This window comes from Megascapheus bottae, chromosome 1, assembly GCF_031878675.1.
Source record: "Megascapheus bottae isolate mThoBot1 chromosome 1, mThoBot2.hap1, whole genome shotgun sequence".
NCBI lineage: Eukaryota > Metazoa > Chordata > Mammalia > Rodentia > Geomyidae > Megascapheus > Megascapheus bottae.
Genome location: NC_143509.1, coordinates 100,129,623 through 100,382,327, shown reverse-complemented (window position 1 = coordinate 100,382,327; position 252,705 = coordinate 100,129,623). Strand labels below are relative to the sequence as shown.

The 252,705-nt window shown below is 47.4% G+C and overlaps 3 protein-coding genes and 2 pseudogenes across 3 annotated transcripts; 2 read left to right on the top strand and 3 right to left on the bottom strand.

The window, feature by feature from the left end:
- Positions 1-21,695: 21,695 nt before the first annotated feature.
- Positions 21,696-26,359, bottom strand: Ripply3 (ripply transcriptional repressor 3). Its single transcript, XM_090333737.1, has 4 exons — positions 26,176-26,359; positions 25,556-25,628; positions 22,918-22,985; positions 21,696-22,223 (listed from the first exon to the last, which is right to left on the bottom strand). Exons 1-4 carry the CDS (start codon positions 26,277-26,279, stop codon positions 21,983-21,985), a joined length of 486 nt encoding a protein of 161 aa, XP_090189863.1. The 5' UTR covers positions 26,280-26,359; the 3' UTR covers positions 21,696-21,982.
- A 15,958-nt stretch (positions 26,360-42,317) lies between these two features.
- On the bottom strand, positions 42,318-46,996 carry LOC150069694 (peptide chain release factor 1-like, mitochondrial pseudogene; annotated as a pseudogene).
- A 2,464-nt stretch (positions 46,997-49,460) lies between these two features.
- On the top strand, positions 49,461-184,957 carry Hlcs (holocarboxylase synthetase). The gene is made up of 10 exons (XM_090349223.1): positions 49,461-49,540; positions 55,462-55,624; positions 57,821-58,725; positions 64,132-64,314; positions 87,209-87,480; positions 175,601-175,668; positions 176,580-176,740; positions 178,244-178,358; positions 181,752-181,965; positions 183,476-184,957. Exons 2-10 carry the CDS (start codon positions 55,486-55,488, stop codon positions 183,645-183,647), a joined length of 2,229 nt encoding a protein of 742 aa, XP_090205349.1. The 5' UTR covers positions 49,461-49,540; positions 55,462-55,485; the 3' UTR covers positions 183,648-184,957.
- Positions 90,968-93,857, top strand: LOC150069693 (non-histone chromosomal protein HMG-14 pseudogene; annotated as a pseudogene).
- Positions 184,958-189,344: 4,387 nt separating the features above from the next.
- On the bottom strand, positions 189,345-225,300 carry Sim2 (SIM bHLH transcription factor 2). The gene is made up of 11 exons (XM_090333729.1): positions 225,126-225,300; positions 218,141-218,223; positions 214,696-214,785; positions 208,156-208,264; positions 205,396-205,481; positions 202,821-203,020; positions 198,277-198,383; positions 194,246-194,393; positions 192,888-193,056; positions 191,737-192,145; positions 189,345-189,799 (listed from the first exon to the last, which is right to left on the bottom strand). The coding sequence occupies exons 1-11, from the start codon at positions 225,298-225,300 to the stop codon at positions 189,345-189,347; spliced, it is 2,031 nt and encodes a 676-aa protein (XP_090189855.1).
- Between the last annotated feature and the right edge of the window lie 27,405 nt (positions 225,301-252,705).

Here is a 252,705-nt window from a genome sequence, read left to right as displayed (position 1 = left end):
TTGGGCCACAGCCCAGCTCTTCTCTTCAGTGCTTATAAACAGTCATTGCACCTCTGGGTTGAACAAGGCGGTGACTGGCTAGTCTGTAAGACAGAGCCAGAACTCTAACGAGTACTGCACAGTACGTTAGCTTCAGATTAATGTTCATTCTGTTTCCTAGTCATGTGTTTATAGCTCAGAAAAGTTACACAGTTCTACTGTTCTTCAGACTATGAAAACAGATGTCTTTTATTTTTTATCTTTTATTAATTTTTTTTTTGCTTTTTTGCTGGTCCTGGGCTTAAACTCTGGGCCTGACTGAGCACTGTTCTTGAGCTTTTGTGCTCAAGGCTAGCACTCTATCACTTGAGCCATAGCTCCACTTTCAGCATTTTGTGGTTGATAAAGTCTCATAGACCTTCCTGTCTGGGTTGGCTTTAAACTCGGATCTCAGTCTCATGAGTACCTAGGGTTACAGGTGTGAGCAACTGGTGCTTAGCTTGAAAACAATTCTTTTGAGAGTCAATAGCTTGAATACTATCTTTTTGTTTTTAATAATCTCAGAATCCTTTAAACTTCAGAAGTAGGAATCTCAAGCTGGATGCTTGTGGCTCATACCTGAATCTTCACTATTCAGGAAGCTGAGATCTGAGGATCACAATTTGAGGCTAGCCCAGGCAGGAAAGAGTCTATGAGACTCTTAACTCTGATTAACTACCAAAAAGCTGGAAATGGAGGTGGGGCTCAAGTGGTAGAAAAAGCTAAGGGACAGCACCCAGGCCCTGTGTTCAAGTCCCAGGACCAGCACAATAAGAAAAAATAAATGAGGGGCCGGGAGTTTGGCCTAGTGTAAAGTGTTTGCCTAGCATGCATGAAGGCCCGGGTTCGATTCCTCGGTACCACATACATAGAAAAAAGGCAGAAGTGGTGCTGAGGCTCAAGTGGTAGAGCTCTAGCCTTGAGAAAGTCCAAGGACAGTGCTCAGGCCCTGAGCTCAAGCCCAGGACTGGCAAAAAAATAAATAAATAAATGAAAGAAGTCGGGTTTTCAAAAGGCTTTTTTATATCTAAGTTATGTTTAGAAATTAAATTGAAATTATAAATAATAAACCAAATATATTTTTCTTTTCTTTTTGCCAGTCCTGGAGCTTGAACTCTGGGCCTGGGCACTGTCCTTGAGCTTTCTCAAGGCTAGAGCTCTATCACTTGAGTCACAGCACCACTTCCATCTTTATCTATGTATGTGGTACTGAAAAATCGAACCCAGGGCTAGGCAGGCACTCTACCACTAGGCCATGCTCCTGGCCCCCAAATACATTTTTTTTATACAGCTAATTTTTCTGGGCATTACTTTCTTTTTGCATTCTTCCAACCTAATAAGAAATAGTTTCTGTTATACATTTAATCCAAATTGTAACTATAATAATAATAATAATTAAAATGAAATGTAATATACATTTTTATGAAAAAATTATTTAAAAAATAGAGAAGTAGAGTTGTTTTACACCTTTTGCCAGTCTCTTTAATGCCTGGCTATGAAAGGCAGCTGCCATTTCATATCTGCTTCTACAGTCAACTGGCCACATCAGTCTCTGGAAAATTCCACTGCATAGTCATGGAAGAGTGAGAGTGAAAAATAAGTAGCATTTTCACATTATTTTGAAAATTGTTCCAACATCATAGACCCCTCATGTAGAGAGCTAGTGGGCCTCAACTATTTGTGTGGGGATGGGGGGGTGGAGAGGGAAAGGACAGAAACTATGTGCATGTTTTGGCCAGAGCTACCACTGGTACTATATCCTGGAAGGAAGAAATTAACACCTACAGAACCTGGAGCCTAATAAGGACAAACCATCTCCTTCCTCCCCCAAAGATGCTGTTCCGGGCTCCTCAGAACGTCTTGTGGAAGTAAGCTGCGGTTGCCATGGTACTGAAAAGCTGAGTCATTCTGCCTCGGCTAGTTGGCCTATCCACTCTGTTTCTCTCTGCTGCCCACTCCTGCTCTCTGGGGTCACTTTTCCTATGAACCACCCACACGCAAACCTTTGTCATAAGCTCTGCTTTTAGAAGAAGTCCAGCTCAGGTTTTGTTATTTTGCAAAGATTGTGCATCAGTTACATGGCTGTGATGCATAATGCATTCCCCTGCTATGTGTCATAATTTAAGAAAAATTTAAAAAGTCTGCACTGCATTGAGCCCAAATAATAGCATGAAATATTCCAAATAGAAAATGTCAGTAGTACCAAAAAATGCCTGTATGATTTATTCTAGAAGAATCCTAGGAAAAATAAAATTAAAAGTCCAAATATGAGGGGCCGGGAGTTTGGCCTAGTGGTAGAGTGCTGGCCTAGCATGCACGAAGACTAAGGTTCGATTCTTTGGTACTGTATACATAGAAAAAAGCTGGAACTGGTGCTGTGGCTCAAGTGGTAGAGCTCTAGCCCTGAGAAAGCTCAAGGACAGTGTCCAGGCCCTGAGTTCAAGGCCCAGGACTGACAAAAAAAAGTACAAATATGAGATTGCCTAAGAGTAATGCTAGTAGAATTTATCCGCAAGATGTTTGCCCTCCCTGATTTCCTGACATGCTTTACTAGATATCTGATTTTCCTTAAGAAGCAACTGCTAAGCCAGGCACTGGTGGCTCATACCTGTAATCCTAGTTACTCAGAGGTCTGAGATCTGAGGATTGTGTTTCAAAACCAGCCCAGGCAGGAAATTCTGTGAGACTTTCATCTCCAGTAAACTCCAAAAGGCCAGAAGTGGTTTGTGTCTCAAGTGATACAGTACGTGCCTTGAGAAAAAGAAGCTTAGGGACAGTGCCCAGGCCCAGAGTTCAAGCCCCAGATCTGGGGGGGGGGGGGGGGGGAAGAAACAACTGCCTATGAGCACATTAGAGTAGGCATCATTCCTTAGACAAGTTTCCCAAATTCTTATGTCAGTAAGATATACAAAGAATATATATATATATATATATATATATATATATATATATAAACAACCTCAAGCTCACAGAATTTAGAAAACCTGAATAATCCTACAGTTGTCCCAGAACCCAGTGAGTTGCATAGTACCCTCACTACAGTGCAGATGGAATGTGGAGGAAGGAAGACAGCAGAAGGAAGAGGAGTTAGTTGCAGCACTATTTACTATCTGGCATAGTCAAGATGATAACATGTCATGCTGTGCTGTGGTAACATAGAACCCTACAATTTCAATTGCTTAACAATGACAGAAGCTTATCTTTCAAAGAATAGCACTTGGAATAGCTACCAGATCTGAATAAGGCCATAAGGACAGGGAATGTCTCCATGGTAGCCGGTGTGGACCCACAGGCAATGACCAGGTATTCTCTGCCCTTCATGTCTTGCCTTGTAAGTGCCAGAATCTCATTACTTGACCAAAACCCTCATTTGGAACCAAAGGAGTCATGGATTCTGAAACGATGGTTTAGAAAACCGTGATTCCTGGGCAAATATGTTTATGGGCCCAGATTTTAAGTACTTGATACAGGGAAAGTTGTTGTCCCATAATTCAATCCTTGACTCAAGCTATTTCTGCAAATCCCTAGCTTTGCTTAGGCAAGTTATAGTCACAGGAGACTTCATGGCCAGAGCCAGAAAGAACCAGCCCAAGCTTCACAGCAACTCAGATGTCATATTTCAGCCATGCTAGAGTTGGATGGATGGCCCACTGTGCCCTCAAGTCTGTTTATGTGGCCGAGGTATGTCAGAAGCAGCTGTGAGTCAGCCTTCACCAGCTGCTATAGCAGGCCCAAGAGGCTCATCTCTCCCTCTGACAGTCTTTTGACTGTTCTCAGTAATGTACCATGAGTTGGCATGGCCTAGGGGACATTCAATCGCTCTCTTCACTGCCACTCTACACAGGATTTAAGCACCTGTCAGGAATTAAAACACATGTCCACTGTATTATTGACAGAGCCGGATTTCCAAATGCTGCACAAATACGAATCCCAAATTAGATTTTTCTTCTCTAAATTAGACCTGAGGCCTAAGATGTGGAGGGCTGGGCCTGCAGACTGGGAGCCATGGCCAACCATAGGTGTTCAGGACCCTGGAGGACTGTGACAGCAGAAGACTCCTAGGGTAAGCTCGCTTCTATCCAAAGCTTGGAGAATCAAGAGAGGCATCTTTCCTACCATGTCACCAAAGAAGAAACAAGAGAAGACAATGGTCACTGTGATAGCCCCTCAATTGTCTCCTGTTCGCTGCAAACAAACATCTGTTCAAGGAGCTCTGCGATATAGAAACCTAAGATGGGTCATGCTAACACTGGAATGATCATGGGCCAGATAGCTCTAAGATGATGCCCTATGTATGTAAAAGGATCTTATGAATATCTCCTCCCTGTGGGGCTCTCTGCTAACTATATCTCTTGGGAAAATTTGGAGTATAATATATAAAATCTCACAGTATTCCATTTCCCCCAATCTTAACCGTTTTGATTGCTGTCACTTATTTACAGGAATTTCAGAATCACTTACTGTGGTTTCCTCACCTGGCTTTGAGCTATTCCTGTATGCAAGGTGATGGGAGAGAATACTAACTTTCAATCTGTGGTATTTGTTATCAAGGTCATTGTACCTTTTGCAGGTCTACAGGGTCCTTGGTCCACCTGCCCCCATTCTCAAAGCCCATAAGCCTTAGTGCTTAGTGTTCACTCCTACTCAAGGCCCTCTCCTCCCCCACCCCTCAGCCAGCGCCACATACATGTGCAGTCAGCTTCCATCCAGGTAACTAGTCAAGTACTTAGTCTAGCTCCTGTGGCTAGACACAGACCTGAACAGAGTCTTCCAGAATCCCCATGTTCCATCCCAGTTTTCCTTTGATTTTTTTTTGGGGGTGGGTCATGGGGCTTGAACTTTGGGCGTGGGTGTTGTCCCTGAGCTCTTCAGCTCAAGGCCACCACCCTACCCCTTGAGCCTCTGGCCAGTCTATAGTGTCTTTAGTGCCAGGGCTGTCTTTGAATCATGATCCCCAGATCTCAGCCTCCTGAGTAGCTAGGATTACAGGTGTGAACCACCTTTGATTTTGGTTCTATGTCTTTTCACTTTTTTTGTGTGTATATGTGCCAATACTGGGGCTCGAACCCAGGGCCTTGTGATCTCACTCAACCATTTTGTTCACAGCTGGCACTCTACCACAGCTCTACTTACAACTTTTTTGCTAATTACTTGGAGACAAGAATCTCATAGATTTTTCTGCCCTGGCAAACTTCAAACCACCACCTTCGGATCACCGCTTCCTGAATAGCTAGGATTATAGGCATGAGCAAAAGGTACCAAGTTTAGCTCTAATTTTGTTTTAATTTTAGTTTCTAATTAGGTATGTGGGGGCACAAATTAGAGCCTCTTCCTATGCAGCAGGAAAGAGGAGTTCAGTTTCTCCTGAGCATGCATGCACAAAAGGATAAGAAGTGTGTGTTGCTTTTGTAAAATATCCTAAAAAGGAAGAGCATGGCCTTTCCCATACCTCTTCATCCTCCAGTGCCTAAAATGTAGATTGAATGGAAAATGCCATATGCCCCCCTGGAGTCTAAAATGTCCTGAGAATTAGAAGCCCTACAACACAGCAGAAAAGTTAAATGTCTACATCCTGTCATCAGACCAACCCTGTCCTTTGTCTTGGACATGACAGAACTTCTAAATTGTCTCAGCCACTATTGCTTGAATCACAGTCCAAACTAAGCCTAATGAATATAGTTCCATTAGGAACCATAGCCACCGTCCTGGGCCCTTAGGCTTCATCTCCACTCACTTTTGCCTACCATGCTAGCTGCTCTAACACATTACCTTAAACTTGGTGATTTACAATAGAAATTTCTTCTAGTATTGCTTAGGATCAGGAATCTGATATCCATTTGGGGGTATCAGGGTATTATGAGGGCTGAGTGCCCCCCAGAGGCTTTGGGAGATAATGCTGGAGATAATCTAGCATTTAGTAGCTTGTGGCCACTTGACTTCATTGTAGCAATGAATGTGTCTGTTTCTTCTCCTAGGAGCACCAAAGATATGGAGCCTTGTCCTCTGGGACATGTGTAATTTGATTTAGAACACACCTGGATAGTCCAGGCTGATTTCCTCCCTCTGTATTTCTTCATGGGGCTTGAACTCTGGGCCTAGGCACTGTGCCTGAGCTCTTCAGCTCAAGGCTACCACCCTACCCCTTGAGCCACAGCCCCACTTCCTGTTTTCTAGTGGTTAATTGGAGATAAGAATCTCATGTTCTTTAGTGCCAGGCTGGCTTTGAACCTTGATCCTCAGATCTCAACCTCCTGAGGTCTGTAGCTAGGATTACAAGCATGAGCCACTGCACCTGGCTCTGTATTTATTAAACAAAATTTTAGTTTTATTATAAAGGTCATGTACACAGGGGTTATAGTTACACAAGTCAGGTAAAGAGTACATTTCTTTTTTTTTTTTTTTTGCCAGTCCTGGGCTTGAGCTTAGGGCCTGAGCACTGTCCTTAGACTTTCCTAAGGCTAGAGCTCTACCACTTGAGCCTCAGCACCACTTCCGGCTTTTTTTTCTATATGTGGTACCAAGGAATTGAACCCAGGTCTTCATGCATGCTAGGCAAGCACTTTAACCACTAGGCCAAACTCCCGGCCCCCAAGAGTACCTTTCTTTTTGAATGTCACCCTTCCTGTGCTCTCTCCTCCCTCCATATTCTTAACACAATCACATTATAGACCCCATTTCTTTAGATGGTAGGTTTTTACAAGTACCAGCAATTAGGATTTGAAATCTTTGGAGGCTCTTACTCAGAACTACAATCACTACATATTAAAATACAGTGTATAATTTGTTTTAAAATCAAAACCAAGTTGCGAAGAGCATAGTTTAGTGCAAAGTATTTTCCTAGCAAGCATGGTTGGATTGCCAACATTTGGGGGATTGGGAGAGGAAGGAGAGGAGGAAGAAGAAGGAAAAAGGAGGGAAGGAAAGAAAAAGGAAATGGCATTTCTTTTCTTTTCTCTCTCTCTCTCTCTCTCTCTCTCTCTCTCTCTCTCTCTCTCTCTCTCTCTCTCTCTCTCTCTCTCTCTCTCTCTCTCTCGTGGGTCCTAGGGCTTGAACACAGGACCTGGACTCTGTCCCTGAGCCTCCCTGTGCTTTTCTTTTCTAAGGAGTATATTGGAGATGAGAGTCTCACTGACTTCCTTGCTCAGTCTGGCTTTGAACCGCAATCCTCAGATCTCAGCCTCCTGAGTGGCTGGAATTACAGGTAAAAGCCACTGGCACTGGACCGTTTCCTTTTTTTTTTTTTTTTTTTTTGCCAGTCCTGGGCTTGAGCTCAGGGCCTGAGCACTGTCCTTGGACTTTCTCAAGGCTAGAGCTCTACCACTTGAGCCTCAGCACCACTTCCGACTTTTTTCTATGTATGTGGTACCGAGGAATCGAACCCGGGTCTTCATGCATGCTAGGCAAGCACTTTAACCACTAGGCCAAACTCCCGGCCCCGTTTCCTTTTTTTAATCTAAACATGGAAGCCTATGTGCTGAGGAAGGCAGAGCATGGGCAGATTTGTGTCCTCCATGGCTAGATCATAACACTTGAGGCTTCCAAACCTAGAGGTGCCCACTGTGAATTCTCAGAGGAAGAGGAGGGGAGGAAAAGACACTTCTTTGCTTACTCCCTCCTGCTTCCCGCTGTCGTGATACTCACCCTCACTCTTGAGTCCTCCACGTGAATCTCCAGTCGTCCTCAGCATTGTCTCTGTGCCCAGCTTCTTGTCTAAACATAGAGAGGAAACCTGTAGGCTTTTGTTTTCCCTGGTGGCTTGAACTGCGCACTTTGCACATGCCATGCCTTTAACTTGCAAGAACTTCCTGTCCACCTCTGGTGACCAGGGTCTAGTTTCCACTGGTTTCCTTCACATCCTGCTCTCTCCCACTTCATGACTAAGAGCACCTTTCTACCCCCTTCTCTCTCCCTTCAGGCCTCAGCTCCTTCAGGGTAGCTTTATCTGTTCCCGAGGCTGAGTGCAATCCTGTTAGTGATGCTTCTCTTCTCTGTAACACCTTTCAGGCCATCACATCACACTTTGCCCATATGTACAAACTGAGTCAGCCAGGGTTTCTGTCTGTCCCATCACCTTATCCCCAAGGCCTGGCTCTGTTCCTGATCTGCAAGAGAGATCCTAAAATGCATACCTGGGGATAAACGAACAGCCCAAGGTCTGTTAAAGCATCTTCTGGTACCAGATGTCAGAGGCTTCTGCCCTAATTCATCTTGGGCCCTTCAGTGACCCTGACTGGCTGGGATAACACACTCAGGGGCTCTTTCCAGCTTTGCCCCATCCTTCTGAAGCAAAGCACCAGATTTTGAGCTTTGGATCAGAGCAGATCTGAACTTGAGTTCTAATGCTCCTTGATTCATATGGAGATCTTATAAATTACCTTAAACTACTGGAAAGCTATCAGGACTAGGAGGTACACCTTAACTGGTAGGGTACTTGCCTAGCAGGTATCAGACTTGGAGCTCACATTCCAGTAGGGAAAGGGGGGGAAGAATGAAGGAGAAGGGAGGGAAGAAGGGAAGGAAAGAAGAAAGGAAGGAAGGAAGGAAGGAAGGAAGGAAGGAAGGAAGGAAGGAAGGAAGGAAGGAAGGGTAGGTTGTGGCTCATACTTGTAATCCTAGCTACTCAGGAGGTTAAGATCTGAGGACAATGGTTCAAAGCCAGCCTGGACAAGAAAATCCATGAGACCCTTATCACCAACTAACCACCAGAAAACCAGAAGTGGCACTGTAGCTTCAAGTGGTAGAGCCCTAGCCTTGAGCAAAAAAGCTCAGGGATAGTGCCCAAATCCTGAGTTCAAGCCCCATGACAGAGAGAGAAAGAGAGAAAAATTGGGAGAGAATGAGGGAAGGGATGACACTGTTCAAATGTACTCATTTCTGACTCATGTAACTATAATTCCAATGCATTTTCTAAAAGGGAAGGGAGGGAGGGAGGGAGGAAGGGAGGGAGGGAGGGAGGGAGGAAGGAAGGAAGGAAGGAAGGAAGGAAGGAAGGAAGTCAGGAAGGAAGGAAGATGAAATTAGAAAGCTATTACTGTTAGCTTCCTATTTTCAATTTTTGGTGACTGTCTTAAGATTTATCTCCTGATACTACTGAGGTTTATGAAATTAGCCTGATAATGACTTCCTAGTAAATTCCCATGGTCATTTTAATCTTCCCATGGGAAGATTAAATTCTGTGTCTTTGAAAGAAAGATGAACTGCTATGGGACAGATGGTAATTAGAAATAATGGCCTCGGGCCATGGAGGCCCATGAATTAAAGGATTGTCAAGCCAGGACAGAGATTCTATCAGTGATGAATCTGTTGTTTCACTTGACTACTAGTACAATTATGGGAAAAGTACCCAAGATGACCTAAGCAAACAGACAACTCTGGCCATTTGTCCCCTAAGTGAAATTTTCAAGCAGCAACTTCAGACTTTGTTTTCCCATCACTGCTGAATGGCAGTATAGCAGAGTGATGACCTTTACTTAACCTTCAGAAATAATTGTACTACTTCCTGCCAAAATAAGTTCATACCTATTAACAATCCATTCGCAGGAGTTTTGGAATGTTTAGTCTAAGTTGATGATATCTTTTCCTTTTTGAACTCTATTTGGCAAAATAAATGTTTTCCACAAGCTATCTTAGATATTAAACAGGCCCACACACCTAGGGGCACATGTGTAACAACTTAAAAAGGTAACAAACGTTACCTTTTTTATTTTGGTTAGAGTTGTTTTCTTTCCATTCAAGCATTCATGTAAATGAATACGAAGAAATAACCAGTTTTCCTCTCCATCTTCTTGCTGGCTACTTTCATTCCTTGAGGTATTTGGAAAATGTTTATTGCTGTCAGCAAGCCAATAGAGAAGTGCTTCCAAAACAAATCCTAAATCAAGCTGTTTAGAGGCTTACCTCCTTCCTTCCCAAATATACCTGTTTAGTGATCTGTTCAAAGATCTGAAACCAATGAAATCAGATCAGATATCCAGCCCTTCAAAGGGAAAGGTTCTAGTGAAGTTAAATCCCCAAACTTGCCCTGGTTTTCACCTCGAAAGCCTACCCTTATCAGGAACTTCTTGTCACCAGTCAGATGAGTGGTTGTTAATGCAAGAAACTTTTATGTGTTGGATCAGTCATGACAATGACATGAGCCAAATAACTTCCATGATTGAAAGAGACCTGAAGCACACATTTGGTGGGGAGGGAGAATGCGTCAGAAATACTCTAGATGAAAAGTTTGTAAGAATCGGCCAAAGATTATTTCATGGGTATAGAATTTTAAAGCTACGTAAGTGGTGAATATGGAATTATGTTTGTGTTTAATGGGTACATTTTAAGATATCTTCATTGTTGCTAAGAGTGATCATTTATTTTTTTGAGTATCACATTTTCATTGTAGAGAATTTTGAAACGATAGATGATAACAGAAATATTAACATCACTCATAACTCATCATTCAAAGATACTCTGGGCCTGAAAGATACTCTTAATAATCGGTGTAACTCCTACATTGTATATATCTGTGTAGGGATGATTAACAAAATAAAGGTGACATCACATTGTAAGTATAATTTTGTGTACCTCATTTTCAAATAATATCATGTTGTAAGTATTCAACAGTTACTTGATACTGACATTTATACAATCCATTATGTCAAAAAGTCCTTGTTATCTGTCTTTTAGGATGCATTAAATTAAATTTTGTTTTGTTTCATTTTGTTTTTGCTGGTCCTGGGCCTCGGTACTGTCCCTGAGCTCCTTTTGCTCAAGGCTAGCACACTATCACTTGAGCCACAGTGCTACTTCTGGCTTTTTTTGTGAGTAATTGGAGATGAGAGTTTCACAGACTTTCCTGTCCAGGCTGGCTTTGAACTGTGATCCTCAGATCTCAGCCTCCTGAGTAGCTAGGATTACAGGTGTGAGCCACTGATGCCAGCTCACATTTTATTTTATTTTATGTTATTTATTTTTTGTGGCTCATGGGGCTTGAACTCGGCCTGGGCGCTGTCTCTGAGCTCTTCAGCTCAAGGCTACTGCCCTACCCTTGAGCCAAGCCCTACTTCCCATTTTCTAGACGCTAATTGGAGATAAGAGTCTCAAGCTCTTTTGTGCCTGGGCTGGCTTTGAATCTAGATCCTCAGATCTCAGCCTCTGAGTAGCTAGGATGACAGGTGTGAGCCACCATGGCCACCCAGCTCACATTTTATTTTACTCAAAGTAGTAGTAGTCGGGCGTGGTGGCTCGAGCTTGTTATCCTAGCTACTCTGGAGGCTGAGATCTGAGGATTGCGGCTCAAAGCTAGCCCGATTCAAAGCTAGTCTGGTTCAAAGCTAGCCCGGGCACTAAAGGGCACTCAAGAAAGAAAAGAAAAGAAAAAAGAAAGTGGTAGTAATAGGTAAAATTTTTAGAATAATGAACTTTAGGAAGTATGGTTTGGGTAGCTGACAGGCCATTATTTTATTTCTTAGAAATTTTCTTAGACTTATTTAGCTAGGAAATGTATGTTAAAAGGTACAGACATTTCTCCCACCCTTGCTTTTTTGTACATGACAAATTTTCAAATCCATTTAAAAAAATTTTTCCTTCACCTACTAAGTAATCCTTTTGAAAGAAGAAAACTGGCTGTGAGGGCCGGGAGCATGACCTACTGGTAGAGTGCTTGCCTCGCACTCCGGGTTCGATTTCTCAGTACCACTTACACACAAAAAAAGCTGGGAGTGGCTCTGTGGCTCAAGTGGCAGAGTGCTAGCCTTGAGCAAAAAACAAACAAACAAACAAAAAAGTGTCCAAGGCCAGTGTGCAGGCCCTGCGTGTGAGCCCCAGGACCCGCAAGGAAAAAAAAAAAAAAGGTTGTGAGGCTGGTTCAATTTTAACACTATCAAAATCACGTTTTGTAAGGGTTTGCAGTAACTTTTTTTTTTTTTGCCAGTCCTGCGGCTCAAACTCAGGGCCCATGCACTGTCCTTGGACACTTTTTTTTTTTTTGCTCAAGGGTAAAGCTCTGCCAGTTGAGTCATCATGTGTCAATTCTGGCTTCTCTGTGTATATGATACTGAGAAATCAAACTCAGGTGTTTGTGCATGCTAGGCAAGCACTTTACCACGAGGCTATACTCCCTGCCCATTGCAGTAACTTTTAATAATACATAAAGACATCAGCAACAAGTTTATGTGTTATAAATCACATAACATAAATGTTAACGTATAATATATGTTCCATAACTAAGTATGGTTGCTGTAGAAGAGATGGAAGAGTCAAGCATCTCAGGGCAGAGCGGCATCTGGATTCCACCATGCAAAGGAACTTTTCAGGAACCCAGACACTAACAAGAATCAGGAAGAACAGGAACCAGAAACTAGGAAGTATCAGGAACTAAGAGCCACCAGAACCCAGGAGCTGGCAGAACACTTGGTAATTCTCTTGTTCCTCTGACCACATCTGTTTCATTTCAGGTCCTTTTGCAGATTAGCTTTCCTCAGTTCCCCAACTCTCATGGCCAATGTATCCTTTTACCCATCGCCAGCTCCTCAGGACCCAGCCATGTGCCCAGATGAGCTTCCCTTGTGCACCGGAGGCAAGTCTCCAAAAAGACAGAATTCGTGGGAGCATATGCTCCAAGCAGCGTCTCCAAAGTGGTGAGTGATATTTGTAAGACAGCACACTCCAGTAGCTTTGTGACTGATACTCTGTTGTTCTGCCTGCAACTATGTTTGTTTTAGTCAGTTCTAAAGAAGAATGAATATATGTTTACATTTAGGGAAATTCCACATTTAGGTATGTAGACCACGTCAAGAAGCTTTTGAGAATTTTAGCAAAATAAAATTATATGAAAGCTAAGCATAACCATAGCTATGACCCAGAAAGCACTCTTTGATGCATGCTCAACAGAAATGTCTACATACCTGCACAAAAGGCATAGCAGAACATTCTGTGAGCTTCATTAGCCATAAGAACCACCAGAACTGGAAAAAGTCCAAATGCCCATCCACAAGGTTAATATTAATATAGTCCCACAATAGAATACCACATAATAGCACTAGGCTCATATGTACACAGTGCCAAGTAAAAGAAACCAAACACTGACAGGACACCAGTGGCACGTGCCTGTAATCCTAGCTGCGGTCTGAGGACTGAAGTTTTGAAGTCAGCAGAAGTAGACTCTGAGACTCATCTCCAGTTAACATCAAAATATCAGAATCTGAAGTATGGCTCAAGAGGTAAAGCAATAGCCTTGAATGCAAAAGTTTCAAGGTCCAGTACTAGCACACACACATGCATGTGTGCATGCAAACACACACAAGCAGACACAAATGAACATATTCTGATTGATATCATGATATGATTCAAAATTGGGAAAAATGAACTCCTGGTACTAGAAGTTCTTTTTTTTTTTGTCAGGACTGGGGCTTAAACTCAGGGCCTGGGCACTGTCCCTGAACTTCTTTTGCTCAAAGTTAACACTGTACTACTTGAGCCACAGTGTCACTTCTGGCTTTTTCTGTTTATATCCTACTGACGAGTCAAACCCAGGGCACTAAGCCTGGTACTAGAGTTATTATCAGTAGTTAACGGGGAAGGCACTGAGTACAGCATCTGGTTGGTAATTTGGGGAGTGTATTATCTTGAAAAATTATCAAGCATTTATAATTTACCTGTTGTTATAGATAAGAGTTGTAAGTTTCTTTTTCTTTTGCTAGTCCTGGGGCTTGAACTCAGGACCTGAGCACTGTCCTTGGGCTTTCTCAAGATTAGAGATCTACCACTTGAGCTACAGTACCACTTTTGGCTTTTTCTATGTGTGTGGTACCAAGGAATCGAACCCTGGTCTTTGTGCATGCTAGGCAAGCACTATAACCAGTAGGCCAAACTCCTGGCCCCAAGAGTTGTATTTTTTTTTTTTTTTTTGCCAGTCCTGGGCTTGAGCTCAGGGCCTGAGCACTGTCCTTGGACTTTCTCAAAGCTAGAGCTCTGCCACTTGAGTCTCAGCACCACTCCTGGCTTTTTTTCTATGTATGTGGTACCGAGGAATTGAACCCGGGTCTTCATGCATGCTAGGCAAGCACTTTAACCACTAGGCCAAACTCCCGGCCCCAAGAGTTGTATTTTTAAAAATGTTGTTTAGGGGGCCAGGAGTTTGGCCTAGTGGTAGAGTGCTTGCCTAGCATGCACGAAGACCCAGGTTCAATTCCTTGGTACCACATATATAGGAAAAAAAAAACAAAACAGAAGTGGTGCTGAGGCTCAAGTGGTAGAGCTCTAGCCTTGAGAAAGTCCAAGGACAGTGCTCAGGCCCTGAGCTCAAACCCAGGACTGGCAAAAAAAAAAAAAAAATGTTGCAAAAAACTATGGAACACCACCACATGCAAGATATATCTGGAGTACCAAACTACAAATGTAATAATCATTATTTACCATTGTTGATATCTAGTATCCCACAGGTTATAACTAACTTAAATTTGGGTACTGGCCACACCCTGCTGTTTGCCAACCTAATTTTGGAGTTTAAAGTAAATTAAGACATGCATTTTAGCTGGTGCAGTGGCTCACGCCTGTAATCCTAGCTACTTAGGAGGCTGAGATCTGAGGATCAAGGTTCAAAGCCAGCCCAGGTGCAAAAGGACCTGAGACTCTTATCTCCAAACAGGAAGTGAAGGCCAGGAGTTTGGCCTAGTGGTTAAAGTGCTTGCCTAGCATGCATGAAGACCCAGGTTTGATTCCTCGGTACCACATACATAGAAAAAAGTCAGAAGTGGTGCTGAGGCTCAAGTGGTAGAGCTCTAGCCTTGAGAAAGTCCAAGGACAGTGCTCAGGCCCTGAGCCCAAGCCCAGGACTGGCAAAAACATAAAAATAAAATTTAAAAAAAAATTTAAAAAAAAGCAAACAGGAAGTGGGCTTGGCTCAAGGGTAGGGCAGTAGCTGAAGTGCTCAGGGACAGCACCCAGACCCAGTTCAAGCCCCATGACCTCCCCCCCCCCCAAAAAAAGACATGCACTTAAACAGAACAGAACAATCTAGCACAAAGATGACTTTGAGTCTGGGCAGCTGGTCTTCTCTTCATGTTTTACTTCGGAGTTGAATTTGTTTTCCTCAAACACACCTGGCACCTGTTTGCCTTAATGTGATGGATGGCTCAGAGTCAGTACAAGTATTCAGCATTAAAGCTCTGGATGAATAAATCCAAGTGAGATGTCAAGGGGAGAAAAACTAAAAGTTTTCTTTAAAACTTTGTTCTTTGGTTACTTTTAAGTATTTTCTTTGTCATGCCAAAGAAAGGATCCAGTAGTGGCTCGGTGTCTAAAGAAAACGAAGCTAATTTGGGGTTTGAATTTGTGGTTGTGTGTATATGTGTTCACATGAGTGTGCACACGGTTACTGAGGCTTGAATTCACTAACTTTGAAAATGAAATTTAAACAAAATCAAGTGGTGGTTATGGAGGCTAGGGTGAGGAGTGGTAGTACCAGAGTCAAAGGATACAGAGCCTCAGAGTTGAGGAATAGGGTTTTTGTGTCAGTACTACAGCTTGACTTCAGGGTCTGGACATTGTCCCTTCACGTTTCCACTCAAGGCTGGCACTTTACCACTTAAGCTATACCTCCACTTCTGGCTTTTTGAAGTCTAATTGGAGCTAAGAATCTAACAGACTTTACTGCCTGGGCCACCTTTTTTTTTTTTTCTGTTGGTTGTGGGGCTTGAACTCGGGTGGGTGCTGTCTCGTCTCTGAGCTCTTCAGCTCAAGGCTACCAACTCTACCCCTTGAGCACAGCACCACTTCTGGTTTTCTGATAGTTAATTGGAGATAAGAGTCTCACTGACTTTTTTTTTCTTTTTTTTGCCAGTCCTGGGCTTAAGCTCAGGGCCTGAGTACTGTCCTTGGATTTTTCTCAAGGCTAGACCTCTACCACTTGAGCCTCAGCACTACTTCTGGCTTTTTCTAAGTATGTGGTACCAAGGAATCGAACCCGGGTCTTCGTGCATGCTAGGCAAGCACTTTAACCACTAGGCCAAACTCCCGGCCCAATCTCACTGACTTTTTGTACCTGTCTAGCTTTGAACTACAATCCTCGGATCTCAGTCTCCTGAGTAGCTAGGATTACAGGTGTGAGCTACTTCTACGTGGCTCTGGGCCTGCTTTAAACCATGATTCTCAGAACTCGACTTCCTGACTAGTCAGGATTACAGGGGTAAACCAGTGGTGCCTGACTTGAGGAATAGGGTTTTTAAAGATTGGCTGTACAGCAGGTGATTATTAGTAGTGTATTATATATCTTGAAATTGCAAAGAAAAAAGCTTAAGAGTTCTTACCACAAGAAATTGCAAGTATTTTAGGTCATGGAGAGGTTCATTAGCTTTATTTAGCTATAAATTATATTCACAAATTGTAACATGACTTTGTATACCATAAGTACAACTGAAACGTGTCTATTCACTATAAAAATGTAAATAAAATTGTAACTTCTCTGGTAAGTGCAAAGCACTGTGTTTCTGTGACTTTAGTTTGCATTTCTTTTTCACTTATTCATTCATTCATTCATTCATTCTTTTTGTTTGTTTGTTTGTTCCAGTTATGGAGCTTGAACTCAGGGCATGTGTATTATCCCTGAGCTTTTCAGCTCAAGGCTACCACTCGTCTACTTGAGCCACAGCTCCACTTTTGGTAACCACTTTTTGGTGGTAAATTGGAGATAAGATTCTCATTGACTTTCTGCCTGGGCTGACTTTGAACCCTGATCTTCAGGTCTCACCCTCCTGAATAGCTAAGATTACAGGTGTGAGCCACCAGCACCTGGGTTTTAGTTTGCATTTCTATAGTGATTTTGAGCACTCTTGTGAAACATTTGCAGTGACAGAACCTTCTTGTGATGATTACTGTGTGATTATATCATAGACTATTAAAACAATAATATAGTTTGTACTTGTCCAGAGATCCTCTTCGAAGGCTGTGAAATTATTGTCAGCATTTTACTGCCCATCAGTTCCACAGTCATTATCACACAGGATTCTATTTATGCACTGATCCTTCTGTAGAAGTTCTAGAAAAATGAGTCACCAGGACTTGACTCACACTTTGCAGGCTTCAGTGTTTTTCTCAATTATATTATCTTCCTCACACAAGAGAGAGAAAAAAGTAATGGAAATCAATGCCTTAGCCTAAGCAATAAAAGGCTCTGGGAATTTGTTATTTAGCCAAAGGCTGGGGTAAGAGTGAATGAATAGATGATGGTCCTGTCCTGGCTGTCTATCACAGTGACCAAATAACCTGAGGAGATATGGGAGCAAAGATTTGTCTTGATTCAAACTCATCATACTGGAGAAGGTATGGTAGAACTGAGTAGCCGACACCATGGAGGCCAGGAGAGGGAGAGAGAGACAAAGGGGTTGGGAGAGAGAGGGAAGGATGGGAAGAGCAGGAAGTGTGGGGGGGACTTTGCCTTTTTTTTTCTTTTTGGCCAGTCCTGGGGCTTGAACTCAGGGCCTGGGCACTGTCCTAGGCTTCTTTTGCTCAAGGCTAGAGCCTCTTACTCACTTGAGCCACAGTACTACTCCTGGCTTTTTCTCTTTATGTGGTACTGAGAAATCGAAGCCAGCCAGGGATTCATGCATGCTAGGCTAGCACTCTACCACTGAGCCACATTCCCCACTCGGCATTTTACCTTTTTTAGTCTACGTGAGACCTTGCCTATGGGATGTGGCTACCCATATGGCATGTCTTTCCTCTTAGCTAATTTTCTCTGAAAACTCTCTTACACATGTACGCTCGCTCCCCCCCCCCCCCCACACGCCACACAAACACTGCTGTAGTAGACTCCTGGGCACTTCTCAATCCAATCAAACTGCACTTCAAGTCTTCGTCACAGTACCTTGCTGGTAGGAATGCAAAGTGGGTTGGCTACTTGGCCAATAGTCAGGCATTCCTCAAACAATTAGACATCAAAGTGCTTTGAGATCCAGAAGTCTCATGGGAAAAGACTGTGTGTGTGTGTGTGTGTGTGTGTGTGGTGTGTGTGTGTGCATACACTTGAGTGCACGCGCGTGCGCACGCATATATGTGTTTAATGTGAAACCTGGCTAACTCTAACCATAAATGGAGTAATTGCCCCCTCCCCCCCCTGCCCACAGCCCCATGGGGCTTGAACTCTGGGCCAGGAACCCTGTCCCTGAGCCCTGAGCTTTTCAGCTCAAGGCTACCACCCTACCCCTTGAGGGACAGCCCCACTTACAGTTTTCTGGTGATTAATTAGAGATAAGACTTTTGAGTGCCTGGCTGGTTTGAACCTCGACCCTCACATCTCAGCCTCCTGAGGAGCTAGGATTACAGGCATGAGCCACAGTGCACAGCTTGAGTGACTGCTTTTTTTTTTTTTTTGGCCAGTCCTGGGCCTTGAAGTCAGGGCCTGAGCACTGTCCTTGGGCTTTCTCAAGGCTAGAGCTCTGCCAGTTGAGCCACAGCATCACTTCCAGCTTTTTCTATGTATGTGGTTCCAAGAAATCAAACATGAGTGCTTGTGCATGCAAGCACTCTAATAGGCCATACTCCAGGCCTGAGTGATTGTTTTTTGATAACAATTTTTAAAAGATTTTTGAGAAGTATGGAGATGGCACCATATTTTGAACTCATTCACTGCATCATCAGACAAGCCTAAGCTACTCAGAAGGCTATTTGAGGCCAATTAACCAATATCTATATAAACATATAGATGTATATATGCATGCACACATGCATATATCCACATGTACATGTGTATATGTATATTTATAAACACATACCATATATGCATACACATACATACTTTTAAATAATTTTGTTATTGTCAAGGTATTATACAGAGGGGTTACCCTTTCATAAGTCAGGTAATGAGTACATTTCTTTCTTTTCTTTTGGACAATGTCACCCCTTCCTTCACTTTCTGCTTTCCCTCTCCCACCCCTGCCCACAAGTGACTTACATAGGTCATTTTCCACATAGTGTCTACTGAATAGCATGATTACATTTGTTTACCCTTCCTCCCTCCCTTCCCACCCCACCCCTTTACACCTAAAGCAAAAACAAACACCACCAGCACCACCACCAACAATAACAAAGAAAAGAAAAGAATGTTTCCATTTTCTGGAGTTGGTTTTAATAACTAGTTTTTTAAATGTCAGAGACGTTACACCTTTGGGTTCCTCTCCTAAGGGTACCCCCCCCCCCCGCCGCGCTTTGGTCTCACTGTGGGTGAATGCCTAGAGCCCTATATAATTTATCATATCCTGGTATATTTTAGCTCTAGCTTCCTCATATGAGAGAAAACATGTACCTTTTCTCTCTTGGAGCTTATCTTACCTCACTTAGCATTACTTGTTCTGAGTCCATCCACTTCCCTACTTCCCTGCAGATGGCATAATCTTATTCTTTCTATGGATGAGTAAAATTCCATTGTGTATATATAGCACGTTTTATCGATCTACTCAGCTGGTGTAGGGCATCTGGGCTGTTTCCATAACTTGGCTATTATGAATAGTGCAGAATGAACATGAATGTGCAAGCGTTTTTATGGTATCTTCACTTGTGATGATCTGGGTAGACTAAGAATTGTATGGCTGGGTCAGAGGGAAGATCTATGTTTAACTTTAGGTGTTTTTTGTTTTTGCAAGTCTTGGGGTTTGAACTCAGGGCCTTGGGCTTTCTCAAGGCTAGCACTCTACCACTTGAGCCACAGCACCACTTTCAGCTTTTACTATGTGTATGATACCAAGGAATCAAACCTGGGTTTTCGTGCATGGTAGGCAAGCACTATACCACTAGGCCAAACTCCTGACCCTAATTTCAGTTTTTTGAGGAACTGCCAAACTGCCTTCAGAGTTGCACTAGTTTACATTCCCACCAACAGGGAAACCTAGAGTTCCTCCCCCCTCACTCCTGCCAGCATTTGTTGTTTGAATTGAAGATGTTGGTCATTCTAACTGGGGTGACATGGAATCTCATTGTTGTTGTTGTTGTTGTTGTTTTTTGTCAGTCCTGGGCTTGAGCTCAGGGCCTGAGCACTGTCTTTGGGCTTTCCTCAAGGCTAGTGTTCTCCCCTGAGCCACCATACCATTTCTGGCTTTTTCTATGTATGTGGTACTGAGGAATTGAACCCCGGTCTTCGTGCATGCTAGGCAGGCACTCTACCACTAGGCCAAACTCCCAGCCCTTCACTGTTGTTTTGATTTGCATTTCCTTTATTGCCATGGCTACTGAGCATGTCCTCATGTGTCTATTTGACATTCTTACTTCTTCTGAGAAGTTTCTCTTTAGCCCCTTTGCCCATTTATTTATTTGTTTATTAGTCCTGGGGAGGTAGGGGAGGGCAATGTTAATTTTTTGAGCTCCTTGTATATTTTGGATATTAGGCCTTTGTCAGATGCATTGCTAGTGAAGATTTTCTCTCAGTCTGTTGGCTGTCTTTCTACTTTAGTAACCATGTCTTTTGTTATGCAGAAACTTTTTAGTTTGATGTAATCCCATTTCACACACACACACACACACACACACACACACACACATATGTTTAAGAACTATGTATAAAACTCCTGAAAAAAATTAAGAGGAAATCATTACATTCAAGAGTGTTTTTTTAACATAAATAGACAGTTATCAAACATTCTTTTATATAAAATGTTTATTCCAAGTAAAAATTCACGTAATGGATTACATGTAAGAAGACAATTATGGGCAAGATAAGTAAAAAACTTAATATATACTCTTGTTTTATTATCAAAATGTAAAAGCCCCAAATAGTTTTACATCGTGTACTTGAACTGAAAGCTGTCATTCCGGTCTGGTAATAACCCTGAGTCACCTGTTACCCACCTACTTCCACACTCTGCTGGATGAGTATCACACACTTCGTTGCACAGTTATTTCTTGAACTCATATCACCTTATGTGTTACCATTCTGGAAATTATTCAGTGTTTTTATTTTTCATAACTACAAAGAATCATAATGCTACTAAGCACCATTGCTAGTGGTTCACACGTGAAATCCTAGCTTTGCTCATATAGGGGGCTAAATCTGGAGGCTAAAATCTAGAAGATTGAGCTTTGATGCCAGCCTAGGAAGAAAAGGCCTCAAGAACCAATCTCTAGAATACCCATCAAAGCCAGGAACTGGAGGCTTAACCCTGTAATCCCAGCTACTCAGGAGGCTGAGATCCTAAGATTGCTGTTCAAATTATGGATAGGAAAGTTCTACTTCCAATCACCCACCAATGGTAGAAATAGAAGTAATAAAGCTCCAGCCTTGAGCAAAAATGCTCTGGGATAATGACCAGGCCCTGAGTTCAAGCAAGCCCCACTACACACACACACACACACACACACACACACACACACACACACACACACACACACACACACACACACACACACACACACACACACACACACACACCCCAAACAGCAAGGCTGGAAGCATGGCTCAAATAGTAAAGCATCATCTGAGCAAGTGCAAGGACCTGAGTTTACTTTCTAGTTTGATGTAGTAATCCTATTTGTAATTTTAAAAGCTAAGTATAAAAACTCATGGAAAAATTGGCCCTTGTAACTTTTACAAAAGCAGGAGTCTTGCATCTCAGTCCAGGGAGAGGCCAGATGTCTACAGGAATCTTTGTCATCTGACCAGCAGAAGGACCCAGCTCAGGGAAGTCTGCCCCTCCTGCAAAAGGCCTGTGTTGACATAAATCTCTTTGTCCAGCACCTTCTCAGAGGAACGCATGAGTGCACTAAAAAGAACCACAAGGAGAAGAAAAAGTAAAAGCTAAGTTCTTGCCGTAGCTAGCAAGGAAGTCTGGTAGGAGTGAGGCCACAGAGCAAGGCCAGCTTGAGGTAGCCCCCAGGGGCTGGCCTGGCAGAAAGAGATCCTACCATCTGGAAAGGAATATAAGTTGTTCTCTGCAGAGCCACTGTGTAGGGTGTGTAGGGAACTGGCTCTTTCCACCCAGGCTGCCCTACCCTCCTGCTAGGTTCGTCGGCCTGCTCTGCCCACTGCCCCTGAGCTGCTTTCCTGGAGACTGTCCACCTTCTGGCCCTGGTGATCCACAGGCTGGGTTTCCTTTCCCTGCTGGTCCTCATCTGAATCCGACCCAGATTCAGACTCGTCATTGTAGAAGTGGATGGTGGCTTGCACTGGGAAGCTGGCCAGCACTCTTTCGCCTGTGCTCTGCAGGTATTCTTGACGCTTTGACATGGGTAAGTAAAGTCTGATGTGTCAAACAAACAAACAAACAACCTCGTCAGTCATCCTGAATTCATGCCAGAGGTGCCTGTTTCCTAGGAGCTCCCCTTCCCGTTTCCTTTTCCCTTTTTACCCCCTTCTATGAGCTTTGGGTTTAAGACACTGGACTCAGGCTCTAGTGGGGCAACACTGTAACCCAAGCTACTCAGGAGACTGAGATCTTAGGATTGTGGTTCAAAGCCAGCCTGAAAATTTATGAGGCTCTTTAATTGACCAGTAAATTTCCAGAAGCAGGACTGTGGCTCAATTAGTAGAGCTCCAGCATGGCTTGAAAAAGCCAAGTGAAAGCACAGGGCCTGAGTTCAAGTGCACAAAAATACTGGCACAAACATAAACTATTTATGGGCCAGGAGTTTACCCTAGTGGTAGAGTGCTTGCCTAGCATGCCCGAAGACCCAGGTTCAATTCCTTAGTATCACATACATAGAAAAGCCGGAAGTGGTGCTGTGGCTCAAGTGGTCGAGCTCAGGTGTTGTGTGTTTCAAGTGGAGCGCTCAGACCTTGAAGTCAAGCCCCAGGACTGGTTTAAAAAAAAAAATATATATATATATATACACATATTTACTATTGGAGAATATAATGATTTTTCACCCTGTTGAAAGTGAATACAGTTGTATCAAAAGGAAATACATATTATTGGGAAATCGCATGTTTATTACCTTACAGGATGCTGAAATCCAAAGGCTCCCTTCGATCCCAAAGTTTGTTGCTCGTCCCCAGGTTCGTGCTGTGAAGTGACATACAAACAGTCAGAGATCGGCCCAAAGTGCCATCTTGATTTTTTGGGGGGAGGGTGCTGGTACTAGGACTTGAACTCAGGATCTGGGCACTATCATTTAACTCTTTTGCCCAAAGCCACTTCCAGTTTCGGCTGGTTAACTGGAGATAAGCCTCCCAGACTTTCTTGCCTGGCCTGACTTGAAATCACAATCCTCAAATCTCAGCCTCATGAATTGTGAGGATTATACATGAAAGCTACTGCCTGGCCCCACTGAGGAAAATGTCTCAGTGGTCCCCTTTTCGTTCTTAGACAGAGTAGAAATGTATACAAGTTGGTTGCTGTGTTTAAGGAATGTGTTCTCTTAGGATGCAAAGAATAAATTCAAGCAGAAAGGCTTCTGGCCTATAACCTGAATATGTCTCTAGGATTAAGAGCATCAAGTGGGAAATAGCCTTACTCAGGCTTTTTAAAAGGCCTTTGGCCCTTAAATTTAGAGCTGGTTGTAATTTTGATCTTCTTGCCAGGAGTCCTGCCCACCTCCACTCTCAATGGATTTTGTGGAGCCTAGGAATTCTCCGGCCTTGTCAGGAGAGGGCGCCATTGAGCAATTAGTTTTTCCAGCTATTGGGGACAGGGCTATATTGGCATTGGCTGAGCTGATTAGCTGAGCTGTGGAAAGAGCTTACAGTGGGTTAATGGGACAGAGCTCTAAAAACCTCATGGAATTTACATTTGAATGCCAAAGAAGGAATTGTTTCTGTTATTTAGATATTAAGTTAGAGCTCAAGTAATAAATAGAGTGCCAGCCTTGGGCAAAAAAGCTAAGAGACAATCCCAGGCCCTTGAGTTCATACTTCAGTACTGGCGTATACATTAAAAAAGTAAATAACAACAACTGAATTAAAACACGACATTCAGGGGCCGGGAGTTTGGCCTAGTGGTTAAAGTGCTTGCCTGGCATGCACGAAGACCTGGGTTCAATTCCTTGGTACAACATACATACAAAAAAGCCGGAAGTGGTGCTGAGGCTCAAGTGGTAGAGGTCTAGCCTTGAGAAAAATCCAAGGACAGGGCTGGGAGTTTGGCCTAGTAGTTAAAGTGCTTGCCTAGCATGCATGAAGACCCGGGTTCGATTCCTTGGTACCATATACATAGAAAAAAGCCGGAAGTGGTGCTGAGGCTCAAGTGGTAGAGCTCTAGCCTTGAGAAAGTCCAAGGACAGTGCTCAGGCCCTGAGCTCAAGCCCAGGACTGGCAAAAAAAAAAAAAAAAAAAAAAAATCCAAGGACAGTGCTCAGGCCCTGAGCTTAAGCCCAGGACTGGCAAAATAAATAAATAAATAAAAAAACATGATATTCAGATTAGTTGGATGAAGTGAAGATCTACTTTCCTACACCATAGGAAGTAAGTAATCTACTTTTGTACACCATATGGTAAGTTTTTTTTTACCATAACAAATAACTGCACATGAGGCCATACACAACATGTGTTACATAACTGCACCATTCTTTTTTTTTTTCTTTTTTTTTTTTGCCAGTCCTGGGCTTGAGCTCAGGGCCTGAGCACTGTCCTTGGATTTTTTCTCAAGGCTAGAGCTCTACCACTTGAGCCTCAGCACCACTTCTGGCTTTTTTCTATGTATGTGGTACCGAGGAATCGAACCCGGGTCTTCACGCATGCTAGGCAAGCACTTTAACCACTAGGCCAAACTCCCAGCCCCTGCACCATTCTTTCTATTCAGAATAACTTCAGTGTTTTAAGTCGTTTAAAAAACACTGGTGCTCATGCCAAACTACTCAGGAGGCTAATATCTGAGGATCACAGTTAACAGACTGAGCAGGAAAGTCCTTGAGACTCGTATCCAATTAACCACCAAATATAAAGCCAGAAGCGGAGCTGTGGCATAAGTGGTAGAGTGCCACCCTTGAGCAAAAGCTCAAGCCCCAGTACACACACACACACACACACACACACACACACACACACACACACACACACCAGTCTGTATTTAAAACCAGAACTTCAATAAACCATGACTTCAATAAGTATAAAAGCAATTAACTTACCAACGATGCCGGGTAGCAAAAGAATCAGAATGGCAATTCATTTTGCCCACAAAGCCCTCCACTTGAGTGTATTTGCTCAGACAACATCAATTATCCCAGGAGTGCTTGCTGACAGGGTTAAAAGGACTTTAGAAAGGGCCCAGTGGCAGGTGGGGACTTTTAACTGCACTTCTGGGCACTTCAGACCGGGCTCTGTCCCTGTTTGCATGGTGGCACCAGTCCTCTGCTAATGGTGCACTCACCTTTCCTCTAAGGGGGCAGACAATCTTCCTCCCTCTCCATCTGCTGGTTAGTGCAAGAAAACCCAACTTGGAACCGTTCTCCAACCATGACCATGGCACAGCTAGGAGACTCACCGAGTTTTACCTCCCTGACCTGGATGGAGGCACTTGTGGGTTAGGTGGCCAAGGAAAGGACAGAGGGAGGAGATTTCCCCTGTCCCTTTGGTTTAGAGAGGGTGCCCCTTGCTGGCTTGCGTGGTTCAGGTATCAACACCTCCACTTCCCCTTACCGGACTCCTGGTTCTGGCCAGCTCGGCATGGGTGGGTGTCAGCATCCAGGGTCTCCAGGGAGCCGGGCTGGCACTGGAAGGCAAAGCCAGGACAGGATCAGCGGTCGGCCTGTCTGCTGCCTTTCTAAGGCCCTCGTGTGACTCGTGCTCGGGCCTGGTGTCCCTTCTGCTCCAGGGGCCCCCACTGCTTCCTCCTGACCTCCCAGAACTCCTGTCCTCCAACTTCGGATACTTTTATCCCAGATGGCAGCCCTGCTCTGGGCCGCGCGCTCCAGGGAGGGTTTCCTAAGCGGGTGACTTGGTTACCAGCTTGGGACTGGGTCCCCCGGCTCGGTGGAGGATCCTGACTCTACTGAAGTGCACGGAACTCTGCCGTGGGAGCCGGAGGCCGGCAGGCTGCGGGGCGCAGGCGGCCCCTTCCCTGCCCACCCCCGCCGCCGCCACGAACTTCATTCCCTCATCTCCGCCGTCCCGTCCGTCCGGGAATGGTGCTCAGTTCGCGGTCACCTTCTGCAGCCGGGGCCCTCGGGGACCCGCGGCGCGGAAGCGGCTCAGGTGGCCGTGGCCGGGGGCGCGGCGCCCCAGCCGCCCGCCGCGCGCCTCCCCGGGGACGGCCTCACCTCTCCGGCCCGGGCGGCGGCGCGGGGCCGCGGGGGTGGTTCCCGGGGCAGTGGCAGGGGCGCCCCCGCGCCTCCGGGGCTCCGGCCGCGGCCTCGGGTCCCATGGTGCCCACGGCGCTCGCGCGCTCCGGCGGTGCCAGCGGCCGCCCCGCCCGAGCGATCGCGCTCACCTTCCCGGCGCCGCCAGGTTCAGAGCCGGGGCGGGGCGGGAAGCCGCTCGGGGAAGCTACCGAGGGGACGGAGGAAGCCGAGGATGGGGTGGGGACGGGGAAGGCAGTGGGAAGGGCACCGCGGGGCGGGCGCGGGGGGTGGAGGTGCGGAGGTCACGGCCTGTCGGGTCCGGGGAGGGGACCCCGGGGGGCGGGGAAGCTCCGGGAGGGACCGGGGTGGCGCCGGAAGCCTGGAGGGGAGGGCGTGGGGGAGAAGTCCACGGGGCGCCCCCGCCCCCCCATTCGGGTGACCAGAGTCCGCCGGGAGGGGGGCAGCCCCGGAGACCCCGGGACCCGGACCCACCGGCTGCCCCGACGTGGGGACTCGAACCCGCGGCGCCACGGGCCGCTGGGGTGAGCCTGGACCCGGGAGAGCAGCGCGCGTGGCTGCGCGCGGGCCCTGGGCCGCCCAGCCGCCCCACCCAGGGATCTTGTGGCGCCTGCCTCGGGGCTTGAGCTCAGGCCCTGAGCACTGTCCTGGACCTTCTCAAGGCTGGAGCTCTACCACTTGAGCCTCGGCACCCTTTCAGCTTTTTCCTATGTATGTGGTACCGGGGAATCGAACCCAGGACTTGGTGCATGCTAGGCACGCACTTTAACCACCAGGCCAGACTCCCGGCCATAATAACAGTTTTAAGAAAAGTTTCCTTTAGGGATAGAGACATGGCTCGAGAGGTCAAGTGGGAGAAGGCGAGGCTGGCAGTTCAACCCCTAGTACCCCCCCAAAAAAAAAGTTTTCCTATTGGCTTAGGAATTTTTCAATGTCTGTAAGAAACATGTCTTGAAATGAGAATGAAAACAGAAACTCACCGTACACGTTATATTGTTATGTTTTGAAATATGTGTACAATAAGATGGGAATACGAATACAAGTGCATTTACACAATCTTGATGGGAAAATGCGAATGAAATGGAAAGGACCAAAGTATATACGTAGAGGATGTGAGCTATGTAGAAAGACTAAAATAAAACAGAAATAACTTTCACGTGCAGAGATTACTAAGGCTTTTGAAGAGCTTTAAAACGTTTCTTGATCAGGATTAGTCACTCACACTTTAGCTTCTTGGAAGGACGAGATAGGGAGAATCAAAATCAAGGTCCAAGATCAAGGTCAACGTAGGCAAAAAATTCATGAGATTCCAGTTTCCACAGCAAAAGCTAGGCCTGGTGGTCTGCACATGCAATCCCAGCTAAAGCAGTGTAAATAGGAGGATTGTGGTCTGGGCCGCCATGGTGTCTATATTACTTTTTATTGTGGTAAGATATATATACAATAAAAAGCTAGCATTTTAACCACCTTCAGTAGCATGAAGTCATGCAATTATCCCACTATTTCTAGAGATCTGTCACTGCTGGGGGGGGGGGGTTGTCACTGGAAGTGAATTAGACGGGGTTGGGGTTGCCAGTTGATACTAGGGCTTGAACTTAATGTCTGGATATTATACTCAGCTTTTGTGCTCAAGGCTCGTGGTGCTCTACTTCTTAAGCTATATCTGCTCTGCTGCTTTTTGGGTGGTTAACTGGAGATAAACGTCTCATGGACTTGCCTGGGCTAGCTTTGAACTGGAATTCACAGATTTCAGCCTCCTGAGTAGGTAGGGTTACAGCAGGCATGGGTGCTTGGCTTATAATTACCTCTTAAACTTTGAATCTGTGGCAGATGTTTATGGTAGAGGAAGTCGTTGGTGGGTGTCAGGGGAGACAGACTCAGGAACTACACAGGGCCCCTGGTTTATGGAGAAATGCTACAGAACTTTGCGGAGTGAGCTGTCTCGGAGGTGATGTGGAGAGTAAATAAAACAAAGATTCTATTTCTTGCTCTGCTGTCTTTAATTAAAAACAAAATCTTTTTCATATGCTGACTTTCTGTGGCTGCTTAGCAACAAAGAGGAAAGTTGTCAACCCTGAGGGTTTCCTGCAGGCCTGGAAGAGGATACCCAAACTCAAAACATGGAAGAAGGGAGAATATTTTGACATAAACAGTGTGGAATGCAAGGCTAGCAGCAAAGGCAATTCCTTTTCCTCCTATTGCATTAGGCCCTACTTCCTGTTATCCCATTCTCCCAGTGTTGTTTTAGAAACTGCAAGATGTTGTTGTTGTCATTTTCTAAAAGATTTTTCTTTGTCCCTGGACCGGGGCTTCATCCAGGGCATGGATACAAGATGAATATTCTACTTCTGAGTCATTCTTCTATCCCAAGGCTTTTTAAAAATGTACTTTTATTGTTCATATTGAGGTGTTCTACAGAGGGATTAACACTTTATAGGTCAGGTAATGAATACTTATTTTTTTGGGGGGACGTTGTCATCTCTTCCTTTTGCTTTCCTCCTACTTCACTCCTCATCGTATATACTGAATAGCATGATTGCATTTATTCATCCTTCCTGTGTCCCTTTTCCTCTCCCTCCAGACTGTTTTGATTGTAAAATATATATTAGTTCCATGGGAATAAATATATTTCTAAGTTTATTTTTTTCAGTAGCTTACACCTGTAATCCTAGCTCGGAGGCTGAGATCTGAGGATCATGGTTCAAAGCCAGCTAGGGTGGGAAAGCTCAGAAAACTCATACTAACCACCAAAAAGTGGAGGTAGAGCTGTGGTTCAAGTGGTAGAGCACTAGCCTTGAACACAAAAGCTTGAGAATAGTGCCCAGGTCCTGAGTTCAAGTCTCAGGACTCGAAAAATACTCAGGACAAAAAAAAAGTACATATGATTTTAAAACTTTACTATCTTAAAACCATCCTAATTACATCCACAACTCCCCTATTTCCAAATAAGGCCCACTCTGAAGTAAACTATACCCATCTTTCTGAGCGGTCCACATTTCTGCTCATTGTATAGGATTCCAAACTTTCCTGCTCAGAATCTTAGAGTTCCTTCAAATCATAAAGTCCTTCGCAACTTAGAAATGAGTCTATCCAGTCCTCCTTATTTATTACCAGTCCTTCCAGGGCGCTCATTGTCAGGGATTTGGGCTCATGGCTTGCAGAGGCCTTAGGCTGAAGGCTTCCTATGCTCTGTCCCCTGGCCTCTCTATCACCCTCTCACCTCCTCCATGCCAGGCTGTTTAGCTCCCACCAGAGGAGGGGTGAGGAAGGGGAACTGGAGCGGGATGGGGTGGGTTTTGGCTAGCTGGAAAGCTCTAGGCTCTCAGGATCTGGGGCTGCTGTCCTTTATCCTCATGAGTATCTTGTGTTCCTGTGGAGGTTTCAACTCCTGGGTTTTTTTTTGTGTGTTGTTGTTGTTGTTGTTTGTTTGTTTGTTTGCTGATAATGTTTAATATAGGACTTGATTCTTGCTTAAGAGACTGTCTGGGCCACGATCCTCCTACTTTAGGCTTCCTGTATAGCTGGGCTATTTGGTGTCTAGTTTCCCTCTGTGGAGATAGAGTCTTACTGGCTTTTCTATTGATTGATTGATTGATTGATTGATTGCCAGTCCTGGGCTTGAGCTCAGGGCCTGAGCACTGTCCTTGGGCTTTCTCAAGGCTAGAGCCCTACCACTTGAGCCACAGCACCACTTCCAGCTTCTCTATGTATGTGGAATCAAATGTAGGTCTCAATGAGGAGCGTAGAAAGTATCTATATATTTTCTAGGTTAGTCATTTGTATTTTTATACTTGTATTCATTTGTATTTTCATACTTGTATTTTCTTAACTTGCCTTTCTGCTTCTGTATACCTGCTTGCTAAAACCCTGAAAAATGTAACTGCTGTTCTCGTGGCTAATCTACAACTGCACACTCGTCCCCGGGCCCCGGACATTCCCGGATCTGGAGCATGAGTTACAAGGCCGGACTTACGAGGGCCAGCGAACTAGGCACAAGCCTGTTAGCCTGGCCCCTTGTCGGGTCTTTCTCCACTGACCCCATGTTGGGTCCTTCCCTTCACCCATTAGCCAATCAGTTCAAAGCACGACAGCTCGCTAAACCGACCAATGATTAGTCACAACCCTTTCCCGATTTGTATTGCGCCAATTGATTTGTTGCCAATGCTTGCTGGGGCCTGCCCCCTACCAAAGAATGTATTAAAGGTGCTGTAATTTTGTGCTCGGGGCCTCTGGTCTGCACTCAACTATCAGTGTGCAGAGACCCGTGCTCGAGCTCATCAATAAACGACTCATTGCAGTTTGCATTGATCTTCAGTCTCTGGTGATCCTTCCGGGGGGCTTCAAGTTTCTGGGCATTGCATTGGCACATGCTAGGCAAGCAATCTACTACTAGGCCAAACTCCCGGTCCTGAGATATTTGAACATTCTTTAAACAAAGAATGGCCCCCACCTTCAGATGTTCTCTTAAAGACAGTTGTCCTTTGAGGTGTGTATGCGTGTGTATGCGTGTGTGTCTGTGTGTATGTGTGTGTGTGTGTGTGTGTGGTGTGTGCTGAAGAGTCATTCTCCCACTGGTGCTTATGCCTGTAATCTTAGCCACTCAGCAGGCTAAGATTTAAGGATTGTGGTTCAAAACTAGCTCAGCAGCTCTGGGCCGGGAGTTTGGCCTAGTGGTAGAGTGCTTGCCTAGCATGCACGAATACTCGGGTTCGATTCCTCGGCACCACATACATAGAAAAAAGCTGGAAGTGGTGCTGAGGCTCAAGTGGTAGAGCTCTAGCCCTGAGAAAGTCCGAGGACAGTGCTCAAGCCCTGAGCTCAAGCCTAGGACTGGTAAAACAAAACAAAACCAAACCCCTAGCTCAGCAGGAGAGCCAGGAGATGCATATTCAAGTAACCACCAAAAAGCTGGAAGTGGAGTTCAAATGATAGAGTGCCAACCTTGAGTAAAAAGCTAAGGGATAGTGCCAAGATGTTGGGTACACACACACACTCACACATTCTCCCAAGTGTTCCTTCCCCGGACAAGTGTCTTTCTTTTAGATACCCATGCTCCATTCCCAGGGCCTTACTCATTATTTGGTCAAGGGAGCAAAGCCAGTGGGAGAGAGCTGCTCTTTCCCTTTTTCACTAAATGTTTTAGCTATTGCGGGAGTGTGAAGCATAAGGCAAAGAAAATAGTGGGTGTGTACTTTTAATCAAGCCATCCACTAAAGCAGTGTTTATCTCTAACTTCCTGACTACTGGGGTTTGCATGCTTCAGTTCCCCTCGTCTGTCGGTCCTCCGGCTGCCTACAGACCATAACACAACAGCAGTGAAGGTCTACACATGAACTTTCTCTGGCATTTTTTGTTGCCAGTCCTGGGTCTTGAACTCAGGACCTGGACAATGTCCTTAGGCTTTTTCAAGGCTAATGCTCTTCTACTGGAGCCACAGTACCACGTCTGGCTTCTGTTTTGTGTACGAGGTATCCAGGAATTGAACCTAGGGCTTTGTGCATGCTATGCAAGCACTCTACTAGTAGGCCAGGTTCTTGGCCCTCTGCATTTTAAAGAGGGCAAATCCTCAGCAATTAAGTCTTTTTTTTTTTTTTTTTTTTTTTGGTGATAGTCTTGAACTCAGGTCCTGAGTGCTGTCTCTGAGAATTTTTGCTCAATGTTAGCATTCTACACTTGAGCCACAGCTCCAGTTCCATCTCTTTGCTGGTTAATACGAGAAAAGAATCTCACAGACTGAGCTGGCAGTTTGGCCTGTTGATATAGTGCTTGCCTAGCATGCACAAAGCTCCGGGTTCGATTTCTCGGTACCACATACATAGAAAAAAAAAAGCCAGAAATAGTGCTGAGGCTCAAGTGGTAGAGCTCTAGCCTTGAGAAAGTCCAAGGACAGTGCTCAGGCCCTGAGCTCAAGCCCAGGACTGGCAAAAAAAAAAAAAAAAAAAAAAGTTGGAAGTGGTGCTGTGGCTCAAGTAGTAGAGTTCTAGCCTTGAGGAAAAAGCCCAAGGACAGTGCCCAGGCCCTGAGTTCAAGTCTTAGGCATGGTGGCCCACGCCTGTAATCCTAGCCACTCAGGAGGCTGAGATCTGAGGATTAAGGCCCAAAGCCTGCCCAGGCACAAAAAGACCTGAGACTCTTATTTCCAATTGGCCTCTAGAAAACAGGAAGGGCTTGATTCAAGGGTAGGGTGGGAGTCTTGAGCTGAAGAGCTCAGGGACAGCGCCTGGGCTGAGTTCAAGCCCCATGATACACACAAAACAAAACAAAACACAAAAAACCCTCAATGATTATTTAATGAAAACTACAAAAGCCTAATGAAAGAAATTAAAGAGGACACCAGAAATGGAAAGACATCCCATGCTCATGGGTAGGGAGAACCAATATAGTGAAAATGGCCATACTGCCAAAATTGATATACAAATTCAATGCAATCCCCATCAAAATCCCAAAGACATTCTTTACTGAAATAGAAGATGCAATCCAAAGGTTTATATGGAACAAAAAAAGACCTAAAATAGCCAAAATAATTCTAGGCAAAAAGAGTAATGCAGGTGGTATAATAATACCAGACTGTAAACTCTACTCTAGAGCCATAATAACAAAAACAGCATGGTATTGGCACAAAAATAGACCAGAAGATCAACGGACAGAATAGAAGACCTAGATATAGAAACACATACCTATAGTTAACTTGTATTTGACAAAGGAATGAAAGATATACAGTGGAACAAACACAGCCTATTCAGTTATTGGTGCTGGCAAAACTGGGCAACCACATGTAGAAAACTAAACATTGACCCTAGCCTTTCACCATGCACAAGCATTAACTCAAAGTGGATCAAAGACTTCACTGTCAGACTGGAAACTGTGAAGCTGCTACATGATAAAGTAGGAGAGACACTGGAACACATAGGCACAGGTAAAAGATTCCTGAACAGAATCCCAGGGTCACAACAGATTAGAGAGAGACTTGATAAATGGGACTACCTAAAAATAAAAAGTTTCTGCACAGATAAAAGCATAGTCGAAAAAGCAGAGAGACAGCCAATCAACTGGGAAAAGATATTTACCAATTATACATCAGACAAATGCTTAATATCCAGTATCTATAGGGAATTCAAGAAACTAATCCAACAAATCCACACAAATCCAACAAACCATTCACTAAATGGGCAAGGGAACTAAAGAGAGACTTACCAAAAGAAGAAATTAAAATGGCAGAAAAGCATACGAGAAAATGTTCCTCATCGATGGTCATAAAGGAAATGCAAATAAAAACAACCCTAAGATACCACCTTACCCCAACAAGAATGGCCAAGATTTTGAACTCAGACAATGACAGATGCTGGTGGGATTGTGGAGAAAAAGGAACCCTATTCACTGCTGGTGGGATTGTAAACAAGTTCAGCCAGTCTGGAAAGCAGTGTGGAGGTTTCTTAAAGAACTGAAAATAGATCTTCCCTATGATCCCGCCATACCACTCCTGGGCATCTATCCTGAACAACATAACCCAGGATATGATAAAGACACCTGCTCAGCTATGTTTTATCTCTGCACTATTCACAATAGCTAGGCAATGGAAACAATCCAGATGCCCTACTGCAGATGAATGGATATAGAAAATGTGGTATATATATATATACAATGGAATTCTACATAGCCAACAGACAAGATAAAATAATGGCATTTGCAGGGAAGTGGATGAATCTAGAGCGAATCATGTTGAGTGAAACAAGTCAAGACCAAAGGAACAAAAGGTGCATGGTATCCTTAATATGTGGCTATTAGATCCACACAGTACAAGAGTGAGGACTCAGTATTTGCCTACCCAAAGCTATGGACATGGTACTGGAAATATAAACACAACTACATAGACATAAAAATCTATGACTCTATAGACATAATCTTTTATTACACAGATTAATATGTATCTATGACATACAAACCCTCAGCCTAATTTTAATTGTGTTCTAAAATCTAAGTGCCAGTGATTGTATGTAGAGATTCCCTTCTTGAATACTTGTTTGTTAAACGCGTCATTTGAAATATGATGTAAAAATCAATGTTAATAAATTATTTAATAAAAAAAAAAACCCTCAGTGAAACCCCTGGACAGGGTGCTAATGAGCTGCAAGCTCTGGGGAGGTGGCCCCCAGGTGGGCGGAGCCTCTCCTCCCTGGCCCCGCCCTCCCCGGGGCCCCGCCCTCCCCGGGGCGCCGCCCACTAAGCTCCGTTGCATATTCGCGGGCAGCCGCCAGGTGGCGCGGTCCGGCAGACGCCGCAGTACCCTGAGCAGAGGAGCCGGCCGGACCCTCGGCTCAGAAGCAGGTAGGGGAGCCGGGACACCGGGGTGGGCGTCGCTGCTATCTGGGGGCTGGGGCCACTTGGGGGTCCGGAATACCCGCCCTGGCCGCTGCCTGTGGGGCCGAGTGGGAGGCCGCGACCCGGGTGACCCGGAGCGGCGGTGCTGCTGGAAGGACCTCTGGGAGACTGGGGGCGGGGGAAGCGCACGCGAGGGGGCGGGGCTTCCGGAGGGCGGTCGCCGGCCCGGCGTTCCCCGCGCGCCGCCGTCCGCCGGGGCTCGCGCGCCCCCCCCCCCCCCCCGGGACGGCCCCGCCCGCCGCCCGCCGCCGTCAGGCGCATGCGCGGCCGCAGCCCCGGCGCTCGCGGTAAAGTCTGAACCCCGCTGTGTTAGGACGGAGGGGCGGCGGATCCCCCGCCATGGATAGTGTAGAAGACGAGCTGGTAACACTGTGTACCTCGGAAAAACCCGACTATGTGGGAAGGAGGTCGATGGCTCAGGAAGCCGAGGTCCGAGGATCCGGGGCAGGAGGGTGTGCGCAGCACGGCGTGCCCGTGGGCCTTCCGTGGGCGCCGAGGTCGGGGGCCCGGCGGCGTCTAAGCCCGCGATCGCACCCCCCCGGGACGGCCCTGAGCCCGCCGCAGCCGCGCGCCTGTGCACGGGGTTCGCCGCTCCAGCCTCGCCCGCCAGGGCAGTGTGGGTGACACGCCGTGCCCCGTCTCCACCTGGGGATGCGGGAGAGATGGGGGTGACTACAGGAGACACGGCAGCTGTAAGATAGTCCATGGGGGGTGCACACGCTTTGGTGACGCCCGTGGCTTTCAGTCCAGGGCGGTGTCAAGCAGCCCTCTGAGCTCGGCATCTTAGGTGGCCAGGAGTAGAATTTGAGTCACAGGTGCCTGAGTAATGATTGATTGATTGATTGATTGATTGCCTGTCCTGGGCTTGAGCTCAGGGCCTGAGCACTGTCCTTGGACTTTCTGAAGGCTAGAGCTCTACCGCTGGAGCCTCAGCACCACTTCTGGCTTTTTTCTATATGTGGGACTGAGGAATCGAACCCGGGTCTTCGTGCATGCTAGGCAGGCACTCTACCACTAGGCCAAACCCCCAGCCCCTAATGACTTTATTTTTAAGAAAGGAAGGAAGGAAACAGGGATGGAGGGACGGAGGGCAAGGAGAAAGAGAAGGAAGAAATTGAGGGAGGGAAGAAGGAAGGAAGGAAAGAAATATTAGAAACGAATAAATTGGTTACTTGTGAGGTAAGAATGGGGTGAAGTCTTAAATAGCTACTCCTTCAAGAGTGCCTATTGGGCGATACTTGTGACTTTTAGAAATGTGAATATTTTACTATTTAAAAACAAATTTGTTAGGTGTGGTGGCTTGTGCTTATAGTTCCAGCTACTCAAGAGGCTGAAATAGGAGGATGGCTTAAGACGAGGAGTTTGAGTTCAGCCTGCGCAACAGAGCAAGATTCTATCAAGTAAAATAAAATAAAAAGTTAAATCAACAAAGATGAGGAACATTGAATTTAAATTTAATATTGAATTTAAAAACCAAGTGAAGAAATGTAACTAACATCTATAGTAAACTAACCACAGTAAACTGGACCCAAGTAACTCTGGATATCTCTGACTGTACACCTCCTGTATACAACCAAGAACACAAACTAGAAAGAAGTTTTGCACATCTCTTCGTTGGTAGTGATCTATTATAGCAATTTGGAAAGTATTTACATGTATCACTGGAAGCACAGATGAGTAAATTTAGCGAGTGTTTTTAGGAGTCACAGTTCTCACTGTGAGAAAGGGAGGAGCTATATATGGAGTGAAGGAAGACAAGGCTTTTGAATATTTTCACTAGAATTTGTTTTACCATACTGTTTCCAAGATCTTTGTGTTGGAAGATCCTGGAAGAGGGCCACACATAGCAATGAGCATTACGCAGGCCCATGTCTTGGTTTCTAAACTCCATCATGCCTGAAAGATCAGCCTGGAACAGCTTGTGCCAAAGAACAAGGGGATGCCCAGAGGAGGGAAGCAGGTCAGAAGGGGCAACCTGTATATCAAAATGAATAATAACAGTAATAAATGAATGACCCCAGAGCGATATTAAAGAGCAAACAAACTTCCAGATATATAAATCAAGGCAGAAGAGCGGCCTCTTCTTTCCAGTAGGATAAATGGTGACAAAGGAACAATAAACTAGAAAAGTAACTGATTGAGGTAGGAAAGAATAATGGATGTTTAAGCTGCTGTGTGCAAAAAGAGATACACTGGGGAATGAGATATTACAGTCTGTTGAAGAGTATCACTCTATGTAAATGATGCCAGCTTCACTCTGGGAATGGCTTCACCCACCCCTGGGCCATCACTTCCGGTGACGGTTTCCACCTTTGCCAGTACTGTAATGCTTTTGCCTCCATCCTGGCTTCTTCCCTTCTTCCTATGACCAGCCTCCTGAGTAGCTAGGATTACAGGCGTGAGCCACCAGGTCCAGCTTGCAGTATGTTTTGGAGGGCTGGTGGGTGTCAGCTAGCGTGAGGGCAGTCTGGCTGATGGCAGCCCTTAGTTAGAAGCTGCTGGGGAGAAGAGCCTACAACTGTCAGTCAAGGAGTCAAATCTCCCCAGCTCCCAGCACCTCAGGACATTTAGAGGAAATGTACAATGAAAGCTTGTCATTCACTTTAGCAGTGTTTTTGAAATTAATTTGTGTGTGTGTGGTCCTAGGGCTAGAACTCAGGGCCTGGGCACCATACCTGAGCTTTTTCACTCAAGGTAGCGCTCTGCCCACTTGAACCACAGCTCTACTTCTTGCGATTCACTGGTGATTCATTGGAGCCAAGAGTTTCATAGACTATCCTGCCTGGGCTGGCTTTGAACCTGGATCCTCAGATTTCAGTCTGCTGAAAGGAGCTAGGATTGCAGGTGTAAGCCATTGGAGCCAGACACATTAGCAGTGGTTTAACAGTGCTCTGACAGTGCTTGCTTAACACCTGTCCTCGAGCCCCAGGTAAGTCTCTGATGTCTGTTTCATTAGCTCTAGTGGTTAAGTAAGAGATCTGTCTGTTCTTAGGAAATAGTACCTGGTCCGCAGAAGAGCAGAGGGCTACATTTCTGTAGCTTAGTCTCAGATGAGCCTCTCATACCTTGATCATTGAATAAACACAGCACTCAGTGTGTGTGTGTGTGTGTGTGTGTGTGTTAGAGTGTGTGTATGTGCACATATTGGTACTGGGGCTTGAACTCAGGGCCTTTGTTCTTACTTGGCTTTTCAGTTCAAGGCTGGGGCTCAAGACTTGGGCCACAGCTCCATTTTAGCTTTTTGCTGTTAATTGGAGATAAGAGTTTCCTGGATTTGTCTGCTAGGATGGCTTAGAACCACACTCCTTAGATCTCAGCCTCCAGCCTCTTGAGTAGCTAGGATTTCAGGCATCCAGTTTGTTTAATCGTCTTTACAAATATAATGTCTTTCCTTGTTGGTTACTGTTTCTAGGGCAAGTGCCCAGAATTGTGCTTAGGAAGTCAAAAAGGTGTAAATGTTTCTATGGTTTTTAAGAAGGGTGCTGGTGGAAATGGAGTGTGTGAGACTGCAAAATAGCAGTGGGTTCCAGAGCAGCTTGTTGTGTTGCGTAAGCGTTTCTCATATTGCAGACCCACTGTCCCCCCCCTCCCCCCAGTTCACATCAGAATTTTCAGCTGCCATTGTCTTCAGACCCATGGGCCACCCCGCCTAAATTTAGACTTTGAACAGTAGAGCATTTGTCACTAGCTGGCAGGCCTCTGGGAGACCATGCTGGCTAAGATGGCTGGTGTGATTTTGTGTGCAGAGACCTCATAATTCTCCAAAGCAATAAGTAGAAATCTAAAATCTAGTAGAAATCTAAAATCTGAAAGATATTTAACCTTACTTACTGAGTTAATCACAAAAATCTGGGAATGGGAGTGTAAATTGGTATAAATACTTGAGAAATATTTAGCATTAGTTCCTTCCTTCCTTCTCCTTCCCCCCCCAACCCCCCCAAACCCTATGCTAGTACTAGGGATTGAACTCAGGGCCTGAGTGCTTTCCTTTAGCATTTTTGCTGAAGGCTGGAGCTCTACAAGTTGAGTCACAGCTCCATTTCTGGCTTTTTAGTGATTATTTGGGAATAAGAATGTGCAGTCGGGGCACTGGTGGTACATGCTTGTAATTCTAGCTACTTAGGAGGCTGAGATTTGAGGATCGCAGTTCAAAGCTAGCCCAGGCACGGAAGTCCATGTGACTCTTACCTCCAACTAACCCCAGAAAATGGGAAGTGTCGCTGTGGCTCAGGTGGTAGACTGGTAGCCTTGAGCTGAAGAGCTCAGGGACAGTGCCCCAGGACCAGAGTTCAAGTCCCATGACTGACAAAAAAGAAAAAACAAGAAAAGCAACTCCACAAGAACCTTATTTCTCCAAAGTATCTACTGTTTGTGTGTGCCCCCTTTGCAAATAAAGGGGGGGACATTGTTATCTGGAATGTTGTTTTCTGATTTTAACAGAAATTAAAATTCCAGAAATGGAACAGGCTTTCAAGATGACCATCTCATTTAAATGCAATCATTGAAAACTTACAAGTGCTAGCAAATATTATAGTTTGAAAATGGAAGAGGACTTTCTTACATATAAAATCAATCAGGAAAACAACTCATGCTTATAATCCTATCTACTTGGAAGGCAGAGAGGCCACCATGGGCCCAAAAGTCCTGACACCCCATGCCAACCAGTACAAAATGGACGTGGTGGCTTGTGCTTGTCATCGCAGGAGTGAGGAAGTGTGTGCAGGTGGAGTGGTCCAGGTCTGGACCACAAAGAATGAGAACTTAAACATAACCAGAGCTTTGGGGCTGGGAGCTTGGCTTAGTGGTAGAGTGTTTGCTTAACATTCACAAAGTCCTGGGTTGGATTCCTTGATACCCCATACACAGAAAAAGCTGGAAGTGGTACTGTGACTCAAGTGGTAGAACACTAGCCTCGAGAAAGCCCAAGACAGTGCTCAGGCCCTGACTTCAAGTCAGGACTGACAAAGAAAAAATAAAACAAGGGGGCTGGGAGTTTGGCCTAGTGGTAGAGTGCCGGGGCCAGCTGGCAGCAAACCAGGGTTCGCAGATTGGGATTCCTGAAATAGGGGCAAGGACTAGGAAAAAATAGAAGAGAGACAAACAGATGGAGTTCGGGAGGACTACAGCCCAAGTCAGCAGTCCAAGAAGACTGTGAGCTCCAGACTGCCGCCTAAGACTGTCCTGTTTATGTTAAGTTCCGACCTTAAATACTCTTCTTAAAACTAGGGAACTGCCAGAGGCTACATTCATACAAAATAGTAAACAAATCACATACAGGATAAATGAGAAAGGATTAACATTGCTTAAAGTCATCCTGATAAGAACTGATTAACATTGCTTAAAGTTATCCTGATAAGAACTGATTGACATTGCTTAAAGTTATCCTGATCAGAGTTACTTCCTTGTGTATACAGTTGTGTAGGTCCAAGGTCAGGTCCAAGGTCATTGACCCCACAGTCGGTCCCCAACAGTAGAGTGCTTGCCTAGCATGCACGAAGACCCGGGTTCAATTCCTTGGTACTCCACATACATAGCAAAAAGCCGGCAGTGATGCTGAGGCTCAAGTGGTAGAGCGCTAGCCTGAGAAAGTCCAAGGACAGTGCTCAGGCCCTGAGTACAAGCCCAGGACTGGCAAAAAAAAAAAAAAAAAAAAAAAAAAAAGAAAAAATAAAACAAGCAAAACAAACCAACCAACCAGAACATGGGGATGGAGACATAGCTTAGGGGTAGAGGGCCCAAGTCTCAGACAAAAGAGATGGAGAGCAGACAGAACTAGAGCAAAATGAACTAGCAGTGTAGTGTAGCCTGTGCTGTACCTGGCAACTCCCTACATAGCAAGTGCCAGACTTGAAGGGTGTCTTGATTAGAACTTTTAAATGGTGCACTGAGGGGGCTAGGAGTTTGGCCTAGTGGTAGCGTGCTTGCCTAGCATGCACGAAGACGCGGGTTCGATTCCTCGGTACCCCACATACATAACAAAAAGCTGGAAGTGGTGCTGAGGCTCAAGTGGTAGAATGCTAGCCTTGAGAAAGTCCAAGGACAGTGCTCAAACCCTGAGCCCCAGCCCAGGACTGGCAAAAATAAATAAATAAATAAATAACATAAAATAAATGGTGCACTAAATAGTACAAACAGAAGTAAAAGGCAAATGAAGAACTGGGATATAAATACAGTACACAGACAACAGCCCGAGGATTAATACCCATATAGAAAAAAACACATGTCAGTAAGCAAAAGACTAAGAACTAATACCTGTGTTAATTCCTAGAATATATACAACTAGTGAAATAACTGAGAAAATCAGTTTTTCTAGCACATCAGAAGAAATAATAATCACCTCCAAACCTTAACCTTTTATTGGGAGAGCCCCTTAAAAATTTTACTAGGAGTGGGTATGGTGGCTCACACCTGTAATCCTAGCTACTCAGGAGGCTGAGATCTGAGGATCAAGGTTCAAAGCCAGCTCTGGCACAAAAGGACCTGAGACTCTTATCTCCAGTTAACCTGTAGAAAACGGAAAGTGGGGCTTGGCTCAAGGGTAGGGTGGTAGCCTTGAGCTGAAGAGCTCAGTGACGATGCCCAGGCCCAGGGATAGGGTGGTAGCCTTGAACTGAAGAGCTCAGGAACAGGGCCCAGGCCGAGTTCAAGCCCCATGACCCCCCCCCCCCAAAAAAAAAAGTTTACTAATCATGTAACTCAGTGGCAGAATAATTGTCTAGTATGTACAAGGAAGGCCCTAGATTCAAGTCCCAGGAATGGGAAAACAGAAAAGAAAAATAAACATGTATTTTCAGTAATAAAATAGCAGAGATTAAGAACTATATGTATAGAATCTGGCTCTGACAAGGGAAAACCTTGTCAGTAAACTTCTGCTTCTGTTAGATAAAATTACAGCATTGGGCCAGGAGCTCCTTGTAGAATGCTCGCCTAGCATTCACAAAGCCCTGGGTTCGGTTCCCCAGAACCATATACACAGAAAAAGCCAGAAGTGGTGCTGTGGCTCAAGTGGCAGAGTGCTAGCCTTGAGCTAAATGTGTCCAAGGGCAGTGCCCAGGCCCTGAGTTCAAACTCCAGAACTGGTGAAAAAAATTATACAGCATTTGAGGTAAGAGTTTTGATCTGTCTTTAGTCTTAGCAGATTTCATACCCCTTTGTCCCTTTACTTTTCCTTTCATTTCATCTATCTCTTTCTTTCTTGGCCCCCCTTTTTTGCCAGTCCTGGGCTTGAGCTCAAGGCCTGAGCACTGTCCTTGGGCTTTTTCAAGGCTAGAGCTCTACTACTTGAGCCACAGCACCACTTCCAGCTTTTTTTTCCATGTATGTGGTAAGTAAGGAATCGAACCTGGGTCTTCGTGCATGTTAGGCAAGCACCCTACCACTAGGCCAAACTCCCAGCCCCTATCTCTCTCTTTCTTTTAAATTTTTTTTGCCAGTCTTGGGCCTTGAGCTCAGGACCTGAGCACTGTCCTTGGGCTTTCTCAAGGCTAGCCACAGCACCATTTCCAGGGCCTTTTTCTATATATGTGGTACCGAGGAATCGAGCCTGGATCTTTGTGCATGCTAGGCAAGCACTCTTACCACTATGCCAAACTCTAGGCACTCTCTATTTCTATTTATTTCTTTATTTTTTGTTTTTCTTTCCCCAAGATTTATGTGTTTATGCACAACACAATTTGCTATAAAAAGTTTTACTAATCTATATTATGAAAAGTTTGAATAGCAAATCAACTGAAGTCTTTTTTGGAAATGATTTCTACTAAAGATTCATAATCAGCATAGTCCTTTAGTGACTGTCTGAGTTCATCCAGCAGACAGTCTCCTTGCATAAAAGCTTCCAAATCATACAGTGATTTGTTTATTCTGTGGTCTGTGAATCGGTTCTGTGGAAAATTGTATGTTCTCATTTTCTCTGACCTGCCTTTCGTTCCAACCTGGACTTTCCAAGCATTTTATCTTTTACTTGTGTCTTCCTCCATATACATGCTGTGCAGCTTCGCATGCAGCCTTTTCATAGCTGTTTCTCTATTTTTCAGTTGTGATCTGTCTTGTTGGCACTCAGAAACAATACCTGTTGGAAGATGAACTATGCGAACAGCACTGTCGGTGGTGTTCACATGCTGACCCCCAGCTCACTAGCTCGTTTGGTGTCAATTCTCATCAGATTAATCTCAGTAGGTTGGGGCAAGATTGCCACTGTCACGGTGCTAGTATGGATGCGGCCTTGCTTCTTGTTCTTCGGCCCTCACTGTACTCTGTGCACCCCTTCTTCATATTTCATGTGCTTCTAAGCATCTGATCCCCTGGTGCTGGCACATGCATGTCTAAGGCCACCTATTTCACTTGAAAAGTATTCCAGGATTTCATAATGCCATCTTTTAAATGAAGCATATTGCTGATGCATATCAAACATCTCTGAAGTAAACAATATTGCCTCCGGACCCCCAACTCCTGTAGTTACCTCCAGGATCAAATCATTTTCATCTGTTTGTTCTGATGCTTCAGCTGACGTTTCTTTTTGACATAAAGCTACTTCATTTTCTGCAAGTTTCCCTACATCTTCATTCTCATCACAAAGCAGGGCTTGCGTCTCCCGTGCGTGGGTCCTGCTCCCTCTCACTCAGGAGCTGGGCTGCAGCCACCAACTCAGAGCCCTGTAACTACGCTTTTTTTTTTTTAATAGTTGAGAAACTGGAACCCAGAGAGATGAAATAACTTCCTTCAGCCGTGCACGCTGTAATCCCAGCCCTCGGGAGGTAAAGACGGGAGGTTTATCAGCTGGGCTACACATGAAGATTGTCTCAACAGGCCAACACAAGGAAACAAAGAACACATGGCTATTTGGGAACACAGATGGCTATAAAAAGACTGATCGTAAAATTAAGCAGACAGTCACACTCTGCTTTTCTATAATTTCTTATTCTGAAATAATTTTTATTTCTTTAGCTGGTTCTGGGGCTTGAACTCAGGGGCCTGGGCTCTGTCCTTGGGCTTTCTCAAGGCTAGCACTATACCACTAGAGCCACAGCTCCACTTGTGGCTTTTTCTGTGTATGTGGTACCGAGGAGTATGCTTGAATACTAGGCAAGCACTCTACTGCTAGGCTACTGCTGGCCCCTGAAATAATTTTAAACTTACAAAAGATTTGCAAAAAAAATGTAGAGTTAATATCTTCCACAACTGAGGAGTTACTTTAAATGATGCCTTAACACTGGTGCAAACTTTTTTTTTTTCCAGTCCTGGGGCTTGAACTCAGGGCCTGAGCATTGGTCTTGGGCTTTCTCAAGGCTAGAGCTCTACCACTTGAGCCACAGCACCACTTTTGACTTTTTTCTATGTATGTATGTAGTACCAAGAAATCAAAAGTGGGTCTTCATGCATGCTAGGCATACACTCTACCACTAGGCTAAACTCCCCGCCCTGGGGCAAACTTTTACTTCAGGTTGTCCCACTTTTTTTTCCCCTGGTTCAGGACTCATTTTCTGGTCAGATCCAGGATTTCACATTGCTTTCTGAGCCTTTAAGCTCTAAGTCTGGATCCTTCATGTAGTAATGACCAAAGACAACTGGCTACTGTACTGAATGTGCCTCTTCCATCTTGGCATGTAGAACAGGTTGTTTTCCCTGTCTGTCTTGATAAGCCTCACCTACAACTCTCTGCAGATATCCCAAGTTGGGGGTGGCCCCAGAATATCTGCCTCAGCTGGCTGTCCTCAGGGTGGCCCAGAACTGTGGCCTCTGTTTGGATCTTGAATGTCATTTCAGTTTGTTACTGAGGACCTAGCACCTTCTTTGCTCTTAGTTACCTCATTTACCCAGTGATGGCTTTGGGGACAGACAGATTAAAACCTCAGCTTCCCCATCCAGATATAGGTTTCTTAGAGCAAGTTGTTCAAACGTTCTGACATTCAGCTGCCTAATCTTCAAGAAGCAGTCAGTGATAGTTGCCTTGCAGAGTGCACTAGTCTGTTTTCATTTACCTACTATAACAGAATACTGGAGATTGGATAACAATGTAAAGAAAAGTTTATTTAACAGTTCTGGAGGCACAAGTCTGAGCTTGGACGGCCTATCTGTCTGTTTAGCTTCTGGAGGGGTGTCTGGCTGTGCCAGAAGGCAGGGAAGCAGGAGAGGAGAGCTTGAAGAAGGGCACAAGCACAGGGTTGACCTGGTTTTCTAACAGCCCCCTCTCTTAACCAAACACAGAGTATCTCCAGAGCTCTAACCCCCTTTCTCTAGATCCCATCTCTTAGAAGGTTCTGCCATCTGTCCCCGTCTCTCTGTAGCATGTGGCTTCAAACTCAGGGCTTACCATTTGTGAGGCAGGTGCCCTACAGTTGAGCCATGCCTCCCCTTTTGGCTCTGATTATTTTGAGATAAGGTTTGGCTTCCTGCCCAGGCACATGCCTAGACTACAATCCTGCTTCCCACCTCAGCTGGGGCAGCAGGCATGTACCTGTGGATTGAAAGGTAGATACTGTTGTCCCAGCTGTGGTTGAAAGGTCTCAGGCTGGCCTTGAGCCACCATCCTTCTTGTACCTGCCTTTCTAAATAGCTATTGTTACAGATGCGAGCCACCATCTTTTTTCTTTTTTTTCTTTTTTGCCAGTCCTGGGCTTGAGCTCAGGGCCTGAGCACTGTCCTTGGACTTTCTCAAGGCTAGAGCTCTACCACTTGAGCCTCAGCACCACTTCCGGCTTTTTTTCTATATGTGGTACCGAGGAATCGAACCCTGGTCTTCATGCATGCTAGGCAAGCACTTTAACCACTAGGCCAAACTCCCGGCCCCTACCATCTTTTTTCTTTTTCTTTTTTTGCTATCCCTGGGGCTTGAACTCAGGGACAGTCTGGGTGCAGTCCCTGAGCTTTTTGTTTTTTCTTAAGTCAAGTGCTCCACCACTTGAGCCACAGCTCCACTCCCAGCTTTCTGGTGGTTAATTGGAGATAAGAGTTTCATGGACTTGCCTGCCTAGGCTGGCTTCCAAGCGTGATCCTCAGAACGCATCTTCCCGAACAGCTAGGATTACAGGTATGAACTACTGTGCTCGGCTCTGCTCTTCATTTTGAGATGGGGTGTCTTCCTCTCTGGTGCATGGGTTAGCCCTCCATGTGACACTTCTCCGTAGTGAGACATACATCTTGTTAACAGGTACACATCATCTTGCTCAGCTTTTTGTTGAGAAGGGGCCTCATGAACTTTTCTGCACAGGCTGGCCTTGGACAGAAATCCTAACCATCTCAGCCCTCAAGTAGCTAGGAGGACAGGCGAGAGCCATCAGCAGGTGGCTCTATTGCTCTATTTTAAATCAGATTGACAAATGGCCAGGATAAGGCACTTGACAAATCTACCCTGGAAGACTTGGGCATGAATTACCTGGATGCCCTTACTGAATTAGCAAATAGCACAAAATGATTTCCTGTGTTTGAAGGTGTTGAGAGCTCAGTATTTTAGATTTTTCCATAGGCAAAATCCATTACTGTCAGGAATAATTATGCTACCTTGGGGACAAGAACACTATGAGTCATAATTGATGTTCTTGCTATCTACTGATTTCAGAATCACAACCAGAAAGGTGACCCACAAGTGGAAAGAACATAGTGTACAGTCTTATGGGGATTAATGATACTAAAGAAAACAGCATTGTGTGAATTTATGTAATGGAAAAGTATTTTCCATAGTGCTCTTCTCCCCCTCCCCCCCCCCCCCCCCTCTCTCTCTCTCTCTCTCTCTCTCTCTCTCTCTCTCTCTCTCTCTCTCTCTCTCTCTCTCTGGGAGATCGGTGGCTTGAACTCACAGCTTGAGTTTGCTAGGCAGACATTCTGCCACTTTGCTCCAATCCTTTTTGGTGTCAGTTATTTTTCAGGCAAGGTCTTTTGTTTTATGCTTGGGTGCAGGTCTCAGATTGTGATTCTTCTACTTTTAGCAGCTTCCTCAGTAACTGGGGCCACTTACAAGTGATGCCACCCCTTTCATCCAGTAGCTGGGGTCTTGCTACCTTTTCTTCCAGGGCAGTCCTTGAACCTTGATCCTCCCAGCCTCTGCGTCCAGAGGACCTAGTATTCCAGGCATGACTCACTGCACCCATTTTACCTTTTAATCCTTTTTTTTTTTTTCTTGCATGCCTTCTTAGTGTATGATCTAATAAAAACAGTCTCTCCTCTCTCTTCCCAACTGGACTGGGCAGAGGCCTGTGAGCTCCTGGTATGGCTCCTTGACTACCGAGGCTTCAAATGGGTGTCCAGAGCCTTCCACTCTCGGGGGAGGGAGGCTGGGTTTGGGCAAGAGGACCCCGGGCAGCCCCTGTGCCCATGGAGCCCCTCTCCTCCTCCTCCCCCTCACCTCCCCATTCATGGTCTGGGTGCTGCCGCAGCCTCGGCAGCCGGGCTCCACTTCCACGTCCCCCATCCGTGGTGGGCCCCCTCGTCCTGCATCACACACCGCTGCAGCGACGCCCCTCTCCAGGAGCGCCGGGCCCCGCGGAGCGCGCACCGTGCACGCGCACCGTGCACGCGCACCGTGCACGCGCACCGTGCACGCGCACCGTGCACGCGCACCGTGCACGCGCACCGTGCACGCGCACCGTGCACGCGCGCGCACGCGCGTGCCTCCCCGCGGCCTCCCCGCGGCTCGCCTCTTCCGGTCGGGCCGGGGCGGGGCGGGCTGGCGGGAGCGAGGCGGAGCGTCCCGGGTCCCCCGGCCATGCTCATCACGCTGTGCTACCTGTACTTGTGGGCGCGCTGGGGGCGCGCGCCCGCGGCGCTCGTGCCCGGCACGGTGCGGCGGCTGCGCGCGCGCTGCTCCCTCACTTTCTGCACGGCGGCCGCGCAGCCCGGGGGCGCGCGCGTGTGCCTGCGCCGCGGCGGCCGCGTCTTCTGCGTCGGGGAGAGCCAGGTGGGCCGGGGCGCACGGCGGGGCGCTCGGCGGGCCCTGAACTTGGGAAGAACTTCCCCGCCCCTCTGCCGGCCCGGCAGGGCAGGGCCCGGGTCCCCCCGCTGCGGAGGGAGGGCTGGCAGTGCCGCTCCGGAACTCTCGGGGACTCGGAGGCGTGGCTCGGCCAGCCCGGAGCAGGAGCGTCCGTCGGGAGGACCGAGACCCACGCTCGCGCTCCAGTTCTGCACCCCCTCCCCCAGGAAGCCTTTTAGGGTTTGGAAAAGGATAGACGTTGTTGTTGTTTTTTTGGCCAGTCCTGGCTGAGCCCAGGGCCTGAGCACTGTCCTTGGGCTTTCTCAAGGCTGGAGCTCTACCGCGTGAGCCTCGGCTCGAGCTGTGATCCTCCTATTTGCTGTATTCCCTGTAGCTGGGACAGCAGGCAAGAGCCCCAGTGCTGGTTAAGATGCAGTTTCCTAAAGTTGGCCAGGGGCCTCCAGGCTCTGCCTCCCCTGTATCTAGGGTGACAGGCTTGATCGCTGTACCCCACAGAAGGTACAATTTTGTTTGAAATGTATACTTCCCCTAAAACATGTCTTTGTTGTTGTTGTTGTTGTTGTTGGCCAGTCCTGGGACTTGATCTCAGGGCCTCTGTACTGCCCCGGAGCTTCTCTTGTTGTCGTCTAGCTCTCTACCACTCGAGCCACAGCAGTACTTCTTGCTTTTTCTGTTTCTGTGGTGCTGAGGAATTGAACCCAGGGCTTTGTGAACGATAGGCAAGCACGCTAGTGCTAAGCCACATTCCCGGCCCACCTAAAGTGTGTCTTGTGTTTAGGTGTGTGTAGGTATGAGGTACCTGAGTTCAAATTCAGCCTTACACCCTACCTCTGCTTCCTCATACTGGCAGTCCATACTTGTGCCATGCTTTCAGTCCAGCAGTTTGCTGCTTAATTGGAGATAGGATCTCTCAGACTTTTGTCTTCTGGCAAGTTTCTAACGGGTCCTCCAGGTCGCTATCGCTGTCTTCTGAGTAGCTAGGATTACAGAGATGAACCACTAGCTCAGGCATCCCTGTAAAACATGTCTGCTGGCTTCTCTGCATGTGGTAAAGGCCTAACCTATGCTGAGTTACCTGATTGTGGGATTGACAGTTGATGGATGGATTGAATGAGTTTCAGATTATGGTCTTACAGGTTGCAGGGTTTGTGTCCCTCTAGGTAAGTAAAGCCACCTGTGCTGGGAAGAATGCAAGGACCCATCAGAGGGCCTCTGTATCAGGCAAGCAGGGACTTCCAGGCCTCTCCCTTATTTTTATCTATCTATCTATCTATCTATCTATCTATCTATCTATCTATCTATCTATCTATCTATTTGTGTGTGTATGTGTGTGTGTGTTTTCAGATATAGAAATATGAAAAGGCCTCAGCAGGTGGAAGCTGCCCAGAGCTGCCACACATGGAGAGACTTGGCCATCTGTCTGTCAGGGACTGGGTGCTCTCCTTGAGTTTTTTTGTTCAAGGCTGGTGTTCTACCTCTTAGCCACTGCTCTACTTCTGGAAGATTTTTGTTTGTTTGTTTGTTTGTTTGTTTTGGTGCTTAATTGGAGATAAAAAGAGTCTGACAGACTTGGCTTATTTTGAACTGCCATCCTCAGATCTCAGCTTCCTGAGCACAAGCCACTAGCTACTAAATGTGTTTTCAAATGTGATTGGGAAAGCTTGTTTCATGCTGGAAGGAACAGTGGTCAGAATTAGTTGCATAGAAACAAATAAGAGAGTCGTGATTGCTGTCGCAAGACACAGAGGGGCTGGAAGCACACAGGTAATGTGGTCTGCAGAACACCCCAGACCTTTGTGTATGTCTGATCTGCCAGGACAGGCTGGCTGAGATCAGTGGTACTTGTGGTTTGAAGTGACATTGAGTCCTGTTTTCTTTTTCTCCATGCAGTCCATCGACGACTTGAACAAATGGGCCCTGTTTCTCGTCTCTCCCTTCAGACTCAAAGCAGAGCACATAGCATTTGTGACAGAGAGCATTTGGGTTCAGAGTGACACTTTCCAGAGGACATTGTCTTCGGAAACAGTGAGCACCTTGTGTTTTGATTTGTATGTTAGAAGGAAAATATGTATTTTAGTCCAAACCAAGTTTTGTTTCTTAAGTTAATTTTGCTGGTACTGGGGTTTAAACTAGCTAAGCGAGTTCACCACCACGCTATATCTCTCATGCTTAGTTACTGTGCCTTTTAATTTCCTGAATCATTGCTTAATTTTACATCATTATGAGGTTAAATGATACACAGCATCTTAATAACAAAGTTACCGTCTCTAGTGTTGGGTAAAGACCATGCTGCTGTAACAGAGAGGCCAGAACTACTTTGCACAGGAGGGTGCTTCCTAACATTAGTAGACGCTGGCTCCCCCTGTCTCCCATCTCTCCACCGTCCACAACTCCATCCACACCACAGCCCTCAGTACTGGGGAAGAGAGAACAATGTGGGGTGCAGCCAGCTTCTTTCAGATTGAGATCCAGAGATTTCCTCTGCTGTTCTGCTCCAGGCAGTTGTTCTGAACTTAGTTCTAGGATCTCTGGCTCGCTCAGCTTTGGGGGAGGATGAGGCTTTCAGGCACGTACTTCTTTCTCCAGGGGACCCAGGGAGAATAGATATGAGACCAGGGACCTTGTGGCCTCTTCCACTGTTAGCATCTCCCTTAATGGTCTGTTATGTGTGTCTCTTCATTCATAACTTTCTGCAGTGGTAAGGTACCCATCTTCCAGGCAGAGTGTACTTTTCACTTAGGTCATTTTATTTGGGGTTACAGAGTTTGCTAGAATTGCAAACAGGCCTGACTTTCATTCTAGGTGGCTATGTGGAGCATTGGCTTATAAATTGGAGTTTATAATTTGTAAAGGGGCTCAGCTCATTTCCTAGTTTACTGATTGATTGATTGATTTCTTTCATTCTTTCTCTCTCTTTTTTTTTTTTCTTTTTGCCAGTTCTGGGTTTTAGCTCAGGGCCTGAGCACTGTCCTTGGGTTTTCTTAAGGCTAGAACCCTACCCCTTGAGCCTCAGCACCACTTCCAGCTTTTTTTCTATGTATGTGGTACCGAGGAATTGAACCAGGGTCTTCATGCATGCTAGGCAAGCACTTTAACCACTAGGCCAAACTCCCGGCCCTGATTGTTTTTTTTTCCTCAAGCCTGTTCAGGTTGATACTTGGTCACAGTTATTCATTTTAAGGGATATAAAGACCCTATTGATGTTTCTCCTAATTCTATGGTCATTTGAAATTCTCAGGGTCCTCTGATACTGAGTATAAAATATATTATGTAAGAAAACCTTTTGAGGGGGGAGGGAAATGGGGACAAAAACATGAGAAGGAGTATCTATGTGTGAGAAGTAGTGTACCTACTCTCTGGCGAATATAACTGTAACCCCTTGACTCTAATGAGATGTTTCTTTGCATTTTAAAGTGCTGCAACTATTGTAAATATTTATTTGTACAATTTTAGATGTTTCTGATGGGCTTTTGGTCATTCTGTAGATTTCCAACAAAGATGAGTTGCGGGAATTATGTTTTGTTGTTGTTGTTATTGTTGTTGATCGTGAGGCTTGAACCCTGGGCCTGGGTGCTGTCCCTGACCTCTTCAGCTCTTCAGCTCAAGGCTACCACCCTACCCCTGGAGCCACAGCACCACTTCCTGTTTTTAATGACTAATTGGAGATAAAAGTCTAAGGGTTTTTAGTGCCCGGGCTGGCTTTGAACCATGATCCTCAGGTCTCAGCCTCCTGAGTAGCTAGGATTACAGGTGTGAGCCACCACGCCGGGCTTCGGGAATTAAGTTTAAATGGTACTTTCCCACATTTATGTCACTTATTCATGAGTAGGTATACACAGCAGTAAACAGGTAAGGGCAGATTGATCTCAGTTCTGAATATCTTCTGTGCTTAGACTGGCAGCCCCAGTTTAGAAAGAATTGAAGACCAACAGGACTTACACAACCTCTCAATCCTTTGGAGTTAAGTTTCCTGTACCCTCCCATGCATTGTGTTCGCTCACTGTTCATCCATTCACTCAAGGTTTATTGAGTGCCTTGTATCTCCAACACACGTAGCACATAGCACATAGCAGCTACTATTGACTACGTCATGGGGTGATGGAAGAGGCACAGAGAGGTGAGGCCACACACGGTCCCTGCCTTTAGGAGCTCATGGCAGCGGGTCAGAGAACTGAGTGGAACCACAGTGCAGTTCTGTGCCTAGGAAGTGGGAGTACCTTTCTGGATGGGGAAGGACTTCCAGAAAGTGGAAGCTGAAGCACACTGACCTGGTCCATTGGGCAAAGGTTCATTAGGGCTGGGGTCTAAACTGCCCTGGGGCAATGAGTGGTCCCAGAGAGGGCCAGAGGGAAAGGCTGCATTGAGAGGCTGTGTGAGCTTACCTGGGTGGTGGTAGTTGCCTTGAACTCAGACACACAGGCTGTCCTGGTGGTCACAGAATGGAGAGGCCAAATTAAGAGGCTCACATTGTAGTTTATGAACTCAAAATATGCAGTGAGAAACCAAGGCAGGGATCTGGGCTCAGTTAACACTTTGGATCAGAAGCAGATTGAAGATTCCAAACTTTAATTTAGGCCATGAGATGGTCACACATCATGTCTCTCCCTCGGCTGTGGAGTTACAAGAACCCAAGCTGAGGTGAAAAGGGCTCAGTGGGTGGAAGCTGCCCAGAGCTGCCACAGGTACTGCAATGGAGAGACTCGGCCATCTGTCTGTCAGCCTTTGGCTTTCCACTGACCTGCTAGGTACTGTGCTGCTTCAGGCCTGTGTCCCTAGGCAGGATATGCCCTGGGTGACAATGGGAAGATGTGACTGCCTGGCTGGAAGCGGTAGGATTTTGTCTTACTGATATTTAAGATTTACTCTGTTACTCTATGACTTTCTGCTTACAGATAACCGCCCCCTCTTCCTCCTCCTTTTCCTTCTTTGCTTGCTTCCTTCCTTGCTTGTTTGCATGCTTCCTTCCTTCCTTCCTTCCTTCTTTCCCTCCCTCCCTCCTTCCTTCCTTCCTTCCTCCTTCTTTCCTCCTCCTCCCCCTCCCCCTCTTCTGCTTACAGATAACTGCCCCCTCTTCCTCCTCCTTTTCCTTCCTTCCTTCCTTCCTTCCTTCCTTCCTTCCTTCCTTCCTTCCTTCCCTCCCTCCCTCCCTCCCTCCTTCCCTCCCTCCTTCCTTTCTTCGTCTTCCCCTTCCCCTCCCCCCTCCTCCTCCTCCTCTAATGCTTCTGCTTCGTCTGTTGCAGCTGCTGCTGCTGCTTCCTCCTCCTCCTCCTCCTCCTCCTCCTCCTCCTCCTCCTCCTCCTCCTCTTCCTCCTCTTCTTCTTCTTCTTCTTCTTCTTCCCTTCCCCCCTCCCCCATCATGGAGCTGGGCACTGTCCTTGAGCACTTTCGCTCAAGTGTAGCATTCTGCCACTTAAGCCACAGCACTACTTGTAGCCTTTTCTGTGAATGTGGTACCAACAAGTTGAACCCAGGGCTTTGTGCATGCTAGGCAAGCATTCTACCATTAGGCCACACTCTCTGCCCTTCCTTCTTCTTGTGTTCTAGACACGTGTTCCATTCATTTTGTGTGTCTTCTAGCATGTCTTACACGTTTCTAACTTGCTGAGCTTTCTTAAGCACGTTATGTAGAACCTCTCCGTGCCACCTGCTGTGTGCAAGGCCGCACATACTTTGTCCAAACCGGTCTCTCACTCTTGGGCTGCTTCTTGGACTTGAGGGTGATTGTATGTGCATGCTGATAATGGCACGTGAACTCAGAGCCTGAGTGCTGTTCTTGAACTTTTTTGCTCAAGGCTGATGCTCTACCACTTGAGCCTCAGCTCCACTTCTCTTTTTGGCAGTTACCGGGACTTTCCTATCTAGGTTGGGCCTCCAACTGTGATCCTTAGATCTGAGCCTTCTGAGTAGCTAGGATTATACGTGTGAATCACTTGAGTTTTAAGCTGAATGGAGCAGCTCTTCATCGCATGCCATCAGTGTGACATCAGGTCCAGAGTTTAGTTCTTAGACAAGTTCTTTTCTGAGAGGAGACACCGATGTTTCGGGCTAACCAGGCTTCCTTACCTTTGATCTTCAGGAGCAAGCCTGTTGCTTGACTTCCCCTTTCTTCTTCTCCCTCTTTTGTTTCTCTTAGAGCAGATTGAAGCGTCCTGTTTGCTTTCGCCCCGTGTCAGCCTCATGCTGCTTTGGCTTTGCTGCCTTCCTTGAGGGAGCTTACGCTCCCTGTGGCCCTGGGACCGCAGGCCTAGAGAAAGGAGGTGCACTTAGCTGAGGAAGCAGTTGTCTAGCTGAGAAACTTGATCAGGGATGTGTGTACGTGTGTGTTGTTCTTTGGCCTCTTCCCAGCCTTCCTCTTCCGTTGTCTTTGCCTGGCATCCCTGCCCCTCCAGAGGTGAATGAGAATGTGATTATTGGCTCCTTTTACAGGAGTCAGGGTGTGCCACAGCAGGGTGCTAACTTGGGGGTTTGCCCTTTGGAGACTCAGCGTGGCTGCCCCTTCCTGTCCTTCCTCGAGCCATAGCGCGCAGTTGCTGACTGCAGCATTGCTTCCAGCTTTCTGCAGAAGTTGCATTGTCCCATGGCTACTTTCCCACTCACGCTCATCTGAAAAGTTCCTCTTTGTCCAGCCTTTAGTTTATCTTCTGCCCCAGGCTTTAATTTCGTCCTTCTGTCTCATCGTAGCCTGTGAGATGATGGTCTCGGTACTGTCGTCCTTCCAGTCTGGCCAGCAGGGACATTGAGGGCCTGGGGCTTGCCAGTCCCAGGTGATGGTGATGAGCAGACTGGAGCGAGCCACTTCTCCCCAGCTGTCTGCTTCATCTTCCGGCATCCTGAGAAAGATTTTGGGCTTCGCTCTCCCTAGTGCTAAATTCTAGGCTGCGCTGAGTTCTCACCCCCTTGTGGTGGGGATGTGAACTGTCAGCTGCGAGTGCCCCAGGAAAGTCTCAGTGTGCCAGCCTGATTCCTCAGCACACACCAACACAGGTGGGGCCCGCAGGACACCAGTGGTTCTTGGACTGCAGTCTGAGAAGAGGTGGTGATAGGGATACATTTGAATTCTTCGGGTGTGGTGGCTTGTCCATCTTATCATCAAGGACAGCAGCTACCGAGTGGTTCTTTTCCTGTTAGTTCCTTAAAACAAGTGAGACTTTAGCTACTGTGAAATGGCAGGGTTCTAATTCAGTGCTTTTCACTCTCCTATTTTAAGTTTTTGTCATAAAGGTGATGTGCATAATGGTTATAGTTACTATTTAATGTTTTGTAAACATTTGTGCCAGCTGGAAATGAGAATGTTTTAGTCCAAACAACTTTCATAATAATAAGATGCCATCAAAAAAAAAAAAAGATGCCATCAATGCCCAACAGTTAGTTTGCACCTGACTGTAATTAATGTGAAGAATCTAGAAAAAAAAATACAGTGTCTGGTTACTGTAAGCACCAACTCAGAAAACCACATGGATACACAGTCACATAGAACAAAGAAAGAAAAGTTTATTGCCAGCAAAAGGACTGACAAGGCTAATTCTCACAGGGAGAAGAAGCGCCTGTCTTTGTTGGAGGTGACTACTTACAATTTAGGGGGGCTAGGAGGTGGGGACCTTAGTGCAGACCTGTGGGCTTCATCGTGGTGGGCTAGGATTTATGGCAGCTGCCCAAGTAGTAGATAAGGGACCTGCAGCTGGCTAGACTGGAGGTCACTTTGAGGGGGTCCCTGTTACCTTATATGGTTGTAACTGCCCCAGTGGAGAGTCATCTCAAGGTAAGGGGGGAGGAGGCCGATTATTTACTGCCTGCACTAATGGGCTTAGTGTTGGTCACTCCAGAAATGGTGCCTGCCAGCACCTGGGAAGGAAAGGAGCATGTTAAGCTAGGGGAAAGGAGCCTATTAGACTAACAGTTATTTTAGAGGCAAAGTTTCGTCGCTTCTTTTCTGTCCCTTTTCTCAGGTTGTCAAGTGGTCTGACTACTGTATGCCGTTAGCATACCGACCTGGGGACCCCTACCAGTTCATTGCTGAAGCAAGTGAAGACAATTTCAGCACTCTAGGAGTGGCATTCATGGAAGATAGACTCCAGATGGATAATGGACTGGTACCCCAAAAGATCGTGTGTAAGTAGCTCTTAGCAGAACATCTACTGAGCATTGTGTACTCTGCTGGTCTGACTTAAGGAATTGCTTAAATTTAGGTTAGCCAGACCAGTATGGTTTAACCATATTAGTATAAAACTCATGTTGAGACGGGTGTGGGGGCTTACACCTATAATACTAGCTACTCAGGAGGCTGAGATCTGAGGATCACAGTTCAAAGCCAGCCCGGCACTAAAGACTAAAGACTAAAGACTAAAGATGATGATACTTTTTATCTCCAATTAACCACCAGAAAATTGGAAGTGATGCTGTGCTCAAGGGGTAGGGTGGTAGCCTTGAGCTGAAGAGCTCAGGGACAGTGCTCAGGCCCAGAGTTCAAACTCCACAAGTGACAAAAACAAAACAAAACAACAACAAAAAACAACTTACATTGAGATTTTTGGGGAACACAAGGAGATAAAGATATTAGCTTTTTTCTTTGTTTGGTATTATTGGGGTTTGAACTTAGAGCTTCTCACTTGCTTGACATACACCTGTAGCCTTTTCTGATCTGGCTGTTTATGCGTGTGCAAGCTGGTATTAGGGCAGTATCCATCAACTTTTTTTGCTGAGTTGCATTATACCTTCACTTTCAGGATTTTGCTGGTTAATTGGAAGTAATTCTTTTTGAGTCCCAATCCTTAGATCTCAGCCTCCTGAGTACCTAGATTACAGGTATGAACTGTAGGTGTCTGAGTACTCTGGCTATTTTTGAGATAGGATCATGTATTTTGGCAGGGCAGGTCTGGAACATGGTCCTCCAGTATTCCATAGCTTTTTCTATGGAGATGAGGTCTTAAGAACTTTTTCATTTTGGCCTTGGCTGGCCAGAAACAGCAGTCCTTCTGATTTTAGCCTCTTTCATCTGGAATGACAGGTGTATACTACCATTCTCAGTTATTGGTTGAGATGGAATATTGTGAACATTTGCTCAGGCTGGCCTCAGACTGTAGTCTTCTCATCTCTTCCTTCCAAGTAGCCAGATTGCAAGCATGAGCCACTGTTGCCCAACTCACACCAGGATTTTGCTTAATTGTACTGTCTGGAGATGGTGCCGTGAGATGTAATACAGGTACCTGTTCTCTTGTGACCTGATGGGAATCCTAGCTGGTATTACCAGGCTGTTTTCAATCTAACAGCTTAAAATATGCATATCACAACTATTTTGGAGATAAATCTTTTTTCAGGAAATATGTCAATTCTTAGGCTGTCCGTGTCTACCAAAAAGCTGTGAATGGTGCTGTGGCTCAAAGTGGTAGAGCACTAGCTTTGAGTACAAAAGCCCAGGGACAGTGCACAGGTCCTGAGTTCAAACCCTAGGATCAGAACACACAAAAAGTTTCTATTTGTGTCTTGTGTAGGTATCACTAACCAACTGGGGAAATTTGTGTTAATCGTGTGATTTTTTTGATTGACTGTGTGTATGTGTCTAATACCAAGTCAGACATGTATCAAGTTTTCAGTATTTAAAAAATTTTTTTTTGGCTAGTACTGGGGTTTGAACTTAGGGCCTCATACTTCCTAGACAGGACTCTACCACTTGAGCCACAGCTCTAGTCCTGCTTTTTGTTGGCTATTCTGGAAATGGAGTCCAGAGGACTTTTCTGCATAAGCTGGCTTTAAACTGCATTCCTCCAGATCGCAGCTTTCAAGTAGCTAAGCGTGAACCACCAGTAGCTAAGTGTGAACCACCAGTATTTTACTTAGTGATTGTACACTTGTATTCCAATTCAAAGAAGAGGTACTGGATAGACCCTTTTCCTTGCGGGCCCTTTACCATGTCCTGAGAGTGACTCTTCTGGAGCATGCTTGGAGGCCTGTTTCCATGCCTTCTTTTCATCTTGGCATCATTATCATTCAGGAGAATATCACCCCTGATACCAGAGCTCTCTGGTTCACCCTCCTCCCAGCCAGTACGTAGAGCTGAGCTTCTGAGTGTCAAATACTGTGGAAACCAAGCATGTCTGTGGGGGCCTTCAGAGTGCCCTCTCAGTGGGTGGGAGCAGTGATATGGTTTCCAGGGATGCCTGGAGTTGAGGGGTACTGTGGGTGGGAGCCGAGCAGCAGGCTGGCCTGGCCTGTCATTCATGGAATGTAGGCAGCAGGTAGAAGCTCGTGAGCTAGGCAGTGTAGCAAACAAAAAGCGCTGGCTTGTGAACTCTCCTTTTTGTGCTCTAGCGGTCCACTTGCGAGACTCCACTCTGAAGGACCTCAAGGACCAGGCTGCAAGTGGACAAACCCAAGACCGTGAGCCTTCTTCCCCGGAGCCCAAGCCTGAGCGGGACACTGTGGATTCTGCCGGCAGAGAGGAGCCTGGGGCTACCGGCCAAGACTCCTCCCAGCAGCTGACGGGCGGGGAGGGGGAGCGGGGGGAGCATTCCCACCTCCACCTGTTCAGTTGCCACGAGTGTTTGGAACTAGAGAACAGCACCATCCAGTCAGTGAAGTTTGCCTCTGCAGAGGACATTCCAGATCTTCCCTATGACCACAGCGGTGGTGTGGAGGGCGCCACTGATGAGCTCTGCCCTGAAAGAGAAGAGAGCAGAGTCAACGTGGCGGGCAAGGCTCCCAACATCCTGATCTATGTGGGGCCTGGCACCCAGGAAGCACTGGGTCGGCTGGAGCAGGTGCGCTCCGTTCTCACCGACTGCGTGGACGTGGACAGCTATACCATCTACCATCTGCCAGAGAACAGTGCACTCAGGGACCCGTGGGCTGACAACTGTCTCTTGTTGGTCATTACTGGCTTGGAGCCCATTCCCGATGACCTGTACCAGAAGTTCATGGCCTACCTTTCTCAGGGAGGGAAGGTGCTGGCGCTGTCATCTTCATTCACCTTTGGTGGCATTCAGATGACAGGGAAGGGCACGCTGGAGAAGACAGTCCAGGACCTGGTTTTCTGCAAGGCCGACGGGAGTGAGGTGAGGCTCAGTGTCCTGAGCAGTGGCCGTGTCTACAAGGCAGGTCCGGGAGAGCAGCTGAGTCCCGCCGGCCTCCATGCCCACCTGGACACCGAGGATAAGGACAAGACCATTGTGCAGGTGCCGTTTGGAAGCTGTGGAGGAGAGGCTGTTCTTTGCCAGGTAAGGAGGGTGGCATGGAGGGTGGTCTGACCCGATGCTACAGGGTGGACTGGCGCAGGACGTGCCCTGGAGATGCCCTCAGGTGTCTTGTGCCACCATTACTTTATTCTTGGCTTGCAGTGAGTGGAAGGCTGCGGGATTCCACCAATACCCTGATTCACCAGAACACTAGAGATGAAGAGCATGACAGGAGGCATCAGGGTTCATCTGACTCAAGGATTGGTCAGAAAACTCTTGCTTTGATCTTTACTGGCAAAAATGTTTATAAAATTTATTAGCTACTCTCTTGCCCCAGAATACATACTAGATAAGAAAATGGACCCTTTATTTAATGTAGAAACTTAAAAGATCTAGCTGGGCGCTGGGCACTGATGGCTCATACCTGTAATCCTAGTTACTCATGAGGCTGGGATTTTTTTTTTTTTTTTTTGCCAGTCCTGGGCTTGAGCTCAGGGCCTGAGCACTGTCCTTGGACTTTCTCAAGGCTAGAGCTCTACCACTTGAGCCTCAGCACCACTTCCGGCTTTTTCTATGTATGTGGTACTGAGGAATCGAACCCGGGTCTGTGTGCATACTAGATAAACAATCTACCACTAGGCCAAACTCCTGGCCCTCATAAGGCTAAGATCTGAGGATCAAGGTTAAAAGCCAGCCCAAGCACAAAAGGACCTAAGACTCTTATTTCCAATTAACCTCTATAAAACGGGAAGTAGGCTTGGCTCAAGGGTAGGGCAGTAGCCTTGAGCTGAAGAGCTAGGGACAGTGCCCAGGCCGAGGGGTAGGGTGGTAGCCTTGAGCTGAAGAGCTCAGGGACAATGCCCAGGCCCAGGGGTAGGGCAGTAGCCTTGAGCTGAAGAGCTCAGGGACAATGCCCAGGCCCAGGGGTAGGGTGGTAGCCTTGAGCTGAAGAGCTCAGGGACAGCGCCCAGGCTGAGTAAGTTAAATGTAAGTTAAAAGGCCTAGGGTTAGTGATTCTAAACTCAGTGATGATCATTTTAAAATAATGAAGCATGTTGTGGAGGTCGTTAGTTTCATAAATCTCTAATTCTTGACTTTAGACTTGTCTTGTTTAAAATCCAAGTACTGAGAAAATCCCCCAATAAGAGTATACTAAAATTACTTAGATTTGTGGCATACTTATTTTTCCTCTTTTGGGGCGGGGTCCTTGCTCTTGCTAGGCTGCTGCGCTACTACCATGTTAGGCTGGTTGTCGTTGTTGTCGTTGTTATTTTAGTGATACTGAATCCTCACCAATGCCAAGCAGATTCTTTTACCACTGAATCACGCCACCAGCCTTAACTTTTGCTGGTAAATATTTAGATAAGATTTCTCTTTTTATCCTTGCAATCCACCTACAATTAGGCTTCCTCTGCAACTAGAATAACAGAATAGGCTTGTGATACTGCATTCTCCTTTTCATTGAGAATGGGTCTTGAAAACATTTTTGTCTGTGTTGGCCTTGAACTATGATCCTCGTAATCTTAGCCTCCGAAGTAAGGATTACAGGCCTGAGTTACCAGGATCTGGCTCGTGTGTGTGTGTGTGTGTGTGTGTGAAACGTGCATGTGCATGCGCCAGTCCTGGAGCCACCAGGATCTGGCTCTTTTGTGTGTGTGTGTGTGCGCGTGTGTGTGTACCAGTCCTGGAGCTTGAACTTAGGGCCTGATTAGGCACTGTCCTTAAGCTTTTCTGCTCAAGTCTATTCTAGTTCTTTACATTGAGCCACAGCTCCATTTTCATTCTCCCTTTTTTTTTGGTAGTTAATTAGAGATAATAGTCTCACAGAGGGCCTGAGTTTGGACTAATGGTTAGTGCTTGCCTAGCATGCATGAAGACCCGGGACTAACAAAAAAAAAAAGTCTCACAGACTCCTGTTACAGCTGGCTTTAGACTGTAATCCTCAGACCTTAGCTAACTGAGTAGGTTGGATTATAGACGTGAGTCGCTGGCTGTGGTCTCCACTGGTTATTTTTGATGTAGGGTATCACTTCCTGCCTGGTGCACACCTGGACTGTGATCTAGATTACATGTTTCTACATTGGTGAGGAAGCAATGGGCAGAGAACAGAAGGAAAATTGGAAGGGGCTTGGAAGTCCTCTGTCTCTTCTTTTTCCTGTAACCTCTTAAGAGTCTATTTCAGTATTCCATACTATTTATTGAAAATCTTTAAAGTCTTGGGTTAGAAGTTGCTAGATGAATATATTCCAAATACAAGGGGTATTAAGGAAATGGAGCCGGTTTGCGCAGCAGAAACCTTCCAAATACAAGCAAATTGAACCTTTGTTTTGTCTTAGATAACCTTTGGGTATAAAATGGTTTTCATTAGTTTATTTTCATAGAAGCTATGGTCTTTTAGGTTTTCTGACTGCAAGTCTTTTGAGGGCGCATAGGTTTGTTTCCTCGCCTTTCCAAAGTCCTCTCTTTTGTTTGTAAAATAATACTCAGGCAGAGATCCTTAAAATTCAGCAATCTGGATCGTGGGACAGATGAGCACATATGACCCCAGGCGGTTTCCTGTAGGGCTGAGAGCCACCTGGGGTCTTTTTTGGAGGCCTAATAAATACCCCTCTTATCTTTGTCTCTGCAAATATGGTCACTATAGCAATGGTGCATTCTTAGAAAATCCACTTAAAAACCCAACTTCCTAGAGCCATATTTCAGTTTTGAAGAGTGGCTTTTACCACCTCTGTGCAGTCTTACCCTAGAAAATGTGATCTGTTTCTCTGCGTTCCATAGCAAATCTGCTTGGCGCACCATTTCAGCCGACCCCTGGACTGTCATAAAACTTGATAGCACAAGCTTGTCCTAGGAAACAAAAGGCAATATGATGCAGGTTCACAAATCAGATTCAGAGGATTAGGATGTCATTTTTGATTTTAAATGACTTCCAGTCTTCTGTGTGACAGGGTCACTGTTTCTCCACAGGCCTCTGTTGTCTTGATACCATGCTGAGATCAACTAATAAATATTACTACAGGCTGGTTAGTTTCCTCTTTCTCTGTTCAATTTCATAGTCTTCATCTTTGTCATAAATCCAGTAATGATGTAACCCATAACCCAGTAAGAGGCGATAAAGGACTTCAAAGACAAAACACAGCTGTGTGCTGGGAAGGGCATCAAGGCCAAACCTGTTGCCTGTTTCTGCCTTTGCCTTCAGAATGGCATGCGCCTGTACTCTCGCTACTCAGGAAATCCAGGTCTAGGGGATGGAAGTTTGCTAGACTCCCATTTCCAAGATGGAGGGAAGAAAACAGGGCTGGAAGCATGGCTCACATGCTAGAGCACCATCTTGAGAGTGTGAAGTCTTGAGTTCAAATCTCACTACTACCAACAAAGAAAATGGAGGAAATGTTCAGATGCTTGCAGTACTGATTGAGTTTGTTGGGAATGTTTAAGGCTGTGGATTAAGGCAGATGTCTGGTTATCAAGTAGGCCAGAAGTTTGATATGAAGTCGTCTGAATAAAGCTCTGAAATGGATTCTAATAAAGTTTCATACTTAGCTCATGGCAGAGCGGTTCTGTTTTTATGGCCTAGATTCTTATTCATGGCCTCATTGACATGTGTGGTTTTGGGGAGTCCTGAGCCTTTTAGGATGGTTAGTGGTACCGCTGGTCTCTACCCATCGGATACCAGTACCCTCCATTGATAGCTGGAGGTTCTTTTGTTTCTGCCTTCAGTCCAGTTGAAAAGCCTCCGTTTAGGAGAGGCCCAGTTACAGAGATAGGCTGTCACCGTGGAAACAACATTAAAATAGAAGATGAGATTGGATGTGTTAACGTAGAAGTCCAGGTGTAAACCTACCATGCATACTCCCCCCTGTGCCATTCTCTGTCCCGGCACAGAACCGGGGATGGTGGTGGTGTGGTTCTCTTCCCTTCACCATGGTCGAAACACCTGAAGTCTATTTATTCAGGTGGTGTGGAGGTGGAAGCCAGCTCTTTGTGCATGCTAGGCAAGCGTTCTACCATGGAGCCGCTTCTCATGCAGTGGCTCAGTCTTGGAGCCGTAATATAAGCAAGATCATCTGTCCAGGTTCAGTGTCTTTCTCCCTTGAACTCGGAGTTCTAGTATAGCTCTGGGTAGTGTGGAAACGAGTTCAGTGCGGTCCTCTCTGCACTGTGGTGTAGACATGCCATCCAGTGAAGCTGCGGGCACCCGCGGTGTGCCTTTCTCGCTCCTTGAGTTCTGCTGGACACACAGCTCTGCCACCTTCCAGGTCCCCTCTGGGTGACCACGCTGTGTCCACCCAGCCCTGCTTTGTGCGCTTGAGAGCAGAGGACCCTGCTTAGCGTAGAGGAGACTCGACTGCAGGATGGGTCCTGTGACGGATCCTTAGTGCCTTCCTCTCTCCGGGGCTGTTTGGGGGTCAAGCCCTGTCGGCCCCCACCAAACTGAAGACCATGTTGGACAGTGGTCTGCCGGCTTTTACAGATTGTCCTTGATGTTTAACACTTGGACATTGTAGAGAATATTTGGAGGTCAGATGTGGCTTGATTAAGCCTTGGGTGGGAATTAAGAGGTCATAAGCCCCAAAGGCTGACACCATGCTCTTTACATTTTTAGTGCCATATAGTTGATGAAAATACTATAAACAAGCTCAGCTCTCTCTTCTGGATGCCTATTTGTAGTGCTTCCGATCTTTAACACCCCAATTAAAATCTGTTCTTAAGGAAGACAGAGATGTTGGTGGATGGAGATATTTTACCTGGATAGCAAAGCCTGGACGAAACACATAGCATTCAGCCTGAGAAATCATGCTCCAGCTGTTCAAATCGCTGCGAACACTTGAAACAAGGGCTGACTGTACTGTCCTCCCAGGTGTCTCCCAGCCGTGGGTGCTGGGCAGAATGGAAGGTTCCAGTAGAACCCATTTCGCCCCCCGGGTTCCTTTGGGTGTGTTCTCAGCACAAGAGTGTTTCTAGATGCTTCAGTTCAAGGTAAGGGGCTTGCCTACCCCTTCAGGGTGGACACCACCATGCCTTCTTTTTAGTTATTTATTTTTTCTGTGCTGATACTGGGGCTTGAACTCAGGGGCAGAGGTGCTCAAGGCTGGTGGCTCTGTAAGCCACATCTCCACTTCTGTTTTGTTTTGTTTTGTTTTGTTTTTTTCCTGGTTAATTGGAGATAAAAGTCATATGGACTTTCCTGCTGGGACTGGCTTTGAACCCCTATCCTCAAATCTCAGCCTACTGAATAGCTAGGATTATAGGCATGAGCAACTGGTGCCCAGTTTCATTTTAATCTTTTTATTCTTGGTATTGCTTGTTAGTGCTTTCCAGAAATTCAGGTTCAGAGCTTGTATGTTGATAAAAAGACATTCCACTCAATGTTTTCAGAACCCCTGGTACACAGACTTTCTCTTCATTGTGTGAGTGACCTGTTTTTACCTGTGTCTTTGTCCTCAGGTACATCTAGAACTACCTCCCAGCTCTCCCACAGTGCAAACCCAAGAAGACTTTAATTTGCTCAAATCCAGCAATATGAGAAGATATGAGGTCCTTCAGGAGGTCCTGACCACCCTCAGCATCAGCTGCGACGTTCGACAGGTTCCTGCCTTAACACCGGTGTCCTTACTGTTGGCCACGGAGGTGAGCTGTGGGCGTGGCCAGGAAGGACACACTTTCTGTGGGGTGACTCCTCCTCCTCAAATCTAAGACTTAGTGCTTTGTTTCCATTGATTTGATCTTCATTTCTATTTTGAGTTGTTGTTGCTGTTATTGTTTGCCAGTCCTGGGGTTTGAGCTCAGGGCCTGAGCACTGTCCTTGAGCTTTCTCAAGGCTAGCACTCTACCACTTGAGCCACAGCACTGCTTCTGGCTTTTCCTGTATATGTGGTACCGAGGAATTGAACCCAGGGCTTCATGTATGCTAGACAAGCATTCTACCACAAGTTTGGGTTCGAAACTCTTCTTTATCTTGTTCTTTCTTGCTGTTCCTAGGGTTTGAACTTGGCCTTGTGCTCTCCAGGGAAGTGCTCTGCCAGTTGAGCCATGCCACTACCTTTTTTGCTGTAGGCACTTTTCAAGGAATATCTTGTGCTTTTTATAGCTGGGTTGACAGGCGTACATGGCCACATGAAATTTGATTGAGATTGGGGTCTTGACATTCTGTCCAGACTGGCCTTAAATCAGAATCCTCCTAACACCGTCACTTGAATAGTTGGGATTACAGGCATAAGTCACTGTGGTGACCTTAGAAACCATTTTAATGATGTATGAGAAACTAATTTTTTTTGCCAGGTGTGGTGGCTCACGTTTATAATCCTAGCTACATAGGAGATTGAGATCTGAGAGTTGAAGTTCAAAGCCAGTCCTGGCATTAAAGACTGTGAGACTCTTATTTCTAATTAACCACTAGAAAACTGGAAGTGGGGCTGTGACTCTAGGGATAAGGCAGTAGCCTTGAGCTGAAGAGCTCAGGCCCTACCCCTGGGCCTAGGGGTAGGGTGGTAACTTTGAGCTGAAGAGCCTTGAGTGTTTGTTGGGAAAGCAGATAGGACTATACACTGTATATCTTTCTGCTCCAGTGTTCTGAGTGTGGAACTGCACGTGTGCACCGCCACACCTGGAGAGTTAAAGACCGTTTTGGGTCTTTCATTTCTGAGGCTCCATATCTGTAGATTCAACCAATTACAGCTCAAAGATACTTGGAAAAAATTTGCATTGGTACTGGACATACATGTACTGGACTCTTCATGTTATTCTCCCCTGAACAGTCGAGTCTGGCAGTGATTCCATGTGGCACTTAAGTTGTATGAGCTCTGTAAAAAGCAAGGTGCATAGGACCTATGATGAATGCAGGTTGTCTTCTGTGCTGTGTTACTCTAAAGAAGGGGCTTGGGTGTCTGTGGATTTTGGCGTCTGTGGGAGAGTGTGGACAAAGCCCCGTGGGTGCTGAAGAACAGCTCGGTGGGCAGCACAGTCGTTGGGGACCAGAGCCTCCCTCTGAGCTGAGCCGGGGAATCACAACTTACGTCCAGTTGTGCTAATGCCTGCCACCTTGTGTAGAGGACTCTGGATCTTAAGCTTCTGTCCATGGTGTGTAATGGGAATGTATTCTGGTCCTGGGGCTTAAACTCTGGGCCTGGGCACTGACCCTACCCCGTGAGCCACAGCCTTACTTCCAGTTTTCTAGTGATCAGCTGGAGATAAGAGGTTCATGGTCTTTTGGGCCTGGGCTGGCTTTGAACCTCGATCCTCAGATCTGAGCCTCCTGAGTAGCTAGGATTACAGGTGTGAACCACCGCGCCTGGCTTGTATTCTGGAATTCTTCTGGCCCTGTGTCTGCGTTTGTTGCCTGTGATTCATACCTTGTTTTGGGCAGGATGCCAGATTCTCCAGGTGTGTGTCCCTGCTAATCCCCTCACAGTGACATGCTGTTGATTTCTTATTCCTTGTGACAAATTGTTCTGTGTCTCTTTCAGCTGTCTCTCCCGTGAGAGGCAACTCTGTAAGTTGAGTGATGCAATCATGCAAGCACCTAACACTCCAAGCTTACCTGCCTTTCCTTGAGGAGAGCAAAGTAAACCCATCACCCCAACATTTCCTTTCCTTTTTTTTTTTTTTTTTTTGGCCAGTCCTGGGGCTTGAGCTCAGGGCCTGAGCACTGCCCTTAGACTTTTCTCAAGGCTAGAGCTCTACCATTTGAGCCATAGCACCACTACCAAGGAACCAAACCTAGGTCTTCATACATGCTAGACAAGCACTCTACCACTAGGCCAAACTCCCGGCCCTACTTCTAGCTTTTCTATGTAAGTGGTACCAAGGAATTGAACTCGGTCTTTGTGCGTGCTAGGCAAGTACTCTGTGACTAGGCCAAACTCTTGGCCCCAACATTTCTTAAAGAAGAGGCTCTCAGGATTATAATCCTAATGACACAGGAAGCCAAGATTGGAAGATTGTAGTTCATAGCCAGCCTGAGTAGCAAAGCTCACTTACCTCCATCTCCAAAATACCTTCCAAAAAGCAAGACTCTCAGGTGTGGTTCAGGGGGTAGAACACTAGCCAAGCAAGTGCAAGAGCCTGAGTTGAAACACCTGTACTAGGCCCTTAAAACAATGTTTAAAAAAAAATGTTCTTCTGAAGGTTGGACTTCATCTTTTGAGAAGCTTAGTTTCCAGAGGAGAGCTGATCTTTGAGCTATCTGGGTGTCATGCACTTACTTGGGGAAGAATGAAAGAACGTGAGTGGTAACTACAAGAGCTAAACATGAAATGAAATGGCATATGTAAATTGTATAATTCAGTGACGATGAAGATTATTGTTCTGTTGTTGGGTGTTGAAAGAACTAAACAGAATATAATAGATATAAAAAAGTCAAGGCCTAGGACCTAATCTCAAAAGACCAAAAGCAAGGTTGCAGTTTAGAACATTGATAATACAGCAATCTTTTTTTTTTTTCCTTTCCGGTCGTGGAACTTGAATTCTGGGCCTGAGCGCTGTCCCTGCTCTTCAGCTCAAGGCTGTTGCCCCCTCCTTGAGCCACGATGCCACTTCTGGTTTTCTGATGATTAACTGGAGATAAGAATCTTACAAACTTTAGTTCCCCGGCTGGCTTTAAACCATGATCTTCAGATCTCAGCCTCCTGAGTAGCTGGATTCCACGTGTGAGCCACTGTGCTTGGCTTGGCTTTTAAGAAGAGTTCTCTTATCTCATTTTCATTGCCCAGTGTTTAGCAGCTTGAAATTGTTTCAGTGGGGAGGTAGTACTGGGGTCTGAGCTTAAGACCAAAAGCTTTTGCTTGGCTTTTAAAAAGTTTTTCCCACTCCACTGGTGCTTTACTGCCTTGGCCGCACACCTGCTTTCTGGACTGCTTTGATGAATGCTCTTGGGAGTTAATGGTATGACTTTTTTTTTGGTCAGTTGTGGAGTTTGAACTCAGGTCCTGGACGCTCTCCCTGAGCTCTGTTGTGCAAGGCTAACATGCTACCACGTTGAGCCATAGCATCACATCTGGTTTTCTGGTGGTAATTGGAGATAAGAGTCTCAGGACTTTCCTGCCTAGGCTGGGTTCAAACTTCGATCTTCAGATCTCAGCCTCCTGAGTAGCTAGGATTACAGGCATGAGGGATTATAGGTGTGAGTAACAAATAAAGGCAGTCCTCGGGGCTTTAAGTTCTCCAATATGACCACCTTGGAGGAAGGAGTGGGCCATGTTGGTTAGAACTAATGTCCCCAAGGGCTCTGGGACTTACCCTGTCAACGCTTCCCCATAGCTGAGGTGGACTTGTGAGGCTCCAGGCTCTAGCCTAGAGGTTGGGAGCAAGGTAGAGCCAACTTGCCCTTGGCTGTCCTGGGAGTTGTGACTCGGCTGGTCTCCCTACTCAGAGCTGTGGATTTTGGAAAGAGAAGTGGACTGAGGACTTCAGGTTGAATTTCTCGTGATGACCATAAGAGCCTCTGTGTATTCTTTAGGATGAGCATAACCTAGAACACCCAGGCTGAGGATTTGTGCCATGTGTCTGCTTGTGTTAAGAAGGCTCCCACTTCTTGAAACTGTCAGGGCAACCAGGGAGGGGATGCATTCCTACCGAGAAATGAGTTGAGGGGAATATTAACTTGCTCATTCACAGACCGTGGGAATGAAATGCTTGAATAAGATTGAAGCAAATATTTGCTCTGTACACACACATACAAACGCTCCCTCCACGAAACAATCACCTCCAGCCCTCCTCAGCGTGTTCACTTCTCACTCTGAGTCCAGCGTTTGTTTGGTCATGTTGCTCTTGGGATGGAGCAGTGTGGACTGCTCTGCACGTCCCTCTCAGTTACTCGGTTCAGCTGCTCTGTGTGTGTGTGTGTGTGTAAGAGAGACACACTCACAGACCAAGAGATTACAGCACTTAACACATCCATTTCTGACTGTTTATTAATTCCCTTGGAAGATCTTGAAGCTACCATAGAAGTCAGAGTTTTGTATTTTCTTTTCCTGAAATACAAGTTCTCAAAATGACAATCATACAAATTAATTTGAAAATAGACACAGATGGAGATGGTCTTTCCAAGGCAGCTGGGTGATTCCTCTCGCTCTTGCCCCAATGCCCAGGCAGGGAGGCATTGCAGAACACCTGGTGCTGTAGGCTCAGTGGTTATAGATACAGACCAGAGAGAGAGACCAGTGGATTGGGTTACAGAAAGAGGGTCTTGGCTTTGCCTGCTTGCTGTCCCCCTTCCTACCTGTAGATGAAGTTTCTGTGCCCCTTCCTGCTTCCTGTAAAATGCTCTGTTTTCACCACAAGGTGTCGCTGCTGAGCTAGGCTTCTGCAGCCCCTAGAGTTCGCTATAAAGCATGCTTGAAATTTAATCTTGGTATCAGTCACATAGTGTAATTTTGAAGTTTTCTACTGTATGAATGACACTTTCTTTTAGTCTGTGGAAGTCATTTCAATGCTGCAGTTCATAATATTCATCTTCTATGCAATTTTTATTTTGTAACAGGTTCTATTATATAGTATAGGATATGAAAGAACAAAATAAATGCTTCCAATGTCTGAATACTTTAACTGTATACCAGCTGTGTTTATTCAGTTTGGTTCCATGACACTGATGTTTCTGGTGAATGGCAGGCATGGTAGATGTATAAAATACCCTTGTACTTCTGTAATACTAGGAACTAAATGGAGGCTTGCACGGTGTCCCAGGTAGGAAAACACCTGTCTGTACGCTGTCAACTGCTCGCTTTTGCTAGGGATGCACTGAGACCCCGATTATACCCAAACATTACAGCGAGGGTCTAACTCTATAAAATCCTGCCACAGGTGACTTCCTGAGTCACCTTGTGTGACAGGAAGAGGAAGGAAGGAAGCTGTGCTGAGGTGAAGGCTGCCATGGCCGAGTAGGCTTCCTTTTGACCAGGGTCTTCTCACTGACCAGGGCAGTGGGTTGTCAGCTCTGAGCTAAGATGCAGATGTCTTAGGGCCTCATCCTGCCTTCACCCGTGTAGGCAGAAAGTTCTGCTGGGTTGGTTCTGGGTCTCAATGCCCAAGACTGCTGGAATGTTCCTTCTAGTTACTGGGCAGAGTCCTCTGGGCCATTTCTCCACGAATCTCTCATATCTGATGTCCTCTGCATGGTTTTTGCCTGCAGCTGGGGACCGGCCATGTGTTTACCCAGGGAGGTGTGAAGCCACTCTGGTGGCATCAGCCAGTGATAAAGATTTAGCAGGAGCGCACCTTCCCTGGGTGGTGGGGGTGGGGGGGGACATAACAGAAGACACATTTCATTCCCTTGTAGAACACCAGAAAGAGCACCTCTCTTTGATGTTGTAGAGGCATATTTGCATAGGTTGATTTTGTGTCAACTTTAATTTGATAGGAAACGTGTAATTCTGAAGCTTATTTGTGTTTCTCTGGGTTCCTTTCCCGAGACAGAGAGGAAGGAAGAGCGTTCTGTGCAGTGGGGCTAGCGGACGGGGAACAGTCAGGATCCTGAATTGCGTGCCATCTTCCACTCCTGCAGGGGTCGCCGTGGACTCCAGTGAGGCCAGAGGGTGTAGATGAGGCAGGCCCGCCCTTGCTCTGGGAGCCCAGCAGAGCTGCTCCGTGCACAGCAGGATTGTGGAACTTTTATCCAAGATGGAAAACATCTTAGGATTCTTGCGGGTGCTCACTGTGGCAGGGAGCTAACTGTGCAGGCAACTGGAGTGCTAGCTGGCGGCCTCCGCCCGTGGCGGGGATCCTGGGAGGTGGCGTCCTGTTCCTTCACCCTGGGCATCGCCAAGGAGCCCTAACAAGAAATGACAGCTGAGTTTGTTGTTGGAGCAACTGGACGGAATCACCACGGTGTGCGTGTATGTGGTTCACATGTAATTGTGGTGGTATGGGAGTTGTGGAAGGAGTAATAAAGGCTATGCCTTACTTTGATTCAACCCCAAATTATTTACTATGACACTGATTCCTCCCTTAAAAACCAGGTAATGTTGGCATGGATAATTTTGATACTTGTAAACATAACATTAAAACTTCTACATTTTTAGTTCTTTCTGGTTAGGGATTTTTTTTCTTTCTTTTCCATTTCTTGTAGTTCATTTTTATAAACGTTATTTTTTATGTGATCAGAGGCAGAGAGGCATTGTTCCTTCCCAAGAGTAGAATTTTTTCTTTTACATTTCTTTTTTTATGTCCACATTTAAGGTATGTAACTTAATGTTTTGACACACAGATCCTTAGTGAAATGGAAATTTCTTTCCTGGTATCAGTTGTGTTATAGAGAAACAGACTAAGTTATACCACACAACCTGTATTCTCCTCTAACTGAATGCTTTTGTTCACTGGACAGCAGAATTACCTACTAAGTGGAAGCCCTTTGTTGTGGAAGTCACTGGAAGAAGAAAGACTTTTTTATGGAGTACTTTATAGTTTTAGCTAAGCCCTTTACACATAACACTATGTCTTCTGCTGTAATCAGTATCAGACAGGCTTTTTTTTTTTTTCTTCTTTTTAGTGGTACTGGCATTTAAACTCAGAGCTTCATATTTGGTAGGCAGGTAGGTATTCTGCTACTTGAGCCACACACCCAGCTCTGGTGTTGTCTCTTCTGGCTCTCCCAGGCCAAGTCCAGGGAAGGCCCGTTAGCATTTATTTCTGGTGCTGGGCATCAAACCCAGAGCCCCATTTACACTGGGTAAATGCTTAATTAGTGAGCTACATTCTCAGCCTAGAACCAGGATTTTTCAGCTGTGATGAGGCTGGTGTATTTTTCTTTTCTTTTCTTTTTTTTTTTTGGTGTGGGTACTGGGGCTTGAATTTGGATCCTGCAAGGTACCCAAGGCTGGTCCTCAACCACTTGAGCCACTGCTCTACTTATAGCTTTTTGCTGGGTAATTAGAGATAAGAGGCTTACGGACTTGCCTGCCCAGGCTGACTTTGAATCTTGGTATTCAGCCTCCTGCGTAGTTAGGACGATAGGTGTGGGTGACTGGTAATTTTTCTAACCAGTTAGTTATAACTTCCCATCTTAAAAGCCTCTGTACCTGCCATAAATTAGAAGAGTATGTGACCTGAAATCCTTTCCTTCTCCTAGCTTCAAGTCCTAGTTCCGAATCTTGAATGCACAGTAAGAAGAAAACTATTAGCATTCCTGTAAAGTACAGTTAAAAGGTAATTTTTAAAGCTCGGAATTAGGGCAAATCAGAACTCCAGGTGCTTTCTGAATAGCTTCTGCCATGTGGTGGCTGAGGCCCTGGGCAGGAGGCTGTTTTACAATACGGCATTGCTAAGAGCAGCTGCCAGATTAAAGCAAACCTTTTAAAAAAGCTTTTACAGCTATGTTTTTAAGGGTCTTTCATATATCTCTTTCTCTCCTTTTTTCCCGTTCTTCACTCTGTTCCCAAACCAACATTTTTTGTTCGTCCTGACTGATTTTCTGTTATCAAACGTAATACCTGAGCAAAAGGTGACACAATGCCTGACACTGAAATGCAAAAGAAATAATGTGAGTGTTTTTGAAAACTTGAGTTTTGTGAGGAGAAGCATTCTAGTTCCTGGGCTTTGCGTTTGACTCTCGTCTCCACGAGCATGCTCAAAACTGCCTTCAGACTCAAAGCAAGGCAGGGACTGGAGGTTGTCGTGCATACCTTTGTCTGGTTGTCTTTCTGCTTTGGTTGTGTTTTGGTTTCTCTGTGCTGTATTTTTGCCGTGGGGTCTGAGCAGAGGTGGAGGGTCTCTGTTCGCATTTGCCTTTGTGTGTGTATGTGTGTGTGTGTGTGTGTGTGCACACGCGCGTGTGTGGTAATTGGGATTTGCATACTGGCCAGGAAGGGCAGCTTGATTTCCTAGGACTATTTATACCACCATTTATGCAGTCACAAACCCCTGGATGGAAACAGGCTTTTTTGGAATCAAAACAAAATCCTGTAAGAGCGAATGCTTTTGTCTCCTCCATCCACCACCTCCCTAATGGCTGCCATGTGTGCTGGGGCACTGCAGGCTACCTCCCCGGCAGTCCACCGAAGCTGTCTGTCTTTGCACCATCTTTGGAGTGTTCTGAAGAGCAGACTTTGGTCTCCGAGCTCCCAGCACTGCATCTCGGGGAATAAGGCCTCACCGGGATGGGTTAGAGGGCATGAGCAGAGGGCTCTGGGACCAGGTGTAGCTGCAGAGACCTGGACTTGAGATGGGGCCTCCCGAATGCGGTTCTCCTGTCTGTGGAGCTGGCTGAGTCCGTCTGTCAGTTCAGGAATGTGGGGTCTCGGACCCCAGAGCCATTGATGACTCTTCTCCCTGGAGCACAGTCTGCTCCCATCATGCCGATGCTTTGAGAAGACTGCCTTGGAAAGGTGTCTGCGGTGTGTCAAGGTATCAAAACCGACAGGCGAGCAGTGGGCTCGACAGGCTGTCCTGCCTGGGTCAGGACGGCCCACACAGTGGGGTGCTGTGGTTGCAACCCAGTAGGGGGCCCAGATTCTGTGGGCACCTTTCTCCAGCTGCCAAACGCAGCTTTCTCTAGGAAGCTGGGGAGATTTCCTCGGGGAATGCAGCCAAAGTGAGGCAGTCAGTCTGTCCATCAGGCTCTTCGCTTGCTGAGCAGAGGAAAATGTGCATGTCTGCTTCCTGTGGTCCATGGCCTATGGCCCGGGATCTGCCTCCTGCCGCTGTCTGAAGGAGGTACCCAGGGCTCCCAGGCTGGCTTTGCCCTGCCAGGCGCCCGTACAGTGTGCCGGGCACTCAGCCTTTCTAGCACCTTTTTCATGCTGGGGTGTTTTTCTTTCTTAAAATGTTTTCAGCCTTCAGTTTATTAATACCGTCGGGGGGAGGGGATGTCTTTTCACACGCACACAGCATCCTCTCACCACCATTATGAAAAGGAAACACATTTTTTTCATATATTTTTGAAAAGGAAACACATTTTAAAAATAGTAGAGTTGAAGACTTTAATTTTGTCTCAATCTTAAAAGAACGTATACAGGTTTATAAAAATAATTCCAGATTTCAAGTTCATTTCATCAACTGGTTTCAAATGAAAACAGTGTCTTTAGGATATTTGCTTTCAATTAATAATTTTAGTGGTATTAGTTTTTTATTATGTATATCCATAGCTGTATTTATAGATACACATGTAGAAATGTATGTGTGCATATATAGATATGCACAAACACAACACCTGTTCATTCAATGTCAGTACTGCTTTTATCTAAGCCACAAGAGAAGGTAAGATTTCTGAAGTAGGATCTACCTTTGATTGTGAAAAGAAAAAGACACAGGTCCAAATAGCAGGAGAATTCTGCACTCTGCGGTGGCTCCATGGAGACTCCCGATGCACTGTGTACCTGCTGTGAGACATGGCCACTGCAGGAGTGCGGGCAAGGTGGAAAAGTTTCTTCTTTAGCTCTCCCTGCTAGGCAACCGAGACCCAAGTTCCCGTTCTACACGGAGGCACTGACCCTGCACCTCCCCACCGTTCATTGCTGTTACGAATCATGGTTCTTCCTCAAGCAGTGAGCTGTGAAAGCTTTCAGTTTGAACCAACTTGCCTCCTGCACACAAAATAAAAGTCTGAGAAATGAAAATGAAAAACAAAAACCTCTAACAAACTTGAAAAAATGCAGAAAAGTGTCTGATGAGTTTCTTCCTGCACGTGGCTGTTACTAAGTACAGGCAATTAATTGGATGGTGGCAGTGTTAAGCCCCTTTCCTGTTACTATAAAAAATAAAATTATAAACTGCAAGTTAAAAACCTCCAAAGTGTTTTATATCCATGTGATGTTGAAACACATATACATTATATAATGTTTAAATCAGATCGTTAATTACTGTTTCCCATCTCTGCAAATAAGGAAATACAGCTTTTAAAGGAAATATCAACAGTGGTTTCGTAGATTTAAAAATGATGGTTAATTTTTTTTTTTTTTTTTTGCCAGTCCTGGGCTTGGGCTCAGGGCCTGAGCACTGTCCTTGGACTTTCTCAAGGCTAGAGCTCTACCACTTGAGCCTCAGCACCACTTCCGGCTTTTTTCTATGTATGTGGTACCGAGGAATCAAACCGGGTCTTCATGCATGCTAGGCAAGCACTTTAACCACTAGGCCAAACTCCCATCCCCGATGGTTAATTTTTGGAGGAGAGCTAGGGCATATCTATATTCTTTTGGCTTAAAATTACCAGATTATTATTTCTACTTTATACTGCACACTTAGTATGCTAGACGACTCAAAGTTTTCTTCTTCTTCCTCCTCCTCCTCCTCCTCCTCCTCCTCCTCCTCCTCCTCCTCCTCCTTCTTTTTCCAGTCCTCAGCACTGTCCTTGAGCTTTTTCCTTGAGGCTTGCGCTCTGCCACTTGATCCATAGCACCATTTCCAGCTTTTCTATATCTATGGTTCCAAGGAATCAAACCTGGGTCTTCAGGCTTGCTAAGCAGGCGCTCTACCACTAGGCCAAACTCCCGGTTGACCCAAACTTTTCTGAGGCTTTTGTACCCCTAAATGACTTAAAGGTCAAAAGTCTGTGATTCTAAAGACTTTCTGTTTGTGGTAAGATTCTCCTCTGAGGTGAAGGTTAGGGATGGCATCTCAGGGTGGCCTTATGACCTCTATGAGCGAAGATGGCTCTGTAAAGGCCTGTCTCATTACAAGATGTGTCTCAGTTTTGTTGGGAAAGAGGGAGCAAATGCGAGCTTCTTCATTCTCCTCCATTTATTCTGGTCTTGACAAGCAATTAGACTAAAACATTTTCTCTCTTTCTCTCTCTACCTCTTTTGTGTGTGTGTGTGTGTGTGTGTGTGTGTGTGTGTGTGTGTGTGTGTGTGTGTATTGCTTGGACTCAAACTTAACATTGAGTCAAACCCTTAACCCTAAAAAAACATTAACAATTTTAATTATTATTAAGGACTTACCATTTCATAAGTCAGGTAATGAGTGTATTTCTTTTTTGGACAGTGTTACCCTTCCTTTGTTTCCTCTGTTTCCCTTTTTTAAAACTCTTAAGAAGTTTTCTTGAGTAAATCCTTTTTCTAAGAGTTTCTGATTGTCTCCATTTTCATTTTATACTAGAGTACATCGAAGTCATTGAGAGAGCGCTTTGTAGTTGGTTTAAGCACTGTGAAATACTGCTTTGCTTCTGCTTTTATCTTTAGCAGGCTCTTTCTCAGACAAATCTTGCTTTGCAGTCTTAAGAACGATCAGCGTGGTATCCAGTGGCGTCACGTTTACAGAAGAAGTTCCACTTTCACAGCGTGTATGTCTGCGTGAAGACCTTGGTTCCCGTTTTCTGCACTTGGGCTTTCTTAGGAGCGCGCAGATGTTCTCCTGCTCTTAATGCAGTTGAGCTCGAGCTCTGATGTAACTTCTTTTTCTGACCACTTACAGGGTCTCATGCATGCCATGTCTAAGGTCCCCCAGCTCCCTGCGTGCTGTCCTCTGGTTTCCTTTGTGTCTGGTTTGGGGGTGGGGACGGGGGTGGTCTGGAAACACGGTGGAGCACCCCTGTTTCCCCAGCTTTGACTCAGACTAAAAACAGCTCTGTCTCAGTGATTGCTCAGAAGCCAGTCAGGCGGGACCCCTGGTAGCTCTGTGGTGCGTGTCTGCGCCTGCGCTCCTGGGGAGTGAATATATTTATGTTGGTAGGTTAGTACTTCGCTTAAATTTAAGAAAACATTTTTCCTTCTTTTGAAGCAGCTGTTGAACTATGAACACAAGTCAAGGAAAACATGTTATAGAAACATTTCACATATACAGCAGTAAATGGTAAACATACCCCATTTCACAATTACCTATCTCTGGTACCCTCCCCTCATGCTGTGTAATTTAGGACCAAATCCACGCTCTCGAGTGAATATTTCAATATGTGCCTCTAAAACATTCACAAGACCATTGCTGTCCCTATGGCCACCTTCCGGGTTCTCCACAGATGTGTTCAGAGACAGACTGTATCGCACGGCTGGTCCCCCCCCAGGCTGAGCCCAGGGCGTGAACGAGGGAGGTGACTCCTTGTGACGTCTGGGGAGACATAGAGATATGGCTCTGGGAAGTCTGTTTCTTGCTGTAGTTGGTGGTGGTTGTGCGGCTTGAACTCAGGACCTGGGTGATTTTCTTGAGCTCTTTTTGCTTGAGACTAGTGCTCTACCACTTGAACCACAGTGCCACTTCCAGTTTTCTGGTAGTTAATTGGAGATAAGAGTCTCACAGATGTTCCTGCCAGGCTGGCTTTGAACCTTGAGCCTTAGATCTCAGCCTCCTCATTAGCTAGGATTACAGGCATGAGCCACCAGCGTCCCAACTTGGGAAAGATGGTTTCTTTATCTCTTTTGAAGGCAATATTTTTCCCATATAGTTAAAGTCCATTATGAAAAGAGCGAATGGGTTATGCTGGGTTCTGAGTGCAGGTTTTGTTCAGGCTTTGCCCTTCCTTTCTTAGCTCCTTTCCCCCTCTGCTAAGGCCTGGCTTTCCTGGGCAGGGCGGTATTGATGTGTGCTCTATATGTCTTCTGTGTGGTTCATGGGTAGCCTTTGACCCAGCCACTTTCTTACAATAAACAGTTTGTTGATGAGGCAGCTGCCCAGCAGATTGTTTCCAGATTCCTCTCTCAGGGCTGAGGACTGAGCACACCTTTCTGATAAAGGAGTCAGCGTGAGGCTGACGCCTCCTTCTCCTTCCTGTGATCTGTCTTTGATCCAGCCGCAGGCCTCTGGTCATTCCTGGATTTATAGTTAGTAAGATGGTGCGACTGTGGCACTGGGCTTCACAGCCCTCTGAGTGTGTGTGTGTGTGTGTGTGTGTGTGTAGGTGTACATATATGCAATATACATCTATATGTATATATATATATATATATACACACCCAAATACATGTAGATGTGAACACACACACTGCGTAATGGTAACATCATCTTCTAGAAGTTTCTGCCAGAAAAAACAGTTCCTTACATTGCGGCACTTGACATGTAGGCACTAGCATACAGAGTGGGGCTGTCTGCAGGCAGCTGTCCATATCACTTGATGTTGTGTGGGAATCCATGTTCTTTACAGGAGCTCCACAAAAGTAAGGAATTAAGTTATTTATGTTCAGCCTAAGTAGTGTCTGTCTCAGGACTTGAACCTTTAAAAAATAATTCTGATATCTCTCCCCACTATCCTTCCTTTCCCCTCTTTTTCTCTCTTTTCTTTCTCTCCTTCCTTCTTTCCCTCCCTCCTCCTCTTCTCACCTCCCTTATCTATTTCTTTCCTTTTGCTTTTTCTTTCTTTCTTTTTTCTTTTTTTTTTGTGGGTTGTGGGGCTTGAACTCTGGGCCTGGGCATTGTCCCTGAGCTCTTCAGCTCAATGCTATAGTTTTACGCGTTGCGCCACAGCACCACTTCCTGTTTTCTATGGTTAATTGGAGATAAAAGTCTCATGGACTTTAGTGTCTGGACTGGCTTTGAACCACGATCCTCAGATCTCAGCCTCCTGAGTCTATTTCTTTATCTATGGTGCTGGAGGCCTTATAAGTGATAGGCAAGTGCTCTGCCACTGAGCTCCATTGTCAGCTCTTTTTCTACTTTGGACAGGACAAAAAAAACAATAATTCCAGAGCCATATCATCTAATGGTTGGACGACTTTGAGGGCTTCAGGCACACCTTTGTTTGGATTTTTCTGCTTCTCTCGCCACACCCCCAGCCATTACCTAGAATGACCAGTCTGTGTGCTTGACTTTCATTACTACGAAGACAAGGTCAGAGCCTTTCAGAGCAAGTGCCAACATGTTTTGTACTGAACTGGCCACCAGGGGCTGCTGTCAGGATGGAGAGGTGAGCTCACCTCTCCTGAGGCTAGTTTGCTTTTTCTATAACCAGTAAATTTTGTTAAGCTACCAATCCTGGCTTCAAAACTCAAGTCTCACAACACCGCCTGCAGTCACCAAGCTTGCTGTGGCTCTGGCTCTTGCAGCCAGAGATTACGTAGAACCTGGACAGAATTCAAGAGCGAAGATTAGGGCTTGTGTGTTTTTCATTTGGTGCCAGTAAACTGTTAATAATGCCTGGTCTCACATAGACTGAACGCTTCATGAAAAGCTCTAGGGTTTGTCCTGGGGAATGGGCAGCCTGTGTTTGGACTGCCTCAGATTCAGGCTGGTGGTGAAATTCACTGTGTGTGTGTGTGTGTTCTCACCCCCCTGGCCTTGGTGTAAGCACCATCACAGAAAACCACATGGACACAAGTCACGTAGAAGAAAGCAAGATTTAATGGCCAGGGCAGACAGGCTGATCTCCGAGGGATAGAGAAGGATCGAAGTACTGTCAGGCAGAGGAAGTAATTATAGGGTGCTGGGTGCTGGAGACCAGACAAGGGGCTGGGAGCAGGAAATCTCTGAAGTTGCAGTACAACCTTGGAGATACCAGCCGGCCAGGGCCAAATCGTCTATATTGGCTTATGCCAGGAAAGCATCCTGTATCTGGCACATAGCCGAGACAATACATTCTATAGCCAGGGCCAAACATCCTATAGCTGGCTTATCCCCAGGAAAACATGCTGTATTGGGGAACATAATCAGGGCTGGGGACCCCTGCATCTGGACATTAGAGATAGCATGTGACTGGGAATGGGCACCCGGACTAAGGTGACAGAATGTCGCTAACATAGTTGTGGCTGTGGGTATGTGCACTTAAAAAAAAGTATTATTATTATATTTTTGCCAGTCCTGGAGCTTGAACTCAAGGCCTGAGCGCTGTCCTTGGGCTTTCTCAAGGCTAGAGCTCTACCACTTGAGCCACAGCACCATTTCTAGCCTTTTCTGTGTGTGGTACTGAGGAATTGAAACCGGGTCTTCGTGCATGCTAGGTGAGCACTCTACCACTAGGCCAAACTCCCGGATGGTAGGTGCACTTTTGGATAGGAGTGGGCAGCTGTGGCTGGGCCTACCCTGTGGATGCCCAGGGTGAAGGCTGTCACTCTAAAATGGGGCAGCTATGCCTACCCTTTGTAACCCAGCACCCACCCCTCTGGACACATAGACAGCATGGTTGAGTGGTGGGGAGAGCACGTCTGATCCGGCCAAGAGTCAGCTTCCTTTCAGAATACCCACAAGCATTCTTCCCTGTGGTGTTTTGGTCTCCTATGAAGGCTGCCCTCTTTGACAGCTGCAGGATTAAGCGCAGAACAGGATTATGCAGCTAATGGCAGAGCTGGTTGGGGATGTGGAGCTTCTGGAACTGATCTGTTCCTTATACTCATATTTTTAAATTGAAAAATATTAAAATTACCTGTAATCCCAGCTACTGAAGAGGCTGAGATCTGGGAATCACAGTCCAAAGCCAGCCCTGGCAGGAAAATCGGTGAGACTTTCATCACCAGTTAGACTGCCAAAAGCTGGGAGTAGAGCTGTGGCTCAAGTATAATGGCTCCAGCCTTGAACAGAAAAAGCCAAGGGATAGTGGCCAGACCCTGAATTCAAATCCCGGTACAGGCACACACAAAAATTAAAATTAGAGAAAAAGTGAAAGGCTAATACATGTAAACCCCATGTAGCTTTCAGCTGGTTAATGTTTTGCTCCATTTCCTGATAAAGAGGGCCTTTTGTTTTGTTTTGAAAGGATGATTCGTGTGTCACTGCCTCTGAGTAACACAAAGCACAGAGCTTCTCAGGAGCCATTTCCAGGATGTGGAGTGAGGTGCTGGCATCAGCACTTCTAGGGGTTGTCAGAGAGGTCCAGTTCCCATCTGACCTGAGTGTGTTTGTTTTGTTTTGTTCGTGTGAGGTGAAACCAGTAGCCCATTGGTTTGTAGTGCTTCTGTCCTGTGCGGAGAGTAAGTTTCTATCTTACACGAACCAGCTTTGGTAGCGTGCATATATGGAAAAATCTTAGAACAGTAAGATGTTCCCACGGTCTTCAACTGTAGAACATGGAAGTCTTTGAGACAGTGGCTTTGAGGATAAGTAGTTAATTTATTTAATGGTAGGACAGAGAGGTTCTCCCCCCTCTCCCATTCACCCTTCTATCCAGCCTAGGAGAATTCCACGGATGGTCATGTCTGGATTGGGGTTTAAGGTTCTTCTTTGAGTTTCTTAGCCTCATAGTGTGCTTTGGAGTCTTTGATCTGGTCACTTCTATCAGAATTATCCAGGGCCTGGGCACTGACCCTGAGCTTCTTTTACTCAAGGCTAGCCCTGTACCATTTAAGCCAAAGCTCTGCTTCTGGCTTTTTTTTTTTTTTGGTAGTCTAGTGAAGAGTCTCGCAGACTTTCCTGCCCAGGCTGGCTTTAAAACTCTATCCTCAAATCTCAGCTTCCTGAGTAGCTAGGATTAGAGGCATGAGCCACTGGTGCTTTGCTTTTTTTTTTTTTAAAGTTTACATACTATACACATGTTGCTGTGTTATTTGTATAAATTACTACACACTAATACAAAACCATATGCAGGCAGGGATAGTAGGTTGCTAACTTATCCCTGTCTAGTATGTCTCACTGAGCATTGTGTTTGAGCAAGTGATGGGGCTCGTCCCTCCTCTGCACAGTGAGAGCTCTCTCTGTCCAGAGCCCACTAGAGGCTCACAGGCCTCAGGGACAGGCCCACCCAGCCAGGGATGGCAGCTGCCTGCTCTCCGAGCTCTGTGATCCTTTATTCTCTTCATTTCGGTGGGACATGGAGTTCATAGTTACTTGGAGAATGTTGTAGTGAGTTGGCTGTGGGTGTCCATGAGGAAAACTGGTGGGACAGGGTTTTGGGACAAAGCTGGAAGGGTTTATCTGTTACTTAAGCGTTCCTATGTACAAACTGGTCAGTGAGCTTCCCTTCCTGTCCACAAGTGCAGTTTTGGAAGAGAGAGAGACATCTTAGACCCAGTCCTCTGGATCTTGCCTTTCTATCTCCCTTTAGGCTGTATTTGGCCCCACTTTCCTCTCTCCACTAGCCCCCCTAATCCTGTTCCATAGATTCAGAATTTCCCAGAGATCTAGAGGCAGCCGTGTGAACAAGGGTACTCACTGAAATGACGGCCTGGATGAGAAAGTGCTCAGCTATCTCCGAGGACTCTTCTCTTCCGGTGATGTGTACATTGTAACACTGCAGTCCTAAATATGTGGTTATAATCTCAGCTGAAAAGTAAGCATTGGTGACTAGAGGTTACCTCGTGAAGCTTAGTTGTGGTGAGAAGAAACCTGGAAGTGGTGCTGTGGCTCAAGTGGTACAGCCCAGGGACAGCGCCCAGGCCCAGAGGTCAGTCAGACCCCATGACTGACAAGAGGAGGAGGAGGAGCATGAAGCTAGGTATGGAAGTACCTGTCTGTAATCCTAGCTACTGCAAATGCGGAGACAGGAAGATCATGATTTTAAGGCCAGCCTGGCCTACATAGTGAGATCTCGTTTCCACAAACCAAAACAAGGTAAAAATAAAACTTAAAACGAAGAAACAACCCAGCAGAAATGCTGCTCCATGCAGCTGGCTGGTGTCAGAGCTGTCCGCCTGCTTGCACGCATGTTCATGTCCTGTTCCTCAGGACCACTGCTCGCTCCAGAGGAGTCCTGTGAGCCTGATGGAGGCAGCAGGGCCCAAGGACACACTAAGAACTGGGAGGAGAAGGTGGTTCAGTAGCCCGTTTTTTTGTTGCTGTGGCAAACAAGTTGAGCCTGGGGTAACTTACAATGAAGATCTTGGCTTCTGGTTCTGGAGGATGGGGACATCTGGCAGTCATATCTGCTTCAGCTGCCTGCAGAAACGGAAAACATAAACTGGAACGTTCAGAAGAGCCAAGCACGAGCATGGACTTGTTTTCTGACCGGCCACCATTGTGGTAACTGATTCATTTTCTAGAGGAGGACTCACCAGTGCCAGAGACCCCTGCCAGGCCATGCTTCCCAGCACTGCCACAGGGAGGGATTTAAGGTCCTAATAGACGAGCGTTCGAAGGACAGGAAGTGTTGACAGTCCCTCTGTGTGCATGGTGACCACCAGGCGACCTTCAGGCAAGCCAGGCAGGCTTTTCCCACCAGCACTCTGGGCTCAGCTTTCTTGGCTGTTTACTTGCTGATTCCCTGTTCTGTTTGAAGCCAGGTCGTGTTGGACTAAGACAAACAGTGGGCATTTTCCGTGGGCATGCTTAAGGAAAGCCCTAGAGATCTCTCGGAAAGTGGAAGCCATGCCCGGGAGTGTAGGAGTGCAGTTTCCCAGAGCCCTCACACTCGGCGCCCTTTGTCCTAGAGCCCTCTGTAGCCAGCTTGCAAACGTAGATCTCCCTTCTGAAATGAGCCTACTTGGCCCTGAGGAGGTGTGAGACCTATAAAACAGCCTTGTTAGCAGTGTCTTACTCATTCCTCCCTTTACTGTTCCCGCAAAAGCCTTTTGTGGTCTTCACTAGTTGGCAGGTAACAAAAAAATGCAATAAATCCCCCAGTCTTTCAGTGGGCTGAGCCTGGCTTTACATAATAAAAGGAAGACAATTTCATAGGCATTTATTGAGCACCTACTGTGTGTGAGACCTTGGTGGAGGCTGGAAATGACCAACACAAGTTCCAGGGCTGGGATAGGCACTACTGAGGGACTGGTGAGTTTCATGAGTGAAAACCCAGGTGGTGGCAGGGAAGCAGTCAGAGTTGTGCCCCACGGCTAGTATGGGAGATGGAACCATGTGGCCAATGATCCCTACCATCTCTCCCCCCCACCCCTGCCTGCAGCTCCTAGTAGCTGGGGTTCTCTCCAGGCAGGTAGGTGGGCAGGTGTGTTGACCCCTCTCAGTTTAGCTTGTACTGTTGGCTGGTCTTGGGCTCCACCTTTAGCTGGTTGGCCTATTACTAGGCTGTCCCATGAGATATCTCTCCTCTCCCGCTCTGCTCATGGCCTGTTAGGGGCACCCCCAGCTCCATCTGTCCTGTGGCTAGTCCAACCCCCCCATTTTCTGCTATTTAATTTCTCTCCCTCCCTCTCCTCCCCCACATTGTGGGTCATGGGGCTTGAATCTGGGCCTGGGCATTATCTCTGAACTCTTCAGCTCAAGGCTGCTGCTGTATCGCCGGAGCCCCAGTGCCACTTCCTGTGGTTATTTGGAGATATTAGTGCCAGGCTGGACCGCGATCCTCAGATCTCAGCCTCCTGAGTAGCTAGGAGCCACCTTGCCCGGTTTGTTCTTTAGTTCTCTTAACTGTGCCCAGTTTTGTAGAGACTTTTGTTGCACTTCTGTCAATCTGCCATTTCTTTCCTGCTGAAACCTGGGTTTGTAGTGAGGGAGCCTGTGTTAGTGAACATGTCCCATTAACATCTTTTTGCAGCTGCCGTAGTGATGGGAGGAGAGAAGCTTCTTCTAATTCAAGCATCTCTACAACAGCGCTGAGCCTCGTAGGTCTGTTATCACTACCTTACAAGGACGTGGTGTGTGAGGAGCAGTTTTTTTTCGGGGGGGGGGGGGGGTCAGTCATGAGGCTTGAACTCTGGGCCTGGGTGTTGTCCCTGAGCTCTTCAGCTCAAGGCTACCGCCCTACCCCCGAGCCTCAGCACCACTTTCGGTTTTCTGGTGGTTAATTGGAGATAAGACTCTCACGGACTTTAGTGCCTGTTCTGTCTTTGAACAGTGATCCCCAGATCTCAGCCTCCTGAGTAGCTAGGATTATAGGCCTGAGCACTGTGTCCAGCTGCGTGAGGGCTTTCTCCCATTTTACTTTTTTTTTTTTTTGCCAGTCCTGGGCTTGAGCTCAGGGCCTGAGCACTGTCCTTGGACTTTCTCAAGGCTAGAGCTCTACCACTTGAGCCTCAGCACCACTTCTGGCTTTTTTCTACGTATGTGGTACCGAGGAGTGGAACCTGGGTCTTGATGCATGCTAGGCAAGCATTTTACCACTAGGCCAAACTCCTGGTGGCCCTCCCCTGCCCTAGCTCATTTATTTCTTCATTTTTAAATTTTTACTTATGCTCATTCTCAGACATGTAGAAGAACAGAGAGGTTAGTAAAAACAAATACCCCAAATACCATTATTGTCGTGCTTCACAACGATTAACATTTGTCTTTGCTTCCCTGATCCCTATAAGTTATAACTGTCACTACATACACACATTTCTAATTTCATATACACATACGCCTGTTGAAGTGGACAGCGGCTCTTTTTGTGATACTGCTTGCCCCCAAGCATCTTCTGTAGCTGTTTTATTCCAGTCAAAATCTAGTAAAGAGTCCTTCATTGTGCTTCGTTGTGTCTCGGAGTTCAGTCCTAGGGCTGACACCAGAGCCGCATGCTCGTTAGACTGTGTTCTACCACCCAACCAGGGCACCCAGCACCTTTGCTAGTATGTTTTGTTTCCCTAACTTGCTCCTGGCTGGCTTTTAACTCATCCTCCTGCCTCTACCTCCAGGGTAGCTGGGATAGGGGTGCCAGCACATCTGGCTTATGTCTGTGGAGTCCCTTTTCATGGAGACAGTTACCCACTCTCCTTCCCTGTTATTCCATCACTGTTGAAGATTCTGCTCCCTTCTCTGTACTATGCCTCACTAGTGAGATTTCTTTTGATTCACTTTTTCTTCTCTCTCCTCTCTGCAAACTGGGAGTGAGTTTTAAAGGTCAAGTGACTAATTTGGCTGTTTTACTTTTGAAGTTATTTCTGGTCACATGGAAAGCTAGTATCAGATGAGGTGGGACATGTTTTTTCTTTGACAGAGGTGACACCCTCTGGCATCACCTGAGTGATGCCCTGAGATCTTGGATCTGTTTGGTTGTCAGCCTGGTGGGAGGGTCACACCCCTGAGCCCCCAGTTCTTCCTGAGCCACTCTGGAAGAAGGTGTCTGAGGCCTCTAGGGACGTGATGGGGTGGGGAGGGAGGTCCTTCAAGATGCAAGTCCCTTGTTGTTTTGGGATTGAATAAGAGAGCCTTGTATCTGGGATCTGGGGTGAGCGGTGTCTCTTCTGTGTTCTGCGTGTCTTCCCCTTCTTCAGCTTGTATTCAGGACAGATAGAAAGCAGCTCTGGATGCCTTCTACAGCTGTGAGGGGGTTGTTATTGTGCTAGTACTGAGACTTGAACTTAGGACCTGGACTCTGTCCCTGAATTTCATTTCTTCTCTCTCTCTCCCTCTCTCCCTCCCCCCTCTCTTTTTCTTTCTTTCTTTCTTTTTTTTTTTTTGTTAGTCATGGGACTTGAACTCTGAGCTGGGCTGCTGCCCCTAAGCTCTTTAGCTCACGGCTACCGCCCTACCCCTTGAGTCACAGCGCCACTTCCAGTTCTCTGGTAGTTAATTGGAGATAGTCTCATCAACTTTAGTGCCTGGGTTGGCTTTGAACTGCAATCCTCAGATCTCAGCCTCCTGAGTAGCTAGGATTACAGGCGTGAGCCACCACACCCAACTTTTTACTCAAGGCTAGCCCAACTCTGAGTTTCTTTTGCTCAAGGCTAGCACTGTACTACTTAAGCCACAGCTCCACTACTAGATTTTTTTTTATTTGTAACCTAGTGGAAATTAGAGTCACAGACTTTACTGCCGAGCTGGCTTTGAACCATGGTCTTTATAGCTCAGCCTCCTGAGTAGCAAGGAGCTACCAATGCCTGTGACAAAGCTGAGTTTTGGTGTGGAAACTCCTGTGTCCCTTTGTTGAACCTCCCTTTGCAGGAGGAAGCCCGGGTCTTCTGGAGGTAGAAGCTTGGACTCTGGTTTCCCTCAGTGCTTCGTTTTCTGTCATTTCCATTGAAGATTTTGTTGGTTTGCTTATTTCACACATAGGATAATGAATTTCCTTCAAAACTGTAAAGATAAAAAAGATGTGTTTTGTTTTTTGTTTAATCACTCACCAAGGGTTAGAGAGTTGCTTATTAAGTTATCTACTTCTCTAGTGCTAGAGAGAATATCTAAGAAATAATTGGGATATGATGTATATCAATGCACTTGTATGGTTTTTGAAGTTTGTTTTTTTACTGCCAGCACACAGGGTCTTAGTTTGTTTCTTGCTGCTGTATCTGTATACTTGAGACTGACGAATGTATAAGACAAAAATGAATTTCTCATGGCTCTGGAGACAGGGAAGTCCATGGTTGGGCTGCTTCTAGTTTAGTGAAGACCTTCTTGCTAATAGGAACTCCCCACAGAGACCAGAGACAGCCCAGGCATGTCCTGGCCCAGGAGAGATGGCCACACTGGCTTGTATAGCAGAACTTCCTTGTGTGATAAGTAACCCATTAATGTATCAATGGATTATTAATCCATTCATGAATACAGGGCCCATGACCTCTGAATACCATCAACAGATGCATTGGGGGGGTGGGGGGGAGGGAAACGGGTACCAAGACATGTGAAAGGGTATCAATGTATGTGAATTAATGCACCTTCTATCTGGCAAATATCATGTAACCCTTTTACTAATTACAATAAAAAAAAACAGATGCATTTGGGGATTAGATGTTTAACACATGAATTCTGGGGGCTAATGTTCAAACCATAACAGCAGGTGTATTTATTGTCATGTGGTATACTAGCTTAGATGTCTCGAACATGTTAATATGGCTTTTATTGGTCAGGAGTTGGGAAGCACTTACGTTGCCCCAGTGGCATGCTGTGATCTTCTGAAAAGCCAGATTCCAACCTCGCTCTTCTTTTTATGACACAGGAAATCCGAGATCCGCTTATGCGGTGGCTGGAGGTGCATGTGGATCAGGAAGGAGTAATCAAGTCCAGTAAGCTCTCCCTTAGATTTGTGTCCTCGTGTGCATCTGAAGTAGAAGTCACCCCATCTTCCATACCTGTGGTTACCGACACAGAAGACTTCTCCTCAAACCATTTCAACTTAGAGATCTATCGACAAAACTTGCAGACCAAGCAACTGGGAAAAGTAATTCTGTTTGCTGAAGTGACCCCCACCACCATGACTCTTCTGGATGGGTGAGTCTCTACTGGCTGCCTCGCTGTCTCCTTGTGTGAATTGTGTTCTCTGATCAGTGGCTGGAGAGGACGAAGGAGTCCTGCATAGCCTGTCTTAGTAGACTGTTAGCTAGGCACACGTACCTCATCTTGGGAAGAGGAGGAGTTAAGGAAGATCTTTGGTCAGAGGCCAATGTGAACAGGAGGTATTTGTGGCTTCCTTTTTTTTTTTTTGGTCGGTTGTGGGGCTTGCACTCTGGGCCTGGGCTCTGTCCCTGAGCTCTTCAGCTTAATTCTGCCACTCTGTCTTGAGCCATAGCACTACTTCTAGCGCCACTTCTAGTTTTCGGGTGGTTAATTGGAGATAAGAGTCTCACAGTCTTTTGTGCCTGGGTTGGCTTTGAACTGAGATCCTCAGATCTTAGCCTCCTGAGTAGCTAGGATTACAGTTGTGAGCCACCACCCCCGAGCTTGAAGTGTGTGTGTGTGTGTGTGTGTGTGTGTGTGTGTGTGTGTGTGTGTGTGTGTGTGTGTGTGTGCGCGCGCTAATCAGGGCCAAGGTACTGTCCTTTAACTTCTTTGCTTAAAGCTGGCACCGTACCACTTGAGCCATGCCTCACTTCTTGGTTTTTGGTGGTTAATTAGTGATGAATCTCTGAGATATGTCTGCCTGGGCCAGCTTCGAACCATAGCCCTCCAGATCTCAGTCTTGTGAGCAGTTAGGATTATAGGCGTGAGTCACTGGCGCCTGGCTGGCTTGCTTCTTTTAATCAGGCCTTCCAGAATGTCCTTAGGAAAAAAAAAAAGCAACACTAAGAAAAATATGTTTAACAGGTGGCATTGTCACTCGGGTTCTCAGTTCTCTTTTATGTCGTTATAATCAGTGTTGAATATTTAATATAAGGTTTTTTTTGTGTGTGTGGGAATTAGAAGAGTGAACGTAAGTGACATGTAAGCTGGGTTAAATTTGAAATAACTTGAAGCTTTGAATAACTTGAAGTTTTGGAAAAGTCTTCTGGCGTGTTTCTGTCCAGTACATTTTTCAAGCACTCTGTAATCACATTGGAGTGTTTGAAATTTACTTTTATTGCAGATTTTCCTCTTTATTCATTCTGTTTGGTGGACTTTGATTAAAGGTTAAAGCATGAAAGGCAGATAAAAGGAATTTTTCTAATTGTCTCTAACTTGTCAGTATTAATTCCTGTTTTCATTTTAAAAGTTGGCTCGTAAGGGAAGAAATAAGAGAAACATCTTGCTCAGTATGAGAAGAGCTAAAGGGCTCAGAGAGCCCTGATATAGCAAGGGCACAGTTTCTGGGTGTTACCCTGGGGACTGCATGACTAGACAGGATGCAATAGTTCTTGCCTTAGTAATGTGTTGATATAAAATGATGAGGTCATGAGCTTCTTCTCGATTCTCACATTCAAAGTCAGTGAAACGGCAGTTTTAAGTGTGAGTAGAGTACACAGGAGAAGAAGCAGAGGCCCGCCACATGTTAAGAAACAGGTCAGCTCATTGTGTTAATTCGTGTTGTCAAAGGCACCTACTTTTAGATTTCTGTAATCCTTCCCTCACACTTCCCCTGCCCATGCACCACTCCCTAGCAGAGGGACAAATTCATTCTCGCAGCTGGGTATTATTGTGGTACTCTGGACAATTACATTTGCTAAATATAAAAGATCCTGTACAGTGTTTAACAAAAGATTTTAAGAGATAAAGTTCAGCTAGCAAGAATGTGCACACTCGCCCTCTGTTTTTAGTGTTTGGGAGAGTAACAGTGAAGAGCGTTTGGGATGCTGGATGATCTTGAATCATTGGAAGTATGGCCACCGGGCCTGGACTGTGGACATATATGGCCAAGAGAGCAACCGGTTTGCCCAGAGGGCAGCTGTGGAGTCATGGTGCCAGAGTTCTGCATGTGGTGCCAACAAAACATATAAAAACAAAAACGTGAGTGCTGTGCTCTCATTGCCTTGAACAGTTTTCTCTCCCCGCTGGCATCTACCACTAAAGCCACACCATTACAGTTTTTGCTAATTAATAGGCGATAAGTGTTTCTCAAATTTTTCTGCCCAAACTGGCTTCAGATTGTGATTCTTATAATCTCCATCTGCTGAGTTGCAAGAATTATAGGTGTGAGCGACCTGTGCTCAGCTTGCACTTCTTTTTCTTTCTTTTTTCTTTTTTTGGGGGCTTGAACTCTGGGCCTAGATGTTGTCCCTGAGTTCTTCAACTCAAGGCTACAGCCCTACCCCTGAGCCACAGCATCACCTCCTGTTTTCTAAAGGTTAATTGGAGATAAAAATCTCTTAGTCTTTAGTGCCTGGGCTGGCTTTGAACCTTGATCCTCAGATCTCAGCCTCCTGAATAGCTGGGATTATGGGCGTGAGCCACAGTGCCTGGCCACTTCTTTTTCTTTTAACAAACTGTGGATGTGTAAAAGTGTGTAACAGAACTAAAGGCTGGTATCTGGGCTTACCATCAAAGTTGTAATATTTTTAAGATTATAAGAGTTTTTCTTTTTACAGATGAGAAAAATATGTATTTTCACTTCTCCTAGGAAGTGTAGTAGTCTCTCTCTGCTTTTCTGGTCTCTGGAAGAACACAGATAGTAAAATGGCTTTGATGATGATGGTGATGATGATGATGATGATGATGATGATGATGATGATAGTAGTAAAATGGCTATGATGATGATGAGGATGAGGAGGAGGAAGAGGAGGAGGAGAAGAAGGATGATTACGATTGCTACTACTACTTTTTTGACCAGTGGGACTTGAATTCAGGGTCTGGGTGCTGTCCCTGAGCTTTTTCTCTCAAGGTTAGCACTCTACCACTTTGTGCCACAGCATCACTTCCGGTTTTCTGATGGGTAATTGGAGATATGAGTCCCATGGACCTTTATGCCCCGGCTGGCTTCAAACTGCAGTCCTCCTGAATCAGCTGGGGTTTTCGGTGGGAGACATCAGCCCCCGATTGATTATTATTAGTCGCTTGGCTTGCTCCTTGCAGGCTCTGAGTTCTTGTTGGCAACACAACCCTTTACTCCTGCTCACATGGCTTCCTCCCAGTCCTCCAAGGCCAAGTTACTCACTGTAACTTATGGAGTCAGCAAACCTTGTCAGCAGTCCTGGGGAGGGGGGGTTGCAGCTGTCTTAGGAGGCCTGTGAACAGGTTCCCTGGGTGTCCCAAATTATCCACAGAGGGTCTGTGAGATAATGAAATACACAGACAGATATGTGCCAGGAGTGCATCGAAAGTGATTTCTACCACTGATAATATATTTGACGTTCCTGGGCAGCCTTAGGGGAACAGACTGTGTGCTGTGTGTCACTGTGTAGGACATACTGGCTCCTAGACGCGCCGAGATGTGCCTTCCAGGCATGGTGGATGAATCTTCTACGCGGTCATGTAGTGCCTTCCAGCCACCCTTACCGAGCTAAGGCGCCTGTCCCAGCAGCGCCTGGATTTCCTGCAGGGGAAACAGGCCTAGCATCTGAGAGTTACAATGGATGGGCTCCATACCACATGTAGCCACGGCAAGAAGAATTTCAAGATGGTGCACTGAAATGACATGACATGCTCTTTGTGTATGTATGGCTGTTGGGGGACTTCATCAGCTTTTCCTGATGGGTTGGAGTAGAAAAAACTTTATATTTATTATAAAATCCTTAAAGTAGTTTTTCCCCCCATGTTTAAGCTCCCTGCCTTGGTCTGCGCATTGCTTTAAGCCTGGGAGTTGTTGTTGTTGTTCTTCTTCCTTTTTTTTATTTTTTGGCCAGTCCCAGGGCTTGAACTCAGGGCCTGCACATTGTCCTTGAGGTTTCTCATGGCTAGCGCTCTTATCATTTGAGCCACGGCACCATTTCTCGCCTTTTAGGTGTATGTGGTACCAAGGACTTGAACCTGGGCCTTTGTGCATGCCAAGCAAGCACTCCACCACTAGGCCACACTCTTCGCTCTTAAGCCTGGGAGTTCTGTTTTCAGTCAGGACCGCCAAGGTCATTGTGAGGAGTCCCTGTATAATCGCCTGGCAGCAACCTCTGCATCCTGTCACCTGCTTCCACTCAGTCGGAGTCGAGATGTGGAGAGGTCCAGCCTTCTTTTTCAGGCTTGGTGTGGCTCATTGGCACGGAACAGTCTGTGTTTCTGCAGGGGCACTGAAGCTTCGGTGGAGCTCATGGTGGAGCACGTGGTAAACACGTGCAAGATCCCCGCATCTATTCCTAGTCCCTCAAAAATAAAACAACAAACACACCGAATGCTCTGCCTTGAATCAACCAACACGCAGGCAACCTAAAGTGGCTAGTATCGATTCACTGCCTCCTGGTGTCTGCTGTCCTCGGGGCCTTGGCCTTGCTCCTGGGAGGCTTTTCCAAGTACCCCATTTAAGAGAGACAGGGGAGAGGACAGAAATGGGGGTACGGTATTGTTTTAATAGGCTGGCCTTAGGGTTCTGTGACAATATGCCTGTCAAACTTTACTGGGCTTCTTCTTGGTTGCTTCTGATTGGCTTCATGTGAATGACCATTGGTGATCACTTTAGACTGATTTCTATCCCAAACTTGGCTCTTAGAGCTTCTCTCCCTATTAAGTGGCAGCTCCTTGATGGGTTTGGGTAAAAGACCAGGTCTGAACCACTGCTCCAGCTCAGGCTCCTGGATTCTCGGTGATAACCCCACCCTACCCCCACTAGAATTGCAGGACTCTAATCTAGACTGCCTTTTACCAATTGAGAACTCCTTTCTTTCTTACCAAATAAATGTTCTTTATCACTTTTCTGAGACTGAAAACTTCTAGTTGGCAATCACTTTTTTTTTAACCAGTAGTGGGGTTTGAACTCAGGGCCTGAGCACTGTCCTTGGGCTTTCCCCAAGGCTAGCACGCTACCACTTCACCCACGGCACCACTTCCAGCTTTTTCTGTGTATGTGGGTATGTGGTACTGAGGAATTGGACCCTGGTCTTCATGCATGCTAGGCAACCGTCTGCCAGTAGGCCTGGCAATCACTTCTTAGATTGCATTTTAGAGTGTAAGAAGACTGATACAAACTAGTGTTTTGGTTTTTCAGAGCTATTTCTTGCAGTATCACAGCTGCTGCTGTTGCTTCTTTTTCCTCCTCCTCCTCGTCTTCCTCCTCCTCGTCTTCCTCCTCCTCTCCTCCTCCTCCTCCTCCTCCTCCTCCTCCTCCTCCTCCTCCTCCTCCTCCTCTTCCTCCTCCTCCTCCTCCTCCTCCTCCTCCTCCTCCTCCTCCTCCTTTCCAGTTCTATGGCTTGAACTCAGGGCCTGGGCACTATCCTTGGGCTTTCTCAAAGCTAGCCCTCTCCCACTAGAACACGCTCCTGGCCCATATTACAGCTTCTAATAGATCCCTCATCTGCTGCCGGCACCTGGAAGGCCAGGACCTGATCAGGTGCTCCGATACAGGAGCTGGTGAGGTCCCTTCCCTTTTCTGCCCTTCGTCTTTCAGGTCATGTTTCTGGTGGTGTACACAAGATTTGACTTAGCAGGACCTATTCAGGTATCTGTCTGTAGGGCTAAGTGCCTGTCAGTTAGGATCCCATTCAGCTGGATGAGACACATACCTCAAGATAAAAGTGGCTTAGACATGGGACTGTGTGTTGGCTCATAAGTGCCAAGGACCAGAGGAAGGTCAGCTTGGCTGAAGGTGCAGCGAAGGAGGAGCCCAAGAGGAGGTCGGCCCGGCTGTCGGCGAAGCCCGCTCCTGCCAAGGCGGAACCCAAGCCCAAGAAGCCCGCAGGAAAGGATAAATCTTTGGACAAGAAAGTACAAACAAAAGGAAAAAGGGGAGCAAAGGGCAGACAGGCTGAGGTGACCAGCCAGGAGACAAAAGAAGATTTGCCTGCAGAGAACGGGGAGACAAAGAATGAGGAGAGTGCAGTCTCTGATGAAGCAGAAGAGAAGGAAGCCAAGTCTGACTAACCATACAACATGTCTTACTGGTGGTCCCTGTCTCCCGTCTTGTACAATCCAGAGGAATATTTTTATCAGCTATTTTGTAAATGCGAGTTTTTTAGTAGCTCTAGAAACATTTTTAAAAAGGAGGGAATCCCACCTCATCCCATTTTTTAAGTGTAAATGATTTTTTTTTAAGAAGTGAAATCATTTGCTGGTTGTTTATTTTTTGGTACAACCAGAAAACAGTGGGCTAATTGAATTCTGGGAGGCCTCGGCCGTCCTAACATAACATTCCATAGGTGGGGGGTTAGTTTTCTATCCTGTAATACAAAACGTAGTAAATGGCAATTTTGGAGTTGCAGTTGAGCATTTGATGTCTTGAATATTTGAAATTCTAGTCCCGTGTTGTTTACTCGTAGAACTGTTTTCCTAAAGGACACCACTCCTTGATCCTGTCTGTGAGAACTGTGTGTGCTCTGTCACACCTCCGCTCGTGGTAGTCCAGTTTTCCCAGTTGTTGATGTGCTATGAACAATGGAGAAATGGGGGTGTGTCGTGCACACACTGATGTTGTGGCGTGGAGGTTATAGAACTACCAGACCAACATTTGGAATATGGGTACTTCGTTTCCTCTTAAGCTTGCTTCCAGGTCTGAAGCTGGAATGTCACTGGAATACTTGTCAAAACAGTTCATGGGTTTGGATGTTTGGTACGTGTGCCAAGAATTGTGTACAAGTGGAAATGTCTGTGTACTGGTCCTTGACACAACCAATAAAATCTCAATCATGAAAAGGAAAAAAAAATAAGTGCCAAGGACCCCAGTAAGCCGGAATATACATTTAACACATGGCTCACTGAACTGGAATACAGAGTAACAAGGGCAGTTACCTTGTCTGGTCACACACTTTTCTCAGAAGGCACACATGGCTCTTATGTTAGGTTTCTGTCCTGTGACCATGACCTAATCATCTGACCTGGTCTCTCTCTACAAAGGTTAAGAAACATGCTTGGGTCGCAGATGAATCCAACTTGAGACCACACTTCCGTTGCCAAGGAGAAGCCGAAGTAGACACAGGAGGGTAGGGGAATGTGCTGTCATTTTTGAGACTGCTGAGAAAGGGAGCTAAAAACCTGGAAGCCAGTGTCTACACAGTCATCACTGCTGCCTTCACAGGTCACAGTCAAAGGTGAAGATGCTTCGTTATTCAACATGCAGCCTTAGTTCTGATAGACTGCTGATGTAAGGTTGATAGCAGCACCTTCTATTATTGTAACTCTGAGAGGATTTGGAAGTTTTTCTCTGACAAATACTCTGGCATTTGGCAAACCTTTTATTTGCATCTTTGACTGTGGTGTCTATTGCAGTAGATGTTGAAAGCTTTCACTTGACCCCTGGTGAGACAAGAGCTCCTTTCCCAGCCTTCAGCCACTGCCATTGGTGTCTCTATCCCCACTCTGTGATCTTGGGATCTAGGGTAATGATTCAGGACATGGAGTAGCCAAGGGAAATTTGTTAGCTGCTTGCTGGGACTAACTCACAGCCATCAAAGGCCTGTGGCTGCCTCCTCCAGAAGCAAAACATAAGACCAGGCCAGGGAGCAATGCTCCTATAGTAATCTGATTGGGCTGTGCCACTCAGTTCCTTGGGTTAGATAAGATAATTTCATTCTGTATCACCAATTCCACTAATTTCCCCTAGTGTATCTTCCTGCTTGGTTCAAGAGGCCTTTATTTTTCTTTCTGTGCTTTCTTTCCAGGTTGGTTTCCCCATGTCCATTTAACTCAGCTGGTTGGACAGTATCTCAAGGGCATGCCTTCAGTGCTATGTGCCTTTGCCAGTGAACTTGCCTATGTTCAAGGTCACGTCCTACAGCTGCAACCCTGGAGTCTTCTGCAGCTGAATGGTGGTGGTGTCCAGGCAGGGTGAGGATGGGCCACTGCAAACCCTCCTCATTGCTGAAGGAAGCATTGCTAGGTGCCCCCTCTAGCTTGGTGTGTGTAGAATTCTGGCACATTCTATTTTCTCCTGTGATGGTGATGATGGACCCTCTGCTGAGAGGACAGCATGGGGCCAGGCCATGGAGCATAACATCGTGGGAGAACTGAGTCATTGTTATTCTTGGAACTGGCTTCTATTTGAGTTATAGTATCTTACATGATTGACTTATGCCAAGGCTCTGTCAGCTGTTGAGATGACTTATATGTGAAGCTAGTGTTTTGAGAGTCAGATGGACACTTAATATCTTTTGCATACTTGTGTAGGTTGATTAGGCTGGTCAAGGCGTGGTGGTTTTTTTGTTTGGATTTGCTCAAGTAAAGTTTGTGGTTGTTGTTCATGGGACTTGAACTCAGGACCTGGGCACTTGTCTGAGCTTTTCTTCTGAAGGCTAGCATTCTTATCACTGTGAGCCAAAATCCACTTCCAGTTTTCTGGTTGTTAATTAGGGATAAGAGCCTCACTGACTTTCCCGCCTGGGATGGCCTTGACGAGATCCTCAGCCTTCTGAGTAGTTAGGATTGTAGGCCAGAGGCATCAACGCCTGAAAACTAATTCCTTGATTTTTCAGGCATAGATCAGCCAGATGCCATGTCAGGAACTGGAAAGACTCAATGGACCAGGTCTAACTCTTATCTTTGACACATTTTCTGTACATCCTGGTCACATGGTAGTTGCTAAGGTTAGATATTGCATTTGTGGTTTGGAAGTCGGCATAACAGATAATGCCATGCAAGGAGAGAGGCAGTTTTTGTGTGGTTGTGTTGATTGGGTGCTGTTTCTGATATCTGAGTGGGAAGTCTACAGTCTAGCAGGAAAATATTGGAATCAAGGCTTTTACCACAACTGGTCCCGTAACCTTGGCAGTACCCCTTCTGAGCCTCGCTGTCCCCCAGCCATGAGGTCAGGAGCACTGAACATGACATGCTTTCCTGGCTCCTTCACTGTGACCCAGAGATGTCCCATCAGCTGGCCTTGCCTTCTCAAGGTGACCTCCAGCCTTCGAGGGCAAGGAGAGTTTTGTGGATCCACCTCCTGTGAGTGGGGAAAACGCTGTTCAGGCCGTCAGTGAAACTCAACAAACAGCAGGAAGGAAACAATCTCACAAGACAGCCTTTCCACAGGACTCCTGGGGAGAATTGCCTTGTGAAGAATGGGCACCATCATTGAGGCATGAGTATTTCGATTCCAAAGTTTGGGGTGACCCCTTATGCCTGCCTATCTCACCAGACCTGAACCTCTCTGCCCTTTCCTCCTGACTGATTTGCTTTGTGAGCTCACTCCATTCCACACCCTCCTCCCCTGGAGTCCGAGCTGAGAGGACTGAAATTGGGCTGGAACTAATTTAATGGCTGAGTGACCTCCCAGTAGAGAAACAGCCGGATCCTAATAGGGGTCTTTGTCTACATTTCCACCCTGGCTGGTAGCATGCCAGGCAAGAGTCAGGCTTGAGACACAGGTGGAAGCGATTAGAGCTGTCATAAAGTTTGAAAAATTGATTCTGGAGGCCGAGTGAATAGATTGGACTTGACAATGTTGTCCTAAAGATTCTAAGGGAAAATTCTGTAGTTTAATTTGAAATCCCTTGATTATTCATTAGCTTTCCAGATGGTTTTGTTGATGTTTTACATATTAATGCCTGTATTGTACTCTTAATGTGCACACAGGTAATGAGCAGAGAAGAAATAGGTTGGTAAGTGTCCCAAATTAATGGTGTATTAGTGTAATTGTGAAAGAAAGGATTTTTTAAGAAGTTGATTGCTTTGGAATAATTAGTGTGAGGTTTTTTTTTTTTTTTTTGGACAATTTAGTACTTTAAAAGTGAAAATGATTGGAGGGTTTTTCCCCCTATTTCCATGTTTACTTCTAAATTACAGTTTGGCATATACTTCCAGCCCTTGACGTTGGCAGCGGTCATGACTGAAGTTATTCTGGCATGTTCTCTGTTAATTTTATTTGGTTGTTCCAATTCAACACCTGAATAAGTTAACCTGTCACATGCCGGGCTCCTGAGTCGAATCATTCCCTGGCCTGTTATGTCTTAGGGGTTACCATCACATTAGCTTTTAGTGTTCTAAGACACTTTTTTATTTCATAACTTATTTTTAAAGGTAAAATAAACTTTTTGTTATTCTTACCATTTCATGGCTACAGTATGTGCTGTGGGGTTGACAATTTCATTATCAGCACTGGACCTTCTGGGTTGCTGGCAAAATAGTGATGTCTCAGTTTACCCTACTCTAATGAAGTATCATCTGTGATTTGGCTGATAGCAGAGGTCTGTTCCTGGAGGCTGGAACTTTGAGATCAGAGTATCAGTATCGCCGGGTCTTAGTGAGGATCTTGGTGTGGGTTACAGACAGCTGTGTTCTAGTAGCTTAGATGGTGAAAAGTGGGTGAGTTGTCTTTAGCATCCCTTTTATTCTCTCTCTCTCTCTCTTTTAAATTGATTGATTTCATTGTCCATATAGAAGTGACATACAGAGGGATTACAGTTATATGAGTCGGGTCATACGGTTTCTTTCATACGGTTTCTTCTGTCCCCTCATTCGCTCCCAGTTGCCATCCCTTTTATTAGGACACTAATTTGGTTCTGAGGGCTCCCCTTATCATCTCCCCAGTGCTTTGCCTCCCCTTACCATAACTCCTAACTTGGGGAGTGAGGAAGAGGAAGTGATGGCAGCACATTCTTTCAATGACAGGAACCAGAAATGCAGTGAGCACGGCCTACTCCAGCTCTTTCAGGGGAGTCAGGCTATCCAGCCGAGGCAGGGGCTCCCGTGTCTCCAGACCCATTTCTGTCTTCCGCATGGTTTTGGTGGTGGCAGCCTTAGCCTCTTAAGGGAATGAGACCCCCTGAGACGCATGGGGTAGTACTGTAGGGTAGCAGGGGATTGCACACATGATACAGAATCGCACAATTGTCTTGGGTTGCTATACGCTGCTTAGGATAGAGTATCTTGGCAGGTCTTTGTGATGGAGTCCTTGTACCCTGGGTGGAACCCAGGCCTTTCCCGCCTCTGATTCCTTACTTGAATAATGAATTTGGCAGTAGTTATCTTTTGAGTACTAGCTGTATGCACATCTGGGACCAGCTACATGCAGAAGCTCTACTGGGACCAGCTACATGCGGGACTCTGTGCTGGGACCAGCTGTGTGCACATCATTTGTCTGGGACCAGCTGCGGGAGGGGACTCTGTGCTAGGTCCAGTTGCATACCAGACTCTGAGTGGACCAACTGTGTACTGGACTTCTAGGACTAGCTGCAAGTAGGACTTGGTGATAGGACCAGCTGTGTGTGGGACTCTGTGCTAGGCTTTAGAACCAGTGAGGAGAGGGCAGGTGAGGCCCTCAGGAGTCTCTGGGAAGAGGGGCTTATCATGAAATAGCTACCAAGCTCTCAGTCTCTAGCTAATACTTTATGAATCTGGCACTTGTAATTCTGCTTTCTTTTTTGACCTTGACCCCTCCCCCAGCTCCACAGGTGTGGTCTCTTCAGGTGGCAGGTATTTTTCTGTGCTGAGTTTCTGTTGAAGACTTTGACTGTTTTCTTTATCATATTAGAGACATAAGAACTCATTGCTGTACTCTTGTCTCTAAAATGTGTTTTTTTTTAGTCTAGTTTGTACTTACCTTTAAATGTGCAGAGCATATTTAATTCTCATTAAATTCTCTCTGCCTATAACACAGGAACACATCGTTCTAAAGAGCCAGCTCTTCAGCTGACGGTTGGGGTATAGTTACAGACCCTCAGTACTCTGTGACATGACTCTCATCAGCCTGAGACCCCAAACTTTCTGGCCAGTCAGAAATCCATGGGCTCAGCCTTGCTTCATTCTCTTGAATCTCTTTTATCACCTCAGATATATGTTACTCTGCTTGACAATAGGGTGTATTTGATACTCATTTTATCAGGTCCTACAGTTGCATCTTAAACAAGCAGTGAAACAGCAGGAAAGTTACAAAAGCAAGGCTTAGGGATAGCAAAGAGATTCTGCCAGGTGCCTGTACATTCTTGGAGTTCAAGCTTGCCTTAAGGAGCAGGTCAGTGAGCTGGTGTGGTTTAGCCCTGGGCCAGCGCTGATGACTGGGAGTGTGGAGTCTACACAGAGTTAGTGGATAATCACAAGTCCATTGGTGTGGCCAGAGTGAGTCCTATAAGACAACTGAAAGTGTTACTGGGCTAGGATGAATTCCATATGAAGCCCTGGCCTCATGTGGCAGTGGCACTCAGATGGAGGAGGTCCTGGGAAAGAAGCAAGGTGAGGCTCAGATCTGGGCCCGAGCAGATAGTCAATGGCATTGCCACTTCCAATGAGACAGGAGACTGCTGAGAGCCACCTACTTGGAAAATGCAGAAATTAAGTTTGAGGCTCTGTCTCGGCAAATGTCTAATGCAGTAAGGTATTTTGCATTTGCAAAAGCTGGTGTACGAGTTAACATGCATCTCTATTCTGAAACTTTTTTTTTGCCAGTCCTGGGGCTTTGATTCAGGGCCTGGAAACTGTCCTTGGACTTGTTGCTCAAAGCTAGCACTCTGCCACTTGAGCCATAGCTGGAACTTCTTAGATAATCTTAGAATCCAGTGTTTGCCATTGTCTATGTCTGACCACTCACCTGTATGTGTGGTACGGAGGAAGAGAGGCTGAGCTCTTTGATTAATGTATGTGTTGTAGTAAAACTCTGTAAATATGTAAAAGGAAAACCAAACAAACCAAACACTCATTCTGTAAAAATACGTTGGTAATGAATCAGATACTTTCCTTTTTGCCAATTAAGCCTCCTTTTCCACATCCACCTCTCTGACTGCTTTGTGATTATGTAGGACGTGTGTGTGTGTGTACATGGATGTGCACCAGCACTGAGGCTTGAACTCTAGGCCTGGGCTCCATCCCTGAGCTTTTCAGCCAAAACTAGTATACTACCACTTGAACCAAAGCTCCACTCCTGGCTTTTTTTGGTGGTTAATTGGAGACAAAAATCCCATGGGCCTTTCTGCCAAGATTGGCCTTGAACCACATTCCTCAGCTCTCGGCCTCCTAAGTAGTTCATATTACAGGCATGAGCCACTGGTGCCTGGCAAAAGCAACAGAACTTTGGTTCAAAGGAAGCAGTGTTATGGACCTCACAGTACAGGAGACTAGGAGCCTTCGCGGAGTGGTGGTTGATCCATTAGGGTTTGGGTGTCAAGACCGTAGAATAAGAAGCTGCTCAAGCTCCTTCCAAACTCTCCTGTTTACCTGGAGGCAGTTATTTTTTCTTTTTTTCCTATATTTTTTTATTGTAATTAATAGAAGGGTTACATGATATTTGCTAGATAGAAGGTGCATTAATTCATACATTGATACCCTTTCACATGTCTTGGTTAAAGGCAGTTATTTTATCTTTTTTTTTTTTGCCAGTCCTGGGCTTGAGCTCAGGGCCAGAGCACTGTCCCTGGATTTTCTCAAGGCTAGAGTTCTACCACTTGAACCACAGCACCACTTCTGGCTTTTTGCTATGTATGTGGTACCGAGGAATCGAACCCAGGTCTTCGTGCATGCTAGGCAAGCACTCTACCACTAGGCCAAACTCCTGGCCCCCAGTTATTTTATCTTAATGATTAGTTGACCCATTGGCTAGATTACTCACTTTTATTCCCTACCCTGTTCCCAAAAGAACGGAAGGCATCAGGGATTGGGTTCTTCCTGCCACTGCAGATGCTGTCCAATTCGAGGAGGACATGCTGTGTGTCTTCGGTGGCGAGGGTCACCATATCTGCCACCTGGTAGTGCGGAATGAAAAGCTGTGGCTCTCTTAGGGAACCAGGGAGAGCCCCCATTAAGCCAGGTGACCACCGTGGTTGGGTTGTACCTGTGGGCGTGTGGGCATGATTCTCTGCGTGTTCAGATGTCTCAGTGGTTGTTAAGAGACATGTGAGAAGAAAAACCTATGTGGAATCGCTTCCCATCCCAGAAGGGGATGGGACTCACTGCTCTGGAAGACACCCCTCAGCCTGCAGAGCCCCGTGGAAAGTTCTGGAGGGCAGAGAGGGAGAGTGGAAGTAGGGCGCATGGTTGGTGTGCAGCTGTACTGATGAGGTCTGGGTTAGGACTTGAGATTTTGGGGTTTCCCTGGCACAGAGCTGGTAGAATCTGCCCGGGATCAGCATGTGTGTGTGTTGGGGTGTCTCACACTTGGTACAGTGGTGTACTTTGAGTCAGAGGGTTCCCTAAGCTTGGGCTTTTCTCTTTGAAACCTTTCTACTCATTTTCAGTTTCTTTCCTACTCTTCAAATAACAGTCGTACTTTCTCTTTTCTAGACTAACACAAAATATAGTTTCTCTTTGAACCTTCAGTGGCATCCATGAAAGATGCTACAGACCTAGGTTGAAGCTTGGAAGCTGTTGATCAGAAGCTCAGTGTTCAGAAATGCCCTTGCACCTTTTGGCCTGTTACCTTCCCTTCTTCCATTCTGTTGACCTGCTTCCCTTTGTGTAAAATGTGTCTCCCGCTGGTCAAGGCCTTCCGAGGCCTCCTGGGAAGAGCCCGCCATGCCGTCCCACTGCTGGTACCCAGCACAGTACTGTCACTGTTTGAATTCAGTGGAGGATTCCGTATCTACTGACTTCTCCTCACATAGACAACATCTGATTAAGACAGAGGCCACCGCAGGTCACTTAATAAATATTCATTGAGTGCATTAAGACAGCCCAGCTTTGTCACCTTGTCTCCCAGAATGGCTCCTTGTAAACCCATCCTATAACAAAATGGAAATCTGACCATGAAAAAATCTAGCCGTGGGCTAGGGCTGTGGCTTAGTGATACAGTGCTTGCCTAGAATACATGAAGCCTGAGTTTGATTCTTAAGTACAACAGAGAAAGCTCAAAGTGACACTGTGGCTCAAGTGGTAGAGCATTGGCTTTGAACAAAAGAAGCTCAGGGACACTGCCCAGGCCCCAGGTTCAAAGACCCAGGAATGGCCCCCCCCCAAAAAAAAAGAAAAAAGAAAACTAGCCTCAACAGTGGTTAAGATGTTTGCTTATAGGTTTAATATATAGGAAAGAAAGCAGTCTCCATGTTGGCTCTTCTCCACAGAAATGTCCAGCCTTAGCAATTCAGTTCTTGGGAATGCAGCAACAGCTGTATGGCCAGCACTCTGTTAAATGCAGTGCTTACATCCCCCCCAATCCTCCCTCCTGCAGTCTTTATCAAAAACTATGGCTCGACCATATAATGAATGATTGTTGTCCTTAATGTACTATTTTGTCTCTCATCTCCTTTGCTGTCCCTTGGTTATCTCATATTGTTATAGTATCTCACTTTGTTATCTGATATATTGAATTTATTTGTATTTGGATATTTGAAATTTGATAGGGAAGGGGGGAAAACCAAGACGGGTGAGGGGTATGTGGGGGGGGAGGGAAATGGGTACCAAGACATGTGAAAGGGTATCAATGTATGTGAATTAATGCACCTTCTATCTGGCAAATATCATGTAACCCTTTTACTAATTACAATAAAAAAAAAAGAAAAAAAACAAAAACTATGGCTCGAGAGGTGGGAGCTGTCATCTAAGGAGATTTAATGAGAGTCATGCAGAGACTAAGTGGGGCCTGGTGCTGGTAGTTCACTCCTACAATCCTAGCAACTCAGGAGGCTGAGATCTGAGCATCACAGTTTGAAGCCAGCCTGGGCAGTTTGTGAGCCTGTTCTAACCTGCATGTAACCAGCAAAAGACTAGAACTGTAGCTGTGGCTCAGGTGGTAGGGTGCCAGCTTCCATCAGAAAAAGCGGAGTGACAGCATGAGGCCCTGAGTTCACACTCTAGTACTGCACAAATCTACACATACAAATTGGTTAAGTGATAGAAGCAGTGGTAGATGTGTCTCACAACCTTAATTCTTAGTCCCTAATGCTATCTTACCTCCAACAAATGCTTTGCTACTCTCCCATACTTCCAACAGCCACTTCCAGAAGATGAGGCTTTACGTATGGCTCATTAACTCATGAGATTTTGACTTTCAAAATGAGTTTATTAAGACTTACCCTTTTGTACATGGACGATTACCTTCAATCTTTTAGAAGACTGGACCAGAAGAGCCAAGGAAGAACTCAGGAGAGGAACTTGTCAGTATTTTAAGCCTGAGGAACCCCTACACACACAGTGGTATGAGCTCCTAGACTGAAAGGCTCCATGTGTGTGAGAGACCAGTGTGGCCTGAGCTGATTTATGGATTCAGGATAAACTCAATCAAAATTACAGCGGGAGATTTACAGAAATGTGTTATGTTGATTTTTCCATGTATATAGAAATATGAGAGTCCTGTCATAGAAAAAATAACTGGAAATAAGAACAGTTGGAGAAGTCAGACTACTTGACTTTGAGGCTTAACATAAAACCATGATGGTGAAAGTTGTGTGGGACTGGCATTAACAAAGTAAGAGTAGAATAGAGAACCCTGGAAATTGATTCGTATGTAACTGGTCACTTGATTTTTGAGTTAACTATCAATACAATCGGTGGAGTCTTTTCTAGAAAGCAGTGCTGGGCTGGTTGGAGGCTGAGAATGAGAGGATTGTGATTTGGGGCCAGTCTGGGCGTAAAGTTAGTGGGATCCCCATCTCAACACATGAGCTGGGCTTTAGACACATCTGTAATCCCAGCTGTGCAGGAGATAAGAGATAGGATTATAGCCTGAGAATGGCTTGGCAAAAAAACCCAAAGTTAGGGGTATAGCTCAAGTGGTAGAATGCTTGTCTAGTACCACGTCTGAGTTCAGACCCAGCTACTGCCCCTCCAACACGTGCTAGTCCATGTAGGTACGATCCATATAGGAAAAGAATGGACTCTCAATGCCTAGCTCACCACATATCCTAACACTGAACTTGATAAGTCCCATAGACCTTAATATAAAAGCTAAAATCCTAATGCACCAAAAGACACAGGTTGGGTGCTGGTGGCTCACACCTGTAATCCTGCTATTCAGGAGGCTGAGATCTAAGGATCTCTGTTCAAAGCCAGCATGGGAAGGAAAGTCCCTGAGATTCTTTATCTCCAGTTAACCACCAGAAAACTGAAAGTGGCACTGTGGCTCAAAGCAGTAAAGCACTAACCTTCAGCAAAAGAGCTCAGGGACAGTACACAGTACCTAGTTCAAGCACTTTGACCGACGCCCCCTCTCACCCTCCAATGAAAAGGCAAACAAAAATGTCTTCACAGAAGTGCATCTGTGGCTCAAGTGATAAAGCAATAACCTAGAGCAAAAAAGAGTTCAGGGACAGCACTCAGGCCCTGAGTTCAAGGCCCAGAACCAACACCCAAAACAAAACAAAAAGTTGAAATTATGGGTCAGGTGTTTGGCGTAGTGGTCGAGTGCTTGCCTAGCATGCACAAAGCCCTGGGTTTGATTCCTTGGTGCCACATACACAGAGAAAACAGGAAACGATGCTGTGGCTCAAGTAGTAGAGCACTAGTCTCTAAAAAGCTCAAGGACAGTGCCCAGGTCCTATGTTCAAGGCCCAGGACTGACCAAAAAAAAAAGATGAAATTCTGCTCCTTAGTAGATACTGGCAAGAATTAGATCAGCAGGTGAGTTACCTTCTGTGAGAAGACAAAGCAGGTAGCCAGTACTTGCAGTACTCAGTAATAAAATGACAGCACTTCAGGGATTAAGAATGCCAGAAGCCAAATGAACCGATGAGAGCATCCTTGATCCTTATCCTTAGGAAAACACAAATAAAATTCATGATGAGCACCTTCCTCCCCTCCCTAGGATTAGCAGAAATAAAGATGGATCTCAAATCCTGGAGCATCGCTGGGAAGGTCAGGGTTAAGGTACCCATTTGTGCAATGACTTGGGCACAGTCACGTGTAGCAGCCAGACCCTGGAAACAAGCCCAGATGTCCATCCACACGTGGGTGGATCCGCCGTGTGTATTCACGCCATGGAATACGGCTCAGCAAGAAAAAGAAGCCTTCAAAGCGAAAGGAACTTCCCATAAAGGCGTAGACATTCTGGAACAGGCAAATCTAGGTGGTGATGGGAAGAGATGAGAAGAGTGTTTGACTTGGGCTGAGGGTGGAGGCCAGCCAGGAAAGGGTGAGGAGCAGTTTTGAGTGCGACAAGGTTTCCTGTTATATCTAACCGGTAGACCTGTTTTCCCAGGTCCAGCAGATCCTACATTATTATTACAGGGCCCTGAGGATTGGACTCAGGACTTGAATGCTTGATTGGTAGGTATTCTGCCATTTGAGCCAAGACCCCAATCCTTTGTTGCTTTAATTATTTTTGTACAGTCTTGCCTTTCTGTCCAGGATCGGCCTGGATTCGGGGGCCTCTGTCGAGGCTGGGGTCACAGGCACACTGCTATAGTTCCTTATTGGTGTAAATCAGGATGTCTATAACTTTGTAACTGGTCTGGCCTGGCCTAAAATTATCATCCCCTTGATCTCTGCTTCTCCAGTAGCTGGGATTCCAGGGGTGAACCACCACACCAGCTATAGGTGAGTTTTACTTAAAAACCTGAATACTGAACTCTAGCTAATGAAATATCAGGAGGAGTGTGTAAGGGTCAAGGGATACTAAAGCAAGGATTCAGAATGGTTGGTGAATATATGGATCTCATGCCAAAATTCAACCTTGCTCTATCACATGTCAATTTTTTTCATTGTATTTTATGGTTGGGGTAATATATATATAGAGGGGTTACAGTTACATTCGTCAGGTAATGAGTGCATTATTTCTCATGTTTTTGTTCCCCTTTCTCTCCCCCACCCCATCCCCCCAATTTTTTTTTTTGTCAGCCCTGGGGCTTGAACTCAGGGTCTGAGCACTGTCGTTGGGCTTTCTCAATCCTAGAGCTCTACCACTTGAGCCACAGCACCACTTCTGGCTTTTTCTGTGTATGTGGTATAGAGGAATCAAAGCCAGGGCTTCATGCATGTGAGGCAAGCACTCTACCATTAGGCCAAACTCCTGGCCCTCCTTCCCAGTTTTTATAATGAGAAAATTATTGTGTGAGACTTAAAAAACAATAGATGTTTCCAAATAAAATTTCCAAAATTGGATTCATGAAACCTCTTTTTGGGTACCCTCATTGTGGATGTGTGCGAAACGTTCCTGGTGAAGACAGACGTGTGCTGTCTTGTTTACTCACATCCGCCGCCTTCTTTCTCTAACTCCCATGTGCACATTAGCTCTCCGTTCTCCAACAGAAGAGCCGTCCTTCCGCGAAGACGCCAAAACCCAGTCTGCTGACTCGCTGATCTGCTCATTCTTTAGGACTTGGTGATAGAGTACTAAAATTTAAAGTGCAACCACAGTCTGTATTTTCCCTCCCGGCAATCCCAGGGGTCTCATTTCTCTTTACTTTGGACCCTAGTGAAAATATTCAAAAAATCTAAATTTGTATGCACATAAAGTTTTCATTTCTCACACCTCATACTGCAGCCGCCTGTCAGGGCCTTTATAAGTGTGCGGAATGTGAGCCCCTGCCGGGCATACGGGCGGGTCTCTTGGTTGCTGTAAAATACTCTACCTCGAGCTAAAAAGAAAAGGTATCATTAGCCATGTTCCCATTATCGAACATATTCTCATTAATGCATGTTCTGGTGTAATGGTGCCCCCAAATTGTGCAAATGACCCTCTCCTAAGTTCTGGTAGGACCATGATGGGTTGTGTTGGGTGTAAGTCTCCTTCCTAGCTCCCAGATGGCTTTAAATCAGCGGTCTAGAATTCTGATTTCTGTGTGTGCGTGTTGCTATGGGGATTTGAACTCAGGGCATGAGTGTGCTCCTTTAATCTTTTTCTGCTTAAAGCTGGTGCTGTCCACTTGAGCCCACAGCTCTACTTCCAACTTTTTAGTAGTTACTTGGAGATAAGAGGTTCACAGACTTTTCTGCCCAGATTGGCTTTATATCTTTTTTTTTTTTTTTTTTGGTGCCAGTCCTGGGCTTGAGCTCAGGGCCTGAGCACTGTCCTTGGACTTTCTCAAGGCTAGAGCTCTACCACTTGAGCCTCAGCACCACTTCTGGCTTTTTTTTTCTATGTATGTGGTACCGAGGAATCGAACCCGGGTCTTCATGCATGCTAGGCAAGCACTTTAACCACTGGGCCAAACTCCCGGCCCCCCAGATTGGCTTTATATCTTAATCCTCCGGTCTCAGCCTCCTGAGAAGCCAGGATTACAGGCAAGGACCATGATGCTCCATGTAACTCTTCTCTCTTGTCTCCAGACTCAACACGTTCACCAAAACTAGGGAAAGGAGGATGGAGGGAGAATGCCCAATGTCGTTTTATACTTTCGGTTGTACATTTGCACACACACGTGTATTCTATTAGCCTCCCTGCCTGTATCCCCCCCCCCCCGACCCCCGTTTTCTGTCTTCCTTGGAACCCAGGGCCTTGCACACAGAGTGGGGCGGGAGAGGTGTGGCATGTAAGTGAAAACTGTGAGTGTAGCTCATACAGATAGCATGCCCCTAGCTGTCTGTATGTGGGGCTCCCCACCTGTGTATGGATGGAGCTGTGGTACCCTCTCCCTCTGCCCCAAAGGGCCCTCGGCGCGGCTGCTGGGAGGGAGCACAGGGGTAGAACAAAAGCAGCCCCTTCTCCCCCACACCAGCGGTCCTGCATCATTTTGCTGTCTTAAACCAAAAGCACGCATGCCTTGGTGTGGGATTAATTTAAAAACTGCGCCAGACAACGTTTCAGGTTCTCTGTGTGTGAGAGGCCGTGGCTAAAGGGTCACAGGTCTCCTTTTCAAGGTGGCTTTCCCAGTTCCCATCTCTTGCCCTCACTCTCAGAAGATGACAAAGCAGCACTCTAGGCCTTCTCAGAAGTTCAAGTTTCCCATTCATTCCAGGACAGTGTTAGGAGGGCGAAAGAATTCTGTTCCACGGGGGGTGAGGGGGGAGAGGGTTGTTGTGTAGCCAGGCTACTGCTTGGTGCCTGAGTTTTCAGCTGCAGAGCTGGCCCTTGCTGTAGCAGGTCAGCACAGCTCATTTCCTTTGCTTGCTGTACACGGGTTCACAGGAAGAACAGCCTCAACTGCTTTCCCTTGGTACTTCCTCAAGGTGAATGCAGTGCCCCTTGGGCACTGCTCCTCCTGAGTCTGTGTGACGCCCTCTCCTGGGGGGCGCTGGGCCTGCAGTTTGCATTGTTGTGTGAGGCCATGGCCCAGTGCCAGGCTGGAAAGAACCCTCTGCGCCACAGTGGTCTGTGTGCTGACTTTAGCATGGTAAGGATGACAGCAAGGGATGGTACCACTCCTCCAAAAGGAAACACAATATGTGATATTAAATAGATTCGTTAGAGCAAATCACTTAAAAAACTAAGTTAGTGGCTTTGTTTTATAGCCCATATCCACTACTAATTTATTTCCATTTAGTTCCTCAGGTTAGTATCAATTTAAAACCTGTGGTTGAAGATGATAGTTAAAGATGAAACGGAATTATTTAAAGGAAATGAAAGTTACCTTTTGATTTAGAACCAGATGCCTTGGAACAATATTGCATTTGAGGAATTTATGATGGAAGGAATGTGATTTTCCTGTTTCTGCCATGGGGTTTGTCCAATCATAAGCGTTGTCATTTAAATTAGAGGACTCTGGCTATCTCAGGCCAGAGTGGGAGTCACCAAACAGCTGCAACAGCTTCTGTCTGAATTTCAGTCTCTGTTCGACTGTGACCTTGAGCTTGTGGACACTTCCACAGCAACTTCGTGCAGAGCAGAATGAGTTAGAACAGCTGACCCTCCACGGAGCACAGGGTTTCTGATCATGTGTATGTGTTCAGATGTCCCCTGAGTCTGGTGTGTGTCTCCCTCTGAGGTCTAAATTTCTCTTTTGAAAAACAATAATTCTTCTTCTGGTGCTGTCAGTTTAATTTGTAAGATTTCTGCCCTTCTCCCTTCCTCCGTCCAGAAACTTAAATGTATTCTTACTTTGGACTACCAAACTAATTTCATCCAGATTGAAAGGTTATAAAATTTATACAGTTCAGACTCGCAAAAGTAAGACGGCGCATGCGAATTCAGGAAGCCGTTAGCAGTGAAGATCTTTTCCCTTCTGGAGGGAAAGCAGCTTTAAGCTTCATTGAATGGATCTGTGAAGAGGGTTGCATATTATTTTACAATAATTTTAGACTTTCATGACTGGAAATTAAATACAGCAGTTTTAAAGGTATATTTTACTTGAACTTTTACAGGCTTAGGCCATGTTTTTATTAAAAAATCGGACTCAGCACCTTCTATGGAGCACAATACCAGATGTTACGTTCAGGGGCCACCTGCTTACTGTGTATTAAAATCCTGTGTGGTAGCTGATGTCATGGGGGTGCGGAGGATAGGGAGTAATTTTGAGTTATTAAACCGTATCAGAACAGTAAGGGTCACTGGTGATGGAATGCTCAGAATTTTCTATCACATCTTACTATTTGTTTGTTTGGAAATATCAGAATTAGAATGAGGACTCTCTTTTAAATAGTAAGGAAAATGCATTGCTGCAAAGACCAGACCAGAGAAGTGTTGTGAATGCATTCAGAAAGAGCAGGGAAGAAATACCATTTAGGTCCAAGTCCCTAATTTTGGTTGTTGTTTATTTTTTATATTGGGACTTGAACTCAGGTCCTCACAGTCTCACTTGACTTTTCTCAGCTTCCTGAGTAGGTAGGATTATAAGCATGAGCCATGGCCCCTGGCTGGACTTAAAGTTGTTTTATTTACATGTCCTTATTTTATTAATTTACCTTCTTGTTATTGTAGAGGTGATGTACAGAGGGATCGTAATCATACAAGTCAGGTAATGAGTACATGTCTTTTCCCTCACACTTTCTCAGTCCCTCCCTCCTGTCTTGACCCACACGTTGTGCTGTTTACTTTTATTGATGCCCAGTGAGCGCCACCCACTGCTCTACTTTTCCCACCCTTTTCCCCTAGAGTTCTGTGCCCTCCCCCAAACCCTTCCAAAGATGTACTTTTACCTTACAGAAAGTAAATAAGATAGAATAATCAAAAAACCAAAAACTAAAAAGAATTCTCGTATTTCTATGCCTTGGAATTCATTTTAGTATTATATTATTTTAAATAAATAGGAGGCATTTAGGCACTGCACCTATGTTCACCGTTCTCTCCTAAGAGTATCTTCTTTTGCTCTCATTGTGTGTATGTTTTTATCTCATCCCAGTGCATTTATTTTCTGCATGTCAGAGAGAAATGCACCATTTGTCTGTCTGAGCTTGGCTTACCTCACTGAACATGGTTCATTCTATTCTGTCCTTTCCCCTGCAGATGAGTTTATTGTATTCTTTCTAATGGCTGGGTAAACTTGCATTGTGTGTAGGTACTACATTTTTTTAGTCAGTCTGCACATCTGTTGTGGGGCATCTGGGCTGTTTCCACAGCTTGGCTGTTGTGAACAGTGCCGTGGTGACTGTGGATGTGCAGGTGTCCTTCCATATCCCGGCTCATGATATTCAAGATAGATGCTCATGAGTGGTACGGCTGGGTGATAGGGAAGGTCTTTAGACTGCTGTCCAGAGTGGTGTACTAGTTTACATTCCCACCGACAGTACAATAGGGTTCCTTTTTCCTCATATCCCCACCCACATTTTTTGTTGTTCGAATTCATAATGTTGGCCCAAACTTACTGAAATGAGATGGAATCTCAGAATTGTTTCGATTTGCATTTCCTTTATGGCAATGGGTAATGAGCATTTCCTCATGTGTTTCTTTGCCACTCTTACCTCTTCGTCTGAGAAGAGGTTTTGGTGATAATTGGTTTATTACGTTTGGGAGGGGTCTTTTTCTTGAGCTTCTTGTATGTATTGGGTATTAGGCCTTTGATGTATTGCTGATGAAGATCTTTCCCCAGTTTGTTGGCTTTCTAGTTCAGTATTTATGCCCTTAACTGTGCAGAAACACACTTGTCAAGTCTCTCTCCTGTTGTGGCCCTGGCACTCTATTTAGGAAGTTTCTACCTGTACCTATAAGATTTAATGTTTCTCCTACTCTCTCATAGTTGTTTGAAGGTTTGGGGTCTGATATTGAGGTTTTTTTTTGTTTTTTTTTTTTTTTTGCCAGTCCTGGTGACTGAACTCAGGGCCTGAGCACTGTTCTTGGATTTTCCTCTATCACTTGAGCCACAGCACCACTTCCATCTTTTTTCTATATATGTGGTACCAAGGAATCAAACCCTGATCTTCGTGCATGCTAGGCAAGCACTCTTATCATTAGGTCAAACTCCCAGCCCTGATATTGAGGTCTTTTGAACTACTTGGAATTGATATTAGTGCATCATGACAAACAGGGATCCACTTTTAGTTTTCTGCATGTGGATACCCACTTTTCCCAACAGCAGTTATTGAAGAGGCTATTTTTCCCCCACTGTGTGTCTTTGACTCCCTTATCAAATATCAGATAATTGTAAGTGTAAGATTTTCTTTCTGCGTCTTCTAGTCGATTCCACAGTTCTTTGAATCTGTTTTTGGCAATACCAAGATGTTTTTGTTACTACTGCTCTGTAGTAGAGTTTGAGGTCTGGTATTGTGATGTTACCTGCATTTTTTTTGTTCTTTGTTTGTTTTTGTTTTGTTTTTTGCCTACAGTTGCTTTGGCTGTTCCAGGTTGTTTGTTGTTCAATAAGAATTTTTGGATTGTTTTCTTTATCTCAGTAAAGGACATCATTGGGTTTCTGATGGGGATTGCATTGAATTTGTATATAATTTTGGTAGTATGGACATTTTCATAATATCTATTCTACCTATCCATGTACACAGAAGGGCTGTCCATTTCCTGGACATAGTTTTCAGTATAAAAACCTTTTACATCTTGGGCTAATTCCTAGTTTTGTTTTGTTTTTTGCTTTGAGGCTATCACATTATGACCGGTTTTCATTTTCATTGAATTGTAGGAACTTGTTTCCTCCTTAATTTCTTCTGTGACCGGGTATGTTATTGAGTCTTCATGTGTATGGAGTGTTTTCTGCGGTATGTTTTGTTGTTGAAAGATAGTTTGATTTCACTTTGGTATTTTCACATTTGCTTAGGTGTGTGTCCTATGATATGATCAGTTTTGGAGAACATCCCATGGCCTGTTGAGATAAATGTGAATTGGATCACTGTTGGGTGGAATACTCTGTAGCTCTCTATTAAGTCAATTTGGATTGTGGTTTCTTTAATTCAGAGGCTTCTTGGCTTATGCTGTTTGGTTGACTTGTCCTTTGGTGAGAGGGGAGTTTTAAATCACCCACTCTTATTGTGTTGGGGTCTATCATGTTCTGTAAGTCCAAAGTTGTTTGTTCAATGCTCCATTGTTAGGTACATAAATATTGACTAGTGTGATTTCTTCTCTTCATGGATCATTCCCTTTATTAATATATAATGACCTTCCTTATCTCTTTGTACTCATTTTAAAGAAAACTCTATTTAGTCAAATACCAATATGGCTGCTCCTGTCTTCTTACAGGATTCATTTGTATGAAAGACCTTTTTCCATCCCTTTACTTAGAATTTGTGTTTGTCTTTGACTCTGAGCTGGGTCTCTTAGAGACAACAAATGGATGAATCTTGTTTTTTGATTCTGTCTGCTGCTCTACTTCTTTTGATTGGAGAATTGAGTCCTGGTTATTATGGAGAGAGGTGTCATGTTTCTTGCCAGCTTTTCTTCTCTCTCTCTCTCTCTCTCTCTCTCTCTCTCTCTCTCTCTCTCTCTCTCTCTCTCTCTCTCTTTCTCTCTCCTCTCTCCTCTCTCCTCTCTCCTCTCTCTCCTCTCTCTCCTCTCTCTCCTCTCTCTCTCACCTGTCCTGGGGCTTGAATTCAGGACCTGGGCACTGTCAAGGCTAGCACTCTGCCAATTGAGCCATAGCACCACTTCCAAGGAATTGAACGCAGAGCTTTGTGTATACTAGGTAAGCAATCTATTACGAGGCCATACACCCAGCCCCTGCCATTTTCTTGATATCCTGTATTTTGCTTCTTTTCTGTTCCTGTGCTTATTAGTGATTTTTGTCTAATATCTTTCCTTGACTGACTGTTTACTGTTTTCTTCAGATTGCATGCTTCCCTTTATTAGTCTTTGTAATTCTGGTTTAGTGTTCATGAATGGAAGCTTTCAGTTGTTTCATTGTTAATTGTAAATGGTAGCTTCCCTGGGTGCACCAGTTTGGGTTGGCAGTTGTTGATCTTTAGGACTTGAACAATTCCAGGCTCTCCTTGTGTTTAGAATCTGTGTGGTGAGAGCTTATGATTATGATCTTCTATCGGTTGCAATATAGCTCCTTCCTTGATTTTGCTGCATTTAAAATTAATTCTTCATTTTTTTTTCTTTTTTTTTCTCTCCAGTTCTGGAGCTTGAACTCAGGGCCTGGGCACTGTCCTTGGGCTTTTCTCAAAGCTAGTGTTTTACCATTTGAGCCACAGCAACACTTCTGACTAGACATTCAGCTGTGGCTTACAATGGGGAAATTGAGTTGTTTATGCTTGTAAGTTCTTTGCCGAGGTCAGTTTTCATGGAGGTCAGTTTTAACGAATTGTGTAGTGTTTCTATTTTTCTCTCCATATCTTCTTGGGCAACCTGTATGTTCTTATGTCATTTCTTGGCATCCTTCTATTTGGATTTGGATATCCCCTTTTATTTCATAGGTCAGTTTTCTCATCATTTCTTTGCTGGTTCTTTTGTCCTCCATGTCTTTTCCTTTACCCTTACTATGGTCCTTTTTATAATGAAGAGAGATAGTAACAGCTGTTGGCAGAGGTGGAGATATCAGGATTCTCCACACATGTGGGTGGGCTTAGAATATGGTCACTTTGGAAACTAGTCTTGTAGCACCTCAGCTGGCTGAACCATCAGAGCCCACCATATACTTCAGCCATTCTGCTCCTCCGTGCCTATGCAAGAGAAACAAAGACAGCTGTCCTCACAGAAACTCGTGCATAGATGTGTACAAGGCTGTGTGTGCACTATGTATTGGTTATGATTCTAAGATAACCACAGGGCAAACTGTTTTAAGTCCACCTGGAAGAAATGACTTCTTCCCTTGGCTCCTTCCCCCTGCACCCTGGAAATCCCCGCCCAGCACCTGTAACCCTGGCAACTGGCATGCCTGGGGGCAGTGGGAGGTCCCCCAGTGTGAGATATTTCCTCATCCTCTGAGATCACATCCACTTCCGCTCTGGCTACACCCCTCCCCTATATAATCTCTCACTTCCGCTCACCGGACTCTGTCTTGGGTGGCAGGAGTCTGCTCTTTCCTCACACAGTCAACCCTCTTCTCCTGAACTGTGTGGAGTTTCCCTTCGGCAGACCTTACAGAAACCACCCATTAGTGGATGGAGACCTAACATGGGGTCTGGTCCTCCAGCAGAATATTACCTACCCATAAAAATGGTAAGGTGCTGATATCTGCTACGCAGTGAGGGAGCCTTGAAAATGTTATGTTCAAGGAGCGAAGGCAGACATACCTGTCACATACCATATGATTCTGCTTATGGAAATACCCAGAACAGACCAATTCATGGGGATAGAAGTAGGTTCATGGTCGTCATGGGATTGGGTGAAGAGTGACTCTTAATGTGAAAGGGTGTTCCTTGGGGCTCAGTGTAGATAGCATTGAAGCTTGTACAATTTGGTAGCATTGGAATTATATCTCCACAAAGCTGCCATTTAAAAAAAAAAAACAAGAGATATTGTAGTACTTCAGAAGCTTGCATGGAAGTGATGTCATAGGAAGCTACTCTTTAAATGTAAATGTTGGATGCCAGTGGCCCCCAGCTGTAATCCTAGCTACTCAGGAGGCTGAGATCTAAGGAGCTCGGTTCAAAGCCAGCCCAGGGACAAAAGTCCATGAGACTCTTTTTTTTTTTTTGTGCCATTCTGGGGGCTAGAACTCAGGGCCTGAGCGCTGGCCTTGGGCTTTCTCAAGGCTAGAGCTCTACCACTTGAGCCTCAGCACCACTTCTGGCTTTTTTTCTATGTATGTGGTACCAAGGAATTGAACCCGGTGTTTGTGCATGCTAGGCAAGCACTCCACCACTAGGCCAAACTCCCGGCCCCTGGTTTTTTTCTGTATATGTGTTACTGAGGAATCGAACCTGGGTCTTCATCTATGCTAGGCAAGCACTCTACCACTAGGCCAAACTCCTGGTCCAAAAGTCCATGAGACTCTTACCTTCAATTAACCACCAGAAAACTGGAAGTGGCACTGTGGCTCAAGTGGTAGAGCTCTAGCCTTGAGCTGAAGAGCTCAGGGACAGTGCCAGGCCCAGAGTTCAAGCCCCATGATGGGAATATATATGTATGTGTGTGTGTGTGTGTGTGTGTATGTATGTATGTATATATATATTTATATATATATTTAAACATGTCTCAATGAAAGAATGTCTCCACCTCTGGAAGCAGCTGAGAGTAGCCCAGACTCATCCTGGGCTCCTCACAGAGGCCTTGCCTGAGCACAACCCAGAGGTGCAGGAAGGGTGGGGCCATGGTAATGTGTGTCCGCACCTTCCTGGGTGCTCTGGGTGTGTGGCCTGAGTCACAGGTAGTCCACGTGCTGCTGCGTCACAGGCGGCATGTGCTCCGTACCCTTGGGGTCCAGGTTGCCTCACTCTCGGTCACACGGTGCCCCTCAGCCCTGAGCACAGAGCCTGCTCAGCCTTCCATAAATGTCAGTTGAAATAAAACCAAGTAATTTTTCTGTCAACATATTCACCATGGGGAGAGGTGAAAAATGGAGAAAACAAATAGAATGTGTTTAAACTTATTTTCACACTCATTTTATTGAAGCTTTCTGTAAAAATAAACCCAGGTGGATGGTAATTGATTGAGTGATAATTTCTAAGTAGCAAAGTGTTAAAGTAGATAAGTACCTCCTACTGTGGAGAAATGGCCCGCCAGAACCTGAACGCGGGTGCTGTTTATTTTAACACTGGGAAACATTTATGACCCTAAACTTGTTTCCATTCATACGCAGCAGCGTCCAGCAAACCAGATGTGCCGCGTCTAAACTAGATGCATTTGCAGAAGGCGGCGATTCTGCACCAGGCACATCTCTAAGAGAAAAATCTCTTCATCATTTCTTTCCTTTTTTTTTTTTTTTTTTGCCCCTGTAGGCTCCCTTCCTTCCAAAGTATAATGAACGGTGTGATTTGACTTAGTCCCTTTGATTTTTTTTTTTAAATGGTTCAGGAGCTTGAACTCAGGGCCTGGGCTCTGTTCCTGAGTATCTTTGTGCTCAAGGCTAGTGCTCTTCCACTTGAGCCACAGCACCACTTCTAACTTTTTCTGTTTATGTTGTATTGAGGAATCGAACCCAGGACTTCATGCGTGCTAGGTAAGCACTGTGCCACCAAACCACATTCCCAGCCCCACTGACTTTCTTAAAATGAGCATCACAAGGCATTTGGGTGTTGTTCAAGTAAAAATGGTTTAACATAATCTGAATATTTCCAAGTCAAACTTGGACTTGGACTTTCATTAATAATAAAGCCTTCTTACCTTTGCCTGCCTGCTGGTCTGGAGAGTCCTCTCTACTTTGTAGTTGAGATTGTGTGTTAGGTGGCCATTTTGGGGGAATTTGTAGGACTGGCCTCTGTACCTTCTTGAAGGTGGGGCTTTCCCAGAGGGCGGGGCTTTCCCAGAGGGCGTGGCTTTCCAAAGCCTTGTCTGATCAATCTTATTAGCTGGGTGACTTTGTAGGAGGGTATATGACCCATCTTTGCTTAGTTTACTAAACTAAAAAACAATAACACTTTAGGTATAATGATGTCTACTAGGCAAGAAGGATGAACGCCATCAGCAGTAGCGCACTCCCTCACATGTGTTATAAAAGGGTGCATGTGTATACATACATGTCCTGAGGGTCTGAGGATCTGCCTAGAATGGGCTGTGGATGGACATTGAACCGGTGAATGAATGACTTGCAAGCAGCCATCCTGGGACAGAGGTCAAGGCCAGCCCTGCCCCTTAGCAGCCACCAGTCTTTGGCTTAGCTGAGAACTGCAAGATCCCCTATTTCCCACCTTCCTGTCCCTGTACACAAATGCTGGCTTAAATAATGTGGCAGCTCAGGCCCTCACTGAGACCCTGCCTGGGAATGGTGCTCTGTGACAACCAGCCCTACTCCACTGCTGTTCCTTGTTCCCAGTTCCAGCAGATTTTAGGTTGAGGGTCAATTGGGTTCGTAGTTGGATGCTCTTAACCACAGGACATACTGTAGGAAAGCTGTTAATAAAACGTACACGCTTGTCAGCCGGTCACTCAGGGAAGCCCCTGCCCTGCCCTCCAGCTGGAGACTGACAGTGTTGAGAGAAACAATATTTAAAAAAAAAAAGAGCTCAGTCTCTTTTACCTCGGCCATCAGTGCACTTGAGTGAAAGTTCATGACTGTAGTTGAGTGTGTGCTCCCTGCTGTGTGGACCAAGTGGGAGTGTCTGAGATTTGCTTCTGGAAATCTCACTGCCATTCTCCAGTTCAGTAACCATTTGTGAAAGACTATACAGTTTCCTGAAATCCAAGTCAGATGAGGGAGGGTAAAGTTCCAGCCGCAGTCGTGACTCAAAAGCATCAGAGCAGGCAGATGAAATTAGAAATGTGGCTCACGTGGTAGACTGCTAGGCATGAGTATGAAAAGCTAATAAGCAAGTGTGGGAGGGCCTGAGTCTAAACCCCAGTGTACACATACACACACAACAGAGTGTAGAGGAGGTGGTAGGTAGATGGTGATCTTTGGGAAATTGTCCCCAGTAGATAGTGCAGAATCCCTTCATATTGCTGGGGTTTTTCATTTAATATCTTATGAATAAAGTTGTCCCTAGGTAAATGTAACCTTGGGAAGAGAAACATCCAAAATGACTCCTGAAATAAAACGTACGCAAGGCCTCAACCCAAGTGACAGTAGCTAAGACCACACCCTGCTTTGACTAGGGGAACTGGGAAGAAGCAATTGGAACTTGGGCCACTAACTCTGATTTTCCTCAGAAAGTGTCAGGGGTTTGGGATGCGTGGAGTGGAGAGATGGGTTGATACTAAGGCACTGGCACTGCAGCTTACCACTTGCTGAGGCCTTGCCCACACTGGCTGGGATTGTTGATAGTTTACAGGGCTTCCCTAAATAATACACAAGGGAGAAATAGCATGAGTTTTGTTTCCTCAGAGCAGGGCAAATGATAGAGAGGACGGTAAGGAGAAAGCTGTCTTGCCACTCCATGCTTGCTTCTGCCTACCCAGCTGTGGCTTTGGGATGGAACAGAATGGGCAAGAAAGATTATTGAAAGAGCTGGAATGTGGCTGCACTGTGGAGCATTGGCCTGGCATGCAGGAGACCCTGGGCCTATCCCCACGGGGTGGGAAGGGACAAGGGAGTGGGGAGGGGGACTAAGCCCACAAGTTGTAAACTCTGTAAACACTGTTTTTTATAAGAGAGAAGCAAGAAGGGAGAGGACAGAAGAAAAGGATGGAAAGGAGAGAAGAAAGGAGAGACAGAAGGGGAAGTCAGGAGGAAAGGAGAAGTGGAGAAAAGAGAAGGAAAGAAGGAGGGGAGAGAGGGAGAGTAGGAAGAAGAAGGATCTTAGGTTTCTTCGTCTCCTTTGAGGTGTCACTGATACCTAATCAAGACCGAAATATGCCTGATAGTCTTTGGTATGAAGTGACTTGGTTAAGTGGCAGAAAATGGAAATGAGGTGGTTTTCTTTTTGGTCAGTCCTGAGGCTTATACTCAGGGCCTGGGCACTGTCCTTGGGCTTTGTTAAGGCTAGCACTCGACCACTTGAGCCACAGCACCAATTCTGGCCTTTTCTGTATATGTGGTACCAAGAAATTGAACCCAGGGCTTCGTGCATACCAGGCAAGCACTCTACCACTAGGCCACACTCCTGGCGCTGTTTTTTAACACATTCCACGTGAGTGAAGACTTAGACACTATGTGACCTTGTTACTATAGAAGCATTTCTAGATTCGCGTAGCGCTTTCCCAGGCACAGGTCCTGGGTGCATGACCAAATGTATTCATGAACTTGTCTTCATGAATTAATGAATCTCAGGCAATTGGAGTATGACACTGCCTAGCAGAGTGTGAATGCAGGCAAGTGTGTGTGTGTGTGTGTGTGCGCGTGCGCGCGCGTGTGCGTGCACACGCAAAAGCGTGTGGTTTTCCTATACCTCAGTCCTTACCTCTAGTTTCCTGATTTTGGAATATATTAGCCTTTTCACGTGCTGGCTTTTGCCCACCTCGTAACTGGAGGTGTGGGAACATGATCCCTAGATGTGGTTTGTTCTTAACTAGGTGATTATTGGTGGTGGGTGCTATTTGGGCATTTCTGGTTTTTTCCTCCTCTCTCTCTCTTTGTCGCTGTGGGGGCTGCATTGCATTGCCTGAGGACATACTTCCTAGAAAGGTTATATTTTAGTGCTTTTTAGCCTGTTGATTGGATTTGGGGAGATTTTCAAAGGACTGCTCTTGTGGTATGTATGAGAGCTTCTTGACCCATGGAAGCCCCAGTTTTTATTTGAAATTTGAGACATTTTATTTTTTCAAAGTCTCACCTATGTTTATTGCCTAGGTATGTCCTTTAAATCTGAAGCCTACCCCCCACCTCACTCTCATGTGTTCTGGACTTCCTGTCAAGTTTAACACTGCAGGCCTCTCCCAAAGGCACTCCAGGCCTTTCTGTGGGTTTTCTGCTTGTGAGCAGGTCCAGAGTAGAAGTTTTCAACCAAATGATACCCATGCTTTCTTTTTTTTTTTTTTTAATATTTTTTATTGTAATTAATAAAAGGGTTACATGATATTTGCCAGATAGAAGGTGCATTAATTCACATACATTGATACCCTTTCACATGTCTTGGTCCCCATTACCCTTCCCCCCACCCTCCACTCACCCCCTGCCTTGGTTTTCCCCCCTTCCCTATCAAATTTCAAATAACCAAATACAAATAAATTCAATATATCAGATAACAAAGTGAGATACTGTAACAATATGTGAGATACCCAAGAGACAGCAAAGGAGATGAGAGATAACATAGTACATTAAGGACAACAATTATTCGTTATGTGATACCCATGCTTTCTAGCTACCTGTCTTGTCTGTCTGTCTATCTTGTCTGTCTATTTGTCAGACTTGCTTATCTGTCTATCTATCTATCCATCTATCCATCCACCCATCTGCCCTATCATCTTTGTCTATACCTGTACCAGAGCTTGAACTTAGGGCCTGGGAGCTGTCCCTTAGCTTTTTCTACTGAAAGCTAGTTAGTACCCTACCCCTTGATCTGCACTTCACTTCTAGCTTTTTGGTAGTTAATCGGAGATAAGAATCTCAACATGGAGGCCGGGAGTTTGGCCTAGTGGTTAAAGTGCTTGCCTAGCATGCATGAAGACCTGGGTTCGATTCCTCGGCACCACATACATAGAAAAAAGCCGGAAGTGGTGCTGAGGCTCAAGTGGTAGAGCTCTAACCTTGAGAAAGTCCAAGGACAGTGCTCAGGCCCTGAGCTCAAGCCCAGGACTGGCAAAAAAAAAAAAAAAAAAGAATCTCAACAGACTTTCCTGGCCAGGCTGAGTTCAAACCAAGACCCCCAGCTCTCAGCCTCTTGAGTAGCTAGGGTTAAAGGTGTGAGCCACTGGTGCCCAACTATACCCATCCTTTTATAACTTAGGAGTGGGTCAGGAGTTTGACCTAGTGGTAGAGTGCTTGCCTAGCGGGTTCAATTCCTCAGTACCACCTACACAGAAAAGGTCAGAAGTGGTCCTGTGGCTCAAGTGGTAGAGCTCCAGCCATGAGAAAGCCCAAGGACAGCGCTCAAGATCTGAGTTCAAACTCCAGGACTGGCAAAAAAAAAACCCCAAAAAACACAGGAGTGTCTGTTTGTCTGTCTCTGTCTCTGTCTGTCTCCACTGATATCTATATATTACATTGCTCTCAACTCATCCCTTTAGAATGTACACACACCTAATTAAATGGCCTTTAACATCTCCCTCCAGGCCAACTTGAGAGCATTTTCGTTACTCCCTAGAAAGAAACTCTGTTGCCCTGCACAGTTGTTTCTCCCCTGCTGCCTCCCCTCCCTGCTGGGGCAAGTGCCATCTACTTTCAGACTCTTCTGGGTGTCTCATGTGAATGGAACCTTGTGGCCTCTTGTGTCTACCTTAATCTTCTTAATGAAATTTCCTGGAGATCTATGCAGATTTTAGAAAATCATTTCTCTTTTCATAATAAATATTTTGTAGGGCTAGAAATTTGGCCTAATGGTAGAGTGCTTGCCTAGCCTGCACGAATACCTAGATTTGATTCTTCGGTACCACATACATAGAAAAAGCTGGAAGTGGTGCTGTGGGCTCAAGTGGTAGAGAGCTACCTTGAGGAAAGCCCAAGGACAGTGCTCAGGCCCTGGGTTCAAGTCCCAGGACTGACAGGAAAAAAAAAGTAGAAATAATAAATGTTTTGTACTATGATCTTTACCTGTTGGTATTAAACTTGTAGATTATATAACTTCTGTTTGTGTTTTTTTTAAATGTTATAGTTTTTTGAAGTTTAAAAATTTGTTATAATAAAGGTGATGTACAGAGCAGTTGCAGTCACATAAGTCACAATGAGTAATTTTTTTTTGGGGGGGGGGTCATGGGTCTTGAACTTTGGGGCCTGGGCGCTGTCCCTGAACTCTTCAGCTCGAGGCTACTACCCTACCCCTTGAGCCACAGTACTACTTCTGGTTTCCTAGTGGTTAATTGGAGATAAGAGTCTCGTGGCTGGCTTTGAACTGCAATCCTCAGATCTCAGCCACCTGAGTAGCTAGGATTTATAGGCATGAGCCATCGCACCTGGCAGTACATTTCTTTTTGGACAAAGTTTTCCTTTCTCTCACCCTCTTCTAGATTTTTCCCCCTCCTTACCCACAAGTTGTATAGTTTACTTTTAAATATATTGTCCAAAATGTATAAATTACAGAATAGTACCATGTAATAGTGAAATATTTATCGAAATAGAATATTAGCTTGGTGCCAGCGGCTCATGCCTGTAATTCTAGTTACCCAGAAAGCTGAGATCTGAGGATCACTGTTCGAAGTCAGCCTGAGCAGGAAAGTCCATGAGACTCTTTTTTCCAATTAACCATCAAAAAGCAGGAAGTAGAACTGTGGCTCAAATGAAAGGGCTCTAGCCTTGAGTAAAACAGCTCTGGGGCAGCACCCACACCCTGAGTTCAAACCCCAGGACCAACACGCACACACACACACACACACACACACACACACACACACACACACACACACACACAAAGTAAAAAATTATGCATCTTAATATGTACTCCTGTATGAGTGTTTAAGACGATGGAGTGAAGTGGTTAGATGCCTATGCCGTGTGTAAGGTCAGCACTGTGACATCTGGGCTGTGTTTGCATTGGGCCCTAGGATACCACAATGGCTGCCTCAGATTTTCCATAATGGCAAACAATTCCTTGTACCTGTGTATTCTCCACTCACTTTCTCTTAATTGACATGATAAGTAACATCTGTGGAACGCAGAGTTTAATGAAACTGTATAGGGAGCCATTCTTGATCTATGTGCAAAAATAAATTATGTTCTGAGATAATGAAGTCAAATCATTCTTCTTAGATGTTGGGTTGTATTCATGGCTCAGTAGAAGCTCAAGAACTTGACCCATTAGGTGAGACAGTTTGGAGACAGCATGGACATGAATTCTAGAGCCAGAACAATTGAGTCCTCTAGGGGACTATCGGGCCTGCTAGGGCCTCTGCTGTTGTCTGCCTTATGTTTCTGTTTGATTGGTCAAATGCTCATAAACAAGAGGAAAGCACAGTCTTCTTCACACCTTCAGAAATCCCTTGTTTTTCAGGCTTCTGCCTTCCTCTTCAGGCTTGCCTGTACAGCTCCTCATGTGAGCCAGCTCCTAAGCAGTTGGTTCTGTGCCCCAGACCTTTCCTAGCACATGCTACCTCCTGGGGGAGCTAGTGAACCTTGTAGCATATCTTTTTAAAACAGATAATTGAACTATATCTATTTAATTCCTCCATCCACTAAAGGGTTTTAGATTTTTTGCCAGTCCTGGACTTGTGCTCAGGGTCTGAGCACTGTCCTTGGACTTTCTCAAGGCTAGAGCTCTACCACTTGAGTCTCAGTACCTCTTCTGGCTTTTTTCTATGTATGTGGTACTGAGGAATTAAACACAGGTCATTGTGCATGCTAGGCAAGCACTTTAACCACTAGGCCAAACTCCCAGCCCGGTTTTAGACATTTTAATAGTCAAATTTTCACATTATTATTTTATCTTCTTGAATGTATTTATTTTTTATTGTATTTCCCCCACAGAATGTTAAACTAATATGCTCCATCTGATGTTTGAAAAGTCTAGTTAATAACAACGTAGACAAGATTTATTCAGCGGAATAGAAGGAATTTGCTTCATGCAAAATAGCATTGCCAATTATTTTCAAGTTATATGCTGTCTCATTAGTAATTATTTTTCCAGCTTGTCAGTTATAACTCAGGTCCTCTTTCAGTTTTGTTGAAAGAACCAGAGCTACCTGATTTGAGGGAGATTTATTACTAGTCATTATAGTCTTTTGCTCTGTTAATACCTGAGAGATTTTACTATGACTTTGCAAATTGTAATAGTGATACCTGTTAATACTTTATTTAAGGAAGCCTAGATTAGGGCTGAGGATGTGACTCAAAGTGGTAAAGCGGTTACCTATTAAATGTGAGGCACTGAGATCAAACCTCAATACTACTGGACATCAGTGGTTTGTGCATGGAATCCTAGCTACTCAGGAGGCTGAGAGCTGTGGATCAGGGCTCAGAGCCACCAAATCTGAAAGACTTAAGCTAAATAGCAAAAAACCAGAGTTGGAAATGTGGCTTAAGTGGTAGAGTGCCAGCCTTGAGCAGAAAAGGCTAAGATAGAGAATGAAGCCCTGAGTATAAGCTTCAGTACCAGCATGAAAGAAAACAAGCAAACAAAAAAACCCCCACCTATTGTTACAGTATCTCACTTTGTTATCTGATATATTGAATTTATTTGTAGTTGGTTATTTGAAATTTGATAGGGAAGGGGGGAAAACCAAGACGGGGGTGGGGGGTCGGGGGGAGGGAAATGAGTACCAAGACATGTGAAAGGGTATCAATGTATGTGAATTAATGCACCTTCTATCTGGCAATAAATAAATAATTACAATAAAAAATTTAAAAAACCCCACCAAAACAAAAAAAAGCACTATACCATAAAAAGATACCTAATCCTACATACCTACTATAATTTACAAAAAACCCCCAAAAAAACAACAACAAAAAAAAACCTTGGAGCTGCAGATGGAGCGGTTAGTATTTTTAGAAAGGATTTGCGATGTAACCTAATTGGCAAAGCCAGTACTCACAGGCCCTGGTGAAAGGTCCCTGTGGGCCTCTCAGCTCACGTGAGCCTGCAGGGACCTGTGTTCCCACAGTGATGCACACTCCTCGTCCTGGGATGGGAGCTTGCAGCGGGAGTGGGGCCCGTCTGTAGCTCTCTTCTGGCCTTCTTTTGGGAGCAAAGCATTCTTTAGTAGCAGATGGGCCAAGGAAGGGGGCCACCCATCTGCACTCCCTTGGTCTAGCCCCGTGCTCCATCTCAATCCAGAGCCACACACGGTGGGAAAGCGTGGCTTCTAAATGCCACTTTCTTGCTTATACAAACTTACCTACTTGGAGAGTGTCTTAGGTTTCTGATGTCTACATTTTTTTTAACGGCCCTCAGTATTTTGCACTTACAGATTTGGGAGCCTGAGTCTGAACATCTTCAAGCCTGTCAGACCCAGAATTAAAAGTGGAGGGGGCCGGGGAAAGCAGTGGTAAGGGCAGGCACGAGCCGGGGGCTCACACAGGTACGTAGGCAGCCACATCTGTGGGCTGTTTCTCAGTCAGCCTGCCTTTCTCAGTAAGTGTCCATTGCACTCCAGGACCTGAGCAAGGGTCCTCTAACTTTATCTAGATTATGTATGTTTCTGTACTGAAGATTTGGTTCATCAGACTAAGCTCCCATGAGCTGTAATTTGTTCTGGAGATGAGTGAGTGCTTCTGAGTCACAGCTCCTGATAGCAAGAAGCTGAAATTTGACTTTGGGTAACAAGCAGGGAAGGAGGGAGGGTGGATGTTCGCATTGGTCTGGGAGGCAAAGCTGAGTAGGGCCAGCAGAGCACTGACCTGAGTGGGAGGTTTCTTCCCCAGCACCATAGATTGTTCTAGACACTGTTGTCCCCATGACCTCCTTCTAGTAAGACCCTCCCAGAGGCTGGGAGAGGAGCAGGGCTGGCCGAACTGTCTCAGGCATTCATTTCTGCTGGACCCTAATGAAGGACAACCTAAGATAAGTTTGATAGGTTATTTTTTTTACCTTTGACACAAGCAAATTTTAGGCATAGCTGCACTTGTATTAGTGTATGAGCGCTTTATATATTTTATAAGCCGGTACATCAGAACACAATTATGGATGGATTGATTGCAGACAAAAAAAGGTCTTTTCTGTGTGTGTTCCTGGAAGCCTGTGGTTCTTTTAAGTGGGTTTTATGCCCTCTATTCCCACACAAGGGACAGGTAACAAACTACTTTAGTTCAACATTCTCTGGGTCATTGTTAAAATAACATTGCTTAAATGGGATTTATTCACAGTGCTGTTATATCAATATATTCTTTATTTTTTTAGGGTTAGATTTCCATGTACCACAAGAAGGTTGCTATTGTCTTCTGAGAGGTTTTATTATTACCATCTAGAAGGACCATTTCTTCCCTCACAGTCTTCATTTTCTCCTTCATTAACTCAGAAGCAAATTAGACTTGCATTTAGCCCGTGTATGCCAAATGTTATTTTTAGAAGCCTCACCTCTTTCTCACTCCTCTGGGATATTTTGTTCTTAACTCTATTTGGACCTCTCAGTCACTACAATCAGGATTCATGCCATCCGCTACTATTTTAATGTGCAAAACAGATTGTTTATTTGCTTCTTCAACAGGAATGGTCATTCTAAGCTTCAGAGCCCAAGTAGGGGCAATTTTTTGATGGTTGAAGAAGGCCAGCAGGTTTGTATAAGCCACAAATCGGGTTCTGTGTATCTGTAAGGCTGTAACAGTCAGAACTAGCAGGGGAAAAAGTACTTGTATTAAAGAGTTAATATAGTCAGTACACAAAATAGTTTTAAAATTGAAAAATTGGTCAAGGAAATGAACAGTTCAATTCCCCAGAGAAGTCAGGTAACCAGTAAAAATGTGAGGGGAGAAACCCAGCTGAATGTCATTATTAATGAAAATGGAAGTGATACATAATTTTCACATGCTACATCAGGGAAGATTAAAATCACTTGGACAGAGGTGTAAGGCGTAGGATGTCCTGGCACACACCGGTGTAGATTTACACAACTCTCTGGTGTGTATTGTGGCTCACACAAAAGGAAATAGGTGCAGTTTGACCCACAATTCAGTTCACAGGATTTGAACTCTGGAAGGTGTTGAAGGTGCAAAGATGTAGGTACATGGGTGCTGTTGGGTGTCATCTGGTAATACAGAAAACTGTGTGTCTACGAAGGTTGTATGTCCATTCAATAAGCCTGCATGACTACTAAAAGCCATAACATCGTAACATAGATAACAAACACCTATGGGAGGACCCAATTTTTATTTTTAAACCTAAATTAAAACAATTTGTGCCTGCATTGGGAGAAGTGAGGAGAGTTTTCAGGAATTTATTCAAGGCATTTCTCTTGAGGGGAGAGGACAGGACGATGGGAGACTGTTTTCCCTCTTCTTTGTGATTTTTTTTTTTAAGTTCTAAAGTTTATTCTGTGGAAATAGATACTGTGGCCATAAAGCAGGAAGATGATGTTAAATCCTATGGAGAAAAATAATCAGTGTTATCCAGTGTTAGCAAGAGGATGGCCTTTATGCTGTTCTTTTTTGCAACTCCCTTGAGCTTTGGCTCTTGTGACTTAGGTCTTATCACTTATCACAGGCAATACTTTAAATAAAAGTTACTCTTGGGGATTTGTAATTGGAGGTACCTGGGATGGATGCTGATCTCTATGCCAGGTCTGCTCTGCTGTTAACTGCAGTCAGGGACAGCATGATGAGATATTAAGATTTGAAGAAATGAGAAAGGAGACTGATGATAGAAAAGTGGGATACCAGGGGATCCAGCCCTCGCGGGCTTCTGAGCCCGGAGCTCCCACAAGCGAGTTTATTTATTCAGTTCAGTGCAGGGAAGTTCACAATAGTTTATGTACAGGAAACAAGGTGTTAATCTATCTTGTGGTTATAATCATTAACATAAGACACAAGTTGTGTCATTATGTAATAATGAGCTCCCTATAAGAAGGGACCAGTGAGAAGTGGTGAACGTAACACAAGCATTCATCTTATTCTCAATGTTTTAAGCGGCAGAGGTGCCAATCAACTGTGACTTACACACCAGCGTGTCCAGTTAGTTGTAACTTATACATGTATCTTGCCTTGCCTGTTTTGACCCTGCCAGGGTCCAGTTCTTAGCCTTCTGAGTACTGAGGAGGCAGTTTTCCAACCTCTTACCCTTTTCCTGGTCTCACCGCTCAGCTCCAGAGTTCCCTACGTGCTCTGCGGTGGAGATGGGTAGTAGGACACCCACTGTAGGGCCTGCTGGCTATGTGCTGTTAGCACCATGAAATTACTTTCCAGTGAGTCTTAGAAACCAGTGGACTGGTGGTTCTTACCTAGTGATTGCTTCTCACACCGGATCTTAGCTAGCCACTTGCTTTTTAAGAGAGGAGATGGGAGCCTGCAAAGCTTTGATTTTGATGTCACAAATATCCCCTGCCTCTGGGGCTGTTTGTATCTTCTAAACCACAGGTAATTTTGCTCAACCCTGAGGTTACTGTCACAAGCTTCATAAAATGACTGCAATTGAATTTCAAAAGAAAGTGATACATCATTTTATACTGCGGCAATGGTGGCATTCCAAACACCACTATTTACAGAAGAGAATGTCTTAAAATTAGTTTAAGCTGTACAGCCAAAGCAGTGAACCACATGGATTAGTTAGATTTTTGTGATTTTGCAAGAGCTGCTCTTGGAAGAGATCTTTGAAAATCTCCTTGTGTGCTGGGATGTGAGGGCGGATGAGCGGGTGGCTTTAAGTCTGGCATTGTTGAGCCAATCAAGCAGGGATGGGCTTATTGACAGGAATGGTGCTGCAGCATACATGCAGTTGAGCTGTTTGCCTTCAGACTTAGCAGTTGTTTAGACAAGCAGGACTCTTTCTTCTTGCTCAGACGGGAGGGAGCTGAGCCTCAAGGTTGAAAAGTAAAAGACGGATGGAAGGGGAAAAAAGTTTTTTCTCCACTTAGGTTTCTCTGGCCTGTATTGACTTTCCTTCAGAATTTGCTTTGTTCATCATGCTGCTGCTTTCATAATGTAGTTGTTACCCACAAAAGGAATGGTAACAGCAGCAACACAACTGCTGTGGCTGCCCCCAGAAATAAATGAAAGAAACGTTTAGGAGAACTGTGATCTTGATTGGGTCCAAGGGTCCAGCCCCCTTTGGAAGATGAGAAGGTGACAGAGGAGCGTAGCCCTATTAGGCACCTACCATTTATCAGTGATAGGAGGCCAGCAGTTATTGAAGACCAGGTATTAACTTTAGAGCTCTAAATGTTTAAATGGGAAGGTAGCATCACTCCTATTTCAGAGAAGGAAACTGGGGTTTTGTGGTCACCTGGACACAGTGTAGAACTTGGATTTAGGTCTGCCTAGCCTTGCTTCCCCCCGCCCCTCTTTTATAAAAAGTGTAATTTAAAGGGTCTAGGCCACTAAAATATATCCTGCTTGCCAGGACTGAGTTCTTACTGCCCCTTTTACCTAGTTACGGAACTGACAGCCTTCTCTCTATGGGTCCTCTGTCTCCTAGAGTCTCTGTCCACCCTGCAGGCCAGCTGTTGGACAGCAATTAAGACTGTGTTTAGAACACAGGCAGGGTTTTTGTAAGCCGTTTTTCTGTGTTATGTGTGACACAAGTGAGATGTTCACATTCTAGTTCTTGCACACTTCAATTAAGGATGGTAGAATTTGCTTTTGTTGTAATGGTTTGTGAAATTTCATGATTTCTCCTAGTCTGTGGACACACTCAAGATAGAAATATGTGTGCCGTGGCACTGGCTTCCTGATGATGACACGTGCCTTCCTTCGCTCTGGGTTAAAAAGGAAGCCAGTGTTGGCATTCCCCACCTGTCTGCCCTCTGTAGGCCCCCTGGTGGGAGGTGAGGCTTGGGTGTGGGAGGGAAGAAGAATGTGGCATCATGAAGCCAAAGGTGTGTACTCACTACTGTGAACAGTTTGCTGCCATTTTGTAAATCGCCATCAAAATGGACAAAAGTTGTTATTAAGCCCATTTCCTGTGTTAAAAAAAATTGTGGTTGTGGAAATAGAAGCATAAAAACCCAAGTCCATGTGAGCTTGCAAAGAAACCCACAGTGGTGGATTTTCACATTGGCCTTAATTGGCCCAATTGACCTTCTCTGCTGTATTTACAATTGCCTTTCAATTGCAAGCAGATGTTGGAAACCCTCCTTTAATAGGTTCCTCACATCTGCTTCACCAGTGCTGCTGCCCACCAAAGCAGCTGTAATTAGGGAACACCTAACGCATACATCTTTCCTATGGGCCCAATCGATCAGATTTCTCCCTGCGGTATTCCAGGCCACCTCATTCTTGCTTTTATTTGAATACATTTTATGTTATATTTTTTTACCCAGAAGAAGAGTCTGCAGGCCCAGTTTTTTTTAAATGATGATTGTTCCCCATTAATGAATTTCTAAAATTATGTGTTTATAGTCACTGGCAGTGGGTGGGAAAAAATTTTTCGTACTTACCAGTGAAGATGCTTGAAAATGTTTACTGCTTTTGTCCTTTCCTGCTGTTTAATGCAAGCCCATCAAAGCGAAATGTGGAGATCTTAAAAGGGAGGAGGAAGATTTATTTTAATTGATAGATCTGTTCTTAGAGGAGTTTGAAGTTAGCAGAAAAATTGGACAGAAAGGATGGTGTTTCCGCTGATTCTGTCTCCCCCTCCTCCATCCCCCCTTATCATTGACATCGGTGTGTATATTTATTATACATGATTAGCCTATCATTTATATTAGGATCCATCCCCAGTGCTACACATCCTATGAGTTGCCTAATATTTACTGTCATGAGTAGAACGGTTTCCCTCTCATAGGGAATTGCCCAGTTCTAAGCATTATCGATTGGCTGGAATCATCTTTTTCCCCCCACTTCTTAAAAAGATTAAGTAGTACAAGGGGGTTTCAGTTCTGTAAGTTAGATTATGAGTACCGTAAGTGTACCTTGATCAATGTCATTCTCGCATCTCTCCCATTCCCCTTCCTAAGTTACATAGTCCAGTCTTTACCCATTGTCCCACAGTTTTTATTGGCATTTAATTTGTTTTGTACAAGGGTTCAAAGTGAGAATGCATTTGACATGTCCATACATGCATGCACCATACATCCATCACACTCTCTCACTCCATCACTCGCCTCACTCCCCTCCCCCACTTGCCAATCTCAACAAGCATCCTTGTTCTGTCTACCCAGACATATAAAGTATTTGACCATATTCATGGTCCCTTGGCTTTTTCACTGAAAGCTACTGGCTCACACCTGTAATTGTAGCCATTCAGGAGACTAAGATCTGAGGGTTGTGGTTCAAAGCCTGTCTAGGCAGGAAAGTCCTTGAGACGCTTACCTTCCATTAACTACCACAAAGCACCAGCCTTGAGGGAAAAAAAAAAAAAGTCCAGTGACAGTACTCAAGCCTACGTTCAAGTCCCAGGACTGTCACCCTCCCCCAAAAAAGTGTCAGAAACATGAAAGTAAAATTATGACATCGGTGAGCTGTTCTACCTTCTTAGGAACCTTTTGACATTTTCATCTCTTCCGCAGTGTGTGCTGCTCTTTTCCTTGCCCAGTTTTGAGTGCTGGCTTTGAAGTTGCACGGTTGGGCACATCTGGTCAGCCTTGCAGCCTCCCTCTGCTCTCCACTCCCCTCGTGCTTTTCCCTCGAGCTGCCTCCTCTTCCTATGAGCAAGCCAGGGGTACTGTGTTGGTATGAAAAGGAAAGCAAATTCTCCCCCAAATAATAAGAAATTAAAATGTGTGGAAGCCATCTTCTCAACTCCCTCCCTCCCATGGCAACAGTTCAAAGCTAACTGGCCATAGCATTTGCAAGAGCCGGGCTGAGATGTGTCAATCTTAGGGTGACATGCCCTGGCTAGCCACGGGTCCTATGGAGCCTCAGCAGTGCCAAGTTCAGTCCCCTCCAACTGTGGACCCCTGGAGCTTCTCATGATGGCAGGCGTGATGCTCCTCTGCTCTCTGAGGGGAGACCTGTGGGGCTAGGTTTCCTGGAGCTGCTGAGAATTATTGAAAATAGTTCGCACAGTTCTGAAGGCCACAGCCTAAAATCGAGGCACGGGCCAGACTCTGTTCTGTGGGAGCTCCTGAGGAAGGCCTCTTCCAGTCTCTCCTGGTTTAAGGATGCCCGGGGGTGTCTGCGTCAGCCGTCACGTGACCTTCTCCTCGTGTGGCAGTGTCTTCTCATCTGTCTATTATAAGGACACATGTTATTGGATTTAGGGTCCAGCACTCCGGTCATTCAGGATGTGCAAAGTCAAGATAGTAAGACAGAGAGGGGTGTGTGTGTGTGTGTGTGTGTGTGTGTGTGTGTGTGTGTGTGTCTGTGTCTGAGGGGGGGGGAGGAGGTGGGGGAGGAAGGAGGAGGGGGCATTTCATCTATCGAGGAAGGAAAAGAGACTCCTGTTAGTAAGCAGCACATTGGTGGCAGAGCGGGGAGCAGCGCGGTGTAACAGGCCTCTTCCTACAGGGTGGATGCTGTGCCTGGCCGGGCTCAGGGAGTCAGGATGCGGTCCTCAGCTGCTCTGACCCAGCTGCCACTCAGAGTATCCACGTTAGCCCCCAAATAGGACCAGATGCTCTAAAGGTACTTCCAAAGTATTCTCCAGCCTTAAAATTAGCCCTGTCTCCTGCGTTACTTTAGGGGCAAGGAAAGCTCAGAGGCTGTCAAGCAGGATTCACATTCTGGCTTTGTGTCAGGGAACATATCTATTTTGTTTCCAGGTTCGACTTTGTGCCATTCCTTCCTGGGAAGCAGTTAGTTGTCAGGATGGGGTTTCACTAGGCGGGGCTGCTCCGAGCCCCCCAGCCCGCAGGGACAAGCCTGGTGGGCATTCTTGTCTTGATATGATGCTGCTGATTAAGCATGCTTGTCCATTTCTCAAAGATTACACTTCTATGAAAAACCACTCTTCAACATGGAAACGTTGTCCCTCTTGATTTTTCTCTTGACCTTGGGGATTTGCCTGTGCTGCTGCTTGTATCCTTCAAGCCTAATGGGGAAAATAAATTTTTGAAGTGTTGCTGTATTCCTGCTGAAATGTCAAGTTTCATCTGTAGGATCTGCTGATTCATAATGGCTTTTGCCGAGATGTGTATGTTAGCCTCTTGGTTTAGACTTGACCATAAGCAGAGGCAAAATACATTTGGCCAAATGCATTGTGGGGGAGACTGAGCTGTCTCTTAGTCTCTTGAAAAAGCACCTCTCACTGTAAGGGTGATATAACATAGTTTTTCCTAAAACCTTTATGATTCGCTTTCTGAAAAACAAGCAGGGCAGATATCTTTTCTTAGAATGTCACATATCAGCAGTTTGTGTGTTTCTTGTCATCCAACACACATTCTTTCATCCACGTCTGGCAGCGTGAGAGGGTGACTCAGGTCATGCCTGGTTCTTGTTCCAGTGACATCAGGCTTTCCACTGTGCATGGTCCTGGTGTGGCCTCAGGATGGCCTCGTGCTAGTGAGAAGGCAGATTAACCTTACGGCACAGTGTTCCTCCTCTGGGAGCCATGGGCGTGGGGCTGAGATCCAGAGCCATTTTGCAGGGGTGGGTAGTGGAGCCACTTATGAATCCAAGCAAGCAGTGGCACTGGGGTGGCTGTGGGTGGATGTCCTGAGCTCAGGGCATGTGCCGTGGGCAGGTCTGGGGAAGAAGGGGTGGAGGGCCACTGTCAGCTGGTGATTCTTCCTTGGAGTTATAAAGTAGAAATGAATGGCTCGTGGATGCTGCCGAAGCACCTAGAGGCCTGCAGAAAGAGGACACCCACCCTGACGTGCCTGAAGAAAGATTGTCCTGCTTCTATGATTGCTCACAGAGCGTGGCATCTTCAAGTGGCTAATTAAGCCCCTCCTGGCAGCACAGCTGATCCTGTCCTGGTATGCATCAACTCCTGACACTGGATCCCAGCACGGATTGGGAGAGGTGCCCAGGACTGTAAACTTGAGAGCAAGGCATGCTGGGTGTGGCCTGCCGGGGTAGTGAGACCCCACCCCCAGGACTGCCCTGGCTCCATGCTGCCTCTCCCCAGAGTGGCTGTATGGACTGAGCTCCAGTTTGTGGACCGGGGCGGGGCGGAGTGGTAAAACGACTGCTTCAAATGTCATGTAGCTAAATTATGAGTTCCTGGTTCAGCTTTGACATTTGCTCCGAATTCATCTTGCTGCTCATAAAACACATTTTAATTGTCATTTGGTTTTTATCACATTTTTAACCCAAAAGGTGATAATTATAATTATTGCCTCTGCTGCCTGATTTCTGTGGGATTGAATTAAGAGTAGGTAGTATTGTAAAGTTTCTTGGCTCTGTGAATCACTTGACATAATGTGGAATTAAAATCTATCACTGCAGTTGGGAGACCAAGTTGTTCTATTCATACTCTACATCAGGTGCCCTGGTGTCTGCACTAACTTTGTTTTATTTTGCTGGTCCTCGGGCTTGAACTCAGGGCCTGAGCACTGTCCTTGGGCTTTCTTAAGGCTAGCGCTCTACCACTTGAGCCATAGCACCATTTCCGGCTCTTTTTTTCTATGTTTGTGGTACCGAGGAATTGAACTTGTGTCTTTGTGCATACCAGGCAAGCACTCTACCACTAGGCCAAACTCCCAGCCCCACACTAACTTTAAATCGTGGAAGCCACCCTCGTGGCCTGCTGTGTTGGGTGCAGCCCCCCCACACCTGCTGGGCAGGGCTGCTTGGGGCCGAAGACCTTCACTGGGCAGGTCAGGACAGTCGGCTCCTTGAAAAGGTGTCTGACCCGCAGCATTCCTGACTCCACTCAGCTCCTGACTGAGAATCGCTTTTTCCCAAGAAGTTGTTCCCATTCCTCGCCTAAAAGTTTGCTTTTGCATTCAGATGAAGCCTCAGAAATACTTAATGGAAGCATCTCTTCACACCCAGCCTCAGTCTGCCAGGATGTCTGCAGTACCCCATGCCCCTGTGCGGTTTCTCTTGAGTGAGCTTGGTCTCTGGTGGGTGGTGGGGCGGGACCCCTACTTTGCAGTGTTGGCGGCCCCCTTGGGCTTGCTGTCTCTGGCAGCTCACTGCGTACACAGTCACGCACTGTCACTCCTCTCCCATCTCCTCCTCCCCAGCGTGGAGACCCATGTCACTGCCGATTGGGGAGAGCCCGGCAGTGATGGCTTCCGAATGCTTGTGTGATCTGTCCAGCCACGTGGTGATCTGTAGCTTGTGAGTGGATTTCGGCTGCAGTTGTTCCAGCAGCTAAAGGATTGCTTGAGCCCAAGAATTCTAGACCCTGGGCAGCATTGTGAGACACTCTCTCAAACCCAAAGCAAACAAAACTATAAAAGAAAAAAGTTCCTTCTGCCCACAAAGAATATTTAATCTCAAACTATTCAGTGCCTAGGTATTGTAATATCTCTTAATTTCTAGACAAAATTACATCTTGGATATAAGAATTTTATATTCAGAGATTAATTTATTCTTCTCTTCAGCTACCTTCAAAGATTTATTTTCCCCACTTTTTGATTTTTAAAAATTCAGTAAAGCTCAAAAGAATTGTTTCTGCAACTTGTCACGTGATAATGGAGATGTTCCCAGATATTGACTGGCTGAGATGACAGTAGATTCTTATTTGGTTTAGTACCAGAAAGCAATGGTGGTGCTTCTGGTTAGACCTATGTTCCCCCCCCTCCCCACCAGATCCCCAGCACGACCCCATGAGAGGAGGAGTGACACATCTATGGCCTCAAATGAGGCAGAAGGCTTCCCAAGATGAGGTTTAGGAGCTGCTAGCAGATGGAAGAAGGTAGCCACAAAGCCACCCAGGGTCCACGCGTACCTTGCACACGAGAGGGAGTTCAGGTATGGTGTGGGGCACGTCACATCAAGGGTAAAAGGCCTACCTCGTGGCCCAGTGCTCACTTCCTGGTTTTGGAGATCCAACCTGCCTGTCTCCTGGCTGGGAGGTTTAGCTATGGTTTATGATGTAAAATAAGGCTACCTCGAACCCATAGATTGGCCCTGCCGCCCTCTGACCACACCTACCTCCCCCGCTGTCCTACCTATTTTTATGCTACATGGACTCCTGCTTCTTACTTTAGCCGCTGGTATCTTCCCATTAAACGAGTATGCCTTGACAGTCTCCCTGGGCGTCTGTGTCTTCCCTCTGGAGAGGGAGGGCTGGGTGAAGGCAGCCAGCCGGCCCTATCCTTTCTCAGTCTCATCTTAGTCGGGGCGTGTTCTCTTTGCCCTTCCTGCTGGTCAGGAGACAAAGAGTGCTAAAAACCCAACAGTGTGGGGTGGGTGGGAGTTCAGGAGCTGAGGTGATGAGCTGTGAACATTTGAGGCAGTCGTCCACTGAACTGTCAGCACTGTGCAATGGCTTCTTGCTGATAACTGGGGCTGCTGATATCCCCAGGTAAAGCTCTCCTCCCCTTGGAATTTAGGGATCCCCGTGTCTACTTGTGCTAGTGAAATGTGTCTGTTGACAGCCCAGGTGTTAAACAGGCCTTCCTGCTGTTAAGTCAACAGACACAACTCTAGAAAAGGTGGAATTCCACAGGAATCTGGGAGCACTGGATCATGGAGCAGACCACAGGTTGTTTCCAGCTTCCTGGTGCTCTGCTCACTACCACTTCTGCCAAGAGAGCTGGTTCCACTAGAATCGCTGGCAGAGCATGCGGGGGACGGGCTTAAACCAACAACAGGAGTGTACCCCTCCAGCGCTGCATGCTGAAGTCAAGATGCAGGAATGGGCAGACTTGGTTCCTTCCGGGCAGACTTGGTTCCTTCCGAGCAGACTTGGTTCCTTCCGAGGCCTTCCAGGTTGCCTCTTCTCCCCATGTCGTCACATAATCTCCCTCCACACATGCCTGTGCTCACATTTCTTTTTAGAAGAATACTGGGCAGGCCAGCTTAGGGCCTCTCTGAATACTATCAGTTACCTCTGTGAAGACCCTGCCTCAAAATACAGTTGTATCTTCGGTGCTAGAGGCTAGGATTCCAACATGTGGATTTGGGGAGCATAGTTCAGCCTATACATAACTCCCTGCAGGTGCAGTGGGATCGTCTTGTAGCCAAAGATGGAGAGCATTTAAAATGCGGCATCGTTTGATGGCGTGGCAGTGATGTATCACTGAGCAGGGGCAGGAAAGATGGGTGATGTGCTAGGCAAACCCTCAAGAGACACAAGCCAAAGGACAGGGCAGAAAGTTGCCAAAGCAGGAAAACCAGGAAGGGCTTTTGGAACCAGTTAAATAAAACAAGCTGCATTTCCAGGAGCATTTTTTTTATAGTATCTCATGAGGGACCTTAGCTGGATCCCCAGGGATGATTTAACCACATTTTTGTTTTTGTTGATTAGCAACCTTCTGTGATCCTCAAACATTTGACTTCCAAGGATGATCCCACATTTTTAAGTAGGTGTATTGTCATCTGAGAACTACACCATGCTGTAGCTCTACTTCGTTTTCTTTGTTAGTGAGAGCAAAGTAGCAATCTTGGAAATTATGCTTATGGTAGACTTAAGTAAAAAGGATTTATGCAATCAAATTTACAGATTGTTTTTTTTATTGATCGCAACTTTTATGTGATGGATCAATTTTAATCTACTTGGCATCGTTAATTGCTTATCCACTTAGAAAATTAACTCTGATGGATGGAAGAACCCCTTCTAATGTGAATTGGTTTTGGTGTTAGTGGAAACATGGTATTGTATTATCTATTACACTTAGGGAGAAAATGCTGAAGATGCCATTATCTTAGGAATGAAGAAAAAGAAAGAAGGAAAGAAGGAAAAGCAGTGTCTCTTTAACATTTCCAAGGTGTTGATCCTGCCAGCTCTAGTGAAGTATAGCCATCCATCCATCCATCCATCCATCCAAGTATTCTTTTTCACAAACTTTTGAGTACCATCAGGGTACCCAAGTACTGATCTGTGGAGTTATAGGAAGTGTCACCTGACGGAGATGAGGTTTAGTGAAGCTTCCCTTTAAATGTAGGAACTCTTCACTTAGGGCCCTTGACTTCGATCACAGAATAAGAATTTCTGGGCAAGTCACGATGGTAAGAAAACTTGGCAGAGCTATATTAAGTAAACAAGCAGGCACACAGACAGACAAAAAAGCAGACAAACACACAGAAGGGCAGAAACACACTTTAATAGAGTGGGTGTTCTCATAGGGAGAGACCGACTGAGAGAGACAAACACACACACACACACACACACACACACACAGATGTGTGCGCACACAAGGAGATACCCAGAGGGACACACATCTCCGTGGACTATTGGGTGTGTTTATAGGGTAAAGGCAGGGGTGTTGCCTTTAAAGTTACATAAAGATAGGTGCTTTGTCTTTGCTCTAATCACAACCTGGTGTTACTTTCTGGGTTTCCAGGTAGGAATGCATCCTGCCATAAAACAGATGCTTATCTTTGAGACAAGGAGGGCCTGCTGCTCTCTGCAACCTGGGTAGGTGATTTCCATTTGGGAAGGAATTTTCTCAGGAAGGCAGGAATGAATGCATGCTGTTGTCTCTCTTTGAAGCAAAGATAGCATTTCTGTGTTTCTAAACACTGTATTTGAGTTGCCTTCCCAGGCCTCAGTTTTCTTGTTATCCTGCTTCATTTCCCCTAAAATGACTTTGTTCCCTTAATTGTAAGGGAAGTGGACAGACAAGCTTTACGCTTGAGTCGTTGAGTTCCTGACAGCCAGTTACCATGCCTCATTCTCCCTACGCTATCCTGCCTCACGAATATAAATACTGTCTTGAGAAATTCAGTCTAGCTATCACGACTTCGCCGCCTTGTAAAAAGCCTGATACTTTTAGTTACCTCTTCCCACTATACATAAAATTGAATATTCCCTTTTCTGTTTGTCAGAACATGGAACTACTTTTTCTAAATTATTTGCTAATATTTTAGGGTTAAAAAAAAGCAGATAAGGGACCAGGAGTTTAGCCTAGTGGTAGAGTGCTTGCCTAGCATCCACGAAGACCTGGATTCAATTCCTTGGTATCACATACCTAGAAAAATGCCAGAAGTGGTGCTGTGGCTCAAGTGGTAGAGCTCTAGCCTTGAGAAAGCCCAAGAACAGTGTTCAGGCCCTGAGCTCAGGCCCAGGAGTGTCAAAAAAAGAAAAAAAAAAAAACGGATGAAAAAGCCAAGGATGAAGAATAAAGATTTCTTCAATGACGTAGTCAACTGGAAAGCAAAACACTTTGCCTCAGGAAAATTGAAAATTACAAGTTGTCTTCTGCTATGGGAATTTAATGTTCATTTTTCTGAGCTAGGTAACAATTCTGACTCACAAAATGAGAATAAGCTTCTCATGGATTCTACCTCAATTCCCAGCTAGACTACAAATGTCAGAATTGATCCACAGGCCATCCTTTGGCCCTCCCTCCTCCATGTCTGAGCTCTTAGACGCACACTACTCCTGATATCCTGTTACCCTATATTCTTCCTCTTCCTTATTCTCTTTTGCCTGTGCTCAGAGCATATTTATACTTTCTAATTCAATTCCGGGCCTTCAGTTGCTTCCATCCCTTGTTTTTCTTGGATATTGTTCTGTATTTAATATGTAAATGTACTGAGAGGCACTGTAGCAAAATGAAGTCCTAGGTCTCTTGTTAAGTATGAGCAAGCTTCCTCATTGGTAAATGGGGATAATAAATCATATACTTCATTCATTGTGTTATGACACAGGGCCTAACATGAATTATTACTTGATATAGCCATTCTAGAAGAGCCATGTGTTAGAATATTCTGTCTTTCCCTATATGCATTGGAGATAAAGGACATTTATTTATTTATTTATTTACTTACTTACTTACTTATTTATTTTACTGGCCTATGAGCTATCCCTGAGTTCCTTTTTTGCCAAGACTAGCACTCTACCACTTGAGCCACATACCACTTCTGGCTTTTTCTGTGATTAATTGAAGGTAAAAGTCTCAGTCTTTTTTGTCCTGGCTGGCTTCAAACCATGATTCTCAGATCCCAGCCTCCTGAATAGCTAGGATTACAGGTGTGAGCCACTAGCACCTGGCAAAGGAGGACATTTTGTAGACTGAAGTCAGAGCTCAGGTCTAGGTCTTTTGAGCAAAAAGGGGTTTAAATGCAGGTGCTTGGAGAGACCATTGGGAAGCCATAAAGTGATGGTTCCAGGCCAGTCTCAGGAGAGGCTTCTAGAAATAGTCACCAAAGCAGACCACTGCTGAGGAGGGGGAGACCTCACCGGAACTAGCACGCTCAAGAGCAGCCCTCCAGTTGCCAGCCAGCTAGAGGCAGCTCCCTGCTGTAGCAGCACCTGCACATAACACCCAAAAACCATGTGGTCAGGCCCAAAATACCTTGTCAGGCTATTCCTGTCATTCCAGACATGGAAAGGCTTGCAGCATGGCAGGAGAGGGTCTCTGCCTTTCTTTCTCCTTTCAGATCTCATGTGAGCACATCTAATTGGCAAGCCGATACCCAATACCTTGAGAGCCTTGCCTGTCAGGAGTCTGGGAATGCCACTGCTAATTTGTTCAGCCTCTGCAGAACAGGAGAGCACCAAGAGTGCAGGAATGTTGGGCTTCCGTCACACTGGCCTTGGTCCAGTGGTGAGCAAAGGCATCTTACAAGGCTGATGAGCTTGGAGCAGTGGGTAATTTCTGGAGTGGTTCAACCTAGTTCCTGCAAGCACTGTCTCTCCCAGCTCCTCCTCACAGCTCCAAAATTCATCTCCGGAAAGACCGCTCCTGTCTTGTCTTACTCCAGAACCTTTTCTTTTATCTTCTCCTCTCCTGAGGTGCTTTCCATGAGGCGCCACTGACATCGTCCATCAAACGCTGGACAGAATCCAAGCTCCTCTCACTCTAAAGCCCTTTCACGTAGGCACCGGAGATCTATGGCTTCCTGTGTGGCGGCTTCATTCGAAGACAGCCCCCTCTCCTTTCATCTCCCACTGTACCACTTAATGACTCTTTCATGTTCCTGTTTGCCTTTGCCTTGACGTCGTCAGTGCAGAGCTGTTGTCAGCTGTGGAGAAGCCAGTCCTCGTCTGCACACCGGGCCGCACAGTCCGTGGTGCTCTCCTCTCGGTCGTCAGGACGGGTTCTGCGTGGTTACATACGCACTTCTCCTGTGACATCTGGACGTTTTCATGCTGAATTGCAGATGAGCTTGCCTGAGATAGATGTGCCAAGGTCAATTGAGTGCTGAAAGAAAACTGCTGCAAATCTAGTGGAATGGAAAAGAAAGAAATGCCAGGCTCCAGTGGCTCATGCCTGTAGTCCTAGCTACTGAGGAAGCTGAGATTTGAGGATGGAGAATGGAAGCCATCCCAGGTACAGAAGCTTGTGGAGCTCTTGTCTCTGATTAACTAACCAGAAAGCTGGAAGTAGAGTTATGGCTCAAGTGGTAGAACACCAGCCTTGAATGAAAATCCCGAGCAAGGGTGCCATGTCCTGAGTTCAAAACAAGGAAAAAGGGAATGAAGAGCACTATAATCCTAAAGACAAAGAAGTAGGAAAACCATAGGCGATCACAGAGAAGCTATTTCTGTCACAGGTGACCTCAACTCCTGGAGCTTGTGGGAAAAGTAAAGAATGGATATGGAGGAGGTGGATTAAAAGATTTATTCATTGGGAAAGGAAAAAAAAACAGTTAAACCAATAGTTGTAAAAGGTGATAATGTATTTCAAATATTGACTGAAAAAAACCCCTGAAATTTATCTAGGCTGGTTAGAAACTATTTCAAGTTTATACAGAGTGATGTAAAATGATGGTTTTGATGGATTTTTCCATCTTTGTTACTCTTACATTAAAATCACAGTCCATAGAGTAAAGTTGTGAGAATTCTTGGTTTTCCTAATGATTTTCACTTCATTTGTTTTTTTTGATCAGTCATAGGGCTTGAACTCAGGGCCTAAGCACTGTCCCTGAGCTTTTTTACTCAGGGCTATTACTCTACCACTTTGAGCCATAGCTCCACTTCCCGTTTTCCGGTGGCTAACTGGAAATAAGGGTCTCACAGACTTTCCTGTCTAGGCTGGCTTTGAACAGTGATCCTGAGATCTCAGCATCCTGAGTAGCAAGAATTGCAGCTGTGTGCCATGGGCATGGCCCCTAACTTTTTTTCGTGGGGGGGCAGTCCTGGGCTTGAACTCAGTGCCTGAGCACTGTCCTTAGACTTTCTCTTCTCAAGGCTAGAGCTCTACCACTTGAGCCTCAGCACCACTTCCGGCTTTTTCTCTATATATGTGGTACCAAGGAATCAAACCCGGGTCTTTGTGCATGGTAGGCAAGCACTCTACCACTAGGCCAAACTCCCAGCCCTTGGATCCTAACTTTTAAAGGCAGTATATTATTCTTACTCTTACTAAGAATTCTTACTTCTTTCTACCTGGGGAAAAGGCTCCAGAGAAATAGCCTCTAGATGTTTCTCTTCCTGGGTGATTGGTCAAAATGTCCTGAATGTTAGCTCCTTGCCTCCGTTCCTTCTGCTCACAGCACTAATAATGGCAGTGGAACAGCAGAATTCCAGTGTCTTCATTGGACACATGTCCTGTGTCATCAGCGGCCGGCAGCTGTCACCCTCGCAATATTCTGGATCTTCACTTACTGATCACCGCTTGGTCTCCACATCCTCAGAGATGTCATGACAGGTATTGGCCATCCATCCCTGAGGCTTGCTGTGGATTTATTAGACTTTTCATACGTGAGCCACTGTGTGTTCAGCTACATTGAACATGCACATGTTTTTTTTCCCAAAGTAATTCAGGGACAAATGCAAGGAGCACAGTCACTAGGTGAATGACTGCTGATCATTACACCAAATCACTTTCTGAAAGAATCGCCATATTTTAAGTGCTCTCCGAATGTAAGGATGAGCATTGGCTCTCTTCTATTCAGGAGGAAGGTGGGACTTCCTTTCTAACTTGTGTTTCTCTGGGGTTAGGAAAGTAGAGTGTGCTTTATTCCATTCATGGCCTTTCCAAATTGTATATCTAGATCACCCAAGTTTTTATCTTAGCTGTGATTCTCAGGAAGTCTCCATGAAAGATGTCTTCACACTATAGTGAAAAGGAAGCCAGCAAGAAACAGAGATTCCACATTTCTGTACCAGAAATAACATCACTGTGGCCTTGGTGATGTCAGGTGATTTCCTGAAGAATGGCAGAAGACTTGTGGAGGGCGGCAGAGCTGTGGAGCCAGCCAGGGTCATGTGCCCAGATACCTCTTCGTTAGAGGACTTTCAACAGCTGATGAGCCTTATGCTTCTATTAGGGTATTTATCTTAGGAATGTGCATGCTTCATGGCCTGTTGTAAGTTTCTCATACTCTGAGAGTCTTCCTGTTGTTCTTGCTGAGACTTGATAGTACTTCAGTGCTTCAGTGGCCTTCCTGTCTTATGGGAGAGGGATATAGCCCCTCCTAATGGATGTCTGATATTGATAACTGGGCAGAACTTAGCAGGCAGTGTGTTTTTCCCTGAATATCCATTCCTTTGATAAACTCTTAACTGTTTCACTGAATCATCTGCATCAGTAATCTTGTATTTGGGTGACATTAAAAATTTTAAAAAGGGTTACCAGAGCACAGCACTGCAATCTCACCACAGTTGATTTGGTGACCAAGGGGACGCCAAGTGACCGCAGGCAGGCAGTATGCAAACACTGTGAATACTCTGGCTGAGGAAATGACTCGTGTCTCAGGTAGGACAGAGCAAATGGTTCAAGATTTAGTTATGCCACTCCAAAGGGCTTGGTTGAAAAGTTATGACTTGTTTCTTCTAGAATGGTTAATACGGTATTTTGGGAGTTGGCTATAATCAATACCACTGAATGTGAAACTGCAGAGAAAGGGGACCTCTTCTGTCTTTTGTCATATGGTGTTCTGTTTGGTTTCTCTTGATGTCACAGAGCTAAATAGTGGGGACAAAAAATTGGTTTTGTCCTCTAAGAATGGGGAGGCAGGAAATAGTGAAATAGGCCTGGTCTCCATTGTTCAAATGCAGGGAAATATTTAGGTAAAAACTCATTCATCCAATTTATAGTCGTGCTTGGGAAACTGTACAAGGGATGATTTTGTAAACCTACAGAAGCAAACATGTGCATAGCCCCGAGTCACATTTGTATGTACTTGTATGTGCCACATACACACACCCAGATACTCCTCCGCCCCGTGCAGACGTGGAGCATGGCAGACAGAAGACCAGCACACACATCCAGTGCATTCAGACATGATAGATGGGCTATTGGCAGTCTTGTCCTTGGCAAAATTAATGCATACAGATATTTGCAAGTGGAAAGAGGATAGGAGGATTCATGAACCTTTGTTCGACCTTGAAGGACTTTAGCAAGCTAGTCTCTGGTTTACAAGCAAGTGGTCCCTTCCTGCATAGGACGAACTGTAATGGTGGAACTGACGTCCTGATTTTGAAGCAGCACGTGCAGAGCAAAGGTGGTGTGTGGGCAACTCCATGCAGGTAGTCCTGACAGACGGGCACCTCCTCCTGGACCGTTCATTGGTTCACTCAAGACTCTGCCAAGTAACTAGGAAATATATTCATGGTTGACTTCAGTTTAACTACTACTTTGTTCCAGCACTTCTAAAATTGGGGTGTGTCCTAGTATCAAAGGAGAGTTTCAAAGGCTTTTAGTCACTGATGTGCTGTGTGTGCGCATGGGTATTTATGTGCATAAAATCCTGAGCAGATATGCCATATGGCTAATTTCAGTGAGTGGTACAACTCAATTTTTTGTGTGCCATTACTGAGCTTTCAACTCAAGACTTCTTCATGCTTTCCTGATGTTTTTGCTGAAGACTGACTCTACCATTTCAGCCATACCTCCACTTTTGACTTTTTAATTAAAGATTAATTGACTTTAATTTAGAGAAAAGAATTTCATGGACTTTTCCGCCCCGCTTGATTTAGCAGTTTGAATGACAGGTGTGAGCCCTTGGTGTGTGGCTTTGGCATACCTGATGTTGGAATTTGCAGTGGGAATCCACATGTGTACATCCAAGTGTAATGTACAGCCTCGGCCAAGCCCACTGCCCTGCCGTGGTCCCCAGATGGGGTCACACTCTCCCGCTGCAGACAGCTGCCTCGAGGCACGACTAAGGCATCTCTTAAATGAGTACAAGCACCATACAATGGGCGGGGGGAGAAGTGTTCAACACTGCGCTTCTTCAAGGGAAATTAAGTGCTTTCATGTCCGATTTTTAAAAGGGGGTTTAATGATACCATTGTGTGGCTAAAGCACAAGCCACTGAGGCAGGGTAGCAGAGTGGAAGCCAGCAGTACCTAGACGACTTGAGCCTAACGTAAAAATATTTTGACTGCAGGTGTCACAAGTGACACCCTGGCCCCTCTCTCCCCAGTGTGCCTGCACAAAAGAGGGTTCTTTAAGATCTACACTTTTAATGAACCATCTTATTTTAGCCCCTTGGAATCTAATAGTGTGCCTTTTGGTGAAGTTGTTGAGAATTTTAATGTATTTTAGTTCTCATTCATCACGGCCTATGTGTTCCTCACCGGAGGGTCTTAGAAATAGGATTAACTTCTAGTGGAATGCATTAGCCATGCCACAGAAGTAGGCAATGCGCTAACTAGTCTGATAGATTGCTCCAACCTTCAAATCCTTCTAGCCGCCCCCTCCCCAGCGAGCCCCTCCCTTATTGACAGCTTCTCATTGAATTGCTGGAAGCATTAGTGTGTTTAGGAGTTAGATGTTTTGTATGATCCCAGGCTGATCTCATATTCCCTTTCTGAAATTAATTCGACACTGCTTTACATGTTAATCCGCAAAGGATTGATTTGGAGAAGGTCAGAGCAGTGCAGCCTCAGAAAATGGAAGAAAAGCTGCACTTCGAGCAGCTCATTTCAGTTCCCAGACCTAAGCCCGGCTGTCTTTTCATTGTGACCCCCAGCCAGCTGTAGGCGGCTTGGGCGATGTAGAATACATCAAACAACACAGTTTGATGTGGGCTCTAGGATCGTTGGACTAATTAAGTTTAGCTTGGTTAACCAATTGCAGTTTGCAAATTGAACAATTGCACTTTGAAAAGCTTTGGACACAATAGAACACAGAAACTTCTTTTCAGGCATAAACATTCCAGTAAAGGAGTAGTACTTTTTGAAAGAAGCTTATGCCAAATCCACAGTTTGGATGTCTCTAACGCAGAGTTCGTTTCACTGGTAACAAAACTCCAGTCTCTTCTATTCTAGGAATTGCATAATGTCAAAGGAGGGGCCACAGTGTCTGGGGAGACCAGTGCCCAGTGGGCGGAGGGTAGGTGAGTGGCAGAGAATGAAGAGATTTAAATTTAAATCTTGAGCCAACAATTGTTGGAGAACTGATTTCCACTGGTGCACAGGATGAGAAGGAGTTCGATGCAGAAAGTGACAACGCACAAGATCAAACGCAAGCGTGCAGGGCGCTCGGTGGAAGGTCTGTGTGGGGTGAGGCAGACACCAGTGAAGTCCAGACTGGCACAGATGCGAATGATCTGTACCAAATTTTAGTGAGGAGCCATGCTTATATACCATTATTAGTGTATATGGAAGGATTCTTCTTCTCCGAGAAGCGCACCGTGTGTTGCAGCCTCGCAAAGCCATTCTGCAGGAAAGAGGGCTGGAAAAGAAGGCTGGCAACTTAAGGTTTTGCTATTGAAAATCCTTCTGGGTCTGAGCAGTGAGACAACTGACTTGTCTGGGGAGAAATCAGTATCCACATAGGAATTTTTTTTGACAATTTATATTAGGCATGCGTTCCTAGTTCCAGGGAGTTTCACTGGGATGAGTCCATAGAGATATACTCTGGACAAGTTCGCCTGTATTATGTTCCCATAGTCCTCCCCCTCCTCCTCCCCTGTTTTCTAGTGTTGGGTAGATTTTATTATGCTGTCCTCATAGATAGATGGGGTGGATGGATGGATGGATGGATAGACAGATAGATGGATGAATGATATATTGATTATATATGATATTTATATTGAGCCTTTTCATTCCCCATTACCCTCTTCCTTCTCCTCCCCACCACCGATTTCTTCCCCAAACAGCCCATCCTTCTACACATGTTGCGTAATTATTATTACCATCATTATCATTTTAGGTCTAGAGGCTATGAGTGAAAATGTGGCATCTGTCATGAAACCCCATGATCTCAGTCCATCTACTTTTCTGTAGACGGCACAGTTCCACTCTTCTTCATACCTGGATCCTGCTCATGGTGTATCCATATATATCATATTTCCTTTATCCATCCATCCATCCATCCATCCATCCATCCATCCATCTATCCATCCGTTCTTGGCACCTTGACTGACTCCTCGGCATGGCTGTTGTACACACTGCTGGGACAGATGGGCATGCAGGTATCTGTTTCTCTCTTGTGCGATGGCTCACATGTATTATGGACTATTCTTTCTCCCCCCCACCCCCGCCCCCGGTGGTGGGGCTTGAACTCTGAGCCTGGGTGCTGTCCCTGAGCTCTTCAGTTCAAGGCAAATGCTCTACCACTTGAGTCACCGTACAACTTCCAGTTTTCTGGTGGTTAATTGGCAGTAAGAGTCTCATGGACTTTCATGCCTGGACTGGCTTTGAACCATGATCCTCAGATCTCAGCCTCCTAAAGTAGCTAGAAGTAGCTAGGATTACCGGCACCTGGCTGTGGAGACTGTTCTTAAAGGAATTGTTGACTCATTTTGCTCATAGCTGGATCTGAAGCACAAAGCAAGAAAGAACAGTGGCAGCTGTGAGTCTTGTGACATCAGGAAGCAGTGACTCTGTTTGAGGTCAGCCTGGGTCCTGGGCCCTGTCTCAGTCTCAGGCTTTGGGAAATAGTTGGGCTGCTTTAAATTATGGGTGTGGCTAAAGACTCAAGTCAGCTTTTGCAGCCTGTTTTCATGTGGGGACATTGGGCTAGCCACCAATCGTCTCAGTGAGGTAACGGTCTCGGTTGTCTCTGGTACATGGAATTCTGATGAGCAGGAAAACGGGCTCTTTATTATAAAATGAACTCAGATCGCCCGAGTAGGCTGTACATGTAAGCCCCGCCATTGGGAACCCTGTCCCACACTTGCCCCCCTCCCCAGCTTGTGTGGCGGGGGATCCTAATCCTTGGGTACAACCGGGTTGGGAGGCAGGCCTCCCCCAGGGCCTTGGGGTCCTGGAGTGCTGTTCTCACGCCTGGGCGAATGAGCTTGCTGTGTGTGTATGCATGCCAGGAGCCCAGCTCCCGTTCCCTGGTGCCCACACAGTCCTCCTCCCATTTGCTTCACGAGCAGCAGTGGCAGCATGACACTTCACCTAGATGTGGCTGCTGCCCTCCTGCTTCCAGGAGAGCCAAAATGAGCCCCTTCTCTTTAAACATGGCCCGGACTCAGGCATTCTGTGACAGAGGCAGGTACCCTGGGGAGCCAGCCCTTCCACTCACCTCCCTCTCCTTACACTCACCGAAGCCCTGAGGATTTGGGGTTTTCATTGTGGGGTCTCGTGACTGGGTGTGTATGGAGAGGAAGAGGGGCGGATGGAGAAGGTGGCAGCAGGGGACAGGAAGAGTGGTACATTATTCCTGCTGAGTTGCCAAGACCACCGGGGAAACAAGGCTTGGCTCTAGAAAACCCCATGCCAGCCACACATGGGGGTGCATTTTTCTACCAGGTGTCTTTAGATGAGATTCTGGCAGAACTGGAAGTTTGGAATAGAAAATGGCTTCACATGAGTGTTTTCATAAGTTGAGTTGGGGCTTATTATGTCAGATTTAACCATGAACGTTTCCTGCTTGAGGAGAACTTGAAGGTCGGGCTTGCACACCTCATTAGGTAGGGGTTGCAGGTGTTTCTCACAGTGTCTGACCTAATATTTCTTATTGTTGGGTACTTGCAGGTGAGGGGTTTGACTCACATTGCCCCACACCAATGAAGCTCAGACCTAAGGTTTCAGCTTTGCCACGACTGTTACTTTATAAGTTGTCCATACACAGGCGAAGGGAAATTGTGCACTGCCCGGTTCATTGCACATTTTTCCAACTTGTAATAATTGTGTTGGCATCAAGCATTGGCATCGTCTGAAAGAAATTGGCATATTACTTGATCATTGTAAATCTTTCTATGCTTATACCTGAAAAGAGCATTAAAGCCACTTTCTTCAAATTGGCTTTCTTATATTCTCCCCATTCGGGAAATGGGCAGTGTTGTTTCGACTTCCTCCGGGACTGGTTGGAAAAGTCAACCTTTGAGGAACGAGTCTTCTTGTATTGGAATATTGGCTTCCACAGCACAGCCACGAGTGTCTCTTTGCCTCTGCACCAGGAATGATGTGGTGGAAGATGGAAGCTTGACTATTAAAACCCTGGCTGTTTGGGGAGGGGCGGCTTAGAATCATGAGCTAGGTTGGATTGAAAGACGCTGACTAAATTTATAGTTTACTAAAGTGATTTTCTCAGTTGCAACAAAAAAATCCATATAGCTTATATATTTCCAATATGTGTAGCATAACATTGCTACAAAACAGGACTTTCTTGCCTTTTTTTTTGGAGAGGAAAAAAAGTGAGAGATGTATAACAGTTGTTTGTTGGTTTGTTTGTTTTGGTCTTCATCTTTCTGTGTGTTATATCTGGCTCCCTCCCCCATCTGTAACTTCTTGATTTCAGTTTTGAACTTCCCATAGTTGATGGTGTCTGTTTAGCGAGGAAATCACTTTCTCAGCAAATCCATAGAAATCAGAATAATAAGAGCTATATTGGGGCAAGACTTGTGAACTTCACACAATATTTTTAAACTTAAAAATTAAAATTCTAAAGCTTAATTTACCAGATTTCATTGTTGGCTTAAGAGCCTTATTTCATAACTCACACTTGAGCATAGAACAGTAGATAAGCGCATGCTTAGCACATGCCTGCAGTCTCCAGTGTCTTGAGATTCAGGCCAGCCTGGGCTACACAGCAAGATGCTATCTCTAAAATAAGTAAAATAAGTCCATGGATAAAGTATAGTATGAGTGGTAGAATATTTAGATTTTCAAAACTTGCTAACACCCTCTCAGTTAGAAAATTTAAACCTAAGACCAATGGAAGATAGATTTTTCTTGCCTCTCAGTGAGACTGTTCCTTTCTGACTTGAGAAGACTGAGAGATGACTTCTGAGCTGGGAGGATTCTGTAACCCTTCACTGTAACACTCCCCTTTACCCTGGCCAGCCTATACATGCCCCTTGACCTTCCACTTCTGCACAGGTACAAGTTTGAACATACACATGAAGCTCTGGCTCTGGCAAGTACTTTTTAAAGCAGAATGGCCAGCAGGGTGGCGGGAGCTGTATAGTGTCTTGGGAACTCCAATTCGGTCTCGGGTCCTCGCCCTGTTTCTAGTACACACAATCTGAAATCTGTTTAGAGATGAATAATGACTAGAGTCTTGACACATGGATATCGTAAGCAGGCACAAGCTCTTGGGGGTAAATCGATTGTGGAAGTATACCTTTTCCATTTCCATGATTGGGTCTGACTCTCATGCTTAGCTCTGTAAGAGGCAGGCATACTGTGCCCAGGAGCGAGACTTACTCTAAACTTTCCAGGTCTGCTTGTCAGTGAGGCCGTGTGAAGGATGTTGTAGCTCTGTCACAGGCAGGGGGAAAGGCAGTTGCACCTGGCTCCTCTCCTTTCCAGGCAGACCAACCACCTAGGTGGAGCTTTGGCATCACCTGCCTTGAAGTGGGCTACAGTTTTGTTTTGTTTTTTTTTTTTTAATCAGCTTTCAGATATGAATGGATCATTGCCTGCCATTTGTGGTCCTGAGTGCCAGTCTCAAAAGCCTGAAATCCAAAATGCTCTGACCTAATGCTCAGAAAAGGTCTGGATTTTAGGCCAGTTGTGCTGGCCCCACACTTCTAACCCTGGTCCTCCAATGGCTGAGGCCGGAGGATCGGGACTTACGAGCCTGGCCTGGGCTATGCAGTGAGTCCTCTGTTAACAAAACAGGATAGAAGTTTGGTCTTCAGAGCATTTTGGATTTCAGATTTTTGGATCAGGGACATTCAGTCACAAAAGTCTGTGAATCTTAAAAAATGGCACAATCTGACACACTTCTCTCGGGGCTCAACCTGTCAGGCAAGGCTTTGTGTTTCGCTTCCCTCATGACTCTCTACCATTTGAGACATCCCGCCAGACTGGTATTTTGCTGGTCAATTGGAGATAGAGTCTCATGGACTTTTCTGACCAGGCTGGTTTCGAATCAAGAGCCTCCGTTCTCTCAGCCTCCTGAGTTGCTAGGCTTGCAGGCTATTTCTGGATTTCTTGTATGCTGGAGGGCAGGTCTACAATCTTGATTTGACTCCAAATATTTTTGAGCAAGAAGGCATTTAGCTGCTACTGTACACTTCAGATTCGGTCCCTTCACTCTTGGTCCCCTGTTCAGCATGCTAAGCTGGCCCACTTGGTGAGGGCAGCAGTGACCCGCCTGCTCTCTCCATTGTGAAAGATGGTTGTTAACTAGCCTGCTTCTAGTGGAAGGAATTGGACCCTCTCCCTTGCACCTGCAGCCCTTGGGGCATTGTATCCTTTTCTCTGTGATAGCGCTACATTTTTCAAATTTTTCATTAAGAAACAGAATGCCTTTTCTGCCCAATTCTGAATGTTTCCATCTTGTTCTCCCAGTAACAAACAGGCTGCCATTTCCCTCTGAAGGCTCTATACCTTGTACACATCATAGAATGATGATGTGGCTTTGTTGTTATCTGGAGATCAGAGCAGTGAGTCACAGCCTGGCTCCTGTCCCTTCTCCTCACATCTCAGAGGTGATATGCGTCTCTGACTCCGATGCACTTCTCAGTCTCTGGCTCCCAGGCTTCCCTGTTACTATCTGTTGGTGTCATCTTATTGACTTGGGATGGAGGAAGTACTCCAGCACTGCTTCCACTGTGAGCCAATAGGAAGATCCTGTGTGCAAAAGCCTGTCAGCTGCAGCCCTGCCGTGGAGTGCAGAACTTGTTGGTTCTCCTACTGTGTGTTCTGAAAGACCTGGAAGCTATATCCACACCTTGCTTCTCTTTGAACAGAGTTGCAGGGAAAGCCTCCTCTCAGTGATGAAAATGAGTGTTTCATATTTTAAACCTGAGTGGAATGATGCTATGATTGTCCTGGGGCCAGTGAAGAATTAATGGGGGAGGAAAGAGCACATCCTCCTGAAAATATTTGCCAATGGGGAAGCAGTCTGCTGTAAGTCACCCCTGTTCCTCTAGCTCCTACCTCACGAGGTGACCTTCCAGTGATGGACGCCTCCACGCCATCCCTCCTCACACCATTCCTGGCTCCATTCAGTGTCCCCAGCGCAGAGAATTAAGTCCCTGTAAAAGTAGACTGCGGGTTTTACTCAGAGGTCACGGAGAGCCCTTCTTCCCTTGGCAGTCAGCAGCGAGCGCTCTGATTACACTTCATTTATCTACTTGGGAGGACTCGGAGGACCAGCTGGGCCCCTGTCTGCTCTCATCAAGAGTTAATTTCTGAGCGAGGTGCTGTGGTCATGAACAAGTGCACAAGGTACCCCGGTGGTCCTGCCAGACAAGAGGGGCCCTTAATTAGCAGCCACGTTCAATCAGGCTCCTTAACCCACCATGAGCTGGGGAGGTCATGTCCTTCTTGCCGCCCTGCCTGTAAACACAGAGCCCAGAGCCAGGCCAGGATGCCGGGCGACACAGGAGGAGGAAGGGGCCTGAGTGAGGAGCACTACACAGGCCTGAGCCTGGTGACGTTCCAGTGGACGGCTGAGCATGACTTTTGTGTTTGATAGAGGACTGAGAGCAGAGATGTTTCTGTTGTGGTTTAAAATCTGGGAGCATATTTTGTCCCTGCCAGCACCATATTTCCCAAGCTGGACATCACAGCTGCCTTCTTTTTGTGCTATTGAAAAATCAGATTTTATTTATTTATTTATTTATTATTTTTTATGCAGGTCCTGGGGCTAGAACTCAGGGCCTGGGTGCTTTCCCTGAGTTCTTTTGCCCGAGCTTTACCATTTGAGCCACAGCTCCCCTTTTGGCCTTCTTCTTCTTTTTCTTTTGGTTAGTTGAACATGAGTCTCTCATGAATAGCCAGCCTGAGCCGGCTTTGAACCATGATCCTCAGGTCTCAGCCTCCTGAGTTGCTATATATGCGAGCCATCTGCGCTTGGCGACGTTCTCCTGATCTTGGCATCGTAGAGGGCTCTGTGCCAAGACAGCCTAGTGTGGGAAGTCTGAGTCTCCACTGGCCCCAGCAGCATGCAGGCTTTAACCCCCCTGAGGCACGAGGCTAGCTGCAGCATGAGGCTGACTGTGCTTGTCCTGCTCTCTGCCAGAAGCTCTGGGACGCACAGTGTCAGGTGACAGGCATGGGTGCCGGGGCCCAGGAGCCCAGCCGGCTCATGCACTGTGGCTGAGGTCATGCAGAGCAAGGGGGGCTCTGGTGCTCTTGCAGGATGCTTTGTCCTCTGTAGAAAGGTATCCACTCCCACCTCGCAGCCAGCATCCTGCATCCTGACCATGGGACTCCAGTGTGCTTTGAGGCCGCTGGAGGACAGAGTGAGCGAGGACGGAGAGTGAGGACATCTCTGGTAGTCATGAGTCACCAGCAGCCCCCTGGGGCTGGTGGGTGGTGGTAACATTGGGGTGGTCCGTGGTGGAGTCCCGGAACAGACGCTTGGCCACCCCCACGTGTGCCAGAACGGCCTCAGGGCTAAGGATGAGCTCTGAGCCCAGCGTGTGAGGGCCTTGATTTGCCAAGTGTAGGAAGCTCCAAAGTCTTCCTGGTGGTTAAAAACCCACGAGACAAAGTCAGAAGCAGCATGCCCTACTCAGATGCCCTGGTCAGCAATGCAAAGCATCACCTGGGAAATTAAAAATGGGCTTCAGATAGAGTACCTGCTGTGAGCATCGGCCATGAGGGACTAGTCAAGAGAAACTAATGGACCCCGTGGCAGACCGTGGAGCTCGGCACGGACGAGCCAGCAGCGGGTCAGGAAGGGATTGGTGGGCCGCACCTCCTCATTGAAGGGTGAAATGTTTAGCATCTTCAAAGTGACTGTCAATGTTAGGCTTCATTCTTTACTTACCTCGTGGGTTTGGAGAGGGCTGTGTCTTGGTGTAATGAAGCATTCTGTTTCTGTAGTGAAAGCTGGAAGTCAGGCTGCCCCGAAAAGCTCGTGGTCTGGTGAGGAGGATGGCCTGGGAGCGAACGCGTGGGTGTGTGAGCACACAGGCCTTGTTTCTGAAGGGGAGGTTGACACCAAATTGCCTGTTACAGTGCCTGAGTCTTCCTGAAATGGGTATTATTAGCTAACAAGTCCATCTCTGTGTTGCAGGCTCTTTTTTTTATTTTAACTTTATGGGATTTTTTTTTCTTTCCACTTTTGCTTTGGAAACATAAATCTGATCCATGTAGAGAAAAATAGAGCTGAAATTGAGGAATAAATCAGTGTAGGATGGTTCTTGCAGCCAGAACCTGTCAGAGCCAGGAGCTGTGCTGCCAGACGCTGCAGCCGTGTCCGGCAGCGTCACCGTGCGCCTCGCAGGCATGAACCGAAACCTTGGCAACAAACTTCTGGACAAAAGGTTGCCCTGTGCGAGTGTTCCTGGAATCCAGATTGAATCCTGCACATTACACTCTTCGTTTGAAAGGAGAAAATGATGGCTTTAAATGTTGCTTAAATCCATTCCATTCTGCAAACAGAAATGATGATTTAGACAGGGTGTAGACAACACAGTGAACTGTTTGTCTGCCTGTGCCCTGCTGGCAGGCACCTACTGAGCTAAGATCACCTAGGAAGCCCATTCCTGTCCAGAAGGGCAGGGACGAAGGGGTGCCTTCCCTGCTCAGCACAGCTGTTGTCATAACAGTGACTGTGACTCAAGTCCCATTAACATGACTAAGAACTTGACTTCAGGTACCCCAAAGAGTTATCTTCATGTTGATAGTTTTTAACTTAATCATATCCAGATCTGTACCTGTGTTTTTGATCTCCAAAATAAGAAATAGAGGTCTTATTTCAGGGTTTTACAAAAATGAATTCCTAATTCCCCTTTTTGGCTCATTTACACCACGACCACTGACAGCAAGGCTGCTTGCTGGCCTGTCGATTCTATTCATGGAGTTCCACAGGGACTGGGCTTTTACTATGAGAATCCTCGTGAGAGGGGAAGGAGAACTAACCCTAAGTCTGTCATAAACGGATAGCAAGAATGCTGATGTTCTTGATGTTCACGCAATACAGAGGTAGTACAGTGAGCTTGGAGATTTGAATCCACATTTTTGCTGTTGTTAGCTGTGAATATTGTAACTTTATGTGATGTATAGTATATACATTTATACACATATAAGCAGTACATATGTTTATAATTTCTATGCATAATATATGGTTACATGTAGCATAACATAGTTATAGGTAGTTATTTTTAGATGGGTTTTATACTGTTATATATAAAAATAATAATATGCATTTATAGGCTATGTAATACATTCTTTCATATTATAAGCAGAGTATGATTTATGTTACGTGTGATACAATATAGTATAAATATAAATGTATTATAGTGTATAATAGTACATATAAAACATAAAATGTAAATATTTAAGTATATTTCAAACTAGTAGTAGCAATCATACATACTCTATACTTCAAATGTATTTGAATATATAGTATTTGTATTGCATTAAATGTTATTAGGTAATATAAGACATTTCTATTAAAGGCAACATGATAAATAATACTGTAGCTAAAAGAGCAAATCGAAATAAAATCAACCTATTTGCAATTTTTATAAACAGGATATAATTGCTCCATAGTAAAGCAAAACTAGAGCTCTAGGTCTTCATTGTTTATACAGAGAGAAGCTCTTCTGCCATAGAGTTAAATTAACAATAAGACATCAGCTGTGTTGGCCGTACCTCTCTAAGCTTTAGTTTAGGCCTGAGATGCATGTGGCTCTGTGCCACGTTTTCCTTTTCTTCCTGAGACATTGCTTTCATCCCTGTTCAGACTGAATTAGGAGTTGAAGCTCTTGTCTCCATTTCATACTGCCACCCTCTGCATGGCTACCACGGAATGCAGCTTGGGTGAGCTGAGTGGGAGCAAATCGTGCGTGAGAACTGGTGTCTAAACCCTGAAGTCCCTTTCCAGTGACTGTTACAGATTGGGAATTTACATGCGTTTCTTTTGTGAACTGAGTATGTTTGGGCCAGCAAGAGAAACAGGAGCATCTGTGGCTTAGCACGGATCTTCTGTGCCGGAAAATCTGTTTCCTTATGGAAATACATCCAGACAAGTAGTTTCCTGCCTGTTTCCACCATCTGCTGCAGGCGTTCAGCACCAAGGGCCACATACAGCTGCCACCAAGGCCAGTGCTGCCACATGCAGCAGCCACAGGGTTTATAACCAGGCTGTGCCAGCCTTGCCCTCGAACTCACACCCCAGGGTGAAGGAAGTGCAGTTAACACTCAGTCTTCTATCCTGGTGTGTGTGAGTGTGTGTGTGTGTGTGTGGTGTGGGCGGGGGGGGGCATCATAATAGCTTGTGCACTGTAATTTTGCAGGTTAGGTTTTTAAGGTAATGAATGAGGAAATAGGAATATTCATTTTCTGTCTCCCACATGATGCGTCAACAGTGAAGATGAGACAGGCTGGTACATGGTCACCAGTTCCTGGCTGGGAACCTTTAATGGTGCTACTTACATAGGACGACCTCCAGCCCCTCCCTCTTTCCTCTCCAGTCCAGTGGGGTGGGAGATCTCACCACCTTGAGGGTGAAGATGATGAGAATGGACGGACCAGGCATGACTTGAGCCTTCGCAGCCCTGTGACTTGCCTGCTGGGAGGCTGGCAACAGTCTCTAATTTCTCTGCTTATTGTGCAAGGGTTGTTGTGGGTGTCTGCGTTTGTCCGTGTGCTGAGTATTTACAGAGGACCCACAGTGCACCGGGGGTGTGTTGTAAGTGCTCACATCCTCTCTAGCTGCTTTAATATAGACGCGAATGCTTCTGCAGCTTCTGCCTCGGTCAGTAGGAGTGACTGGTCCTGCAGGCCATTGTCATGATCCTTGATGATGAGGTAACAGGAAGAGGCTGGGCCCAGAGTCTTTGGGTCAGTGAGCTCGAGGTGATGGTGCAGAAGTTATTTCTTTCCTGTGTTCTCTGCAGTTCACAGTGGCCAGTTCATCAACACAGGAATGAAACTCAGACAGCCCAGAGGAGAAAAGTGGATGGAGTTCCTTCACAAGATGCTTACAGTTTCGTATCTTAGTCCACAGACTGCCCTGTGATTTGGATGAGTTACTCCAAATTTGAGAAGTGAGACATAGGGTCCTGGGGCAGCTTCCTAAGTCTCTGGACCAAATTTGAGACTCTGGGTCTGCCGGAGGGGTTGAATAATGCAGGGAGAGTGGTTTCTGGTGTGAATGTTTCTGGTGGTCTGGGTTATTTGAATTCTAGATCTCTAGTTGGCCCTGTCAACAGTTAGAATCCTACCAAACTCCCCTCTTCTAGTACATCTAATTCAAATCACAATAAAAAATTTAAACAGTAGAAATAAACATGGGTTTGATATTCAGGACAGTTAGTCAAGAAATAGATCATAAAACAAATGGCTCATGGGGAGAACTGACCCTGGGTCACTGGAATTTATCAAGTGCATTTACTGCATCTGCTGATAAAAAACAATGCAATATATTGCATTGATCCATTTCTCTGATATCAAACCATCTTTGCATTCTGGGAGAAATGAATGATCATAATGTTTTGTACATAAGATAGATGCACCTTGAATTCAGCTGGCTAGCATTTTGTTTATGACTTAACTATGTTTATGAATGTGTCTTTAAAAAATGTTTTTGGGCCAGGCGCAGTGGCTCACGCCTGTAATCCTAGTTACTCAGGAGGCTGGGATCTGAGGATCAAGGTTCAAAACCAGCCAGCCTGGGCACAAAAGGACCTGAGACTCTTTTTTTTTTTTTTTTTTTTTGCCAGTCCTGGGCTTGAGCTCAGGGCCTGAGCACTGTCCTTGGACTTTCTCAAGGCTAGAGCTCTACCACTTGAGCCTCAGCACCACTTCTGGCTTTTTTCTATGTATGTGGTACCGAGGAATCGAACCTGGGTCTTCATGCATGCTAGGCAAGCACTTTAACCACTAGGCCAAACTCCCGGCCCCCTGAGACTCTTATCTCTAGTTAGCCTCTAGAAAACGGGAAGTGAGGCTTGGCTCAAGGATAGGGTGGTAACCTTGAGCTGAAGAGCTCAGGGACAATGCCCAGGCCCAGGGGTAGGTTGAAAGGACAGCACTCAGGCCTAGTTCAAGCCCCATGACCTACAAAAAAAATAAATAAAAAAGAATAAAAAATGTTTTTAACAGTAAGGGCTTGTGTTTGTGCTGGCATTTTATCACATGGACACACCTCTAGCCTCTTACGTGCCTGGCATTTTTTTCCTTTTCTTTTCTTGTTGTTAATTTTATTGCAAATTATCTAGTATTAATGTTGCAGGCATACTAGAATCATGAAATGGGTGCAGCAGCTTCCTCCCTTTTTCTATTTTGTGACACATGGTGTTTTTCACAGTTTCAGGTGGCAGCTATTCTGGATGCCATGTAATCTCCATTTACTTAAGCCACTGAAGTATTTTTGTAAACCTTGTCCTAATTAACCTTTGAAATTAAAAATAAAGTCCCCTTCTAGCTTCATTGTTTTTCTTTTTCCCAGTGAGTAAGCTAAACTAAACTGTCTGGTTAACTTCTAATGAATATTTATTTGCTCACTTATGTGACATTTATTTAGTCTTATTGGGCATGTGTTCTGCATGGGGTGCTATCCCATGCCCCAGGGGAGGAAGAAATGGCAGGGATCCTGCCTTCACAGCTTCCAGAAGGGAGATGGAGCTTGTCCACAGCTAGCTACAACCTGTACCCAGCTCTGTGAAAGGAATGTTTTGGACTGTTTGTCTCTCAAGGAATTGTTATTTTATGTATTGAGCTGTAAAGAAGAAAGCGTGTCCTCCTTTCTAATTTCAGTTAGAAATACAGTGATTCATCAAATAATTGTAAAATCCCTACACAATGCATATGGCACCCAAACTGATATCTGTTTCAGTGCTATCGAAGTCTGTTTTCCGCTGCTATCCTAAAACACCTGGGACTGGATAATTAATAAAGAATAAATTTGGAGAGAGGCTCTGGAACCTAGGGAGTCTAAGAGCATGGTACTTGGCAGAAGATGTAGTGTGGTGAGACTGAGTCAGCCTTTCACTTTTGTCTTTCCTCCTCTTTTTATAAAGCTACTAATTCCATCACGGGGTGGGGGGGGGCACCTGTCTGATCTCCTCTAATCCTAATCACCTCCCAAAGGCCCAACCTCCAAATACCATCACCATATGGATTCAGGATCAAGCTTCTAACACATGAACTTTGAGGAGACATTCAAACCACAGCAGATAGCATGTGTGGGAGATCCGGAGGATGGTTATTGGTTATCGTCCTTATTCACTTCCGTCTGGATGCATTACAGTGTGGCAACATGTGCCTCCTGAGGGGTCCCTGATGCTTGGTAACTGCACTCTGGTTAAGGCTTAGCCACTGGGAGGTGGGGCCAGCCATTTTACCTTATCTCCTCTCTTGAGATCACCCATTTTCTTTCTTTTGCAGCCCAGGCTTGATGGGTGATTTGTAGTCACCAGGCTTGGTGTTGCTATAAAGGAATTAAAGGACACTGGTTTCTGAACTGCTAAACTGGTGCCTTTGCCAGAGACCAAAGTCAAGTTTATCAGATGTCTTATAACTCTAGTCTAACGCATTCCCTCAGAGACCTCATGGTCCTCTCCTGTGGCTTTGACTCCCACCTTGATGGTAAATGACCCTGGCTCTGGAGCTCCACCTTTCCCTTCCACTCCACCCTGCCTAGGTCTGTGGCGCATGCATCTCACACTTGCCACATCCAGTCCCAGCACTGCACTGCTTCCCTGGAGCCAACTCAGCTACCGCCTCCCTCTTTCGGTATATGACATGTCTCCTTTCTCCCCAGTCATGCAAGCCGCTTAGGCCCATCCTCAACTTCCTCTGCCTTTCAGGAGCCCAGTCCACCATCAGGTTCTCGTGGCTCCATGTACAAAGCATGCAAAATGTTCACACTCCCCTGTTGTTGGCTCTCCCACACCCAGCCAGCGCAGAAGCCCCCCAGCACAGCATCTGGCCCCTCCCATTCACCGCTCCCAAGGCTCTACCATAAAGCACTCGTGTGAATCCCTTTAAATTTTAAGTCAGAGAACTGGGACATAGGAGGTAGAGAGGTTGATGATAGGCTCTGAGTCCAGTGCTACCAGTACATACGCACATACATACATATACACACGCATACAGGACTTGTATCGTCATCCTCTTCTTGTAATTGCCCCATTTTTATTTTTTAAAATAGGCCAGCCTGTAATTCCTGAGCTCAGGATGGTTCTGCTTCATCTTTGCCAGCACTACTCCTGTGGATGTGCCCCCCCGTACCTGGCACCTTTCACGTCTGGAGTCCCTGCCTTGACCTGCAGGTCCCTGGCTGGTCTTCCCCCAGTCCACCGAGCCCCTGCTTCCATAGCCTCTCTCCCTCGTTCACACCCAGTGTGTCAGCCAGCTCCACACACCCGTGCCTGGAACCTTCTACTCTCTCATGTTCTTGTGTTCTCTGAACATATGTCCTACCAAGCAGTGTCCCGACCATCCTCACCCATTTTGTGTCTCTAGCCCCCCTACTCTGCTTTGCTTTTGCTGAGGCTGCCTGGTTCTCACCCTCCCCCCTGCACAGCACAGCTTCCTAATGGTGACGCCTCCCCAGAGTCTGGTGGGGGCCTTGACACGTGGTACGCACCCCATGAAGCCCCTGTGTCCTCATGTAGGTGCTCCCAGAAATTCAGAGCTTGTCCCTTGGAAACAGTTGCTGGAAGAACAGCAAAAGAGTTGGTCTCCTGGCAGAAGCTATGACCCCAGGGCAGGGTAGACACACAGGCTCTGAGTTTCTTTTACAGTAGATTCATCTGCTTTCTTTGAGCAGTAGAAGCAATGGTTTCTGAGTGGTCCTTCATCCTGGTGCCTCCTCCAAGAGCCTGCCCTCCCTCCTTGCAAAGGGGGCATTGTCTTCAGATGAGAGCTTCAGTGAGACAGTGTGCCAAGTGGCTGGGGTGGCGGTGTAGTTCAGGTCTGGCCAGCAGTTTTCAGATCTTTGCTGCCCTCACTATCAGCTCCCCTGAGAAAGCTGGCTCTGGCCTCACTGAACAGGCAGAAGCAGACCAGCCCTCTCCCTGTCCCCCCCCCCCCCCCCGCAACACCCCTGTTCTGATGGGAGATACAGTCTGTTGATGAGGTTAGTCGTTTCTTGTGGATACCTCTCACTGCTGTGTGGCCCTTGATGATTAACTCAAGCTCTCTGAACAGTAAGCTACACATGAAGGTTGTATGCAATAACCCCATCTTGTAGCATTGTCCTGAATGGTAGTTGAAATAACAGCCAGCCTTCACGCAAGGCTGGTATAATAAAAATCAGTGGATAGTGATCCTCCTTTTCTTCTTCCTCCTCATTAGTTCAAATCACACACTCAGAGTTTCTGTTAGACCAAGATGGTCAAGTGTCCTTGATTCCCCAGGGTTCCCTGGCCACTTCTGTTCTGACCACCCCAGGGAACAGTTGAAACAGGTGGCAGCTGTCTCTTGTCATGTAGAAGCCAAAGTGAGCGAGGAGCTCTCCTGCCGTGTGACAGAAGAAAAGGCTGCATGTCCCCAGGGACTCCTCTCCTGGGGCTGCAGAACTGTGGCTGTCGCTTGAAGCAGGGCCCCCTGGCAGGCTCCTCTGGGGCACACTGGTGGGGGGGAGCTGTGGGGACCCCTGCTCAGATGACCTCTTGCTGTCTTGTGCACCTGCCAGCTTTCCCTTTCTCTTCCTGCTTGTGCGTCACTCTGTTCCAATCTGCCAGTTTTCTTCCTTTCTTTTTCTTTTTCCTTTATTATGCTGGTACTTTTTATTTTTTTTGTACCTGTACTAGGATGTGAACTCAGTGCACTGGTGCTGTCCCTTAGGTTTTGTTTTTCACTCACTGTTGATACTTGAGCCACACCTCATTTCTGGCTTTTTGCTGGTTCAGTGGATATAAGAGTCTCAGGACTCTCCTGCCTGGGCTGGCTTTGAACTCAGCCCTCAGATCTCAGCTTCCTGGGTAGTTAGGAAGACAGGCAGGTGTGAGCAAAGAATGCTTCTGCAGGTATGGGGCAGGTGTGGGGACTCAGGCCTGGAGAGGCAAAGGGAAAGGATGAGGGGCGGATGACCTTCATGTGAGAGTGTATGAGAATACCTTAATGAGGCCCATTTGCAACTTAAAGGGAATGGGGGGAGGAAGGAAATAGAGGGGCGAATCTGGTCAGTTTACAAGCATGTCTGGACATACCACCTTTTTGTATAACATATGCCAAATTTGACATTAGAATGTGTTGGGGATGGGCACTTAGTTCTGTGTGGCCCTCAAGCAGGCAGCAGTGCATTGTACAGGCGCCCCAGGGGCCCTTAGTGTGAACCACCATCTTATATGGAGCGCAGGCCTGCCCCCGCCCCTGCCCACCTCCTGCGTGTCAGTCAATTCCCCCATCACTCCCTATTTCTCTCACACAGTAAAACCCATCTAGCGTAGGTTATATTTAATTGGGTGAGAAAAATCCACTGAGTAAGAGAGAATTGCAGGTGAGGTCAAGCTGCCTTCTCCCCAGAGTGAATGACTCTCCACTGGTCCCACAGCGAAGGCGTACAAAGGAGGTCTTTTTATGTTTGATGTATGGCTTTATATTTTTGCGTTTTTGGTTCCTACCTCTTGGCTAGCTCAGCAGGAATTTGGCAGTCGGCTGAGCTGCATCTCGAAAATGCTGAAAGCTGTGTGGTTAGGAGTCATGCAAAGATGAGATGTGTAGACAGGCACTGCCTGGGTCTCCCGTGCCCCCGCCAGGCAGGATGGAGGGGCTCGGGTTTCCGGTGGCATGTGCTGGGTACATCTGTACCATATGCAAGTTCTGCTCATGACTCTTGCTCATTGGTGTGCACTTGAATTCTTATCATCAAGACTTCGTGGGTGACCCCCGGCAGGGTGTGTGTAGATTGTGATTTGGACAATCTTGTACGTTGCTTTCTTTGTCCTTTTTATTATGATTCATGTTCCATAAAACCTCTGAGCTGTCGTATTTAACCTGTCGTAAGTATAAGCCGGCTCAAACCGAGGCACACCCCCGTTTATCCTTTCATGCCATTCTGCTTGCGAAGCGCATCATCCAGCACGTCAGTTCTTGGCTTTGAAAGGGATCGGAAGCCATAGCGGTGCTAGATCACCAGAGACAGGCAGGCTTAGGAAAAGTCTGCTGACTTTATGATTTTTTTAAATTGAAGGAAACACCAAACTTCTGCCATCTCCTGTGTCAGAAACTCACATGTCCTGTGGGCTAATGGACATGCCCCCCACTGAGATGGCCAGGAGTCCCTGACCCTCCTGCAGTGTGGGGACCCTCGTGTGAGTCACCACAGGGCAGTCTGGAGACTTACTTCTGCCATCTGCAGCCTTCCCTGCAGGTGAGCAGAGTCGGCAGACCCCAGGAAGGCCTGGCGAACAATGTGTATCTATCTTTGCCTTGTGTCTTTCTTCTGAATAAAGGAAGGGGTCAAGGTAACATCATGGAACCTGACTTGGTCATCTTTGTATTCTCACCTTTAGTCAACTGACAGAAACGTTTCTTTTCTTTTTTGGGGGTGGGTGGGTGATTATGGGGCTTGATCTCTGGGCCTGGGTGTTGTCTCTGAGCTCTTCAGCCCCACTTCCCCTTTTTCTAGTGATCAATTAGAGATAAGAGTCTCTCAAATTCGAGTGCCCAGGCTGGCTTTGAACCACAATCCTCAGATCTCAGCCTCCTGAGTAGTTAGGATTACTGGCGTGAGCCACTGTGTGCGGTTTTCAGAAATGTTTCTCAGTCATAATGCCCAAGATGGCTGAGGGTATAACAAAAGCTATTCCTGTTAACTTGGTTTAAATCCTGATGGAATATAAGTTAGAAGCACTATTTGATAGTAAATACAAGAAATCTTGATGTCAAGACTAGGAGCAAGCTTCCCGGTAACTGCCCCTATTGCCATTTCTAGTCATTAGAAGATTACTTCTCATGACCATGCTTGTAATCCTGGCTACTCAGGAGGCTGGGATCTGAGAATGAATTCAAAGCCAACCAGGACAAAAAAGTTCATGAGGCTGTTATCTCTGTCAAAAATCCAGAAGGCAGGGTACCAGTCTTGAGCAGAGTAACACCCTGAGTTCAAGCCCCAGGGCCAGCACCAAAAGAGAGAGAGAGAGGCAGAGACAGAGACACAGAGACAGAATGACAGAGATAGAGAGAGAGGAGGACAAAATAAAGAATTATGTGGAAAACTCAGGCTCAGGAAGACCTACCACTAAAGTTGTTTGTTGTATATACTCCATCTACAGAATGATCACAGGACAGAAAGGCTCAGATCTATTACAGTAAAAGGCAGGTTACATGAACAGGTAGTAGAACAAGATCTTAAAACATCTTTATGAAAAATGCCCAAAAATATTCAAAGTGGCAATAGTCATGTTAGGATGTGGTGAATCTTTGTTTGTAAGATAGTCCATTGCATGGTTGCTCTCATAATTCCAGAAATTAATAAGTAAAATGTCCTACATATTTCTGGCTATGGTTATGGAAAACATTTTTCTTAACTAAATAACAGATTGTGTTGATATTTCTTAGTTAGCAGGTGCAAACAGAATTTTATGGGGAAAGTTTAATTGACAGAATAGCTTGAATTTCTCTTTCGTTACAATTTAAACTATCTATCTTTGAGGAAAGTAGGATGGCGTGTGTACTACATCTGACTGCAGTTCTCTGGCTCGCTGGGGCCATTCTGTTCATGACCCTAGATGGGCATGGTGGGGAGGGCTATTTAGGAGCAGACCTCATAGTGCCTGTGGAGTCGTGGGGATGAGTGTTCTAACAGGGGAGCCAGGGTCTCAGTTGCTGGAGAAAAGGACTTGCAGACTCACTAAAACTTGCCTAGAGAACATGCTCCTAGTCCGTACCCTGGCTCACACCTGTAATCTTAGCCACTTAGGAAGCTGAGGCTTGAGCATAGAGGTTCGAAGCCAGCCTAGGCAGGAATGTCCATGAGACTGTTATCACCAGTTAACCAGCAAGAAGCCAGAAGTAGGCCTGTGGCTCAAATGATAGAGTGCCACTGTTGAGCATAAAAACAAAACAAAATAAAAAAACCCTCAGGGGTGTTTAAACCCCATTTTAAACCTGCACAAAAAGAAAAAGCATGTGTTCCCCACCGAGTATGGTTATGTCCTCTATACTCCCAGGGCTCAGGGGGCCAAGGCAAGAGTATCATGAGTTCAAGACGAGCTTGGGCTACATGGTGAGTTCAAGGCCAATCAGAACTACGAAAACAAGAAAAAAAGTTATCCCCCCTACACCTCAAACAGGCTGTCTTATAAAACAGCAACATCCAACCACAGGCTGCTCAGAGCTCTGCCACATGACCCCCTCCCCCCCCATGTGTCATTCATCTTTACCAAAGAAGTTATTCATCCTCACTACAAGTTTCTCTGGGTTTTTAAACTTCAGGATCATTTTAATAACACACACATTTTATATCAAAACCTCTAAGTGTAATGGAGCACACAACTTCCCTTCCATGCCCTGCCAGGTACCACCCCCCCCTCCCTTCCCTTGCAGACCTGACCACGAGAGCTTTCATCTTCCTCTATGCATTTTAATGCTTATCATAAAAAGTGTTATGAGAAGTCCCGGCAGTTTCGTTTTGAGCAAGCATGTCCAGCAATCCTGACCGTTAGAATGCTAAGCTCCATCTACTGTTCTCAGCTTTATGAGGGTCATTTGGTGGACCACTTAGGTCCCCAGTGTGTCAGTACCCAAGGGCCATCTGGGTGGCAAGAGTCCCCTCTGCTGCCTGTGTGTGCACTCCAGTGTTTGCTCTGCTCCTGTGTGTGCCCTGAGAGCCTGGCACACTGGGTAGTGCCCCCTTCATTCTGCTGCGGAATATTTTACCAAGCAGAGGGCATGGAACACAGAGGACCTGGGGGAGAATGGCTTCAGCGAGATGCCATTGCTAGGAAATGCCTCTTGTATGTGCAGTGGTGGCTCAAGAGTTCTCTAGAAGTTCGGGGGAGTTGAGTGAGTCTTGCAGTCTGGAAAAGGAATGAGCACATGCAACTTGAGCCAGCCGTGGGGTGCGGGTGGGGAGCAGAGGAAATCAGAAGCAGGCTGCAGGGCCTCCCCAGAGTCCTAGCAGCCTCCTGCTGCATGGAGCCATGCTCAGCCGGGCTTCTGCACCCGTGGCCATGACAAGGGCCAGGTGTGCACAGCGCGTGGTGCGGTGGGTGCTTTCTCAGGCACCTTCACGGGAGCGTTGTCTGTTCTCAGTCCTTCCGAGCCGTGGGAGGCAGGCAGGGGAAGCAAGGCCTCCTCCAGGCTGTCCTTGTTCGACTCCTCCTCAGAGTAGTGGCATGTGGGCCTGGTCTGGACTGCACCAGCCACCCCCTTTCCTCGGGGTGGTCCCACCTGGACCCCGTGGTCCTGTCTACTTGACAGTTGAAGGAAAACAGGGACAAGAACCGGGCTCGGCTCAGCGCCAATGACAGGTCCCATGCCCTGCTGGGGCGGTGAACTGGGGACCCGTGTCTTCCAGGACTCCAGGCTGAGCTCAGGCGGGTGACCCGGGGGTGCTCAGTAAAACGCTTGCATGGGGCTTGCTGTGAGGGCTGTAGTAGGGGTTCCCTGCAGCCACAGCCCTTCACTGTTAGGAGAGGGGCGTGTGTACCAAACACACCATCGTGTCCTGAAAGATGAGCGCCTGCCCTCCTTCCAGCTTTCCACCCCAGGCCCTACCAGCACCTGCCGTGGAGACACCACCACCCACCAATGTGACCTGCACATCTGCAAGTGTACACACATGCACAGACAGCATACGATAGAGCAGGAGCCCATATTCTTGACGTTTCTTTGCTTATTTCTTCACTCCAGTAAGTTCCACCTTTACAAGGAGCTAATGCCGAATTGTACATAGATAAAATGTTCAGCTACAAAGTGTATTTTCTTTTCATGTGTATTCACATCTCCTGGTAGAACTAGGAGATTGCCAAACCTTGGCCACTCCACATCGTCTAGACTTGCACCTCTTGTCCCCTCTCAAGTGGTCCACAAGGCCTTGTGCAGCTCATTATCCCTGCCCTGGTTTGATTGTTCACTGAGAATGCAATTTGGGTTGCAACCTCTCTGGGTTCTCCTCCAGAGCCAATGTGGTATTTTAGTAACAAGGATCCAATAAATAAATATTTGCTATTTAAAAAATGCCACTCTGTTCTCCGTTGGTTTGGGATCCCTTCTTTTTTTCCATTTTTAAGGGGGGAAAAACAAAGCAAAGAAAATGCATGGAAAGATTTATGGATTTGGTTGGGGGGAGGGGAAATGAAACCTCTCATAATAGTTTTTAAATTAAATTTTGTACCAGTCCAAATCCTTTCCTCCCCACCCCTTCCTCTGATACTCCCTGGCCCATTAAAGCCCAGGATCCTGATGGTCTTCGCAGGGAAGTGATTTAGTGGAATAAAGACGTTCTTTAAGTTTTACATTTTGGAACCTTCCCAGTGTGTCTGAACCTGGGTTTCAGATTTTACTGGCATTCTGTTGGCAAGGCGGCCTTTGGAGCCCTTCCTTATTTGAGCTTGTTTCCTCACACCTTTGGCAGTATGGTACTGTGTTTAAGTTAAAAAAAAAAAGAAGAAAGAAAGAAAAGAAAAAGTTTAAATTAAAAAAAGCACATACAAGCATATACAGGAGATTGATTGTAAGACGTCAGGCAACATGAAAGGTCAGTAAGAACAAAAATAACAAGAGAAACAAGCTTTCCTGTAAAGGGCGGGGTGGAGGCGGGACAGGGGTAGGTCAGGGAGCCCCAGAAGAGTCCCTTCCCCCCATGCTGGACCATGATGCTCAGTACCTCAGCCACTGGGGCCTGAGGCTGGAGGTCCAGCCCAACTGAGGGGGAGAGCCCTATCTGGCAGGGCTCCACCCAAAGTGGAGGGGATGGCTCTAGAAGGAGCTCACAGACCCAGAGTTGGGAGGGAGCAGGTCAGCCAGGGTCCTCATGCTGACCGCTGGTAAGAAGATACTAGGAGGGCAAAAGGTCAGGACACCCACTGCCTCCACTTCCTCTTGACTTGCTGTGGTCCTGGACCCATTACCCATTCATCCCTACCAAGGAAGCAATCAAGAGAGGCAGGTAAAGTTCTCTACTGATAGAGAAGCCTTAGAGAACCCATGATGAGACTGAGACAAGAGAAGGGCTTAGTAATAAGTAAAATATAAAATGTCCCACCAGCACTGAAGCCAGGCACAGGGGTAGCAGAGATGGGCAAAGGGAAATTGGCAAGGAGAGGATGGAAAATAAGCATTTGAATGAAAATCTGCTCTAGGCTTGGATTGAGACCCAGGTTTCATTCATGGGGGTGCAGCCCTGCGTGGAAGAAAGAAGGTCCTTGTCCCGTTGAGCCGGGAGCTAAGCTGGTGCTAAGCTCTCTGGTGGCGTGCACTGACTTGCTGGCTGCTCTGGCAGGGTGGGGCCTGAGGAGGGTTATGGAGAGAGGCTGGGGCGGCCAGGGAAGGAGGAAGGACCATGATCAGGAGAGAAGGTGCTGGAAGAAATTCTGGCCAGTTGGGAAAGCAAGAGATTCTTCGTGGTAACTTAACCAGCACAATGACAGAGAAGGAAATACAGGCCAAGCGAGGGCCCCAGGGAAGGTGGCACCGCCCTTTCCAAAGGGAGAAACTCTTCTCCCTCAAGTTGTTTGTCTGCCCAGGTAATCTGTAGTCTCCCTTCTTGGCTCTGTACCTAAGAAAACTTCTTTCATTATTTTACGTGAACATGGTAAGGAAATTTTGGCATGTTTGAAACAGAGCAAGGAAAATATCTATTTATATATGCAAGACAGGGTAAATGAACTTTGCCTCAAATATAGTAGCTTGTAATTTTTGAAAATTTAAGATGACTCTGCTTGTTATTTTTTAAAATTTAATTAGAAAGTAAGAACTCACTGGATGTAGGTGGCTCACACCTGTAACTCTGACTGCTCAGGAGGCTGAGATCCAAGAGTTGCCATTCAAAGCCACCCCAGGCAGGAAAGTAGCTGTAGCCCAAATAGTAAAGCACTAGCCTTGAGTAAAAGAGTTCAGGGATAGCACCCCAGCCCTGAGTTCAAGTCCCACTACTGACAAAAATAACAACAGCAACAAAAAACAGAAAAAAAAGGTAAAGACCTGACGTGGGTCCCAGTGGCCTGCACTAGATTCCCAGCTATCTAGGAGGCTGAGATTTGAGGGTTGCCATTTGCAGCTACTCTACCACTGGGGTGACAGCGCTACTTCTGGCTTGTTGCTGGCTAACTGAAGATAAGAGTCTTAGGATTTCCTGCCTCCTGAGTAGTAGTCACCACCAGGGCTGTGCAGACGCCTTCCTCCCCTCCGTGCTGTTTCTTTTACTCCTGGGAAAGATGTGATGAAGGATGCTGGAGGATAGATGTCACTGGAAGCTGAGCAAGGCTGTGTTACCACTGAGAAAACTGAAGGAGAAGGAAAGCAGCAAAGAAAAACACACCTTGGTACTAGGCTGTACCCAGAAGCCACAAAGCACCAGGTGTTAACCAGGTACTTAATTGCCCGGAAATGGGGATGCCAAGAACTCGCAGAGGCTTCATAGGACCAGGGTAAAACACACACACACACACACACACACACACACACACACACACACACACACACACACACACACACACACACACACACACACACACACACACACACACACACACACACACACACACACACACACACACACACACACACACACACACGGCGCGGCTGTACCCTGTCCGGTCTGCAGGGATGACCCCGCCACCCGGGGAAAGCCTGTCATCCATGGCAGTGGTCTTCTCCCCGCAAGGCTGTGATTTCCAGATAAGAAATGGTGGTGTCACCAGCCAGCCAGGGAGTTGGAGGTGGCACTTGACATACTCAGAAAGAAAGTGGGCTGAAAACCAGTCTTGCTTGATGTGTTTTTCCTGACCATAAAGGGAGCAAAGAGTCTAATGGTAGAAATACTGAAGATTTCAGAAAAAAAAAAGCAAAAAAGAAGTAAAAGTGTCTTGGGAGCATATCATCTAGAGATCAAAGAGATAACCCAAAGAAATTCATGCCATCTACTTCTACTTTCTAGAGATAGCCACTGGGGTTTTTTTTTTTGCTGTTGTTCTTGTTTGTTTTATGTTTTGCTGGGCCTGGGGCTTGAACTCAGGGCCTGGGCACTGTCCTTGGACACTTTTGTTCAAGGCTAGCTCTCTGCCACTTGAGCCACAGCGCCACTTCTGGCTTTTTCTGTGTATGTGGTACCAAGGAATTGAACCCAGTGCTTTGAACGTGTGAGGGGAGCACTCTACCACTGAGCTATGCTCCCAGCCCTCTGAGTGTAGTTTACTGAAGATAAGAGTTTCAAGGACTTTTCTGCCCTGGCTGGCTTTCAACAGCAGTCCTCAGGTCTCAGCCTCCTAAGTAGCTAGAATTACAGGTATGAGCCACCAGTACCCAGCTAACCACTGTTAATATATATCTTGACTTCTATAAATTTATAGTTGACATCTAGGAAATCAGACCATGATAGTATTTTAAAATCTTCCTTAAAAAAAAAAAAAGACCGGGGCCAGGAGTTTGGCCTAGTGGTCGAGTGCTTGCCTAGCATGCACAAAGACCCAGGTTTGATTCCTCGGTACCACATACATAGAAAAAGGCCAGAAGTGGTGCTGAGGCTCAAGTGGTAGAGCTCTAGCCTTGAGAAAATCCAGGGACAGTGCTCAGGCCCTGAGCTCAAGCCCAGGACTGGCAAAAAAAAAAAAAAAAAAAAAGACCAATGTAAGAATGTCCATAGCTGGGGCTGGGAGTTTGGCCTAGTGGTTAAAGTGCTTGCCTAGCATGCATGAAGACCCAGGTTCGATTCCTCGGCACCACATACATAGAAAAAAGCCGGAAGTGGTGCTGAGGCTCAAGTGGTAGAGCTCTAGCCTTGAGAAAGTCCAAGGACAGTGCTCAGGCCCTGAGCTCAAGCCCAAGACTGGCAAAAAAAAAAAAAAAAAAAAAAAATGTCCATAGCTATATATTTAACATCTTATTTAAATAGGTCCAAATTTATTTGGTAAAGTGTGTGTGTGTGTGTGTGTGTGTGTGTGTGTGTGTGTGTGCGCATATACACACACCACCAATATCAGGGCTGAGTACTCTTTTTTTTTTTTTTTTTCTTTTTTTTTTTTTGTGGGTCACGGGGCTTGAACTCAGCCTGGGTGTTGTCCCTTAGCTCTTCAGCTCAAGGCCACCACCCTACCCTCGAGCCAAACCCCACTTTCCAAGTTTTTAGAGGTTAACTGGAGATAAGAGTCTCAGGTTCTTTAGTGCCCAGGTTTGCTTTGAACCTTGATCATCAGATCTCAGCCTCTTGAAATAGCTAGGATTACAGGCATGAGCCACTGCACCTGACCTCATGTATTTTTAATGTAATTTATATCCATGTATTTTTAGAGGCCCTTGAAAAAGATACACTTTTAATATGAAGGACTTACCTGAGTGATTTGCTTTCTACAGCTAACATTTTGACATATTTCCTTATTCTATGTTCTTTGTCACATTACATTTTAAACAGTGTTATTCTAAGTTTTGCTGTGCTTAGGGCCTCGTGTCCTTACTAAAGCACCTGCTGCTGTTTGCAGGGTCGGCCTGCCTCACTGGTGCCTGGAAGATGTTTCATGTGGGATGGTGACATAGTCATTTCTCTACTGTTCAGGTTGTTTCTGGGCTTTCACAATTCGTCAGTAAAGCTCACAAGATTTGTGAGCTTGAGTTAACTTGTTTCTACTCCTTGGGATTCAATTCTAGAAAACTGGCACTAAATCAGAAAGTATAGCGTTTTCTAAGGCTGACATTTGTATGAACACACTGGGTTTTAGGAATTTCCCTTTGTTAACAAACGAGCGTCCTGCTCATTAGTTATAACAGAACAAGGACTACAGCTGTTAGTGACCATTACTGATTGTCTAAAGCAAATCTTTTTGGCATTACTTCTAAAAATATTTATAAACAATTATTACAAATACATCTAAATACAATTTGTGCCAAAAACTTAAAATAATTTTACTTTAAACATAATCTATGGTATTGTAGAAAAAAATCTTAAGACAAAAGAAAGAAATCCTAATAGAGCCACCATTGTGTCAAATCTTCCTTTCTGCATAGCTTACATGAAAATATTCATCACTTCTGTTTCTTTGCTGGTTTGGGCAGTACTGGGCTTGGATACCAGGTGCTGCTGTACCCCCTGAGCCCTGCCTCCGGCCTGCTGTCTTGTGTTTTATTTAACATTTAAAGGTAAGCATTTCTCCCAGCTGTCATTTGACTGATGACAAAGTGTGTGATTGGCTTCGTTTACCACAATTCAGCTCACCATTCCTATACCACACAGTTAGGTCATTTGCAAGTTTCTGCCTTCCTAACCATGGTGAATGTGGGCTTATTTCATTTTCCAAAAGCTTATAGGTTGGGTTTAAATTGTTTTTTTTTTAACCAATCTTGGGGCTGGGCTCAGGGTCTGAGCACTGCCCTTGGACTTTCTCAAGGCTAGAGCTCTACCACTTGAGCCTCAGCACCATTTTTGGCTTTTTCTGTGTATGTGGTACTGAAGAATCGCACCCAGGTCTTCATGCATGCTAGGCAAGCACTCTACCACTAGGCCATGCTCCCGGCCCCTGGGTTTAAATTTAAATTCTCATTCAATCAGAATTTCTCTGGTTCTTCCTAAATGAGTTGTAATTATCAAAACTTCCTCTGTACGGCCATGTAAAAATCAGCCTACTACTGACATAGCACCCCAGGGTACCCATGTCCTCAGTAATGGGGCTGCATTGTCTGCAAAGTGACCCTCCCAGGGTTCCAGAAGGTTCAGTCTCAGAACTCAATAGTTCAAACAGCGCTTTCTTGAGTTCTGCTGTGATACAACGAGTCTCAGTCATAGAACCCTTTTATTCCACAGCCTTTGCCAACCAGGAAAGAAAATACACAGGCAAGGAACATTTCCTTCTTTCTCTCTCTCCTTCCCTTTTCCCTCTCTGTTTGTTCTCTTTCCTTCCTTCCCTCTGCTCTGGTTTGTGTCTTTCCCTCTCCTTCCTTCCTTTTTTCCTTCCATTTGCCTGCCTGCCTGCCTCCCTTCTTCCCTTCCTTCTTACCCCCTCCCTCTTTTCTCTCTCTGTCTCTTTTTCTGTCTGTCTGTCTCTTTTTCTGTCTGTCTCTGTCTCTGTCCTGTCTCTGCCCCCCCCCCTCTGTCTTTCTCTCCTTCCCTCCCTTTCCCTCTCCTCAGAAAGGCAGAACTGACAGTTCACAACTATGTCTGTTGATGGGCACTGTGCGGCTATCAGCTGGCGTGGATAAATCCTGCCCTGCCTGGTTGTGTGAGTGAGTGCTCACCGCTCCCCCTTCTCCAGCATTTCCGCTTGGCCCGAGGGCGGGTCTCACTCCTCTCATCAACATGCCCAGCCTGGTCACTGCTGCCAAGCCTCTAGCACTTAAGAGTGCCTAACACTCCCTTGCCCGCTTCTCTGGTTCTAGATGCTTGTTTCAGTTTTCAACTACCCCTTCTTTCCTGCATCCCCCGTTTCTCCATCATCCCCACCCAATGGAGAATCTGACTGTCCACTGTCTACATGTTTATTTGAAGAACATCCTCTCTCTACCCAGAGGGGCTCTGCAGTCTGCACACAACATGCTAACCCTCCTCCCCTACCCCCGCAGCTGGCCCAGAGCCCTGAGCTCCAGGTCTCCAGGTGAAGGTGGCTGGGACCCTCTTGGATGCCACGAAGATCATGTTAGCCCTTCTTAAGTTCTGCCCATCCAACATGAGCGAGGGACGCTTTTACGGCGGGAGGTTTCAGGCACGCTCCATCTCAATGGGTCATTCATGATGCCCAAGAGAAACACTGGTGGGCTGTGTTTCCTGTGCAGTGGCGGTGGGGCTACTCCTGGCTGGCCCACCCTGGGTGCCCCGCCCATCTTGGGAAGGCGCCTCCCCCTCCAGAGCCCTGCCCACCCCCCTGAGGTGTCCTCAGGCTCCGCCTCCCATGTGCTTGCTTCTGCACCCTAGGTGAGGCAAGGCAAGGCATGGCAAGCCCAGCTGTGTGAGCAGGGGTGCAGGGCCCACTGTGTGCTTCTCTCCTTCACGTCTCATCTGATTGCAGCCCTTTGTACCCGGTTCCCTGAGCCTGCTGGGCGCTAGCGGGGGCAGGTTGAGGCGAGCACTGCTCTGCTTTCTTCAGGGCTCTGTCTCCTTGCTGGGGTGCTGTGAGCACTCCAGACTGGTTATTGCAAAGTCTATTCAACCCAAATCCAGCTCTGCCCCATTCCGGCCCTACCCTCAAGGGGGAAAAATGATTTTTCCGAAGAGATAATGCCAGTTCTTCTGAGAGATGGGCAGACCTGATTTCTGCTGATTGATCCTCTCTGCCAGGAAGTGCCTCTCCTCAGCGCGGTGCTAGATCTCCATCCCAGTAGGCAAGGAGAAGGAAAGAGAAAAACTGACTGGAGTTCATATCTGGAGAATGAGCTGGATGCTGGTGGTTCAGGCCTGTAATCCCAGCTACTCAGGAGGCTGAGATCTGAGGATTATTCTGTGAAGCCAGCCTGGCGAGGGTAGACTCTGGGAACACTCTAATCTCCAATTAACCACCAAAATGCTGGAAGTGGGGGTGTGGCTCAAGTGGTTGAGTTCAAGCTCCAACCCAGCTCCAAATCAATCAATAAAAATAAAATGTGGAGGGCCGGGAGTTTGGCCTAGTGGTTAAAGTGCTTGCCTAGCATGCACGAAGACCCTGGTTCCATTCCTTGGTACCACATACATAGAAAAAAAGCCAGAAATGGTGCTGAGGTTCAAGTGGTAGAGTGCTAGCCTTGAGAAAGTCCAAGGACAGTGCTCAGGCCCTGAGCTCAAGCCCAGGACTGGAAAAAATAAAAATAAAAAATAAATAAAATGTGGAGAACATAGGTTGGAGGAAATTCTTAGACTGAATTTTGCCTCTGTGGGGATTCCCCCTTTGTCATTTTGGGGGGAAAACCCTGCTAACATTGGCTGTGACTTGCTTAGTGGTGACACATTGTTCTTGCTACCTGCTACCCCACCTCGCCAAAACAAAGTTTGTGTTCTTTTAAACAAAACAGTTTTAAAAGCAAAGCCAGAGTCTAAAGTGATCCAAGGTTCTCGTGAGTTCTCAGAAGGTGTGGATTTATTTACTACAGTTAAAACATAATTAGTTCTCAGGGGATAGTGGATCTTTTAAACAGCTTTATTACCACCAGATTGGTTTCCTGAATAATCAGAAACTTCTGCTAGGATTGTAGACTAGTGCTTGACTAGAAAAAAGCTCCATAAGTAGAAACAAATGTCAGGAATTGCCTGGTGTCCCTTGAAGAAGGTACAGCGTAGTGGCATGAGGGCAGAAAAAGAATGGGACAGAATATTCCAAAGGAAAACTATCTGACGGGTCTCAAGCTCCTCACACACTTTGCCTTTAAGTGATGTCCACTTCGTCCCTCTGGGCTTTGTCTCTTGGGGTTGCATGTCCCCACCACTTGTTGAAATCCTTGGGCCCAGACTCATGCCAACCCTGCTGCCCTCCCTCTGAGCCCTTGGTCCCTCCCTGGAGTGGCCCTGTCCTGGTTGACCAGTTTTTCCCACCCTTCCCAGGTTGATGTTTGAGATGCCACAGGAAATGGGTTTAATCGCCATTGCAGTCCGGCAGACCCAGGGCAAAGGTCAGTCATCTTTTGTTATCCTTGCTGGTATTTTTTTTCTTTCCCCAAATCTGTGATTTCCCTGTACCTGAGAGGGGTTAGCCTGAGAGGACTGAAGTTGGGAGCTTTTCTGCTTTCGTCGCATGCTGCCTTATTTTTCAAATAAGGTGGTGAGGGTTGGGAGTTTGGCCTAGTGCTTGCCCAACCTGCACCAAGACCTGAGTTTGATTGCTTGGTACTACGTACATAAGGCGGAGAAAAAAGCCAGAAGTGGAGCTGTGGCTCAAGTGATAGTGCTCTAGCCTAGAGAAAGGCCAAGGGCAGTGCCCAGCCCACCCCCCACCCCCAAAAAAATCTTGCATTTATGCCTAGGCTTGTATGAACCCCGATCCTCCTATTTACCCTTCCTGCCTGGCTGAGTGACAGATGTGCATTTATCGGCTCAGATGGGGTCCCATCAACTTTTTGCCCCGGCCAGCTTGAACTGAGATCTCTGTGAGTAGGATTACAGCACTGCATCCAACCCCCATTTTTTTTTCTTTTAACTTAAAAAAGCAAGATATGCAGGTCTGGTTGTCAGTATAGTGCACAGCGAGCGCCGCTGTCCTATCGATGAATAATCCCCATTTCTCAGAGTTCCTACTCCTGCCCACCCGATCATCCACCCGGGGGGCAGAGCGCTGCACCAGTCACCCTGTGCATGTCACGCCATGCCGGTCGTGCTGCACTAGTCACGCTCGTTGTGTTAGCAGCTTCAGCCACGGAGCCTCATGTTGGGAAGCACTTTTCTGTTGTGGAATTAGCCTCTGAATGTTCAGAAACGTTACTAAGCCCGGGTGGACGGCAGCAGCACGGCTGGCCTGTGGCTGAGCCAGAGCCCCTGCGTGTGTGCCTGGGCTCCAGCATCAGCTTCTAACGGGCCTGTGTTTCAGGGCGGGGACCGAACGCCTGGCTGAGTCCCGTCGGATGTGCCCTTTCCACTCTGCTCATCTCCATCCCTCTGCGGTCCCAGCTGGGGCAGAGGATTCCCTTTGTCCAGCACCTGATGTCCCTGGCCGTGGTGGAGGCCGTGCGGTCCGTGCCCAAGTATCAGGTACGTACGGCACACTTCCTCTACGGCTTCCGAGCCTGTGGGGCTTGGCTGGCCTGGTGTGGAGTGTATGTCGGCACCAAAAGGCTCTTGGGGGTTTGTTTTGTCTTGCTTTTTGTTTTTGTTTGTTTGTGTTTGCCACTACTAGAGCTTGAACTCAGTACCTTGCATTCTTTTCTGTTGTTGTGGTTGGTTGTGGGGCTTGAACTCTGGGCCTGGGCGCTGTCCCTGAGCTCTTCAGCTCAAGGCTAGTGCTCTACCGTGTTGAGCAGCGGCACACTTCCCAGGGCCTTGCATTCTTGCTAGGCTTTTTCCATTCAGGGCTGACACTCCACCTCTCGAGCCACACCTTCACTTAAGGGTTTTTGCTGGTTAACTGGAGATGAGCATCTCTTGGATTTGTGCACCCAGGCCGGCCTCAAACTGCATCCACTTCCTGAATAGCTGGGATTCCCGCTGAGTCAGCGGCACCCTGCAGGTGACAGGGTTAAATGAAATGAGCCTGTCTGTCATGGTCATGGCTTTGACTTTTTACCTTGAGCCTGCTAGTTCAGTTAGTGTGCATCCTCTGAGCTCCTGCAGTGTGCAGGGGCCGTGGCAGGCGGGACTCAGGCCCGGAGAGGGGAAGCTTTGCCCCCACGGTGCCCCTGGAAGCAGCTGGCAGCTGCAGCCCACACTTCCTGTCCTTTTCACGTACAGGTGAGCCTCACTGCTGTGGTGTGACGTTTGTTTTGAACATAGCGCAGTCAGCCCACATCGGCCAGCTACGTTTTATTTTCACATAGGGTCTCACACTTTTGTCCAGACCTGCCTCAGACCTCGGTGCTCCTACCTCCACCTCCTGGGAAGCTGGGATTACATTTCCAGATCGCTCTCTGCATCCTGTGTGTGGACTCACCCTTTGAGGCCTCGCTCCAGTGTCCTTCCCTGAATTCCCCAGCTAAGACTTCACTGTAGGTTGCTTTGAAGCAGAGCTGTATGAGCCCTGTTCTGTTTCCCTCAAGTTCCCTTCGAAGAGAAGTTTCTTTGAAGGCATGATTCCTTTTATCTATTGGTCCCCCACCCGCACCCCTGCCCCAGCTACTATCTGCGTTCTTTATATGTCCAGTGATTGTAGCATCTGTTGGAATAAATGATGGAGGAAAGGACAATGAAGTGCATGGGCTTCTTGCAGGGAGAGAACCCTGACAGCCTCTCCTCCTACCTTGAACTTGGTGGAAACTCTAGCATCTTCAGAACATGATCTTATTGATGAGAAACAAATAGGCACAATGGAAAATACCGAGTTTATGTTAAAAATGTTCTAGAACATGTCTCTTACCTTCTAGCCCCATCAGGTACTTGGTCCCCCCAAAATGATTAGCTGTGTGAATGGAGGGGCGCGGGGCATACAAGGCCCATCCATGTTGGGTTAGTAATTCTGTTCCTCCTCCTTCTCGCTGGATGACTTCATCAGGTCTCTCTGTGCCCTGGGATTGCTCTATTAATGCACAGATTTTCTTTTAGGATATCAACTTACGAGTGAAATGGCCCAACGATATTTATTACAGTGACCTCATGAAGATTGGTGGAGTTCTGGTTAACTCAACACTTCTGGGAGAAACATTTTACATTCTTATTGGTAAGTTTTTAGATTAATACAAGAACAAAAACCAAAATGGTGTGTGCATGTCTGCCGGGAGGAGCAGGTGATGGTGTGAAGAGAGGAACTGAATGGTGAAAGCTCTTCAGGGGTCTGCATTTCCTGTCTGTGGCCATGGAAAACACCACATGGATGACCAAGAAAACAAGTGTTTTCTTCCACTTTTCTCCTGAAATGGAGAAATAAACATTTAATGAACCATTTTACAAGAAGAAAAGAAAGCTAATTTTGAACATAGCTCTGCTACCGGCTTGATATTGCGGCTTGGGAGATTGCCCTATTTTAGCCTTCCAGAGCTGCCCGGCTGACCGTGGCTGCTGACGAGGTGGGGTGAAGACTCCACGCTGCCACACAGTCCATGCAGATCAGACAAGGAAGGACTGGGGGTGGCCTTAGAAGTTCATGGGTCCCTGGTTATCAGCAGCCAGCCTCCCCCAAAGACCACACAATCAGAACCAGACAGAAACACACGATAGTGTGTTAGAAGTGACAGCTGAAGAACACAAGGCACACTTCTTTTTTTTTTTTTTTTTGGCCAGTCCCAGGCTTGAACTCAGGGCCTGAGCACTGTCCTTGGGCTTTCCCAAGGCTAGAGCTCTACCACTTGAACCACAGCACCATTTCCAGCTTTTTCTATGTATGTGGTACTGAGGAATCGAACCCAGGTCTTCATGCATGCTAGGCAAGCACTCTACCACCAGGTCACACTCTTGGCCCCAAGGCTCATGTTTCTGTCTCTGCTTCTAATTGGCATATGACTGGACAGGCTTCCCTTTCCTCTTTCTTCCCTGTTCTTTTTGTTTTTGTTGTTTTGTTTTTGGTGCTGGTCGTGGGGCTTGAACTCTGAGCATGAGTGCTATCTCGTAGCTTTTTTTCTTACGGCTGGTTGGTGCTCTACGTAATCCACAGCTCTACTTCTGACTCTTTGGTGGCTAATTAGAGATAACGGTCTCATGGACTTTCCTGCCTGGACTGGTTCCAGTAACCAGCTTCCTGAGTAAATAGAATTACAGGTGTGAGCTACCAGCTGCTACTGTCTTTAAATGGATAGTTGGGCTAGATGTAGATTCCTAAAGAGTATGGACAAATATTGAGACCTATGGATGGATTTGGGGAGCTAAGCAACTTTGTCAATGATGGGGAAGATTAAAATCTTAGGTCTCCTTGGTATGTGGAATACAAGAGTGATGACTCTATACTTGGGTATTCAAGGTCATTGATATGATCTTGGAGATATAAATATATATTATATACACTTATATAACTATAAGCATAAACATATGAAATATATATTCTATAGACACTGATATACTATATAGATCAGTATGTATCTATGACATACAAACTCTCAGTATAATTTTAATTTTGTTCTCAAATTTATGTGCCAGTAATTGCATATAGAGATTCCATTCTTGAACACTTATTTATTAAACTTGACATTTGAAATATGATGTTAAAAAATCAGTGTTAATCTTGAAATTAAAAAAAAATTTTAGGGCTGTTAGGGGCTGGTGAACTCAGAGCCTGAGTGCTGTCCCTGAGCTTGTTTCGCTTATGGCTAGCACTCTTCAAGCCACAGCCCTATTTCCAGCTTTTTCTGGGTATGTGGTACTGAGGAATCAAACCCAGGGCTTCATGCATGCTATGCAAGCACTCTATCACAAAGCCAAACTCCAGGCCAGCTGGTGAATCTTTAAACAGAGTTGCTGGCAGAGTTTCTCTGGTCAATGGAAGGATGAAACCCAAGGGGATGTATTCCATATTGATGTGGACTTTTAGATAGCTGAATGCAGAGGAGAATTTGCAGTATTATATAGCAGTCAGTTGAATGCCTTGCTTTTGGCAGGCATTCAGATGTTTATATGTTATTGAAGAAATAAAGCAAATGAGCTACTGTAAGGAAATGTTTGCCACTGGTGTACTTCCATGTTTCTTCAGATATACTTATGTTGCTTTGTATTTTTATAAGGTATTAGTGTGTGTGTGTGTGTGTGTGTGTGTGTGTGTGTGTGTGTGTGTGTGTGTTAGCCCTGAGGCTTGAACTAAGGGTCTGGGAGCTGTCCCTCAGCTTTTTGCTCAAAGCTGGCATTCTACCACTTGAGCCACAGCTTCACTTCTGGCTTTTTTGCTGGTTAATTGGAAATAAGAGTCTCATGGACTTTCCTGCTCAGGCTGGCTTTGAACTGCAATCCTCAGATCTCAGCATCCTGAGTAGCTGGGATTACAGGCATGGGCCATCTATTTTAAAATGTATTTTTCCCATTATATCTGAATACTTCCTTTTATATATTGAAAATGACTAACACTTACAGAAGCCTGTCACTGCACATGCTGCTGTTGTGACTTGTGCCAAGATTTTCTCCATAGAAGAAGGGAAACCATGACAGCCTTGCAGCCTACTTCTTGCAGTCTTTCAGACCCTGAGGTGGGCGGGGCCCGCTGCAGAGGTCAGCCATGCTCTGATGAGCGTGATGAGTTACCAGTCCCATGAAGCCTGTGCACACGCCCCTGTGGCACACTCTTACAGCAGTGTCTTGTCAGTACCCAGGCTTCCAAGGAAAGAGTACTAAGAGATGCATTCAGGAGATGTGCTAGGACCAAGGCTCAAAGTCTCGGAGCCCAGAGTTGACTCATTAAGCCTTGGATCAAATTCTTGTCTTCAAGCTTGTGTTCTGTCATTCAAATAGGAAAAAAAAACATCATGTTTTATATCAGCTTGGGGCAGAGCTACAGTTCTTGGTTTGGGCTATAGGAGCAGTCTTTAATTCAAAAACACCAAGAGGTTCTGTATAATTCCACTGCCTGTGGCTTGCCCCTCTTCCCCCAACCAACTTCTTTGTGGGAAGGTGGAGATGGCCCTGCCTTGAACAAGAACAATAAAGGGGGCCGGGAGTTTGGCCTAGTGGTAGAATGCCTGCCTAGCATGTACGAAGACCCAGGTTCGATTCCTCAGTACCATATACATAGAAAAAGCCAGAAGTGGTGCTGAGGCTCAAGTGGTAGAGCTCTAGCCTTGAGAAAGTCCAAGGACAGTGCTCAGACCCTGAACTCAAGCCCAGGACTGGCAAAAAAAAAAAAAAAAAAAAAGAATAATTAAGGAAGGGCAGAAAGGAAGGTATGTTACTCTCTCAATGGCTAGAAATGTGGGCAAGGAAGCAGTTAAGTTTGCAATCAGAGCTGGAACTTGGGAGCTGAGGATGTAGGTCAGTGGTACAGTGCTTGCCTAGAACCGTACAAGATGCTGGGTTCAATCCCAGCACCTCAAAACACCGACAGCAGCAAGCTGTAGCTTTTCACAGGGTGTGAGGTGGACTGTGTGACGCCTCTGAAATGTCAGGTTGCTCATTCTCACTTGTGTGTGCGCACGTGCAGGCTTCGGATTCAACGTGACCAATAGTAACCCTACCATCTGCATCAACGACCTCATCGCAGAACACAACAAGCAGCACGAGGCGGGGCTGGAGCCCTTCAGAGCCGACTGCCTCATCGCCAGGGCCGTGACGGCGCTGGAGAAGCTGGTCCACGCCTTCCAGGAGGAGGGACCCCAGGGCGTCCTTCCCCTCTATTACAAATACTGGTTGCACAGGTTGGTGCTTGCTTAGTCTTCGTTCTTTTACTTTTCCTTTGTTAAATTTTTAAATTTCCTTTGTTAAGTCAGCAGTGTCTTAAAATGAAGGACTGAGGGATAGAGCAGTGACGAGAGAGGGGGGGCGGACAGAGAGAAGACAGACAGACAGACAGACAGAGAGCATTGAGTGAGAAAGCGCCCATCCTGGGGCTTGAACTCAGGGCCCGAATGCTGTTCATGAGATTTTTCACTCAAGGCTACTGCTCTCCTTTCAGCTTCTTGGTGGTTAATTAGAAATGAGAATTTCACAGACTTGCCTGCTTGGGCTGGCTTTCAACCTGTGATTCTCAGATTTAAGCCTTCTGAGTAGCTAGGATTATAAGTGTGAACCCCTGGTACCCAGCTGAATAATTATTTTCACCTCCATGATGGAGAAGCCAAATGGACACCATTAGATGATGTCACTGTCTTGGATTTTTAGAGGCTAGTGACAGGACAGTGGTTTTGTAGGATACACATTTTCAGGAGACACATACTAAAATATTTAAGCAAGAAGTGTCAAAATAACTGAGAATGGTGGCACGTACCTATAATCCTAGCGATTCAGGAGGCACTGACAGGAGGGCAATGCGTTCGCAATTAGAACCTATCTCAAAACCAAAATACAATTCTGGGTTCCATTCTCAGTGCTGCAAAAAAAAAGAAGGCCAAAGATAAGGTAGGAGGGAGTGAGAAAGAGACCATTTTGGTTCCTGAAACATGTTTAAATGATGATGACAAGAAAGAAAGCAAATAAAGTATTATTTGGTGAGAGTTCAAATGAAGAAAACATGAACTTTATTGTACTCTTTACACTTATCTGTAGGTTTGAGTGGCTTACAAATCTACTTACCTACTTTGAAAACTGTTAAGGATATAACTTCTCAGGTACACATGGGAAAGCTTCAAAGATTTAAAAAAAAAAAAAGGCAGCATCACAGTGAGTTTATTCTCCTTTTGGTGGATGCAAAGCAGCTTCTTCTACAAGATAAAACATTTCCTTTCAGCTCAGCCTCCCTGCCCCCCGTCTCAGCTAAACACCTGGAGTATTTTTATTATTATTACGTTGTTATTAAGACAGTTCTCTTAGATGACTCCTGTGGCTCACACCTATAATTCTAGCTACTCAGGAGGCTGAGATCTGAGGATCATGGTTTGAATCCACCACAGGCTAGGAAGCTCAAGAAACTCTTTATCTCCAATTAACCACCAAAAGCCCGAAGTGGAGCTGTGGCCTAAGTAATAGAGCACTGGCCCTGAGCATAACATGTTCCGGGACTGCACCCAGGTCCTGAGTTCAAACCCAGTACAAACACCAAAACCAAACAATTCCCATAAAGCAGTTGAAGTCCAGTGTGAAGCTGGGCTGCAGGTGGTCTCAGCCCCTGGCTGCAGGCTCTCGGGCCCTCTGCGGTGAGTAATCACTCTGCTGCTTGTCCCCAGTGCCTTTCAGTGACATAACCAGTGACCCCGTGTTCTTGATTTCCAGTGGTCAGCAAGTCCGGCTGGGAAGCACCGACGGGCCCCAGGTGTCCATCGTGGGCCTCGATGATTCCGGCTTCCTACAGGTCCTTCAGGAGGACGGCAGGATCGTGACAGTGCACCCTGACGGCAACTCCTTCGACATGCTGAGAAACCTCATCGTGCCTAAGCAGCGGTAGCCGTGCGCAGGCCTCCCACCCCGTGGGCGCCGGCTGCCTCCCCCGGATGCTGGCCCCGCTGGCCGTGAGCTCCACGTGCAGCAGGCATTCTGCTTCTTGCACCCTCTCCAGCTGGAGCTGGAAAGCTAACGGAGAGCCGTGAATCTCTTCTTTGTGCCATTCGTTAACTCGTTTTCTTCTATTTTTCCTGGGTTTTTAGGTTTGTTTTGCAGTTGTCATGTGTCAGGTGTTTGAAGATGGGTCTGATGGAGGGCTGACAGGTAGATGTAGTTTAGGGAAAGTCTCACCATAGGTGTAAACTGTTCCCTACCTTTGGGTTTGGGTTTGTGTTTATCGGGGGGATATTTTTTTAATTGTGGAGGTCGCCGGTGGGGCCTTCACCCTGCTATACTACTGAAAGGGAAAGTCCGAAGATTCGCCTATGCCAGGCCAGTGTGGCAGAGGCACGGCGCCGCCCTTGTGGCCATCCAGACAGGCGTCTTCCATCAGAACATGCGATAAACGCCGGGCGCAGTCCTTGCTTCTCTTGATGGCTAAGAAAGAAGAGGAAAAAGGACTTCCAGAGTTCAGGCAGCTGCGAAGGCTGGCTGCGTGAACGCTGAGCAAGTCCACACCCTCCCGTGTTCCGAGGAGAGCCTCATGTGTCTGCTGGAAGCAGGGTGATGCTTGGACCCCAACACCTGACACGCAGGGAGACAGCCTCAGCCCAGCTCTCCACGAGGAACGTGGGGCAGCGTGGCATGGGAGCCACTACAGAGACAGCAGATGGCAGCCGTGAGGAGTGCCAGTGGTGTGAAGGGGGTGCGTGGTGTGCAGCGTGTGTGTCTGTGCCTGCCTGCGTGCGCATGTACGTGCTGCGTGTGAGTGCGTGCATTAATGTGTGCATTGCATCACACTGCCTGTGTGAGTGCAGTGCAAACCTGCGTGTGTTTGTGTGCGTGTGTGCGCCCGCGTGTGTGGCTTTAAAAGAAGACATTGGAAACCTGACGGGCTGGATGTCTCTGACAGAACAAAGCAAAGGAAGCCGCTGCACATGTGCGGTTGCCAGATGCGGGCCCTGCCCGCTCTGTGCAAGCGCGTGTGCACGCTTGCCATGGTGCCCTGACTTCCGGCCTTCTGAGGCGGGTGCCGCCCGGGCCCCTTCTCCCTCCGCCGGCCTCCGTGGCCCCTGAGCTCTGCACAGAATCCCCGCATTGAGAACCAGGACTTACGTAGTCAGGCTAATTCTAGAAAATTGTGGTTTCAGTATAAAATCTGCCTGCCTTTCAGCCAGGCACGGAGAGCCACAGGAAGCAAGGAGTAACATGGGCCCTGGGCCGTGGGGCACACCACCGACGTGTGGTTTTTGGAAATGGAACTTTAAAAGGACTTCAAAAGTTTTTTGTTTTTTTTCCCAAATCAGGCTTCAATTGGAACCTTTTATTTCTCCCTGTTCCTCCCCTCCCCCCAAAAAATCCACTTCTTCATACCCAGATCTTGGTTTGGAATTAGCAAAGTTGAAGTAAGAGCCTGCAGAAGCCTCATCACCAAGGCCGTCCGGCAGGGTCCACCTCTCTGGCTTTGTAACAGAAGGCACGACATCTTTCGGCGCCATCGTTTGATTTTTGGGGGGGGGGGTATGTAATGAAAAACATGCTATGTTTTGTTTAAGCTGGAGGTCTATCCCGGAAGGTTCTGCATTGGGGGAAAATGGTATCATTTTAATTTCCATTCTGGGAATGAAAAGGAATGCAGTGTGGCCATTTCGGGGTGGCAGGGGTGCTGCAGCAGGCTCGCTGTTGAGCCCTGTGCAGCGGCAGACTTTGTAAGGGTGTCCTTGCTTGGACTAGCACCCGGTTGTCTTGAGGGAAATGTGATGTTTCCTGGACACCTGGACTTTCCTCACGTGAACCAAAGACCCTTCAGTCTGCATGATGGAATGTAGGCATTGCACAGATGGGAGTCTGTCTGCCTGTTGTGCCACCCCCACACTGCAGTGGGGTGAGGGGGGTTGTTGATTGTGGACCCCGAATCTCATCTCTCAAGGAACTTTAAGGTCTTAAGGGAAACTTTGCCTTCTCATAATCTTTCAAATGTGGCCTCTAAACTCAGGACCTGTGTGCACTTTTCAAAGTTTGGATTATTCCTGTTTGAAGGCTCTCATTGCTGTGTTGGGAACAGGTAAGCCCCTCCTCTCCCCCCAACTCAAATAGGACACAGCAATAACTGGGTTTCCTGTGCCCCAAGGCTGGGAGTGGGGGCCCTAGCAGGGAGGAAAGCTGCAGGATTGCTGTTCTCTGGAGCTCATTGCAGAACACCTGTGACCTGCCCTGAGAGCATGTCCTTGATATGGGCGGGGTAGGGTGCAGGGAGGAATCCTGATGAGCCAGGAAGAGCTGCCGGCCTCACCCACAGCTCCAGAATGCCAGTGGGGGCTGCAGGGACCTCCCCCTCACCGCTGGATTTGTTCTGCAGACAGGCATCACTGTAGTCTTTGGGATAAATGAAAATGTAAACCTTTGCCTTTTTTTTTAAGGCTTTTCAAAGAATCATCTCTGAAAAGAATAACTTTAAACCAATGCCTTTAATGAAAAGCAAGTCTACCAAAATAAAATTTTTCTCTATGATTTGGGCTCATTCCTGTTTTTGCCACACATTTGCTTCTTAAGATGTGCAAATGTATTCTCTTTACAAAATAAAAACATTTTGCATAATAAGAAATGAGTATGTATTTCTAAGTATTGAGAAGCCTATGCTTTGCAGTTTGGGTGCTTTGTTTAAAAAGATTTTATTTTAGAGGGTAAAGGTTAGCCCAACCCCAAAGTAAAAACAAACCTTTTAACTGAGATGGGAAATTCAATCACCTGTTCTGTCAATATTTTTTCCCTTGAGGATTTCTCTTATTCTTTTGTGAAAATGGCTAACTTTTGTTAAAAGTGTCTTTGAACCAAGATTTGAACCTTCTAGATCCTACTGATTGGCGTTCAGAAACAACTTTAGCCATGCATTTTAGATAACCTTGGGACTATTACTGTAGAGCTACTGTATGGAATTTATTTGAAACATGGTTTTGATTCTGTTGTATGGGTATCAGCCACAGCCTACCTCAACTGTCTCAACAGGACCAGTGAATGAGAATTTGAGCAGACTGGAACCCACCCCCAACACCCCCCCCCACACACACACACCCTGGATGCAGAGAGGAAACCGTGGGCTGGCTGGCTGGTACTTTGAAAAGGTTGGAAGAGTGGGGGTGGAAGAATCCAAGTCCTACAGATTTCCTCCGAGCCCTCCATACCCTTCACACTGAGCTATGAATGGAATGGCTTTTCTAGAAAAGGGCTTCCAGGAAACATAAAGGAATTCCTTTCCCTGGGAGGCCCGAAGCAAACTTGAATTGGGCTTAGGTCTCAAATCCCTTTGATTTAGCATTTTTGTCAACATGGTACATGCTAGGGCCCACTACCATTTTCTTTTCTTTCTTTTTTTTTTTTGTGTGTGAAAGAGGGGCATGTTTATTGAAGGGCTCCCTTTTCCCTGACAGCTTTACCAAAGTCAAGAAAGGTGAGCCTGGCTTGGATGTGCAGAATCTTCAAGGTAAAGGTAACAACATAGGTAACTGCAACTTTGCCTTGAGCCCCTGGCCTCCACATGGTGGGCTTGCTTTTGCCTTTTCTATCTTCACAGTTCTAAGCAAACTGTAATGCTTATTCACACAGGGAAGACTTCACCGGTACACATTTTTTCCAATACACTTGTGCACTTGCTTCAGTCTATTTACATTTTCATTTTAAATCTGTAACAGAGGGGCTGGTAGTGTGGCCTAGTGATAAGAGTGCTTGCCTAGCACGCACAACCCCCAGGGTTCAATTCCTTGGTACCACATCCACAGAAAGTGGAAGTGGTGCTGTGGCTCAAGTGGTAGAGTGCTAGCCTTGAGAAAACTCAAGGACAGTGCCCAGGCCCTGAGTTCAAGCTCCGGGACTGGTAAAATAAAAAAAATAAAAATTGATAACAGAGTCATGAGTTGTTTGCTTTCTTTTTTCCCCTTCAGTAGCCTTTACTATTCTAAAGTGCTCTACAAGTAGCTTTACCTTTGTGAACAATGCCACCAGGTAGAAGCTAAGAGGCTTTGCAGAATTTTATTGAAAAATGTTGATGTGTCTCACTAGTCAAACTTACACCTTCCAATAATCGTGACTTAATTATGAAAATCATGATCACAGAGCAAACCACAGCGTACTGGCGGTGTGCCCACCCCCACAGGACGACCAGGCAGGTGTGTCCCTCCGCTCAGTCCTTTTCACGATGACACACATTCCTAACTTAGCCAGCTCCACCCTCCTGTAGGGAGGCCCTGGCTCCCTGAGGGGGGTAACGAGCAGCTCACCCGGAGAACACTTAATAAGGTTATGCTTCCATTCTAGAAGGCTGAGTTAAAATCACCTCTTTTCCTTCAAAACAGTGGATGGAGATAGTTTCTTAAACCTGTTTTGTTTAGGTTCAGTGTTTGTAGTGTGGAACAAATACTGCAAACCAAGGTTCTGGTTCAAGAAATCTATCGAGGTTAGATAAGTTTTTCATGGTGACATTTTTTCTTAACGAAAAAAAAAGTCATCAAAATGAAACAAGTAATGGAAGTTTATTCTTATGTTTTAAACACTGCTGGTGCTTTAGAAGAGTCAGTTCACCTGATACACATGGTGACATGCTCGGAGGAAGCTCTCTTGCTCCGTAGAAAATGGCGACAGGTCTACATCATTTTCATTGCAGCCCCGATGCGTGTTTCTTGCCACAAGGTGCAGTCCATGGACGGTTTTCCATATTGCACATGCCATGTAACTATATTAGCACTACTTGCGACAGACGAAACACGAGCCTAGAGAATCACTTGTCTGTGGGGGCCTGGGCCACTTGCCATGTTATTTATTACACTGGACGAGACCCGTCGCATAAAACATCTGCCTATAGATATCTTCTCGCATTTAATGCTTATTCAATATATTCTCAAGGTGCTAAGTCCTGGTGTCCTCAGGAGCTCGTGGGGAGGGAGGGAAGCTTGCCGAGGGGAATTCAGATACTCACCTTCACTCCTGGCTTGCTGGCTTTTGTACCGAAGTATTAATATTCAAAATGAGATTTATGAGTGACTTCTAAAGACCAGGGGATGGGATCACATTTTGCCTTTAGGGAATCAGCAAAAAAAGGACTTCGGAGCCAGGTGCCGGTGGCTTCACTCCTGTAAAATACATCCCAGCTTCTCAGGAGGCTGAGAGCTGAGGATCAGGGTTTGAAGCCAGCCTGGGCAGGAAAGCCCATGAGACTCCTTTTATCTCCAATTAACCACCACAAAGCAAAAAAAAAAAAAAAAAGCAGAGCTGTGGTTTCAGGGGTAGAGCACTAGCCTTGAGTCATAAGAAGTCAGGGACAGTGCCCAGGCCCCGAGGTCAACCCCCAGGGCTGGCACCAAAACAAAAGGGCGGGGGGGGGGGGGGCGGTGTCTTCCTCCTCCAGAGGCGGCAGGACGCGGAGCCGGGTCGTGGGGAGGCCGGGCTGGGCGGTGGAGCTCCAGTAGCACAGCTGTCTCTGTATAAATTAACTCAGATCGCGCCTGTCCAGCCTGGCCCGCTCCGCCGGCTGCGCCCGGGGACCTGGGGACGCGGGGGGCCCGGCCCCGGGCGGTGGTGGCCGGGTGGGTGGGGAGGCGGGCCGGGCCCGTCACCTGCCGTTGGTGATGATGACCGAGGCGCCCAGGTAGTGCGGCCGCGGGGCGCCGGGCGGCGGGGCGGCGGCGGCGGCGGCCGGGTCGGGGTGCCGGGGCCGCAGCGCGCCGGGCGCGGGCTCGGAGCCGCAGGCCAGGCCGGGCGCGGAGGCCGCCGCGCCCCCCAGCGGCCCGCGCCGCGCCAGCACGCGGTGGTAGTTGAGCAGCACGAAGGGCAGCTGCGCGGGCTCGGGGGCCGGGGGCGCGCGGGCCGGGGGCGCGCGGGCCGGGAGCGCGCAGCAGTCCGGGGCCGCGCGAGCCAGGCCCAGCCGAGGCCCGTCCCGCGCCGCCGCGTCCCGGGCGGCCTGGCGCCCGGCCTTGGACGAGCACGGCGCTTCCTGGCCGTAGTGGCCGCAGCTCGGGAAGCTGGGGGGCGGCGCGGTGTCCTCGCCGAACCTGCGCGCGGCCGGGGCTGTGGAGACGGGCGGCACGTGAGGGGGGAAGAGGGGCGCAGAGCGGCCCGGCCTCCGCCCCCAGACCAGCCCACCCGCGGGCCCCCCCCCCCCGCGCTCCCTGCGCCCCAGACCAGCCCACCCTTGCCTTGGCCCCTCCCCTCGGGCGTCCGGGCTGCAGTGACACCAATGTCCTTGGGGCCACATTAAAGATTCAGGGCTGAGCACCAGAGGCCCTCGGTGTCATTCCAGCTACTCAGGAGGATGAGATCTGAAGACCAAAGCCACCCTGGGCGGGAAAATCTGTGAGTGGGGGGTGTGTGCGCGTGTGAGTGTGTCCCAGGCTTGAACTGAGTCCTTGTGCTTTCCATCCACGGAGCCATAGATGCCTCCAACCCTTCTGAGATTCTTAACTCCAACTAAGCACCCCAAAAAGCTGGAATTGGAGCTGTGGCCCAAGTGGTAGAGCACCTAACTTGGGTGGAAAAGAGACCGGTGTGGAGGCCCTGAGGTCAGTCTCCACCCTAGAGAGCAAAGGCCGGCTCACAGGTAAACGTGGGGCGTTTGGCATGTGTGGAATAAAGCCAGATGTGCTTTCAAAGTGACAGCACACATTTAGAACTTCAAACTCCGAGTCTTCTCATTAGCCAGCCCGCAGATTCAGGCATCTGTGGCGGAGCCCTTGGCCGCTGTCCTCCCCACTCTGGGCCAGCAGCCCCAGGCCACACTAGCTATCAGGGACCCTATGGGACATGTCACAGGCTCCAGCAGGGACCCATGACAGGCCCCGGTGGCTGGTATGGTGTTTGCCAATCTGCTACTTTGGAAAAGCGTGTCCTTCTCTTCACCAAGGTTAAACTTCAGCAATGACTGTCCATCTTCTCAGGCCCGGAGATGACAGGAGTCCCAGCCTCTGAAGACAGCTTTCCAAGGCGGAACAGGAGTTCCCAGAATTTGATTAGAAAGTTGAGCTCCACACACTTCAGAGAGAATAACAGAACACTCTCTCCAGGAAGTTCTCTGCCCAGTCCTCCCGTACATGGGCACTGGTGGGACTCTTTTCTCGGGCCCACTATCCTGACAGGACATTTACCCTCATGATAGCGACGACACCCACAGAGCGACTGCATGGCTTGGTCTGCGATGCAAGTGTTTGCAGGTCTGGAGAAGCAAGTATGACAGCTAACACTCTGTCCCGTCCTCTGCCAGGAGTCAGGCTGGCCTGCGCAGCAGAGGGCCCATGTAATGAGGAGGCCTGACCTGACGTCAAACAGCGTGCCACTTTTGAGCCACAGTGTCACTTCCAGTTTTTTTTTTTTTCTGGTGGTTAAAGAGTCTCATGGACTTTCCTGTCCAGCTCTTTTTATTTTTATATTACTGTGTGTGTGTGTGTGTGTGTGTGTGTGTCCATTCTGGGGCTTGAACTCGGAGCCTTGTGTTCTTACTTTGCTTTTTCACTCCTGGCTTTTTGCTGGTTAATTGGAGATGAGAGTCTCAGGATTTTTTCTGCCAGGCTGTATCACGTGGCAAACCCCAGCTCTGAGCCTCCTGAGTAGCTAGGATTCAAGGCGTGAACCCTCAGCTCCCACCAGTAAGAATGGCCTCTTGTCTTCACTTTGGAATGAAGTAAAAGAAATGTAAGTCCGTGGCTGGGCTTCAGAGGGCAGTGCTGTGACGGCCAGATTCTAGGGAGTGGACAGGCCAGGCTCACAGGAAGGATGGACACTCAGGCTCTCTTCCTCCCTGTGCTGTCACTCAGGTCTGAGACACGAGTGGCCGGCCACCCAGTCCCCTCTCTCGTGAAGGATGAAAGGAAAGCTTGGACGCAAGCCTCAGACAGAAGCAGGAAATTTGCCCAGAGTGTGAGGCCTCTTTCCCCACCAGCCACCCGCAGCCCTGTCCTGAGGCCCCACGCCACCCCTGCTCCTCTGGGCTCCTGGATGCCAACAGGACTCACCTTCATAGTTGGGCACGAGGCTGTGCCGGGCTGCGTTCACAGGAGGCTCGGGGAGGTTTTTGGCTGGGGACGGGCTGCTAGGCACTAGGGGATTGGCATAGTGCCACTGGCACTCGCCACTGGCTGGCAGTGTGCTGAGGAGAAAGCGCGCCACGTCACACGGGGACCCTTGGGGCTGCCCGAACTTGGCTGGCAACACTGGCCTTTTGCTGCTGAAGACGTGCGAGTCCAGAGGGAAGGGTCCGTAGTGGTAGGAGAGGGGCAGGCTGCAGGACGGCGCGTACAGAAGATCTCCGCCTTCTGAATAGAGCTGCTGTTCTGGGGCAGCCCCCGCGGCGGCAGGGGGGCTCGTCCTCCAGCTTCCTAGCTGGCTGCATTCCAGTTTGTCCATTTGGAACGAGCCGCATTGCTGTATGGCAGGGAAGACAGACGAGGGCGCGGGGTGAGCTGCCTTCTGGGGCCGCAGTTCCCCATTTAACGAGGCCAAAGCCCATGCCTTGGCTGTCCCTCTGCCAGGCGCTGGGTGCAGAGCTTGCCACCCTGAACTGACCCTATACCTGGCACATGTGGCCACTCGCTGACTTCCTCAGTCACAAACTACTCACAAAAAAAGCATTTTTTAAAGTTTTCATCTTTTTTTTTTCTTTTGAATCAGTCCTGGGGCTTGAACTCACAGCCCGGGCACTATTCCTTAGCTGGAACTTGGAGCGCTTGTGATCCACAGCTTACTGATGGTTAATTAGAGACTAGAATCTTACAGACTTTCCCACCCAGGCTGGCTTTGAACAATAATCCTCAGATCTCAGCCTCTGAGTAGCTAGGATTACAGGTGTGAGCCATCAAGCACCCGGCTCGACCTTGTGCTCTTGCCTGGCTAATACTCTACTACTTAAGCCATACCTCTAGCCTAGCTTTTTGCTGGTTCACTGGAGTCTCGTAGATTGGAGACTTGTCTAGGATTACGGGTTGAATCATCAGTGCCCAGCCTTTTTCTAACTGACTCATTTACTTGCTGTTACTCTCATGGACCACTACTCTGTGGCCAGGACATCCCCACTAAGTGTCAGGGTCATCCTTCGGAACAGGGTCAGGTGTCCTGGGGCCTGGGAAGCGATGGCACCCCCCTCCTTGCCGCAGGACAGGGTCGTTACCTGTGGGGGGTAAGGGTTTGTTCTCAGCTTTGTCTTCATCTTGGAACTTTTGGGTTTAGCTAATTTCCTGGTTTCTTGTGAGGTAGGCAAGGCGGTCCGCCAAGAGTCCTGGGGCTTGGAAGTGGACACCTGATCCAGCGACAGGTGAAGCTCCTTGTATTCAACATCCCTGAAAGCGAGGGCTGGGAGTCAACGTGGGCAAGGGCTCCAGAAGCCTGGCTTGGCTGGTGGAAGTCCTGGAGTTCCAGGACCCTGCCCACGCATACCCCCAGGTGGGCCCTGTCTGGTGGGGATGACAGCTTTGTGCCACTTCATCCAAGGCTTTCCCGGAGAGCCTGGCCAGGCTAGCCACACAGAAGGAAAGAGCAGAAACGTCATACACCGAGTGCTCCTGGAGCCTAGCACTTCCCAGGAAGCACAGGGTGGGTGGAGCTGTCAGGGTTCAGCTCACCTGCCTTCCTCCCCCAGGGTCATTTTGGGGAGCACCTCTGCCCGGACAAGCCAAGTCAGCCAAGTCATGCACGGAAAGAGAGTCCCCCCCACAATGCCACGGTGTCTAGTTGTCCAAGAAAAGGAGCTAGTCTTCTCCTGGAAAGGTTTGGGTTTTGTTTTACCAAAATAATGTCCCAAATGTGTAGGGATCAATCAGTGATGCTTGAAAGAATCTAGAGCACAAATCATCACTGAGGCCAAGGCCAGGGGGGCGAGGCAATTTCCTAGAGACGTTAGTGTGTAGGGAACATACATTCTTGGAAACGTCTCTGTCCTGTTGTTTCCAGTGGCCTTCAAAGTATCTGTGCCTGAGCCAGGCACTGCTGTGGATGTCTATAATATTGGCACGCAGGAAAACCACAAGTTCAAGGCCAACCTGGGTTATATAACAAGACCTTGTCTTCAAAAGGAAAACATGGACTTGATCTTCTGGAAGTTTTAAAGATTCAAATACTCGGCATCATTTGCAACAAGGGAGACAAGAAGACAGGAGGAGATGGCAGACGCTGTTCGCTGCTCTAGGTGACGGGGGGCCGGGGGCCGAGTGTTCCCTGATGGGGGCCTGGTAGGAGGGGCCTGTTGCAGGCCATGCCCCTGACCTAAGGCATGCCCAGGTCTCAGCTCTGTCCAATCCCCACCCCTGCCCAGTTCTGGCCATCACCACTGCACATACACAATAGTTGGGACCTTCCCAAACTACCAGATTGTTCAAACAAAACAAAACAAGGAGACAAATGAAGAGTTTCGGGGAGGGGGGGAGTGGGAGAGTGCAAGAGAGCGAGATGGGGACATGGCGTTGCTGAAGCAATGCGATGGGGGGTGAGTGGGAGGAGAGAGCGGGAGAGAAACAAATAGGGCTGACTTACGTGAGGACATAATTGACACTCACGATGCAGTGGGGGCGGGACGAGCGGCTGTTGTGCACCACTGTGGCGTAGCTCTGCACCCACACCCAGCCGCCCAGCTTGGACAGCAGCCGGTAGTACTTGGTGGTGACCTGGCCTTTCACTAGCACTGCAAACACAAGGTGACACAGGTGAGGCCCTGGGGGGCTTACAGAGGAGGTGGGCCTGGCTTCGTGCTCTCCCCCTCCACACACACACTCATCCATGGAGAACCTCTCACACTAAGAACTCTGATTTACTTTCTAGTTTCCAAAATGCCAAGAGGGTCTGAGATGTGGATCAGGTGGTAGAGCGCCAGCAAATGAAAGAAAGCAGCAGCAGATACTGAGTCTGAATCTCAGTCTTAACCAGAGAACGAAAAAGGGGGTGGGAGTGGGGGAAGGGAGAGAGAGAATAGAAATTCCAGTTGAGAGTTGGGTAATTTTCTTCCCAGTCACCCCCTGGCCGTTCCTTTACGGCTCTTACAGAGAAGATTCAGGACACAGTTCCTGAAACCTGGGTCCAGGAGCTCATCTTGTATGCGTGGGTGCAAACTTGGGTCTACTGAACACCTCCCCCAAAGCCTCAGTCCACCATATGCCATGACCCCCTCACAGGTCTCAGGCTGGCAGGTAGAGGAGGCCCGGAGGGAGCAGGTGGGCAGTGGAGAGGAAGAAGTTGAGTACAGTCACTCAGGGCCATGTCTCTCCCCTCTCCGATGTTCTGGGGTTTGAACTCAGTGCCTCACACTTGCTAGGTACGTGATGTACCACTGAGTCACACTGCAAGGCCTGAGAGCGGTCAGTGGGACTGAAGCCTGTGTGTATATGTGTGCACGCGTGTGTCTGCTGTGCCCGGTTTTTTCTAGTTACGTCTTTTCTTCACATTGTATCATACGCAGTTTCCAGAATGTTACAAGTTCCATCTTTCTAACCGTGTTTTCAGCCTATTTACCATGCTGCCTCGCTCCACCTCCATAATTCCAGCAAGTTCTCCACATCTCTGCAATAGCTTAGAATGTGTGATCATTTATTGCCAACTCCCATCTTCTTCCTCAGCACCTGGCAGCCATGACTCTGCTTCTGGCACCTAGGAACTTATTTTTTCTGCACATATAACCCACTCCCCATCCACCCAGCCAATCAATCTTGAACAAACAACTAGCCAGCCCGGACCTCAGCCCCCTCACTTGTAAGAAGAGAACAACTGCAAGGCCCACACTGGGCTGTTATTGTGAAGGTTCATCAGGGCCAACTGTGACCTCTACGCCTGGCAGCATTTGCGCAGCTCCTCGGATGAGGACCACAGATTTGCCCTTTTTTTTTTTTTCTCTTACAACTGCATTCTTCTATTGCTCACAACCATCTCCCAAACACCTATCCAGGATCATTTTAAGCTGGAAAAAAAATGAAACCAGTTTATTCCAAGTGTTTCCATTATCAAAATGTATACACTGCAGAACTGTGTCGCCTGATGTGGCGACCCAGCTACAAACACAGCCCTGAAACCTCTCCGGGTCTCCCAGGGATGAAATCCGATCTGCTGAGTCTCATGTCTTCCCTCCTGTTACCCTTAATTAACTGCCCCAGATGACCCCAGCCAGCCAGCTGGGAAGAGCAGTGAGGAGGGTGACAGGTGGAGGTGTTCCTGCCAGCACTAGGTTCTGGCTGCTCTGGCATCTCAAGCATCATAGCCTACGATGGTTGTGGGTTCACTGCCACTGTCCCTTAGCGGCTCCGCTCATGGCTGACACTCTACCACGTGAACAATAGCTCTACATGTAGCATTTTGCTGATTAATGGGAGATGAGAGTCTCATAGACTTTTCCTCCTTGGGTTGGCTTTGAACCACCATCCTCAACTTTTAGCCTTCCTAGCAGTTAGAAATATAGGTGTGAGCCATTGCTGCCTGGCTAGCCTGGTGTTCTAAGGCCACTTTGGTGCAGAAATCCTAGGTAAAGTGAGTTGGCCCTGCAAAAGCTCCCATGAGCCCAGGCCCTAATCCCACTACGGGGGCAGTGACTACTTGGTAAAAAGAATGCTCTGCTGGATGCTGGTGGCTCAGGCCTGTAATCTTAGCAACTTCAGAGGCTGAGCTCTGCAGATCATAGTTCAAAGCCAGCCAGAGCAAGAAAATCTCCAAACTCTTATGTCAAATTAACTACCAAAAAAGCCAGAATGGTTGTATGGCTTAAATGATGGAGAGCTAGTTACCCTTCAGCCAAAAAGGCTGAGGGACAATGGGAAGAGAGAGAGAGAGAGAGAGAGAGAGAGAGAGAGAGAGAGAGAGAGAGAGAGAGAGAGAGAGAGAGGGAGAGGAGAGAGAGGATAGAAAAAGGAGAGGAGAGAGGGAGGAAGGGAGGAGAGAGAGGAGATGGGGAAGAGAGAGGGGGAGAAGAGAGCCTGGGTAGAGGCTGACCACTGCACTGATGCCGGGTGCAGCAAGCTAGGCTCGTCACCAGGGGCTTCTCACCCTCGCTAAGGTCAGAGCCACAGACAGCAATGGCGTCTCCACAGCCACTTTCCTCTTTCATGGACTTGCTGATTCCAGCTCATGTGGGGGGAAAAAATAAGCTGCACCCACTGAGTTTCTAGACCCTCGTACTTTTTTCCTGAGCATCTCTTCAGCCTGGATGCAGCTTTCCTTGGCTATCATGTCTGGAAACGACCAAGTTCCCATGGGACAAGACACACAAGTGGTTTACTGTGTCCACCTCAGGAGGCCTCTGAGCTCACCGCCGGGGTCAGTGAAGGGCTAACACCAGGTAAGGCAGTGTAGTGAGGGCCTGTGAGGACTCCGGCCCCTCCCCCGCCCCGCACACCCCCAGCTGGGCCCTCTTGCTAGTGGCCTTGAGAGGTCACCCACTAAGCCCCCACGCTGCTCACTCCTCTAGCCAGGCAGGGTAAGACCCACAGAAATCAAAACAACCATTTTCAATTCCATAAACTCGCCCATCTCTGCACTTACATTTCCCCCTTCCGGTCCTACCGTGAAGGACACGTCTTCCGGGGCCCTGCTTGAATCTCTGCCCTGCGCGCCCAGGCTGTGGAGTGGGAGCCCTCACCTGCGCTCTCTAAGTTTCGCTGTCCTCCCTTCCAGAATGTTCTATGGATGTGCGGCACTCCACATCCTCTCAGGCCTGCAGAGCACCCCCTTTGTCCCTTCTCCCCCAACACTGGCCCACTCATGTCTCGCAAATACATACTTCTCTACACGACACACTGTTGCTGCAAGAACCATTTCTAGGTCCCCTAATGGAGCCAGCGACCTGCAGCTCCCCCAGACCCACTCCCCCACGAGAGTCCACTCTCCAGAATGCCTCATGTGTGTGCAAGACTGTCCAGGGGCCAGATGTCCATTCACCCCAAAGTCCTGGCTGCTATGGGGCTCGGCCCAGGGTCTCTTGGGGGTGATACCGTGTTCTCGGGTCTGCTGTCCACACCCAAACCAGGACAACAAAACTGCTAGTTGAACACCTAGAGCCTCCGCCACCGAGGATCCCAGCCCTGGCCTTCTTTTGAGGGCCTCCCCTGAATGCCCAACAGAACGGGGCTCAGTGGCTCAATTCTGCTAAGGTTTGGACTCTGCCACCTCTGGGTTGGCAACTGTAGGCAAACAGACAGCCCTGCCTCCTGGGCCTCATGATCCTCGAGGACAAAGGAAGATGAAGAACGCGAGGATCCTGCTCTCGGGTTGATAATCTAGGAAGGGCTCTGCCAGTGTCCCCTCTGCTGCGATGCTACTTGCAAAGGGTGAGCAGCTTTCCTAGATAAGCCAGTGCTCCCGAGCCACGGTCTACAACCTGGAGCACTGCCGCAGCCCCATGCCTGCCAGTTCTCCTGAGCAGCTGCCTGTGGGCTTTTGAGACCTGGCAATGGGGGGCTGCTTCTCCAGGGGAGCCAGAAAGGCACACTGGCCTGTGGGATTCACAGGTATAACTGGAATAATTACGGCCCCGAGCAAAGGCTCCCTCTGCACCTGGCCCCCCACTGCCCCCAGATGCTGCTACTCACAGAGGTGGTGCGCGTAGCGGAGGTGAAACGTGTCGCAGCCGTGCACGTGGTGGTACAGCGTCTTCTCGATGAGGTCCTGTGGCTCGTAGCCCGTCAGCTCCGTCACCCTGGGGGGACCCCCGCTCTGTGAGTCACCCACGGAGTAGATCTGCCTTTCATTTAAACTAATATTGGTTTTGCCAACTAATCAAGTGCTAAAAGACTGGGGGGCGGGGGGAGCTGTTGATTTTGGAAATGGAGACGTGATCTTTTTTATAAGAAGCAAGTCTTTGAACTCTGGCTCTGGGCAGAGTTGTGTGTGCAGGAATTCTCCACCGCCGCTGGCTGGGGGCCTGTCTGGAAGGCAGAGCGGGCAGCCTTCGTCCAGGGTCAGCGTAGCTGAGCTCCCTCAGGCTGTAACTGCAACACTGGACAGAGCTGTCACCGTGAGCAAGAACTTACAGGAAGTGCACAGCAACCGTCCTCGGTGAGCCTGCTTTTTCATTCTGCTAAAATTTACCGCCTTAGTTGTAAACTTCAGTCGTCTTAACTACATCCTCGGCGGTGTGATTATCATGCCAAGCTTTGCCATCACACAAAGAACAAGGCTCACGCAGGAGCCCCTGACTCCCCAGCTCTCTCGCGGTGCCCTGGTCTCCTCTGGCCAATCCCCCACCCCTTTTCTTCTTCTGCCAGTGCTGGGGCTCAAACTCAGAGACCAGGTACTATCCCTTAGCTCATTCACTCAAAGATGACATTTCTACCACTTGAGCTACAGTTCTACTTCTGGCTTTTTAGAGGTTAATTGGAGATAAGAGTTTCAGGAACTTTGCTGGCTTCAAACTATGGTCCTCTGATCGCAGCCTCCCGAGTTGCTAGGATTATAGGCATGAGCCACTAATGCCAGGAGTTCCTTTAATCAACTTTCTGTCCCATTTGTCTATTTTAGACGCATCGTCTAAGTAGAAGGACCCACACAAGCCTCCAGGTTCTGATGCACACTGTGGGAGACTCGTGTTCTCCAACAGCCTAGAAACAAATGCTAGGGTGGTGAGCACTGTTAAAGTACAGTAGCAAAGAGTTTACCAGGGAAAGAGCAAGTAAGGGCCACCAAGAATGAGCAGCAAGACCCAGAACGTGGTTGCTTCCCTCATGGTCCTGGGCTTGTTGCTTTGCGTTGTCCCTAACCCCCTTTTGCTCCTCCCACAGGGCAATTTTTCCAGATCCTGCCTGTGCATTTGAAGCAGCCACGCCGCTCCCCAGGAGGCAGCTGCAGGATGGTGGGCTGGCATGCCCAGCTATCTGAGGCTTTCATCTCTGACTTCAGACACAGCATCGCCTATTCATGTCTGTCACATGTGTCAGATTTCCTCCTGCTCTGCCTCCTCCTCCTCCTCCTTCTCCTTCTCCATCTCCTTCTTCTTCTTCTTCCTCCTCCTCCTCCTCTTCTTCTTCTTCTTCTTCCCCTTCCCCCTCCTCTTCCTCCTCCTCCTCCCCGTCCGTCCGTCCTTCCTTCCTTCCTTCCTTCCTTCCTTCCTTCCTTCCTTCCTTCCTTCCTTCCTTCCTTCCTTCTTCTTCTTCCTCCTCCTCCTCCTTCTGCCAGTCTGGATCTTGAACTCAGCTCCCGGGCACCGTCCTTGAGCTTTCTCAAGGCTAGCACTCTACCACTTGAGCCACAGCACCACTTCCAGCTTTGTGTATGTGGAACTGAGGACCTGAACCCTAGCTTCGTGCATGCTAGACAAGCACTCTACCACTAGGCCAAACTCCTGGCCCTGGGATTTCATTCTTTTCACGGCTGAATACTATTGTTTCATGGCGAGGCCTCACCTTGCCTGTTGCTTGTCTCATCATCTATTGGCACACACGCTACATGAAACACTGTTGCTCGTGTTTTTTTTGTACCAGTACTGGGCCTCCAGGCTCTTCACTTAGCTTTTTTTGTTCAAGGCTGGCATTCTACCACTTGAGCCATACCTCTATGTCCCATTTTTTGCTAGTTAACTGGAGATAAGAGTCTCACGGAGTTTTCTTCCCAGGCTGACTTTGAACCACAATCCTTAGATCTCAGCCTTCTGAGTAGCTAGGATTACAGGCGCAAACCACCTGTGTCAACTTAGACTGAACACTGTCAATGAGCACAGTTGGCCTCTGGCCCCTCCAGCTGGCTGGTCCCCATGATGAGAAATGTGGGGTGACTGGACAAGGCTTGATCCTCATATCAGTGGGGGATTACTGGAGATCCCCAAGACACCGGAATAACAACTGAGGGCACCGTGCAAGACGGCAGACCACAAGCTCTCTAGGAAAATGGAAGCTTTTCCTGGCATTTCGGTGTCACAACCCCTTTATCCACATGCAGACATATTAATTTCGTACTTCATCCGTTTGAAGTGCTCTGCTCCTGGCCCTGACATGCTCTGTACATGTAACAATGGCTTCCTTTCTCAGGCTTGGGCACATGCAGAAGTGGCCCTTAATCATCTTGGTGACAGATATTCAGGACAGATGGAGAGGGACAAGGGACTCCAAAGGAGGTGAGGATACGAGGAGAAGTCAGATTTGGGGGACAGACAGGCAGATGGGGTGGGGGGCGGGAAGGGTGACAAGTCCTGGCTCCCCAGATATGAAATGTGGGCTGTGACCGCGCCAGGAAACCACCTCACTGGCGTTCTAACCCACTGCCTTTCTGCCTGGGCATGGGTGATAGGTAAACTGCTGAGAGCCTGGAATGTCCTGCCTGGTGACACAGCCATTCTGTGTGTCCTATTTGGTGACACGATCATTCATGTGTCCTGTCTGGTGACACCGTAATTCCATGGTGCTCCTCCAGTGAGTGGATAGACCTCAGGAGAGGGGAAGGGGTTTGTGCTGGCCCCCAAATGAAGTGTAATTGAGTGGAAAATCGAGTGAAATTGAGTTTTCTGGTCCCCTTGAAAGGAAGCCAAGGCCCTTCCACAGTGCAGGGGTGGGGAGGGCGGGGAGGGGCTCCAGCCCTCTACAGAACAAGGTCTTCAGTGTGTAACCACCTCAGCAGCATAGGCTTTAGCTGTCTCATCAAAGGACACGCAGACATCACCACTCAGGTTCACAGTGACTACCCCGAGGCCCCCATGTCAGGCTATGTGGAGTGCATAGGAGTCCGGAACATGCTCAGGGGGGCTGTGTTGGCCCCTAAAGCCCCTATCCTCACTCCTGTGGGTAGGGCTCTGGACCTCTAGCCCAACCTCCATTGTGGCTTCTGATGTGGGGGCATGGTGACTTCTCTGCACCGACCTGACTGGCTACTGCTACCCCAGCCCCTGATCTTGAGGCCTGGACAAAGCCCGGGGTGGCTGCGAAGGCTTCCGGTCACACAGCTGACCCTCCTCAGTCCCTCCTGTAGGACAGGCCAACAGGCTTTGCTAGAAGTTTCCTGATACTCAGCACTCAGACTGCAGGGCTGGGAAGTCTCCTTCTCTTCCACCGGTTACCTCTGAGGTGCAGTGCCCCCTAGGGGCTCTCAAAGGTCAGGCCTAAGGCAGCTCTGGGCCGCTGCCTGGCTGCTGAGCCCCTTCATTTCCAAGTGGGTTGGGCTGAATGACTGGGAGAGACCTCAGATCTGTTCCTGGAAGACACCTCCTCTTTCCTCTTCTAGAGAATTCATTGGGGTTGGGGAGTTCCTTGAATGAACAGAGAAAAACTAAGAGGCAAAATTAGGGAGAGAGCAGTTGGGTTCATGGTGAATTCTTCCAACCCGCTTCAGACAGGTCGCTTGCTCTGCAGTCAGGAGCGATGCCCCTCTGGGCACACCCTGGCCCCTCTCCCCAGCTTCCTGGGAGGACAGCAAGTCGCTACCTCCAGAGATGAAGCCAGCTTCCTCCAGGCTGTCACCTCCTCTCTGCCTAGAGCTTCTAGAGAAGCAGTGATGCCAGCCTGCTTGCTTCTTCCCCTCCCAGAGGGTATGCAGGATTCACTCCACCAGACAAGGGCTCACCTTGTAATCCTAGCTACTCAGGAGGCTGACAGCTGAGGATCACAGTTTGAAGCCAGACAGGCAGGGAAGTTCATGAGAGTCCTAGCTCGAGTTTTCAGTCAAATGTCAGCCTTGAGTGAAAAGGTTAAAGGATAATGTTTAAGCTTTGAATTCAAGCCCAAATACTGGCACAATAAGAAAGAAAGAAGAGATAGGGGGAAAGAAGGAAGGAAGGAAAGAATGAAGGAAGGGAAGGAGAGAGGGAGAAAGGGAAGGAGGGAGGGAGAAAGAGAAGGAGGGGAGATAAAGGAAGAAAGAGAAAAGAAGAGAGAAAAGAAAAGGGAAAGAAGGAAGGAAGAATAAACTTGTAATCTGCCACATATTTGTATGGCAAACTCCACCGAGGTGATTCAAATACAAATGCATTCATTCACTCAACCAAGTTGCCCTGTGCTGGACGACACGAGTTCTTTCACTGAGTCTCTCTGACCCTCGGCAGGCCCTGCTGTGCTCTACAGCGCATTGCTCTTGGTCTGGGGCCAGTCCACACCACTGGCACATTTAGCGTCCGAAGCAGGGTGGGACGGGGTGGGGCAGGCTCAGAACTCACCTGGAATCCAGGAAGATGAGCTTCAGATCGAGGCTGGCCCTGAACATGAACATGTTGCTGTACAGCTTGATCTCAGTGATGGCACTGGGTGGCAGCGACTGGCCCACGGCCACCAGGCCCACGATCTGGTAGCAGGAGTCATACAAGGCCATGTCCAGCATGTACTGCCTGATCTTCAAGTAGCCGCTGCAGTGGATGACCTGGGAGGCAGAGGCAGGTCAGCCGGGCCCTGCACTCTCCTGGTCTCCTCCTGGTCTCCTCCTGGTCTCCTCCTGGTCTCCTCCCTGATCTCCTCCCTGAGTCTCCTCGGAGGTTCTCCCCGCGGTGCTGGGGTGCTGACTCCCCACCAGGTCTGATGGAGCCCCACAAATGCAACCCACTGCTCAGTAGAAATGAAGTTGTGTCCCTTCTTTTCACCCTGGAGCCAGTGGCTCACGCCTGTAACCCCGGCTGTTCAGGAGAACGAGATCTAAGGATCACCTTTCAAAGCCAACCCAGGCAGGAAAGTCTGTGATACTCTAAACCCCTGAGAAGCCGGCAGTAGAGCTGTGGCTCAAGTGGCAGAGTGCCATCTTTGAGTGAAAGAGCCAAGTGGGAGTACCCCAGCCTTGAGCTCAAGCCCCAGTAGCAGCACAAACAAGAAAACCTCGAGGGCGCGGGGCTGGGGGGAGAATGTTCAACAGTCCAGGGTCCATCTAACACTGTGCCAGGGCCCGGACTGTGGCTCCAGTGCCCCAGTAACACCTGCTCCAGGGAGCCTTAGGACTGGAAGGCTTCCATCACTGGGGCTCAGGGCATTCATCATCCTCGGCCAGTGGCAGGGGACAGCTGCACTCTAACTCTCCATTCTCTTTAAAAATGCTGCCTCTGCACGGATGGGGGAAGGCAGAGAGATCATATGCAGTCACTGAACTCCACATAGACCGGATAGAGAAATGGGGGAGCGGGATGGAGAGATGGGGAGATGGGTGGAGGGGTACCATCACCCGACACAGGGAACTGTGACCTCTTTACATAGTTACTCAACAATACAATGTTAAGAAGATTATTCCTCCAGGACTCCTGAGTACACCCAGTCCTTAGAGCTAGAGCAAACCACAGAACTCTTCTAACTGATTCTCTGGTTTCACTGGTAGAGAAACTGAGAAGCATACCAGTGATGTGGTATATTTTGCTTACGATCAAACAGATGGACAGTTTAAAGACATCGGAAACAAGTCAAGACGTAAAGGCTAAGTTTGGTGGCTCTCTATCTCATCCAAAGAATCTCAAAGCCTAGGACAAATAAGAATAGAAATATATACCACAAGGCCAGAAGCAGTGGCTCACACCTGTGACCCTAGCTACTTAGAGACAGAGATCAAGAGGATCGTTGTTCAAGGTTAACTCAGACCAAAAAAAAATTAGTGAGATCCCATCTCATCCAATAAAATCTGAGCATAGTGGTCTGCATTTATAATCTTAGTCATGTGAGAGACACCTATAGGATAGCACTCAAGGCCAGCCTAAAACTATGTGAGACCCTGGAATACACACATTATACATATGCATACACACGCGTCTGTGAATATGCATATATGCATGTATGTGTACATGTACATACTCATATGTGTGTATACATACATACATATATATATATATATATATATATATATATAGCAAAAATGTAGCCCAAGGCTCAAGTAGGAGAAAATCTGGCAGGTATCCAGGCCCTGAGTTGATGCATACAGTGAAGGAGGAAGAGGAGGAGAAGGAGGAGGAGGAAGAGCAAGAAGAAGTGGAGGCACTATTCAGTAAAATGCTTGTCTGGCAAGGCCCCTGTTTTGATCCCCAACACTGCAAAAAAATAAGAGTGAGGTAAAGAGCAGGGGGTAAAAGTGAGGTTGGGGTTGAAGTAAGGCAGCGGAGAAGAGGCTGAGGCAAAGGGGATCTGGACCTGGGCTGGGAGGGAGGAACATTCCAGAAAGAAGCCAAAGGCATACAGTGCCCCCTTTCACCCTTCTTCCTTCCTCCTTGTCACTGGACAAGTGGATGGACAAGACTCCATCAGTCTCTGCAATGAGTGACAGCGGTGGCTTCTCCACGGAGGCAGCATGGCCAGCGGGCCATGGCCGTGTCCTCTTCCTAGGTTCTAGAATTAATCAGAGCAAGAGGGCACGGCAGGCAGATGGGAAGGAGCTGGGCTGGGCTGAGCAGTCTGAGTTCCGCAGGGCCTGTCACCCTCTCCCCCCACCCCAGCTCCCTGCCTGGTAGAAAGGAGGCTGCTGACTCTGCAAAGGCCCAGATGACTGGTCCAATGCCCCAGACGACACTTTCCTGGGTACCCAGTATTATCGTGATGAGTACCTTCCTGAGTGCTGGGCTTAGTGGAACAACATCTCTGTTCAGTGATTGCTCACTGCAGCCCTGGGGTCCTGTCCTGGAATGTGTACTGGCAGTGAGCTCCAGGGACACAGCTCCCAGGGTCTGGAGTGACATGTCCTACGCCATGTCTGTCCTGGGGTGGACTCCAGCTAGCTGGACAGCACCAGCCTTCCACTCCCCACCACCACCAGCGCCCGCCCCTGCCCCGCACCTTGTATCCACTGCATGTCAAGCCCGCGTTTCTCTTCGCCAAGACGCACTTCATGCGAAGAAAGAAGGACCTCTCCAGTTCGTACTCTGAAAGCAGGCACAGGTTAGACCAGCAGCTGTCCCGCCTGCCTCCCCACCTTCCTCCTCAACACCACAGAGGGCTTCTCAGGGAAGGCCCAGCGGACACAGGCTCAGACCCAGAGAGCTCCCACCTGGGACCTGGGACGGGGAGCTGCCATGCCTGCCCTGTGGCCTCCAAAGGAAAATGGCAGTAGGCCCACGGCTGGAATCCAGAGAAGGTCGGCCTGAAGCCGGGCCCGGGTGGCTCATCCCTAGAATCCTAGCTACTCAGGAGGCTGAGATCTGAGGATCTGCCCACACCAGGCAGACACGAGACTCTCATCTCCAATTCACCACCAGAAACCCCACAAAAACAAACCCAGAGCAGAGCTATGGCTCAAATGGTAGAGTGCTAGCTTTGAGTAAAAAAGCTAAGGGAGAGCACTCAGTACAACAAAGAATGAAAGAAAGAGAGGGGGGAGAGGGGGGGACAGAGGGAGGGGGAGGGAGGGAAGGAAGGGAGGAGGAAAGAAAGAAAGGAGAAAGAAGAGAAGGGGAGGGGAGGGGAGGGGAAAGGAAGAGAAGGGGAGGAAGGTGGTAAAGCCATACTACCTGCCATACTTCCCCTCTGGAGGCCCCAGAGCCGCTCAGTATCAGGGCCACCTGAGCCAGAGCTGGGGCTGGGGCCCGAGCCACCAGGAAAGCCCAGAAGTATCTGACTCCCCCAGGGCAGCAGACACCCCTTAGCGCTTTCCCTGGCAGAAGCTGCCAGGAGCCTCCTGTAGCCTTGTCCCCAGCTTCCTCCCATCAAAGCCTTGGCTTCCATTTCCAGCCGTGGCCTCATGGCTTTGGCAGGGCCCTGTTTCCTTTCCTTCACAGCCTGCCCCCATCTCTGAGGTGCTGCCACAACTGAACGTGAGTCCTCGAAGGATAAATGCCTCTGCTTGAAGGGGCATCAGAACTCTGAGGGCCACACACTATGTAAGCAGTGCAGATAAATGAGAGCATCGCCAGGAATAGAAGCAAGCTGTCTCCGGCCCCTTTCCCTGCCCCACCTGCAGAGGCTGCCAGCTTTTACCCACAGTGCCTCCCGCACTGGGGAGCTCCAGGCATAAGGCTTCCTTTCAACATGGCTGCTTGCCTGAACCATGCAAGGAGCATGTGGAAGCTCAGGTCTCAAAGGCATCGCCTGGAGATTTTGAGGGAGAGCCTAGGTCTCACACATTTATCATTTAACGACGTTCATTTTAGACTCAGTCCATTATCTCTGTGAATGTGAAGTGAGAGAGGAAATAAAAGGCTTGCCAGTTCTGACCCTTCCCTTGGCTGGCACTGAAATGAGTCAGTGTGGGACCCCAGGGCTCTTAGATCTTGCCGCTTCTCCTGTTCTAGTGCTGTTTCTAAGGCTTGAACCCCATAGACACAGGGGGAGGAAAGCGCTCTTCCTCTCCCCCCCCACCTCTCTCTCTCTCTCTCTCTGGCCCTGAGATTCATCTGTGTTCATTTTGTGAACACGTTTGGAGACTACCATGTCCGAAAGGATAGGGCACCAGGGAGAAAAGCCATCCCCAAAGATGTAAGAAATCACAGCCCTGCCCACACATGGTCTCGGGAGCCAACCTGGCAGCCTCTCTCCTTGGAAAAGAGCAGACTCACTATTATCTCTGGAGTAGGACTCAGGGGACACAAGGCTGCTTCCTCAAAGGGTCTGACGAGCGAGCACGTTCTGCAGCCTTAGGACGACCTTCTCAGGAGAGAGGCATCCTATTTGCATCTCGAGGTTTCCTCATTTGCATCTTGTCTCACTGGTAACTTTGGCCAAGTTGGGTTCCATAGCCCAAGGCACACAGGAGAGCCATTAGTGGGTGTGCCTGCCTGGTGGCTCTGAGGCTGCGGGAGAGAGTTGAAAGGGCAGGGCCGCTGGAGTAAGTGGAGAAACTCCCTATCACTCATGGAGATTGTAATTCAAGGATTCCTTTGAACTGATTTATGTCATGGCATAAGACCTAGATCGTGCTGGACACAGGTGGCTCACGCCTGTAATTCCTGGGGACTCAAGAGGCCATGAGACTCCAATTAACCACAAAAGGCAAGAAGTGTTCAAGAATAGAGCACTGGCCTTAAGCAAAAAACAAACTCAGAGATAGTGCCAGGCCCTGAGTTCAAGCCCCAACACACGCACACGCACGCACATTTTATAAATGCATAAAATAAAATATGAAAGAGTATAAAAAGAATCAATGGAAAATAGTTGCCAATAGATTTGAATGCATCATGAAATGCGACAAAATGTGTTGCATTGTTATTGCATTAAATAGCACACATCAGAGGCAGGGATAACTCTCAACATTTTGAAGTGGACAGCACAAAGTGTAAATATCTGTAACAACAATAATGTCATAAAACAGTGAAATCTGCGATGTCTGTCATGAGCGAAGCCACAGGACCCAGCGATCCTAGCACGGCTGACAGTCTACAGCCACCAGCACAGGAAAAGGCTAAATTTCATCCAGAGGAAACCTAGGTAAGGAGTGAAGGGACTTAGGAAGAAAGGAAGGGAAAAGGAGAAGGAAAGAAGGAAGAAAGAGAGGGTGGAGGGAGGACTCAGATTCCACGTGGTGGGTGCTGCCCATTTGCTCGGGTCGTTGCGGAGCCATGGGCAGGCCGGGGCCCTGCTGTGGGTCTGGGGCCTGGGAAGTACCTGGGAGCAGGTGATGGTGGAGCGGAGGGTGGGCGGTGAGGACGGCCGTCATCTCGTCGTGGTCCGAAGGGTGGATGTACTCGTAGATGCTATTGCCCGTGAGCTCCACCTGCCGAGGGAGGGGAGGGCCCGAGAGTCACCATCCGTCCAGGATGGCACAGGGAGGGGCCACACCACCCTGGGAACACACCTTTGCCACACATATTCCTGGTCACCACAGCACTCTGAACCACAGACACCACCAGACGCTCAGCACTGAGACGGTCGTTGGCAGAGAAGGGGCCAAGGGTGGGCTCTGGAGATGGAGTCCCACCTGGGGTCTGGACTGTGTCCTTCAGATAGAAGACAGCTTCAAAGAGACTCAAAGCAGGGCACGGGTGCCCCACACCTGCAATCCTAGCTACCTGGGAGGCTGAGAGCTGAGGATCGAGATTTGAAAGGTAAGCAAGTCCTTGGGATGCTTATCTCTAAATGACCAGTGAAAAGTCAGAAGGGGGCTGTTGGTCAAGTGGCAGAGCACCGGCCTTGAAGGGGAAAAAAAAGCTAAGGGATAGCACGTGGGTCCTGAGTTCAAGCCCAAGTCCTAGTGTACATGGGGGGGGGAGAGAGACAGAGGGGGGGGGACAGATCTGTGCCTGGCCTGTCCATTACCTCCCCTCCCTGCCTTCTGTGTGAGGGCACTGCCCCTGTGGGATGGGCTGCCATGGCACGACCACTGCCTCTTGGAAGAAGCCGTGCCAATCAGAGGAGGAGCTCCTGGCCTCTCTGGATGAGGACGTGCACTGTGACAACGGTCCTCTCTTTGTCAGCTCCCGAGCAGGGCTTCTCTTGTCATGTCAGAAGGGGTCCCCTGGCCTTCCCGTGCTTGCATGTCCACCACTAGTGGAGCGCAGAATGGAGTGCTGGAAGCCAGTAAGGGAGTGGGCTTGTTCCTCCCTTTTGCCCTCCCTCCTTCTTTCCTCCCTCCTCTCTTTCCTTCCTTCATTCTTTCCTTCCTTCCTCTCTTCATTCCTTTCTCTATCTTTCCCTTTTATCCCTTCTTTCCATTCTCCTCCTCCCTTCTCCTCCTCTTCTCTTCTTTTTCCCTTCCTCCTCTTCTTCTTTCTCTTCCTCCTCCTTTTCTACTTTCTCTCCCTCGTTTCAATGGTTTTTTTTTTTTTTTTTTTTTTGCCAGTCCTGGGCTTGAGCTCAGGGCCTGAGCACGGTCCTTGGACTTTCTCAAGGCTAGAGCTCTACCACTTGAGCCTCAGCACCACTTCCAGCTTTTTTCTATGTATGTGGTACCGAGGAATCGAACCCGGGTCTTCATGCATGCTAGGCAAGCACTTTAACCACTAGGCCAAACTCCCGGCCCTCAATGGTTTGTTTTAAAAATGAAAAAAGAAAAGAAAAGAAACATTTCCTCTTGGTCTATCGTTCCTCCCTTGCCCATGTTTTAGGAGAAGAAAATCTTGCTTGGCCTGAAATCCTGTTCCAGGAGAAGCGCATACGACTCGACGTTACACAGAACCTCAGGGGCTCACAGAGAAAGTCTCATCTCTGCCAATTAGAAATGGGCTTCACATTTTAATCTGATGTCTTTGTAGGCCAGAGGATGAGGAAAGCAGGGACAAGAGGATGAAAGGCTTGATTTCCTGAGCTCTGCTTTCTTTCTGAACAGTCAGGCAACCATGGCTGTGTAGGAAACCTACCAGCAGGTAACAGGAACGTTTGCACAGAACCAACTTCAGAAGGATAAAACAGTGCTCACCTTAACTCAAAATTACGCTTGACAGCAGATTTCCTGTATTTACATACTTCTTTGTGCTTTTGAATGACGGGAAAAATACGACTACTGGGCCAACTAGAAAAACACACACACATGTTTGTGTGCGTGCATGCGTGCGTGCGTGCTTGCGTGTGCGTGCATGTATGGCTGCTGCTATGAAACTCCCTATGTCTCAGATATCAGCCTTATTAAAACAAAACTTCAATGTGCTATTTAGCATTTGTAAAACTGTGCTAATGATAAAATGAATGAGGTTTCTACTAAGAGCTTTTTTATGTTATACTGAATAGCTTTCCTTCTGCCCAAAGAGCTGTATTTCATAACTACAGAAAGGCAGTCCCTGGGCCCCACTGCTCAGAGCCTCTAACTCTGTTGAGCTGGGGGGAGGGAGAGGAGTGTTGGTGAGTGTGGCAAATTAAGCATTTTGGAATAGGATGGTTTGGGTTTCAGGGTTCAAGTTATGTCAACAAACATAATATGCCCTAAAATGTCTTCCTTTCGCTGGATTTCCAAAATGCAAGGGAAATAACACCACTGCTATTTTTATTGCTGTGTTTCTGGCATCGATCTCAAAGATTATGTTTACCTTTATGTGTCTCATAAACAGCTATTTTATACATCTCTGTATAGTCTTTAGAAATGTATATTAATGTCGGGTACCGGTGGCTCACGCCTACAATCCTAGCTGATCATGAAGCTGAGATCTGAGGATCATGGTTCAAAGCCAGCCCAGGCAGGAAAAGTCCACCAGACTCTTATCTCCAAGTGATCAGACAGAACCAAGGTCCCAAGTTCAAGTCCAAGTACTAGCACACATAGAGAAAAGGAAGAAAGGGAGGTGGGAGGGAGGAGGAAGGGGTGTGTGTGTGTGTGTGTGTGTGTGTGTGTTGGAGCTTGAACTCAGGAGCTGGACATTGTCCCTGAGCTATTTTGCTCAAGGTTAGCGTTCTTGAGCCACAGCTTCCTGTGCTTTTTCGTGGTTAATTGTAGCTAAAAGTCTCCTGGACTTTCCTACCTGGGCTGGCTATAAATTTTGATCCCCAGAACTCAGCTTCCTGAGTGGCTAGGATTACGGATTTGAGCCACCGACCCCTGGCTTCTACAAGACTCCTAGATCCAATGAGCCACTAGAAAGCCAGAGTGGAGGTACGACTCCAGGGAAGACTGCAGCTTCGAGCGAAAAAGCTAAAGGACAGGGTCCAGGCCTTGAGTTTTAAACTTTGGTAATGGCACACTGGTGCACACGCATGCACACACACACACACACACACACACACACACACACACGCAGAACAAAATAAACTCCACACCTGAGAAGTAGTGCAGATTTCTTATTCCAATACTCCCCCCCCACACACACACAAAAAAAAAGTTAGGCAGGAGGTTTTCTGTGGGGAAGGGCTTGTAATGCACACAAGATTATTTTACATCCTCAAAGAGATCATTCAGAGAGCTACTGAGAGGGTTTGGGACAGCGGAATAACACGGAACAATTCCCCTTGCTGGTGAATTTCTGCTCCCTGTGACTTGGAGCTGAACTTGACTGAACAGGAACCTGAAGCCCTGCTTCACGGGATCACATGACTGAGATCAAGCAGAAATTCTTAGAGCCTAGAGAAGCGTTGCATAAAATACGAGCTATTCTTAAAATCCTCTTTACCCTTTCAAACCTATTCACAAGGTGACTCTACATACTGTATACATCCTATCTTCTTTATTTATTATTTTCAGGCACAGTTTTATTAACACTCTTTTTTCTCCTTTCAGGGGTTAAAAAAAAAAAAAACAACTTTATACAAGGCTTCGCCACTTTGATCTCCTCTGGTGATTTTGTTTAAAAATAAATGAAGTCTATTTTTTAAAGTTTTTCATATTTGATGTATTTGGTCTAAATGTTTGCTGGTTCTAAAACGAATCTGAAAGGTACAAAACATTCTTTAAAAAGAACAGTTGGGTATCTGGCATCCAATTCGATACTTTATTTTACAATTTAAGTTGAGGAGACAAGAAAAATACACATGGTGATTCTGTCTAGATTGGCTTCTGCGGCTTAATCTTGAACAGGAGGCAATGGCAGCGGACAGCCAGTTGCCGCTTATTTGAACAGTTCACCCCCCGCCAGACACTGCATTTCAGCCTTTCAGGATTCCTACAATGCCCCATGGAAGAATCCAGAAGAAATCTGCTACTCTGTGCAATCCATTTGACTTTATTTTTAAATGGACACTTCTTTTGGGAATGCAGAGACAAACACAAAATAATACAATCTGCAGAATTTTCTGGAAAATGGCAGTGCATGGCTCCTGCTGGTGAGACCAAGTTTAATTTCTGTGTGTAATCGAAAGGAAACATGATCTTTACTTGCCAGACTGCCTCGCTTTCCTTCTGGGGAGCTAATGAGAAGCAGGAGAGAGAGCTGTCACCTCACCAATAGGGTTTTGGCTTAGTTACTATGCTCAGATTCAGTCCCCTCTGTGGCCCACATAAGCAGAGAGAAATGCAGAGACGTGAGGTGGAAAATCAGCCACCTGGGTGAGTGGAGCTCAGAACTGCACGGGACAGGCCGTCCTCAGGTGTTCTGCCTGCTGGGTGGCTCCCGAGCGTGTAGAAAACATAAAATAGTTTCTCTGATCTGTTCCTCATGAAGATCATGAAAAGAGGGCACTGCAGAAATTAGTTTATTATTTAAATTAGGGCTCCAGGATATCAACTATTGGCCGTGTCAGACCATGATAACTGTGTAACAGATCTTTTCTGTTTGACTGCCAGAGATCTAAAGTTAACATTCAGTAACAGTGACTCTGTCTTAAAAGATTTTTGACTAGTCATCCCGAAAAACAAGTGAAATGTTGGGGACATTTTTGTAAATTAAATTTTAAGGAGAAAACAATCTTTTGCATGCCGGTGGTTTATGCCTCTGTAATCCTAACTACTCGAGAGGCTGATATCTAGAGGATCAAGGTTCAAAGCAATTTGAGGTGTCCTGAGTTCAAACTCTAGGACTATCAGGAGTAAATAATTCTGTCAAAGTCATTTTTTTTTTTTTGCCAGTCCTGGGTTTGAGCTCAGGGCCTGAGCACTGTCCTTGGACTTTCTCAAGGCTAGAGCTCTACCACTTGAGCCTCAGCACCACTTCCGGCTTTTTTCTATGTATGTGGCACTGAGGAATCGAACCCGGGTCTTCATGCATGCTAGGCAAGCACTTTAACCACTAGGCCAAACTCCCAGCCCTGTCAAAGTCATTTTATCAGATGTAATCAGAAGAAACCAGTCTGGGAAAAACAAAAGGGTTTTGATTATAAATTGGAAAGGTAGAACATCAAGGTACCATAGCCACAGGAAATATAGAAAGAGTAAGTATCACTCTTATCTTTGCTGCCAGGGATTGAACTCTGGGCCTTATGCTCCATCACTAAGTTATAACCTATAACCCTACAGGCAGTACACTTCACATCTCCATGTTAGCTCCTATTCTACAAGTATATTCATGCCACGAGTCATGTGGGCACAAGAGTCAAGACTTAGCAAACTTTTATTTGAAAAGTAGATTGTAAAACAAGCAAAGAGGAAGAGAAAAGGAACTTTCAGATGCTTTAGGCGCCCCAGTCACTTGGTCCTGTGTGAGGAAACAGAAACGTCAAGGTTGGCTGGACACTGTGGTGTGGCAGTCTTGATTCTGTTTGTTGTTTTGTTTTAACACACGGGCACACGTCTGAAAGGAGTATATCTTACGTGGCTTCTAAATTTGGCAGCTTTGCTTTTCAAGGCGAAAACTGGAGCCCCATTGGTCACCATGTCGTACTCTGGGGTGGCAAGGCAGGGTCACTCAGGGGCCTCTGCAGAACCCACTTTTTTGGTACTTGTCGTTATTTACAGTGGGTTCTCCCATCTCAGAAGTCAGCCTGAGAGTTCACAACATAAACATTCTGTCCCTTCATCTACTGTTTTAAAGCGACTTTTGGTCTTTTTTTTTTTTCAGGTAATTTTTTTAAAAATATTTAAAACCAAAGTGTGACTTTAAACAGCACCATCTCCACCAGTGAAACCAGACATGTAACAATCCAGCCTCTCACCTGAGACCACTAACAGCCTTCTAAGCCCTGGCAACAAACCCACCCCACCTCTTTCCTCTCAGGATGATGGATCTGCTTGGCTGGAAAATTTGGTAATACTGAGATGGTCAAAAGAAACCAGGACCTTGGGGGTACAAAACAGTAGTAAACTGAGTTTTATGAGTTTCTATCACAAGCTTATAAAATGCTTTATTTGAAACAACCACTGAGCTGGAAAAACTCAGAAAAAAATGACCCAAAATGCCATGTGAACACCCCCAAATCTACCCTTTCTTCTCATCTCCCAAACAGGCACTGTCTCACACCCCAGGTCTCCACACCTCAGGTCTCCCTCCCCTTTACGGCAATGCCTGACACCAGTGTGGGCGGAGGGCCCCTGTCCAACCCTGCTCTGGGCGTGCAAGATCACTACGCAAGCAGACAATCCAGCAGACCCCAGAGAGTTCTAGAACAAGCCTGATGATGGAAGTCTGATGACAACTCAGACACACTGGCCATTGGCCATGAAGGAGAAAGTAAGACATAAGACACCCTGCACCCCCACCCGCGTCGTGGACGTGTCCTGAGCAGAACACTCTGCAATAGTGCTGAATTGGACTCAGACACAAAATCAGAGGCCTCAAAAGATGGATGTTCGGGTTGGGCAAGGCTGTCCATGCACTAACACTCGATTGTGTATAAATGAGACAATACACCTACCTGGGACAGGCCTAGATGCACAGACGCCGTCTCGGATATGTACATGATTTTGCCATCAGACGCGACCACAAAGACGAATCCATCCAAAGTCTGTAAAAAAGAAACAAATATCAGGTGAGACAGAGTAGTTCTTCACCAGCATAAAGGACAGGCTGTGAGGCACCTCAGTGATGGACTGCCTGCTCAGCATGCATGAGGCCCTGGGGCCAATTCCTGGCTATCTGTGCGTAAATGCATATATAATTATTTACATATATTTATATATGTATATGTTTAGATGCACATAATTGTATGTATATACATGTTATATATACGCACAGATCTAGACACACATCCAGATATATAGCCACATGCACACTCACATGTGCATGTGCACACACACACACACACACACACACACACACACACACGTTACCATACAATAAAAAAGGAGCCCAGGGCCAGGAGAGCTGCAGGCAACCTTATACACTTGAGGTTCATTTCCCAAGCCAGGCTCTCAAATGCTTTTAAAGCACTTTAAAACACCGTCTCACATCCACCTCACAAAACCATGCCAAACACTGGAGAGTTCCTCTCACACTCACTATTGAGCGTAGGAGCTTTATAGTTTGGGCTTATTTGAGCACTTAGTACAAATCCGGAGTTCTATGGTTCTTAGGGGAACATCTGCCCCCACATAAACCATTTAACGTCGTAATTGGCAATGATTTGCACCAAGAGGACATCACTTTATGTGACACAATTTCCTAGTTACCCCAAGTGCCATTTGAATAATAAATTCCGACCACTCCCTAGAAAATAAGACAAAATAGCCAAAGATTTTTTTTTACCAGACTTACGTCTACAACATTAACCATTTAGATTTTGTATGAGGTCAAATAACTTTGGCTCAATTCAAGGAGAAAGAGTAGCAATTTCTGGAAAATTGAAAACTACTCCAATGAAATTCAGATTTTTTTTTTTGCCTCAAGCGGTGTAATACCCTAAAAAAAGAAAGTGGAAATTAAAGAGAGGGGATTCGGATAAACCAAAATGCGTCAAGGATAAAAACACTATTTCTTAAAAAGAAAAATAAACCGTGCATTTTATTTACTCATTCATATTTTAGATTCGATACCAAAGAAAAACAATTTTTTCAAAAAGCCCAGTACAAGCCACAGTACTGTACCTATAAAAATATTCCAAATTAATTTCTGGCCACAAATTCTATTTTTACAGCATGTAATCAAAACCAGATCCACCTTCCTGTTTCCTTAGCACCCCCTTTGAAAGGGCTTGGGGGGTTAAAGAATGCAGTAGATGTGAAACTTGAAGATATTCTTACATACTATATTCTTACATACAACTTGTTAATTTTTTTCTATGTATTTATTTATTTATAACCTTTGCTTTTGCAGAGGTTGAAAGCAACATTTTGGTTATAAGCCTTGCCTATGGGTTTCTGATTCATCTACAAAGTATTTTCCCAGCAAATATCAGAAATATAAACTATAAGGCAATTTTATTAAATATAAATGAAAAACTATATATACATCTCAGAAACATAAAGCAACTTTCAAAAGCCTACATCCGTTGATACATTTTGTGCCAAAATTCAAGAGATGCATGAGATGAAATTGATCTCTTGCAATATCCAGGAAAATGAGTGGAGAAACTGTCATAATTAAATCCTAAAAGCTCCTGGCAGTAGCTATAATAATAACAATCATAATAAAATTCTTAATGGAAAAAGTGGAGTACACCCTGGTAGCTTCAAATTACCTAATTCCCTTACATGTATAATAACTGCTAATATAGCCCTCTACGTGTAGCTCCGGAATTAATTAAATGTACAGTGGGGACATGGCGGGTGTGGGGGGGTTGACTTTACCCGCCAGATTTTCACTGAAGTTGCTGGCACTTTGTAGCCCCTGATATTAGTGTCATTTATAATCTGCAGGACTATGAAATACTCCAGAGCTGGGAGTAAGCACGGGCCAGTGCCAGCCAGCAGCACGAGGGGCTCGCAGCCCTGGTCACCTGGGCCCTGCCCCGGCACTTCCCAGTGCATGCATTTATAAAAACAAATCACTCAGGACCTTCGGTTTGGCCTAGTGGTAGAGTGCTTGCCTAGCATGCATGAAGACCCGGGTTCAATTCCTCGGTCCCACATACATAGAAAAAAAAGCCAGAAGTGGTGCTGAGGCTCAAGTGGTAGAGCTCTAGCCTTGAGAAAGTCCAAGGACAGGGCTCAGGCCCTGAGCTCAAGCCCAGGACTGGAAAAAAAAACAAAACAAAACCACATTTACACATTCAGGGCAAATGTGTTGGGGAAAAAAATATCTGTTTGGTTTCTTTTTACCCAAAATGTACAAGCTTGGGGTTGGCACACAGAGGGCCATCACAAAGTCCACAGCCAACTTATTTTTTTTTTTACTCACTTTATTTAAGAAAGCATAAAATAGAGGGAGGAAATGCAAAATCTGCTCTCTCTAGGTAGGCGTTGGTTGCTGGCAGAGACACAAGGAAGGGGGGAAATGAATCGGGTCTTTGATGAACCATCGTTGCCAGCCACTGATCTGGAGGTGGCCAATGCTGCCCAGTCGGTTAGCCCTTCCTAGATAATGGCCCAGGGTCAGGGACAGCACAGCCCGCATACCCGGCATACCCGAGCCTGGTGCCTGCAGGAGGCGTCAAGTGCTTCCACTCCAAACTGCCCAAAGGCTATCAGAGGCAGAGGGCCTGGGGGGGGCCCTGCTCAGAGCCCCACTTTGCTGTGTGCTTTTGAGCATGCCACTAAACCTCCCTGAGCCTCAACTTGCTGTCTTAGAATGAAACTGAGTTAAAAAATAAAATGTACTGCAGGGGAGTGAGGAAGTGAGGGGATGATGTTTTGAAAGGGATTTGGCCATGAGAAAACTGCAGTGTTGGGTGCTGGTGGCTCACACCTTAATTCTAGCTACTCAGGAGGCTGAGATCTGAGAATCTCAAAGCCAGTCGGGGCAAGGGGTGCCTGTGAGACGCTTATCTCCAATTAACTACCCAAAAAAGCTGGAAATGAAACTACCATTTGACAAGTGGTAGAGTGCCAGCCTTCAGTGACAAAGGGATAGTATCCAGGCCCTGAATTCTTGCCCTAGAGTTCTCCCTCTCAGTCTCTCTCTCCAAATACTGTTATTACTCTACAGTTGGTTCTCTCTCAGTCTCTCTCTCCAAATACTGTTACTCTACAGTTGGTTCTCTCCCTCCCCCTCCCCCTCCCCCTCTTCCCCCTCCCCCTCCCTCCCTCCCTCCCTCTCTCTCTCTCTCTCTCTCTCTCTCTCTCTCTCTCAGTGTAACTCTGCAAACACAATCGCCCAAGGCTGAGTATGCAGTTCATGCTTTTTGCATTCTGGAACAGCTAGAGGTAAGGTCTGAAAAGACTTGATCCCCACCAAGGGTGTCAGGGGCCCCAAGTTGGCTCTACCTGCAGCAAGTGAGAGCCCAGCTCCTTGGCCACGCTGTCCAGGGGCCCCGTTCGGCTGGGCTGTCCCCACGCATCTCCCAAACCTACACAAGGAAATAAAACACACAGTGAACAGCAGCACCCAGCCAGACGCCAAGGACCTAGGCACACCTCCACGCAAAACCTCCACACAGAGCGCCCCGCATCACGGGACGAGAGCCTCCCAGCTGCTTCCACCTGCAGATCTCCATCTGCACCCCTTCGGTGACTGGAGGAGAAATTTCCTCCAAGAACTCTGGCTGCCGCTCGGGCTCCTGCGGTGTCACCACGCGCTCCTGGCCCTGATTGTGCTACTGGATTGCAAATGTCACAAAGTAATCTAATTTGCTTTGAAATCGACCATCCTGGAAGCCAGTGGAAGGGATCGATTTGACCCCTAATCGCCCCACACCTTCTCTCCCTCCTCCCTTCCTGGGACAGGAGCTCAGACTCCCTTTCCCATCCCGAGCTCCTGCCTGGGTGGGGTGCCAGGGAAGGCTTCCTTCCGACGGGCAAACTCTAAACCCAGCAGCAATGGCAGGGAGGGAACGTGATCTGGGCCACACTCTGTGGCGGGCAGGGTGTCTGATCTCACACAATCGGGGTCCCTCACAGCCTCCTAATCCCCACCACCACTTTTCCAAAAGAGAACCCCAGTGTATTACCACAACCACCACCACCCCCAACCTGCGGCCTCAGGCCAGCAGCTGTGGCCCTGGAAACCGGGGCTTTCTGCTGCACACTGAGGAGGAAGTCAGGAAGCCTCTAGCAGAGGTAGGGGAGGCTATAGCTGCCTTACTAGTGCTCCAACCCCCCTCTCAGAGAACGCGCCCTCTCAGACCTGGCAGTCACTTAGCATCCGCCACCCCTGCTGTTTACCTGCAGGTGACACCTCATCCTCACCTGCCACCACTTCCTGTGTTTGAGGCTCCCGGGAACAGCAGTCCAAGCCCGGCTGCTGCCTGCCTGCCTGCGGGCTCCCGGTACAGGACCCCACTGCAGGCCTGCCACAGAGAATCTGGGGTTCACAAATCCCTCCAGGTCCGCAGCCTGGAATGGGCTCCTAGACCCTGCTCAGGCTCTCTGGTTGCCTCTAGACCACTGTGCGGAGCAAGGGGGCTTCCGGAAGCCTCTGCTCTGGGACACAGAAAAGCACTTCAAGGACCCGTTCTAGAAACTGCTGGAAAACTTAGCAAAACAAGAGCGACTTTTTGTGTCTGCTGCTGGATGTTGGGAACCTGGGACTTGCCCTGGTCTCCCCACAAAATGGCTAATGTCCGCACATCTGATCTCCCCCAAACTATGCAGCTGGAAATTCTTGTCCCCCCCCCAGACTTCTACCTGGTGACAGAGGGTGGGTCTTTAACCCCAGAAAATTGTTCTTGCTTCCCGTTCTGAACCCGGCAACTCGTGGAGCGCCCTCAGATTCAGTTCCAGCTAAGTGGCAGAGGCCGTGGGGAAAACGAAACGAGAACGAATTTATAAAGGAGTTGAGTGGGCAAAAGTGCCCACCTGGCTCTCCTGCCTCGGGGACCCGTGGAGGGGCACAGGTGGCGGCCGGGACACCCAGTGAGCTGGGGAAATTTTCACCTAGGAAATGATCTCCCCTCAAAAGAAAACCGCGTGGAAGGCTCTGGCTGTAGCTGCAACCCAAGAACTTTCCATCTCTTTCAGATACGCAGATGCTTCAAGAGACTTTGTTCCTTTAAGTGACTTCCCAGGGCTTCCATTTTTTTCAGGCCGGGATTTGGGGTGATGGCGGATTGGGGGGGCTGCCGAGCACGGGAGGCTCTCAGCCACCTCACCCGCGGCTCGCCAGGGAGCTGCCAACTCTTGCATTAGCAGCCGCTGCAGGCGAGGTCTTTGCACTCAGCCCATAAAAAAAAAAAAAAAATCTACTTTGGGCTGAACGCGGAGACAGAATAAAGAAAAGGCTGTAATGAAAATAATCGTCTTGATACTGCAAAGTGCTCTACACTCCCCAAAGCAAAAAGCGCCGGGCGCCCGGCCTGTGACCCCCAGCTGGGATCAACAAAGCCATTTGTTTAACCAAAAGTGGGAGCGGGAGAAAGCCTGGGCTAAGCTCCCCCGAGGTAGGAGGGGGGGACTTTGGAGCTGCAGGTATGATTGGGTTCCCAATCGTACCCGCCTAAGAGGACGAACCGGGGACCCTGGGCTTCTCAAAGCCAGGAAGAAAAAAATCAAAGGTTGCATTAAGCCGCAGAGAGAAACTGGGGGGTGAGAGAGGTGAGAGAACTGAAGCCATACACCTACTCTGTCACCAAGTACCTTCCTTTCTAGTGCCTCCCGGGCTTTGGGGTGCCAGCTGTTAGCACTACTCTTTGATTGCTTATGATTTAAAACCCTCGGATCTTCCCTCCACAAGGAGTTAAGTGGGACTCTTTCCCGGCCATTTAGCTAGTCAGTCAACACACAGCTCTGGAGCAGTGGGGAAAGGAGCGAGCTCTGTGGACACACCTCCAAATATGGGGCCCCCAGAAACAAGGGGGTCTTGGAGAAGGGAGATGGTTTTCAGTTGGAAGGAGGGGAGATTTAGGGCTCTTAGGCTGGGTCAGCAGAACCACTGTTTTCACGATGACCGTGGGTTCTGCTTCAGAGTTAGGGCCCCGATTTGGGTGAAAATGCCAGGATATACACATTTTCTCCCAGGTCCCAGAAGACTCCTCATGCCGTTTTATGAAAAATAAATGGCATCAACACGAGGGAAGGGCTATCCTTGCCTTCACCCCACCACAAAAAAACTTCAGGACCCCTCCTAACAGAAGGGGGTCTCACGCCTGCCTCCCACTCCTCTAGCGTGTCTGTGTGGCCAGTACTGTCTGAGCCTTTTTGCTCAAGGCTACTACTGCTTTGCCATTTGAGCCAGAGTCCGGCTCCTTCATTTTGGCCAGTTTGCCATCACCCAATACCAGAACCCCTATAAACCATCAGATTCTGAGGGCTCCCCAGGACCACATCGCACCGTAGACTCTATTCTCTGCCAAACCCTCAAAAACGTGCCCTGGTTTTTATCAATTTGCCAAGAGGCAGAAGAGCATGTGCAGGTATGTAAAGGGGTGACAGATGGGCAAGAAGGTCCCCCCCACCCACCCAATCAACTGGGCCAGAGCAGGGAGTGGTGGCGTCTTCAGGTTCTGTCAGTCTAAGGCACACAAATGTCTACACCGCTCCCCCCACTAAGGTCAAATACACTTGGGAAATGTAGGGTGTTGTCAGGGAGCTTGCCCCGCTTACACTGTCCTCTGTCCCGTGGGCCACTGGGTCCCTGCTGTGCACTTTGTGCCTAGGCGGCCTTCACCACCCCCACAAGGGGTGAGGGGCTTCCGGACTGAGCTATGCCTTCCGAGCCCACTCCACAACTTGGCGGGGTGGGGGGAGAGCGCTAGGATGGAAGTATAGTAATCTATACACGTAAGCCACTGTTCCAGAAAAGATGAGAAGGCTCGGGCTCTGGAGATCCCTCTGCCGCGCTCCAGACCCTCCCAACGAGCTCATCAGCCTGAGACCCCCAGCTTCTTCCCACCACACCCGACCCGATCGTCAGTGAGGAGGGTGACGGAAAGGGCTTCAACTTCTAGGATACTTCAGACTTTCTCCTTTGTGTGTGTGTGTGTGTGATGTGTAGGAGGGAGAGAGAAAAGGAGAGATTTCTTTTTTAAAGTAAATGCTGGGATGGTGTCATAACATGCCCTCCCTCCATCTGTCCACCTACCATCCACCCAGGGCCTCTCAGGTCTGGGAAGGGGGAGGAGGAAGTGTACTTGCAGCCTCAGTTTCCAACTCCATTCCTGAGCTGGGACCTTCGGACAGTTGCAGGAATGTGAAGTCCAGAGGGACTACCACATTCTACCCCAGCCTCCCGATCCGAGGGGGTTCCAGAGATGGAGGAGTGGCAAGCCAGGAGGCCAGGAAGGGCTGCTGAAAACCAATGCCACCCCTCTGTGAGACTCAGGCAGTGCCCTGTGGAGTGTGCCCGCAGTGCCTAGGGCACAGAGCAGCCAGACTGTCTGCTCTGGGCCTCTGGTTCCCTCTCAGGAGCCCAGGGCCATCTCTGGCATCTAGTGGGGATCCAGTGCAATCTATGAAACCTTGGCTAGTGAGCGGCAGAAGTAGTTCAGTGCCACCTACCTGCTTTCTACCTCACGCCATTTCTCAACTCCACACCTTATTGCAAAGCCTGCTTTGCTCTCTAGCTCTCTTTCTCATCCTGCTGACTTCCTGCTCAATGTGAAAGGAGAAAATGGACATCCAGAAAACGGCAACCCCTCCCCCTCCCTCCGCACAGTAAACACCAGGAGTTTTGCATGACAGAGTAACTGGAATAGATGGCCACCTATGCCCCATCTCTCTCTGTGTGCATCCACACGATGTTGAGTGTGGAAATCTACCCATTTGACAAAGACTGAAGTTTAGCAACATAAGGTGATAGCAGAACCTTCAAACCACCTGGAAAATAAAAAGTAAGCATTTCCCAAGTCGTGGGACTCCCTCTTGCCGGAGCACCAGACTCTTGTGAGCTCTGCCTCTAAAGAAAGGCAGGCAGCACGTGAAATGTTCCTGCACTCACTAGCCTTGGGGGGGGGGGGCTTTGGGAAAGGATGCCCCCCTCTCTGATCCTCTGAATGTCAGGGTTGGTCTGATGATTTTCACACACTACCTCATTTCCCAACCCCCACAGTCCTAAAATGATCTCTAGATTCTTCTTCACCCACATCCTGCTTGGGTCAGGTGGGAAAAACCTCTGTTGGCAGATGGGTGCCAGTAACTCTCCCTCTGGAAGCTGTGGGCGATTTAGGGATTCCTGTCCAGGGCTCAGGCTGGCCTTGGTTCTAAAATCACGGTAGGGCAACTGCCTTCACCCCCAAAACTCACCAAGCTCACAGTAAATCTGGACACCTTAAGAATAAGTTAAATTAAGAGGCTCCTCCTGCCCGCAGTCTCAGATCTACTGAGGGGCAACAAGTCACTTTGCAAAATGGAGGTTTTTTCTAGACACATCTCCTCTCGGCCCTAGACTCCCAGGTTTACAACAGAGCCCTGCACAGTGACTTGACATTCAGCGCCCAGCAAGCACGCAGATCCTCCAGTCCTCACAGCTGCCGGTACAGCTCTACAGAAAGTGGGTTGCAGGGGTAGAAGCTGCTCATTTCCCCAAGTTAGACCCCACAGGTTTAGAGCTTTTCCAGAAGGCCAGAACCAAGTGTCTCCCGCTGATCCTCCAGGGTCATTCCTGAGAAGATGGAGCTGGTCTGGTCAGTCCTGCGTCTCCTGAACACAGCTCCAGAGCCTCTTGCTCCTGCAGTCCTCACCCACCCAAGGCCCAGCCAAGTGCCTGGAGCCCCACTGCCCACACGAGAATCCGCAGACCCCATGTGAATGTTTGCCGGGCCATCTAGGAAGTACAGAGGACACTTCTCAATGTTTCCAAGAAAGAGTGGCTTAAGAATTCTCTTTTCCTAGACCTCCTCTGAGATTAATTTCTGGTGTATTTGAAATTCTTGACAACAAATCATTTGCTCTTCTGGTCATTTATTCTTCTGCAACACCCCACCAGGGAGGTGGGGGCCGGGAGGCAGCCTGTCTGGATTCTATCCCTGATTTTGTTGCACGCGGATGCGGCGCGCAGCCCAGCAAAACAACTGCCACGTCCGCTCTTCCCGGGTGGGAAGGAGACGCGCGGCCCCCCGAGGCCGATTCGATCCCCACGTCCCCTGGAAACGCAGCTGGGGAGGAATGATCTCGGGGCGGCCGAGCGGACGCAGCTCCCGGCGGCCGGGCTGGGGCCGGGGCTCCGGGCGTCGTCAGCCCGGCGGATTCGGGACTCCCCAGCCCGGGAAGACCACGCGCAGCCCGGCTGGGAGGCCCCTCCGAGGCCGGCCACGCCTCGGGAGGCGCCCTGGCTCCGGGCTCCGAGTCCACGGTGCCCGCAGAGCCGAGGCCCAGGCGAGCACAGGCCGCTCGGCTCCACCGAGGCGAGGCCGGAAAACGCCAACTTCAGACCCGGGGCAGAGCGCCGGGGGCCGCGCGGAGGGCGGGGAGCGGAGCGCCCGGCCGCGGCGGCTCCGACGGGGAGCTCGGAGGCCCGGGACACCTGTCGCCCGCGACCCTCCCCGCGGCGTGGCTTCCGCGGGCGGCTACGGCAGCCCACGCGGCGCCCCGGCTGCGCGGCCCGGGGACCCTGCCGCGCCCGGCGTGCCCGCGCCCAGCGCCCTCCTGGCGAAGGGTCGGCCCGCCCTCCGCGACCTCGGCCCCCGCGCCGCCCAGCCCGTCCGCGGCCCCGCCATTTCCTGCGAACCGGACCCGGCTCCGGCCACTCAAGGCCCCGCCGCGCGCAGCCCCTTTGCCCACCGGAGCACCGGGCCCCGGCTCTCCAACTCTTCCCTCCGACCTCGGCGCTCGCTCGCCGGGGGAAAGGGGCCGCCGGAGGAGAGCGGGGTCCGCGGGCCCGGAGCCGCCCCGCAGGCGCCCGGCTCGCACCACGCTGAACCACAGAGGGGGGCGCACAAGACCCTTGGCCTCCCCAGGAAGAAAGGAGAGCTCGGAGGAAACGGAGATGGGGGGAGTAAAGAAGAGCTGAAGAAGGGAAGGCAGAGAGGAAAAGGGGGAAATGAGGAGGAGGAGGAGAAAATAAAACAGAAACAAGCAAGGGTGGACGGACGCGGAGAGCTGGAGGAGGAACCGGAGGAGGAGAAGCGATCGGAGTAAGAGAAGAGATGCGGAGGAAGAGACGGGCATAAGGGAAGGAAAGTGGGAGAAAAAAGGAGAAGGGGAGGAGGACAGAGAAAGGGCCGGCCGGGACGGGCCGGTGCCAGCTTGGGGGCTTCTGGCCCCGGGATCCGTTCTTGTGTTGCAACTGCGGTGCCAACGATTGGTTCGGCCGCCTGGACCCCCACGACCCCGGTCCCGCTGCCCGCCTCCGGCCCCGGCCGCCCGCCCCGGGCCTCACCTTCGGGGAAGACGGCGCGCATCTTCAGGTAGCTCGTGGTGAGGCGGATGATGGACGCTTTGTCCAGCTGGGAGGTGATGGCCGACGGCAGCGGGAGCAGCTTGGCCAACTCGTAAAACTCGCCATTTTCCTTCTCCCTCCTGGTTTTGGCCGCATTTTTGGACTTTTCCTTCATCGCGCCTCGGGTCTGGGCATATTAGAGCCCGCCGCGCTCCAGGCCCGCGGAGCTGCGCTCGGGCTACGGCCGCGGGGACGGAGTGGGGGGGGGGGGGACGGAGCGCGGCGACCCGGGGTGCGCGCCGCGGGCAGGTGCGCGGGCCGGGCCTGGAGCCCCGCGGCGCCGCCCGACCTCGCCGCGAGTCCGCGCCGTGTCCGCCGGCCGCTGGGGGCCAGGCTGTCCCGGGGAGATCCGAGTCCTGCGTCCCGCGCGATCTGCGTTCTGGCTTCCGGCCTCCTCGTCTCCCCCGACTTCCCCGGGGATGCGGGGCGTTGGCCGGGACGCGGGGATGGTGTGTACCCCTTAGCCGAGGGTTCGCACCGGCTGCCGCGCGCGGGGCCGCTCCAGACCCGAGGGCGGCGTGGGCGGCGGCGGCCGCGGAGCCATGGAGCGGGGGCCGGGCGGAGGCGGCGGCCGCAGCTGGGACCGAGCCTGGGCGCTTCTCCGCCCTCCTTGGCCGCCGCCCGGGTAGGAAGCCCGGGCTCCCGGAGCTGGTGATCTGTGGCGAGGCTCAGCCGCTCCACGGTCCACGTGCGACCGATCCGCGTTTGTTTATGGCGGACCCGCCTTCGGGCGGAGCGCGGGGCCGCGGGGCCTGGGGAGGGGGGCGGAGGGGGGCAGGCAGGGGGAGGGGCCGCGGCGGGGGCGGCGAACTCGCCTCGGACCCGCCGCGGCCCCGAGTCCCAGGCGCGCCTCCGCGTCCCGGCCGCCGGGGACTCCCGGGAGAGACCCGCGCGCTCCCGGGCTGGGTGAGTGATCACGGCGCGCCGCGGGGCCCCGCGCCGGCCCCGGACACCCGGACGCTCGGTGGGGCGGCGGGGTGGGGCGGAGGGAGGGGGAGGGGAGGGGGCCGTGGCCTCCACGGCGGCTTCTGGACGTGTCGCGGGCGGGCCGGTGCGCTACCGGAGGGCCAAGCCCTCCGAGCCCGGGCCGATCTCTCCCCACCCCGCTCCCCACACCCGGGGTCTCGGAGCGCCTCCCCGTCGCGCAGCCCCGCGCCGGACGGCGGCCCTCTCCTCGCGCCCCCCCTTTTTTTGGCTAGAGAAACAGCGGGGCCCGAGGAGATCGCGCCTGGGAGCCGAGCCGGAGGCTGGGGCCGGGGCGCGGCCTCTCCCTAGGGCGCGGTGGTAACTGGGCCCCGCCACTCGGGCTCCTGCTGTTGGGCCCGAATTTCGGGCAATCGCGGTTGGGCGAATGATTCTGGGTGACCACCTCCAAGTGCGTGCGGGGGGCTCCGGGGGCCTCGGTGAGGGCAGAGGCCGCGGGGGAGAGGAGGCGCGCGCGGCCGGGGAGAGCGGCGCCGCCCCGGAGCCCCTCGCACTCCGTCACTGGCCGCTCCTGCAGTCCGAATAGGGGCGAATTCGGCTCCTCCGCACAGCCTCACGCCGCCCGGCGCGGACGGCGCTTCCGGGGCGCCCGGGTCAGGGGCGGTCAGGGCAGTTCTTTTCGCGCGGAAAGCCGTGGGGTTCGTTGAGGTGGCCGTTCGGGAGGAGTGCGGGGAGCGGACGCGGCGCTGGGGCCCCGCGCAGGGTCTGGGCGGCGGGCACACCGGGGCCCTCCGGAGCCGCTTCCCGCCGGAGCCCTGGAGCGAGCTCCCCGACCTCCCCGAGTTCGAGGCCCGGCAGCCTTCCGCCTTGGGCTTCACCGTGCGCGCCGGCCAGGCTCGGCCTGCGCCTGTCCTCACGCCCGGCCAGACCCGCACCGTGGCTCCCGCGGGCCGAGCCCAGAGCGCGGGGACCGCACTCCCCACCCGGGTCTGGGGTCGGGCCAGCGCGGGCAGGCAGAAGGGTCGCACCGCCGCGCATCCGCCCCGCGGCGGGTTCCGGGGAGCGTCCGGGGGCGCCCGGGGACCTCCGGGCTTCCGCAGGATTTCACGCACCTCCCGCTCCTGCGGGTTTGACCCCCTCGGCCTGGAAGGATTGTTCAGACAGCAGAGACGTGGCTCGGAGGGGGTGGGAGAAGCCCCACGAGTGACGGGAACGGAAACGTCCCTCAAACGAAATTTCCTGCCCCGGTGTTCCGCGTCTGCCGGGCAGGTTGGCCTGGAGAGAGGCGGTGAGTCCTGAACGAGTGGGTGCGAGACAGACACCCGCGGGCCCACAGAGGCCAACCTCAGCAGGCTCCCCCCTCCCCCCCCCCGCGCACTCGCGCGCTGTGGACCCCCAGCCGCACCACGGAACGCGTCTCCGGGTTTGGCACTTGAGAAGGATCCTGTTTCTCCACGGAAGAACCCGACCCGGGCCGGGCCTTCTCAGGGCCCAGTCGCTGCCCGAGCTCCCGGTAGGACTTTCAGGGCGGCAGGCCACCAGGCAGGGCAGAATTCGAAGCTGAGTTTCAACTGGAAAACCCGACGGCCGAGCGGAGCGGCCAGGCTTCGGGACGGCTGCTGGGACGCGGCTGGAAGCCGCTTCCCCCGGGGCCTCGAAGGGGCCTGCAGGGGAGGGAGCGCGCGGGGGTCCGGCACCCCGCGCCCCTGGCTGCCCGCTCGGTCCGTCGAGCACCTCCTCCTCCTCCTTCGCACCCCACCTCTCAGAAAACTTTCCGTTGGGAAACGGATCGGATCTGGGTGGAATTCGGGGCCCCAAGAGGAAAGCGGCGGCCGATCGCCCCACATCTGCTGGAATTTTCCAGTTCCGACGCTTTGCAACTGGCAACTGCGCCCACCCGAGGCCGTGTGACCCCCCCCCGGGCCCACGGGACGCGAGCTGGGCTCCCGAGGACCGGGCGCGGGGAGGGAGCTTTAATTCTCCTTTAGGAAGCTCTGGAGTGGAGGCTCTGGAGTGGAGCCCGTGGAAGGAATAAGTCCTCTCCAGAGAACTCTGCCCTGCATCACAAATGGCTTAGAGAGGGATGTGTGTGTGTGTCTGAACTATGTGAAAGAATGCTTTCGTCCCCCCCCCCCTTTCTGTGTTAAACTCCTTTGCGTGACAGCTTTGTGTAAGGAGGTTACTAGTTCTAGAAAGAGCAAGAGAACGATAAAAAAAAAAGTGACCAGTCATTGCTGAAGGTAATTACAGGTAGCTGGAAACATGTGGAAATAATATATTCCTGCAGAGCTTAAACCGTTCAAGACAGTAGAGCCAGTAGTACAGTAAAGTCCCCCCCTCCCACACCCATGGCCTTCTCTCCCCCCCTGCTTTTAAAAAGCGCAGGAACCTCCTTCCACTGGAATGAAGACTCCTTTGGAGAAAACGCCTGCTTTTAAAGTGGCGGTCTATCTGGTTGTCCGATGCCATGGCGGTCACTTGGACAGATTCCACTTTTTTTTTGCGTGGAATCTGTCTTCTGTGTCGGTCACCTTTGCTTCCCAGAGGTGTGGGCGCCTGCTGGAGCCCAGGCTGCTAGGAGGGGATGCCGGATTCCAGCCTGTCCAGGCTGACTTCGGATTCTGGGATGGACCAAGCGGGTAGCAGCCCCCATCCACTGAGTAGGTGCTGCCTGATTCTCCCCTACTGTCCAGGGGATGGGAATGAAAATAGTGTCACCAGTAGTTAATGATTATGATGATAATTAACCACCTTCCAGGGAGGGAGGAAAGGGAGAGAGAGAGAGAGAGAGAGAGAGAGAGGGGGGGGGGGGAGACACAGAGCAAGCAAAGCAGCCATCCCAGGATCTCTGTCATTGTATCTGGAGAAGTTTATCTAGAGGTAAATCTGAGCCCTTTCCTCTTCCCCTCTCCATCCCCCCCCCCAGCACGCTGGAGACCTTTCTCCAGCTGCTGAGAAGGCTGGGGTCTTCAGCAGCCCCTCCCCAAGCATGCAGGCCCTGTGACCCCGGGAGGGCAGGGGTCTCCCGGGAGCTGTGCCCCCCTCACCAGACTCCAGCCCGGGGAGTCTTGGGCTGGTGTGTGTGGAAATTCCTTCGTGACCACATCGGTTATCCACCGCCTGGACATCTGCACACCGGTCAGTTCAGTAACGACGCCTGTGGCTTCCGAAGCAACCTTTCAGAGCCCCACCTCTACCCCAAGAGCCGCGCACAACCCGCCCGTCGGAGGTGCGCACTTCTGCCCAGCAAAGAAGGCGCAGGGTGGACGCCGTGCTTCTGCGCCGTGATCGAGGATAACTGACGACGACGGAACCCTCTCCAGAGTTCTGAGGCCAGACTCACAGCCCTTGCCTTGCCGGGAAGACGTGAACTCGTTTTACGTCGTTTAATTAAAGTCAGTAATCTATTGACAAAGCAGAGCGATCCTTGGAGAATCCCTTTTCTAACGGAAACAGACGATGGAAAGCCCGAGCCGAGGCTTGCCAGTGCCTCCGACCCAGAGGCGAGTGCGGGGAGCTGGGTGCAGGGTGCTGGGAGCTGGGAGCTGGGAGCTGGGTCCTGGCTCGCGCAGCCCGGCGTGGCCCTCAAGTGTGCGAGGCCGTCTCCCCGCGTCGGGCGGATTCTGATTTTTGCTTTTCTCTTCGAAAGGCAGTGGAGAAGGAGCTGGAGCACAGAAGTGAAAAGCCACGGGGACGGGCGGCTGCCGACCTGAGTTGGGGGCGGTGGAGGGGCGCGTGGTGTGGGGGTCGGGGCCCTCGGGCTCGCCCCCGGGGGCTCGGAGGGGGCGGAGGTCAGGCTCTCCCTCAGCCAGAGGCCTTAATCGGGCAGCGCCCGTCCCCACCGAGATTAAAGGGCATTGTTTTAAGACTGGGCAGGTAGCTGGGCGCTGGGCCGGGCTCTGCTGTTCTCCTGGAGAGGGGCTCACGTCGGCAGGTGAGCCGGAGGGCGCGCGATCTGGGCCCAGGGGCTGGCTCTGCGCACGTTCCCCGGAGGAGCGGGGCGGCCGGGGTCCGGAGGGGTGCTCGAGCCGTCCCCCACGCTCGCCAGGCTCCTCACCAGACGCCTGCGTCCCCCTTCCCACCTGGGTCGCCCCCCACCCCAGATTCTTTTGACGCGGGACTGGATGGATCGAGGCCCCCCAAGCTGGTGGAGGACCGGGTGGTGTGGCCGGGTGTCTCCTGGTGAGATCAGGACTCGGGGTCTTCCCGAGCAGGGGCCACCTGCAGACGCAGCCCCGCCAGCCCCCCGGGGCGCGGGGCGCGGGGCGCAGGCGGGCGCCTCGGGACTGCTCGGCTGGCGGCTCAGCCTTTTGGGGGTCCCAATCGCCCCTCACCCCCTTGTAAACTGATTGGGAGAAATTCTTTCTAGGTGCCAACAAGCCGATCCCCTCAGGGAGGAAATGCGTTTTCGCGGAGCGCAGACATTTTCAGAACGGGGATTGAGGGCGCGCGGGACGAACGCAAACCGCGCACTTCCAAATCCTTCTTGGTCTTCACTCGATTTCATTTCTAGGGCAGGACCGGGATAATGTTGGTCGGTTCACCACCCTCCACACGAAAGGGATCATTTTCTCTGTGATCCTCTTCCGAGGGAGTTTGGACAGAGCGGGGCAGATTTTGGTACTCAAGGTCAAGGTGAGATAGAAGGCAGGGGAGCAAGAGCTCCTGCTCCAGGTCCAGGTCAAGGCCAAGGAGTCGGTTTTGTTGTTGTCTGGACCTAGTTTCAGCAGTTGCCCTTGGAGGAGTTGGGGTGGGGGCGGGGGTATTGAAAAATCCGAGTTTTAATTCAATCCCAGGGTGGGGGGGTTGAATGGGGGAGAAGGAGCCTGCGCGCTGGACTGAGGTAGCCCTGGCTGGTACCGGTGAGGCTGGGTACTCTGAACTGCGGATGGGAGGCCAGCCTCAGAGACCTTTCAGACTATCAAGGCTGCAAACGTCAGGTGTGAATTTGTTTTCATTCTGGAAGAGTTGGGGGTTAGAGAAGAAATAGATCAACACCGTAGTTGTTTTCATCTTAAGTACTTGTCCAACTCAGCAGGTCAGTTTATAAGTACTATGCACCTTTGGTTCTTAGTTCGTTTCCATTTTTCCCATCCCCACCGCTCCCTTTCGTTTTCTTGGTTCCATTTATGCATGCATGCACTTTGAGTGCTACCACTGCATCTTCCCACCTCTTCACTCTCCATCTGTCCACCCACTTGACACTATTGTTACTGGTACAAAATAACTTACAAAGGGGTTTATTGAAGTTTATATGTAAGGTAATTGACCAGGAAAACAAAACAAAATAAAACCTCCTTTTTGAGCAACAGACAATGTGCCTCAAGAAAAGCTCCAGACATTTATATTTCTGTTTTATATCATTTTAAGAGAAGTTATCAGATCTCACGACTGAAAAAAAGTGAACTCCTGGATAGATACGCCAGCAAAAAGTACTAGAGTTCCAGGCTGACTTCACCCCCCTGCTCTTAAAGGGTATTCTTATTTATTTACTATTCACTTACAACAGTACTGGGAATTGAACCCACAGTCTCCTACACGAGCTAAAATACCCCAGCCCTAGTGCATCTAGTTTGGACCCTACTTGTGTGGGATCCGACAGCTGGATTTTGTGGAAAGTAAATCCCATGAATGGAAATGAAACTGGTCTCCTTCATAACAGTTGCAGTTTCTGAGCGGCTGGAACAGAGCTCAGGAACAAGACAGCCATCCTGAATGATCACAGGATTGCTCAAAAGCTGAACCAGCAGATGAGAGTTGAAATGGCAGTTACTGAAGCAACGCACACAAAAAAATTTCTAGTCACAAAAAAGAACAAAGGCTCCAAGTGAAGTTAGAAAATTTATATTTGTACAAAAAAGTCCTTTGAATAGTTATTTGACAGCAAATGTGTTTTTTTTTCTTTTCTAGTTGCATTGGCTTATCTCAGATTTTGAGGCACCCTTTGCACGTGTGAATCGTGAGACTCCCTGGTGGCACAGGTGACAAAACACATCTTCCAGGAATCTGCACGTCCGAGCTGGGTTTCTGTGTGGGTCATGGAAAACCCCTCACTTCAGATACTTTATGGGGAGGTTGTCAAGGGAACCTTGGGTAAGACTTCTCAGGAGTATCTCTGAAACCATTATTCATGATTAAAAAAGTGATTCATAGAAATCTGCAGAAAAATTATGACATGTTATGCTTAAGCATGTTTCCAGACCATGTGGAATAAATAAAATCATGGTCTGGCTGGGTAATGCTGCCTCTCAGCCTCCCTCTGACTGTGCCAGGAGGATCTGATACACATCATAGATTTCAGAACAGCTTCTGTACAGGAGCCAAAAGATACTTGCATTTTCTCTAGACTGGCATTGAACTCTGAAAGCTTCCTGCCTTTGACTCCAGAGGCTGAGATTATAGGCATGAGGCTTAACACCCAACCTATAAATTTTGTATATGTGTGTGAATATCTATCTATATGATCCTCATATCTCAGCCTCTTCAGCAACTAGGATTACAGGTGTGAGCTATCAGTGCCTGGTTTTAGGTACTTTTTTTTTTTTTTGGTCGGTCATGGGACTTGAACTCTGGGCCTGAGCATTGTCCTTGAGCTCTTCAGCTCAAGGCTAGTGTTCTACCACTTGAGACACAGCGCCACTTCCAGTTTTTGGTGGTTAATTGGAGATAAGAGTCTCATGAGCTTTTTATTGCCCAAGCTGGCTTTGAACAACAATCCTCAGATCTCAGCCTCCTGAGTAGCTAGGATTACTGGTGTGAGCCACCACACCCGGCCAGGTACTTTTGTCTTGATAAGCCTATGTGATTAAAAGTCAGAATGGACTTATTGGAACATTGACCAATTAACTGGAACAAGGACTGATCAGAGGCAACTTTGATATCTTAGTAGCAAAATCTCAAGGCCAACTGTCCTGCTTCCAGAATTTGCTTTCCATGGAGAAACAGTATATGAAGTCTACCAGATATTATCAATGGCATGTCAGCCTTAAGCCATGGCTATATTGGCAGAAACCTCTTCCTGAAAGAGAAGTAGAGCAGGGCTTATAATGGCTACTTAGTGGCCTATTATGGGCAGATTTAGAGTCTAACTTGCCTTGGGTACTGGTGCACTGTGACATAAATGTTTCTGACAAATATATTTGTAAAAAAGCCAGAGTCTAATAGAACAATTGAGTTGTTAAATAATCTGAGCCGAAGCAGTTGCATTTGTTATAGCAATTGTTCCTGTTTACCTAAGAGAACAGATGCCGTCTTCAGTCTTGGTGCCAGGTCACTTAAGTGCATGATTTATGGCTCGCTGGGTTGAGTTCTCTTCACAGTTGACTAGGTTGTGAGCTGGTGGAGTGACTCGTGTGGCGCGTGAAGCGGCTAATACAGATCATACAGATGGGTATTGCGGGGTCTGAGCACATTCCTCACATTGATGTATGGTTCCGAGCAGGACTTAGAAGCAGCCTGCCCTTCAGGCAGGAGCAGGAGTAAAGAATCCCCGTACTTCCTCCGTACCACGTTACTCACTGTGGCCTCAGAAAGCTACACAGCACTTGAACCAGTGATTCTATTTCTGCTTGTGTGTCCTAGGGAAGTCTTGCCTAACAGAAAGGAAGGAAGGAAGGAGGGAAGGAAGGAAGGAAGGAAGGAAGAAAGGAAGCTAGCTTTTCTGCACTAGTATTTGTACAGCAGTTAAGAGTGTTAGTTTGGTGTCAAATCTGGGTTTGACCCCTCCTACACCCTCAGGTGTGCTTTTTGTACAGTGGAGATCTCACAAGGAGGTTGTGAGTTTTCATTTTAAAAAATGCTTGATAAATATAATGAATAGAAAAGGCCGGGCACCACCTACTGCCTGGGAGGAGGAAGTGTGAAGTTGGCTGTAGCATTTGTAGTACTGGGTGCTAGAATCTTAGTACTCGCCATGTTAATATTCAGCTCTGAGGACAGACTATCTTAAATGCGGGGGAGGGTGATGAATGAAATGTAGATCTATCTATCTATCTATCCATCCCCCTATCTCCCCCTCTCTATATTTGTATGTATGGTATGGTATGTAGCTGGTATATAGAACTGATATATCTAAGTATATATACACATAAAATATATGTCTATACATTTATGTATCTATATATCTGCAAAGCTTTGCAGCCAATAATTTTTTTTGAAGTTTCTATCAATATGGTATGATAAATATCTCCTAATGTACAAGCATATTTTCCAGCCTTCTTAAAGTGCAGCCAGATGTATGTGCTCTGTCTAGCCTTGAGGTGAAAGTCATGCTTCTGCTGCCTTGGTGGTTGTTTCTGCAGATAGGGACAATCAATGAATCCTGTGTGTGTGTATGTGTGTGTGTGTGTGTGTTGTTAGCAGAGTTCTCAATGGACTGATTCTGAAACCAACAATTATAGCCCTGCTTTCTGACCCTGACACACAGCTGACAAGGCTACTGTTGGAACCCGCAGCTTCCAGGGCTCTTATTACTGGTGTGCGATGCCAGAAGTTGCTTAGGTATTCAGAGCTGTGTGTATAACCCACTTGGTGAACCAGCCTGGATGCCAACAATTTTGTAAGACTGAAGAGTCTTTGTTATATTTCATCTGTTTCAAACAGACTAGGTAATTTCTATTATTTCCAACTTAATCTTGATGAATATAAGTTGGACATCATATCAATCCTGTAAAAATCTATGGTATGATTATAACTACGTAAAACATGGACAAAGCTATTATGTTAAAAAATAATAAAAGGGGATAGGAGCATGGCCTAGTGGTAAAGTGCTCCTCTAGCATGCACGAAACCTTGGGTTGGATTCCTTGGTACCACATACCCAGAAAAAGCTGGAAGTGGTGCTTTGGCTCAAGTGGTAGAGCACTAGCCTTGAGCATAGAGTGGCTCAGGGACAGTGCCCAGGCCCTGAGTTCAAGACCCAGGACTGGCCAGAAAAAAAGGATATTCATTTACTGTTGATTGTGAGCATCTCTAGGAAGTGAGATTATCAGTGAACTTCCCTCCCTCCCTCCCTCCGTCCGTCCTTCCTTCCCTCTTTCCTTCTGGCTTCCTGGTGTATATCTTACCATTATTGCTCAAGGTTGATACTCTACTATTTGAGCCAGGCCTCTGCTTCTGGCTTTTTACTGGTTGATTGGAAAGAAACATTTCATGTATTTGCTTTCCTGAGCTGGCTTTGAACCACAATCCTTAGATATCAACCTCTCAGTAGCTAGGATTATAGGCCACTGGATTGTATGGGATTATATAGGATTATATGAGCCACTCTGGTACCAGGGTAATGATCTTTCAATTTACTTTTCATTGCCTTCATTTCATTTTTATTTTTAGTGCTAGTTCAGGGTCTTGAATTCAGATGCTGTTCCTGAACATTTTCTGCTCAAGGCCAGCACTTGAGTCACAGTTCTACTTCTGGCCCTGTGGTGTTTCATTGGAGAGAGGATCTCATGGATTTTCCTTTGGGGCTGACTTTGAATTGCCATCATTAGATCTCAGCTTACTGAGTAGCCACCATGCCCAGCAACTCCATTTCACATTTCTTGACCAAGAGCGTTGCTCATATAAGCACACACTCTGCCACTGAGTGGCAATGCCCTTGCACAGCAAGTTACTTAAGTGGGGCGTTGAACACTGGAGACTCTCAGCCCAACCCCACTCCTGGGATGCAGTTCTGGTGCCAGGCAGAAGTCGCTTTGTCCACATCACTGAAGCACATGGTTGGGTATTTTCACATAAAACCTTTTTCTCTGAATCTGGGCATCCGTGGCTCATGCCTGTAATCCTAGCTGCTCAGGAGGCTGAGATCTGAAGTGTGGTTTGAAGCCAGTCCAGGTAGAAAAATCTTTGAGGCTGTTATCTTCAGTGAACCCCAAGAAAAGTGGTAGAGTGCTATTTTTGAGCAAAATAATTCAGGGATAGCACCCAGACTTCTAACTGACAAAGAAAAAAAAAAGAATCCTTCTCTCTACTGGGGTGCGGGAAATATTCTAAACCTTGAGCTGGTGGTGGTTATGTGGGCTGCATATATTTAATCCACCCAGCAGCAATCTTAAGACTTTTTGTATATTTCACTATAGGAAAGTTATGCCTGATTAAAGAGAAAAAGAAGCTGTGTCCATGTGACTTTCCTCTGATCCCAGCTTCTTCCTTTCTGACCATCTTGAAATGACCACAGGCCCCTGTCACTGAGCTGGAGCTCGTGAGGGAGAGAGGGGGGAATTGGATCCTGCTCTTCCTGACTTGGGGTAGGGCACTACTCTCACTAGGAATTCATCCAATGTCTGGATGCTCCGGGATTTTCAAGACTTGGCCCTGGACCATGTGGCCAGCGAGGACCACAGCCTCCTGGCTCTGACCCATGGTCTTTTCTGCCTTGTATTCCTACAGTCACAGTTGAGCAGACCAGCACACATGAATGTGACCAGAGGCCAAGCTGGCGGCCCATGTGGCCATTGTTGGAAAGCCCAAAGCAAGAAATTCAATTCTTGTTTTTCTTCTCCATGGCAACAGCGGTGGATAGTGGTTGGTCACAGGATCAGGGAAAATTTCCACTGGAGATATAAGAACTTGCTGGCAAGCCCCATGAAGTGTTAATTTTAGCTTTCAATGACCAGTGCCCTTATAGAATTTAATGGGTCAGGAGGAACATGAGCCAAAGCCAAAGATTACACTCTCTGAAAGGTTTCCCGTCTGGTCAAGTGCACGGTAATTTGATTGGTGCATGAAGACTAACTTTCTGCATGGAGAAAATGTTTGCTCTTCTGACAATTCTGTCTGAAGAGTGTGCTGTTCCTTAAAACTTTCAGTGATCTATTCTGAAAGTCAAGTTTTCCCCAAGTTTATGCATTGAATGCAGTCATGATGAACTCGTCAAATACGGCGTGGCTACCTCAGTCACCACAAATGACTGCAAAAGTATGGAGCCAGATACCCAGTAGAGCAGGACTTGGCTTCTTCTGTGACTTTAAGTGGCTGGGTGTCCTTGAGCTCTGTGCTTTTGGTCTCACTGGCCACTTGTCTACTACACATGAAGCTTTCTGGTGTATGCTCTGGTGAGGGACTGCCCTCCTCTGGTGAGAGCCTGGCGTTTTGGCTTCCCGCTTGATGGTGGGCCCTGCTGTTCACATAACAGTGTTAGTTGTTGGTCTTTGCTTGTTCAGGATACTTCTCAGAGTCTTTGTTTATGCTGTTGTGTTTTTCTTTGATTCATTTAGAAAAGTGAGCAAAGCATGGAGAAAGGAAATCAAAGGAATGTATTAGAATTAAAAGGGAATCATTACATGGTGTTCTTGGACTCAGCCAGGCCTCTGGTGCTGAAAGGGCCCAGTGGACAGTCAGTGGTGGAGGGAGTTAGGAAGGACGTTGCATTAGAATGACACCCAACCAAGAAAAAGGAAGAGTTGTTGATAGAATCGGCCTGCATACATGCATGTGGTAAGCCTCTGATGAAATGATGGAGCTGCCTCCATCATCTGCTCAGGATCTACCAATGCCTGAACCCAGGAGAGAAGAGAGAGGGAAGAGACTGAGAGATAAACCGAGAGACAGAGGTTGAGAAATTGAGAGAAATTAGGAGATGCACAGATGGATTTACTGGCCTCCTGATGGAGCAGACAGCCATTACTGAGTGTCATTTCATCTCTGAGCCTCAGTCCCTCGCTGCCCCACATATTTTCAGGAGAGTGAGGACCATGGAAAGATGTGAATCCATATTTTGATGCTTCCGGCAAACGAGCATGTACAGAACTTTAAGAAAGATAACTCAGTTTCTTTAGCAAGAAAAGGGCAAGGGAGAGCATGTTGTGTGTGTGGAGGTAGGTGCAAAGACACTTTAGAGACACACCAGCTACACTCAAAGCGGGTGGGGCTCTTGTCTGCATCTGCATCCAGGCACGTGTAGAAAATCTCAGGCAAAGGTAAAGATGGGTATTTAAGATCATCAGTGCATTAGTGTCTCTTAGGAATGATGGATGGTGTTATGGGAATTATAAAATTTTAAGAACAGTTTTAATTTTTCAGAAATATGGATCAAACTCTTGAAAGTGGAGAAAAAACAACCTATCTATAAGAAAAAGTGTGCGTTGGGATCTCTTGAGGGCTTTTGCCTCCCGCAGGGGCCTACCCCCACCTCCCCACAACACACACACATCTGCTACAAGTGCTACCACTGGACCCCAGAGCACATGTTCAGGAGTGTGAAGTGGACAGGAGACTCCTGCAGCTCTGTTCCCATCTGGTTTCTCCAGGAGTATCTGCTCAGCCACTGCATTCCCTCCTGCATCTCCTCCTCCTCCCCCTTTGTTAAGGCTAACTGAACCTGGTCTGGTACAGTCAGACAATGCTGACTGTAACTGGCCTGGAGGTACCTTGGGGAGAAGGGCCCAGGGAAAAAATGAGAATATGAAAGTTGGGTCCAAAAAGTAGGAAAATTCAGGACCGGGAGTTTGGCCTAGTGGTAGAGTGCTTGCCTAGCATGCATGTAGACCCGGGTTCAAGTCCTCGGTACCAAGTACATAGAAAAAATGCCAGAAGTAGTGCTATGGCTCAAGTGGTAGAGCTCTAACCTTGAGAAAACCCAAGGACAAAGCTCAGACCCTGAGCCCAAGCCCAGGACTGGCAAAAAAAAAAAGTAGGAAAATTCATTCTCCATCAAAATCCCAAGGACATTCTTTATTGAAATAGAGGACCAAATCCAAAGGTTCATATGGAACAACAGAAGACCCAGAATAGCCAAAGCAATTCTAAGCAAAAAGAGCAATGCAGGTGGTATTACAATACTGGACTTTAAACTCTATTATAGAGCCATAATAGCAAAAACAGCATGGTACTGGCACAAAAATAGACCAGGAGATCAATGGAACAGAATAGAAGATCCAGAAATGAAACCACATACCTATAGTCAACTTAGATTGGACAAAGGAACCAAAAATATACAGTGGAACAAACATACCTCTTCAATTATTGGTACTGGGAAAACTAGGGAGCCACATGCAGAAAACTAAAAATTGATCCCATCCTGTCACCATGCACAAGCATTAACTCAAAATGGATCAAAGATCTCATTATCAGGCCCGAAACTCTCAAACTACTACATGACAGAGTAGGAGAGACACTGGAACTCACAGGCACAGGCAGAGACTTAAACAGAGTCCCAGGGTCACAAAAGATTAGAGAGAGGCTGGCTCAACAAATGGAACTTACCTAAAAATAAAAAGTTTCTGCACAAAGACATAGCTGCTAAAGTAGAAAGACAGCCAACCAACTGGGTAAAGATATTGACCAATAATACATCAGACAAAGGCTTAATATCCAATATCTATAGGGAATTCAAGAAACTAATCCCTCCCCAAACCCAACAAACCATTCACTAAATGGGCAAGGAAGATAAAGAGAAACTTGTCAGAGGAAGAGGTAAAAATGGCAAAGAAACATATGAGAAAATGCTCATCATCCATGATCATAAAGGAAATGCAAATAAAAACAGCCCTAGGACACCACCTTACCCCAATCAGAATGGCCAATATTCTGAATTCAGACAACAACAAATTCTGGTGGGGTTGTGGAGAAAGCAGAACCCTACTGCACTGCTGGTGGGAATGTAAACTAGTTTAGCCACTCTGGAAGGCAGTTTGGAGATTTCTTAAAAAACTAAACATAGGGCCGGGAGTTTGGCCTAGTGGTTAAAGTGCTTGCCTAGCATGCATGAAGACCCGGGTTCGATTCCTCGGTACCACATACATAGAAAAAAAAAAGCCGGAAGTTCTACTGAGGCTCAAGTGGTAGAGCCCTAGCCTTGAGAAAGTCCAAGCTCAGGCCCTGAGCTCAAGCTCAGGACTGGCCAAAAAAAAAAAAAAACAAAAACTAAACTAAACATAGACCTTCCCTAAAACCCAGCCATACCACTTCTGGGCATCTACCCTGAGCATCATAACCCAGGATATGATAAGGACACCTGCTCATCCAAGTTCATCTCTGCACTATTCACAATAGACAAGCAATGGAAACAACCCAGATGCCCTACTGCAGATGAATGGATACAGAAAATGTGATATATATATATATATATATATATATATATATATATATACACATACACACAATGGAATTCTACATAGCCAACAGACAAGAAAAATAATGGCATTCATGGGGAAGTGGATGGAAGTACAGCAAATCATGCTGAGTGAGATAAGTCAAGATCAAAGGAACAAAAGGCGCATGGACTCCTTGATATATGGATATTAGATCCAAACAGTACAAGAGCAGTGACTCAATAATTCGGGTACTCAGGTCATTGCCATGAACTTGGAGATATAAATATAATCATATAGACATAAATCTATGTTCCCTTGGTATATAAATTCTATAGACATGTTGATACATTAGATAGATCGATTTGTATCTATGACAAAGTTTCAGCTTAATTTTAATTTTGTTCTTAAGTTTGTGTGCCAGTGATTGCATATAGAGATTCCATTCTTGAACACTTGTTTGTTAAACGTGACATTCAAAATATGATGTAAAAAAACTCAGTGTTTATAAAATCTTTTAATAAAAAAGTAGGAAAAGGGCTGGGAGTTTGGCCTAGTGGTAGAGTGCTTGCCTAGCATGCACGAAGACCCGGGTTCAATTCCTGGGTACCACATTCATAGAAAAAAGCCAGAAGTAGTGCTGAGGCTCAAGTGGTAGAGCTCTAGCCTTGAGAAAGTCCAAGGACAGTGCTCAGGCCCCGAGCTCAAGCCCAGGACTGGCAAAAAAAAAAAAAAGTAGGAAAATTGCGGAACATTGCTGGCTTGCAATCCTAGTTATTCAGGAGATGGAAGTCTAAGGTTCCTGGTTCAAACCCAGCCCAGGCAGGAACGGCCTTGATATTCTTATCTCCAATTAGCTACCAAAAAAGCAGAAGTGCAGCTATGGCTCCAGTGTTAGAACATCAACCTTGAACCAAGTAGCTAAGGAACAGTGCTCAAACCCTGAGTTCAAGCCACAGGACCAGTACAAAGGAAAGGAAGAGAGAGACAGAGAGACAGAGGGAGAGAGACTGAGAGAGGAAGGAAGGAAAGAAAGAGGAAAAGAAAGTGACTTTTTCCTTAAATCTAGAGAAGAATATGCTAGCCCAGAAAGTAAGATCTGTATGCTTTTATTTTTTTTCCTGTTTTTATTTTATTCCTTATGTCCTATTTGTCTCCAGACAAAAACATGACCTTGAAGACTCCCCTCTCCTCTCCTCCTCTCCTTCCCTCCCTCCCTCCCCCTCCCCTTCCCCTTCCTTCTCCCTTTTCCCCCTCCATTACCAAGGTTGAATTTGCCCCTCCCGGATACTAGGGGTTTAATTCAGGACCTCAGATTTCAGCTTGGTTTTCACTGTACACAGAAAATCTGAGATCCTCAGATTTCAGCCTCCCGAGTAGCTAGAATCATAGGCCTGAGCCACCAGTGCATTGCTTATTTTCTTTTTTCTAGTGTCACTTTCCTTTGAGCCTGAGGTAAATTTCTGGTAAATATATATCTTTCCAAACGCCTGAGGGCCTGCTCTAGAACGCAGCGCACTTGTGTAGCAGCAGAGATTCCCTTCCTGCCATCCCGCAGAGGCGATCATGTCAGGCCAGGTACTTTAACCTCATCCACACCTGCCACATCAATCCATGTGCAAGGGTGACCCCCCCCTCCCAGACGATTGCAACCTCTGCCCCAGGACCTGCTCCTCACCTGCCCAGGTCGGGGACATATTCACCCACGCCAGTCACCTAGACAATACACCATGCTGTTGTCAATGGATCAACCTATACTTCTGTCCTTTATATTCCACTGCATCTCTTGTTTCATGTATGACCTTATCGCACTGATTAGGCCCTCCAATGTGATTTCAGGTAGAAGGTTTTTTTAGTATTTCACCATCCTGTGTCGTGTTGTGGCAGGATGTTTAGCCATAATTCTTCCCTCCCTTGATTTAAACAGGTTCCGTTATCTTCTGCTTCTGTTGTACTTGTCGATAAATCACCCGTCAATCTTGTACTGTCTCCTTTCCATGTAATATGCTCCCCCACCCTTCTTCTAGCTTCTTTTACATTTTGGAACAGGCATAGCATGCTGATAATAGTTAATAATATCACATTGTTTACTTGAAATTTCGGTTGCATTTGAATTATGTGTGCCCTCCCTCCCCTCCACTCCCCCCCCACTCCTCCCTTCCCCTGCCTGTCTGCCAGCTCCCGAAATCCCTGCTCAGCCACTGGTCAGAGAAACCTGGTCTCAGGAGAGCCCTTTCCTGTGCGTTCCCCTGCCCTCTTCAGCCCTAGCTTTCCGTCACTCATCCTTCTCTGCTCTTGATGACCCCAGCCAGCTCCAGAAATGCTGCATTTTCTGAGATCGGGCTGTTTTGCAGTGAGCCAGCCCCAAGCATCCTGAGTTCCCCGGATCTGGAAAGAGTCATCATTAACAGTTCTTTTCTGAACCTAACTTCACACAGACACATAGCAGTGCACACAGGGGAGCCCGCGGGTGATCTCACGGATACTCCGGGAAGGTGGGGACACTGAAGCAGAGATAGCCACCAGCCAAGGACAGCCTGAGCCTACATGAGGCTAGAGGAGAAAAGGAAGGCTCCCCACCCTGTCCCTACGTCTCAGAGACACCAGGGCTGCTGGTGCCCAGATGCCAACTTACGGCCCTTCATAACACAAGAGAACACAAGCCTCAAGACTGTGGTGGTTCATCATGGCAGCCAAGAAGCGCATGCAGGTGACTCTCTCTTCTGCTCTTTCTGGGACCACAGGATTGTTCCCGATGTCTTTCTCCAGGGCAAAGCCAGTCAGTGCCCTGGCAAACAGCACACAGAAAAGCTGATGTTAACCACTTTGGGGGTGATAGCAGTGTGATCCCAGGGAAGGAAGAGGGGGGTGAGGGAAATGAGGCAAAAGGGAGGAAAGTAAACACAGGCTGTGGGCACACCCCACTGGCCCATTGCCCTTCTGCACAGTCAGCTGATGCTGGCTTCTGTGGGCTTCTCAGCCCTTGCCAGAGACCTGGTGCTTCTCTCCAGTTTCCCTCTAGCAGCACCCAGTCTTCAGAGCAGGTGTAGAAATGCCCCAGCTCCTCCCGCCTGCCCCTGCAACCCCGAGACATTTGTCCTGAGGTTCCCCAAGTTTTCTTATGTGGCTCAGTACAGCCACTGCAGCACCTGTTTCCCACCCTCATTTCCCATCAGTGCTACGTGTAACCCCCAAATAATCAAGCATGTGCTTCCAGTTAGCCTTAGGCTGCCTCTGGGAGAACCAAGTAGGTCAGGGGTTGTCTGAGATATTTGTTCTCACTTTTTATTGAGATATAAATTACAGGAAGTACCCCCGCTGTTAAACGTATCTCTAATGCTCACTCTGTCACTACCCTGGGGATGAAAACAAGGCATTCTAGGAGTGTTGATGCAGCCTGTGTCCACCTTGAATTTGCTGGGTGGGGTGGGCTGGGGCCTTGAAAAAGAAGGAACTCCACGCAGCTCTGCCCCCTGCAGGACTTGAGCAGGTTGTGCTTGGCCCCTTTCTCCACCAGAGGTGTCTGGAGTCCTTGTTTGAGGCTGTGTAGGGGAAGAAGTGTCGATTATCTTCTGGAACATTCTGGGCCTCCTGACAAGCTGGGTTAACCTTCCCAGTTAGACCCCAGGTCACAGGCTGTGACATGGCCACCACTGGTGGCAGTAACATGCAGGTACAGCTCAGGTGTGCACACGCTTAGGTCTCCAGGCCGGGCGAGTGGGGATCATTCGCATTCAATTACAGGTGGAAGGCAGCTTGTCTGACCTCCACTCATCCCTGCTCCAGGACTGGCCCTCCCTGGGCTAGCAGAGCTGGCCTGTAACACCATGCACATGTACTGAACAGGCCCAGGGGGATGGGTGACCATCTTGAGAATTCCTAGTGACTCTGGCAGGATCTAACTGGGGATCTCCACCCTCTAAAAATTATATGTAAGAAGTGGTACTGTGACTCAAGTGGTCATGCTCTAGCCTTGAGCTGCAGAGTTCAGGGACAGCACCCAGGCCCAGAGTTCAAGCCCCATGACCGACCAAAAGGAAAAGAAAAAAAATATATATTTAACATCTATCCAAATAAAATGAAGAAATAAATAATCACTTGCAAGTTGGGGCCCCATAAGTATATTGATCTAAAATTGTGATAATTTGTCAAGCAAAATATGAAATTATCTGGCCACTGGTGACTCACCATGTAATCCCAGCTAGTCAGAAGGCTGGGATCCAAGGATCATGGTTCAAAGCCAACTTGGGCAGCAAAGTCCATGAGACTCATCCCAGTTTAACCACCAGAAAACCAGAAATGGTGCTGTGGCTCAAAGTGAGGGAAAAAGCTCAAGGAGAGCGCCCAGGCCCTAAGCTCAACATAAATCAATTAGAGAAATAAAAAAAAAAACCATGAGGTTAATTTATACGTTTAAGAATACTAGAGTAGATTATTTTTGCTTATTCTGGCTGTGAGCTGTCACGCCTGGTCTCCTTGGGGTCATTCAGATGCCATGAGTCCCACACCGTGGCTGTCCCACCCTGGAGACTGCCCTTTTGAAGGACTTCTCCTTCCTTCCTTCTCTTTTTCAAAAGCATTTCCCCAAAGCTAGGGCTAGCTGTTCTAATGAGTATTTATTGTGTTGCCTTCCTTCCTTGTGGCCCTGGTGATGGATCACCTCCTGCACTCCCAGCGCTGGAATAAATATTACCCTTTTCATAGTAGCCAAGAGAGAGTCCCCATTCTTACTCAAGGTCACCCAACAAATTACTCTGCAAGGAAATCACAGATGATGACGCTGCCATTTCCTTTAAACAAGCAAACTGGTTTCTCTTCTCTGTAATTGTGAGGTGCTGGTAGGCCCCTGTTTTTGATTTCTGTGTTTAGGGAATCAACAAGCACATACCCACTTGAACAGGCTAATTGCAGGAATGAGATTCGCCAGTGGAAACAACACAGATCCGATTCTGGCCTCAAAACCACCTTGAAGATCCCAGTGTCAGCCTATGGCATGACAGCATTCGTCCCATTCATAGCAGAAGAAATCATGGGTTAGCACTGCTAAGTAACCAGAGGTCACACAGCTGTGAATGGCAGTAGTTCTGGGATTTTCCCCGAGGTTTCTGCCATATGAGAAAGTAAACTTGGGATTTAAGGAGTTCTCAGGTAGGCATTGGAAGGGTGGGTTCAGTAGCTCAATGATTGGTACCCCAAAACCACTAGCAAAAAGTCCTAAGTGCTGTTCCCTTCATGGCACAGAGAGTAGCCAAAGATGGGCAACTCCAGTCTCCACTGTGCTTTGCTGTTTGGGTTTTGTTTGTACCTGGATTGAACAGAACTGACTCCTGAAGCCTTCACAGCCCTGATGGGGTTTGTGTACTGAGTACAGCTGGAAGAATATGTAGACAAAGAATGGAGAGATGAGAAAGCTTGGGTTCAGTATTAATGACTCTAAGAATTAGAATTGGGCTGGGTGCTGGTGGCTCACGCCTGAGCTACTCAGGAGACTGAGATCTTAGGATTACAGTTCAAAGCCTGGGCAGGAAAAGATCAAGACTCTTATCTCCAATTAACCTCCATAAAAAACCCCTCTGGAAACGGGACTGTGGTTTAAGCGGTAGAGAACTAGCCTTGAATGAAAAGGCTCAGGGACAGATCCTAAGCCCCAAGACTGACACCAAACTATAAAAATAAAAATAAATAAAACAGAATTAGGATTGAGCCACATTTTAAAATCTTGGTAACTTTGACCAAAATAATTGATTTCATTGCATGAACATTTCTTACAACTCTATATAAGACCTTTGCCACAATGTTTACTAAACTGTAGAGCTTCAGCTGGTTCCTCAAGGTTCCCCCACAAACATGACAGGAAAAGAAAATGGAGGGACCCTGTGACTGGTACCCAGTATGGTAAATAACACTGTAACAGACAATGCACTAGCTAGTGCTTCCTCCACCACCTCCTCCTCCTCCTCCTCCTCCTCCTCCTCCTCCTCCTCCTCCTCCTCCTCCTCCTCCTCCTCCTCCTCCTCCTTCTTCTAATGCTGGTCCCTGTACTTTTTGCTTAAGGTTAGTGCTTTTCCATTTTGAACCACAGCCCCACTTCCAGTTTTCTGGTGGTTAATTGGAGGTAAGAGTCTCACAGGCTTTCCTGCCTGGGCTGGCTTCAAACCACAATTTTATATCTCAGTTTATGTCGACATTATATTGGACACTTATGTCAGATCTGGCCTGGTCCATGATCTGCCTATTTATACTTTCTGCCTTAGCCTAGAATACAGGCACCTGCCACTACAACCAGCGTGCTGCTGTTGTCGTCATCGTTGTTGTTTCTATTGACATGAGATGTCTCATGAACTTTTTGCCTTGGGTTGGCCTTGAACCTCAGTCCTCCTGATTTCAAGTAGCTAAGATTACAGGCATGAGCCGCCATACCCTTGTGTGTTTCCCCATCTGCTGCTGTGGTCCCCATCACTCCATGCTGGCTGGAGATCCAGCTCCAAGTCAGGACCCCTCCTCTCTGGGTCCTTTCGGCCTTCCCTGTGAGCCCCTTCCCCCTTGACAAATAAACCAGACATGGAGCTCATTACACTGCACATTAGTAGGCAAAATTGGATTAATTAACCTTGTCTGGCCTCTCAGCTTGGGAGACAGAAAAAAAAAAACCAGGGTCTAGTTCAAATGCAGCATTTGAAAATGTCAGCCGTGACCCGGTGATAAATATTTATAAATATATATGCTGTATATCAACAGGGGTGCAGTGTATTTTCACATGTAAGTACACAAAGGCACTCTGTCGCCGACACGCATTCAAAGCAGAACTCTTGAAAAGGGCCATTATGACCTGGGCTTGCAATGTTTATTAAGAATAATATGCAAAATGGGGCTCTGTCTGAATAGGCCCATTGATGGGGTATCAGTGCAGCCGGGCCGGGGGGGTGGACTGGCAGGAGGATCACATTCTTCTCTGACCCAAGAGTCACAGAGTCATCTGCCTAGCCACCTCTGGTGGTGGTCGCTTGTTCTGGAAATGTTGACGGACAGCTCTAGTGTGTGCTTCTACCATGGTGCTCAGAGCCCAAGCCACTCATGGAACTGAGTTCTAGAAAGTGAGTGGGGCCAAGGAGCATGGCCTCCCCCTCCTCTGAACAGCACACATGAGGTGGGGTTCTCCAAGTCCTGCCTGGTACCACCAAATCCTTTCTGGTTTGGGGGGCTCTGTTCATGTATTTGACCAGTATTTTCTCATGTACTGCAGGTTCAGCACGGACACAAGACCCGGCTGCAGGGGGGTGGAGTTGAGTGGCCCCACGTTGGGGTTGTCACAGTGCAGGTCTTCAGGATAGGCTGTCCAGTCAGACTCAGCTGGAGACCTGCCTTCCACAGCCCTGCGCAAGACTGACATAGGAAGAACCTTCTGAGAGAATGGCAAACGTGTCTGTGAGACATGGTGTGGACCTCTTCACCACGGGAAGGTAGGGAAGCGAAGGATGCAAAAGCCAGGAGGGGGCAGATGTTGGAGGACAGTCACCCTTGGACCTTGGCCTCGAGAAACCCAAAGGGCTCCTGGGGTGTCAGCACCCCACAAATTGCACATCAATTCAGGATTCCCCTTTCCCATTCCAAGCTAAGAGGGCTTGGGAGTGGCAGGAGAGACCTACAAGTTCTGGATGCAAAGCCGCCATTACTGATGGATGTGTTTAGGGAGAGAGAAGCCCAGGGTCCCTGGATTTGGGGTGATTTCCTGGTCTCCTTTGCAAGCCGTTGTCTGTAGGATTTGTTGCCACTGGGCGTTATTGGATGCCTGGATGCTGGCCCATTTCCCTTGACCCTGTGTCCTCACTGCTTGAAAGACTTAAATTTTTAAAAAATCAACTTTATTTATCATTCCAGGATTAGTTGACATCCAGATCAATATAACAAGACAGAAGCTATTAACATTTTAATGAGTTAGAGTAATAGTGCAAAGACGTGTGGGCGAGTCATGGTCCCTTTGATTAAAGATGGACTTCGGGTAGCACTGTAAATAGAGCCCGGGCCAACCCCAGCCGTCACCCGTCAGTGGAAGGAGAAGAGTGCAGGCTCATGAATAAAGAAGCTCACAGGGTGGCAGTCCTTGGCCCACACAGCTCACGCTGGGAAAAATGACCTTTTCAAATGCCATTGGTTTGCACTGAATGACAGACCCATGTTTACCTTTGCAGGCTGAGAGGAGTGCAGGTGAGGAGAGGAGAATCCTTCCATGTCTCCTTGCGGATGGTGAGCTGGGCCAGCAGTAGAGGGAAGACTGAGGCTTTGAGGAGAGTAAAGCCAGGAAGAAGGAAGGAGTTGGAAAGAAGAGCTCTGCGGCTGAGGGTCCCCTTTGGGTCCTCTTCCTCCATCCAGTACCCTGAAATGTCCTGTTCCGGAGATCTCCCTTAATCTGGCTGGACCAGAGATGGGTGCAAAATAAATTCCATTTCTCTGTAGGGAAGGAGTAGAGGGGCCGACTGATGGGCTCGCTCCAGTCCAGCATCACTGGGGGAGGTCTGAGCTGTGGTGGCTGTGATGCGCCAGGCCCAAAGGGCATGCCGCGGGCCAGCATGCCTGCTACTTCAGACCCAGCCTGTGCCCGGCCCTTGGGCTGTGCGAGGCTTGGGAGAGGCCTGGGGACGGGAGAGCATGATGGGGTGGAAGTGATCCTCACATCTTGTGACGTTTCTCATCTGGAGCCATTTGATTCCTAAAGCAGAGCTGTGGAGACCGTGGGCTTCAGTGATTTGGATGTGGGTTGAGGAAAAGAAGTTGATGGGTCAGAGAGGGCTGCCAAGAATCCCAGGGTTCTGCATCGTGAAGAGAGGGCCTGGCATGGTGGTACATGTCTATGATCCCAGCACGTGAGAGGCTAAGGCAGGATCTCAAGTTTGAGGCTACCCTGAATACGATACAGAGTAATATTGTGTGTGAGAGAGAGAAAGGAAAAAGAATGGAATAGGATATAAGTAGATGGCCCAGAGTGCTCTGTTAAGAGAGCAGAGATTCCATGGATCTGACGCAATTGGAATCAGAGGGTCTTTTCTTTCCATCCACCTTGTCGTCTTGCTTTCATGTCCCTGCTAGCACTGAACCACGCAACCTCAGTCCCAGCACATGGGTTCACTGGCTGGGCGTGTCACAGCTCCACCATATGTAAAGTATGAATGGAAGCACTGTGGTGCTGGCAAATTCCCGTGAGACTGAATGAGCCCGTGATGCTCACAGCCGCCTAGCGCCTGAGTGGAAACGCTGTCTGGGACGTCATCCATTGCTGCCAGTGGTGGTAAGTGGAGTCAGGCGGCTCTGTTCTCTCAGGGGACAAGGATAAACTTCCAAGACAAGGGAGGAAAGATGGGCAGCCCTGCCTTGCTCTCTGTACAGCGGCAAGAAAATGATTTGACCGAGGATTTTGAGGTTTGTTCTTTTCCTGGGTAGCGATGTCTGTGGTCTCTTGAGGGGTGGACAGAAGCCAGTGCCACCATGGTGGCACCCGTGTTGCTCTGCACTGCACCCCATCGGTTCCCAGTGGGCTGGTGTGTTCTGGGCAGCTTGACTTAAAGTGGGTTGATGGGCCATTGTCAGTGGCCTGCAGCCTTTAAAATGAGAATTCTCAGATCCTCTCAGAGACCAGCCATGAGCATGGTTCTCCATTGTTTCCAATTCTGACCATAGTTTACTGTCTGCTGGGGACCTGTGGCTTGGGCGCGAGTGCAACGAAGCTGAAATGAACCAGCTCTGGGCACAAAAGTCTCCAAAAGCCACGGAAGTTGAGCAATGGAAATATCAGAGTTTATAGAAGAGAGAAAGGGGCCAGCATCTAAGGCAGAAGGCTCTGGAAGGCAAAGGGTCAACTATGTCACCAGAGCCAGGCCAGGGTGGAGTCACCTGGATTTAAGCCCCATGACACGATGGGGTGCTGGAGCCTGGATCGCTGTGTGGATTTAGATTGCCATTTTGAAAATGGTGACCTGAAAGGATAAGCTCTTCTGGAAGGTTCCAAATGGAGAAAAATGAGACTCTCCTGTGAACAACTGTGTTTAAGACATATATGACCTCAGCTGGATGATAAGAAGTGTGTGTGTGTGTGTGTGTGTGTGTGTGTGTGTGTGTGTGTGTGTGTTGCTGGGGATTGAACCCATGACCCTGAACATGATAGGTATGCTCTGGAGAATAATCCTAACATCTGAGAATTTACATAAAATCTGTGTCTGGCCCTTTCTGGAAGCCAGGTCAGATTGCCCCGCGGGGCCACTTCCCCAGCCAGGCTGCCGGTCCAGCCCCAGAGCTGCTATGGACAACAACTCAACACACACACACACACACACACACACACACACACACACACACACACACGATGTAAGGGGCAGAGGTGCCAGGGTGCCCGTGCCAGGCAGGAAGCAAGCTGGGAAGGCACTGAGCTCTCTGGAATCTGGATAACATTCCTGGACAATGGATCTGAAAAATGCGCCTATCCAGTTCACCCTAAAGCTAGCTGTGAATTCTCTCGACTGGTAAAGGATGCCAGCCTGTAAGGCTGAAGGGCATTTGAGACTCGTTTTGGAGAGGGCAGAAACAAATCGTCCATCAATAAAATGAACTCTCAGCCAGGGTTTGTTTCTATATATCCCAAGTGCAGAGCTACTGACACTTTCAGATAAATATGGTACCAATTTCCATCTCTGTCCAGCTTTATTTAACGTCTCGTGACATCTGACATCCCTATCGCTCTTCAAGCACCAGGACGTGGAATTCAAAGTCATTCAACCCCTAGCCCAGATGTGCAAAGAGGGAGCAGAGCCAGGCGTCCAGAGAGGCTGGTGTGATTGGCAGGTCTGCTAAGGAAGATCAGCATCCAGAGCAGGGGAGGAGGGTGACCATGAAGGGAGGGGAGGGGAGGGAGGAGAGGGGAAGGGAGGGGAAGGGAAAGGAGGGGTGCCTGGCCATCAGGTGCTTTTCTTCTGACTCCTTTTCTGAGTTGACGGTGAATGGAAATATCCATTCCCGATCTTGCGCCTTCTCCCTTCTTCTAGTGAAGTATTTGTAAACTGTGTGTGTATGTGTGTGCTGGTCCTAGGGCATGAATTCAGGGCACTGAACTTGGGCTTTCCCAAGGCTAGCACTCTACCCTTGAGCCACAGCACCACTTCTGGCTTTTTCTGTGTATGTGGTACTGAGGAATGGAACCCAGGACTTCGTGCATGCTAGGTGAGCTCTCTAAAAAATATGCATGTTGTGACATTTCCACAACAGAAGTTACCCATCCCCAAACAGATTGAGTCAGCAGCCGCAGGGCATCTGCCATGTTAGGTGTCCGGCTTCTTCCTTTTAGCCTGTCTTCTAGGTTCATCCATGTTGGAGCATGTGCCAGGACTTTACCCCTTTCCATAGCTTAGTAACACTCGGTTTTATGGAAATATCGTGTGTGGATTTATTTCCTTAACCAAATATCTTTGACTTTGCCATCTTCTTCTATGACCAGGAAACCATCGTGGCTTCCCTCTTGTGTCTTGTGCCTGACCTTATGGTGGGGAAATGACTCCATCGCATCTGGAACTCAGGGTTTCCTGCGACAGTGCACGCAGAGCCAGCTTGCTGGGGGAAGGAAAAAAAATCATCCTGCTGGTAAGGTGAAGAGCAGCTCTGCGGTCTTGAGCTCCATCCATGTCTGAGGATGGGAGTTTTGTCCCCACAGGTTTGTGTACACAGTGCATGGAGAAGTCAGATGGGGGAAAGAGATCAAAGGAAAGGTGATTCAGTTGTGTGCATGTGGAGGGTGGGGTGGGAAGCTGGGGGCTCCCAGAGTCAACTATTTAGGGAATTTCACCCAGGAGAATTATTTCAACGTCATCCTCACTTCAGACAACTTCTAAGGCTGTTATTGATTCCATGTCCTTTTCCATTTTGTATTACTTTAATTTTTTGTAGTGGTTAACATAAAGGTGATTTACAGTTACACAGGGCAGGTAATGAATATTTTTTTTTAAACAATGTCACCCTTCCCTCGTTCTCTCCCCATTTTTCCCTCCTGTCCCCACCCACAAGTTGCATCATTCATTTTCAACACAGTGTCTAATGAGTACCGCTGCTGTATTTGTTCAACTTTTGTCCCCCCATTTCTGTGCTCCCCTTACCCTCCCCAAGACAGATAAGTGAATACACGAGATAATGAGAAAAGAAAACAAAACAGCAACAAAGGGAAAAAAAATCCTCTCCTTTCCGTTTCCTGGAGTTCACTTTGAATTTCATTTCTATAATGAAGGACTTCGCTCAGCTTTTCCATACCTTGCTAAACATGTTCTTTATAACCAGCCCCCACCCCTCCATTGCTCCTGACTGCCTGACAGAGGAAGTATTTCCTGTGCTCCATAAGCTATCGGATGACATGGCGTGGAGACCCCCTCCCCATGCTGATAAAGCCTGAAAGTTGAGCCTCTCCATCCTCAGAGTTAATGAGATGGTTGTCAGAATTGGACTATGTTTCTCTCTCTCTCTCTCCTTTTTTTCTGGCCAAAAGACCCAAATGTGCATTTGAGATCAAAATAGATGACTTTCTAGTCAAACCAGGGTGT

What these genes read in the sequence shown, in the direction of transcription:
- Sim2 (XM_090333729.1), bottom strand. Translation starts at nt 225,300, where the DNA reads ATGAAGGAAAAGTCCAAAAATGCGGCCAAAACCAGGAGGGAGAAGGAA. An exon ending in CCACCATCACCTGCTCCCAG is followed by an intron (nt 205,482 to 208,155) that starts GTACTTCCCAGG and finishes GCCTGCTTTCAG; the next exon opens with AGTACGAACTGGAGAGGTCC. An exon ending in AGTGTCAATTATGTCCTCAC is followed by an intron (nt 193,057 to 194,245) that starts GTAAGTCAGCCC and finishes CCTCGCTTTCAG; the next exon opens with GGATGTTGAATACAAGGAGC.
- Hlcs (XM_090349223.1), top strand. Translation starts at nt 55,486, where the DNA reads ATGCCGTTAGCATACCGACCTGGGGACCCCTACCAGTTCATTGCTGAA. An exon ending in GGTCCGTGCCCAAGTATCAG is followed by an intron (nt 176,741 to 178,243) that starts GTACGTACGGCA and finishes ATTTTCTTTTAG; the next exon opens with GATATCAACTTACGAGTGAA. An exon ending in AACATTTTACATTCTTATTG is followed by an intron (nt 178,359 to 181,751) that starts GTAAGTTTTTAG and finishes GCGCACGTGCAG; the next exon opens with GCTTCGGATTCAACGTGACC.
- Ripply3 (XM_090333737.1), bottom strand. Translation starts at nt 26,279, where the DNA reads ATGGGACCCGAGGCCGCGGCCGGAGCCCCGGAGGCGCGGGGGCGCCCC. An exon ending in CCGCCGCCCGGGCCGGAGAG is followed by an intron (nt 25,629 to 26,175) that starts GTGAGGCCGTCC and finishes TTTGCCTTCCAG; the next exon opens with TGCCAGCCCGGCTCCCTGGA. An exon ending in GGATTTCAGCATCCTGTAAG is followed by an intron (nt 22,224 to 22,917) that starts GTAATAAACATG and finishes TTGACACATCAG; the next exon opens with ACTTTACTTACCCATGTCAA.